The following is a 288358-nucleotide window of genomic DNA, read 5'->3' on the forward strand; positions in this document are numbered from 1 at the left end:
TCTCATGAATATGTATCAAAATTATCCCCAATTTTGCTATCAGGTTTAAGACCTACATTAAATGCAGCACACTTAGATACAGATATGCTTTTGTGATTTAAGGGTAGAAATTGACTCTGCTAACCTTACTGAACTGAACTGAACTAAACCTTATCCTATTTTAAAATCAAAACATGTATTGCAACTTAAACCATCAACAACTAACATTTAAAGGCTTTAAAAATATTTTCTGAAGAGAGAATGAACTGCAATGAAAAAAACCTGAATAACTGAATCTGAATTGACTGGTTCCATTGGTTAGGGGGAAAAAGTTTTCTATGAAAATTCAATTTAAAATTGTCTAGTTAAATATAATGCAAGACTCTCTACTAAAGACCCTATTTTCAGAGCTTATTGCAGCTTTGAAAGAAATTCTTTAGGCTAAAACTTGATGGATGTTATGATGAATTTGTAATTTACCTTTTTTTAAATTTAACAAAGAATTATATTAATATTAGCAATTTCAGTTAAAAAAATCAAACTTTAAATAACTGGTTTAAATAATTTCCACATGCCCTTTCTGTCCTTTGTTCTAATTTTTCTCCAACAAATGAAAGTCACTCAGTCGTGTCCAACTCTTCTCGACCCCATGGACTGTACAGTGCATGGAATTCTCCAGACCAGAATACTGGAGTGGGTAGCCTCTCCCTTTTCTGGGGAATCTTCCCAGCCCTGGGATCGAACCCAGGTCTCCCACATTGCAGGCAGATTCTTTACCAGCTGAACCACAAGGGAAGTCCTAGAATACTGGAATGGATCACCTATCCCTTCTCCAGCGGATCTTCCCTACTCGACCCAGGAATCGAATTGGAGTCTCCCACATTGCAGGCAGATTCTTTACCAATTGAGCTATCAGGGAAGATAATAAATAACAAAGCCAAGCAATATTACAAGACTGAATTGCCAAGCAGTGTTGTGATAAAGAAAGAAACCCTTGGAATTGAAAGTAAAATATATTCAGTTTTTCCTGAAACAGGTGATACTTATGAGCTATCAGATATGAAAAGAAAAAGGCAATGAATTATGATGTAAAATTAACCTAATTCCATGAGAAATTTAACATTATTGTCTCACTTTTCTGAGAAAATATTTTCTCAGAGTCTGTATTCTGAGGTTAATAATTTTAAAATTCCAAAGAATACCCAGGAAATTGATTTTTTTCTTCCTCCTAAAATTCTCTTCTGAAAGAAAATGACTCATGTATAATGATACTTATACCCTGGACAGACCCAGTTTAACTTTAAAAGGAACTGATTATTCAGTGGACATAGTAGGTTCTATTTAATATAACAATTCTTCAATTATAAAAGGAAACTTAAGCTATGTCTTAAATCTTGTCTTCTCAACTGTCTGGAGTTTGGAAATTTTTACTCATGGATATGTGATTTTTTTTTTCTTACAGTTTCTATTAATTTCATTTACCAACAACTGGATTGTAGTGGTGGCTTTGCTTCTAAAATGTCATAAAAATAAAATTTAGTTAACTGGAGAATACCAGGAAATACATTATATACAAAATCTATTGCATGTAATCATAATCATAACTGATCTTGCATTTATTCCTACATTCAGACCATAATAGAATGGCATGCTGGAGTCACTCAGGATAGCACAATTTTCACTATAATCAGCCTGATGTTTTGTTTCAAACTTCATTAAGCCACATAAAGAATACTTTAAGCTTCTTAAAAGTTATGATTTATTTTATCATATGTCACCATCATTTTCCAGAACAAATTAGTGATAAACTATTATCCATAATAATAACTTGCAAACATTTTTAGTTATTCCATTAGATTTTTTTCAGAATTCTGCAGTTAAAAAAAAATTATGTATGGCTTCAAATTTTTACAGCAATAATGTAAACATATTTAAAACTGTGTGATGATAGCTAGAAGAATCCTTTATTTCTACATTTAATGCCTTTAGAATTATCTAAAATTTAGCTTGATAATTTAATCAAATTTTACAGAGCTGATTCAATGACACCATTTTACTTTATTATCCTAGTTGACCTTCCTTTTAGAATCTAATGCTTCATTGTTGAAGAATGAAGATTTGGGTACAATATTCACCAAATTTTCCCCAATATGGGTGGGATTAATCTTATCTATCTATCTCTCTCTGCCTATCATCTCTTTATCATTCTAGCCATCTATGTTTCTTTCAAGTAAAAATCAGATTTCTTGTTGCTGTTTAGTCACTAAGTCATATTCTACTCTTTTGCAACTACGTGGACTGTGCCTGCCAGGCTCTTCTGTCCATGGGATTTCCCAGGCAAGAATACTGACGTGGGTTGACATTTTCCTCTCTGGGGGATCTTCCTGACCCAGAGATCAAACCCACAACTCCTGCCTTGCAGGAGTCTGCCTAAAGGCGGATTCTTTACCACTGAGTCACCAGGAAAGCCGATTAGGTCACAATAAATTGCTAACGAGGTATATTCAATAAAATATTCATTTAATAAATCAGTTTTGTCCGTATCATCTGTCAATTTCTAAAAATTTACAAAGATTTTAAACAAATAAATTCTGCTTAAAATTGGAAATATTAAAGAATCATCATTATTACTATAAGATCTCTTAATATTGAGAATGTTCATGCATACTTAATTGTGTCCTACACTTTGCTACACCATGGACTGTAACCTGCCAGGATCCTTTCTCCATGGGATTTCACAGTCAACAATACTGGAGTGAGTTGCCATTTCCTCCTCCAGAGGAGGAGGATCTGCCCAACCCAAGGATTGAAGTCACATTTCTTGTGGCTTCTGCATTGGCAAGCAGATTTTTTGGCACTGAGCTACCTGGGAAGACCACTGATGGGTAGAAATAAATATTTGTAGTGAATTCCGTTTGACAGACTTAATTTTCTAGGTTAATACGTTGATAGGACTTCCATCATGGTTCAACTGTTAAAGAATCCTTCTGCAATGCAGGAGACCTGGGTTTTATCCTGGGTTGGGAAGATACCCTGTAGAAGGGAAAGGCTACCCACTCCAGTATTCTGGCCTGGAGAATTTCATGGATTGTATAGTCCATGGGGTCTCAAAGAGTCCGACACAACTGAGCAACCTTCACTTTCACATTGATAAGATGAGCACTTCTTTAAAGATCATGTATAGTACAATTAACAGTGCCTATAGAATGTAAAACTATGTTTCTTTTATAGAGCTAGCAAGACTAATAAGTAAATGACATAATTTAACACTCCATTATGGACTAAATTTTGTATCCTCCAGAAATTCATATGATGAAGCCCTAATCCTTCTTAAAAGATAAACTGAGGCCTATTAACATAGAGTATGTTTGAACAAAAATCAATTCATATTTTGTAGCATCCAATTTGGCTGATGGAAGGAGTTCCCAGGAGCTGACCAAAATGGAAGATTTTTATAGCCAGAAAGGAACAGGAATAAGGAAGTTACACTAGGCCAAAAAATTGGGTTGGTCATTGCAAGGTTAATTTCCTTTAGGGAATGGCAGAGGTCATCAGGCAGATTACCTAAGTAGTGCTGATTAGGTAATTTCTGATTGGCTGGCTCAACATTCCATTTCTGGAAGAAGCAATACTTAATTAAGTCTCAATTTGGTGTTGTGGAGCTTAGCATTAGTGACTCCATTTGGGGCCTTTGGGAGGTAATTAAGTCTAGATGAGATCATGAACATGGAGCTCCCAGAATGAAATTAGTGTCCTAATAAGAAAAGGAGGAGAGACCAGAGTTTTCTCTCTCTCTCTCCTATCTAAGGACACAGGAAAAAGGCAGCCATCTGCAAGCCAGGAGGAAAGCTGTCTCCAGAACATGACCTTGCTAGTGCTCTGATATCAGACTTCTATTCTCTAGAAGCATGAAATAGGTTTCTGTTGTTTAAAGTCACTCAGTCTGTCATTTCATTATAACTGCCCAAGCAGACAAAGGCAATCTCTAAGAGTAAGTTTGTTTTACCTTGAAGTGGATATAATATCTGTATCCCTGTCTGACTTCCAGGATTGTGTTGCAAATATCAAATTGATAAATGTTTGAAATTAAGCAGTTATATATACTTTTTGAATTGAGAACTTTAATGTCATTCAGAACATTGATGAATGCACTGAGATAGAAAAGGCATCTAAATAAAGTGAAAGTTGCTCAGTCATGTCTGACTTTTTGCAACCCCATGGACTATACAGTCCATGGAACTCTCCAGGCCAGAATACTGGAGTGGGTAGCCATTCCTTTCTCCAGGGCATCTTCCCAACCCAGGGATAGAACCCAGGTCTCCTGCATCGCAGGCGGAGTCTTTACCAGTTGAGACACAAGGAAAGCCCATTTAAATAAAAGTTAAATATAAAGAGTTGACATATCTTTTTATAAACTTAATTTTGGTCATGGTATTTTGTCATTTATGTCATTTTATATTGTTCTTTATCCTCGGCTTTACCAGTCACTTTTAACCTCTGCCACCTCCAAAGTATGCCAGTAACTTATTTCATTATTTTTTCTCTGGTAACCCTTGCCCTTATCATTTCAATTTCAATCAGACCAAACTAGTTATTTTTTTTGTTAAATGTTTCTCAAAGGAATTGTATTGCTGGCTGTTTCACATAAATATTTGTGGTTTGAGACCCATGGAGGTGTATTAGATGGATGCTAATTGATCTAATTTTCATCATTGCTTCACTTACTGGAAGGGAAGTATGAGTAATTGATCATTAAAAATAAAATGTAGCATATTTTAAAAACATTTAAAGGTAATTACTATACAAATATGAATGAAAATTAGAATAAATTACTGTGCAAGAAATGGGAAATGATCAACTAAAATTGATTAATGAAGAATGATCCAGGAAATAAATAGAATAAGAAAATGACAGAAAAACATAGCATATACAAATTAAAAATAGAGTCACAGAAGTGTTTGAATATCTTCTATTTGCTCCTCTATATACATTCTCCAATTTTCCTGGTCTTTACCTTGTCTCTGAGCAAAAGGAACCTGACCTGTATCCCAAGCTCACTTGCAATCTGACTTCCAAATGTGGAGGCTAGTGGGGACCACTGGAGGAGACACCTTTGTAGGAAGGAGGAAAGGGAGAAGGAGAAGGACTGGGGTTGTTATAATTATTACCCTGGCTAAAGCCCTGTAATATTGCCATCAGGAGTTTCTTTCCTCTCAGGTTCCCTCACCCTCTCAAATATTTCATTCAGCTGAGCACTGCACTATTATTGGTTCCAGGAAAATACAGTGTTACTTGCTTTTTCCTCATATCCTACCCATGTCTTTGAAATTGGCATTATTACAGTTATCCAGCTTTCCTCAAGTATTCAATCTGTGGTTGCTGTCTCATTCACGGGGGAAACCCATTTAATACAGCAGATGAATAATCAGAGCCCTGTTAAGGAAACAAAGTCACAAGTCAAATGCAACCTTATCTGATATGTGAAGAAATGCAATGTATTAATTCTGTATCACTGGAAATAAAATAATAATGAAAAGTTGAATGTAAATAGGTGAATAATATATGTCAGGAAAATAATGACCAGAAAAGAAATTATAAAAAAAAACCTTAAAATAATCAAAATGAATATCAGGGTCAAAACTTTTCTACATACCTGCTGCTGCTGCTGCTGCTATGTCGCTTCAGTCGTGTCCGACTCTGTGCGACCCCATAGACGGCAGCCCGCTAGGCTCCTCTGTCCCCAGGATTTTCCAGGAAAGAATACTGGAGTGGGTTGCCATTTCCTTCTCCAATACATGAAAGTGAAAAGTGAAAGTGAGGTCGCTCAGTCGTGCCCGACTCTTAGCGACCCCATGGATTAGAGCCTACTGTGCTCCTCCATCCATGGGATTTTCCAGGCAAGAGTACTGGAGTGGGCTGCCATTGCCTTCTCCGTCTACATACCTGAGAAAATGTAATAGATAACATTAGATAATTGGGTGTCATAATTAACTGCTTTATGATTAAGTCTGTGTAGGGTTGCTAGATTTAACAAATACAAATGCATTCACTCAATTAAATTTGAATCACAGGTAAACAACCAATACATTTTAGTAAAATATGTCCCATACAATTTTTGCTGTTTAGTATATTAGTTTATTCAGACTGCTATAGCAAAATACCATAGACTGAGTGAGGGTCCATGGGCAGACAGAGTAAAACAGGAAACTTCAGAAGGACCACACATTTTGGTTGATACCTGTCCTGAAAGCAGACAAAGAAAGGTGAGGAAAGGTGGGAACCTCCTACATCTGATAGTAATCTGTTGATCATAATACTCTCATTACAATAACATTAGCCTTGCAAGTAAGAAGTACCCATCATGCACCAATGCCATGACACTTCTGATCTAAGATAAATAAGAACAAAAATCCCTCCTCCCTTCCAGAAGATGGAGCTGGGATGAAAACCAGGGAATGTGACCCCTGAACTTTTCCTTCCCCTGTGAATATTCCACCCATTCATTTGTATGTCCCTCACAACCAGTTTGCCAAAGAAACCCAGGGCAGCAACTCCTCACCTGCCTGCCTGTTAAGTGGTTTATTCTCAGTTCTTACTATATGTTTGCCTTTCCTAGTGTGATTTCTCCTTTCCTATAGAGTCTTCTTTTCCATTTAGAGAAGGTCCTTTAATGTTTCTTTTTGCGTAGGTTTAGTATTGACAGAAAACTTTTAGGTTTTTGCTTGTCTGACAATTTGTCTCTCTATTCTAAGTGAAAATCATGCTGAGTAGAGTATCCTAGGTTGCAGGTTCTTCCCTTTCAGCACCTTGAATGTATCACACCACTCCCTTCTGGCCTGCGAAGTGCATTCAGCAAAATTGCCTGATAGCCTCAAGAGGAATCCATTGTCCATGACTCTGTTTTCCTCTTACTGCCTTTATAGTTCTCTCTTTATCTTTACCTTTTCCAGTTATACTTATACATGCCTTGGTTTAGGTCTGTTTGTGTTGAAGTGTTTATTGTAAGGCACCAGACAAACTCAGGCCATCTAATTCTCAAAAAAGCCTGAACTTCCTTATGGCATTCACAGACAGATTTTGAAAGGCATAGTGGGAGCAGAGGGAGGTGCACTCCCAGGATGTGTGATCAGCTCATGCACAATTCTCTGACTGGTTGATGGTGAAGTAACATGCCCATCCCTGGATCCGAGAAGGGCCATGGAGACCCACTCCTGTATTCTTGCCTGGAGAATCCCCATGGACAGAGGAGCCTGGAGGGCTACAGTCCATAGGGTCGCACAGAGTTGACATGACTAAAGTAACTTAGCACAGATGCAGGACATGTCAAAAGGATTAACATTATCAATTCTCAGGCTGCAGTAGGTCTGGGGGTTAAGTGCTCATGGCCATCAATTTGCTAAGCTTTTACATTTGGTGGGAGTTTTAGTGTCTGTAAAACAACTTAAGAAATGTGCATCAGATGCTGTTATCTAAGTTCAGTTCAGTTCAGTCTCTCAGTCTTGTCTCTTTGCGACTCTGCAGACTGCATGCCAGGCTTCCCTGTCCATCACAAACTCCTGAAACTTGCTAAAACTCATGTCCATTGAGCCAGTGATGCCATGCAACTGCCAAGGGAGCTTGTAATTTCCTCGGTTCTGTCTCGCTGCATCAAAAATTTGAAAGGACGTATAGACCAGTGTTATATCTCAGTTTTATTTGGCAAGCAAAGGAAAATACATCCCTGAGGCATGAGGTCAGGCCAACCCAAAAAACGTGAAGAGAAGAGAGGACCTTGGCTCAATTTTGGCTCCTCTTTTTATGTGTTTTTCTCCTCCCCCTGAGCCTGCCCTATGTAAATTGGGCTAGCCAGGAGGGCTGTTTATTTCACCTGAGGTTCTTACTCCAGTCCTCGGACCTTCCTTTGTTTTATTTTTGTGGGCTTTTCCCTTCTTTTAGCCACCACCATTCTGGACTCCTTTTTCCTATTCTAACTACCTAACATTCCCCCCTAAAGAGATGGTAGGCCAAATTCTTTGGGAATAGGGGTGTCGAAGTCTCTCTGGCTACTTCCTTCTCTACTGGGATGGCAAGGGGCATTGGGCCTCCCCCTCTTACTATACTCAAGCCTGAGAATCCTTATAGCAGTGTCCATCTAAAGATGAATGATATTTTCTATGGTTGGGTGTAGTTTTATATATCCTTGTTGAACTGGCACTGCATGTTGTGGCTTGTTGACCTGGGCAGAGATGAAATGGGTTAGACAATTGAAAATACATGGAGCAATAATAAGCAGCATCAATATGATGATAACAAGGATTAGCAGGGACATTATCCAACTCCACATTCCCCATCACCAAGAGGATTCCCCCAAAGAGAGGTTATAGTCACCCCTGAGAACTCTCCAGCTCTTTCTTTGAGATCCTCTAGGATCTGAATGTTTTTCTTGAAGACTTTTAGACTTTCTTTAACTTAGCTAGAGGTATTTACCCAGAAACAACATGTCTCATTCAAGATGACTCAAGTCCCTCTTTGTTCAGGGACCAGGAAATCTATCTCCTATCTATTTGGGAGTACAACTCCTGCCAAACTGTGTTGGCTCTTTTACAACTATTGTGAGAAATCTTATCCCCAGAAATTTGATTTTGGGGGTGATAATTAGAATGACATTCATTTGTATTCCTGAATAGGTATCTGAGATCCCTAAGGGGCTGACAGGTGTATTGAGTATCCTCTTCTGTTTCCTTCCATGGCTTGATTTGTGAGGAGTGAATCAAGGAGTCTTGTCCTGGTACTTTGAGTGCTATGGGAGTAGAAAGTATTACAGGGTAGGGCCCTTCCATGTGGGCTGTAGTTGAGCCTTTGGGGACCCATCTTTCCAGACTTTAATTAGGACGTGAGTGCCTGGAGCATATAGTGGTAGCTCTTTAGAATCTTTTGGGTCCTGGTTGACACCCCACAAGTATATATCCTGTTGGAATTGCCCGATGGCCATGGGATAAGATGGGAGGGTCTGAGCCTCTGGCTCCAGGAAGAGGTCATTGACATAAACAAAAGGTCTCCCATATAGCATCTCATAAGGACTAAGACCAACCTGTTCCTTAAGGGCAATCTGGGTGTGGGGGAGAGCTATTGGTAAAGCCTCCTTCCATCCCAGAGAGGTTTCTTGGGTTATCTATTTTACCACTGATTTTAAGAATTGGTTGGCTCTTTCTACTTTTCCTGAAGACTGAGGCCTCCAGGCACAATGGAGATAATAAGTTATGCCCAATGCTTTAGAGACCCCCTTTGCCAACAAAGGTCTGTCTAGTCAAGGCTATGGTTTTTCCAGTAGTCATGTATGGATGTGAGAGTTGGACTGTAAAAAAAAGCTGAATTCCAAAGAATTGATACTTTTGAACTGTGGTGTTGAAAAAGACTCTTGAGAGCCCCTTGGACTGCAAGGAGATCCAACCAGTCCATCCTAAAGGAAATCAGTCACAAATGTTCATTGGAAGGAATGATGCTGAAGCTGAAACTCCAATACTTTGGCCACCTGATGTGAAGAGCTGACTCATTTGAAAAGACCCTGATGTTGGGAAAGATTGAAGGCAAGAGGAGAAGGGCACGACAGAGGATGAGATGGTTGGATGGCATCACCGACTCAAGGGACATGAGTTTGAGTAAACTCCAGGAGTTTCGTGATGGACAGGGAGGCTTGGCGTGCTGCTGTCCATGGGGTCACAAAGAGTCGGACACACTTGAGAAACTGAACTGAACTAGGTGACATTAGAAGTAAATGATATCCTATTGTCACTTTGTAATGACCTGGGCGGACCAAATCTCATAATAATTTCATGGAGCAATTTTTCACCACCTCCTCAGCCTTCTCAATCCGTGTGGGAAAGTCTTCAATTCATCCTCTGAATGTATCTATTATGACTAATAGTGGTATTTATACCCTTTAGCACAGGCATCTGGGTGAAGTCCATCTGCCAGTCCTCTCCTGGATAGGTCCCATGCCATTGGACGGGATGGCCAGCTGGGGTCTTTGAGCTCCTTGGTGATTGTTTAATTGGCAAGTGGGACAAGAGGAGACCACTTACCTTATAGTCATTTGGAGACCTGTTCCTCTGAATGACCTTTCTAGTAATCTTTGGAGGGCCTTCTCCCCTAAATGAGTGGTGGCATGTAAGGGATTAACCAGCTTCCATTGGAGGTTCCCAGGCAGAAAAAAGGATTCCCTCCTTTTGGAACCACCCCAATATGATCTTGAAAGCCCTCACTCTTAGCTTTAAGAGTCTCACCTTCAGAATACGAAGTTTCTGGCAAATTAGCCTGTGGAACTAAGGTGGAAACCCCTATTAGGTCATTGTTCTGTAATGCTGCTCTCTTAGCTGCCTGATTAGCTGTTTGGTTATCTCATGTCACTTCTGTGCTCCCTTTTTGGTGTCCTTTACAATGGAAGGCTCAGTGGGCAGATGGACTGCTTCCAAGAGCCCGAGGATTTTGATCACCATATTTGATTGAGGACCCTTGGGTGGTCAAATGGCCTCTTTCTTTCCAAATAGCAGCATGTGCATGGAGCACCAGAAAGGCATACTTGAAGTCAGTGTAAATGGCTAATTTTTTTCCTTTTCCTAGCTATAAAGCTCAAGTCAGGGCTATGAGCTCAGCTAATTGGACTGAAGTACCTGATGGCAAAAGTTTAACCTCCATGGTCTCAAAATTGGAGAGCATATCCAACTCTTTTTCCATCCAAGACAAAGCTGCTTCCTTCAGTGTACCAAATTTTCTCAGAATTGGTCAGAGGATCTTCTGACAATCCTTCTCAGGGTTTTATCCAGTGGTCCAAAGTTTCTGGGCAAGAGTGAAATGGGAGAGAGCCCTTGGGGATAGGGAGGAGGAAAGCTGGGTTAGGAACATCACAAGGGGATAGGATATAGTTAGGCCTGGATTTTCCATGAGCACTACTTGATATCTAAGGATGCTTTGATCATATATCCATAAATGGCCTCTCCCATTCAGGACTTGTTTCACTTGGTGGCTGGCAAAAATAGTTAGTTTGCCCTCAAGAGAGTTTTAAAGCATCTTCTGTCAGAACTCCAATAGCTACAAGATATCAAAGACAGGGAAGATCTCTTTCCAGTAAAGGAAGTAGAACCCTCAGGGACCACCAGAAACTGGTGGGAGAATATTTTTCCTTCCTATCAACAGAGAAGTGCTTGGGTGAATCTTTTAGTAACTGTTTTTCCTGTAGCACCCAAAAAGGTACAGGTTTGGGAGGAGGTACAGCTCTGGAGTAGGAGGTCAGGACAGAGTAGGTAGTCCTTGGGTCAACCAAGAAATTCTCGGACCTACCTGGCACATCCTGTTGCACCCTTGGCCCCAACCCCGTGATGGATATCTGTGACAGGCAGGCTGGCTGGAGTGGGCCACTTCAGTCCTATTGAACCATCATGAGAAAGGCTTGGCACTTGACCTTGAGGCTCTTGGGTCCCCAGGGCAGAGTGCTGACCAATGTCCCAGTTGATGGCATTTGTAGCAAGTCATTTTAGGAGACTTTTCATGGTTTGGACACTCTTTGGCCCAATAGCCCGCCTTTCTACAGATTAGGCATTTGCCTGCTGCCTTGTCCTTCAAGAACTCGGGGTTTGCCACAGGGTTTCCTTGGAGGGCGGTCAGCATCTGGGCATGCCTTGTCTCTCCTTTTCTCCCTTTCCTGGGCCTTGGCCTCCCCCTCCTGTTCTCTGTTATAAAAGGTCGTTGGTGGCTGTCTGGACCATCTCATCTAAAGAGGCAGCAGAGTCCTGCTGCTGTAGCTGTTGTAACATTATCCTGATGTCTGATGCACACTGGGACAGAAATTTGTCCTTTAAAATCACCCGTCCCTCATAAAAGTCCAAGTCCAAATAGGTAAACTTTTGGAGGTCCTCTTTTAGTCTTTCCAGAAAGGGCTCCTGAGTTATTGCTGAGACCTGGGCATAGCTGATTACCTTTTGCTGGGCTGCTTTTACCCCTGCTTTTACACAGATCAGAAAATGATCCCTTTCCCAGATGTGCTCAGGGTCCTTATAATTCCAATTGGGATCTGAGGAGGAGACCACAGTTTTCCTTACTGGGTATTTATCGCTTGACATATGAAGCCCCATAGCATACCTTCAGGCTTCCTTTAAGACCCTAGCATGTTCAGCATCAAATAAAGTTTGACTAAATATGACCATAATGTCCTTCCATGTCAAGTCAAAGGCCAAGATAAGGTGTTAGAATATATCTATATATTTGCCTGGGTCATCTGTATAGCTTCCCAGGTCTTGTTTGATCCTTCTTAGTTCTAGGAGGGAGAAGGGCTTATGGACCCAGGTTGGTGTGAATTCTCCTCCAGTTTCAACTAAGGGACATACTCTAGTTGGCTTTTGTGGAGTGGGTGCTCCCAAATATGGGGGCATGTATGGATACAAGGAAGGAGCACCAGGTAACTCAGGAGCTGTGGCAGGTGAGCCTTCACGGGGGGCTTCCTTCTCTTGGTTGTCTGTGCCTAACACCATTTGCCTAGTAGGCTCACTTTTAGGACATACAACAATCCCATATTTAAGACAGAGTTCCTTCATATCTCTTAGTCAGAAGAAAATTTGGACATAGGGGATCTCTGTCCTTTTCCCTTGTCTTTTGCAGAATAAGTCTATCTGCAGGATGGTATTGTAATTTAAACTTCCATCCTCAGGCCAGTGTTCCTTATTCCCCCAGAGGATAACATGGCCACGCAGTGGCACAAAATAATTTTTGGCAACTTCTCCTTAGAGTTAGAGGGTCAAACAGCTTCCAGTTATCAAGGGTGCATCTCAAGGGTGTCTGTCGGGAAGGGAATTGGTTATTTCCCATCTGAAAAACAGTGATGACAGGGAGGAAAAGAAGAAAGAAAAAAACTAATAGGTCTCCTATTTTTATGGGTGGACTTCCTTAAGGATGAGTCTTTCTGAAGATTATCCTACCCAGTACTGTTGCAACCTGAGATCCAGGCATCCCAGGGTCAAGGTGCAGATCCCTGGGCAGACTGAGGCATGACAGCCTCCTGGAGATGGAATTCCTGGGGAGGTCGAGGCAGGTCGGCCTCCCAAGAATTGGGTCCCTGAGCAGGTCGAGGAATGTCGACCTCCTGGGACCCCTGGATTGGCAGATCCCCGAGCAGGTTGAGTCATGACAACCTCCCAGGGACCAGATCCCTATGCAGGTCGAGGCAGGTTTAACTCCTGGAATCCCAGGCTGGAGTTGGGTGTCCCAAAGGTCTCCAGCATGACCAGTGCTGGGTAGGATTAAGGGGTTGTAATCTTATCTCATTGCTGGTTTGTCCACCACAGATGGGAATAGATACCATGATGTAAAGCAATCCATGTTTGTGCCCTGAGACTGGGAACTTGGTAAAACACCCATAAGACTTATCCTCTTATTGTTCTGAATGAATGTAAGTCACTGATATCTTCCCCTAGTCCTCCATATGAGCAGTTTAGGGTGTTTCCAATGGTAAACATTTCATTGTCATAGACCCACTTTAGGTAATATGAGAAGTAATGACAAAGGAGTGGGTTATCTGGTCCTGTTAGGAGCATTAAGAGTATTTTAATAATAGGTGGGGTGGAGCAATGTTGCCTACAAGGGGGCAGGGTCCTGGTTGTAGGAGTCAGTAAATGGCTTAAGGACAAATTGATGAGGCAACAGACCAGACATTCCATAAAAATGGAATGGAGATTTGATCCAGGGGATATGTTTGTAACTTTAGGAGAAGGGTTGTAAGGGTTTGTGCCCAAATGACCTGCAGGGCTAACTCCCAAAGTGGCAAACATTATCCCTGGAACCTCAGTTGCCCTTGAAGGGATGCCACCAACAGATAGACCTCTAGCAGGCATTGTGTGCCTGTCACCTGCCCTAGTGGGTTCACTGAGATATGCTGTTGCATATGTTGTAGGAAAAATGGAAGGTTAGGGTTAGGGTTAGGGCGAAAAGACGTAGGCCAAAAGGTGCGAAGAGAGTCCCCCAGCTCAATTTTGGCTCCTCTTTTTATGTTTTTTTCTCCTTCCCTGGAGCCTGTCCTATGTAAATTGGGCTAACCAGTAAGGCTGCTTGTTTTACCTGAGGTCTTCATTCTGGTCCTTGGACATTCCTTTGTTCTATTTTCATTAACTTTTCCCTTCTTTGTCTTTTAGCCACCGCCATTCTGGACTCTTTTTCCTATTCTAACTACCTAACATGACCATCTCATCCTCTGTCGTCCCCTTCTCCTCCTGCCTTCTATCTTTCCGAGCATCAGAGTCTTTTCCAATGAGTCAGTGCTTTGCATCAGGTGGACAAATTATTGGAGTTTCAGCTTCAGCATCAGTCCTTCCAATGAATATTTAGGACTGATTTCTTTTAGGATTGACTGGTTGGATCTCCTTGCTGTCCAAGAGACTTTCAAGAGTCTCCTCCTTTACCATAGTTCAAAAGCATCAGTTCTTCGGTGCCCAGCTTTCTTTATAGTCCAACTCTCATATCCATACATGACTACTGGAAAAACCATAGCTTTGATTAGTCAGACCTTTGTTGGCAAAATAATGTCTCTGCTTTTTAATATGCTGTCTAAGTTTGTCATAGTTTCTCTTCGAAGGAACAAGTGCTCTGAAGCAAGTACTTCAGAGAGGAGCTAAAGATTCTGTGAATATCATATGGTTGATTTACTGTTTGAGTTGTTACTAGTTGTCTTGGCCTAACTGCTATTTTTGCCACTACATGTTCACATCCTTTCAGTCATTAATTCTTAAGCCAGGCTTTTGTGATTCAAGAGGGGCCTGGGAGACTACAGTTTTCTTCAAATAAGAACCAGGCAGAGGACATGGGTAAGGATGCCTTTCCCAAAAAGGCCCCATAGGGCCTTGCTAGGTTACAGTATGGCAACAAGCCTATTTTTTTTGTATAAGTAAATAAGTATGCTATACACTTTATGTCATTGATTATTAGCAATTTAATGATAATATTTTTATTTAGAATATGTATTTAAAAACTGAAATTATTATGAGCAGGCAAAATTCAATTAAATAAATATCTATAGAATTTGTTCATTTACTCTAAATTTACTTCAAATTCAAAGTAGATATTAATAGGGGGCGTTTCTCCACCTAAGTTTAGTTTTATTCTCATGAAAAAAACAAACAAAAACTTCATTTAAATTGAAATGGCCCCAAATGCCATTCTATTATGAAATATTAAATATTTCATCCTTCATGTATTTTGGTTATTATCATAAAAAGGCATGTTTTCAAACACTTGAAATCCACTTTGCATTACTTAGATGTTTCTTTAGATTCTTTATACTTGCCATGAAAAATGAGCATCATAAAACATCTGTGCACATAATAGAGTATGGGTTTTAAACAGCCACTTTAGATAAACTTCACTATCAGAATCATTCTCTGTGAATAATTTCAAAATGTGTGATAATCAACTGTACAACTCCTAAAAACAAAGGTTATGCTTAGAGACAAAAATATTCAAGTGTCTAGATTTAAAGCAAAACCTAAACCTTTGACAGAAAACAATAAAATAAATGCATGCCTCCTGCTTTTGCAATATTTTTTCATGCATCAATAAAAACTTTTCAGCAAAGTAATAGAATAAAACATAATTAGAAAATGGCAGTCAATTACTCTTGGAAGTATTTCTGTTTATCATCATTAAAATGCTGCTAAGCCTAGAGACAAATGGTATGTGAGTGTGCATTTGTCAGATAAGAATTCTGAATAATTAGTGCTCTTAAGATTAGCATAAGTAGCCTAAGGGAGTATTCATACATAAAATAAGTCAAGAAGGAGGTTAAAAAGAGAAAGGAAGTAAAATAACACCTACATAGTAGCTCAGAATTTTTTATGTATTTTTCTATTTATTTAGAATGAAAATGTAAAACTGATTCCCCCTTTCTTTCTTGTATTTTTTTTCTGACACAATTTGTCCTTATTCCACAAAATAAACACATTTTAATGAGGTTTCATTCACTCATACCATACTTTCTGAACCAATAACTCTTGGTTATTTTTCAATGAAAAATGGTGTTGGGGAGCAAAATTTCCCACCCTAAAATATATCTCATTGGCATATTAATGTCATTCATCTAGTTTTTTTTTTTTTTTTTTCTGAGAAACAGTTCACTTGGAAGGGCTAGGAAAACCAAGTAGGAGTTACCCTTTAGCAAGAACATTTTATATTTGTAAGGGAAATCTCCATTTTTAAGGGTGTCTTTCTGTAACTGGAAGAGGTGAATGACCAAATCTCTTGAAGATCTGTATCCATGGGGAAGATGGAGACTTAAAGTGGCATCAGAATCACCCTTGTTTACTGTTCTTTTCCTGATAACCTCCCATAACTGATTCTCACCACGACTCAAACATCCTCTTTTTGTCACTAGACAAAATGTACCACCAAATACACCAAAATGTATTTAAGGTGAAGATTTTGGCTAGTTTGGTGAGTTAGTATTTCTAAGTATCACCCATGCATACATGTTATGAAATTTTTGTTCGATTTTCTCTTGTTTATCTGGCTCATGACAAGTTAATTTTAGACCAACCAGAAGAACCTAGAAAGATAAAGGAAATTTTCTTCCTTTGTGCTAGTGAGCACACCAATTTTAAACTTTTTTTATTTATCCACGTCTTACTTATCTCAAGTTGGCTCAATGTGTAGCAGCTTGAAATGGGGCTTCAACTCCTGCCCAGAGACAGAGGTTGGGTTTTGGTGGTGAGAGCACTGAATCTTAGGCACTACACCAGTGGTCAGTAATGCGGCCTGGTTCTTCAGCTTTACAGAAAAAAATTCCCATAAAGACAGAAAGTAGTGAACAGGAGAAGTGTCTAACAGAAGAGGGGGGGGATACACACACACACACACACACACACACACACACACATATACACATATAGTACATGTGGGTAGACTCAGAGAGAGAGAGAGAGTTGAGCGTTTGTGGTAGTTTGAATTACTTTTATTGTGCATTTCTTCCAGATTTCCTTTGACCAATCATCTTGCTTTGCCTGATTCTGAGTCTGTATTTGGTATGTCTCAAGTTCCTCCCATGTGTGTGTGCACACCTCTTAGCGACATGGATTCTAGCAAAGAGGCCACTGGATAGTTGACATGACTTACTGTGAGGTGACAACTTACTGTTGCAATTCAGGGTTCCTAGCTTAAATTATCAGAATACACTTTTTCGTGGTTTTAACAGAAAATAAATTTATTAAAAGATATTAATTCACAAAATATCTTGGAAAAATAGCTCCAGACTTAGATGCTCACAATACTGAGTGACCAAAACCAAGGAAGGAATTCCTCCATCAAAAGTGTATCTGTTACCATTTACCCAGAGCATACCATGGCATAAAGAATCTGTGAGCTCCAGTGATTCCTAGGACTCTACACCACTCAAAGATCCAAAGAGAAGCAAAGCTTCCTAAGAAAGAGCAACTACTTCTTAGTGTCCTTTCCTTTTGATATAGTTATCTTTTCTACTGATATGCTTGTGGGAGAATTTTCACATGCTTGTGCCTTAGCACTAACAGGTAAAATGAGGCCTAGGTTTTAATTTGTAGTGGGGCACATAATGAGGAAATTTTACAGTGGCAGAGTATTCTTAAATTGCCAACAATATGATAGTTTCTAAAAGTCATTTCAGATAAGTTTTGTTATTTACACAGCATGTCAATTTTATTTCAATAAGGGCTATGTTTCAGTAAAATGATTATGAGAAGAGGGTTAATTTTTTTCAAACCCTTCTTATAGTGGTACTATCCCTTATTAATTATCTATACTGAAAAACAAAAGCAGTCTACAAATTGTGTCAAATAAAAACAAATCAGCCACCAATATTGCAGTCTTTGTTTCTATGAGTTTGACTATTTTATTTATTTATTTTTTTGTTTTTATTTTTTTAGTTTGACTATTTTAGATACAGCATAGAAATGGAATTATTATCCAGTCCAAGCTCACTCTGCTTGCTGCTGGAGAGGCCAGTGAATCTGAGGGGTTAGGTTTAATGCAAAGAATACAACTTTATTTGGAAAGCTGGCTGACCAAGATTATGGCAGACTAATTTCTCAAAATTACCATGTTGTCGGGGTCTGGATGCGAGGTTCTTTTATGGATCAGAGATGGGGGAGGTAAAGGAAACAAAGTAAAATGGCCATTTAATCTTGCAATTACCCCCTAGAATGGCAAGCCTAAGGAAGGGAGATGTGTCAATTTCTTCCTTCCTGCCATCTATATATGTAGACAGGATTCTGAACAAAGGCACTTTAGTGTAACAGTCTGGCAGAGGGGCAGGATTATCTGAGGTAGGCCATTATGTCTGATTATAATAACAAAAGCATCCAAAGAAACAGATCTATCATGGAAGAGTCAAAAATGACTCTTACTAGTTACAGAATCATGTGTCTGTTCTTCTGTGTTGGGTTTGTTTCATTTATCATAATGACCTTCAGGTTTACACATGTTGTTGCATATGGCAACAATAATTTCTAGAGATCAGCTGCATGACATAGTGCCTACAGCTAACAATATGGTATTATACATTTCAAAATGTATCAAGAAGATAGATCTTTTTATGTGTTCTTATCATGAAAAAAGAAGGAAAACAAAGGGACACAAAGGAAATTTGAGTGGTATTGAATATATCTATTATTAGTTTGTTAATGGAAGTAATGGCATCATGGGTGTTTTATATGTCTAGATTCATCAAATTGTACACATTAAATATATGTAATTGTGCATCAATCGTACCTCAGTAAAGCTGATAAACAATTAAAAATACATTGGAACTTATATAATGAGAGATCTTAATTACAAAAATAACTGCAATAAGGAGAATGGTTCAATCTCAGATATCTGCAAGAACCTCCTCAAAGAGGTAAAGCTTTCCTTTTACTAGATAGGGAGAAGTGAGCAAAAGTTTTAGCAGAAACCATTAAGGGGAAGTTGGGGAGGCAAAGGGAAATGATCTGTAGGGTCTGACAGGAAAGATCCACCAGTTCTCCAGAGTAGCTGATAAGAGATATATCCCAATTTTTAGTTCTTATTTGGACCTAGAGGCAATTAGAGTCATAGAAAGTAAAGAAGTTTGACTAAAGTTTGGTCAAAATAAAGCAGAGAAATAGGCAACTGTGAACATTTGATTAGTCCCCCTGTTTGTTTAAAACAGATAAAAGTTTCCCTAAATATTATTAGAGATGGAAGAAGTCATTTCAAGATTGAGATTGGTAAAGTATTTTTCAGGGATGGCACATTCACAAGCTCAAAGGCTCTGAAAGACTCTTGTATTATCTATTGAGTATGCTATTAGACTTAAGAGCTGTTGGGAAGTTTTAGAGATCAGGATTTAAGGCGAGTAGTATCCAGGAATATAATAAAGAGAATATTCATTATTAAAGGTTGACTAAGGGAGATTTGGGAGCAGTCCTATGAAACTTAGCCATCAAGGTAGAGAAATACCTTATCTCCTCATCTCTGTGGAAGGGTTGTTGTTCAGTCACTAAAGTCATGCCCAACTCTGCAATACTATGAACTGCAACACACGGGCTTCCCTGTCCTTCATTATCTCCCAGAGTTTGCTCAGACTCATGTCCATTGATACCATCCAACCATTTCATCCTCTGTCATCCTCTTCTCCTCTTGCTCTCAATCTTTCCCAGCATCAGTGTCTTTCCCAGTGAGCCAGCTCTTATCAGGTGGCCCAAAGTATTGGAATTCAGCCTCAGCATCAGTCCTTCCAATGAATATTCAGGGTTGATTTTAAGACTGACTGGTTCCCACTTCTGGGCATACACACCGAGGAAACCAGATCTGAAAGAGACATGTGCACCCCAATGTTCATCGCAGCACTGTTTATAATAGCCAGGACATGGAAGCAACCTAGATGTCCATCAGCAGACGAATGGATAAGGAAGCTGTGGTGCATATACACCGTGGAATATTACTCAGCCATTAAAAAGAATTCATTTGAATCAGTTCTAATGAGATGGATGAAACTGGAGCCCATTATACAGAGTGAAGTAAGCCAGAAAGATAAAGACCAATACAGTATACTAATGCATATATATGGAATTTAGAAAAATGGTAATGATAACCCTATATGCAAAACAGAAAAAGAGACACAGATGCACAGAACAGACTTTTGGATTCTGTGGGAGAAGGCAAGAGTGGGATGTTTAGAGAGAACAGCATCGAAACATGTGTATTATCAAGGGTGAAACAGATCACCAGCCCAGGTTGGATGCATGAGACAAGTGTTCGGGGCTGGTGCACTGAGAAGACCCAGAGGGATCAGGTAGAGAGGGAGGTGGGAGGGGGGATCAGGATGGGGAACACATGTAAATCCATGGCTGATTCATGTCAATGTATGACAAAAACCACTACAATATTGTAAAGTAATTAGCCTCCAACTAATAAAAATAAATGGAAAAAAAAAAAAGACTGACTGGTTTGATCTTCTTGATATTCAAAGGATTCTCAAGAGTCTTCTCCAGAACCACAGAGTCTAATTTAGGTAGAGATCTTGCTTCAAGTTGTAAAACTACCTCCTGTGATGAAGATACATGGGTGTTTACATTTTCTTTGGTAAGGACAATTAATATTTGGAGAAGGAAAATTGTCAGAAATTGTCAGGAGATTTGAACATTTAGATAAACAGGATTATGGATGGTTGAGAAATATACTTACATATCCATTTCACCAAATGACTATATCTTTAAAAATAAATATTAGGAAGTAATATGAGTATTTTTAAAAAAAGCATAACTCTTTTAAAAGTGAAACTCATTTCTCTTAATCAAGGACATTATATATTCAATATAAAGTACACAGATTTATTCTAGGACATAGAATCTTTGCCTTCTGGAAGGATCACTCATAAGGTAAAGTAAAGCCTTTTACAACCTCTTGTTGCATGATGCATGCTAAATCACTTCAGTCATGTTGATTTTTTGTGACCCTACGGACTGTAGCCCATCAGGCTCCTCTGTCCATGGAATTCTCCAGGCAAGAATACTGCAGTGGGTTGCCATGCCTTCCTCCAGAGGATCTTCAAGACCCAGGGGTTGAATCCACATCTCCTGCATCTCCTGCATTGGGAGACAAGTTCTTTACCACTGGTGCCATCTGGGAAGCCCCACAATCTCTTATTAAGAATAAACAATTCAAGAAATATTTGTCATTTTAAGAGAGATAAAGCCATGTTATAGTTTTGTATAGGTATGCTACTGTTTCTAAAATAACTTTAGAACTGATATTTTTAAATATAATTTAAAAAAATTTTTAAATATAAATATTTAATCTTAATACCAGTTTTAATCAGAAGAAATAAAATCATATTCCATGAACATCTACAAACTTACCATATTCACTTAGATACTCTCCTCTGTTTTCTTTTTCTTCATTCTAGATAAGCTAGTCATTTTATTTTAAGACACAATTACTCTCTTCTACCTTAACAAAAACATGCTGAGTAAGCCTTGTATATAAAGTTGCTTCACTTTGCCATTGTGCAATTCCTATGAAATGCATCTGCTAGGTCTATGTACTGTTATCTTCAATTGCAGTTAACATGAAATGGCCAATGTATTGAATCTCTTAAACTAGTTATATTTCATGTTACACAGCTGGTGAAGTTGTGGGAAAATTTTGTACCAAATGCCTTTGGTAAATCAGCTTCATTATGAATCTTCATGTGTGATATTTTCATTTTTTCACTTTTTTGTACCACATTGATAAATAATTTTTTTAAATTATCTGTCTTAATTTTTATTTAAGAAAAGCAAATATTTACTAAGTGTATTTAGTATGAGTGTGTAACTCTATTAGACAAAGAGACTTAAAATTAAATATCTTTCACTTATTTAAATTATTTATTACAGTATATTTACCACTTTTTTTTTTTTTACTCTGTTTCTTCTACCATCATTTTTGGCAGCACAGTGCCCTTCAGACATTGCTTAATTATTGACATCAAATCCCTCATGAAAGCTTGTAGGAAATTTCATCAATATTTTTGTTGAAAGAGTATTTAGTTAGATATTTTTAATCATTAATCAGTTCTGAAAAGATAATAGACTTGGTGTTACACATGGATTTAATGAAAATGGAAGGGCATTTCATTGTGAATCACAATAGCAATGTAAAAGTTAACATAGGCCTATTAAATATGATATTTACTATGTGCATATAAACTATATATTCTAACAAAGAATAACGTCCCCAAACATATTTGATATTTAAACTATTCAGTCCCTGGGTCGGGAAGATCCCCGGGAGGAGGGCATGGAAACCCACTCCAGTATTTTTGCCTGGAGAATCCCATGGATAGAGAAGCCTGGCCGACTAGAGTCCATAGGGTCGCAAAGAATCGGACACAACTAAAGCGACTTAGCAAGCATGCACTCTCTTAGGATAAAATAATTTCTTCTCTCTTTAACCATAGTTTCTCATCTCAGAGAAGGCATACAATTGTGTATATCTTTTATGGCATTCGTTCTACTCTTATAACTCTTTACCATTACCAGCTTCTTAAGGCAGAGAGAATCTTTTCCCAAGTATGACAAAATATGATTTTTGCTTTGGTTGATATGTATAGATTTTTAGTTCATATGTTTCAAATTTTATAAATTAGAAGAAGGTTAAATAAACTACTGGATTAACAGTCACTCATGCTGTTGTTGCTCTTGTTTAGTCACTAAGTCTTGTTGGACTCTTTGCCACCCCAAGGACTGCAGCACACCAGACTTCCATGTCCTACACCATCTACTGGGGCTTGCTCAAACTCATGTCCATTGAGTGCGTGATGTTATCCCACCATCTCATCCTCTACTGCCCTCTTCTCCTCGTGCCTTCAATCTTTCCCAGCATCAGGGTCTTTTCAAATGAGTCAGCTCATCTCATCACATGGTCAAAGTAATGGAGCTTCAGCTTCAGCATCAGTCCTTCCAACGAATATTTAGAGTTGATTTCCTTTAGGATTGACTGGTTTAATCTCCTTGCAGTCAAAGGGACTCTCAAGAGTCTTCTTCAGCACCACAAATTGAAAGCATAAATTCTTTGGCACTCAGTTCTCTTTATGGTCCTACTCTCTTATCCATACATGACTACTGAGAAAACCACAGCTTTAACTGTATGGAACTTTGCCAGCAAAGTGATGTCTCTGGTTTTTAATACATTAAGTTTGTCATAGCTTTCCTTCCAAGGAGCAAGCGTCCTTTAACTTCATGGCTATGGGCACTGTCTACAGTGATTTTGGAGCCCAAGAAAATAAAATCTGTCACGGTTAACATAGGGTATGCTTATACTAGTCAGCATCATTTTGGTTAAATAAAAATGAGTATTATTCTGTATATATTCTTTGCATTTCGATGTAGCAATCTGGAAATTATTTTCTCTATGTTCAGCTCTTTTATTATGATAAACTGTATTAAATTTTAAGCTTTCATTCTCTGTGAGTTTATTAAACCACATGCATATTCTGATAACCTCAGATTTGTTTGTTTATCTCTGTGAGTCAAGTGGTGCTTTGATTGTTTTGGCTTATATTCTCATCCCAGACTAAATCCGTTTGAAAGCCACAGATGAATGATTAAAAAATAAACACTGCACACATTTAGCAGATTGTTTCTGTACTACAAACTGAGGTAGATGAAAAAAGAAATTTGAAATTTATTTAAAGTTTTCATAAATAGTATGTCAGAATGTAGTCCTTTATTTATTTCCTTGTTTTTAACTCTGCTATCTCTTTCACAAAATTTATTATGGTTAACCTATGCTTAAATCTTAAAATTTGTTCAGCACTTATAGCTGTCATTGCTCTGCAAAAAACCCCACAAAATTCTTTCATCCAATATCTGGGGCTATTTTCTTGCCTTCTAGTAGAATTCTTCATAGAAACACTGGATAAAAACTGACATCATCCCCTTTAGCTCCCAGTTTTCAGAGTAAGAAGTCAGTGTAAAGACAATTTCAATATTGGACAATGACATTTTCAACTTTGCTTTTTCTTCTTCAGGTATTATTGCAGGTTCATAGGTTTTTGGTATTTTAATGTATTTCAAATGTTTCTACCTCTTTTAAAATATAAAATTTCCCCTAATTAAACTGTGGGAGACATTTAAACTGGCTCCTTTTATTATGTTGACAAGTGTTCATTAGTTTTTCTTCTTGACGCAAGATGTCCCAGGCTCATATGATACATTTTCTGCCCCAAATCAAGATTCAATCATTGCTCCAAAGAGCTTGGATCACTTCTAATGTGTTCCAATTTTGGCATGAAGTCAAAAATTTGGTGTCATAAAACCATTCAAAATTATTTTTATGGAACCAAGTAATGTAGAGATAGTGCCATTTGTTTAAATTTATTTCAAATGTTATTGATCACTTATGTTTGTTTACTATTTTTGATTATGAAAACAATTTAATAGCCAACATTCAAATTCACATAAGAAGCTATAAGAAGACTTTTCTACTAGTCTTGAATCCTAACCCCTATTTCTTAAGTCTTCTCCAAAGGGATCGAATTTTGTTGGATTTTCATTTATTCTTCAAGTATTTCTATTTACTCTTCAAGTGAGCTTTTATTCTATTTGTGTTATCTTCAGATAGAGATAGTTTTGCCTCATTTTCTAATGCTTATACCTAATTGCATTGATTAATGCTTCCAATGGGCTTCCCCAGTGGCACAACAGGTAAAGAATCCACCTGCAATGCAGGAGACACAGGAGATGGGGGTTTGATCCCTGGGTCAGGAAGAGCCCCTGAAGGAGGAAATGGAAACCCACTCCAGTATTCTTGCCTGGAGAAACCCATGGACGGAGGAGTCTGGAAGGCTGAGGTCTATAGCATTGCAAACAGTCAGATAAAAATGAAGTGACTTAGCACACATACTGGAGAAGGAAACGGCAACCCACACTGGTATTCTTGCCTGGAGAATCCCAGGGACAGAGGAGCCTGGTGGGCTGCCATTTATGGGGTCGCAGAGTCGGACATGACTGAAGCAACTTAGAAGTAGTAGTAGCACACATACACACATTCCAGTTCACAATCTTCTTCAAGAGAATGGAAGTTGAGGAAATACTTCACGATTCATATTCCTAATGAAGCCAGTGTTATTTTAATGTCAATAAAAATTTAAAAATTATTGAAATAAAACTACAAACCAATATCTCTCATGAAAATAGGTGGGGAAATTCTCATTAAATATTAGCATATCAAATTCAACAATATATAAAAAGAATGTATAACTTGAGAAGTTGTATTAGCTATAGATATGCAAGGCTGACTTAACATTTGAAAATCCATTCATGTAATACATCACATCAACAGAGTAAAGAAGAAAAATTGCATGATCATGTGAATAGATGCACTAAAAGCATTTGTCAAAGTCCAGCACCTATCAGTTATAAAATTCTCAGCAAACTAGGAATAAAGGGAAATTTCCTCAACTTTATAAAGAAAATATACAAAAAATTACAGTTAACATCATATATCATGGTGAAAAACTCAACACTAGCTAAGCTCAGGAAAAAACAAGGAAGTCCTCTCTCACCACTATGTTTCAACATTGTACGGGAAATTCTTGCTAGTGCAATAAGATAAAAAAAAAAGGATTAAAAAGTTATACAGATTGAAAAGAAAAGAATAAGACTGTCTTTGTTTGGGGAGGACAATCATTTATTAAATAATTTAAATTTAATTAATAAATGCAGTCATTTATTTGGATATATGAAAATACCAAAGATTCAACAATAAGCTCCTCATGTAACTAATAAGTGGTTATAACAATGTTACAAGGTACAAAGCTTATGTGAAAAAGGAAATTATTTTTGTATATATTAACAATGTTTTGTCTTTGTTCAGTTGTTAAGTCGTGTCTGACTATTTGTGACCCCATGCATGTAAGCACACGAGGCTTCTCTGTCCTTCAATATCTCTCAAAGTTTGCTCAAGCTCATGTCCATTGAGTCAGTGATACCATCCAACCATCTCATCCTCTGTCACTCCCTTCTCCTCTTGCTCTCCATCTTTCCCAGCATCAGGATCTTGCCCAATGAGTTGGCATTTTCCATGATGTACTCTGCATATAAGTTAAATAAGCAGGGTGACAATATACAGCCTTGACATACTCCTTTCCCAATTTTGAACTAGCAGTGAGCAAGTAGAATTTGAAACTAAAAATATATTATTATTTAGACCCCTAAATTAAATACTTAGGTATAGATATAATAAAATATGCATAGTTATAAGAAGAGCTACAAAACTAATTAAAGATATCAGAGAAAAACTAAGTAAATGAAGAGATATTCCATGTACATGGGAAGGAAAACTCATTATTGTCAAGACATAGGTTCTTCAGAACTTGATCCATAGATTCAACACAGTCCAAATCAAAAATCCAGTAAGTTATGCTGTGGAAAATCAACAAACCGAATCTTAAGCTTAAGGCAAAAGATACAGAATAGTCCATTCATAATAGAAGAAGAAAAACAAACATGAAGACTGACACTATCTGACTTCAGTACTTACTATATAGTTACAATAATCAAGACAGTTTTTCTGGCAATAAAAGAAAATTAAAACAGTTGAACTGAATAGAGAGTCCATAGTTAAGAGTCACATAAATATAGACAACTGATAAGGAAAGCAATATAGTGATAGTCTTTTGAACAATTTCACACAGTTTATGGGTACACAGTAAATTCCAGTAGCTTTCAGTGCCAAGTCTAACACTTTATACATACTGTGTTTAACATTATATATAAATAAATATAAATATAAATAAACACTTTATACATACTATGTCTAACATTGTATATAAATAAATGTAAATATATAAAACAGTGAAATTGTTAGTCACTCAGTTGTGTCTGACTCTTTGTGACACTATGGACTGTAGCCAACCAGGTGCCTTTGTCCACTTTGTCCCCTTTCTCCAGGGGATCTTCCTGACCCAGGAATCAGATTCTTCATCTGAGCAACTATATATATATATTTGTTACTTATCATCATTCTTAGAAACCTTCATATAATTAAATTTTTCAACAGTTTCAACAACTTTAATTTGGACTAGTAAAATCTGAAAGACATTTTTTTTTCTTCCTTCCACATGATTGTGTGCTTTTTTCATTATGAATAGCTAGTTTCACAAATTCAAATTTCTACCTTTCTTAATGCTCAGTAGATGATTTATTTTAACTTGTGTCACCTTAGAATTAAAAAGTGCATCTTCTCCTTGAAGCTCCAGGCTGTGCTACAGTTTTCAGCTGTATCTAGGCTTCTTTGTGTTTTATAAAATTTTAAATACATATGTGTACCCACCAAAAGAGTAATTCTATTGCTATATTTCTTACCATTATCATCTTTCTTTTCTTAGCCATTACTTCTCATTTAGGAGTCTCATTTTGTCAGTCTTCAGAAATTCTTTTCCCTATAGTTAGTTGGTCCTGATAAAAATAACTGCGATAAATACAAAATGAGACAAATGATATTGCACCTGTGTTAAATAGAGTATGTATAAAGTACTAAAAATAGCATTGAAAGTTACTTGCCATCACTGTGGACCCATTCACATGATAGCAGAAAATGTATTTTTTTAGGATTTTGGAAGTTTTATGCATCTCATTTGAAGAAAGTTAAATTTTTGAGTATATATGTATATGTGTGTTCACATATATATTGCATATTTTCATTGCATTATTACATTACATATTTAACAATATGTTATTATATTAACATGTATGTGATTATATAAAATATTATATAAAACATTTTGCCAGTATCATAATTTCTCTTTGATGCAAATAATTATATTATTATATTATGACAAAATAAAATGAGGCTATGAAAGATTAAATAACTTAAATAATGTCCCACAGATACTCAATGATAAATCTAATGTAGTGATATATTTGATTATGTATTTTAATTAAAATATTACATACAATATATGAACAAGTAGTTATAAAAATACATAGATTTGGAAATTAAATAAGTGAAGATTGCTTCAGTGTCACTGAGTTAAAGGATCAGTGACAAGAATAAGTATCCTTAAGGGTATTTATAATAAAAAATAAGTTAATTGTATATTTGAGTTGGGTGAGATGATAGATTTCAAAATATTTAATGTTATATGTAAAGTACATACATATATGGTGTTGTATTAAATTAGTAGTTGTAACTATTTGGTATAAACTCATCTTACAAAATGAAAATGCACAAATACTTTGATATAGCCCTTCAATTGATTGGTGGCATCCTAAAATATGTGTAAATGTTCATTTTTGTGGGTTAAAGACAATAAACAATCTGACTAGTTTTTAAGGAGGTCTGGGATAAAAACATTGTGAGTCATATGTTAAATGATGTTGAGAAAGATATGGGTAGATTTACATGTAGAATATGAAAAATCTCTGGTCTCAATTACTAAACTACAACAACTAAGGTACAGATAGAAGGTAGGAGAATATATGTAACATTTTCTAGAACATTGTAGTAGAAACTTTAAAAAAAATACTGTCTTTGAGGAGTAGGACAGGCGTGTTGAGGAAGGTACAATTACATTTTTTTAATAACTTTGGCAGTATTGAGATTTTAATAACATGCTATTCCTTGTTAAATACCTGCATATATAAAAACACTTTACCACCATCAACATGGAAATAGTGCTTTCAGAAAGTTTAAAGAATAATTTTTTCCTAAAATGCATATCTATCTAACCTATCATCAACCCATCTATCAGTCTATCTCTTCTCCCTACCTACTTTGAATATAGAGCTGCTAATTTTAAAAGTGGGAAATTTCAAATTGCATACTAAAAATATATATTACATTCTATTATTTATGGAAAAGTTTTAAGTTTCCATTTGTGTGAGATAGTTATTTTAAATTACATTTCAAAATACATAATTACACAATAAGAAAAAAATCATTTTTTCTAAAATAGCTTGAAAAGAAATCATTAGGCTTATATGATTAGATTTCAACTTTAACCATTTATTAAAAATTTGGAAATTTTTAGTCCTTAAATTTTCTTGGATGTGTTGTATCTTCTGGTTGGGCCAATTTAATAGAAGTGTTTTCACTCATCGTGTGTCATTTTATTTATAACCAAGCTCTTAAGACTGTGGCAGCATACTAGGGAACATTAATAAAGCATGTCTTGGAGCAATGTACTTGTTTTCACAGGCTGAAATCAATTCACCTTGAAAGCACTGCTCGTATAGAATGAATAACTCCGGAGATAAGAAGATCTATCCTATTAGCAATGAAAAAATAGCCTCAGAGAGTTATAAATTCAAAAGCAAGTATGTTTGTGGGTATTCAGTACCTCTATACATCTTAAACTGGTTTGGCTATTAGTGTATTAGATGGAGAGTAAGATTCTCTAAGAGTGAAAGAGGCAACCTGACACTGCTGGACCCTGGTGCAAGAGAAGGAAATAAAATCACCCGGCCTATCAGTGCACTGAAAGAAAGAATATATGAAGTTATATTCATAGGACTAAACTGCAAAAAAGCAGTTTGACATTCAGAAATAACTTAAATAATTCCCAAATCAGATTCAATAAAAAAGACTTTTCCTTATAAGAAAGCCAGCCAGCAGGTTGTTATCAGGAATGTTTAAGAATATTTTTCCTTCTTCTTATGGTCTAAATAGAGCTATGAAGAAAATACCCAGATAGTAGGAAGCACTATTGTGATTTTTCACCTGGAATATTACCTTGTAGTGGGAGAGGCTTCCCTGGTGGCTCAGCTGATAAAGAATCTGCCTACAATACAGGAGACATCGGTTCAATTCCTGGATCAGGAAGATCCCCTGGAGAAGGGTTAGAGTATCCACACTAGTATTCTTGAGCTTCCCTGTTGGCTCAGATGGTCAACAATCCACCTGCAATGCAGGAGACCTGGGTTTGATCCCTAGGCAGGGAAGATCCCCTGGAGGAGAGCGTGGCAATCCACTCCAATATTCCTGCCTGGAGAATCCCCATGGACAGGGGAGCCTGGTAGGCTACAGTCCATGGGGCTGCAGAGTGGACACTACTGAGCAGCTAAGCACAGCACAATATTACTATATAGTCACATCTAGACAGCCTTTCCTCCAAACTAATGTAATCATTTAATTCCTTTTTCACTCTTGACTATCTCCCAAAAAGCAATATGATATTTTATTAAAATAAATATAAATTGAATAAAATTAACACTCAGAGTATAGTTCCACCTGCAGTTTCAATATTAATTAAATCAGTTTAGTAATAAAATCTTAGGGATAAATCAAATTTGAGATGAGCTTTCAACTTCACAGAAAATAAATTCCATTGTGTGCCACCATGATCACTGATAGAGCCATCTCAGCTATTATGTTTTTAACAAACTCAAAGGTACTTCCTTCTCCCTGTTCCCTCACCCAAGGCAAGCACTGAAACTTTTTAATCAGAATTATTGCTATGTTTCTATGAACTATTAAGAAGTAAAGTACAAATTAGAATAAATCCTAGTTTATGTTAATACTGCTGCTGCTGCTGCTAAGTCGCTTCAGTCGTGTCCGACTCTGTGTGACCCCATATATTTTAAATTATTTACCCTGCTAAATATTCCAAGATCTGGAAGAAATTATCCAAAACCTATCCAAGTTTTACATACCTTGACTGCAGGAGTTGTATGTGTGCTCAGTCATGTTGCACTCTTTGAAGCTCCATGGACTGTAGCCTGCCAGGCTCCTCTGTCCGTGGGGTTTCCCAGGCAGGAATACTGGAGTGGGTTGCCATTTCCTCCTCCAGAGGATCTTCCCGACCAAGGTCTCCTCTATTGCAGGCAGATTCTTTATCGTGTGAGCCGCCAGGGAAACCCTGTACCTCTGATAAACCTTAAGTTTTATACAATTTTAGCAATGCATTAGAATAGACAATTCTCAATTCTTTCACGTTATTGTGAAAATTTTCAAATAGAGATCAACATGGAAAGAATTTTAAAGTGCATACCATTTTGTAACTACCTAGGTGCTATAATTATAATGCTATACTTGTTTTGGGTTTCCCAGGGGGTTCAGTTGTAAAAAATCCTCCTGCCAATGCAGAACACACAGGTTCAATCCCTGAGTCAGGAAGTTCCCCTGGAGGAGGAAATAGCAACCCATTCCAGTATTCTTGCCTGGGAAATCCCATGGACAGAGGAGCATGTCTACAGTCCATGGGGTCACAAAGAGTTGGACATGACTGAGTGGACACACACATACTTGTTTTAGCACTAACTTATCTTTGCATTCTTCCCTCCATCTCTCTTATCAGTAAATTACTCTTTGATGTATTTAAATTAACTTGTATACATGAGCACATTTTCACTTAATACTTCATACTGCATGTAATTCTGTCAAACTCAAGATTTTTTTTTTATTTTAATATTTGCATATTATTAAATGTATTGCATCTTGACTAATGTATGCTCCTGTATGTCAAGAACAATCATGGGCTTTGGATTTATGGATACTAGTAGAAAATGTCAAACTCATTGTTCAGAGAGACAGGATTGGTTATCATTCACAACTACAAAAGCCCAAGTACCACTATTTGTGCTGATTTCCTGATCCCAGTTTCACAAAAAGGAGGACATTGAGAGCCAGGGGTCTCTTGCACACAAAGTGAGTTGTATTATAGGAAAGGAGCTCAGAGCTTAGGAAACCTCAGACTTAAAGGGTGTACTACCAAACTTTTGCTAACCTTTGCCACAGATGAAGGTATTAATGTATGCTGGCCAACAAACAACTACTTCCCTGGAGCAAGATAATATCTCTATTGCCCAAGGCTGTTTGCTATACAAACATCTTTGAAAGATATCAATGTTATAGAACAAAAACATCATCAATGCATTTTTCCTTAGAAAGTATGTTGAAATGGATGAGACCTAAGGAGAATTCTCTCTCATAATACATAATACTTAATATATCTGCACTATCTTGACTTCTGTTATATATATATATATATACATATATATATATATATAGACACACACACACAAACACACACACAAACACACACACAGACATGCTTAGTTGTTCAGTTGTGTCTGACTCTTTATAGCCTCATGGACTATAGCCCACCAGGTTCCTCTGTCAACAGAATTTTCCAGGCAAGAATACTGGAGCAGGTTGCCATTTCCTACTCCAGGGGATCTTCCTGACTCAGGGATCCAACTCATTCTCTTGTGTCTCCTCTGTGACAGGTAGATATTTTACCACTAGTACCATCTGATATATATATATAGATAGATATAACATTTACATATATCTACATATCTATATAATACTTGTGAATGTGTGTATATGCCATTTAACCACTCTATTTAACCTAACAATATTAAAAATACAAGTTTTGATTTATATTATACACCAATTAATTGTATAATATCAGTAGGTCTAAAAGCAGCAGGTATCCAGTAGTCATCTTAGCTATGCCCCTTAGTTTCAAATCAAAAAGAAGAAAACAAAAAATAATGTAAATGATTAAGAACTGTCTTAAACATCTAGGTGGTTTCTCCTTAAGTTTCTGTATGGAACTTTACCACCTGGTCCAAAGAAACATTCCAGGTGCAGCAGTGTTTATTCCTGATTACACAGACTTCACCTTGGCCCACAAGGAGTTAGAGTACTTCCATCTTCCATAACTATTCTGGCTATCTAGTTATTGAATATAACTATTCTGACTTATATGTCTTCCAGGATGAGGTGGTTTTCTTTAAACACAGTCGGTTTTCTTATGATCACACCTGAAGTGAAAATCACCTTAATTTGGGGACAGAATTAAGTTATATCATGTATTTCACCAAAGAAAGTGTGGCCCTAAAACTGTACATAATACCCTTAGGGGATGTTTGCAATTTTTGGAGTCCTGTGTAGGGTCAGCATCAATCATGGGGTAAAGGTTGACAGTGCTCTCAGCTGACAATACCAGCTGGCTGGCTGGTTCAAGTTCTGTTCAGATTCTTGAAGGAATTGCTTGAGGGCAGTCAGCTCAACCTGTCTTGTTTGTCAACTAAGTCACATTCCTCTGGTCCAAGTAAAGACTGAGAATAGGGTTGCGAAAGACATCCAGAGGTGTTGACTGTGTTTCACTTGAAAGGTACAGTTGCTGGCACCCTCCTCTGCTCGTTCAGTTAGCCTTTTGGTAATTTCATGAATGCATCATAGAAATGAAGAATGAGTTTCTCCACAATTGAATTTTCCCAGTGTGCTCAGCTTTTTCCTGACTGTCTAGGCTTAAAATATAGGAGAACATAAAGGCAGTATATCAGGGAAGAAGGATCTGTGCTATTCTTTTTTTAATAATGCTGTTTTAACATTATAAATGATTTGTAAAGAAACTACCTGTAAGTCATTTGCCGATTATGAGGTTCACACGTATGTTATGCAGCTGTATGGAGCTTAAACTTTTACGGATGTTTTTACAATGCATTTCAAAAAGCATATGGTTTTAATTTACTTGAAGCAAATTTTATCAATTCTTTCTTTAATGGTTCATTCATTTTGAGTCCTAGTTAAGAAACTTTTGGGCTTCCCAGGTGGCTTGGTGTAGGAGATGTGGATTTGATCCCTGGGTCAGGAAGATCCCCTGGAGAAGGAAACAGCAACCCACTTCAGTATTCTTGCCTGGGAAATCCCATGGACAGAGGAGCCTGGTAGGCTACAGTCCTGAGGTTGCAAAAGAATCAGACACAACTTAACAACTAAAAAACATCAAGAAATGTTTGCTGGGTCCAATGTTAGAAATATTTTTCCATACATCTCATTGTAAAAGTTAGAGATTTTAACTTGGTCCATATTTGACTGAATGAGAAATTGCCTTTTTTTTTCCTTTTTTACCAAAGGGACTTTATCATTTTGCAGTTTCAATGGCAATAAATGAAATTCCCTGTCATTCTGCAACTTTCCCAGCATTTGGCCCTGTCAGTTTTTGAGTTTTAAGCCTCTAGTAGATGTACAATGTATCACAATTGATTTTACAATGATGAATAGTAATATTGGGATTATTTCATGTGTTTATTTGCAATCCATATACTTTTTTTGTTGGTGTGTCTGTTCAGTTCCTTTACTTGTTTCTTAATTGGGTTATGGGTTAAATGATTCTTGAATATAAAATGCTATTTACACATTTGGAAATGAGTCTTTTATCAATTCTATAATTTGTAAGTTTTCTGTTCCAGTGTTGTTTACCTTTTCATTCTCTTAACAGTATCTTTCAAAAACAAAATGTTAACTTTGATAAAGTTAAGTTCATAATTTTTTCTTTCTCAATTCATGCTTTTGCTTTTGCATCTAAAAAATTGTGCCATGAAATTTCACATTGTTCTGTCATATATTTTCTTTTAGAAAACTTATATTTTTGCATTTCAAATTCCAGTTTATGGTCTATCTTAAAAAATATCTTTTATATAAAATTATCTTGCACAGTTTTAATTTTTATAGTATGTCAGGTATTTTTGGAGATTCAATTATTTTTATGCATGTGAACGTCTAATTTTTTCCAGCACCACTTTTTGAAAAAAATATCCTTTCTGCATCAAATTGCCTTTGCACCTTTATCAAATATTGTTTGTCATTATATGTATGGATCTATATATTGGGGTTCTTTACTTTCTTAATTTACTGTGTATACTGATACTTTCACAAGTACCACACTATCTAGGTTACTTTTGTTGTTGTTTAGTCACTAAGAGGCTCTTTAGCACTATGGTAATTCAGTTCAGTTCAGTTCATTTCAGTCGCTCAGTCATGTCCGACTCTTTGAGACCCCATGAACCGCAGTACGCCAGGCCTCCCTGTCCATCACCAACTCCCAGAGTCTACTCAAACTCATGACCATTGAGTCAGTGATGCCATCCAACTATATCATCCTCTGGTGTCCCCTTCTCCTCCTGCCTTCAATCTTTCTCAGCATCGAGGTCTTTTCAGATGAGTCGGTTCTTCCCATCCTTCATTGGAAGGACTGATGCTGAAGCTGAAGCTACAATACTTTGGCCACCTGATGCAAAGAGCAGACTCATTGGAAAGGACTTTGATGCTGGGAAAGATTGAAAGCAGGAGGAGAATGGGACAGAGGACAAGACGGTTGGATGGCTTCACCCACTCCAAGGACATGAGTTTGACCGGGCTGTGGGAGATGGTGAAGGACAGGGAAGTGTGGCATGCTCTAGTCCATTGGGTCGCAAGCGTAGGACATGACTGAGTGACCAAACTATAGCAACAAATTCTTTGCTTTATTCTTCTAGCTTCTTGTCTGTTTTTTCCTAATTATTCTCGTTTGAAGATTGTGAAGCTTAAGCTATTAACTGTAAATCTGTCTTTTAATATATGTGCTTAATGCTTTACAGCATTTTTCAAATTTTGATATTTTATTTTCATCTTCTTTTAATATAACATATTTTTAAAATATTCTTACAACTTGCTGTTTAGCACATGAATTATTTAGTAGTGAAATGTTTAATCTCTAAATATTTGGATATTTTCCAGATATCATATAGTAATTGATATCAAGTTTCATTCCATTATGGTCTGAGACACACTTTGTATGATTTGTAGTCTCTTAAATTTATTCAGACTGTGAAGAAAGCTTAGAACCAAAAAATTGATGCTTTTGAACTGTGGTTTTGGAGAAGACTCTTGACAGTCCCTTGGACTGCAAGGAGATCCAACCAGTCCATCCTAAAGGAGATCAGTCCTGGGTGTTCATTGGAAGGACTAATGCCGAAGCTGAAACTCCAATACTTTGGCCACATCATTCGAAGAGTTGACTCACTGGAAAAAACCCTGATTCTGGGAGGGATTGGGGGCAGGAGGAGAAGGGGATGAGAGAGGATGAGATGGTTGGATGGCATCACTGACTCAATGGACATGGGTTTGGGTAAACTCCGGGAGTTGGTAATGGACCGGGAGGCCTGGCGTGCTGCAATTCATGGGGTCGCAAAGAGTCGGACACGACTGAGCGACTGAACTGAACTGACTAAAATTTATTTAGATGTTAAGATTGGGCTTTTGGCTGGGAATGTGGTCTATCTTCATGAATACAGTATGTACACTTGGGAGGAATGTTTTCTACCTTGATTAGTTAGAATGTTTCATAGATGTTGATTAGATCAGGCTGGTTGATAGTGCTGTTTAGCATCAATGATTTTCTTCCAAAGAAATTATTGAGAGAGAGAGTACTAACATTTCCAAATGTAATTGTGTGTGTATGTGTGGTTTTTTTTTTTTAATTTTCCCTTTCAGGTACCAGTTTTGCCCCCTGCATTTGGGATGCTATTACTAAAGTTATATTCCTTTGGGATTACTGTGTTTCTTGGAGACTAGTTTCTCATAACGTAATATCCCTCTATGGTCCTGATGATCTTTCTTGTTCTGAGGTCTGTCTTGTCTCATATTAATTATAGCCAGACCAGCTTCCTTTGGGTCAGAGTTTGTATGGTCTATCTTTTTATTCATATCTTTACTATAAACTCATCTTAGGTCTTACTGTGTAAGTGGGCTCTTGTGGGCAGGTTTTGCATTTTTATCCACTGGGAAAATAATTGTCTTTTATATGGTATGTTTACGTTGCTCACTCTAAAAGTAACTATAGGTACAGTTAGATTATAATCTGCCATGTTGAGAACTGTTTCCAATTCCTTTCATTTGTTTGTTGTTAATATTTTTCTTCTTGTTCTAATTTTTCTCTTTTTTAATTGAAGTTTTTACAATTCCTCACTGTTTTTTTCTATTTAATTTATAATAACAACCTTTGAAAACTTTACAAATGTATATAATTTACAATACTGAATATGAAATAAACAAGTATAAATTCAAATTATCTTTTTGTTTTCCATGCAAGGTCCTTATAATTTTCTCCATTTCTCTCTAATTTCTAATTCATCTTTGCCTTCACATACACTGAAAACAGCCAATACACATTTACTATTGCTGCTTTAAATATATTATTTACTTCTAGAGTTAAAAAAAATGTAGAAAAATCTACTCTTGTTTCACTTTATTTATTTCTTTAGATTCTAGTTTCTGACCTCTTAACTTACTCCTTTGGCCTGAAAACCTTTTCAACAATTTCAGAGCAGGTATTCCAGCATTTTGTTCCCCAAATGTTTGTTCATCAGAGAAAGTCTTTATTTTTCCTTTACTTTGAAGGATGCTTTCACTGGAAATTGAATGCTAGGTTATTATAGTTTATTTTGTTAATATTTTAAAGATGTCACTTATGTTTTGACTCTTGTATAATTTTTGATGAAGAGTTGATATGATTCTAATCTTTGTTTATCCATTGGTAAGGTTTTTATTTTTCCCCCTTGTTGTCTTCAAGATTTTTCTCTTTACCTGTGATTTCAACAGTTTAGATATTATATGCCTCTGTGTGTGTGTGTGTGTTGAACTTTATACTTCCATGCATTCCTGAACTTTCTTTGATTTCTAATTTGCTCTCTATCATGAATACTGGAAATTATCAACTCATTTCTTCACATATATGTCTTTTGCACCCTTCTCCCCATTTTTCCTTTTTTAAATTCCAATTACACATATACTACAATGTTTTATATTTCCCCACAGTACTTGAATGTGTTGAATGTGATTTATGTTTTGTGTTTTATTTTTTCACTCTTTTTTCTCTATATGTTTTAGTCTGGATAGGTTCTTTTGATATGCCAACAAGTTCACTGATTTTTCCTTGGCTATATTCTACTTATGGACTCATAAAACATTTTTCTTCTATGTTACTGTGGTTTGGATTTACACCACGGTATTTGATTCTTTCTTAAAGTTTCAGGTATTTGATGATATGTATCTGATCTTATATGTCATATTAGTTTTCTGTTAGAGCCTTTAGTACATTATTCATTGCTAATTTACATTTTTTTTCAATATTTCTAACATGAGTCATTTTTTATTATGGTTCTGATTATTATGTTCTGCCTTTAGGCTCAATTTTTTATTTTGTTTCATAATGTGCCTTATATTTTACTTCATTATTATTTTATGAAATCTGGCAATGTTTTATAAGACAGAAGATATAGAGGTCAATATATGCAATGCAAAGAGAAAAAACATGATTTTTCTCCTTCTTGACTTTTATTGTTGAGATTTCTATTAAGCTATTCAGGAAGTTGTTTAGTCACTAAGTCATGTCCAACTCTCGTGACCCAGTGGACTGTAGCCCACCAGGTCCTCTGTCCCTGGGATTTCCCAAGCAAGAATGCTGGAGTGGATTGCCACTTCCTTCTCCAGGCAATCTTCCCGACCCAGGGATTGAACTGGCATCTCCTGCATTGGCAGGCAGATTCCTTACTGGTGAGCCACCAGGGAACCCTGAATGTGTTTAAATTATATTACTGTTATGTTTGCCAGAAGTGAAGTTTATTGTTGGAATGGATACCAAAGAATTCAAATTCTTAGAGTGAACACCTTCATCTCCCACTTGGCTGTGTGTCTTCCCTTTGTGTTCCTTTCCGATGAAAATTAGTCTCTTGAGCACTTCCTACTGCAGCCCCTGCTATTTTCACTCAAGTCTTGTTAGTTTCATGAAAAAGGAGAAGTAGAAAGGAAAGTTCTCAGATCTTATTCTTCAGCTTCTCATCAAGGAATGTATTGCAACCTTCATTTCAGCACTGTGAATTTCACAAGAATTCCTCTGCTCAAGTGATGGATTGAATTAGTAGTATTTGTTAAGATAGTAAGTCTCAAGATTTGCCAGTCAATCCTAAAGGAAATCAACCTTGAATATACATTGAAAGGACTGTTGCTGAAGCTCTAATACTTTGACAACTTGATGCAAAGAACTGACTCATTGGAAAAGACCCTTAGACTGGGAAAGACTGAAGCGAAAGGAGAAGGGGGCAGCAGAGGATGAGATGGTTATACAGCATCACCAACTCATTGGACATGATTTGAACAAGCTCCAGGAGACATTAGAAGACGGAGGAGCCTGGCATGCTACAGTTCATGGGGTCACAAAGTTGGACACAACTTAGCGATTCAACAACTATAGCAACAAAATCTGGAGAATTGCTTTAGGAATGCAGGATAAAATTAGTTATTTTACTAAATTTTGTGGGTCATTTGCTTCCACATGGAAGATAAAATAGTGTTTTTCTAATTCTCTTATGGTTGATTGAAGCCAGCAGAGTTGTTACTTTCAGAACAGGTATTTAGTTGCTGACTAGAAATACTCCGGGGCTCTCTTTTATCACTGGAATAGGTATTAGTCAAGTTTAAGATTTTGGCTACTCTGTGAACCAAGGTTCTGAAGTGACTATGATTTACAGTACTGTCTGCTGACCCTCAACATACAAGTAGCATGAGAAAGAAACCAAAGTTTGTCATTTTAAGCTACTGAGATTTTATGATGTTTCCCTCTATAATAGCATAACCTGTTTACATTAACTTGTCAAGGAAAAAAAGTCAACTGTTTAAGTTAGGATATTTTACATTTGAGATATGGATAGTTATCTTGTAGTTAGATGACTGAGTATAAACGGCAGAGTGAAGGTAAGAGCTGAAAATAAATTAGAAAATCATCAACAGAAGATATTTTAATGCCATGAGAATAGAGGATATTGCCTAATTATACTTTAGAGAGAGAAGAAGAGGCAAGAATTTTGAATATTTAAGAATCTGTTTGTAAAGAGATAAGTATCCAATCAGTTAACCAAAAAAATTGTATTTTAATGGCCTAGAAGTTGAGAACAGAGTGTTTTAAGGAATGCTGGAGCAGTCATCAAATACAAGTTTTGCTTAAAATGTCAAAAGGCATGAATTGAATACGTCACTTAATTTAACATCATGGAGGGTACTAGTTACATTATGAAAAGTTTTTTCAAAGATAAAAGTATAAGCAAAATTAAAACAAGGAAAAGATGGTGAGAAATTCAAATTATTTTCATAATTTTCTGACATCAGGTATATAAGACACTAGTAATATAATATACTATATATGTATGTGTATTTCTGCATTTATATAACATACATGTGTGAATTTACATATGTATGTATTGACATACATGTATGTGTATAAACATGCATATACACAGACAACAATTATGTATATGTATGTGTGTATAATGCAGATAGTAGTGCCATTAAACTTTATACCACTATGTAATAAACATTCCTCACAATCTCATTTAAGATAAGATTTTCCTCACTTTTATGTAGGCTGTCAACTTTACTGTCCTAAAGTCCACAATTTCACTGACAAGTCTGCACAAGAGAGTGTAGGCTTTACTAATGCTTCCCCTCCCAAGTTTTTTTCTGACCCTTACTGCCTTGTGCCAGAGCCACTCCCGTGCTTTAGGCAGCAACCTGTTTCAAGGTAATACAATCTGTATTTGCTACCTGTTGATGCTCAGAGGCTTTTAAAAGCAACTTTTTATTATTTCAGAGTTTCTATGGGTCAGGGCTACAGAAATGACTTAATTGGGTGTCTCTGATTCAAGAATTACCAAGTAGCAGAAGTCAAGCTGTCAGCTGCAGCTGAAGGTTTTTCTGAAGGCTTGATTGGAGAGGGAGAGACATCCAAACTCACTCCCAGTCTTCGGCAAGCCTGGGTCTGTTACCCCGTGGTCCTCTGACAGTGCTGTTTCACAGCATAGCAGCTGGTACCTACCCATCAGAGTGAGGAATCCTAGAGACACTGAGAAAGAAGACACAAGACAAAACTGCAACCTGATATCATTTAATCTTGGTAGTAACATCCGTTACTTCATGGGTTATATTACATTTATTGGAAGCAAGCCATTAAACCTAGCCTGTACTCAAGGGGACAGGATTAGATAGAGTTGTACCAGTAGATAGAAATCACTGGGGTTTATTTTAGAAGCTGTGTGTATTTTAGAAGCTCAGTTGCTCAGTGGTGTCCAACTCTGAAACCCCATAAACCTTAGCCCTCCAGGCTCCTCTGACCATGGTACTATTCCGGGAAGAACACACTAGTGGGTTGCCATTTCCTACTCCAAGGGACCTTCCTGACCTAAGGATTGAACCTGAATCTTCTGGATATCCTGCATTGCAGTCAGAAGCATTGCATGGCGTAAAAAAACTGCCAATAACAGAAAGGAATGATACAAATCTTCTTTCTCTACATCAGGAGTCCAGCAAAAGAGAAACAATATTCTTCTGACTGTTATTTATGTAAAACAAATTTATTATTTCTCAGTTATCCAATTAAAAGTAAGCTACTAATTATTTCTCTACACCAATATATAGAAAACTTTGTTTTTCAATCACTAAGTCGTGTCCAACTCTTTGTGACCTCATGGACTGCAGCATACCAGATGTCACTGTCCTTCACTATCTCCCAGAGTTTGCTCAAACTCGTGTCCACTGGATTGGTGGTGCTATCCAACCATCTCATCCTCTTTCACCCCCTTTTCCTCGTGCCCTCAGTCTTTCCCAACATCAGGGTCTTTTCCAGTGAATCAGTTGTCTTCGCATCAGGTAGCCAAATTATTGGAGTTTCAGCTTCAGCATCAGTCCTTCCAATGAATAATCAGGGTTGATTTCCTTTAGGATTGACTGGTTTGTTCTCCTTGCAGTCCAAGGGGCTCTTGAGAGTCTTTTCCAGCACCACAATTCTGAAGCATCAGTTCTCTGATGCTCAGCCTTCTTTGTGGCCCAAGTGTCACATCTATACATGACTACGGGACAAAGTATAGCTTTGACTATACAGAACATAGGATATATGAAAACACAGCATATAGAAATTCATCAGAGATTTTTACCCTGTCAAGTTTCATGATTACAGATTTAATTTCACATAGTTTATGCGCATCATTAGTATTTTGTAGGGAAATAAGCAGGAGTTATTATCAGTGACGGCCAGCCAAATTCTGTTTTAGATAGGCCTATTATATGCTGGAAAAGTAAGTAAGGGGATATATAAATTGGTGGTGGTTTAGTTGCTAAGTCATGTCCGACTCTTGTGACTTCACAGACTGTGGCCTGCCAGTCTCCTCTGTCCATGGGATTCTCCAAACAAGAATACTGGAATGGATTGCCATTCCCTTCTCCAAGGGAGCTTCCCAACCCAGTAATTGAACCCGGGTCTCCTGCATTACAGGCAGATTCTTTACCAACTGAGCTATGAGGGAAGCCTCATATAAATTGCCAGTTGTTTCTTATTTGCTTGAAGTAATTAAACCAAATAACTTCTATCATGATGGGTTCATTTGATTGTACCGTTTACTAAGTAGTAAAACATATATTCATGAGAGTATCATGGAATTTATTTAATTTATCATAATCATCAAAAATATATTGTTGGTTTCTTATAATAGCAATTCCATTTAGCTTGACTTTATCTGCTACTTTAATGAACAGGCTGACTGTTAATTTTTTTTTTGCCATGATACTTCTGGAAATATATATAAATAACATCTCAGTCCAACTATTTTGATTATTTTAAATATATTGCTTGATGTTGACAGGGTCACTGATTACTGCTATTTGGATGTGAACCTCACCCCCCACCCACTTTCAACAATTTATCAAGCATGTTGATGAGAATACCATGTGAGATGGAGCCAAAAGGTCTCAGTAAAATACAGATTTCTTAGATTTTTTTTTCTTTCCCCTTATCTAAGATGCCTGTCATCCTGCCATTCTGCATTCTGCAATGCTTTCAAGTTGAACAAATTTGAAATAGGAAGAACAAATATGCTGCCACCAGCCGCACTTTATAAAAGCTTGACTAATGCTTAATGCTGAATGTAGTGGACAGATTGCTGACAGGAACGGTTTTCATCATGTGGAATTTAATTCTTCTGCTTTTTTTTTTTTTGTCTTTAGTGGAGATTGAGAATGAAATCTTCACCCATAGTATACAAAATTTACAGTTCTCTAAGCAAAAGATATTCACTATCATTTTTTTTTCCTCATTACTCTTTCTGTTCCAATATCCTGGTCACTTACATCTATGAATGCATTATGCTTTCAGTATGATGCATGTGGGTGTTCTTGTTTGACAATTGTTGCTGACAGATGAGGGCATTCTGGAGACCATTCAAGGTCTGATGCCCTTGGGTAAGGCTGAGAGGTAGATGGTTTGTAGTGTGTGTGGACGGGTTTATATTTCCATTGGAGACCATGGAAATATTCACTACCTTAACTTTGTAAGTATCCCATTTTCCATCACTGTAATGAATAACCTATAGACTGATTCTCAAGCCAGAAATCTTACATACACACATACATACATATATACATATTTATTAAAAGTGTTCCAACTTTTTGTTTTTTCCATCTTCTACACGAGTTAGATAACTTACTAAATAAGACAAGGAAGAGCACTCTGCACTGCTAAATGTTTAACCAGAAAATTTATCTGAAACCAACCATCAATAGCACAGAGCCATAGTCTGACATGCCCCTGAAACAAATTTAGATAAATTCCTTTATTAAAATACTTCATTCAAGGTAATGTTCAGTTTTTAAAATTATGAATCATTTTTATCTCAGAAAAACATAAGGCTATTCATGGATGGCTTATTTTGTTAGTTTTTTTATAATAACTTTATCATATCTCAATAATCCTTTTTCTTTAAAACATATCTACTTAATACTTCTGTAGTATCAGTGCATGTATTTATATTTTTTTCCTTGGCTTACAACACTGTTATATCTACTTTGCACATCCTTTTCTCCTTATGTTACCATTTTGCTCATTCACTTTGAGTTTATAATGTGATTTATGAAGGAATGGCTTTCATAACTAAGAGGAACCACTGAATGACAGATAGATACTTTGTTTCAAAACCACAGACATTTTAACTAATTATATTTTCAATGTGACAAGCATGCATGCTCAGTCGTGTCCCTGTCTGACTCTGCAACCCCATGAACTGCACCCAGCCAAGCTCCTCTGGCCATGAAATTTTCCAAGTAAGAATACTGGAGTGGGATCTTCCTAACCCAGGGATCGATCCTGTGTCTCTTGCATCTCCTGGATTGGCAGGCAGATTCTTTGCCACTGCCCCAGCTAGGAAGTGCCTCAATGTGAAAAGGGGGCTTTATAAAAGAATAAAAGTTTAGTGATTTTTCCACTGTGTTTGATCCAGTTAGTGGCGCTGCTTGATAATTATGAAGAACTGCTGAGTCACATACATCCCTAAAGAAAGTATTCTCACTAAGGAAAGTCAAATGGGACAGTGTTAATTGAAATGAGAAAAAAAAAAATACTTACAGAATAGAGTTACAAAAAATCAATAAAATTAAATAAGATCCAAATTATATATTTAAAAAAAATAGATCCTGCATGATTGCTTAAAAGTTCTTTGTAATATGCAAAATTAATCTATACTCAGTTTTCAATAATTAGACAATTTCTGGTATTATACATTTTATAATTGATAACATAAAATGGGCTAAAATAGCCATAACAAACACCCTTTTAGAAGAAAACATCAAAGTATATATAATTGCATGTATTCTTACAGTTATTTATAAATAAATACTTAAAATAGATCAGAAAGTGAGACTATAAATAGAAGCTTGAGAAATACACTTGTGCATGTGTTAACTAAAGTATCTTCAACATATTCTCTATAACTTATACAAAGTTTATAATAGTCATTAAAGAAAAAAAAAACTCTAGTTAAAAATGAACAACTTGCAGAAACAAATTGCCAATATATGTGAAAAGTTGTTCTCACTGGTAGTCAAGTAACAAATTTTATATTAAAATATCATTCTATGCCATTAGATTGGCAAAATTATTGTAAATATGTATCATCTATAACTTGCTTATGTATTCTACTTATATATTTAGCTATCATCTATCTATCTACCCATCATCTAGCTATCCATCTATTCTCATCTACTCATCCATTTTTCTGGTAGTTTCCAATGCTAAGGAATATGAAAATGAAGAGGGAAATGAATTCTCATAGACTCCTACTGGAAATAAGAATAGTAACAAGTTGTTTGGTAAGCCATCTGGCAATGACTATTAAAGCATGATTTAGCATCCCTGCCTCAGGTTTTATTTCATAGTTAGAAAAACATTTGTACACAAGGATACATAGCATATAGTATAGATTATTATAGCCATTTAGCATAATCTCTTAGGTATTAGTTATTGACTAGATATAGTAGAAAATGGCAACCCACTCCAGTACTCGTGCCTGGAAAATCCCAAGGATGGAGGAGCCTGGTAGGCTACAGTCCATGGGGTTGGACATGACTGAGTGACTTCACTTTCATTTTTCACTTTCATGCATTGGAGAAGAAAATGGCAGCCCACTCCAGAGTTCTTGCCTGGAGAATCCCAGGGAAGGGGGAGCCTGGTGGGCTGTGATCTATGGGGTCGTACAGAGTCGGACACGACTGGAGTGACTTAGCAGCAACAGCAGCACAGATCTAGTACATGTGTGTTTAAAGAAGATAGAATATATTCAAATCCTTTACATTTTCTTGGGATGATTTAGATTGAATATGTTTAATTGTATATCAGATTTTCATGAAGAGAAAAATTAAAATAATATGTAACAACATATATGGTAAGGCAACTTTAACTTAGACATAATTTTAGAGCATGAAGAAACAAGAAAATGGTGGTGGGAAGTTAGTCATACAAAATACATGTTGTCCTTAAAAATAAAATCTAAAACCCAAACCAAAATAAAGAATTATTTAAGAAAATAGACCATTATATATTTTGTTATGAATTTAAAATCTTTTACAAAATCTTGCCAAATGGACTACTATAAACTGCCAAAATTTTAATAAGCTACAAAAGAAGTATTTCATATAATTTGTCCAAGTTAAGGATACTGGGAATAAAGACCTTTGTCAAAAACAATATTCTTCAAAAATTATGTGTATTACAGTATATTGATTAGTGAGATTAATGAATTACTACCTGTAAATAAAGTAATTCAGATATTCAGAAATACAGAACATATAAGTTTTATATCACAGCGGACAAAATGATATGTTAAAGCATGATGCTTTACTTCTTATTGAATAATTTCAATCTCTCATACAGCATAATGAATTTAACCAAATAAGTATCAATAGAATGTAAAAATGGGTAAATAAAAAGCCATGCCATTGTCTTTGACAATCTCATGGATGTGTGATTTAGGAATCCCAACATAGTATCTTACAGTTATTCAAAACGTGATAATGGTAGAACATCTAAGTATTTAGAAAAAAAAAATAATGAACATTTACTTTACCATGTATGGGAAATTATATTCCAATCAGATCCATAATCAAACTAAGCTTCCTGGTCACTTGAACAACTGAAAAATCTGTTTCTCTGTTCATGTCCAAAGTGCTCAAAATGAGAATAAGGGAATAAAACTGAGAAAAAATAAACTCACAAGAAAAAGGAAGGAAATGACAGCTAATCAATATGTAGAAAAATCACAGTTAATAGATACTTTGGGGACAAGGAAAAGTTTCCGTACAAACCAGACTTACTGAGCGCCTGCTTAGCCTGGGAGCAACATAAAACAAATCAACTCATGATGCAGAACGCTGGAAATTATCGGAAATTTAAGACAATATGTAGGGTGCAATCAGGGGTTGAATATTAGTGGATAGTTGAAAGTTTCTGAAAAATCTTAAGCTGATATCACCAGATGAATCCCCTGATTTCTAATTACTTGGGTCACCATTTACTATTACCTTCTTTAGCGAGGTTCTTTCATACATTTCTCTTACACAGAGATAGTTTGTTACACTCTGCATTTCAACCTGGCATCCCCCTTTCCTAAATGACTCTTTAAAACTGTTCAAGCATTCAATTTATTTCTGTGTTTTAAAATTCTCCAGATTTTGACAAATCATAGTATCATGTATCCACCATTATAGTAATTTGCTGAGTACTTTCACTAACCTAGGGATTAAAAAAAACAAAGAAAGAAACATTTCCCCTATTCAACCTTCCTCCCATCCCCATGAATCCATGACTTTTATTGATCTTTTACCATTGTTATAGCTTTGCCTTTTTGAGAGCAACTGGTTGGAATAATAGCATGTATCTACTTCAGACTACACTCTTCCACATAGCAATAGGAATTTAAGTTTCACTTTTATCTTTTTACTGGTTGATAACTTATTTCTTTTTGTCACCAAATAAATTTTTATTGTATGGGTATGCCAAACTTGCTTATTTGTTTATTTTTAACTCTATTTATTTATGTAAAGACCTTTTGTTACTTCCAGTTTGGGACTATAATGTAGTAAGTTACTATAGAAGTTCATATGCAGGCTGTTTTGTGGATGTAAGTTTTAAATTCACATGAGGAAACACCCAGAGGTATGATTGTTAGAGCACATGACAAGACTACGTTTAGCTTTTGTAAGAAACTGCCAAACTGTATTCCAGTGTTTCAAACTCTTTGTAGTTCCACCAGCAATAAAGAGAATTCCTGTTGCTTCACAGTTTCTTATAATTATGTTTTCAGAGCATATTTGCATTTTGTTTTGTTTTTGTTTTAAAATGACTTTATCCATTTTAATATGTATATATGTGTGTACCTTGTTTTAATTGGCAATTTCCTAATCACAATGATGCTGAGCAGTTTTTCCTATGCTTATTTACCCACAGCTTATCTTTTTAGGTAATATATCTGTTTAGATTGCTTGCACATTTTAAAATGTAACTGTTTCTTATTTCATTGTGTCACAGAATTTTTGATACTTTAAGAATCTTTTATCACATATGAGTCAAAATTCTTCCAAAAATAGTGAATGTCACTATCTATAGAGGTATATAAATAGGGGGATATAATGCTTTCAGGGGCTTTCCAGGTGGCTCTACTGGTAAAGATCCAGCTTGCCAATGCAGGAGATGTAAGAGACACAGGTTCAACCACTTGTTTAGGAAGATCCCCTGTATTCTTGCCTGGACAATTCCACAGATAGAGAGCCTGATGGGCTACAGTCCATGGGTTTGCAGAGTCAGACGCGACTGGAGTGACTGAGCATGCACACATGCAATGTTTTCAGAGAGGCATAGACAGCATTACAGAGTAAGGAAATTTTGAGCTGATAAATGAGGAATAAAATGAAAAAGAGGCTGAGCTCTGGAGCTTACAGCATGGACAGAACTGTTCAGGTATCAGGGAGCAATAGAAGTACTAAGTGAAAGCTGCTGTGTCTAAAACATGTAGAAGGATGACAGACAAGGTCACAGTGTTTTACAAGGGCCAGGCTTTGCTGTGGATTTTGCTTATCTGGGGGGGGGGGCGGTGCAAATGAATGTGGGATCAACATGGTCCAAGTTTTTCTGTAAAGTGAGTGCACTGTCTTCAATTTTAGCACTTTTTAGATTAAGTAAAACATGGATGCAGGAAAATTAGTTAGGAAATTATTACAGTTGCCCAGGTATGACATGCTGGTGGCTTGGACTAGGTTGTTGTAAAAGTTAAAATCAGCATGGCAGATCTGTATATTGTCTGTCTGAAAATGAAAAACTTTCTCCATTTAGAGCTGTAGAAATTTGATGACTGATCTTGAAGTTCACTGTTCAGTGGAAACACTGGAGAAGCACCAGAAACAGTTGGTATGGACCAGTTATGTTATAGATCAGAAAGTTGGAGGCAGAGATAACTAAAATATGGTGTGATGAACTCCAAGAAGAGAGTGGCTCAAGGAGAGCACAAGCAATCATGCCATGTGCTGCTTAGAGGGCATTTGGAATAATTTTTATAAAGGTTAGATTCAGAAATGCTTTATATGCTGTCAGTCTTGACAAGAGGAAACTGTGTTGAGAGTATTAAGCTGCAGGTGCCCAACAACCACACTGAAAATTTTATCTTGCTGGGAAGTAAACATTAAAGTGTGTGTGTGTGTGTGTGTGTGTAGTTATTTTTTACAATTTTATTTTGCATTATTGAGAAATCTTCCAAATATTGAATCCTTAATTTCTTGAAAAGCTGCAGATAAAAGAAGTTATAAACAGCAGAAAGCCTTGCCAACTAAGAAATGGTTGATCGGCATCACAAAACTTCAACCCAAATCTTTTCTCCAGGGTGCATGTGTGCTAAGTCGTTTTCAGTCATGCCCCACTAATCTCACCCCATGGACTGTAGCCTGCCAGGCTCCTCTGTCCATGGGATTCTCCAGGCAAGAATACTAGAATGGACTGCCATGCCTTCCTCCAGGCGACCAAACTTATGTGTCTTACATTTCCTGCATCGGCAGGTGGGTTCTTTACCACCAGGGCCACCTGGGAAGCCCCTTCTTCAGGATGCTTAGTCCTAATAGATATGCTCGGCTACAGATGAGGCTCAAGGTTTTCTTTAGCATCTCTGTTCTATTTTTTATAAGACAAGCTAGCTAGGTGACTTCTTTGGACTTTTTTTCCTTCTGCAAGCAAAAACTCTCCTCTGTAATTTAACATCAAAAAGAGAAAAGAACTAAAGACAGATTAAATGAATGAGATTTCAGAGAAAAGAGACCAGTTGTCCCCAGTAAACTTTTGTCATATACCAGTTTAATTAAATCATCAGTGAGACACTTGGTTGCATTACTGTCTTTATCTTGATCTCTGCTCTTTCTCATCAAAGAAGGATCTAGGAAGTGAGAAAGAAAACCTTGCTCTCCTCCACAAAAAATAACAATCATCTCAAAATATAAGCATGCTACTTTAATCCTAAAAGATTACTTGTTCTATCAATTAATAGTTTCTGTGACTTTATAGCTGTCCAAGAGTTGATAATAAAAAAGCTTAAGAAAAATGCTTATTATTGAATATTGAGGAGAAGAAATTTTTTTGCCTGGATCAGGAACATACAATAGAACCCAAAATATTTTAGTTTTCTAGATTCTTCACTTGCTGTGTAGCCAATATTACATTTTTACTTAATGGTAAAATTTCTGTAGTTTTTCATGACTTTTCTTCTGGTTATTATCAGTTTTTTAAAAAGGGTTAAAAAATGCTCAGTGAGGTTCTACAAAGCAATTAGTAGCAATGGAACCTTGTCAATACATTAAAGGTCTTATGAATGTGGTCATAAAATTTCATCACTTTATGTTACCATGACTCATCTAAACTTAGGATTTATGTTATAAGTTCCAGAAGCAATTGGTTTAACACTGTTGACATATTGATATGACTCTAGACAAATCAGGCTTGAAATATATTAATACAAATTACATTCCCCACAGTGATGTCTTGCTTTTTTTGTCACTATTATTTCTCAAGCCTCTTCAGTACATGGAACACCATTATGATGTATGACTAATGAATGTCAGGAGCAGTCAACACCCACGCAGCATTCAAAAGAAAACACTGCAAGAGAAAGACAGTATGTGAATATCACAAATAAACCAGGTAGGATAGATGTTGGGTCACTTTAAATTTTTTTGTTGTGTTGTTCTTTTAGTATATAGTTTTCTCTGTGTGAATCAGCAAAAGTAATACCTTCTAAATCTATGAAATAAGAAAAAAGGCAGCATATTCTTTGAGCATATAAATCAGAAAAAAGCCTCCTACTTGGCATTTGAGCTTGGGTTAACAGCATTGGTATTGTTTAGTGGTTTTCAAAACTGCCCCTAAGTGTTACAGAATTGGTAGAACTGTGGACTTCCCAAGTGGTGCTTAGTGGTAAAGAATCCGCGTGCCAATGTAGAAGAGTCAAAAGAGACACGAGTTCGATCCTTGGGTTGGAAAGATCCCCAGGAGGAGGAGATGGCAACCCACTGCAGTATTCTTGCCTAGAAAACCCCATGGACAGAGGAACCTGGTGGGTTACAGCCCCTGGGGTTACAAATAGTCAGATATGGCTGATCAACTGAGCACATGCACACCCAGGACTGTGGAATAGTAAATGTGGCAAAAGTTTTGTACATTTATCTCTGCATTTTTTTTTTGTTACTCATCCAATGTTGAATCACCAAGAACAAAATTTACAAGTGGAAAGCCAAGAGTTTTCATATTTACTATAATTTATGATTATGAAATGTCAACTGCTTAGCAAAATTCAACTGAATTAATAACCATGCTTGCCTTGTACTATGAGCATCTCAATTTATTGTCAAAATACAGAGTGTGTTTTAATGAAATGAGGGGTTGTTTGAATTCACAATTTCTACTGATAATTTTCTCATAAGAGAATATAAGCTGTCTACTTTATTACACAAACTTTTTCAAACTAATTTTCAGTGAACAGAGTTCTTACTCTTGTTGAACTAAAAGATTATCAGAGAAAATCCATCTTTCTTTTGTTGTACTTTACAAAACAATTTATCTAACACCCCCCTTTCAAGGATTATATTCAATATATTATCTGTTCACAGAAATTACACTCAGGAGTTGCTAGGCGCTTGGGTTTTTCTGCTTCATAAGGGAGAAGGACTGAACGCTTCCCTCACTGATGGCAATTTGGTTGAGAGGCTATTTGTGTCATGGACTGAGTTGTTATTTTCAGGGTGTGGGAAATCCCAAGCTTTTAGTCAGTGGAGGAAGATGAGAAACAGTAGATTAGGTGTTCAAAAATATATTTAGAACGTGAGGTTAAGAAGCTATTCCATGAAGACATCATGCAAGCCAACTAAAGAACATCACTCACGATCTGATGTTACTAGAATGAAGTCACTAGTCACTGTGGTCACTACTCTTCAATGCACTTCGAAAAGAATTCAGGGCGGAGATCAGGAATGAGGTACTCTTTGTTCTGGGGGGAAAGGAAAAGCTGGCAAAACAGGCCTTCAGCTAGTTAAATATTTTCAGGACAAATTTTTATGAACCAAATTTCTTGTGTCTTTTCATACCTAGAAGAGCACTAAAATCATGAATGGAGATATCTGCTCCTTGTGACTCACAGCAACCTTCTGCCAAAATGGGTGCTGGATTGCATGTCTCCTCCTTCACCAAAATCATGTGTATACTGACCTCCCGCCCAGCTTTTTGAGCAATTCCTCAGAGATATCTGAGATGCTGCTTCTGGGCGAGAGTCTTCCTTTAGTCCCAAGCAAAACTTAACTCACAGCTCTCACGTTGTGCAGTATTTTCAGCTGACGTGAGCAAAATGTCTGAATATTTTTGCTATGGTAATTTTACCATTTATTGTATGATTTTAAGTAATACGGTTATATGACAGAGAGAGATTAATTTTCCCCATATGATGTAATCTTGACATACTAAGAGCTTAGATGATTCAGCTAAAAAATAAAACCTAGTGACATTTTAGGCTCTATAATTTGAATTATAATTTCAAGAACAGAGAAACTAGTCTCACAGTTCCCTGTGTTATTCAATCTATACATGTATTTTCTTTAGTTTCCAGTGTAAAATTTTAGGAAATACAGTGACGCACTAGAGTATGTCTAAAAATTTTCAACAATAATTACGATATATCCATAGACTACCAATCATGAAAGCTCTAGAGTAATTGCATATTTCTCATTAAATAAGAGAATTTTAAATATAGCAAAAGACAGAATAGAAATTCCACTCATATAAGAAAAATTAGTCATGTAGATTCAGAGGATGAAGTGAAGTGAAGTGAAGTCACCCAGTTGTGTCTGACTCGTTGCGACCCCATGGACGGTAGCCTAACAGGATCCTCCGTCCATGGGATTTTCCAGGCAAGAGCACTGGAGTGGGGTGCCATTTCCTTCTCCAGGGAATCTTCCCGACCCAGGGGTTGAACCCAGGTCTCCCACATTGTAGGCAGCCACTTTACCGTCTGAGCCACCAGGGAAGTCCGTAGATTTAGAGGATAGACAAGTACAAATGAGTATGTGTAACAGAAAATATACTTGGTGAAGAGTTGTTGTAGTTCAGTCACAAAGTGATGTCTGACTCCTTACAACCCCATGGACTGAAGCATGCGAGGCTTCCCTGTCTTGCACTGTCTCCTGCAGTTTGCTCAAAATCATGTACATTGCGTCAGTGATGCTATTTAACCATCTCATTCTCTGCCACCCCCTTCTCCTTTTGCCTTAAATCTTTCCCAGCATCAGGGTCTTTTCCAGTGAGTTGGCTCTTTGCATCAAGTGACCAAAGTATTGGAGCTTCAGCTTTAGCATCAGTCATTCCAGGGACTATTCAGGGTTGATTTCCTTTAGGGTTGACGGGTTTGATCTCCTAGCAGTGCAAGAAACTCTACTTATAATTAAATACACTGGGTGAAGTCTATTTATAATTTCTTGGCTATAGTCCCAGCAGGACCCCTGCCTTCAGAAGGTCAATTTTGGTGTTGTGCTGACCCTTCATTTCAGTTGCAACCTCTTTGATTCAGATACTAGGCTGTGCAGAAAACCAGCCTTCTTGTATCAGACAAGCACATCCTGAGTCTGTTGAATGCAGATTTTTGATGCCTGTGATTACACTCTCATAGCCAATATTATGCCCCATTGTTACTGTCAGCCTCTTTAGTAAAGAAAGCATTAAGACTACAATTACACTTGAGTGGCACTTGATTTAAATAAGAAAAGTATCAGTGCTTTCTGACCCTTCCTTGAATATGTCAAGATCATTTTGTTTCAAGCCTTTCATTACTCTTCTCTCTGCCTGGAAACCTTGACATTGTCTAATTCACAAGTTTGGCTCTTTCTCTGAAACCTTCCTGACCTCTACCCCTGCCAATTGTATCATATTACTTTATTATATTTTTTTCACAGATAGCCTCTTGAAATATTTTTTTATTTGTGTATTATACATCTTCAAGACTTTGTGCAAGCTCTGTGAGAACTAGGACCTCATATTTGCTTATTCACTGCATCTAAGCCCAGAAAAATACACTGGAAATGGAAAGTGTACAAAACCATTGGCTAAATGAAGAAAACTCAAAATATATAACAATCAGCATGTAACAAATTGTAAGAAGGTTAAAGAAAACAATTGAGATGTTACAAAGAAACTTTATTCAACACTTAATGTAGTGGACAGTATTCTTGCAAAAATAAGATAGAAGGCAAGAAGCCTTTATAGTGTAAAAAGTTTTAAAGAACATGGAAGAGACAAAAATATTTGGCTGACTGGGGCCTCATAGTTAATCTTTAAGGAGATAAGACCCAGAGTTGACTTAGTCTTAGGGGACTGCCTGACTGGATACACTATATTTCTGGTCAGGCAAAGCATTTGCAGGGACATGAAACTTGTCTGTCTTGCAGTTTGCAAGACAGTTTGTGGCACCCTGAGCAGAAGCAGCTCTATATTGGGCCTGGAAAATTATTATTTCAGTGTAAGTATAATCTGCGTAGTAAAATTTCTTTGAAGAATAATTTTTATTATTGATACTCTCAGGTATCAGATATACTTCACAATAGGTTTTTGGTTTCCTCTTGGCACATCTGCTTCCCAAGTGGCACTAGTGTTATAGAACCTGCCTGCCAATGCAGGAGACTTAAGAGACATGGGTTCGATCCCTGGGTTGGGAAGATCCCTGGAGAAGGAAATGTCAAGCCGCTCCAGTATTCTTCCCTGGAAGATTCCATGGAAACAGGAATCTGGTGAGCTACAGTCCATGGGGTTGCAAAGAGTCTGGTACAACTGAGCTCAGACACAACACATGGGGCATCTGCTAGGAACTTGACATAGAAAGCTTAATAATGAGTAAATAGGTGAGTACATACCTACACAACTAATTAAATAAATCTCTTAGGCCTACAAATGTATTTTTACCCATAAAAGTTTACTCCATGTGAAAAACATTGTGACGTTTCTAATGTTCCAACTGGGACTTGCTACACAAAATACCCACCAAGGGAAACATATTTCAGTGAATGAGAGGTTTTGTTATCATACAGTCTTTCAAGAATGAGAATAAAGCAAGCTATTCATGTTAAATCAATATCAAATTACCAATACCATATCTCTTTGGCTAATATTTCTGGTATCACTGAAAGAAATGATCCAAGATCTTTTCATAAAATTTCCTTTTTCTAAAAATAGATGTGCATTTTAAAAGAGAAAGCTATTTCAAAGTCAACCAGAAAATTAACTAATTCATTTCTCATCTTCTTTATGTATTGAGAGCTTACTGAGATCAAGAAATTATGCAAATTGGATGATAGCAATCCTTTCCCTTAAAATATTTCTGTAAGTTTTCATTTTCCGAGGGATAAAGTTCAAACTTACTTGCTTACCGCTTACTGTTTCTTTTTATCATTTGACATACTCACCCCCACCAAACCCTTCCCACTGTATTCCACTCATGCTAAAATATGTCAAGTTGTATGTGCATGGCAATAAGTATTTTCACCCCATCTAGATTTCACTTTGGCTAGAATCACTTTTCTTCCTCAGCTATTCATCCTTTAAGCCTTAGATCACACTAACCCCATTTACAAAGGGCTCCCTGATCTCCTTGAGATTTTGCTTGTGGGATAAACCTTTATGAAAGCTTATGTGAGCTTAATTGTTTACAGGTAAACTTTGTGATCCTTTAAAGGGTAAACAATTTGCTATGATATTAATTGAATGCTGAGAAGTTAGTAATGTAAAATGAAAGGTCTTAAAAGATGAATTCCAATAGATGACTTGACACTAGGTCTTCAAAGATATGGGCTTCCTAGGTGGCTCAGCGGTGAAGAATCTGCCTGTGATGCAGAAGACACAGGAGATGCCATGGGTTTGACCCCTGTGTCGGGAAGATCCCATGGAGGGGCGCATGGAAACCTATTCCAGTGTTCTTAAGAGCCTTGGAGAATCCCATGGACAGAGGAGCCTGGCAGGTTACAGTCCATGGACTTGTGCAGAGTCAGGCACCGCTGAAGTGACTGAGCATAAATGCTACAAAAATATAGATAGGCTTTTTGTTCCTTAAGGATTTATAAACCTTATATAAGAAGGGAGAGAGAAAGAGATGAAACTGTACAATATAAACTCAAAAATTTATTAGCTACTACAAATTATGGCATGTTTAGTAACACAAAAATTCAAAGGACTGTCAGAGAGGAAGCAGAAATTTATTTGTAGAAGAATTGTGAATTAAATGTAGTACAGGAAAAAAAAATTTTTTTCTTCTATCTGTCTAGGTTCTTAGCTGAGAACCCTTATAATATAAAACAGATTAATGGGATAAAATTAATTATGCATATACATTTGTTTGTACACAAGTTCAACACAGATATGAAATTCTAAAGGCTGCCAGATGGTTGAGGCTTAGGAAAGTAATAGGGGTCTGAGCCTTCAATGTAGGGGAAGACAACTTACAGGAAAGTGAAAAGACAAGATATTTAGTAAACAAAATTACCTGCCCTACAGATAAGTCTATCTGGTGGAAAAGTGATCTCTGGTACTAGCTCCAGAACACCAATTATTTGCCATTTAATAAGAACTACATTTCCCCCGAAACTACATTTCAGACTTCCTTGGTGGCTCAGACGGTAAAGCGTCTGCCTACAATGCAGGAGACCGGGGTTCGATCCCTGGGTTCGGAAGATTGCCTGGAGAAGGAAATGGCAACCCACTCCAGTAGTCTTGCCTGGAAAATCCCATGGACGGTGAAGCCTGGTAGGCTACAGTCCATGGGGTCGCAAGGAGTCGGACATGACTGAGCGAATTCAAACTTTCACTTTTCACATTTCCCGCAGTGTCCAAAATTATATTCTTTCCATCTGAAGCCTCACCAGATGTGCCTTGAACATCCATATTTCTATCAAGAGTCTCTTTAAGGAAATCTAGTTTTGTTTTTTCTTCCCTAACATTCACCTCAAAATTCTTCTAGCCTCTATCCATTCCTTAGTTCCAAAGCCACTTGCACTTCATATATTTATAGAGAAGGAGATCTGTTTTAAGGAATTGGCTCACACAATTTGATGACTTTCTAAGTGAAAAATCTACAGGGTTGGCCAGTAGACTGGAGACCCAGGTGAGAACTTTAGTTTGAGTCCAAAGGTGGTCCTCTGGCAGAATTTCCTCTTTATCCAGGAAGGTCACTTTTTTTTTTTTCCCCTTTAAGGCCTTCAAGTGATTGAATGAGGTCCACCCACATTATGGAGGACAATCTGCTTTACTCAGTCTACTGATGTAAGTTAACATCATTTAAAACTTCTTTCATAGAAATAACTAGAATAGGATTTGATCTAATATTTGGGTATCATGGCCTAGCCAAGTTGACACATACAATTAACCATCACAATCACTGTGTTTTTTTCTCTATGGACTTTGTTAATCAGACTACAGTTATTCAGATAATGATAGTGAGCATCAAAATAATAGTCACAAAGAGAATATAAATTATTGAATGTAAATCATATATAATTTTTAATTAAAAAAGAAAACTATTTCAAAATCATACTTTTATGGAGAGACATTTTTGAGATAAATTTAGAAATTAAATATTAGAAAAGACCTAACCTTAGTAACTTAATTTATTAATATTATTATGTTAAAGAGTGTTTTCAATGAAACTTAATATAGTCTTGGCAAAAACAAACATAAAACCTTTTTTATAACCCCTCTAAAATTCATACTAATAAAAGAGATGGGAAGGGATTGATTTAAATATTGTAAAACACTAATGAGGAACATATTTTTAGTGAATTGTCTGAATAAACCAACTATCTCTGGTACATGTTAATTTTATTTTTATTTTCATTTGTGTTTATCTACTGCTTGACTACTGTCATTTCTTTTCATTATGCTATCACTTTAAAACTCATTATTTTAGCTTTTAAAATAATTTTCTTTGACTTTTATTATGCATTATATGGTTAGGAATAGTTTTATTATTTAGCATTGATAAAGTGATGATAGCCGTCAGTGATGTTTAATGCACTTTTCAAATTTGTCCCTCATTATTCTTATAGTGTATTCTGACACCAGATAAATTCAAAACAACTTCAAAAGCACTTAGCCATGTAAATAACAGGCTAAAAGTACTATTAAAAATTTTGAAATCCAGAACTACATTTAGTCACAATTATAGAATGCAAAGTTATCAACCCTGTCATCAATATTCAGCTGCTTGTAAATGATGACCTACTGAAGATTCATTTGACTCTGGAAGAGAATTTGCATCCAAAAGCAAGTTGCATGCGTATGTGTGTGTGTGTCGAGGAATAATAAAGATATGGAATGACTGACATACAGAAACCAGTGTCAGTTTTGGGGTCAATTTCTACTAGAAACAGCTCCAATATCCAATGCTATGGGAAGCATTAACTAAAGTTTATTTGGGGTTGCCTACTACCCATATAGCATGATCCTAAGGAAGTACGAGAAAAGGTACAACTATGTCCAACTAGGATTGGAATCTGGAATTAACTGAAAGTTTTTCTCCTTTCAATTTTAAACTTAATCCATGACAGTATTTGGTAGATGAAAGGAAGTTGTTTTTGTTAAAAAGGCTGTTAATATTATAAATTCCAACTGACTTAAAAAATAAGGTAAAAAAAAAAAAAATAAAAAAATAAGGTAAATATATACAGAATATACACTCAATTTGGCATAATACTGGTATAATTGATAATATTAATTTGATATCAACAATGCCTTTGATAATACTGATACTGATGATAAAATGGTTTGAGAATTTAATTAAAAACACCATGAAATATTCATCCATAAAAGCAAATTGCCCATGCATCCAGCCTGGGCTGGTGATCTGTTTCACCCACACTGGGAAGACCCAGAGGAATCTGGTGGAGAGGGAGGTGGGAGGGGGGATCGGGATGGGGAATATATGTAAATCCATGGCTGATTCATGTCAATGTATGACAAAAACCACTACAATATTGTAAAGTAATTAGCCTCCAACTAATAAAAATAAATGAAAAAAAAATTGCCCAGAGTTATTTAAACTAGAGTTACTTAACAATAAATAAATTGCTACTTTGGCTCAATCTGGAGATACTTTGAATAAAATTCAAATTTCAGTTTTGTAAGGTAGTAAAGGACTACAAACTTAAACAGGATTGCAAACAAATTTGTGCCAGAATGTTTGGTAAACTGAAACTTTTTAAGGCAAGACCTCATGTGACAGTTCAGTTCCGTTAGTCACTCAGTCACGTCTGTGACTCTCTGCGACCCCAAGGTCTGCAGCACACTAGGGCTCCTTGTCCAACACCAACTCCCAGAGTTTACTCAAACTCATGTCCATTGAGTCAGTGGAGCCATCCAACCATCTCATCCTCTGTCATCCCCTTCTCCTCCCACTTTCAATCTTTCCTAGCATCAGGGACTTTTCCATTGAGTCAGTTCTTCGGTCAGCTGGACAAAGTATTGGAGTTTCAGCTTCAGCATCAGTCCTTCCAATGAATATTCAGGACTGATTTCCTTTAGGATGGACTGGTTGGATCTCCTTTGCTGACCAAGGGACTCTCAAGAGTCTTCTCCAACACCACAGTTCAAAACCATCAATTCTTCGGCACTCAGCTTTCTTTATAGTCCAACTCTCACACCCATCCATGATTATTGGAAAACTGTAGCTTTGAGTAGATGGATGTTTGTTGGCAAAGTAATGTTTCTGCTTTATAATATGTTATCTAGGTTGGTCATAACTTTTCTTCCAAAGAGTAAGCGTCTTTTAATTTCATGGCTGCAATCACCATCTGCAGTGATTCTGGAGCTCAAAATAAATAAATAAATAATGTCTGTCACTGTTTCTACTGTTTCCCATCTATTTGCCATGAAGTGATGGGACTGGATAACACGATCTTAGTTTTCTGAATATTGAGTTTTAAGTCGACTTTTTCACTCTCCTCTTTCACTTTCATCAAGAGGCTCTTTAGTTCTTCATTTTCTGCCACAAGTGTGGTGTCATCTGCATATCTGAGGCTACTGATATTTCTTCCAGCAATCTTGATTCTAGCTTGTGCTTCATCCAATCCAGCATTTCTGTTGATGTACTCTGCATATAAGCTAAATAAGCAGGGTGACAATATACAGCCTTGACGTACTCCTTTCCCGATTTGGAACCAGTTTGTTGTTCCATATCCAGTTTTAACTGTTACTTCTTGATATGCATACAGATTTTTCAGGAGGCAGGTCAGATGGTCTGGTATTCCCATCACTTTAAGAATTTTCTACAGTTTGTTGTGATCCACAAAGTCAAAGACTTTGGCTTAGTCAATAAAGCAGAAATAGATGTTCTTCTGGAACTCTATTGCTTTTTCAATGATCGAACAGATGTTGGCAAATTGATCTCTGGTTCCTCTGCCTTTTCTAAAACCAGCTTGAACATCTGGAAGTCCATGTTTCACGTACTGTTGAAGCCTGGCTTGGAGAATTTTGAGCATCACTTTGCTAGTGTGTGAGATGAGTGCAATTGTGTGGTAGTTTGAGCAGTCTTTGGCATTGCCTTTCTTTGGGACTGGAATGAAAACTGGCCTTTTCTGGTCCTGAGGCCACTGCTGAGTTTTCCAAATTTGCTGTCATATTGAGTGCAGCACTTTCACAGCATCATCTTTCAGGATTTGAAATAGCTCAACTGGAATTCCATCACCTCCACTAGCTTTGTTCATAGCCATATATCCTAAGGCCCCCTTGACTTCCCATTCCAGGATGTCTGGCTCTAGGTGAGTGATCACACCTTCATGATTATCAGGGTCATGAAGATCTTTTTTGTATGGTTCTTCTGTGTATTGTTGCCACCTCTTCTTAATATTTCTGCTTTGGTTAGGCCCATCAAATTTCTGTCCTTCATTGTGCCCATCTTTGCCTGAAATATTCCCTTGGTATCTCTAATTTTCTTGATGAGATCTCTAGTCTTTCCCTTTCTGTTGTTTTCCTCTATTTCTTTGCATTGATCACTGTGGAAGGATTTCTTAACTCTCATTGCTATTCATTGGAACTCTGCATTCAAATGGGTATATCTTTCCTTTTCTCTTTTGCCTTTCACTTCACCTATTTTCACAGCTATTTTTAAGGTCTTCTCAGACAATCATTTTGCCTTTTTGCATTTCTTTTTCTTGGGGATGGTCTTGATCATTGCCTCCTGCACAATGTTGTGAACCTTTGTCCATAGCTCTTCAGTCACTATATCTATCAGATCTATTCCCTTGAATCTATTTCTCACTTCCACTGTATAATTGTAAGGGATTTAATTTAGGTCATACATGAATGTCTAGTGGTTTTCCCTAGTTTCTTCAACTTAAGTCTGAATTTGGCAATAAGGAGTTCATGATCTGAGGTACAATCAGTTCCTGGCCATGTTTTTGCTGACTGTATAGAGCTTCTCCACCTTTGGCTGCAAAGAATGTAATCAATCTGATTTCAGTATTGATCATCTGGTGATGTCCATGTGTAGAGTCTTCTCTTGTGTTGTTGGAAGAGGGTGTTTGCTATGACCAGTGCATTCTCTTGGCAAAACTGTTAGCCTTTGCCCTGTTTCATTCTGTAAGCCATGGCCAAATTTGCCTGTTACTCCACATATCTCTTGGCTTCCTACTTTTGCATTGCAGTCCCCTATAACGAAAAGGACATCTTTTTTGGGTGTTAGTTCTAGAAGGTCTTGTAGCTCATCACAGAACTGTTCAACTTCAGATTCTTTAGCATTACTTTTCGGGGCATAGACTTGGATTACTGTGATATTGATGGTTTGCCTTCGAAACAAACAGAGATCATTCTGTCATTTTTGAGATTGCATCCAAGTAGTATATTTCGGATTCTTTTGTCGACATGATGGCTACTCCATTTCTTCTAAGGGGTTCTTGCCCACAGTTGTAGTTATGATGGTCCTCTGAGTTAAATTTACCCATTCCAGTCCATTGTAGTTCACTGGTTCCTAAAATATAGATGTTCACTCTTGCCATCTCCTGTTTGACCACTTCCAATTTGCCTTGATTCATGGACCTAACTTTCCAGGTTCCAATGGCAACTCACTCCAGTATTCTTGCCTGGAAAATCCCAAGGATGAAGGAGCCTGATTGGCTGCAGTCCATGGGGTCACTAAGAGTTGGACATGACTGAGCGACTTCATTTTCACTTTTCACTTTCATGCATTGGAGAAGGAAATGGCAACCCACTCCAGTGTTCGTGCCTGGAGAATCCCAGGGGTGGGGAAGCCTGGTGGGCTGCCATCTATGGGGTCGCACAGAGTCGGACATGACTGAAGTGACTTACCAGTAGCAGCAGCAAGAAAGTAAGGTGTAACCAAATATGACCCACTCCAAATGCAAAAAAAAAAAAAAAAAAAAAATCAGTGTTTTCAGATGAAGTCTTCAAGATTAAAAAAATACAATATAATTCTCTTTAGATAGGAGAAACTCATGTAACAGCAGATGTTACACACATAGCTTAACCTGGGACCATTAGGAATTGGGATTTGGACATTATTCTTCATACCCAAACTTAAATAACACAGTAAAGCATTTTGGGTTCTACACATGTACTTGCTCTGTTTGTATGTGCAGTTATTTATATTTATATAGCCGCTAGTGAAAGTAAAAGTCACTCAGTCATGTCCAACTCTTTGTGATCCCATGACTGTAGCCCTCCAGGCTCCTCTGTGCATGGAAATCCCAGGCAAGAATACTGGAGAGGGTTGCCATTTCCTTCTCCAGGGGATCTTGCCAACCCAGGGATTGAACTCAGGTTTTCCTCATTGCAGGCAGATTCTTTACCATCTGAATCACCAGGAATATTGTAAATAATCAGATCTGTGCTGTCAAGGACTATACCCATTAGCTACATGTGGCTGTGTAATTTTATAGTAATTTAAATATATAGTAAATAATATTTAATTCTACACTTCCAAAAACCATGTGTCAAATATTTGATAACCACATGTGACTAGTTGTTATGTGTAGTAGATAGAGTTGATTTACAGATAGACTGAAAAAACTCTGTATTTATCTATGGGGATAGTTAAATGTCTGTTGACTCTTGGCCAAGATAAGGGCAATAGGATTTATTATGTGTTGTTTAACTAAGAGTTTTCAATTTGTCTAACCTATTTTGTCAACCTAGCCTGATAAAATGCCATAAAATCCTGCTTGGAATATAAAATCCTGCTTGGAGCTTATGATTTGAACACACAGGAAACCAAGTTTTCTTACACAGACCACACTGGTTGAATTCAGTGACAGAGCATAGCCCACATACAAGAAAAAACCCAGGGGAACTGGAACATGAAATTCTTCCAGAACTCTGATGCTTGCTTGCATTGTTTCTTTTACCATATGGACCATATACTTTTTGTCAAAACATGAACTATACACAAAGGAAATTTACAAAATTTCAAATGTTATGAATACCCTCTCAAAAGGAACATATATAGTTCATTTTTGTCTCTGGCACATATGGTATAGTTTTAAATCTCTGAATAAGCATCTATGTAAAAGTCAATGCTTAGATAATTAAAATGTGGTCTTTTGAAGTATACTCACATATATGCAGACATACTTATAAGCTTATTTTATATTAGGCATATATGCCAGTATATGTGTGACCTTTTATGACTGACTTCTTTCATTGAACATAATGATTTCAAGGCTAATTCAAGTTATAACATGTATCTCTATATTATCAGGGCTTCCCTTGTGGCTCAGATGGTAAAGCGTCTGCCTACAATGTGGGGGACCCTGGTTCTATCCCTGGGTTGGGAAGATCCTGTGGAGAAGGCAATGGCACCCCACTCCAGTACTCTTGCCTGGAAAATCCCATGGATGGAGGAGCCCGGTAGGCTGCAGTCCATGGAGTCGCAAAGAGTCGGACATGACTGAGCAACTTCACTTCTATATTATCATTTTTTTTTTTCTTTTTTCCTCCCTCTCATCTCCCTCCCCATCCCACCCCTCTCGGTTGATACAGAGCCCCTGTTTGAGTTTCCTGAGCCATACAGCAAATTCCCATTTGCTATCTATTTTATATATGGTAATGTAAGTTTCCATGTTACTCTTTCCATACATCTCACCCTCTCCTCCCCTCTCCCCATGTCCACAAGTCTATTCTCTATGTCTGTTTCTCCAATGCTGCCCTGTAAATAAATTCTTCAGTACCATTGTTCTAGATTCCGTATATGTGCTTTAGAGTACAATACTTCTCTTTCTTTTTCTCACTCACTTCACCCTATATAATAGGTTCTAGGTTATTTCAGAATAATAGCCCATTGTACAAAACATTTGGTTTCATGCATTTATCAGTTGATGGGCATTTGAGTTGTTTCTACGTTTTGACTATTATGTGTAATACTGGTATAAATAGTGATATACAAGCTTTTGCATGGGTGTATATTTTCAATAATCTTCGTATGCACCTCAATCTTTGAGTTTAATTAATGGATCATATGATAACTCTGTTTAACTTTTGGAACGATGGCCAAATTGTTTTGCAAAACAACTACATTCTTTTCCATTCCTGCCAGCAGCTTATAAGGGTTTCAATTTCTCCATATCTTTGCCAATACTTGTTATTATCAACATTTTTTATATGAACCATTCCTGTGGGAGAAATGATATCCCATTTTGGTATTAGTTTGCATTTCCCAGATAGAAAAATTTTGTCATGTATTTACTTGACATTTATACATTTTCTTGGGAAAAAATGCTACTCAGATACTTTGCATTTTTTTTTAATGAACTTTCCTTTTATTTTTGACTTCTAAGAGCCTTTTATATATTCTGGACACCACTCTTTATCAGATACATGATTTGCAAATCTTTTCTCCTATTTGGTATGTTGTCTTCACATTTTTGATAATGTTCTCCGAGTAAATTTTTGAATTTTGATGAAGTCTGCTTTATATATATATATATTTTGTTGCCTGTAGTTTGGCGCTATATCCAAGAAACCGTTCTCTACTTCAGAGTCAGAAATTTACATCTTTTTTTTTTTTTTCTGAGAAACTTTTAATTTAGGTAAATTTCTAATTTAGCTCTTACTCTCAGGTTTCTGTTTGTTATTTGTTCATTTTTATACACAGTATGAAAGAGAAGGTCGAGTTTACCATTAACATGTAGATATTTATGTTAACATTTAATTAAAATGCTATTTTTTTACACTTTGAAATGTCTATACACTTGTTCAGTTCAATTTACCATAAACGTAAGATGTATTTCCTAAGAATGAATTCTAGTCCCCTGATCCATAAGTTTATCTTTACGGTGGCACCATACCCTCTTGAATGTGGTAGCTTTGCAAAAGTTTCTAAATAAAGAAATTTGAGTTCTTCAACCTTACTCTTTTCTTTAAAAAAAAATGCTATGGCCTTCATCAATTTCTATAAAGAAGCCAAATGGGATTTTAGAAGGATTGTGTTGAATGTGTAGATCAGTTTGGAAATATCGCCATTCTAAAATGTCATGTTTTCTCATGATAAACATGGGATGACTTTTAATTTGTGCTGTGTGCTTAGTCACTCAGTCGTGTCCGACTCTTTGCGACCCCATGGACTGTAACCCACCAGGCTGCTATGTCCTTGGGGATTCTCCCAGACAAGAATACTGGAGTGGGTTGCCATGCCTTCCTCCAGGGGATCTTCCCAACCCAGGGATGGGACCCAGGTTTTCCACGTTGCATGTGGATTCTGTACCACCGGAACCACCAGGGAAGTCCAGAAATACTGGAGTGGGTAGCCTATCCATTCTCCAGAAGATCCTCCTGACCCAGAAATCTCTCCTACATTGTTTAGGGCTTCTTAAATTGTTCAACAACTTTAGTTCATTGATTATAAACTTTATGTTCTTTCTTTAAAAATGAATCCCTACTTATTATATATTTTTTTATTCTGTTAGTTATTTATTTGTATACTATTAGGAAGCCTCGTAGGAAAAGGCAATAGCAGCCCACTCCAGTACTCTTGCCTGGAAAATCCCATGGACGGAGGAGCCTGGTGGGCTGCAGTCCATGGGGTCGCTAGGAGTCGGACACGACTGAGCGACTTCACTTTCACTTTTCACTTCCATGCACTGGAGAGGGAAATGGCAACCCACTCCAGTGCTCTTGCCTGGAGAATCCCAGGGACGGGGGAGCCTGGTGGGCTGCCGTCTATGGGGTCGCACAGAGTCAGACACGACTGAAGCGACTTAGCAGCAGAAGCAGCAGGAAGGCTCTGGCTTCAGAACTGTACTAATTCTGTATCATTAAAAAGATGACTGAGAATTCAGTTGCCACAATAAAAACTGTTGTTACTCATGGCTCAGAAAACAAAAACAAAGTATATCTGCTTGGTCATTCATGAGCAAAATAGATGTTTAACACCCTATTTGAAAGTGAAAGTGAAGGTGTTAGTTGCTCAATCCTGTGCTGACTCTTTGAGACCCCATGGACTGTAGCCTGCTAGTCTCCTCATTCCATGGGATTTTCCAGGCAAATATACTGGAGTGGGTAGCCCTTCCCTTCTCCAGGCGATCTTCCCAAACCAGGGATTGAACCCAGGTCTCCTGCATTGCAGGCAGATTCTTTACTGTCTGAGTCAGCAGGGAAGCCCTAGTTGTTTCTAATTGCAAGCAGAAAAAGCAGCAGCAGCACAACGTGTTAAATGCAAAGTCCCTTGTATCTTCTAAATATGATTCACCTATGTAGATCATATGTATACAGACGCAACTGCAAAGGAATCAAAAGGAGTATGTGCATAAGAATCTATATACAAATATTTTTTCCTTTTTCCTTTTCAGTTTCAACAATAGAATAAAGCACCCTAGAATTGTGCTAAATGGTAGCACTTCAATATACTGATCACAACACACACTCAAAATTAAACATGAAGAGCCAAATAGCATGGTATTGAATAAAAAAATATTAATGCTTATTACATAGAGTAAGTGGGAGTTTTCTAATGCACTGGTTTTCTCAGTCTGTGTATGCCTTTTTTTTTTTTAAAGTATAGATTTACAATGTTGTATTAGTTTTAGAAGTACCTCAAAGTGGTTCAGTTATACATTTTATATGTGAATATTCCTTTACCAATTATTTTCCATTATAGGATATAAGATATTGAACATAGTTCCTTGTGCTGTAATCCTGAGCTTCTAATGTATCCTTCTCCCTTCTTCCCAGTTGGTAACCATCAGTTTGCTTCGTATGTCTGTAAGTCTATTTCTGTTTTGTAGGTTAAGTTCATTTGTATAATTTTTTTTTTTAGATTCCACAGATAAATGATATCATATGGTATTTGTATGTGTGTATTGAGTTGGTGTATAAAATATATCATCACTATGTGTTGTAGTAGAAGGTCTTGAAAATAAATCCACAGCAGTAAAAGAACAAAATAAATATTATACATTAATCATGCTCAATACAGGAAAAGTATTCAATAGTTTTATATTTAATAACCCCATAAATGCTTTCATTATCAAAGTAAATGTTGCCATTTAATTTTCAAATTTAAAACTAAATAAATAGCTTATAACATTGGGTAGGGCAAAATAGATAGATATAGATACATATATAGATATATGACTTAGAGAGTTTCTGAGATAGCATTTGCAAATAATAACAAATTGAAATAAATATACTATAATGAAAGCGCTGACTTGGAGAAACTCATACGTTAATCTTGGAATATTTTTAAAAGTTGCAGGAATTTCAATATCTATAGTTTGTGTAAGCTACTTTATATTTAGGGTTATAGTTTAAAACAGATTTCCAAAATGGAATATTGTATGAAATAGTAAAGTACTCTAGCTCTGTTTCTTAGCTAAAATTATCACAATTTTAAATGAATTTGTTTTTATCTCAGTTGTTGCCCTACACTGTTTTAATTGGGTTAAAATACAAAGTTGTATTATACAATTCAATAACTGAGTTATTTTTAGGAATTATTTGTTATAGTCAAACTCCTCAGTGAAAGCTCTTATAAACTTTAGAGAAAGTACTCTCAGCACAATAAATATTAATATATTTGTGTCAAGCCAACAAATGCTCAAAGAGATTATACAGCAGAATCACTAAGTAAGATAAAGGACTAAAATCAAGTGGGCCTTTGAATGGAAGCATTATAGTTTCTTTCCTTTAAAGCAATTCATCTTGGTTAAATTTTCCAAAATTTAAGGCAAGCATAATGCACACACATACATGCATTTTTGCTTCCCAACACAGCTTCTTTATATAATGCTTCTACTTATTAGAGTTCAGAGAGCATGGTAGTCCCCAGCTTAGAAAAGGAAGCTGTAGCTTCTGCTTTCAAAACCAACTCAACTTCTCTTTACTGTTCAGTCTCACATAGGTGACATAACTTGTCTTTACCTCTTTTTTTTTATTAAAAATTTTGAAAAGTAGTTTTATTTATCTGATAAACTTAAAAAAAAAATGAATCCTGTTAGAATTTGGTTTGTGAGAGTAGAACTGAGGATTTGATAGAAACCATAACTTGCAGAACAAACTATACCATTTTCCACAAACAGAAAGCTTGTACTCAGCCAAATTAGGATTAGAGACTTAGTCCAAATTCCATTAATATAAGTTTTTATTGACCCGTTTTTTCTAAAGTAAGACATGCACAGATTTGTAAAAGCCCTGCATTCTGAAATAAGGCTACTGACTATTCTAGCAACTCAGTTGGCTCGCATTTCTGAAAATGCTTGCCAGTATGTTTGTCTGATTAAATCTAGCTCTTGAAATGACATGAGTCATTTCATGACTTTTCTCTAATCCCCTCCTTTCAAGATTCTTCATAGTTCCTATGGTGTTTATTCTCCAATTGCTAATGTATAAATGTTAACTTTGTGTGACTACACATGTGTTCATACCGATCTTTAGATGGTTAACTCTCTTTTCCATACTTTCTTCATCTCTAAGTGGAGGGTTAAGTTTTTCCCATATAAATTGGTTGCTGTGAGAACTGGTTGAAATGACACATATATTCATAAGTGATACATATATTCATAGGTAAAAACTTTATAAGTGTTTGCTTTTATTCTCTATTTTTTCATTATTTATGTTCTTCTCCATTTATCTTTTCCCAAAGCATGCTCTGAATAATTTGATGACAAAAATGCCCTAATACCTTAGACATGAGTAAACCAATAAGAAAATATGCAAAAGTGCTTCCTTCATCTTAAATATCTTCTTAAAATTTTGATTAATTTATTTTTAATTGAATGATAACTGCTTTATAGAATTTTTTTTTTCTGTCAAGCATCAACAAGAATCAGCCATAGATATACGTATGTCCCCTCCGTCCCGAATCTCCCTCCTATCTCCCTTCCTATCCCACCCCTCTGATTGTTAGAGTCCCTGTTTGAGTTCCCTGAGTCATAAATAAGTCCTTCATCTTAAATGTCTTTTAAAAGACTTTCATTCCTTTAAAATTCAAATAAACTAAAAATTAAAAAAAAAACATAGCTGAAAATAATCTAACACATTTCAACTGTATGCTTTTGTTACATTTCTATTCTTTGTGCTGTGGAGAGAATATTCTTGTGTAATGATGGAAAATTAAACATTTTGTTAACTCTTGTTTTTCTTCTTATCACGATCAAGATGTAGAATTTCCTAGTTGTTTCAACAAATTGATCTTTTTTTTGTTTTATCATTTCTGTGGGCTTTTCCAAAATGTACTATTTTTCCTTTTCTCTATCAATGCTATTGTTTTTGAGAAATTACTTAAGTGCCATATACAAAGCTAAGTAATTTCTATACATTACCTTATAAAATTCTCACAACTATTTTATAAATTTGGAATTATTGTAGCTCAGAAAAATTAGTTATTTTCCTAATACCCATATCAAATCATGGAGCTAAGATGATTCAGTCATGATTCTCTATGGCTCGTTTTGTTGTCTGGGATAACGTGAATCAAATCCCAGCTTTAACAACAACTCTGTGCCCACCAACAGCATAAGTGACATTTTAATTTGGAGGGCCTTTGTGTAATTAGGGCTTGGAATAATTTATCTTTCTTCATGGAAGTGGAAGATTTCTCATCATTTATCTCACTAGTGTAATGCACACATATTTATCAGAAAATTTGTAAATATAAAAAATTATGGAAATTCATTGTAAAACTACATCATAAAATCCTTTAAAATTACTCTTTTGAGTGTCAAAATCTCAAGTTTTGAGGCTTGAGTGTGACAGATGTTATGTCCCTATTGTTTAAAAAATATTTTGCAATTACAGATATTATTTCTCCTCTATACAAAAAAAGGCAGAACTAATATAGACATAACTGCAAAAGTTACTTTAGAATAGAATCACACACACAAACAAACATAAAGAGAGAACTTTATAAGACAAAGAAGCACATATAATATTCTTAAGTATTGTAAACCAATGCATGTTACATGGACATACAGTTTGGTGAAGGCACATAGGCACAGATATACCACAAGATCATGATTTTATACCATCAGGCAGTGAGTTCACAAGAGGACATTTAAGTAGTCAATCAGAGTTTCAGAAATATTCCTGAGTATGTCACACTTCTTTTGATACTCAGAGACTCATTTTTTTATATGTTAGCTACTCTAAATTTTTAGCTACTAAAGGTGAGTGAACAATCAGAAGAGCTTTCTGAAGAGTTGAAAACCCCTAAGTAAACTGGAAACAGACTACAGTAACAAAAAGTCTTCTCTCACCAACAGACTTTATTTTCATCAGAGAAACATGAGAAAATAGTAGAAGATGGAGACAGTCCCTCTGCTATCACTGAAATTTAGTGGCTTTAAAAACCCATCTTCCCCCATTTCTATCTCCCTAAAAAGAGAGAATTTGTAGGCTTATACATACAAGAAAATACTAAAGGTTTATTCTGATGGAAATTATTAGATGACTCCTACAAGATAACTAAGAAAAAACCTAGATGACCTTGGGTATGGCTATGGCTTTCTGGATAAAACACCAAAGGCAGGATTCATGAAAGAAAGGATTGATAAGTTAGGTGTCCTTAAAATTACAATTTCTCTTCTGTGTAAAACGTTGTCAAGAGAATGAGAAGACAAGCTACAGACTTATCAGCTTGGAACAGCTTGGGAGAAAATATCTGCAAAAGATCCATCTGATAAGGAACAGTTATCTAAAATAAATGAAGAACTCTTAAAACTCAAGAAAGGAGACAGCTTGATTTTAAAAAAAAGAAAAAAAAAAAAAAAAAAAACAGGGCCGAAGACCTTAACAGACACCTCACCAAAGAAGATACAGAGAGAGCAAATAAGCATGTAAAAAGAGGGTCCACCTATGTCATCAAGGAAATCTAAATTAAAAGGAGTCACCACTTCCCACTGTCACCAAAATCCACAATACTGATAACAGCAAATGCTGGCAAATATGAGGAGAGACAGAAACTTTCATTCAGGGCTTGTGGGAACACGTAATGTTGCGGACATTTTGGAAGGCCGTTTGCTGTTTTACAAACTAAAGGTACACTTACCATGTGCATTCTTGCTAAGTTGTTTCAGTCATATCCAACTCATTGCGACCCTATGGACTGTAGCCCTTCAGGCTCCTCTGTGCATGTGTCTCTCCAGGCAAGAACACTGAAGTGGGTTGCTATTACCTTCTTCAGGTCAGGGGATCTTCCTGACCCAGGGATAGAACCTGTGTCTTCTGTGTCTCCACATCGCAAGTGGATTCTTTAACACTGAACCACTAGGGAAGCAGTATGATCCAGCAATCACTCTCCTTGGCATTTACTCCAAAGAGCTGAAAACTTATGTCCACATAAAAACTTGCAAATGATGACATGATCCTCTATATAGAAAACCCTAAAGACTCTACCAGAAAATTACTAGAGCTAATCAATGAATATAGTAAAGTTGCAGGATATAAAATTAACACACAGAAATCCCTTGCATTCCTATATACTAACAATGAAAAAACAGAAAGAGAAATTAAGGAAACAATACCATTCACCATTGCAACAAAAAGAATAAAATACTTAGGAGTATATCTACCTAAAGAAACAAAAGACCTATACATAGAAAACTATAAAACACTGATGAAAGAAATCAAAGAGGACACAAACAGATGGAGAAACATACCGTGTTCATGGATTGGAAGAATCAATATTGTCAAAATGGCTATTCTACCCAAAGCAGTCTATAGATTCAATGCAATCCCTATCAAGCTACCAACGGTATTTTTCACAGAACTAGACCAAAGAATTTCACAATTTGTATGGAAATACAAAAAACCTCGAATAGCCAAAGTAATCTTGAGAAAGAAGAATGGAACTGGACGAATCAACCTGCCTGACTTCAGACTCTACTACAAAGCCACAGTCATCAAGACAGTATGGTACTGGCACAAAGACAGAAATATAGATCAATGGAACAGAATAGAAAGCCCAGAGATAAATCCACGAACCTATGGACACCTTATCTTTGACAAAGGAGGCAAGGATATACAATGGAAAAAAGACAACCTCTTTAACAAGTGGTGCTGGGAAAACTGGTCAACCACTTGTAAAAGAATGAAACTAGAACACTTTCTAACACCATACACAAAAATAAACTCAAAATGGATTAAAGATCTAAATGTAAGACCAGAAACTATAAAACTCCTAGAGGAGAACATAGGCAAAACACTCTCCGACATAAATCACAGCAAGATCCTCTATGACCCACCTTCCAGAATATTGGAAATAAAAGCAAAAATAAACAAATGGGACCTAATGAAACTTAAAAGCTTTTGCACTACAAAGGAAACTATAAGTAAGGTGAAAAGACAGCCCTCAGATTGGGAGAAAATAATAGCAAATGAAGAAACGGACAAAGGATTAATCTCAAAAATATACAAGCAACTCCTGAAGCTCAATTCCAGAAAAATAAATGACCCAATCAAAAAATGGGCCAAAGAACTAAACAGACATTTCTCCAAAGAAGACATACAGATGGCTAACAAACACATGAAAAGGTGCTCAACATCACTCATTATTAGAGAAATGCAAATCAAAACCACAATGAGGTACCATTACACGCCAGTCAGGATGGATGCTATCCAAAAGTCTACAAGCAATAAATGCTGGAGAGGGTGTGGAGAAAAGGGAACCCTCTTACACTGTTGGTGGGAATGCAAACTAGTACAGCCGCTATGGAAAACAGTGTGGAGATTTCTTAAAAAACTGGAAATAGAACTGCCATATGACCCAGCAATCCCACTTCTGGGCATACACACTGAGGAAACCAGATCTGAAAGAGACACGTGCACCCCAATGTTCATCGCAGCACTGTTTATAATAGCCAGGACATGGAAGCAACCTAGATGCCCATCAGCAGATGAATGGATAAGGAAGCTGTGGTACATATACACCATGGAATATTACTCAGCCATTAAAAAGAATTCATTTGAACCAGTCCTAATGAGATGGATGAAGCTGGAGCCCATTATACAGAGTGAAGTAAGCCAGAAAGATAAAGAACATTACAGCATACTAACACATATATATGGAATTTAGAAAGGTGATAACGATAACCCTATATGCAAAACAGAAAAAGAGACACAGAAATACAGAACAGACTTTTGAACTCTGTGGGAGAAGGTGAGGGTGGGATATTCCAAAAGAACAGCATGTATACTATCTATGGTGAAACAGATCACCAGCCCAGGTGGGATGCATGAGACAAGTGCTCCGGCCTGGTGCACTGGGAAGACCCAGAGGAATCAGGTGGAGAGGGAGGTGGGAGGGGGGATCGGGATTGGGAATACATGTAAATCCATGGCTGATTCAAAGAATAAAAAAAAAAATAAAATAAAATAAAATAAAAAAAAATTAAAAAAAAAAAAAGTTGCAAATGGATTTTTTTTAGAAGCTTTATTCTAAATTCCCATAACATGGAAGCAACAAGATGTATATAAATAAACTGTGGCACATTCCAATGCAATAGTGTTGCTATTCAATCACCCAGTCATTTCCAACTCTGTGAGACCCCATCGACTGCAGCACGCCAAGCTTCCCCAATCCATCGCCAACTCCCGGAGCTTGCTCAAACTCATGTCCATCAAGTTGGTGATGCCATCTAACCATCTTGTTCTCTGCCATCCCCTTCTTCTCCTGCCTTCAATCTTTCCCAGCATCAGGGTTTTTTCTAATGAATTGGCTCTATGCATCAGGTGGCCAAAGTATCAGAGCTTCAGCTTTAGCATCAGCCCTTCCAATGACTATTCAGGAATGATTTCCTGTAGGATTAGACTGGTTGGATCTCCTCGCTATCCAAGAGACTCTCAAGAGTCTTCTCCAACACCACAGTTCAAAAGCATCAACTCTTTGGTGCTCAGTCTTCTTTATGGTCCAAACTTCACATCCATACATGACTGCAGGAAAAACCTTAGCTTTGACCAGATGGACCTTTGTCGGCAAAGTAAGGTCTCTGCCTTTTAATATGCTGTCTAGGTTAGTCAGAACTTTTCTCCAAGGAGCAAGCGTCTGTTAATTTCATGGCTGAAGTCACCACCTGCAGTGATTTTGGAGCCCAAGGAAAGAAAGTCTGTCACTGTTTCCATTGTTTCTCTATTTTCTATGAAGTGATAGGACCAGATGCCATGACCTTCATTTTTTGAATGTTGCGTTTTAAACCAGCTTTTTCACTCTCCTCTTTCACCTTCATCAAGCTCTTTAGTTCTTCTTCGCTTTCTGCCAATGAAAGAGTATTTAGTACTAAAATTAAATGAGATATCAAACCATCAAAAGACAAGGAGGATCTTTAAAAGTATACTACTAAGTGAAAGAAGGCAATCTGAAGAGGCAACATATGGTATGATTCCAACTATATGACATTCTGGAAAGGCAAAACTGTGGAGACAGTTAAAAAGGTCGTAAGGGGAGGAATGAAAAAGTGGAACATAGAGACTTTTTAGAATAGAGAAAACACTCTGTATGGCACTCTGATGGATGTATATCATTACACATTTCTTCAAAGCCATAGAATGTGCAAAACCAAAAGTGAACTGTAGCATAAATTGTGGACTTTAGACAAATGATTATATGATGATGTGTCAATGTAGGTTCATCAGTTGTAACAAAGGTATCACTCTGTGGGGGATGTCAATAATGGGGGATGCTCTGCATGTTTCAGGAGCAGAGTCTACACTGGAAGTCTGTACCTTCCTCTTAATTTTTCAGGGCACTTCACACTGTTCTTAAAATAGAAAGTCTTTTTATGAAAAAATCAGTAGGTCAGTAGGTAAAGATCTTTATTTTTATATTGAAATGAAACTTTACTAATAGGAAAAAAACTTTGCTGTTTTGACTAGTCTCAGAGTCTAGGTAACTGACATCAGTTTTAACTTCAGGTTTGTTCACTCTACTATTTTAAATATTTTTAGTTAGCTGAAAGAAAATCCAGAGCCAACACGACATAGAAAATCCCCAAACAATACCATCTCTTGGAAGTCTGCTGTTACAAAGCCTCAAAGGATTTACTAAATTGAAGTGCAAGTAGAAAGGGACAGAGACGCAAAGCTTGTCAAATTCCCAGCTGGGGTAAGGGATCAATGTTTGCACAAATTGCTAAGCTGTTCACAGAGGAGAAACCAATACTTTGAACAAGTCCTCCCTTGCTAAGACAGGGAAACAGTTGCATTTAATTCTCTGGAGATTTGTCCCCCATGGTAAAGAAATGGAATGAAGAATGAATCTTAATTGATCGCTTCATCTGAAGTGTTAGCTTTGGTCTCTATATTCGTGAAGCCAGATAGCTTTTTCAAGCAGATCGTGGAGACAGTAGATCCATCTTTACCAAATCACAAACTGCTGCCTTATATCTAGCTAAAGAAAGAAAGGGCTTCCCTCATGACTCAGATGGTAAAGAATCTGCCTGCAATGCAGGAGACCCAGGTTTGATCCATGGGTCAGGAAGATCCCCTGGAAAAGGGAATGGTACCCACTCCAGTATTCTTGCCTGGATAATTCTTTGGACTGAGGAGCCTGGTGGGCTACAGCCCATAGGGTCGCAAAGAGTTGGACATGACTTAGCAACTACTACTACAAGTACACTGAAGACATTACTGACCTGAGAAATTATAAAAAGTTAATCTTAACAAAAACAACAGCAACTGTTATATAATTTTAAAGGAAAATGCCTAAATAAAATAATTGTCCAAACTACGTTAAAAAAAAAAAGTCCGATTTTCCTCATTGTTCTTATTCAGTCACTAAGTCTTGTGCGACTCTTTGAGACCCCGTAAACTGCAGCATGCCATGCTTCCCTGCCCTTCTCTATCACCTGGAGTTTGTTCAAATTCATATTCATTGAGATGCTTATAGTGAGGGAGGCATCTTGCTTCAGTTTACAAAGGGATACTATGACAGTGATTCTCAAACTATCTGGTCTCATAATAGCTTTATCGTTTTAAAAATTATTCGGAATACCAATGGTTGTTTCTTTCTGTTGGTAATATTATCAACATTTACCATAAAATAAAATACTGAGAAATTGTAAATATATTTATCTATTTAGACATTTAAAAATAATCATAATTGAGTCCAGGATGCTGTAGTCAGAGGTTGCACAAGGTTAGGTGAGAACAAGATAATGCATTTTTCTGTCCTCTGCCAATATCTACTTCAAGAAAAATGATTATGGACAAGAAGCATATTTGAGTTTTTATGCCTTTTCAGTGAAAAGACACTTCTATCAGCAGACAGCTATACAGAAAAATTTTTACCAAAGTGCTGCATACTTTATGGAGTGTCTCGCTTCATAGTTCATGTATATAGATCAATACTTCTAGGCAAAGAAATGGAGACCAGTTGGCCAGCCAAGCACAATACAAAACAAAAGAGGAAACTCCTTATAAATCTATAACTCCATATAAATCTAGGTAATACTAAAAAAAACACATGCTCATGATTGCTGGTAAATATCAGGCAGTTCCTCATGTGTCACTTCTTTCCTCATCTGCAGCAATTCTTCCAGATTTGTGGCCTGTAAAGCCAGCACATCAGTGCTACTCTTTCTTTCTCTTCCATCATCCATGAGGTTTTAGGCCCTGCAAGCTTAACTTTTCCTTCTTACCACACACAAGCAAATAGCACCAGTCCAAATACTCTTACCCAATCTTCTCCTAAAAACACTAACAACAATAGTAATAAAAATAATGAACATAATTTAACTTAAAAATATAAAGTAAGGCAAAACAAATCTCAAATATAGAAAACAAGCACATACCAGAATCTACCATAGATGCCATTACTTACACCTTTGGGATGAGCAAGACATGTTTGGTGTAAAATTTTACTTTTCAAGCTATGTGTTTCTTCTATGTAAATATACTATCTAAATGCATGTGTTGTTGCATTGTTCAGCCACTCAGTTGTGTCCTAGTCCTTGAGACCCCAGGGAGTGTAGCACACCACCAAATTTGTAGGCATATTTAGTGCAGCACTTTAACAGCATCATCTTTTAGGATTTGAAATATATCAGCTGAAATTCTGCCACCTCCACTAGCTATGCAGAACTGCTTCCAAAGACGCATTTGACTTCACACTCCAGAGTGCAGGTGTAAGCTGATTTAAATGTGTTCTAACCATTGCCTTTAAGAAATCTAATGAAAGTTTGAAATAAGTAGTGGAATTCAATTTCTCTTTGTATCACAATTAATTTGAGATATTTATATTTGCCAGTCATCTTTATGAGAGACAAGAATAACATTTTCAATGGTGTTGCATCTAAACATGATATGTAAAGACAGTGTTCCTTATTTGCAGTCAGTTTTATCATTACAGTGTAAAACTGAAAAAATATTGAACAAGAGAGACAGGTATGATTGATAAGGTAAAAATTACTTTCTGACCTAGTACAGTTTTATATGTTCAAAAAAGTAATTCATATTTAAATTGGCTTCAACCTGTGACCAGCATAGTGGCCCAAAATTTCCTTAAACCAGTCTAGTATCGTAGAGGCCAAGTATTCATGGTATGATTAATTCATGTTGAAAGCTAAACTTTTGGCTTAAAAAAATGGTAATGTTAATGAAAACAACTTTCAGAAAACAGCATTTTAGGAAACATGTATGAAATATTGTTTACATACTAAAGCAATGTTTATTATGGCATGTAGTATTTAAAGAAATTTATAAATTTCTATAAGAAATTTATATAAATGTATTTAGAAGAAAATTATAAATTATAAATGTATATAAAATTATAAATTATAAATAAAATAGTTCATGATAGTTTAAGTTTATTTACATAACTACAATTACATAACAAATATTTTTTAAATGTAATAATTATTCACTTTGTCAAAAAATTAAGAAGTTAAAAGATGTCAAATAGTTCTAAAACAAAATTAACTCATTTATAAAAATGGAGTGGTTGCCAGTCTATATCAAAATAGTGGCATTTCGGTGCTAATACTTTATTGGTAACACTGAAAATTTTTGTTCAAACAAATTTAATTTTTAGTATTGGATCAATCAGGGGCTTCCCAGGTGGCACTGGCGATAAAGAACTTGCCTGCCAATGCAAGAGATGTAAGAGATGCAGGTTTAATCCCTGGGCTGGGAAGATCCCCTGGAGGAGGGCATGGCAACCCACTCCAATATTCTTGCCTGGGGAATCCATGAACAAAAGAGCCTGGTGGGCTACAGTCCATAAAGTCACAAAGAGTCAAACACAACTAAAGTGATTTAGCACATACAGTACATTGGCTAAATCTATGCCTGACATGTGCTCAAGGACATTTCATGAAGACTAGCCTACTTACATCAGACTTTTTAGCTTGAATTTGTTGTTCCATAAGTAGAAACCAAGATGGATCTGGGTTGTATATTATGCCATGAAAAATTTCAATCAGAGGACTTTCCTGGTGGTCCAGTGGTTCAGAATCCACCTTCCAATGTAGGGAACATGGATTTGATCCCCGATCCGGGAACTAAGATCCCATATGCCAAGGGGCAACTGAGCCAGCACATTGCAATCACAAAGTTCCGCATGCTCTGGAGTCTGCGTACCTGAACAGAAAATCCTGCCTGCTGCAACTGAGGCTGGATAAAGTCAAATAAATAAATAAATATTTTTAAAAACTCAGAGAATTGTTCAAGAACCAGAATTGTTGCCCAGTTTTAGTAACATATGTTACTATCCCGAATATACATCAATATCCAGAAAAAGTAGACTTTGGGAGCTGTACCATTCACACAGAATTAGATAATCAAAAACACTCAAAGCCTCCTATGTGTACTGACATAAGACTTTCTGTACAGTAGCAGAAAGTATGATCAGGTAATCAATGAGGGTCTGAGAATTCCAGATGAAAGCGCTCAGGCTTCTTTCTCAGGCATAAAAGATGTTTCGTTCTTATGAATACAAAAGATACAAGCAAGAAATTGTGCTTTCAAGGGGGCCCAGGCAAAAATTTACAGTGGTATCTTTTACCCCTTTTATAACCAAGCCAGTTTGTATGACCAGATAAACCAGGTATAAATTATAAAGCAATACATTCCTAAGCAATGTAGACAAGATAGCCTTGGCTCTCTCCAAATGAGTTCTGAACTTTAAGCTGCATACTTTATCCTGTTCTTGGCCAAGGATCAGCTTCAGAGTTTCAGCCTTCCCTGGGGATAAAGCATAGTGCTAAACTAGTCCAATTATAAGGTAACCCTGTTTTACACAGAAGTTAAGAGAAGTATAGCTGAAATCAATGAAACATGAATTTGATGCTATTTTATAAAAAGTATGACTTTCAAATACAGAAACAATAAGTGTATTTTCCCTCTTTTCCTTGTCTTTTTAATTTACAAGTTCTCCCTAGACTTTAAAGGAGCACTTTTCTAAACCTAAATAAGAGATGGTGCTGTGTGAGTTTAGAGGACAAGTAAAAGCAAATTGGTATGGCAGGTGTTCAGTAAGTGGAAACTGCTATTCCACAATGATATTTCATTAATATCATCACTATTTTATGATTATTATTGTGTAGAGGATGTGGTTATTATCTGTAAGGAGAATATCATTTAGAAGTAGAAAGTAAAGTCAGTGAATATGTATCAATGATTCTTGTAATATACGTGGTAAATGGATGCAAATAAAGGACGCAATAGGGCTCAGAGGGAGAGTAATCATTCTTAAGATATCAATTGTCTCTTTTAAACAATTATAAGTTTTCAAAAACATTCTCTTCAACACAGCAAGTGTTTAGATTGCACATAAAGGACTAATAAATGTAAAAAAAAGAATAAAGTAAATGGATAGATAGAAATCCCCCCTCAACATTAAACTTACTCATCCCACCCTTGCCCCTGGTTCCCCATGTTGCCAAAAACAATTTCTTGCTGTTGGTGCAAGTTGTAAACAGGTTTTAAATTCTATTTAGTTTTTGTTTCAGTTTGTGTTTTGTTTCCCTACTGTGAAAGTTATCACTGTTGACTCCATCCCTGAGTCTTACTGTTACCCACTTACAAAAACTTTCCCAGTTTATCTTGGAAGCAAATGCATTTACATTGCCATGCTCTAAAATGAACTTTCTCTTCTTTTCTGCATTTTATTTGTTAGCGATTTCTGCCCAAGGGAATTTTACAGTCTTTCTCTCTTAAAGTTTCTGACCTCACTGCTTAGCCTGTCCCTGTCAGCAAATAGCTTCATTTACAACTTCAGGAAAGAAGTGGAAAGCAGTTATCTGCATATTTTGCCACTTAACTTAAAACATTTTCTCTTTCCCATTATCTTTGCTCAATTACCATCTCTTTGTTTCTACTGTCAGATATTACAGGGAGACTCAATTCAAGCACAAAATAATCAAAATATGTGTTCTTGATGTAAGTACTCAGTTCTTTACAAATTTGTTTATATGTAATTGAATTAAGCAATATGAGGTTTGACATGATGTTGTTTTAGTATTGAATGGAATACATGACCATTTAAAATAATACTCCATTATTCATATTACTCTCTGAATTTTGGTTTCATTTCTAATTGAGATTCATTCATTTTGATTCTAAAAAAAACGTTGAAAGCATTTTGTCACAATATGAAGATTGTAGAAAATAAGTAAATATAATAATGTATTGTTACACTTTCCTTGAAAATATGATTTTAAAAAGGTATATAGATCTTTCTTTAATCATTCTATGTAAATAATCATATTATTTATCAATTTACATTAAATATATTAATAATAATGTAGTTTTAGAAATACAGAAATAGTGTGTTTGTGGGGGGATAATTGAATATTTCTAGGAAATATAAAGGACTTCCTTTGTGGCTCAGACAGTAAAGAATCTGCCTGCAAAGTAGGAGACTCGGGTTTGATTCCTGAGTCGAGAAGATCCCCCAGAGAAGGGAAACACGAGACTCTCCAGTATTCTTGCCTGGAGAATTCCATGGACAGAGCAGCCTGGTGAGCTATAGCCCATGGGTTGCAAAGAGTTGGACACAACTGAGGGACTAACACACACACACACACACACACACACACAGGAAATATAAAAGCCTTAAAAGCCAAGCTTTCAAAACCAACAGTGCAGAAGCTTATTTTGTTATATTTATTAGTTTTATGCATGGGAATAAAATATGTCATAGCACAATCAGAAAGTGACATTGTATGCATAAATTCATGTGCTATGGTTCAGCTGTGAACTATGATTAAGCTTGAGTGTTTCAGAAAACCAATTTCTAATTACATATATTTATATTTTATTGCTATGAACTTCTGCACTAGTGAGAATATTACTTTGAACTCTTGAGACACTGTACAATATGCCAGGAAACATATATATGTATATATTTTTCATATATAAACAAGTATGTGTATATGCATACACAGTCCTTTCCTGATTGTAAAAACACATTTACAAACAAATTGGGGAAAAAGAGCAGAAAATATACAAAATAGTATAAAATAATCCACAAATCTACCATGATTTAAAGTTTGTGTGTAGTTTTATATGGTGGATAGGTGGCACATCAACATGAAACTGCTGTTATTTTCTGTAACACTATTTTTTCTTATGTATTTAAGATTTTTCAATTACATGATTTGAAAGGCTTTTCAACATGGCATCCTATAGGGTTCTATGATGTGTTTGGTCCATCAGTATATTCCCATGATTTTAAATTGCCTATCACACAGAAATTGATTCAAAGCTAGCAGTTGTTAAGACATAATAATAACACTAAAGAAATTTCAGATGTGTGATATCTATGCATTTTAAATTCTCAATGATATGACTTTGTTATGTATGGGAAGTGTATGCAATTCCAAAGGTAAATCAAAAGTAAAACAACAATAAGACAAAAAAAAAAAAAAACTGAGTTATATACCTTATCTTTTATTCATTATTTATTTCAGGGATACTGAAACCACTTTTACAACATCAGTAAATTATATATTGTCAAATCTAAGGTCCCATAAATTTTTTCCCATATCACATAACACTGTAATGTATGTATATGTACTTTTTTCTAGTATGATAATTTAGAAAATTAAGTTATTGATTAGAAGTCCATTTTCTCTAATACTAATTTTTAAAGATATGCATTTTCCTCTTAGAACATCTGTAGCTGTATCCCTCATATTTTGATGTCCTGTAGAGTTTTATTTTTCATCCCATTAAAAATACTCTCTAATTTTCATTGTAAATTCTTCTTTGGCAAGTTATTTAACATTTTTATTTTTTTAATTTATTTATTTTAGTTGGAGGTTAATTACTTTACAGTATTGTCAATATGTCTAAAGATTTCTCAGTAGTAACTGTGTAGTAGTAACTATGAATGCTATTTTGGAGGTAAAATTGATATATCTTATGATGGGTTAGCGAAGAATATTTAGGTAGAGTGATACCTAATACCATGATAGTGATACCATGAAGTGATGAGACCTGATGTCATGATCTTAGTTTTAGTTTTAAGCCAACTTTTTCACTCTTCTCTTTCATCAAGAGGCTCTTTAGTTCCTCTTCGCTTCTGCCCATAAGGGTGGTATCATATGTATATCTGAGGTTATTGATATTTCTCCCAGCAATCTTGATTCCAGCTGGTGCTTCATCCATCCCATATTTTGCATGATATACTCTGCATATAAGTTAAATAAGCAGGGTAACAATATACAGCCTGAAGTATTCCTTTCCCAATTTTGAACCAGTTCATTGTTCCATGTCCAGTTCTGACTGTTGCTTCTTGACCTGCATGCAGATTTCTCAGGAGGCAGGTAAGGTGGTCTGGTATTCCTATCACTTTAAGAATTTTCCAGTGTGTTGTGATCCACACAGTCAAAGGCTTTAGCGTAGTCATTGAAGCAGAAGTAGATTTTTTTCTGGAATTATCTTGCTTTTCCTATAATCCAACAGATGTTGGCAATTTGTTCTCTGGCTCCTCTTCCTTTTTTAAATCTATCTTGAACATATGGATGATCTTGGTTCATGTACTGTTGAAGCCTAGCTTGGAGAATTTTGAGCATTACTTTGCTAGCATGTGAGATGAGTGAAATTGTACTAGTTCTTTTTGGCATTGCCTTTTTTGGGATTGGAGTGAAAACTGATCTTTTCCAGTCCTGTGGCCACTGCTGAGTTTTCCAAATTTGCTAGCATATTGAGTGCAACACTTTCACAGCATCATCTTTCAGGATTTGAAATAGCTCAGCTGGAATTCCATCACCTCCACTAGCTTTGTTCATAGTGATGCTTCCTAAGGCCCACTTGACTTCACATTCCATGATGTCTGGCTCTAGGTGAGTGATCACATCATCATGATTATCTGGGTCATGAGGATCTTTTTTGTACAGTTCTTCTGTGTATTCTTGCCACCTCTTCTTAATATCTTCTGCTTCTGTTAGGTCCATACCATTTCTGTCCTTTATTGAGCCCATCTTTGCATGAAATGTTCCCTTGTTATCTCTGATTTTCTTGCAGAGATCTCTAGTCTTTCACATTTTATTATTTTCCTCTATTTCTTTGCATTGATTTCTCAGGAAGGCTTTCTTTTCTCTCCTTGCTTTTCTTTGGAGCTCTGCATTCAGATGTGTATATCTTTTCTCTTTTGCCTTTCGCTTCTCTTCCTTTCTCAGCTATTTGTAAGGTCTCCTCAACCATGTTGCCTTTTTGCATTTCTTTTTCTTGGAAATGGTTTTGATCACCGCCTCCTGTACAATGTTATGAACCTCTGTCCATAGCTTTTCAGGCACTCTGTCTATCATATCTAATTTCTTGAATCTATTTATCATTTCCACTGTATAATTGTAAGGGATTTGATTTAGCTCATATCTGAATGGCCTAGTGGTTTTACCTACTTTCTTCAATTTAAGTCTGAATTTTGCAATAAGGGGTTCATGAGCTGAGCCACAGTCAGCTCCTGGTCTTGATTTTGCTGAGTGTATAGAGCTTCTCCATCTCAACTGTAAAGAATATAATCAACCTGATTACATCATGCACACTTCTTTTGCTCCCTTAATGGGTATTCTTTAATCTACCTTTAGTTCATCCAAAATTTCTCTACTAAAATGCATGTAGATATTAGTTGTTTTCTTGTAAAAGACTCCTCTTGTCCAGACAGCTTCAGTATTTAGTTTTAATTTCCCTTCTTTTGGAAAGAGTATATTTTTGTCATCTAGTTTTTCCCCTCTAAAATCTAAAAATAATGTTATTTTAGTTTTAGGTATATTTTTATTTGATCCTGCAATAACAATGATCTCATCAAAATGCCTGCTCTTGTCACTTATATGAATCATTTTCTTCTTTCTTTTATATTTTTATGAACCTAATGATTTCATATCTTTAGATACATCATGTGATATGTCTTCTATTTAGTTGCTTTTGTACTGTATTAAAAGAGTTTAAAATTTATCATTGTGCAGATTGTGTGTGTGTGTGTGTCTTGTTACATAGGCTTAATGTGAATAAAAGCACAGATAAAACTACTTTGAGAATGGTAACTGAAGGACTAATTTTGTTTCGTCCTATTTAACAGAACCTAGGTTTGCACAGCAAATGGAGGTCACATGCCTTATATGTCCACTTATTTAACACATACTTTAAGTTGACACTACCTTCCAACCTACAAATTAAAACAGTGAACAAGACAAAATGGAAAATGACATTTTATAAAATAGTCTGTGTTTATGAACATTTAGTAATTTTAATCTAATTTTTAGAGAATGAACATGTGTGTTAGTGATAGTAAACAGGCAAACCTGTCAAGTGTTTTGGTAAATGGTATCTCCTACAAAGTGTGTCCTACAGAAAATCATTTGCCTGGATTCCATTTCTGTAAATAATGAAACAACTTCATATATAAAGTAAATCTCCAACATGAAACACTCTGAGTGAATCTCTATAAAGCATATGCAAATAGAAATGCATCAGTAAACTACTGCAAATGTGACAAAATATATTTTAATACATTATTTTACAAAGTAAATTTTCACTTATCATCCTATTTTTGCTTTTTATTTCTTTTTATTTTTTTTCCTATTGAAGCTTAGTGTAGGGAGAACAAGAATCACTTAATGAGTCAAATTATTGTTTGGCTTCTATCTTCTTTTATCTGTGCCTCTGCCTCTGAAGAATTAGCATTGGTTCAGCCAAAAAAAAAAAAAAAGAAAAAGTGTATTCTCCAATTATCCTCTTAAATGTAATTTTTCAGAATAACACATAAACATTATCATATCTGTAATTTTCCTTTGATTTTGCCTTGTCTAGGAACAATAGTTTTTCAAATTTAGTAGTTTCATCAATATCTTATGTTTACCTTGTATTGCAGTAAGTTCTTGGTAGGAGATGCACTATTTAGTTGGTAGACATCGATAGTGATATACTTTTCTGAATAATAATTATGTCAATTTACCTTATAGCTTAGCTCTGAACAATAAATTGGGAGAGCTTTCAAAGGGAAAAAAGTTCAAGTTGATTTAAATAACCTGACACACAAACTCTCTGTTGCTCATTTTTCTTCCCAAATATCTATTTATGACTCAGCTGCTCAAAATTATCTGCTTAAATCAATGTTCATGTAGTACTGTATATATCCAAAGTGCATATGGAAAGAAGAAATGAAAACAAATGCTTCAAATGAAATATTTTAAGTAAAGCTCCATGCTAAATTTGACATATTAAATATTTAAATATGCCTTTCTTGCATGTCTGGATGTGTGCTAAGTTGCTTCAGTCCTGTCTGACTCTTTGCAACTCTATGGACTGTAGCCTGCTCCTCTGTCCATGGGATTCTCCAGGCAAGAATACTGGAGTAGGTTGCCCATGCCTTCCTCCACAGGATCTTCCCAACCCAGGAATCAAACCCATATCTCGCATGCTTCTGAATTGCAGGCAGGTTTCTACCTACTGGGCCACCTGGGAAACCCTTCCTCCATTGGTAGGTGGGTTCTTTACCAGTAGCGTACCTGGGAAGTCCATATGCCTTTCTTACTTTGCTTTAATTTTTTAAAAGCCTCACAACCCTTAGATTATCATTTGATGGTGTATTATTATTTTGTAATTAATTTGCAATTCATTTATTCTACTTGAGATATTTACTATGACAGGAAGAACACATTCCTTTCCTCCCCCCCCTTTTTTTTTCCCTTGAATCAAAGTTAAGTGATATGGATCCTAATTTTAAGAATATATATGATTAGAGAAGCTGAACATGAAGCTATTATGACACTATTTAATTCTATCTGGGAAATTCTTTCCTAAATTAGATGATCATGTTTCTTCACCTGTTATTAAAATAATAAAATACAAAGGTGACTTCAACATAAGTCCACATCAAGAAGATAGAATACAATATTCAACAAAATGTAAAAAAAAGAGGACTAAATACCTACAAACTGAAATGATAAATCTATGGCTCTCAAAATTACTTAATTTAAATATTTTATTAAATATGAAACATTATTATGATTGTAATTGCTGTTCTGTGAATATATGACTTCTTTCTCAGAGTTTTAAAGTTCCAAATGTCAGAAATAAATTCAACTATTTGAAAATGGTTATTTTTAGCTCCTAGGACTTTTGAATATTTGGTGAGTGTTTATTATACACTAAATCAAATCAAACTTATTCTGCTGAGGTTGTGTTTTTGGTATTATTTGATGATCCTACACATATTCAAAGCATTTGTATGCATTTGATTTTTAACAAAATGAAATTTAATAGGGAAATTAAAGAAGAGATGAATGGGGTAAACACTGTAAACACATGATGTCAGAAAGTAAAAAGAGTTTATTTTAGAATAAATTTGCAAGTCTCAGGCAATGAAATATTGTAGATTAATAAGATAAATGCGTTTTATGATATTTTGTGCCTCAGATTCCACATTTCTTTACATTACAAAAAGGAATGAAAATATGATTTGAGGGATATGTAGGTAAAACCAAGTTATTTTTTATTGAAAAATGATTATTGAAAACTTCTATTTGGTTTTATCAATAGGTAGTGTTTGATTATGTAGACTTTGAAATCAGATAAGTTAGATATTTAAATACTGCCTCTGACATTCTCCAACTCCTTAACATGGACAATTGCCTTAAGTCACCAGTTCTTTATGTTTTCACCCATAAAATGGGCCAGTAAAATAAACTTCAGAGATTCTTTTCATAGGCTCCAGATTCCATTATCCAAGTGTACACTAGATATTTTCATTTGGTTGCTCTGTTACCAGAGCTAAACAGATCCACCAAGGCATGCCATCTTTTTTTGTATCCTCTATTAACCTTTTTCAGAAGATAATAGATTAACATATATGTGAAAATATGAACATAATAGCATAGTTTAGACACATAAATGTGTAAAAATAATTATAATTTTTTGTAACCTTAGAGTTGATTGGCTTAATAAATTTTAGGATAGATATTTGATAGTGTACTATTTGTTTTGCTGATTTTAGTCTCTCAGTCGTGTCCTTTTGTGACCCCATGGACTGTAGCCCACCAGGCTCCTCTATCCCTTGGATTTCCCAGTCAAAGAACACTGGAGTGGGTTGCCATTTCCTTCTCCAATTAGGATTAGATGAAGCCATTACAATGATATTCTCATAAAGGGATTAGTGCTCACAAAGGAGAAACATCAGAGGGCTCCCTTTCTCTCTCCTTCTGCTTCTCTCTCTCCCCCAACCATGCACACACCAAAGAAAAACAATGTGAGGATACAGCAAGAAGGCAATCATCAGCAAGCTAGAAAGACAGCCTTCATAGGAATCAAATCAGCTGTCACTTTAGTCTTCAATTTCCTAACTTCCCAACCTGTGAGAAAATAGTTTAAGTCACTCAGTCAATGGTATTTTGTTATAGCAGCTCAGGATGACTAAGACAATCAATTCGACACTGGTGTCTCCAAATCTAATGTGCCAAACTTTACATGCAGTTTTTACCTAACATCTTCTTTTGCATTTTTAGCTTAGTAGATGGTATCACTATCCACTTCATTAGTCAGATCAGAAAATGGAAATTATTACTGACTGTTCCTTCACCTTATTAACATTCCACCATGCTTTACTTTCTAATTACCTGTTGGTCACAGATACTGAATTCCAATGACACCAGTAATAATCATTTATTTAAGGCTGACCTATAGTTTTAGTATGTAGAACACCTCTCCCATGTCAGTTCATTTCCTCATGTGGTTTGTAATTTTTAATGCATATAAATACACTTTCAGCTAAAGCTCCTACAAGGAGGCCCTTCAGACACTTGGTTATGAAAATTTTTTTGTTTTGTTTTAATTTTCCACTGAAGTATAAATAAAAGTTATGACAAATAAATTCTTAAGGATTATTTACGTTTGACATCAGTTAGAAATGCAGTTTAACAAAAGATGTGGTTTTCTGTCAAGAGAGTATGTTTGTATGTGTGTGTATGACTGTGGTTAGATAGCATGATTTTTTCTCTTTTTAAAAATCTTGTGCTCATTTAGAGATAAACATTTCCACTTTTATGCTTAGTTCCACCTCCCAGCAATTAAAGACAATGAAGAGTTATCATCTATTCCTGTTTGACTAATAACTCCAGACCCTAAATCAGTTCCTAGACACTGATGGGTCATCTAGCCATAGCTTGTCTCACCACACTAGCTTTAATTTCTGAAATGTTTCTTATTTCACTAAACAGACAGTAAGAATTTTATTTTTTTTTCTTGGCTAAAGTATGGCAGTTATTTTCTACATTTTCTCTATTTAGAACTCTTACTTATTTGATAAAATAATATTTATGAAATAAAGTCAATCCCCTCACATTTGCATGCAACAATTTCCCTACTGTAAGCATTCTTCTTCAAAAATAGCAGGGTTAAAAACAAACACAACAGCTAGGCATTAATGCTACATTACTCATTAATGAAGATTTGACCAATTTTTAAAATTTATTTCATTCTGATAAGAAAACTTAACATTGTATCTACCCTCTTAACAAATTTTACGGTTACAAAATTATTGTTGACTATAGGCACACCTCACAGCTCTCTAGAATTCATCTTGTTGAACTGAAACTCCATGTCCATTGATTAGTAACTCTCCATTTCTTGCCCCCTACCCCAGCCCTTATAACCACCACCCTACACTTTGAATCTATCAGTTTCAATATTTTAGATGTATCATATCGGTGGAATCATGCAGTCTTTCAGTGACTGCCTTACTTCACTTACCTTAATGTCCTACAGGTTCATCCATGTTTTCAAACATGATGGGATTTGTTCTTGTTTGATTTCTTTCATCAATGTTTTGTAATTTGCAGTACATAACTCTTTCAACACCTCGGTTCACTTTATTCATAAGTATTTTATATTTTTGGTGATATTGTAAGTGAGACTGTTTCCTTAATTTCCTTTACAGGCAGTTTGTTGTCAATGTATAGAAATCAAAATCACGTATGCTGATTTTGTATCTGGCAACTTTACTGAATTTGTTTATTAGTTCTAACAATTTTTAAGTTTTTCTATACATAATAGTTTGACCATTTTGTTTAATATTAATATCTTAGTTTTTTTACTGTTAAAATGGCAATAATTAAGGTTATTAGTAATCTCAAGGAATTTTTGCGAGTATTGAATGAGATAACACCTATTGTATGCTTCATTCAGTGCCTGGTTTTTAGTAAGTAGTCAAGAATGTTGGCAAATGTAGCTTTTCTAAAAGTCAAGTATTTTTAATAGACAAATCAGGCTTATGCCTGTATTCTCAAATTCATACTCCATCAATTCTTTCCCAGTGAAAACAGATAGAAGGCTACTTTGCAGAGGGTTGTTACAATTATACATACATTTTACTAAGATCTCTTTGGCTCTAATATTGGGAATGATGAAGCGGGGTCTAAAGGTTGAGTACATGTGGAGATATCAGAGATCCAGCACAGCCAGAACTAAATAAATAAATAAATAATTTTTAAAAATAAATAAGAGGTTTGGGGAAAAGATTAACAAAAAATTGCTAGTATAAATCAAGATTATAGATGAATATTATTTTTTTTTCCAAACCAATGTTGAGCTGTTTTAAAATGCCCATATAATAATATTACCTACTTATTTGGAAATACTCAAGTAGAGTTATGGGAATGATATATATTGAAATTCATATTCAAGTCCATCATAAATATAGAAAGATTGATTGTAGGTGTATGTAGATAAAATTTCCAAGGGGAAGGATATACAGTGAGAAGCACTGCAAGCCAAACTTTGAGAAAATACATTATCTAGTGACTGATAGAAAGACAGTCTTTATGCAAGAGGACTAACATATAATGGGAAGAAAGAAAATATAATATAATTAGAATTAACTTTCACTGAGTAATTAGTCAATGATAAGCATTTTATGGGTTTTATCTCATGAACACGGTTTAATCTCATTAATCTGTAACAAAATTTTAAGCAGTAGTTCCTATTGTGTAATGAATCTTCTCTTAGATAACAATGACATTGTGGTTTAAAGAGATTAAGAAAATACCTCAGGGCATTGTGTTCATAAATGCCACACACAGAATTCACATGTAATAATTCTAAATCATCAAAAAATAGTATGACATAAATAGAGTTAAATAGTATATTTAAGTTACATATCACAGTTTAACTCTTATTTTTAAAGTAAATCACAGCCTATCCAATCAAAATAAGAGCATCTGTATCACTTTACTATAACATTGTTTATATCCAAATACTTAAAGGAATCAATTGAGATAGATATAAGTAGGCCAGTAAAATGAATCAAATTCAACAAGACAAGTTATAGCTTAGAGTTTAACAGTCTCTTAATTGTTGACATAATTAAGTGAGCAGAACCATTAAAGTCACTGTGTTGTAAGTTGTGATATGAGATAAAAATACTCTTTTCCTAATTAAATGACTATAAAGTGCCAATTCATTTTTTATTGAAGCAATTTAATACAAAGAAGCAGTAGCATTCTTTCTAAGCAAGTATGCCCCATTCTTTTTCCACTTTAGTTTTATCACCTCAGACTTGGGTAATTATAAGAGCTAAAGAATTAAAGAATGCTATGGCAAAATTGATTTATAAAATTTTAGTTGCAAAGGAGAAATTTTTAAGGGAATCTTGATGAAGACATAGTCTTGATAGTATTATACTTAATTATCTTTGGGAAAAAAGCATGGGAAATTGTTGTGGAAAAAAAGTATAGCGGATTCTAAACAGCCTGACATATAATCTAGACAGATGACTATCATATTCTTATTTATATTACCCCAACCACTTTTTGTTTTCCTAAATCTTGTTTATCATCATGGCTTTTGAGAAGACAGTGAGAATAAATCTTCTCCTTCCTCTATAAGAATTAATATACGTGGTAGTAAACAGAAAATTTAGCAATAAAGAATGTCTTAAATTCAAAAAAATAAACATGGAACTTTGGAGAATGAACAGTACAAAAATAGTTGCTTACATTTAGTAAAAATCAGATCTAAGGGAGAACAAGATGGCGGGAGAGTAGGTGGATGTGGAGTACATCTCTCTCCACGGATACATCAGGAACACACCTTTAGACGCAGAAGTGCATGCAGAACACCAGCTGAAAGCAGGGCAGGAGTACATGACCAGTGGAAAAGAATACATAGAAGCACGCAAAACTCAGTAGGACAAAGGAACTGGGGGGGGTGGGGGTGGGAAACAGGAGTGTTAGAAGGACTGGACCTGCCCTCGGCAGGTGGGGGAACCAAAACAGGGGTCTCATCCCCATATCAGGGCAATTATCTGAGTCAGAGGAGAAATATTTAAGGCTGAGAGTGAAACAGCTGACCTGTGGCAGCCTAAATGAAAGGAGAATCAGATAGTCCTTGCCACAGTCATACATACCTTGGACAGGGATGCAGGTCTCCTGGAAGGCAGAGTGGCTGGGAGCTGGAGTTTAGGGATAGTGGAGCAATCCCAGGGCAAGGGCTGCTGTTGACTGTGGAGAGATGGATTGAGGGGATGTGAAGAAGAAGATTGTGGTGGGAAATGCCTGTGGAGGAAAGCCAGGCAACCGTGGAAGCAAGGTGATACTGCTGAGTCATGCGTAGGGGGTGGACTCATCACCATAGCCTCTCTCTCCCCACACACCAGCATGGACAGCTGAACAATAGGGAGGCTGGCCTATCAAACCCTGACACATTGGTCTACAGAGCAGGATCCCACCCAGGGTGCCCCTTTAAGTGCCTGATGCCCTGATCTACAGAGTAGGACCTCAGCCAGGGGGCCCTCTATGTGCCTGACATGCTGAACAACAAAGAAGACCCCAGGCAAGGGAGCCCTTTAATTGCTTGAATAGGAGAAGCTACAGAGAAACACTGGCCAAAGAAGCCTTCCAATTGCCAGCTATAAGAGGCTCAAAAAAGACTCTGATAGGGCCATAACTCCTGCGGCAGAGGCAGTCTGTGCCCCTGCACACTTGGAGCCACTAAGGTCCCCACAAGCCAAGCAGCTGTGCCACCGTCATGCTCAACTCTCACTGGGGCAGAGCTGCCACAAGCAAAAATGTCTTGCGTCCAAGCTTGCAGGGTCGCTTCGGTAGTGTCTGACTCTTTGAGACCCTGTAGACTATGGCCTGCCAGGCTTCTCTGTCAGGGAGGGGTGTTCTCCAGGCAAGAATACTGGAGCATATTGGCCAATACTGATTGCCATAACCTTCTAAAGCACTATATTTCCTGCTGCCCTAGCTGCCAACTCCCCTGAGTACCTGGTGCTGCCAGAACCCCTGTGACCCAAGCAGCTACATCGCTTCTACACCTGGCCCTCAAAGGGGCAAACCCAAGGCCTCCAGGAAGGCTCAAGAGTAAACCCCAGTGGACGACCCACATGCAGAGGTGGAAATAAAACCACAATGGAAACCCAGGGGCAGTGTGGCTAAGGAAGAAGACCCAAAACCTTCCCACCAGCTGTGCAAGCTGCAGGTTAAATATGCTATCTATGTTGGTCATAACTTTCCTTCCAAGGAGTAAGCGTCTTTCAATTTCATGTCTGCAGTCACCATCTGCAGTGATTTGGGAGCCCAAAAAATAAACTCTGACACTGTTTCCACTGTCTCCCCATCTATTTCCCATGAGGTGATGGGACCAGATGCCATGGTCTTAGTTTTCTGAATGTTAAGCTTTAAGCCAACATTTTCACTCTCCTCTTTCACTTTCATCAAGAGGCTTTTTAGTTCCTCTTCACTTTCTGGCATAAGGGTGGTGTCACCTGCATATCTGAGGTTATTGATATTTCTCTGGGCAATCTTGATTCCAGCTTGTGCTTCTTTCAGGCCAGCGTTTCTCAAGATATACTCTGCATGTAAGTTAAATATGCAGGGTGACAATATACAGTCTTGACGTATTCCTTTTCCTATTTGGAACCAGTCTGTTTTTCCATGCCCAGTTCTAAATGGTGCTTCCTGACTTGCATACAGGTTTCTCAAGAGGCAGGTCAGGTGGTCTGGTATTCCCATCTCCTTCAGAATTTTCCACAGTTTATTGTGATCCACACAGTCGAAGGCTTTGGCTTAGTCAATAAAGCAGAAATAGATGTTTTTCTGGAACTCTCTTGCTTTTTCGATGATCCAACGAATGTTGGCAATTTGATCTCTGCTTCCTCTGCCTTTTCTAAAACCAGTTTGAACATCTGGAAGTTCACAGTTCATGTATTGCTGAAGCCTAGCTTGGAGATTTTTGAGCATTACTTTACTAGTGTGTGAGGTGAGTGCAATTGTGCGGTAGTTTGAACATTCTTTCGGATTGCCTTTCTGAGGGACTGGAATGAAAACTGACTTTTTCCAGTCCTGTGGCCACTGCTGAGTTTTCCAAATTGCTGGCATATTGATTGCAGCACTTTCACAGCATCATCTTTCAGGACTTGAAATAGCTCAACTGAAGTTCCATCACCTCGACTAGCTTTGTTCGTAGTGATGCTTTCTAAGCCCACTTGACTTCACATTCCAGAATGTCTGGCTCTAGGTGAGTGATCACACCATTGTGATTATCTGGGTTGTGAAGATCTCTTTTGTACAGTTCTGTGTATTTTTGCCACCTCTTCTTAATATCTTCTGCTTCTGTTAGGTCCATACAATTTCTGTCCTTCATCAAACCCATCTTTGCCTGAAATTTTCCTTGTTATCTCTAATTTTCTTGAAGAACTCTCTAGTCTTTCCCATTCTGTTGTTTTCCTCTATTTCTTTGCATTGATCACTGAGGAGGCTTTCTTATCTCTCCTGGCTATTCTTTTAAACTCTGCATTCAAATGGGTATATCTTTCCTTTTCTCCTTTGCTTTTCACTTTCCTTCTTTTCATAGATATTTGTAAGGCCTCCTCAGACAACCATTTTGACTTTTTGCATTTCTCTTCCATGGAGATGGTCTTGATCTCTGTCTCCTGTACAATGTCAGAAACCTCCATCCATAGTTCATCAGGCACTCTATCAGATCTAGTCCCTTAAGTCTATTTCTCACTTCCACTGTATAATCATAAGGGATTTGATTTAAGTCATACCTGAATGGTCTAGTGGTTTCCCCCACTTTCTTCAATTTCAGTCTGAATTTGGCAATAAGGAGTTCATGATCTGAGCCACAGTCAGCTCCTGGTCTTGTTTTTCCTGACTGTATAGAGCTTCTCCATCTTTGGCTGCAAAGAATATAATCAACATGATTTCAGTGTTGACCATCTGGTGATGACCATGTGTAGAGTCTTCTCTTGTGTTGTTGGAAGCGGGTGTTTGCTATGACCAGTGCATTCTCTCGGCAAAACTCTATTAGCCTTTGCCCTGCTTCACTCCGTACTCCAAAGCCAAATTTCTCTGTTACTCCAGGTGTTTCTTGACTTCCTACTTTTGCATTCCAGTCCCCTATAATGAAAAGGACATCTTTTTGGGTGTTAGTTCTCAAAGGTCTTGTAGAATTTCATAGAACTGTTCAACTTCAGCTTCTTCAACGTTACTGGTTGGGGCATAGGCTTGGATTACCGTGATATTTAATGGTTTGCCTCGGAAACAAACAGAGATCATTCTGTCGTTTTTGAGATTGCATCCAAGTACTGCATTTCAGACTCTTGTTGACCATGATGGCTACTCCATTTCTTCTAAGGGATTCCTGCCAACAGTAGTAGATATAATGCTCATCTGAGTTAAATTCACCCTTTCCAGTCCATTTTAGTTCTCTGATTCCTAGAATGTCGACATTCACTCTTGCCATCTCCTGTTTGACCACTTCCAATTTGCCTTGATTCATGGACCTAACATTCCAGGTTCCTATGCAATATTGCTCTTTACAGCATCAGACCTTGCTTCTATCACCAGTCACATCCACACCTGTGTATTGTTTTTGCTTTGGCTCCATCCCTTCATTCTTTCTGAAGTTATTTCTCCACTGATCTCCAGTAGCGTATTTGGCACCTACCGACCTGGGGAGTTCCTCTTTCAGTATCCTATCATTTTGCTTTTTTATACTGTTCATGGGGTTCTTAAAGCAAGAATACTGAAATGGTTTGCCATTCCCTTCTCCAGTGACCACATTCTATCAGACCTCTCCACCATGACCTGACTGTCTTGGGTGGCCCCACACAGCACGGCTTAGTTTCATTTAGTTAGACAAGGCTGCAGTCCTGTGATCTGATTGTCTAGTTTACTATGATTATGGTTTTAGTGTGTCTGATGCCCTCTCACAACACCTACCATTTTACTTGGGTTTCTCTTACCTCATACCTGGGGTATCTCTTCATAGCTGCTCCAGCAAAGCGCAGCCACTGCTCCTTACCTTGGATGAGGGGTATCTTCTCACAGCCGCCCCTCCTGACCTTGAAAGTGGAGTAGCTCCTCTCACCCCTCCTGCGCCCCACAGCAGCTGCTCCTTGGAGGTTGGATTAGAGCTAATCAGTGAATTTAGCAAAGTTGCAGGATACAAAATTCTTGCATTTCTATATACTAACAATGAAAAATCAGAAAGAGAAATTAAGGAATCAATTCCATTGCAACAAAAAGTATTAAATATCTAAGGATAAAATTACCTAAGGAAACAAAAGAACTGTACACAGAAAATTACAAAACACTAATGAAAGAAATCAAAGATGGCATAAACAGATGGAGAGGTATTCCATGGTCTTGGGTAGAAAGAATCAATATTGTGAAAATGACTACACTACCAAACACAATCTACAGATTCAATGTGATCCCTATCAACTTACCAACGGCATTTTTCACAGAACTAAAACAAAAAATTTCACAATTCATATGGAAACACAAAAGACCCCGAATAGTCAAAGCAGTCTTGAGAAAGAAGAATGGAGCTGGAGGAATCAATTTCATATTATACTACAAAGCTACAGTCATCAAGAGAGTGTGGTACTGGCAAGTAACAACATGTAGACCAAAGGAACAAGTTAGAAGGCCCAGAAATAAACCCATGCACCTATGGGTACCTTATTTTTTGACAATAGAGGCAAAAAAAGCAATGAGGCAAAGACAGCCTCTTCAACAAGTGGTGATGGGATAAATGGACAGCTACATGTAAAAGAATGAAATTAGAACACTTCCTAACACCACACATTCTATGAAGACCTACAAAACCTTCTAGAACTAACACCCAAAAAAGATGTCCTTTTCATTATAGGGGATTGGAATGCAAAAGTAGGAAGTCAAGAAACACCTGGAGTAACAGGCAAATTTGGCCTTGGAGTACAAAATGAAGCAGGACAAAGGCTAATAGAGTTTTGCTGAAAGAATGCACTGGTCATAGCAAACACCCTCTTCCAACAACACAAGAGAAGACTCTACACTTGGACATCACCAGATGGTTAACACTGAAATCATGTTGATTATATTCTTTGCAGCCAAAGATGGAGAAGCTCTATACAGTCAGGAAAAACAAGACCAGGAGCTGACTGTGGCTCAGATCATGAACTCCTTATTGCCAAATTCAGACTGAAATTGAAGAAAGTGGAGAAAACCACTAGACCATTCAGGTATGACCTAAATGAAATCCCTTACGACTATACAGTGGAAGTGAGAAATAGATCTAAGGGACTAGATCTGACAGAGAGAGTGCCTGTTAAACTCTTTATGGAGGTTTGTGACACTGTACAGGAGACAGGAATCAAGACCATCCCCAAGAAAAAGCAATGCAAAAAAGCAAAATGACTGTGTGAGAAAGCCTTACAAATAGCTGTGAAAAGAAGGAAAGTGAAAAGCAAAGGAGAAAAGGAAAGATATACCCATTTGAATGCAGAGTTTTAAAGAATAGCAAGGAGAGATAAGAAAGCCTTCTTCAGTGATCAATGCAAAGAAATAGAGGAAAACAATAGAATGGGAAAGACTAGAGATCTCTCAAGATAATTAGAGATACCAAGGGAGCATTTCATACAAAGATGGGCTCAATAAAGGACAGAAATTGTAGGGACCTAACAGAGGCAGAAGATATTAAGGAGAGGTGCAAGAATACACAGAAGAACTGTACAAAAAAGATCTTCACGACCCAGATATTCACGATGGTGTGATCACTCACTGAGAGCCAGACATCCTGGAATGTGAAGTCAAGTGGGCCTTAGGAAGCATCACTAAGAACAAAGCTAGTGGAGGTGATGGAATTCCAGTTAAGCTATTCCAAATCCTGGAAGATGATGCTATGAAAGTGTTACACTCAATATGCCAGCAAATTTGGAAAACTCAGCAGTGGCCACAGGACTGGAAAATGTCAGTTTTCATTCCAATCCAAAAGAAAAGCAATGCCAAAAAATGCTCAAACTACTGCAGAATTGCACTCATCTCACATGCTAGTAAGGACAACAGAGGGTGAGATGGTTGGATGGCATCACCAACTCTATGGACATGGGTTCAGGTGTATTCCAGGAGTTGGTGATGGACAGGGAGGCCTGGCGTGCTGCGGTTCATGGGGTCGCAAAGAGTCGGACACGACTGAGCGGCTGAACTGAACTGAACTAACACCATACACAAAGTTAAACTCAAAGTGGGTTAAAGACCTAAATGTAAGACCAGAAAAGGTTAAAACTCTTAGAGGAAAACATAGGCAGAACACTGGATGACATAAATCAAAGCAAGATCCTCTATTACCCACCTCCTAGAGTAACAGAAATAAAAACAAAAGTAAACAATGGGACCTGATTAAACTTAAAAGGTTTTGAACAGCAAAGGAAACTATAAGCAAGGTGAAAAGACAACCCTCAGAATGGGAGAAAAGAATAGCAAGTGAAATAACTGACAAAGGGTTAATTTGTGAAATATACAGACAACTCATGCAACTCAATGTCAGAAAAACAAACAACCCAATCCAAAAATGGGACAAAGACATAAATAGACATTTCTCCAAAGAAGACCTACAGATGGCTAACAGACATGAAAAGATGTTCAACATCACTTATTATTAGAGCAATTCAAATCAAAATGATAGCTTACGGTAAACGATGTCAGATTCATGATCTCCATAGAAGATTTAGCTTTGGGACCAGGGACCAGGCTTGATTTCCCAAGAGCTTTTGTGTAGCAGAGTTTTAATAAAGTGAAAAAACGACAGAGAATGCTTCTGATATAGACATCAGAAGGGGGATGGAGAGTGCCCCCTTCACTAGTCTTTAGCAAAGGAATTATACACTTTTAAAATTAGTTATTACACTAAATCAAAAGAATGTCTCAAGGTTGTAAAAGTTTTACCAGACCCACTCCCACAATTTACATTTTAGGATAACAGGATGAGAACATAACAATAAAAAGATCCTACCAGACCCACTCCCATAAAATACATTCTAATATATCAGGATTAGTCAGAAGGTTTTTGAGGTGGAGAAACTATTCTCAAGCAGGATACATTGTTGTTGTATAATCCCTAGTACAGAGTTTAAACTGAGTTGTTTGTTGTGTAATCATCAGTTCTGTTCTTAAACAAAAAGATTTTTTTATGTGACTAAGACTTAGGAATGTAGAGAAGGGAAAAAAAAAAAAAAAAGTGTGTTTGTTCTTTCCTCCTCCTTGAGAATTCCAGACCCCTATCTCCTCCTTGAGAACCCCATACCCCTGTCCCCTCGGGGACCCCTGGAATTCTTATCAACCTGCCTAGGAATTGACTCTCTCAAAACCACAATGAGATATCACCCCACAATGGTCAGAATGGCCATCATCAAAAAGTCTACAAACAATAAATGCTAGAACGGGTGTGGAGAAAGGGGAACACTCTTGCACTGCTGGTGGGAATGGAAATTGATAGAGCCACTATGGAAGACGGTGTGGAGATTCCTTAAAAAACTAAGAATAAAACCAGCATATGACCCAACAATCCCACCCCTAGACATATACCCCGTTCAGTTTAGTTGCTCAGTCGTGTCCGACTCTTTGCTACCCCATGGACTGCAGCACATCAGGCTTTCCTGTTCATCACCAACTCCCAGAGCTTACTCAAACTCATGTCCAATGAGTCAGTGATGCCATCCAACCATCTCATCCTCTGTTGTCCCATCCCCTTTTCCTCCTACCTTCAATCTTTCTCAGCATCAGGGTCTTTACTAGTGAGTCAGTTCTTCACATCAGGTGGCCAAAGTACTGGAGTTTCAGCTTCATCATCAGTCCTTCCAATGGCTATTCAGAACTGATTTCCTTTAGGATAGATTAGTTGGATCTCCTTGCTGTCCAAGGGACTCTCAAGAGTCTTCTCCACCACCACAGTTCAAAAGCATCAATTCTTTGGTGCTCAGTTTCTTTATAGTCCAACTCTCACATCCATACATGACTACTGGAAAAACTGTAGCTTTGACTAGATGGACCTTTGTTGGCAAAGTAGTCTCTGCTTTTTAATATGTTGTCTAGGTTGATCATAGCTTTTCTTCCAAGGAGCAAGCGTCTTTTCATTTCATCGCTGCAGTCACCATCTGCTGTCATTTTGGATCCCCCCAATATAAAGTCTCTCACTGTTTCTAATGTTTCCTCATCTATTTGGCATGAAGAGATTGGACTGGATGCTGGGAAACCTGAGAGATGCACTCTGTATATCAGATCTAATCCCTTGAATCTATTTGTCACTTTCACTGTATAATCATAAGGGATTTGATTTAGATCATACCAGAATGTTCTAATGTTCTAGTGGTTTTCCCTACTCTCTTCACTTTTTTTTTTTTTTTTTTTTACTTTCTTCAATTTAAATCTGAATTTGGAAATAAGGAGTTCATGATCTGAGCCACAGTCAGCACCCAGTCTTGTTTTTACTGACTATATAGAGCTTCTCTATCCTAGGCTGCAAAGAATATGATCAATCTGATTTTGGTATTGATCATCTGGTGATGTCCACGTGTAGAGTCTTCTCTTGTGTTGTTGGGAGAGGGTGTTTGCTATGGCCAGTGCATTCTCTTAGAAAACCTCTGTTAACCTTTGCCCTGCTTTATTTTCTACTCCAAGGCCAAATTTGCCTGCTACTCCAGGTATCTCTTGACTTCCTACTTTTGCATTGAAGTCCCCTATAATAAAAAGGACATATTTTTGGGGGGGTGTTAATTCTAGAAGGTCTTGTAGGTCTTCATAGAACTGTTCAACTTCAACTTCTTCAGCATTACTGTTAAGGACATAGACTTGGATTACCATGATATTGAATGGTTTGCTTTGAAAATGAACAGAGATCATTCTATCATTTTTTGAGATTGCATCCAAGTACTGCATTTTGGACTCTTTTGTTGACTATGATGGCTACTCCATTTCTTATAAGGGATTCTTGCCCACAGTAGTAGATATAATGGTCATCTGAGTTAAATTCACCCATTCCAGTCCATTTTAGTTCACTGATTCCTAAAATGTCGATGTTCACTCTTGCCATCTCCTGTTTGACCACTTCCAATTTGCTTTGGTTCATGGAACTAACATTCCAGGTTCTTATGCAATACTTATCTTTACAGCATTGGATTTTATTTCTGTCACCAGTTACATCCACAACTAGGTATTGTTTTTTCTTTGGCTCTGTCTCTTCATTCTTTCTGGGGTTATTTCTCCACCAATCTCCAGTAGCATATTGGGCACCTACCAACCTGGGGAGTTCATCTTTCAGTTTCCTATCTTTTTGCCTTTTTCATACTGATCATGGGGTTCTCAAGGCAAGAATACTGAAGTGGTTTGCCATTCCCTTCTCCAGTGGATCACGTTTTGTCCGAAGTCTCTATCATGACCTGTCCATCCTGGGAGGCCCTAGACAGCATGGCTCATAGTTTCACTGAGGAAGTTAGGCTGTGCTCCATGTGATTAGTTTGGTTAGTTTTCTGTGATTGTGGTTTTCATTCTGTCTTCCCTGTGATGAATAAGGATTAAAGGATAAAAGGCTTATGGAAGCTTCCTGATAAGAGAGTTTGACTGAGGGGGAAGCTGGGTCTTGTTCTGGTGGGTGAGGCCATGCTCAGTAAATCTTTACTCCATTTCTCTGTTGATGGGCAAGGCTGTGTCCCCCCCCCCCCCCCCGGTCCCCGCCCATTGTTTTACCTGAGGCCAAACTATGGTGGAGGTAATGAAGATAATGGCAACCTCCTTCTAAAGGTTCCATGCATGCACTGCTGCACTCAGTGCCCCCAACCCTGCAGCAAACCACTGCCGACACATGCCTCCACCAGGGACTCCTGGAGACTCATGGAAAAGTCTATGTCAGTCTCTGGTGGAGTCACTGCTCCTTTCTCCTAGGTCATGGGTCACACAATGTTTTGTTTGTGCCCTCCAAAGAGTCTGTTTCCCCAGTCCCATGTAAGTTCTGGGGGCTCTATCATGGGGTTAATGGTGACCTCCTCCAAGATGGCTTATGCCATACCCAGCTGTCCTGCACCCAGAGCCCCTGCCCCTGCAGCAGGCCACTGCTGACCCGTACCTTCTCCACAGGAGACACTCAAACACAGTTATGTCTCAGTCTCTGTGGGGTCTCTGGGTCCTAGTGTACACAAGATTTATTTGAGCCCTCTGAGCATCTCTGGCCAGTATGGAGTTTGATTCTAAATGTGATTTTGCCCCTCCTACCGTCTTGCTGGAGCTTCTCCTTTACTTTTGGACATGGGTATCTTTTTTGGTAGGATCCAACATTCTCCTATCGGTGGTCGTTCAGCAGCTAGTTGTAATTTTGGAATTCTTGCAGGAGAAGATGAGTGCAAGTCCTTCTACTGTACCATATACCCTGAGGAAACCAAAATTGAAAAAGACACACATGTATCCCATTGTTCATTGCAGCACATTTACAATAGCTAGAGCATGGAAGCAACCTAGATGTCCATCAACAGATGAATGTATAAAAAAGTAGTGGTACATATACACAATGGAATATTACTCAGCCATAAAAAGGAACACATTTGAGTCAGTTCTGATGAGGCGGATGAACCTAGAACCTATTATACAGAGTGAAGTGAGTCAGAAAGAGAAAGAGAAATATCATATTCTAACACATATTTATGGAATCTAGAAAAATGGTACTGAAGAATTTACCTACAGGGCAGCAATGGAGAAACAGACATAGACAATAGACTTATGGACATGGGGAGAGGGGAGGAGAGGGGGAGATGGATGGAAAGGTATCATGAAAACTTACATTATCACATGTAAAAGAGATAGCCAAAGGAAATTTGCTATATGCCTCAGGAAACTCAAACAGGGGCTCTGTATCAATCTAGAGGGGTGGGATGGGGCAGGAGATGGGAAGGAGCTTCAAAAGGGAGGGGATACATGTATACCTATGGCTGATTCATGTTGAAGTTTGACAGAAAACAACAAAATTCTGTAAAGCTATTACCCTTCAATAAAAAAATAAAGTTAAAAAAATCAGATCTAACATAACTCTTTTATCTAAAAGGTGCCTTTTCATGGTAACCTTTTATGGTTACCTCATGGTTATTTATGTGGTTGTACTGATCTTTTCCAACCTCTGATTTTCACTACATAACCACTTCTTATCAGTAGGAATTATTTTGATTCTTGAATGAGGATCTGAAGGCTTTGCAAAACCAACATTTTGTTAAGATTTTCCTCCCAAATTGGGATTAATAGTTACTAAGGCAGGTAGTGCAGAGGTAAAGAACCTGTGTGTCAATGCAGGAGACATAAGAGACCCAGTTTTGATCCCTGGGTCAGGAAGATCCTCTGGAGTATGAATGGAGACTTGCTCCAATATTCTTGCCTGGAAAATTCCATGGACAGAGGAACTTGGCAGCCCACATACAGTCTATGGAGTGGCTAAGAGTCAGACATGGCTAAGTGATTGAGCATAAACACACAAGGGAGACCTATTGTCTCCTATGGGCATAAAAAGTTCTTAGAAATCAACATATTTCACCTTGTCATATGCCTTCCTTGAGTTTATGAACCAAGAATGAATTTTATAAAAGGCTCATATAAATTAATATGAAAAATTCAAACAGCCTCTAAGAAAAATGGAAATACTATCCAGGGAAGTTTATTAGAGACAGAATGCTCAAGGTTTTTATTGAAGATTGATCATGTATACTAATTCTATTCCTAGCATATACCAAAATTCTAGTCTTTCATAAGAAAAGCTGTTGAGCATAAATCATATTATTTTTTCACAAAGTTAAGCATACTGACTCGTTCTTAGGGAATACTCATAAAATGAAATAATACACAGGATAGCTAATAGATTTTACCACACACCTGATGCCTGATGCCAAAGAAGCTGAAATTAACCAGTTCTATGAAGACTTACAACACCTTCTAGAACTAACATAAAAAAAAAAAAAAAGTCCTTTTCATCACAGAGGATTAGAATACAAAAGTAGGAAGTCAAGAGATATCCAAAATAGCTTGCAAGTTTGGCCTTGGAGTACAAAATGCAGTAGGGTAAAGGCTAACAGAGTTTTGTTAAGGAAAATGCTGGTCATTGCAAATATTCTTTTCCAAGAAAGACAAGAGATGATGCTACACATGGACATCACCAAATGGTCTGTACTGAAATCAGATCAGTTATATTCTTTGCAGCTGAAGATGGAAAAGCTCTATACAATCAGCAAAAACAAACCTGGTGATTGCAACTATGAAATTAAAAGACACTTGTTCCTTGGAAGGAAAGCACAGACAAACCTGGACAGAGAATTAAAAAGCAGAGACATGACTTTGCTGACAAAGGTCCTTACGGTCAGAGCTATGTGAGAGTTGGACTATAAAGAAGGCTGAGCATGGAAGAATTAATGCTTTCAAATAGTGGTACTGAACAGGACTCTTTTGAGAGTCCCTTGGACAGCAAGGAGATGACATCAGTCAATCCTAAAGGAAATCAACCCTGAATATCCATTGTTAAGACTGATGCTGAATCTCAAGCTCCAATGCTTCGGGCACCTGATTGAAGAACTGACTCAATGGGAAAGACCCAGATGCTGTGAAAGAGTGAAGGCAAAAGGAGGCAGGGGCAGCAGATGATAAGATGGTTAGATAGCATCACTGACTCAGTGGACTTGAATTTGAGCAAACTCTGGGAGATGATGGAGGACAAAGGAGCCTGACCTGCTGCAGTCCATGGGGTTGCAATAAGTTGCATTTAACTTAGCGACTGAACAACCACACACCAATAAAAAACAAATAACTCTGACTGATGACAGCAAGATGGCAAAATAGGAAGCCCCAAATTCTTTCCCTCAGGGACACTGATGTAACAGTGGCATAAAGATATAGTTTGGGATTATGTTGATGGTACATGCTTCCAGAGATGATTTACTTTCTTTCCTACTTGTCACCTCAGCCGCTAACAGATCATGCCATTTTAAAATTTAATCCCTGTCTGAGATTATTTTGAATTTACCTATTTACTATGAATTTGGGCCACAACCTGGTTGAGGCCAGGCTAGTCATTTCAGCTTCTCAGGCATTATTTTTGTTTTTACTCCTCCTGCGCTTACTGTTAAATAACAGAATTTCTGTGGTAGGTTACTGGGTTTGTGGGAGTAGGGAATGTTTAGCTCTTAATCATCTTTAAACTGAGGATTTAGCCTGTTGGTTCCAGTTTTACTGGAGGAGGGTTTCCTATTTAATTCTCTGTTGACAGGGGCCAAAGGTCATGTCTGTTGTTTCCTGTGTTATGCTCAAGTCAGCTTGGCAATATTTCCTTGTTCACAATCAGCTTTAAGGTTCAATCTATATTTTCATGTCTTCTTTACTTAGATTTCTGAAATATTGATTAATTTACATTAGCTTGCTAACTCTTTAACACAAGTGTTACCTTTTGTTGTTGATTTCTGTTTATATGTGTTTCTTTAATTTTTATTTTCAAATCTGGTATGTTTAGTTTCTCAGTGTGAACAAAACTTCATCTATTTGTAATAGAAAAATGGCTCAACTCCTGTGACATTTATTCTTGTTCATTACCTGTGTCTGCATTTATACTTGACATAAAAATATAAATCTATGACTATTGAGGATTGTGGCTCCTCTTCTATAAATTTCATCTTTTGGCTCTTGAATGTTAAACCTTGCTTATACTTTTGATCTCTTTTTATGCCTCTCGCTTCTTTTTAAATCTACTTAACCAGGTTCAAAAGGTTGTCTCCCACACACCCCATTATTAAATGCACACCTAAGTTTGTAGTTGCTGTTGTTTAGTTGCTAAGTCATGTCTGACTCTTTTGTGAACCCTTGGACTGTAGCCCGCCAGGCTCCCCTGTCCATGGAATACTCCAGGCAAGAATACTGGAGAGGTTGCCGTTTCCTTCTCTAAGGGATCTTCCTAATCCAGGGATCGAACCTGTGTCTCATACATCTTCTGCATTAGCAGGCAGGTTCTTTACCACTGAGCCATCATGGAAGCAATTTTATGGTTAGTAGATTTCAAACCACGTTTTGAAGAACTACAACAAAAAGAAAAAATGAGTGTGCTGTTTAACTTTGTATCTCCAATGACAAACGAAGCATCTCGAATGAGATGAAAAAGTGTTAAAGTTTCAGTCTACTGACTAACCAAGTAATTTTGGGCAAATTACTTCCATTTCTGAGTGTTCAGGTTCTTTTCACTAAAATAAAGATGTTCTTTCCTTTCCCCAGCATTCTGATTGCTTGTGTATATGTCTTACTGCCTTCTCCACCATGTTCTTCTTACTGGTCACCAACACACCAGGTAAACAGAAGAGCTCGATTCTGTGAAAAGGTTAGTTTAAGATATATAGGGGCCCCAGATATCACTATGAGCTGAGGGTGTTTTTCATTCGAATCAGAAGAACCTTCCCTGCTTTTGTTTGACACTCCTGTCCTTGTTATCAACCACTGATAGTTCTTCTCATTTTAGAGGCATTGCACTACAACTCTTTAGGTTATCTAAATGACCTGTGCCACCCAAATCTTTTATCTAAATATCAGCAGAACACGTCCTGTCAACTCCTTTTATTCCCCTAACTGCTATCATGACTACTGTGTTTAAAATCCCAACCATTTTCCACAGACCTTCTAATCTTTTTACCCCCTTCCAATTTTATATTTTGAAACTACATGAATTTTATATCTGTTATTTTAACATTTGTTATTCATTATGCCCGCCTCATTCTCTTCCCCTGAATTAAAATATCCAAAACAAGGTTTTCCTTTCTGTCTTCTTTCTATAGTTTTCAAATATCTAGAACTGTATCTTGCATTTGGTCAGTGCACTACCAATGTGAGCTGTTTCTGCTTGCCAGATGTTTGAAATATTAAGTTAATTTGATGATATTTAAAATGTAAGCTTTTATCTATCAAAGAGAATTAAATCAAGTTATCAAGCAATAGTACAAAGCATTTTACTCAACTTGTATAATGATAAAGAGATTTTTTTATGTATATATTTAAGCATTTTTCAAGAAAGGCATATGCTGCTTTCATTTGAATGTGAAAAGGATTATAATCATAATTCTCACCCTCAATTCCTACTATGATTATCTTAACATCAACTTAAAATGAATTCAAATTTCACCTTCCAGTCTTGGTTATTACTTCAAATTTTCATTAACACACACCATTTAATAATTTCTCAAGCATTGAAATCACTTTCATTGCGAACCTTTCATTTCTACTTTAAAAAATATTGTAGATAGGCTATATTATCTTTCTTTTACTGTTTAGGAGAAAAATTCAGAGACTTTAAGTAATATTCTATTGGGAATATAACTATTAAATGGAAAAGGCATGAACTGACTGTGTTTTTTCTAAGTACAGATATCATATTTTAAGTTTAGCTGAATAATTTGACATTTTCAACCACTTTAAATATTGGCATATAATTTTAAGAAAGCAAGAAATACAAATTTAGGAAAGCAAGCATAATTTTAAAATAATTTATTTTCCCACATGCTCAAGAACATTCATATCTATCTCAACTATTATGATTACTCCTTTACTCAAGTATTTTCTGCACAACTATATTTAGTTTATATTTATGTATATTATTTTTATACACATTTACAAATCTTATTTGTCTATAACATTAAAATTATTCTCTATTTATGTCTTACTTGGCTTAGATAGCATATTAGAATAACAATAAATAATGTTTAGTGGACATATTGTGAAATTATATGTGTGGAAGTAAGAATATGCCTATGCTACAGTTAGTGGCAATTCATGAGTGAGACAGCAGATATTTGATGATTTTGCTTGTGGGAAAATACTTCCCCATGTATGGGAACAGTGCCTCACATTCCCATTAAAGGAAAGCTCTCACTTCCAGTTATTCTGTTTCTGATGGGACTCAATCAGTGATAGTTAAGGGATTTTACTTTAAGTCAGACTAATATTTCTTCTGGCAGTTGAATCTTTTATAAAGCATTCTACAGGCAGAAAGAAGCTCATACTGAAGTATTTTTGTTGTTTTGTGTGTATGTGTGCTTGTGTATTTTCTGGTATCTGTTCAAAAATAACAAACCATGGGGTCTTATCTAACATCACAACAGTTATCCTGTACACGCCCTTGCCTATTTCTCCATCAATTCTATAAACTACCCTATATCTACCTAATAATTCCATTTTATTTAACATTCCTAAGGTCATGTGTATTGTAACCAATGGAGTCTGATAAATGAATATCTATATCCATCTGTATGTGTGCCTATCAGATTGCACCCTGAGCTTAGCCTCACAGGAACACCTGACTCTTTGTGACCCAGTGGACTGTAACACAGATTTCTCTTTCCATGGAATTTTTCAGGTGAGAATACTGGAGCGGGTTTCCATTTCCTCCTTCAGGGAATCTTCCTGACCCAGGGATTGAACCTGTGTCTCCTGCATTGCAGGTGTATTCTTTACCCGCTGAGCCATCAGGGAATTCCCATCCCTATGTCTATTTTATTACAAAAGTAATATTTCTTATAATTTTTATACAGTTGAAAGTTTTAAAATCATATTATTATTAAAATAGCTTCAAATATAAAATATGTAACCGGCACGTTTTAATTCTAGGTGCAGTAGGGATCATTATTACAACTCTGACCTGGCTTTGAAAGCATTTTAATTTTGTTGTTGTTGTTATTGTTTGTTTCCTTTTTTTGGTCATTGCTATTTTTATATGGTGGCTGGATTGACTCCTGATTAGTCTAAGTTCATGTATTTACAGCCCTGTTGCAGGTTGAGATCTATTCTAGGCTATACTTCTGAATTAGTGAATAAGAGTGTCAAAGGCTTACAGAAATGTCAGGAATGCTGTGAACAGGGTAAGGACTCTTTTTTCCACTTCTGATCAAAGATGTCCTTAATTCTTAGAAATATCTTGGAAACCTGAATGTATCATTCAAGACTTTTCAACGATCAATACTGTAAGTTCCCTACATACTAACCTTCAAGTTGCGAACTTTCAAAGCAGCAAATGTGTTTGTTTCATCGTCAGGTGTGAGTGAAATTTCAGTTTGCCCTCCATCTTCTAAGGCTGATGATCTTTCAGTACTATCATCTCCCAGTTCCCCTCCCTCCTTTGGTCAGTAACTCTTCTTGCCTGTTCATCAATGCCAAGCCCGTATGCCAGCTATTATACTGTACTAGTGTACTTTTCAAGGTACTGCACTGTAAGATTAAACATGATGATTTTTAAAATTTTTTGTATTTTTTATATATTATTTTTATGTGAAATGTATTATAAACCTATTACAGTAAAGTACTGTATAGCTGATTGTGTTAGTTGGGTACTTAGGTTAATTTTGTTGGATTTATGAACAAGCTGGACTTATGAATGCACTCTCAGAATGGAACCCATTCCTGTGTGGGGGACTATATTTCAATAGGTGCTCTAGTCTAAAACATGTTATGGAAAAAAGAGAGGGAGAGAAAAGAAGAAAAGAAGGAAAGCAAAGAAGAAAAGGAGAAAGAAAGGTGGGAGGGAGGGAGAGAGGGAGGGAGAAAAGGAGGGGGAAAAGGAGAAAGAAAGAAAATAAGAAAAGGAAATTTTTAAAAGGGAGAAAAGAGATTGAATATGTTCCTACTCAATAAAAGCCCCATGTCAATCTCTCACAAGCCTCTGTTACAAAAACATCACACAAATACAAAGATCTCACTTGACTTCTCAGGTTACAAATGAAGGGGATCTCCTAAGATGACAAAGTGAATTTACTTTGATAGGATGATTAGTTTTAAAAGAAGAAGCAGGGCTAACAGACAAAGAACAATCAGTTCAGTTCAGTTCAGTTCAGTCGCTCGGTCGTGTCCGACTCTTTGCGACCCCATGAACTGCAGCACGCCAGGCCTCCCTGTCCATCACCAACTCCCGGAGTTTACTCAAACTCATGTCCATTGAGTCAGTGATGCCATCCAGCCATCTCATCCTCTGTCGTCCCCTTCTCCCCCTGCCCCCAATCCCTCCCAGCATCAGGGTCAACTCTTCACATGATGTGGCCAAAGTATTGGAGTTTCAGCTTCAGCATCAGTCCTTCCAATGAACATCCAGGACTGATCTCCTTTAGGATGGACTGGTCAGATCTCCTTGCAGTCCAAGGGAATCTCAACAGTTCAAAAGCATCAATTTTTCGGCGCTCAGCTTTCTTCAAGTCCAACTCTCACATCCATACATGACCACTGGAAAAACCATAGCCTTGACCAGACGGACCTTTGTTGGCAGAGTAATGTCTCTGCTTTTTAATATACTATCTAGGTTGGTCATAGCTTTCCTTCCATGGAGTAAGCGTCTTTTAATTTCATGGCTGCAATCATCAGTTCACAGCAAATCTTAGCACATCAGCCCGAGAGAGTGTTGTGTTAACCTCTCAGTCTCTCACATCATCAGCTACCAGAACATAGATAAAGGTTTCCTCTTCTTGAAGTCATGTCTCACAAAGAAATCTTCAGAAAAGCTCCTTTTGGCTGAGTTCCTTAAGAAATTGCAATCTGTGAGTTCTCTTTAGACAAAAGTGGCTACGTATTGCATTGTTTTTTCCATAATGTGCTCCTGTATTTTATTCAAAACTTAAAATGTATGCAGTATTTAAATGATTTCTTCTGAAAAAATGCCTTTGCATATGTAATGACTATTCTATTAGATTATATATGTATAAAGATTATTTTATTTTCTACATGTTAAAATTTCACATGACTATGTATCTCTGGGCAGGCATTACTTAATGCAAAGAATTTTATTATTCAGGAAGTCTTAGTTTTGCTATACTGATATTAGCTTTTGAGTTATGCAGATTTTTGTTTGACTATGAATTTTGAGTGGTTTAATTTTCTTGGGGTAAAATATTCTCTTATATATTGACATTACAATGTTTTGTTTCTTGTATGTAGCTCTTTGATTTATTGTTGATTTATTTTCAATTTGGTTTTGCATATGATTTGAAATAGAAAATAATTTATATTTTAACCATATGTGTTTCTATGTGTTCCAGTAACATCATATAGCTCTGTATTTCTCCATTAGTATGAAATGCCAATTCTTTTAAATACAGACTTCCTATATGTGCATAGCTGTGTTCATAATCTATTCAATCTCCTTGTATATTGATTTATTCTAAGCAACATTTCTTTGTCTTAACTACTATTTATTTGTAATATATCCTATTATCTTCTATAACCAGGTAGAATTTATTGCTTTAAGTTACCTTCACAGCTGCTTTCCTTTATTTTTATACTATGAATTTTCATATGAAATTTTTTACTTTCTTTCATGAGTAATCCTTTTAGGTCTGTTATGGGAATTGTATTCAATATAAAAATTAATTTAAAGAGTATTCACATTTTTCTAATTCATACATAAGATATATCACCATTTATTTAGGTCTTCTTTTAGCTTTTTTTCAAATAACATTTTAGCATTATAGTAAAATGTCTTCTACATTTTCTTAGCTATCATCTGTATAATTTCTCAGTTAAAATTTCTAACATGGTTTCTTCAAAAAGAAGAAAAAAACACCAACAAGAAAGCTGAAAAAAAATCTCGGGGAATTTTTTAGATCATCTCCTCATTTTAGTACTGACATTGATTAAATCATTTATCTAATAAAACTTGTTGAAATGCTTTTTTTAAAATTGCCTGAATATTATTAATATTTTTCCCTATAGACAAATATGTCATCCACAAGGTTTCACAATTTTTACTCTTTATATCTAAGGATTGCGTTTTGTGTCAGTTTTTGTAGGTTACTTCTCTTCTCCTCCTGGGAAATAGATGGGGAGACAGTAGAAACAGTGTCAGACTTTATTCTGGGGGGGCTCCAAAATCACTGCAGATGGTGACTGCAGCCATGAAATTAAAAGACGCTTACTCCTTGGAAGGAAATTTATGACCAACCTAGAGCGCATATTAAAAAGCAGAGACATTACTTTGCCAACCAAGGTCCATCTAGCCAAGGCTATGGTTTTTCCAGTGGTCATGTATGGATATGAGAGTTGGACTGTGAAGAAAGCTGAGTGCCGAAGAATTGATGCTTTTGAACTGTGGTGTTGGAGAAAACTCTTGAAAGTCCCTTGGACTGCAAGGAGATCTGACCAGTCCATCCTAAAGGAGATCAGTCCTGGGTGTTCATTGGAAGGACTGATGCTGAAGCTGAAATGCCAATACTTTGGCCACCTCATGCGAAGAGTTGACTCATTGGAAAAGACCCTGATGCTGGGAGGGATTGCGGGCAGGAGGAGAAGGGGACGACAGAGGATGAGATGGCTGGATGGCATCACCGACTCGATGGACATGAGTTTGAGTAAACTCTGGGAGTTGGTGATGGACAGGGAGGCCTGGCGTGCTGCGGTTCATGGGGTCGCAAAGAGTCGGACACGACTGAGCGACTGAACTGAACTGGACTGTAGTCTATATACTTTTTTATATTTTCTGTGAACACAAACCTATTATTCATGGATAATTTTTTTTCTAGTCCTTACAGACATTACTTTATTGACTTGCCTATTTCAAGTCCTTGGATTTCTTATCACAACTTAGAATAGAACAGATGACAGTAAAAATACTTGTGTCTCTCCTGATCTCACTGGCACATCATTTTTAGCATTATTCATTATGTTGCTTACTTCAGAAAACATCAGAATACTTTCTTCTGATGTTCAGCTGCATAATTCTCTTCAGTTGTTTTTAATCTCCTGAATTGCTTATTTCACTATTATTATAAGTGGAAGTCCTATTGTATCTATTGCTTTGGTATTTGTTAAGTGATTTATAAGTATGATTGTTGTATTTTTTGGCAGAGATTAATCAAATATTTATTAAAAACACTCACTAAAATCCAGAGAATGTAAAATGGGTAGAAAAACAAAATCCAACTATTTAGTACTCACAAGAATAATACCTTTTTTAAAATTAGCAAAAAGATTGAAATTAAGAGCATGGAAAAAGATACACCAAGCAAATGCCAATCAGAAAAAAATGCTAGTATTGCAGAATTACAACACTAATAATATCAGACCAAAGTCCTGGACTTTTAAAAAATCATAAAATGTTGACTTTCAGTATCATTAGTATGGCTGGCTACAAAAATAAATCCTGATATTTTCTGCCTGGTATTTTCATCTATTTTTTCTTATCTTTTTTTAAATTAATTTATTTTTTATTGAAGGAAAATTGCTTTACAGAATTTGGCTGCCTTCTGTCAAACCTCAACATGAATCAGCCATAGGTATACATGTATCCTCTCCCTTTTGAACCTCCCTCCCATCTCCCTCCCCATCCCACCTCCTCTCGGTTGATACAGAGCCCCTGTTTGAGTTTCCTGAGCCATAAGGAAAATTCCCACTAGCTATCAATTTTGCATATGGTAATGTAAGTTTTCATGTTACTCTTTGTTGTGGTTTTTAAAAATAAAAATTACTTTCCTTTTCTCCTCTACTACCGTTCTAATATATATATATATATTATAACAATACAATGAAATTTATCTCTTTGATTAGCAATGCTTATTAAATAAAATATTAATCTTATATAGAATGCTATGTGTATTTAATTTCATTTTCATCAACATTCTTTATAATTGATTTGTAGAACCTACAATCAAATAAACTTTTGACTTCAGAGCTTCAGATCTGTATTATCCCTAGAATTGCTTTCTATATTAGCTAAAACAACTGAAAACATCCTTAATATCATTTTCCTCACCTGTAGTGTTATTAATAGAAAATACCATTTCAAACTTGCAGGGTTATTGTGCAGAATACTTGAAATAATATATAGTTTAAGAGTATTAATGAATATTTTATGAAGTCCATAAATGCAAGTGTGTTATCTTAAATTATTTTACTATAAATATCTGGCATCAGAACATAATAAAAAATCACATTTATAAATATTTTAATTATTATATTTCTTATAGAAAAGACTAATGTGTGCACCCATAAAGTGCTATACCTAGACTTTTATTCTCATACATATAACCAAGAATCCCAGGTAGAAACTGTGGCTTGATCTTTAATTCAAGGTCTAAATAAAATTCCAGCAATGCTCACCATTTCGACATCCTGTCACAAACTAAAGTTGTTCCATATAGTTCTCAAAACGTAAACTGTATTTATCTACTTAGTGTCAAGGGTTTGCCTGGTGGTTCACACGTTAAAGAAACTGCCTGCAAGGCCTGAGACCCGGGTTCAATCCCTGGGTCAGGAAGGTCCCCTGGAGAAGGAAATGGCAGCCCACTCCAGTATTCTTGCCTGGAGAATCCCTTGGACAGAGGAGCCACGGGCTCGTCCATGGGGTTGCAAAGAGTCAGACATGACTGAGCAAGTAACTCTATTTAGTGTCACCTCTGCCTCTGGACTCTTGTGTTATTTGTGCTATATTATTTGCCTGTTTTTACACACATGTTAACATAAGCCATAATTTCCCACCTGTGCAAGTTACAAATGTCCCTCTATATGTTTGTACAAGGGTATAAAAATGTTAGGCAAAACACCCAGAGTAGGAAGAAAACATGCTGATTGTGTTTTATCTGAGAGATTAAATATTATCTGAGAGAATAATAATTTTAAGAAGTCTTCTTTTGCCTATCTGCAGTGTTTTAATTGTTCTGAGTTATATTTTCATATAAATAACACAGCAACAATATGATCTTTACCAAAACACAAAACAAAACAAAACACATAGCAATTGCAACAAAAGAGTAAAATATTTTAACTTAATGTTTTCTTCATGGTAAATCCTGCTAATGTCTGCTCAGTTCAGTTCAGTCACTCAATCATGTCCGACTCTTTGTGACCCCATGGACTGCAGCATGCCAGGCCTCCCTGTCCATCGCCAACTTCCAGAGTTTACTCAAACTCATGTCCATTGAGTCAGTGATGCCATCCAGTCATCTCAACCTCTGTCGTCCCCTTCTCCTCCTGCCTTCAATCTTTCCCAGCATCAGGGTCTTTCAAATGAGTCAGTCACTCACATCAGGTGGCCACAGTATTGGTGTGTCAGCTTCAACATCAGCCCTTCCAATGAACGTTCAGTACTGATCTCCTTTAGGATGGACTGGTTGGATGTCCTTGCAGTCCTAGGGACTCTCAAGAGTCTTCTCCAACACCACAGTTCAAAAGCATCAATTCTTCTGTGCTCAGCTTTCTTTATAGTCCAACTCTCACATGCATACATGACTCCTGGAAAAACCATAGCTTTGACTAGATGGACCTTTGGCAAAGTAATGTCTGTTCTTTTTAATATGCTGTCTAGGTTGGTCATAACTTTTTTTCCAAGGAGCAAGCGTCTTTTCATTTCATGGCTGCAGTCACCATCTGCAGTGATTTTGGAGCCCCCCGAAAATAAAGTCTAACACTGTTTCCACTGTTTCCCCATCAATTTGCCATGAAATGATGGGACTAGATGCCATGATCTTAGTTTTCTGAATATTGAGTTTTAAGGCAACTTTTTCACTCTTCTCTTTCACTTTCATCAAGAGGCTCTTTAGTTCTTCTTCACTTCCTGCCATAAGGGTGGTGTCATCTGCATATCTGAGGTTATTGATATTTCTCCCTGCAATCTTGATTCCAGCTTGTGCTTCTTCCAGCCCAGCGTTTCTCATGATGTACTCTGCATATAACTTAAATAAGCAGGGTGACAATATACAACCTTGACATACTCCTTTCCCGATTTGGAACCAGTCTGTTGTTCCATGTCCAGTTCTAATTGTTGCTTCCTGACCTGCATACAGGTTTCTCAAGAGGCAGGTCAGGTGGTCTGGTATTCCCATCTCTTTCAGAATGTTTACTGTCAGCAAATATTAGAGAGCCTGCTGTGTAGATTCATTTTTATAAATACTATTATTTCAATACTTTGAAGTCCTCAAATTTACCTTTACATTTTCAAAGGGAATGTGACATCTTAAAATTCAGAGCTTTACATATACTTTCATCTATCACAGTTTCCTAAATCTCTTTGGCATTCTCCTTGGAACATATGTCTCTTGAATAGCTAGTTTCTTTTTTTAATGCAATTCAGAAATTACGTTCCTGTAAAAATTTCTCATTATAACTTACCTGTTTTTGAATGACTTAGCCTATCCCAAATGTACTCTAATTTATGTTATCTATCAATGTTATTGGATAACATATTTTCTTCCTCTATTATAATATGCACTTATATTGAAAAAATTAGATATATTTATTCTTCACATTTAAATGTGACTAATACACGCCATGCACAATGTGAAATAAAAGGCAAACTCATAGGAAATAAAACAATTGAAGAAGACAGGCACTTAAAATGCTATTGCAGTAGACCATGTAGAAAACAGAAAATAGCAACCCAGACTTAAGAGCTAGAATCAGGAATTTTTAAAAAATACCCAAATAAAAACAATTTTTCCTTTGGGATCTTAAAAATAGATATAATTTGGGCATGTTGAAAATAGTGTGATTACGTGTGTTTATTTGTATGCATGGATTGGTATATGTGTTTTTTATGAACATGAGTTTGCTTGGAGTTTGGAGTTAGAGAAGCAATATAAATATGATACTTCATATAACATATTTTCCATGTGTGTGTGCTAAATTGCTTTAGTTGCGTCCAACTCTTTGTGACCCTATGGACTGTAGCCCACCAGGCTCCTCTGTCCATGGGCTTCTCCAGGCAAGAATACTGGAGTATATTGCCATGCCCTGTTCCAGGGGATCTTCCCAAAACAGGGATCAAACTCATGTCTCTTATGTCACCTACATTGGCAGGCGGGTCCTTTAGCGCTAGAGCCACCTGGAGTAGGAAATACTAAATATTTAATAGTTGAATATATGGGAAATTAGCTTATCCTGGAAAAAATATATATTTCAGAACATATATTAAAGGAAATCTAGCAATAAAGAAAATAATTCATAAATTTATAAAGGTCTTACTTAATATGTGAAGATAAGACATGATCATTTCTCTGAGCACTGAAGCTCCAGGTTAGATTGTAGCATTTGATTAACAGTTTTATTTTTCCTGCTATTTGAGTCATTTCTCCCTTACAGGGTAACCTCTGTTTTCAGACTTGTTTGGTGTTATAGTTTCATTAGAAAGGAGTTGTTCCCAATTTGTTCTTTCCTGCCCAGGTATGACCCTTGCTGATGTAGTTTGGAAACCTAATTCCCGCACAGCAATGGATGAGTCAGGGGTCAAACATGGAAAGCATGCCAATGGTCTTTAAGCTGCAGTTACAATTCACTTCAAGGAGAAAGAGCAAAGGTCAGGGCAGAATGGGTACCTAGGAATTTTAATAGAAAAGCTATATTTAGCTACTTGAAATGGTAGTGTTATAAGGTATAGGTTATATATATATTTTCAAATAGAACAAAAGTAAAATTGATATATATATGATACCTGGAATATCAAATTATGCATATTGTTATAAAACATGCATATTGGAATGCATTAAGTGTATTTTTTTGGTAATTTTTTGGTAACCTTTAATGTATTTAACATCATATTAACATAATGGGCCATTTAGTGTTTAAAAGTAAGTTTAAGAAAAATTTGTTCTGTTAAGTGAAATATTGATCAGCAATGACAAATGTGGACTTCTTAGTCTACTTAATTTTTCTTTGTTATAAAAAAATTAGCTTATATTTACAAGTCAGGTATATCCAGAAGATAAATAATAATGATTACATAAAATGAAAACCTTATAATTTTATACTGTTTGTTTATAATTTTATCCTTTGAATGTAAAAGTCATTTGCCATTTATAGTAATCAGTTCAGTTCAGTCACTCAGTTGTGTCCGACTCTTTATGACCCCATGGACTGCAGCACACCAGGCTTTCTTGTCCATCACCAACACCTGGAGCCTACTCAAACTCAGTTCATCAAGTCGGTGATGCCATCCAACCATCTCATCCTCTATTGTCCCCTTCTCCTCCTGCCTTCAATTTTTCCCAGCATCAGGGTCTTTTCAAATGAGTCAGTCATTCACATCAGGTGGCCAAAGTATTGGAGTTTCAGCTTCAACATCAGTCCTTCCAGTGAATGTTCAGTACTGATCTCCTTTAGGATGGACTGGTTGGATCTCCCTGCAGTCCAAGGGACTCTCAAGAGTCTTCTCCAACACCACAGTTCAAAAGCATCAATTCTTTGGTGCTCAGCTTTCTTTATAGTCCAACTCTCACATCCATACATAACTACTAGAAAAACCATAGCTTTGACTAGATGGACTTTTGTTAGCAAAATAATGTCTCTGTTTTTTAATATGCTGTCTAGGTTGGTCGTAACTTTTCTCCCACAGAGCAAGCGTCCTTTAATTTCATGGCTGCAGTCACCATCTGCAGTGATTTCAGACCCCAAGCAAATAAAGTATTTTATACTATAAAGTGATTATAGCAATCACTCCCCTGCTAATATGCCAGTGAGGAACAGGAAAGCCTGGCATGCTGCAATCCATGGGGTTGCAAAGAGTCAGACATGACTTGGTGACTGAGCAACAATTCCTACTAATGGGCCAATTAACAAACCCAGTAGAGTTTGAAAGTTGAAGGTAGGGTTGTTGTTGTTCAGTCACTAAATAGTGTCCAACTCTTTGCAACCCCATGGACTGTAGCACACCAGACCTGATCTTCACTATCTCCTGGAGTTTGCTCAAACTCATGTCCATTGAGTCTGTTATGTTATCCAAGTGTCTTATCCTCCGTTGCCTTCTTCTCCAGCTCTCAATCTTTCCCAACATCAGGGTCTTTTCCAATGAGTCATCTCTCTGCATCAGGAAGCCAAAGTAGGGAGGGTAGATCAATTGCAATTTCCACTTAAGAAAAAAAAAATTGCATATGTGCATAACATCTAAATATAGTTTTTAAGTATATATCTCTTAATATTTGATATTATTAAATCTAACATTTGAAAAAATATAATTCTCAGATTGTGGCATTGGTGGAATAATCTCTTATATATTAGCTCAAATTAGCTTACAAAACTGACTTGAATATGGTATATCCTTTGTAGATGTTTCTTGGCTTTTTAAAACTATGGTTTGATTATTTAGAATATTCCTTTGGTTTTCAATGATTATTGAAAGTTATATTTTTATAGAACTGTTTTGAAATATTTATTCAGAAGTATTAAGATATTAATAAAATGCTTTGTCATGTCCTCTAATTTTTATTGTCTGCATAGTCTGCCCTTCTAGAAATTTTTTCTTTGATAATATATAATGTACTAATCTTTAATTTTGTGTGTTTTTTTTTTAACCTGGCAATTTGCCATCCTCCTCAACAATGGGTGATATCCCCTAAGTTTAGACACTTAAAAACACAGTATTAAAGAAAATATTTAGATTTTCCATACAAACTGAAAAAAAAATTCTGCACTGCTTGCAATTGTCTTTGACATGATTCATCTTTTTTTATGCTAATGAGAAATTTATATTTTCCTTTCTGTGTATTCTAGTGTGTTACTAATACTTTTATAACTGGCACATTGTAGATTTTATATATAATGAAAACAGTAATCTTTTTTATTACATGTACTGTAAATATAATTAAGCAATTTTTTATTACACATATTTTTATAGTGATTGTCCAAGGAATATTACCTATTGCTATGAAGGAAAAAAATCATTAATTTCCTTTACTATCTCAAGATTTTATATATTTTGGGGAATTATATATATATTTATATATTTCTTGGAGAAGGGCCCATTATCTTCAATATACTCAATTCAGTTTTTTAAACTCGAGCAAAATTCTACCCATCCATCTATTTACCTATCTACCTTGGAGAAGGAAATAGCAACCCACTCCAGTATTCTTGCCCAGGAAATACCATGGATACAGGATCCTGGCAGGGCTATAATCCATGGGATCACAAAAGAGTTAGACGTGACTTAGTAAGTAAAGAACACCTATCTACCTATCATTTACTTATCTGTTTTCTAAGTTAGGTGTATATGTATATACTAGTTCTATATCATCTACTTTTTCATCTTAGGAATTTTGCTGTGTCTTCTCAACAAAATGAATTTAATTCATCTCTTTTGTTTTTATTTTCCTTGCAATAACTTCTCATTTCTTCCAATCCCTTTGCATTTTATATTGTTTAAGATTTATCATATACTTTTTTGTGCCTTCCTGTACTTAATGGAAACAATATAATCTTCTATACTGAATGAATAACATAATGTATTTAATTCATCCAGCATTCCTTAATCATTCATTTATTCAACAAAAATGTATTAAATATCTTATTTGTTTTGGACTATTATCTGTTCTGAAAATATAACAATGAAAAGAAGAAATAAGTGCCCTTCTCAACTATATGACAAATAAATAGAAATGTAGGTCAGGTAGAGAAAACTTCTATAAAGAAAATAGTAAAAAATGTAAAGCACAATTTTTGAAAATGCTTAAAATATTAGATTTTTATGGATACCTTTTTAAAGAAGTAACAACAGAGGAGAAACCTAAGAGAAGCAAGGAATTAACCCAAATGGATATCTGGAAAAACATTATTTTTTGTAGAAGGAACTGAATATACAGATGCTCTAAAGTAAAAATACTAGTGTGAAGAACAGCAAGGAATCCAGTGTTCTATAATATTTCTCAGGTGAAAGTATTATCCTGTTTTTGTCCTTTCATCCATTATTGGGCATTTTAGCTGTTTCTCATATTTTCAACATTGTGAACACATCTGCTATAAATATTTTTTCACATACTTTATGTTTTAAATGTAAGAGTTTCTTTTGAGCATATTCTTAGGAATAAAAGTCTTAGACCAAAGGATAGCTGTATATTTAAATTTATATGACACAAATTGCAAAAGCAGTTTCATTATTTTACACTCTAACCAGAAATGTATATAAAATGTGATAGCTCCACATGTGCACAACACTTGAAATTGTCAGAATTTTAAGTCAGAAGTCTAAATATGAGTGAATTAATTTCTCATTTTCATCATGATTTGGCATTAACCTCAACTTATGAGAGTTTTTAGACATATATCCAATAAATTATAAGCAATAATTAGACACCATGATTAAGTCATTTTGATATTTAGCATAATCCCTGTCCAGTGTGATACAGGTGAAAAAATTAAGAATATGTGTTTGGTATCATTCCAATGCTTCCTGATTTTCTGCCCTTCTTGTAAACTTAACTGCAATTGCCTATCACTATATTATCTTGGTATATTAATGTTAAGTTTAAGTATTTCTCTTTAAAATGTCTTATATTTTCTTGTTTATGTGCATAGCTTTCTGCCATTTAATATCTTTCTCTCTACATTATATATATTATATATACTTTATTTAAAATTTTACTAACAAATGCTTTATATTTTAGCTTCAGGTATGTTTTTCACACTTCCCTGCTATTAGTCACACATGCCAAGCATGTTGGAAGACATTATTATACTTTCATTCAGAAAGCTTTTCCTCTTTAGTCCTGCAAATGGCTCTGGAAGGACCTTAAGGTATTCTTTTTGAGAAAGTAGGAAGTTCCCTGAATTGTAAAACAATGCCCTGCCATTCATCAGATCAGAACAAAAGGCAGAGGAAACAGTGGCTGCAAAGTTGACAAGGAACAATATTTCCCTGCAGGACGCACCATAACTGTAAAGTGTCACAATGATCTTTTTCTCTGAGAGAGACTACTGCTTTCTTTCTCACTGTGGAACACTGTTCTGTAAAATCCTAGACAACCAAAAACTTTGCTATTTGAAATTCTGTCAGTGAGAATGAACTACCTCCATACCTGGAGGATCTGAGTCCCTTTGGCACAGTCAAGCAGTTTTGATTTACAGCCAAGGTAAACCTCTGCTTTCTGGCCACAAGGCTACACATCAATCTCAGCTTAAAATCTTAAAGGAAACAGGACCCTCAGCAGATTTGCAGACCAGATATCATGCTGACCCCTTTCTCTGGATCAGGCTTTGCTTGAGTCCGTCCAAACACTGTTTCCTTTCAGTGACGACTATCCCCAGGCTCCCTGCAAATCCTACATGAGCTCTATCTAGCTTTCTTTTCTTTGGGGCAAATGCTCAGAGGTATAACCTCGCTCATTGCAATGACTTAATAAACAAGAAGTGCATTCCTGATGGTTTAGGACAATGAGCAGGCTCCAAGAGAGGTGACTGTGACCATGAGTGACATCAACTGTGGATCTCAGTTTAATGATAATGATTTAGGAAGTATCACTATGAACAAAATTAGTGGAAGTGATGGGCTACCAGCTGAGCTATTTCAAATCCTGAGATGATGCCATCAAAGTGCTGCACTCCATATGCCAGCAAATTTGGAAAACTTGGCAGTGGCCACAGTACTGGAAAAGATCAGTTTTAATTCCAATACCAAAGAAAGGCAACACCACACAATGTTGAAATTACCCCACAATTTCACTCATCTCACAAGCTAGCAAAATAATTCTCAAAATTCTCCAAACCAGGCTTCACAGTACATGAACCGTGAACTTCCAGATATTCAAGCTGGATTTAGAAAAGGTGGAGGAAACAGAGATCTAATTGCCAACATCTGCTGGATCATAGAAAAAACAAGAGAGTTCCAGAAAAAAAAAAATCTACTTTTGCTTTATTGACTATGCCAAAGTCTTTGACTGTGTGGACCACGACAAACTGTGGAAAATTCTTAAAAAGATGGAAATACCAGACCACCTGACTTGCCTCCTGAGAAATCTGTATGCTCAAGAAGCAACAGTTAAAACCAGACATGGAACAACAGACTGGTTCCAAATCGGGAAAGGAGTATGTCAAGGCTGCATATTGTCACCCTGCTTATTTAATTTATATAGAGAGTATATCATGCAAAATGCTGGACTGGATGAAGCACAAGCTAGAATAAGATTGCCAGGAGAAATAACCTGTTATGCAGATGACATCACCCTTATGGCAGAAAGTGAAGAAGAACTAAAGAGCCTCTTGATGAAAGTGAAAGAGGAGAGTGAAAAAGTTGGCTTAAAGCTCAACATTCAGAAAACTAAGATCATGGCATCTGGTCCCATCACTTCATGGCAAATAGATGTGGAAACAATAGAAACAGTGAGAAACTTTATTTTTTTGGGCTCCAAAATCACTGCAGATGGTGACTGCAGATGAAAAGACGTTTGCTCCTTGGAAGAAAAGCTATGACCAACCTAAACAGCATATTAAAAGCAGAGACATCACTTTGCCAGCAAAGGTCCTTCTAGTCAAAGCTGTGGTTTCTCCAGTGGTCATGTATGGATGTGAGAGTTGGACTATAAAGAAAGCTGAGCACCGCAGAATTGATGCTTTTGAACTGTGATATTGGAGAAGATTCTTTAGAGTCACTTGGACTACACGGAGATCCAACCAGTCAATCCTAAAGGAAATCAGTCCTGGATATTCATTGGAAGGACTGATTCTGAAGCTGAAATTCCAATACTTTGGCCTCCTGAGGTGAAGAACTGATTCACTGGCGAAGATCCTGATATTAGGAAAGATTGAAGGTGGGAGGAGAAGGGGACGACAGAAGATTAGATTGTTGGATGGCATCACTGACTCAATGGACATGAGTTTGAGTAAGCTCCAGGAGTTGGTGATGGACAGGGATACCTGGTGTGCTGCTGTCCGTGGGGTCACAAAGTGCCAGATGTGACTGAGCAACTCAACTGAACTGACTGAATTTTTAAAGTAATGTTTTTATTTAGTCAATTAGCATTAATGATTATTGTGTTTTCAGAGTCTTCCTATTTTCTTATTTATATTTAATGAGAGTTCAGTTTTGAATTTAAAAAAATCCAAAAAGCCAAAAAAAATATTTTATTACATCTGATGCTTAAGTGTTTTCCATTTCTTAAAAAGTTGAATATGTTGATTTTTAGAGATATCTGCTTTTATTATTTAACTTCAAGTTTTCTTTGGTAACTAAATTTCTTCCTGTTCTTCAATGTGTAAATCAGAGCCCAAGCACATCAAATTAGTCTCTGGCAAAGGTATTCAACTCAGGGACCTTAACCATATCAACCAAAAAGCTCCAAGAGTCATTGATATATATAGTATAGTCCATCAAATCTTCAATTTTTACATAATCCATTTTCTAAAAATAGATTTATTACAATCCAAGAGACTGAAATTTCATCACAAGATTGCCCTGTCCTTAATGACATGATTTGTTATAGTCATTTTTTTCATCTCAAAAACCAGGGGAATTCCCTGGCAGTTCACAGGTTAGGACTCCCTGCTTCCACTGCAGAGGGCACAAGTTTGATCAACGGTCAGAGAAGTAAGATACTTACTGCATGCTATGTGGTGTGGCCAAAAGCAAAGAAGCAAACAAACAAAAAATAAGCAAAAAAACTCAGTGGCAGAAAAGGAGTATATGCTCAAAAAATTAATTAAATAAAATTATTATTTTAAAGCAAATGTGAATAAAGTTTGCATCAGAATATCATTTCTTGGGAAATTTTGTTTCTCTTTACATCTGTATGTATATGTGGCATGATGTGGTGATATGGTACCTAATTATGACATTGACATTAAGCATTTACTAAGTATACACAGCACATAACAAAAGAAGACACTTCTATTATTTTGTCATATTTTTCTAACATTTTAATAGGTATTTTTTAAAACTACTTTAATATGATATGTATCATCTTGAATATGTTCAACATATACTCTCCTCTACTTTTGTGATTGGTCTTTTCTAGGCACCAGAAATATTTCAAATTTTCGAGTGACATTTCAGAACTCTACTCTTGTGAAAGAAGTACATTATATATAATCAACTATATATATTTATAATATTCAATATCATTTAACCTGATTACATGCATACTAAGGTCATATAAAATGCTTAAGAATAAGTTGTTTTATTAATATAAAACTTATGAATGAAACTATGAAGGGGGACATTTAAATTGTTGATTTAATAATATATTTATTTATATATTCTTTCCTTTGTTGTAATGAACTCTGTGTGTGTGTGTGTGTGTGTGTGTGTGTGTGTGTATGTGTGTACTTTTTCTCCAAAACAAAACAAGTGAACATAGACAGTTGACAATGTCATTTCGGCAGTACACTAATCAAGGAAATGAGCTGTGTAGTTCTCCTAGCCTTTAGCCCTTGGAAACATGATGATTGTACCTGACTCTTCAGATCTGGGGATGGCAGTTTGCCTTGAAACATCAGTTTTTGGTGGACACAAGAAAGTTTATTGATTTTTAGTTATTTTCTGTTTGTTGCTATTTTAAGGATGATGGCTTCTAAGCTCCTTAAATGTCAGAGCTGAAATGAAGTGTTTCACTCAGTTTTCCTAAGATGTTTGTATAATTTTATGATATTTTATCACATAGATTCATATAACTGAACTGCAGTTCAGTTTAAGAACTCTATCAGCAAAGGAACTTGCGACCCTATGGACTGTAGCCTGCCAGGCTCCTCTGTACAAGAGGATTCTCCAGGCAAGAATACAGGAGTGGATTGCCATGCCCTCCCCCAAGGGATCTTCCTAACCCAGGTATTGAACCCAGGTCTCCCACATTGCAGGTGGATTCTTTACCATCTGAGCTATCAAGGAAGACTCCTATCACATAGATTCATATAACTGAATTAAAGTTCAATTTAAGAAGTCTACTGTAAGCAAAGGAATTTAGTTTGAAAGAAGATTAAAGACACGACAATTAGTAGATAAGTTTCATGAAACACATTTAGTGATTTCTTTTGTAAAGTGTTAGTCACTCAGTTGTGTCCAACTCTGTGACCCTGTGGACTATAGCCCACCAGGCTCCTCTGTATATGGAATTCTCTAGGCAAGAATACTGGAGTGGGTTGCCATTTCCTTCTCCAAGGGATCTTTCTGACCCAGGGATTGAACCTGGGTCTCCCATATTTCAGGCATTCTTTACTGACTGAGCCACCATATGATTTTTATAAGTAAGTAAGTGAAAGTCACTCAGTCGTGTCCGACTCTTTGTGACCCATAGACCGTAGCCCACCAGGCTCCTCTGTCCATGGAATTCTCCAGGCAAGAATACCAGAGTGGGTTGCCATTGGTTGAGATTTTTTACAATTTCACTTTGAAATTCTTTTGTAAAGGTTGAAAGGAAAATGCTTACCTTGGGAATCTTGTGGTTGTCCTGCTCTAGTATTATAATTGGGGAAGAGAACATAAGTAAAATTTTTCACAATCATTGTATCAATTAATTGAAACAACTGCATTTTAAGTACTCAGTTTATTTCAGTTCAGTCGCTCAGTAGTGTCTGACTCTTTGTGACCCCATGAGCTGCAACACGCCAGGCCTCCCTGTCCATCACCAACTCCCAGAGCCTACCCAAACTCATGTCCGTTGAGTCGGTGATGCCATCCAACCATCTCATCCTCTGTTGTCCCCTTCTCCTGCCCTCAATCTTTCCCAGAATCAGAGTCTTTTCAAATGAGTTAACTCTTCGCATTTTAAGTGCTACACTCAAATATTTAAATACAGAAGCATAATGTTAACAACCATCGCAAAAACTAATGGTAAAATGTATTGACATGTCATAATTAGTTTGCTTCCTGTGCTTTTCTCTGTGATCATGCCTGTGAAATTTCACTAGATTAAGAGGAACTGCCTATGACATTTTCTTGTGATGAATTAGTATAAATCTAGAGATTTTATTTTGATAATGTTAATCAACTGAACAGAAACTTAAACATTAAGAGTCCAGATGCATTTCATATAGAGTGTTGTATGTGAGTAGTAACCATTTTAAAGTCCCTAAAATTGTAATTGTAATTACCATTTCTTTATTTATATTGTCCACCAGTATCTCTGTCTGTACACCTGTTTCTGCCTCTTTTCTGTGAATTCAAAAAGAAAAAGCACATTCAGGAATGAGATCGATAACTGTACTGAGAATTATCTCATTACATTTGACATTATGTATCTGGCAGATGGTTGGAAAAGATAGTTTCTTATATTCTGCTATTTTTGTTTCCTTAGCATTAAAGATATTCAGAAATATAAAGGAAAAACATCATTTTTCTTTTAAAGGGCATGCTTTATGTTAATCTCTAACTCTCCTTGTGGAAGAGGCAATCTGAGAAGTAATTTTGTTAGAGAGAGGGAAGAAAGGATATAAACAGGTCACAGGTATTATGCAACCATCAACATCATAAATTATTTTGTATTATGCAATGATACACTGATTTCATATACAATTAAAGTGAAGTCACTCAGTCATGTCCAACGCTTTTTGACCCCATGGACTGTAGTCTACCAGGCTCTCTGTCCATGGGATTTTAATTAAGACAGATCGTTTTGTCAAATAGTTTTACTATGAAAAGGATTGTCAAAGATTTTTATACTTACTTTCTGGGGAATCTAGGACATAAAATACATTTTCTATACAGTGCTTTGGAATTTACATTTCTTGATGATTTGCCAATGATGTAACATGGTAAGTAGGTCATGGACTTTCATTAACTCACATTTAAATTTTTAACGCCATACTAATCTGGAGTCGCAAAGAGATAGACATGACTGAAGCAACTTAGCATGCATGTATGCAATCTACTAGTGGTCTACATTTTGGTGGCTAAAAAGGATGAGCTTTAATAAGAAAAAAATCTCAAATAGGAAAGAAAGTATTGCATTAAATAACTTTTCTTTCCTCTCCTGGACAGTCTTTTTTTTTTTTTTTTCAAAGCATTTGGGACTATGTTTATTTGCTGATTAAAAATATTGCTTAAAGTGAGGATCATAAAATTTAACTGAAACCTTCTCAGCATTTCACTTAAAATATAACTTTAAAATATTACACATTACATTTAAGTATTAAAAACTTAAAATACACACTTGGACACACATACACACATTAACTTTGCTTTTTCAAAGTATTTTATGCCTGTTTTTTTATCATGTCTTTCCAAAATGCATCTTTTTCCTGGCAATACACTTTGAAATTCATATGAATATTTTGTAATTAAATATCAAGTACCACTAGCATAAACAAGTTTGGAATAAAACAAGTGATTTTTCATAAGTACACATCATTTTACAGGTACATGAATATTTGCTAGATATTTATCGCTAATCACAAACATTTAGCATTAGCAGTCTGTTTTTAAAGGAGTTAGGAGTTTAATGATTAATCCACTGATTCTGTTCAAATTTTATTGGAATTTAAAGAGCACTTTTACTTTAATAAATAACATAGTGACTATCAGTTTATAGAATTTACTGGAAACATAAAAAGCCCACATTACTAAATATGCAAAAAAGACATGTATATATTATACATATACAGTATGTAGCAAACTGTTATCTGCAGAGATACGACAAGCTCTGCAACTCAAGAAAATCAGAAGAGCCCTGAGAGAATGTTACCAATATGTATCAAACTAAGGTAATGCCAAAGAATGTTCAAACTACTGAACTATTGCATTCATTTCACACGCTAGCAAAGTAATACTCAAAATTCCCCAAACCAGGCTTCAACAGTATGTGAACTGTGAACTTCCAGATGTTCAAGTTGGATTAGAAAAGGCAGAGGAACCAGGGATCAAATTGCCAACATCCGTTGGATCACTGAAAAAGCAACATCTCATCCTCTGTTGCCTCCTTCTCCTTTTGCCCACAATCTTTCCCAGCATCAGGGTCCTTCCCAATGAGTTAGCTCTTTGCATCAAGTGGCCAAAGTATTGGAGTTTCAGCTTCAGCATCAGTCCTTCCAACAAATACTCAGGGTGGATTTCCTTTAGGATTGACTGGTTCGATCTCCTTGCTGTCCATGAGGTTCTCAAGAGTTTTCTCTAGCACCAAAGTTCAAAAGCATCAATTCTTTGGTGCTCATCCTTCTTAAAGGTCCAACTCTCACATCCATACATGACTACTGGAAAAGCATAGCTTTGACTATACGAAACTTTGTCAGCAAAATGATGACTCTGCTTTTTAATACACTCTCTACATCTGCTGTAGCTTTTCTTGGTTCCCTTTTATTTGAGCTATTCACACAATATATTTGGTGAAATGTTTTATTTTATTCACAATTTTATGTACACATTGTATTTCAATAGTCTTTTTAAGAAATACCATAAACCAATGTTAAAGTGTTAATCATTCAGTTGTGTCTGACTCTTTGTGACCCCATGGACAAGATGAAATATATCACATAAAATTCTATGACTTTATTCTTTATTTTTTAATATTAAAATATCTATTTTCTTCAAAGTTTTTAAAAGCAATTCTTCTATTCTCATAAAAGATGAAGAATTTGTATTACTTTGACCAGTATGGTACCCCTAATGAACTGCATGGGCATGGCCACTCCAGAGCCTTATGATAAAAATATTGGTTAACATGTTATTGACATTGCTTGATTTATGTTGTGCAATTAAGAAATATAATAATTCAGATAATTAAAACATACCAGTGTAGGAACTTTAGGCCCATTTCCTTGCAGGGGGATATTTTATAATATGCATATTAAAAAGTTTGTAAATATTCACCTACCTTGCCAACTTTTTGTCATAATTAAACTTAATATGTTTTGCATTCATGAAAATGCAGCAATTCAGAGAATACATAATAAAACAAGTGAAGTATTTATGGAAGAATTGAATTTTCAGTGAGGAAAATTTCAGTGTTAAGAGTTTTCAATGTTCCTTTTCCATGATGTTCTTTATAAATGTTAATGATATAAACCCTTAAAGAAGGGCAGTCAAAATGCCATTGAATACTCCTTATTCCCATTCCATCTGAATGCAAACTAGATCTACCCAGACTATTTTCTACAGATTAATTGTAATAAAGTTGCCATGCTAAGCAAATAAAAATGCAAGGCACTCAGTTAAATTTGAATTTCAGATATTCAGCTAGTATTTTTTGTTTTAGTAGAAACATACTCATGCAATACTTGGGGCATACTCAGATAAAATGTATTTGCTATATTGAAGCTCAAATCTAATTAGGTTTTTTGTATTTTATCTGGCAACCCTAAGTGAAAGCCTCTAGATCAAATTTGTTCAGATAGTGTCATAGATTTAGAATAATAATGCATTTAAACTTACTTTAAAGATGGAAGCCATTTTATTAAAGTGATCCTCAAATGATACCAGTTGTTTTAGTAAGACCAACAGTAGTATACTTTCATTCTCAAAAGTGCCTTGAGTTGAAAGTGTTATAAATTTTATGTGCTCTGAAAAGAGATAAGCCTATCTTGGGTTTCTACTATTCTTTGAAACATTCTTGTTTCTACTTTAATCACTAGAAACACAGACATGAATAATAACAGATATAAGAAGCTCACCATGCTTTCCAGGTTATATTTATGCAAAATAAAAGTCTATAATATAAAACTAGCAACTTTATTTTCAGTAAAAGCTGTCTCTGTTACCTGAGAAAAGAAAGACCAAAATACAGGTGCTGTGACAGCAAGATAATCATTGTAGTGTTATTAACCGAATCAGTTCAAAAGTCCTATGTACTTCCCAGTCAATAATAAGGAATCCACATTTATTTTTCTAAAAGTTGTACTCATGAAAATGAGATACTAGTAAAAGGGACAAATAAAACTATTAATTGCCCCAGCAAAAGGGAAAGATTGCCTGGGCTTTTATAGTTGAAATTCAAGGACTTGTTGGTCTTTATTTTGTTTTCCCCACTCTGAGCACCTCATTATCCTGTATGCACTGTGTTCATGCAAATGTACTTCATTCTATATCTGACTGGACTGCCTCAATTATCAGGTCTTAGCTCCCCAACCTGACTTACTAGCTTCTTTCCTTACTGTTGGATTAAATTTGCTAAATCAGACAAAAAACAGCTGATGGCCAAAAGAGAGAAAGAAAAGAGAGGAGTGGGGAAGAAGGGGAAGGGAGCGAAAGAGAAAGGGAGAGACAGAGATAGGGAGAAAAAAATTCCTTAAATTGATCCTTGTTACACATACTCTCACCCCAGAGATGGGGATGGCAATCCTATCCAGTATCCTTGCCTGGAGAATCCCACGGAAAGATAATCCCATGGATAGAGGAGCCTGGCAGGCTACAGTGCATGGGATTGCAGAGAGTCGAACACGACTGAGCGACTAACACACACACACACACACACACACACACACGCGCGTGCGAGCGAGAGCATACTCTCAAGGAACTCTCGAGTCTTCTCCAGCACCACAATTCAGTTCAGTTCAGTTGAGTAACTCAGTCGTGTCCGACTTTTTGACCCCATGAATCGCAGCACGCCAGGCCTCCCTGTCCATCACAAACTCCCAGAGTTTACTCAAACTCAAGCGCATCCAGTCGGTGATGCCATCCAGCCATCTCATCCTCTGTCGTCCCCTTCTCCTCCTGCCCCCAATCCCTCCCAGCATCAGGGTCTTTTCCAATGAGTCAACTCTTCACATGAGATGGCCAAAGTATTGGAGTTTCAGCTTCAGCATCAGTCCTTCCAATGAACACCCAGGACTGATCTCCTTTAAAATGGACTGGTTGGATCTCCTTGCAGTCCAAGGGACTCTCAAGAGTCTTCTCCAACACCATAGTTCAAAAACATGAATTTTTCAGCTCTCAGCTTTCTTCAAAGTCCAACTCTTACATGCATACATGACCACTGGAAAAACCATAGCCTTGACTAATGGACCTTTGTTGGCAAAGTAATGTCTCTGCTTTTTAATATGCTGTCTAGGTTGGTCATAACTTTCCTTCCAAGGAGTAAGCGTCTTTCAATTTCATGGCTGCAGTCACCATCTGCAGTGATTTTGGAGCCCCCCCAAAATAAAGTCTAACACTGTTTCCACTGTCTCCCCATCTATTTCCCATAAGGTGATGGGACCAGATGCCAAGATCTTAGTTTTCAGAATGTTAAGCTTTAAGCCAACTTTTTCACCCTCCTCTTTCATTTTCATCAAGAGGCTCTTTAGTTCCTCTTCACTCTCTGCCATAAGGGTGGTGTCATCTGCATATCTGAGGTTATTGATATTTCTCCCTGCAATCTTGATTCCAGCTTGTGCTTCCTCCAGCCCAGCGTTTCTCATGGTGTACTCTGCACATAAGTTAAATAAGCAGGGCGACAAAATACAGCCTGGATGTACTCCTTTTCCTATTTGGAACGAGTCTGTTGTTCCATGTCCAGTTCTAAATGGTGCTTCCTGACTTGCATACAGGTTTCTCAAGAGGCAGGTCAGGTGGTCTGGTATTCCCATCTCTTTCAGAATTTTCCACAGTTTATTGTGATCCACACAGTCGAAGGCTTTGGCATAGTCAATAAAGCAGAAATAGATGTTTTTTCTGGAACTCTCTTGCTTTTTCGATGATCCAGCAGATATTGGCAATTTGATCTCTGGTTCCTCTGCCTTTTCTAAAACTAGTTTGAACATCTGGAAGTTCTCGGTTCACGTATCACTGAAGCCTGGCTTGGAGAATTTTGAGCATTACTTTACTAGCGTGTGAGATGAGTGCAATTTTGTGGTAGTTTGAGCATTGTTTAGGATTGTCATTCTTAGGGATTGAAATGAAAACTGACTTTTTCCAGTCCTGTGGCCACTGCTGAGTTTTCCAAATTTGCTGGCATATTGAGTGCAGCATTTTCACAGCATCATCTTTCTGGATTTGAAATAGCTCAACTGAAATTCCATCACATCCACTAGCTTTGTTCATAGTGATGCTTTCTAAGGCCAACTTGACTTCCCATTCCAGGATGTCCGGCTCTAGGTGAGTGATCACACCATCGTGATTATCTGGGTCGTGAAGATCTTTTTTGTACAGTTTTTCTGTGTATTCTTGCCACCTCTTCTTAATATCTTCTGCTTCTGTTAGGTCCTTACCACTTCTGTCCTTTATTGAGCCCATTTTTGCATGAGATGTTCTCTTGGTATCTCTAATTTTCTTGAAGAGATCTCTAGTCTTTCCCATTCTGTTGTTTTCCTCTATTTCTTTGCATTGATCTCTGAGGAAGGCTTTCTTATCGCTCCTGGCTACTCTTTGGAACTCTGTATTCAAAGGGGAATATCTTTCCTTTTCTCCTTTGCTTTTTACTTTTCTTTTCACAGCTATTTGTAAGGCCTCCTCAGACAACCATTTTGCCTTTTTGCATTTCTTTTCCATGGGGATGGTTTTGATCCCTGTCTCTTATACAATGCCACGAACCTCCATCCATAGTTCATCAGACTCTCTGTCTATCAGATCTAGTCCCTTAAATCTATTTCTCACTTCCACTGTATAGTCATAAGGGATTTGATTTAGGTCATACCTGAATGGTCTAGTAGTTTTCCCCACTTTCTTCAATTTAAGTCTCAATTTGGCAATAAGGTGTTCATGATCTGAGCCACAGTCGGCTCCCGGTCTTGTTTTTGCTGACTGTATAGAGCTTCTCCATCTTTGGCTGCAAAGAATATAATCAATCTTATTTTGGTGTTGACCATTCTGGTCATGTTCATGTGTAGAGTCTTCTCTTGTATTGTTGGAAGCGGGTGTTTGCCCTGACCAGTGCATTCTCTCGGCAAAACTCTATTAGCCTTTGCCCTGCTTCATTCCATACTCCAAGGCCAAATTTGCCTATTACTCCAGGTGTTTCTTGACTTCCTACTTTTGCATTCCAGTCCCCTATAATGAAAAGGACATCTTTTTTGGGTGTTAGTTCTAACCGGTCTTGTAGGCCTTCATAGAACCGTTCAACTTCAGCTTCTTCAGCATTACTGGTTGGGACATAGGCTTGGATTACCGTGATATTTAATGATTTGCCTTGAAAGTGAACAGAGATCATACTGTCGTTTTTGAGATTTCATCCAAGTACTGCATTTCAGACTCTTTTGTTGACTATCATGGCTACTCCATTTCTTCTAAGGGATTGCTGCCCAGAGAAGTAGATATAATGGTCATCTGAGTTAAATTCACCCATTCCAATCCATTTTAGTTCGCTGATTCCTAGAATGTCGACATTCACTCTTGCCATCTCCTGTTTGACCACTTCCAATTTGCCTTGATTCATGGACCTAACATTCCAGGTTCCTAAGCAATGTTGCTCTTTACAGCATCAGACCTTGCTTCTATCACCAGTACCATCCACAACTGGGTGTTGTTTTTGCTTTGGCTCTATCCCTTCATTCTTTCTGGAGTTATTTCTCCACTAATCTCCAGTAGCATATTGGGCACCTACCCACCTGGGGAGTTCCTCTTTCAGTATCCTATCATTTTGCCTTCTCAGACTGTTCATGAGGTTCTCAAGGCAAGAATACTGAAGTGGATTGCCATTCCCTTCTCCAGCGGACCACCTTCTGTCAGACCTCTCCACCATGACCCGTCCATCTTGGGTGGCCCCACATGGCATGGCTTAGTTTCATTGAGTTAGAGCACCACAATTAGAAAGTATCAATTCTGTCACACCTGTATGTGACTACTGGAAAAAGCATAGATTTGACTATCTGGATCTTTGCTGGCAAAGTGACATTTTTATTTTTCAGTATGCTATCTGGGTTTGTCGTAGTTTTCCTTCCAGGGAGCAGTGAAAGTGAAAGTCGTGTCCGACTCTTTGTGACCCCATGGACTATACAGTCCATGGGAACAAGCATCTTTCAATATCAGGGCTGCAGTTACTATCCACGGTGATTTTGGAGCCCAAGAAAATAAAGTTTGTCACTGTTTCCACTTTTCCCCCTTCCATTTGCCATGAACTGATGGGACCAGATACCATGATCTTAGTTTTTTGAATGCTGAGTTTTATCCAGCTTTTCACATTTCTCTTTCACCCTCATCAAGAAGCTCTTTTGTTCCTCTTCACTTCTTGCCATTAAAGTGGTGTCATCTGCATATCTGAGGTTGTTGATATTTCTCCTGGCACTCTTGATTCCAGCCTGTGATTCATACAGTTCAACACTTTAAGCAGAGTGACAATATACAGCCTTGTACTCCTTTGCCAGTTTTGAAAGGAGTACGTATTTCCCAGTCTCTCCTTCCATATCCAGTTCTAACTGTTGTTTCTTGACCTTCATATAGGTTTCTTAGGAGACAGGTAAAGTGGCCTAGTAGTCCCATCTTTTTAAGAATTTTCCAAAGTCTGTTGTGACCAACACAGTCAAAGGTTTTTGTATAGTCAATGAGGCAGAAATAGATGTTTTTATGGAACTCCGTTGCTTTCTCCATGATCCAGTGAATATTGGCAATTTTACCTCTGTATCCTCTGCCTCTTTGAAACCCAGCTTGTAAATCTGAAAGCTCTTGGTTCACATACTGCTGAACAAATGCCCTAAATTGATCCCTGTTATAGGTACTTTCTTCCCACCTACAACATTCTCTGTGATAGTAACTATATATAGACAATATATAGTTACCCTTGTCTCACTCTTTTTCTTCCTCTGCCTGAACTTTTTTCTTCTGAACTTTTCCATCAAATATAAACTCAATCTAATATCTTTAGTCCAAAAACAAGTCCCTGTCTTCCACATCATTTCCAGGCTTTGCCCCACTTAATTATTGCTAAACTTTTCCCTCTATACAATATTCATTCTTAGCTCTAGATCTCTCAGTAACTGTGATCATAAGTGGATATTAAAAGGAGGGGAAAATATGATTATTCATTATTCTAGTAACTTAAGGATTCATAGTGTTTTCTCTGCTTTTAAATATTAACCTCTTATTCACATAATCTCCCCCTTCAATCTTGAAAAGAATCACTTTCATTTGTCTTAACTGTGAGGACAAGATTTAGAATATCCTGACAGAAGATAAGAAATCCTCATGTAAAATCACACTATTTTAATGTGGGAAAATATGAATTAGAATAAGTTTAAAATCATTCAGACATTGCACTAGTTTTTTACATTCTAATATTGTAAGGCGATATTTATAAATTAAATATTTTACAAATGTAAAAAAGCATGATACTTAAAGCTATGGAAATTATCAAGATCGCTGGATTAGAGGGCAGAAAATGAAGATAAATTTGGTATTAGGTATACAGTCAATTATTTATTTAGGGAAATAAATCACTGCTAAATTCAATCCAAGGGATTTACTTAACATGCCTATAAAAAAAAAAAAAATCACTGAAAGCAATACTCCAAATGAGCTCTAAAAAGAGAAAGTTCTGTTCATAACTTATTTTACCAGAATAATACATCTATGTTAAAATTGCTAAATATTGCTAAATACAACTAGATGAGTAAATATAAATGATCATGTAGGCTTCAGTTCAAATCAACTGAAGTGCATTTCATCTTATCTTATAGGAACAGTTTTCATTGACAAAATTTCACATATAAACATGAAAACAATTAGTTATCTGGAGGTTAAATTAAACCCATGTTATTTGGTCTGTGAATGACCAACTACTAATGGGGAGAATTCAGCTCTTTCTTACTTCTACATTATTAAATCCACTCCACCTAAACAAAGCATTTTACTGCCTAAGTTATCTTTCTTGTAAGTTTAAATAATTTCTTGTCACTTACCTTTAACAAAGTGGCAAAAGTTTGAGCTGCCAGTGTTGCAATGAATATTAACATTTCAGTAAACATAGGATATGTGTTTTCAGATTTAATAAAAACATCCCCTTCCCTGGTAAAGAATCTGCCTGCAGTACAGGAGACCCGGGCTCGATCCCTGGGTTGGGAAGATCCCTTGGAGAAGGAAATGGCAACCCACTCCAGTATTCTTGCCTGGAGAATCCCATGGACAGAGGAGCATGGTGAGCTACAGTCCATGGAGTTGAAAAGAGTTGGATACAATTGAGTAACTAACACACAAAAACATCCCCTGGGTGCTACAAAACCTCTTTTAGATAGTCAAGAAAACTACGTATTGACTAAACTATGCAAAATAACAAAGTAATTTAATTGAACATATAAGATCCTAAAAATTGTATCAATTATTTTTGAATCTTTAATTTTTTCAAACAGTTAATCTTTTATTTTCTAGACATGAAATGTGTGTCATTCAGGCAGTGATGATAATTGAAAAAAAATCAAATAACCTATAAACCCATATGATGCATATATTAATATAAAATGACTTGACTTTTTTTAACTTGCATTATGTTATTCATAAGGGTGTATAAAATGAAATTAATTATATTCAATATCAGTTTGATAATATAATCTCAGATTTATCGACTATTTCTTTCAGATAGAAAATTGAGACATGTTTTTACTGAATGTTTTACTTCTGAATATATTGTTATTACCCTTCTCTTTTTTATTTTCAAATGACTTCGGGAGCTTTATAACCACGGTTGAAAAACAGAGAGAAAAAAGAAAAATAATGTTTTACCTTCTCCTTATCTTTTCTTCTTTTCTTATATGTGATACCTTATATATCCTTTCAGAAACAAGATGAAATTTTTAAAACATGTAAACAATAAAATAAGGTAAAAACACTGTATAAATAAATAGTAGTATAATTTTTTTACATATAGTAATGTTAGTAATTAATAAGAATTGATGAAAGATTTCCTTTTCAAAATCTTTTTACTAATGTAGGCAAAATTTTGATTTTGTATTTTTTTATCTTGCACAGAGAGACATATTGATATTTGATTTGTAGCATTTATAAATTAATAAAAAATTAATTCTTAGGTAAAAATAGAGCTATTTTTGTTATTGTGTACTGAGATACAGCTGTCTCAAGTTTTGACTCTTTTTCTCTTGTCCCATAGTTCATTTAATTCTTATAGTTCTCTTGCACTCTTTCCCTCTCTCTCTGTCTCTGGTGCACACACACATACACACAGAAGTATTTAACAACTGAATGAATGGTAAATGTTGAAAAAACATGGTGAATGAATAAGAAAGATAATGAAACATAAATATGACGAGCATGAGAAAGAATAAAGTGATGGGTGGGGACCATGTCATAATCTAAAATCAGAAGGAAATTCCAGATTATCTGAGAAATTAATTTCTACATTGATGGCATTAAAAAAAAGTGAATCTGAATGGAGAGAGGTAAAAAAATGATTTTTTAAAGAAGAAGACAAACAGAATGAAAAAAGACTTCTAATAATGACTGAAAGTGAAAGTGTTAGTTGCTCTGTCTTGGGAGACTCTTTGAGATCCCAGGAGCCTTGGACTGTAGCCCACCAGGCTCCTCTGTCCTTGGAATTCTCCAGATAAGAATACTGGTGTGGCTTGCCATTCCCTTCTCCAGGAGATCTTCCTGATCCAGGAATCAAACCTAGGTCTCCAGCATTGCAGGCAGATTCTTTACCATCTGAGTACCAGGAAAACCCCAAAATGGTTGTTGATGATGAAAACCCTGGTGTGGTTGCTGAATGGAGAGAGGCTAAGAGAGGAAAGAGAGGATGCTGAGAAATCAATAGCAAGCAGATTATGCTGGGGTTGTGCATCATGTAAGGATTTCCATTTCTAGTTTGAGAATACTTGAAAGATATTTTCAGGTTATAAACATGGAGAGACATACACATTTAGCTGCACTGTGGAAAAATGGCTGACAAGAAGCAGCAGGGGCAACAGGGGCTGGATGGGCTAGCCTCGCAATAGATTGCTAGAATTGTACCTTCATTCATTCTGTTATGTAGCAACTATTTATCACACACAAAGTGAACCTAAGACTGTTTAGACCTCATAATGGGTTTACAGATTTTTGCTTTCTCATATCAGTTGTATTGCTTTGAGGCCAAAATAATACATTTGGTAGTTATCTATATTGAATAATATGAAATCCATAAGGTTTTTTTTTTTTTCCCCTACTGACAGAAGATAAACATTACCAGTAAAGTGTCCATATTAAATGTTTGACATTAGAAAATTACAAAAGGAATTGGAAAATAGGTGGCATTTTGTCATTTATGGTGCATTGAAATTTGACCAGTGCCAAGTAGCAAATAACTGCATGACAACTCTACTAAGTGTATAATGCTCACTTATTATATGCATGCATGCTAAGTCGCTTCAGTCAAGTCCGACTCTCTGCGACCCTATGGACAGCAGCCCACCAGGCTCCTCCATCCACAGGATTCTCCAGGCAAGAATACTAGTGGGAGTAATATATCTCCACCCTTTACAATGGAAGCCAAAAATATATTTCACAATAACATTATCTTATGTTACATTGGCAATGAGGTATAGCTGTTTTCTTCTTTATCACAAAATACCTCTCATATCTAAACAAAAATTACAGAACACTATTCTGAGAACAGATGTTGATGTGGCAGTGAAGAGGAAAGTATTTGAAGGACCCTGGGGTGGGGGGGGGGAAGTGGAGTTGAAAAAGTAAAAGGTACAGGAGGGGGCTGGAATTATTATATTTAAAAAATGAAAATAAAAATGGTACAAAAATATATTTCTCCACCTGAAGGTGTGGAGCATCATTATATAGAGATTGCTTCATTATTAGTGTAGGAATGTGCGTGCTCAGTCATGTCCAACTCTTTGCAACCCCAAGGACTGTAACCTGCCAGGCTCTTCTTCCATAGGATTCTCCATACAAGAATACTGGAGTGGGTTGTCTTTTCCTTCTCGTGGGGATCTTTCTGATCCAGAAATAGAACCCATGTCTCTTGCATCTCCTGCATTGGCAGGTGGATTCTTTACCAACTGTGTCACATTACTAGTACAGGAATGCAATTTGGGTTTCCTTCCAAAGGTCTAAACTTTATTAGCCATATTTCTTAGGTATTTTAATAGTTTAGTTTCTCTTTACTATGCTTATTTTAAAGAGAAGAGGAAATGTGTCATTGCATGAGTTTCTCACTAATATAACAGTGAAAGTAGGTGGGTTGGATCTTTCAGGCAATTTCTCAGGGAGGCAAGGTCCTCCTGTTATGTGACTCTGTCACAGGAGTCCTTTGCTTCTAGTTCAAAGACTTCAAGGGACAGAGCACAGGGTAAGCAGGATCTGTAAGTCACCCAGGTCCCTCTGTTCCCATTCTTTTGCCCAATCTCAATATATAGATCCTCTAAACAACAGGAGAGACTGGAGAATAAGTATTTCTGTGAGTTAAAGAGATAAACGAGAGTTTAACACTTAGCAGTGCCTCTTTCACTCAGTATTTAACAATATTCTATACATAAGCCTTTCAGTTCAGTTCAGTTCAGTCACTCAGTCATATCCATGCCATCCAGCTATCTCATCCTCTGTCGTTCCCTTCTCCTACTGCCCCCAATCCTTCCCAGCATTAGGGTCTTTTCCAATGAGTCAACTCTTTGCATGAGGTGGCCAAAGTATTGGCATTTCAGCTTCAGCATCAGTCCTACCAATGAACACCCAGGACTGATCTCCTTTGGGATGGACTGGTTGAATCTCCTTGCAGTCCAAGGGACTCTCAAGAGTCTTCGACACCACAGTTCAAAGGCATCAATTCTTTGGCGCTCAGCTTTCTTCACAGTCCAACTCTCACATCCATACATGACTACTGGAAAAGCCATAGCCTTGATTAGACGGACCTTTGTTGGCAAAGTAATGTCTCTGCTTTTTAATATGCTGTCTAGGTTGGTCATAACTTTCCTTCCAAAGAGTAAGTGTCTTTTAATTTCATGACTGCAATCACCATCTGCAGTGATTTTGGAGCCCCAAAAAATAAAGTCTGACACTGTTTCCACTGTTTCCCCATTTATTTGCCTTGAAGTGATGGGACCAGATGCCATGATCTTAGTTTTCTGAATGTTGAGCCTTAAGCCAACTTTTTCACTCTCCTCCTTCACTTTCATCAAGAGGTTTTTAGTTCTTCTTCACTTTCTGCCATAAGGTTGGTGTCATCTGCATATCTGAGGTTATTGATATTTCTCCCGGCAATCTTGATTCCAGCTTGTGCTTCATCCAGCCCAGCATTTCTCATGACATTCTCTGCATATACATTAAATAAGCAGGGTGACAATATACAGCCTTGACACACTCCTTTTCCTATTTGGAACGAGTCTGTTGTTCCATGTCCAGTTCTAACTGTTGCTTCTTGACCTGCATACAGGTTTCTCAAGAGACAGGTCAGATGGTCTGGTATTCCCAACTCTTTCAGAATTTTCCAGTTTATTGTGATCCACACAGTCAAAGGCTTTGGCATAGTCAATAAAGCAGACATAGATGTTTTTCTGGAACTCTGTTGCTTTTTTGATGATCCAGTGGATGTTGGCAATTTGATCTCTGGTTCCTCTGACTTTTCTGAAACAGCTTGAACATCTGGACGTTCACGGTTCATGTATTGCTGAAGCCTGTCTTGGATAATTTTGAGCATTACTTTACAAGCGTGTGAGATGAATGCAATTGTGCAGTAGTTCGAGCATTCTTTGGCATTGCCTTTCTTTGAGATTGGAATGAAAATTTTACCCAGATAATACTGTAAATTTGCTTATTGAAATATAAGTAGAGTTCACATCATGAAGGACCCCAGTGAAAACAATCTGATACCTTCATCTTCACAACATGTCCTGAGAGATCTTCTACTATATTCACTGTCTGGGCCTTCAGTGTGTGATGATATTCAGAACCTACATAACACTCCATAGCTCTAAATTCACTAGATCTCTTGAATCTTTTCATTTCGTCTATCATGGACAGTGTTGAAGATACTTCTTGAGAAAGTAGTAGATCCCATGTATCAGTTAGAAAAGGAAGAGAAAGAAAAAAAAAAAAAAAACATTCAAATGCAGTGCAATTGGAGGCTATTTTCTGGTCACTAAGTGCAAAAACACAGAAAAGCAAAACCAGATGCTGGAATTGCCACATATGAAGAATACACTGAGCTCTGAAGCAGCTTTACTTTAGACTTGATAGCTATTCAAGGTATCTAACACATCTTTCAACATGAGAGATCACTAGAACATTATAAGTGTGTTTTGCGCCCCCCCCCCCCCTTTTTTAAGTGTTTCTTATAATACCTCTGCTTGAATTTGTACATGCAGGCTTTCTCTCTCTCTTTTTTAATTTTTTATTATTATCTCTCTCAAGGCAGCATTCTGTCTGAACTGTTATTAAATTTCAAGAGGATAAGGGCCCTCATTCTGAAATGTGTAACTGAGAACAGAATCTATGAGGATTGCACTTTATCATTTGTGAAATATTAGGCAATGAGATTAGTCCCACCTTCTGGTTTAGGTCAAAGCTTCGAGGACTGTCTCATCAAGGTTGAACATATTATTGAAGGTCATAAAAATAAATATCCAGCATATTCCCTGGTGGTTCCGATGGCAAAGAATCTGCCTGCAATTTGGGAGACCCGGGTTCAATCCCTGGGTTGGGAAGACCCCCTGGAGAAGGGAGTAGCAATCCACCACAGTATTCTTGCATGGAGAATTCCAAGAACAGAGGACCTGGCAGGCTAACATAGGGTTGCAAAGAGTCGGACACAACTAAGTGACATACTTTTCACTTCACGTAATCCTAGAATGTATTTCTTCACAATCCAAGTCCAGTGATTTCCTTTCCACATCTTGTTCTACAGACATATTTTATGTAAAGTTTTTTTAAACTACTTTTTGTTTTACTAATGAATACACATTTATATGTGTATGCATTGACTGTAACTATTAACTTCTAAGAAGATTCAAGACTTAATGTTTATGAAATAAATAAACTCATGACAACTGAAAAAGTGTCATTTCTAGAGCAAATTCTATCATCCATTACTACTCTTAGTATAATTGAGACTTCCTCTCTTAAGTATTTTGTAAGCAAACATAAATGTAAGTGATCTGGAAGTTAATGATAATATCTATACCCCATTGTTCATTGTAGCACTGTTTACATTAGCCAGAACATGGAAGGGACTTGGATATCCATTGGTAGATGAATGGATACAAAAGTTGTGGTACCTATAATACAATGGAATATTACTCAGCTGTACAAAGGAACATATATGAGTCAGTTCTAATGAGGTGGATGAACCTAGAGCCTATTATATAGAGTGAAATAAGTCAGAAGGAGAAAAACAAATATTGTATACTAATGCTTATATATGAAATCTAGAAAGATGGTTGGTACTGATGAAATTATTTGCAGGGCAGCATTGAAGACACAGACATAGAGAACAGACTTATGGACATGGGTTCAGAGAGGAAGGAGGGTGTGGGATGTATGGAGAGAGTAACATGGAAACTTACATTACCGTATGTAAAATAGATAGCCAATGGGAACTATGACTCAGGGAACTCAAACCAGGGCTCTGTAACAACCTAGAGGGGTGGGAGGGAGGTTCAAGGGGGAGGGGATATATGGATACCTATGGCTGATTCATGCTGATGTTTGGCAGAAACCAACAAAATTTTGAAAAGCAATTATCCTTCAATTAAAAAGTAAATACATTTTTAAAAAATGGTAGGTATAAACAAAGGTGAACTTACTAGCCAGCCTTAATTAATATCCTTAAATATTTAAAGCAAACCCATGAGATGAATATGTATAAGAGAGGAAAAACAAAATGAGGGGAAGAATAAGAATATTTAATTGAAAATATTGTTAAAATAAATGAATAAAGAGCACACACACACACACACACATATAGCTTTCACTATGATTTCTTCAAGTTTACTATTTGTGACTTATTTCATTTAAATATTTTGTTTACTAGTTATTTCTGAAGGGTTTTCATTTTTATATGTAGAATTAACATGGAACTTCTGATACTTGAATTTAAATAACTTCTGAATATTTCTAAATACAAGAGATTTGTTCTAATTTCTGAATTTTCCTGAACCTGTGTTTAGAAGTATTCTGAAGAAGAAAAACAGCAGTGGGATCATATTTTCCTTTAAATATTCAAGTAAGACCTAAAATTATATCTGTGGTTTTCTTCAATATGAATCAACATTCTATCCTTGGATAGCTCCTTTTCACATCACAATGAAATCCCTTAAAAGGAAATCTTAGTGATCCCATCACCTAATCTGATACAATCTGTATACCAAGATTCCAAATTAAAGCTATTCATCTTTTTGCAGACTTTTAAATGTTTCCCTGGTCAAGACATAATTTGGGGGCAAAAAATGGATTAAAAATATGCACATGTCCCTAATTTCTCTCCCTTCAATGCTTTATGCAAACTGCTTTATATGTTCTGTTCAGGTTAGCTCTTATTTCATCTTTTATGTCTTCCCTGGTTTTCCCTGTGTTCTTGATTATATAAAAGGTGTAATATTATGTAATTGTCAAATGTTGTAGGAAGAATTTTATCAGTAGGTTTTGTTTAATTTAACACAGAATTTGGCATCTGACTTGACATATAATGACTTGACATTTAATGATTTGATGGCCTTATCAAATTAGATAATCAGAGGTAGAATACTTTCACTTGGATATTGTCAACATGGCATGTAATACAATATTTATTATTCAGTTGACACTGATAGTCAGTGGTATACAAACAGCCAGGCCCTTATTATTATCCATAATTAGATAGATTAGAGTCTAACATTAGATAGATTAGATTAGATAACATTAACATAATGTTAATGCTAACATTAAGCATATTTTGTATGGGCTTCCATTTTGTAAGGGCTTCCCTGGTGGCTCAGCAGTAAAGAATTTGCCTGCAGTGCAGGAGCCACGGGTTTGATCTCTGGGTTGGGAGGATCCCCTCGAAGAGGGCATGGCAACCCTCTCCAGTATTCTTGCCTGGAGAATCCCATGGACAGAGGATCCTGGCAGGCTACAGTCCATAGGGTCACAGAGAGTCGGACACTACTGAAGTGACTTAGCATAAAGACAACCTTAGTAAACATAATCATCATAAGCATAGATTGCTTTGATTGATCTGAAGGAGATTTGCAGAATTATGAAAAAATGAAATGAATAAAATTAACTGAATAATGACCCAATTATAGAAATAAAACTATGAGATCAAGATGTTCTGAAAGCCAAAAGAAGAAATGTTTCATGAAGTAAAGATAATGATCATTACAAATAGTGTTAAACTGTCAAACTTCATGAGAATTAAACGAATATCCTTTGGCATGAAAAATTGGAGGTCACTGGTAACAAGAGAGAGTGGATATTTTATTGGAACATTAGATGTATATTAGAGTTAGGAAGAGAATTCCAGTTTCCCATATGGATGGATTTAAAGCAATGAAAACAATAGATAAAATACAGATCAACTACAAAAACAAATCATCATCTTATAAACACTGAGGGACAGAAATGAGGATTAAAAAAAGATACTTTCTTAATTTTGGGGGGCCATGTCCAGTGGCACCTTCGATCTTAGTTCCTAGAACAAGTATCAAACCTTCAGTCCCTGTAGTGAAAATGCAGTCTTACCACCAGACTGCCCAGGATGTTCCAAGATGATTTTAAATGAGATGTTGTAAATAGAAAGGTACTCAGAATTTCATATTAAAGCACAAATATAAGGATAGGTAGCTGAAAAGAAAGATGAGAAAAAAAAAAAAACCCATAAAATGAAACTAACCAAAAGCAAGCTGATTCATCTCTAGTAAAGTAATATGTCTACTGAACAGGTTTGCTTGTCTGACATGCAGAAAGCCAAACACTGAGGTACTGAGGTTTACAGCAGTGAAAATGTTCATTCATAAAGCAGTCAAGAAAGGAAACCAGAAAATAGATCTGTAGATCCTGAAGGTGAGGTGCTTGGGATATTTATGGGTGAAAAGTACAGGATGGTAAGAGGAGCAGGGGAAGGTGAATGGAGGCAGAAGAAAGGTGAGGTAATTGCTACCCTGCGTGGGTGCTTCTTCATGGGACATATGCTCAGAACATAGTTCTATTAGGTTTCAATCAGTTTTGCTGTGTTACAAACTGAGGGGTTTTTAACAAGCTGTTTCCTTCTCTATTGTTCTGTAAGGCAAGCTCAAGAATTTCTCTCACAAGTTTCTGTTAATCATATGGGCTGTGTTTTCGGAATGAATTTTTTTTAACTCTATGGAACACAGTTTAAATATCTAAAAATATATATTTATTGTTGTCTAGTTGCTCAGTCATGTCCGACTCTTTCTGACACCATGGACTGTAGTCTGCCAGGCTCCTCTGTCCATGGAATTATCCAGGCAAGAATACTGGACGGGGTTGCCATTCCCTTCTCCAGGGAATCTTCTTGACCCAGAGATCAAACTGGAGTCTTCTGCATCTCCTGAATTGACAAGCAGATTCTTTAATATTGAGTCACCTGAGAATGTGCTTATAACATATCTAATTATGTAAGAAAAATTAAGAGATCTAAAAGAAAAACAAACTCACACAAACTACTGTGAGATGTTAATAAATCACATTTAGTAAGTTGTTGTATATGTAAACTGACAACCAAAACCATGTACATTTGGTAAACATGATTCACATGATCCGTCTAAAGGATGCATGTTAAACATTACATCGGAAGAGCTTGATACATATTCACTGAAGTGTGTATGGAACAATTCACAAAGCGACCATTCTCTAGCCCATAGAATAAGCCTTAACAAATAAATACCAAAAGACAGGCTGAACTAACAAAATGTGTTCTCTCACCAGACTGGATTTAAGTGAGAAATCAAGACTAAACAGATTATAATAGCCAGGACATGGAAGCAACCTAGATGTCCATCAGCAGACGAATGGATAAGAAAGCTGTGGTACATGTACACAATGGAATACTACTCAGCCATTAAAAATAGAATATGTTTGAATCGGTTCTAATGAGGTGGATGAAACTGGAGCCCATTATACAGAGTGAAGTAAGCCAGAAAGAAAAACATCAATACAGTTTACTAGCACATATATATGGAAAGGTGATAATGATAACCCCACATGTGAGGCTGCAAAAGAGACACAGATGTAAAGAACAGTCTTTTGGACTCTGTGGGAGAGGGTAAGGGTGTGATGGTTTGGGAGAATGGCATTGAAACACGTATATTACCATATATGAAACGGATCACCAGTCCAGGTTCGATGCATGAGACAGGGTGCTCGGGGCTGGTGCACTGGGATGACCCAGAGGGATGGGATGAGGAGGGAGGTGGGAGGGGGGTTCAGGATGGGGAACACATGTACACCTGTGGTGGATCCATGTCAATGTATGGCAAAACCACTACAATATTTTAAAGTAATTAGCCTCCAATTAAAATAAATAAATTTATATTAAAAAAGATTAAACAGAGAATTATTATCCCCATTCAAACCCCTGATGAGTATTTCCTGAATGACTTTATGAAATAAGATCCTGTAGCAATATTTCATGTAGAGCATTATGATGATACATTTGAAATTTTAGATAATATTGAAGTCAGTGGAAAAAAAACTAATAAAATAGAAAACAGATATAGCCCCATATTTATTGAAGAAATTAAATTTTTAATTGAAACTATTTCCACAAAGGAAACTTCAGGCCCCGTTGAATTTACTACACATGCATTTAAGAAAGAGCAACATGATAATAAAAAATTTACAAGGACAAAAAAAATTAATAGAAACTTTGTTTTACAAAGCCAGCATGATCATAGTAGTAATATTTAATAAGGTCATTACCCAAAAAAAAGTGATTTTAGGTCAAATTACATCATTTTTGGGTCCTTGCTGTTTATTTCCAGAAATCTCATGCTATCAGTATTTTCTTTTGTTAAGCATAACTTTTTAATTTATTCATAATGCCAGCCTATGCACTGTAATTGATGGCCTAATAATAATGATTTTTGCCATCATAGACCTTTCGATGAAATATGGAAACACAAGAAACTATCTGGACATAGTATGTTTTTTTTCTGTTACCTGCTGAACGTGAATCATGTGGTTAACATGGGGTTACAAAAAGTATTTTGGTAACTTATCAGTGTTGAGAGTTTTATGAAATTCAATTATCCTTGAATTTTAAATGCAATTATATAAATGAAGAATTTTTTTTTTTTTTCTGAAACGATTCTTAAGTACAAATTAGTTACAGCAAGGATTCTGTTTTACAGCTCATTACAATCTGCTCAGCTCACTTCCTGGAGAAGTGCATAAGCTGTTGCTCTAGAAATACACACTTGGAAATTCTTGTTTGCTATAATAGATACACAAAACTGTCATAAACCAACAGTGTTGAAAATTATTACAATGTAGGATCCTGTGCTTTTGTCACCTATAATTAAATTGATGCCTGTCATTTGTTTAATTACTGCATTTAAAACATTTGTAGTGGGTTTGGATCTTCATATCATACTATCCCTTTACTTTTCTGATTTCACATTATAATAATACTACTAGTAATAAGCTGGTCTATTCACTGTTGGTATATTTAGAAGGAAAAATTGAAAAACAGGTAAATTTATTTACTCATTAGAGTGGATCTTAAAGCAATAACTAAACATAGAAAGGTCTCACATATAGATTTTAAATAAATATATGTAATATCTATTTATGTTCATTCCAAGAATATGTCAAACTCTTTATTTGTCTACACATTTGCGAAATAAACCAATAAATTAAATGGCAAACAAAATTACAGTAATTTGGAAGATTAGGATATCTTTTAAAATAAGCAAAATGAATTAACCAGTTTGATGTTATAAATCCATTTTTTTTTACTACTCTCATACTTACAGCTGCATTTGGAGGTCAATGTCTAAACAGCAAGCAGTAATAGTAGTAGCATATAATGTTATGCAGCTTTATATTTTCTAAGAATATAGTTTTATATATCCCCTCATTTTATTATCATTGGAAAAATATAAGGAGTAACACAATATATAGAGCAAAAGTTCTCTAATTAATATTTCTTTGAGTATCCCACCATGGAACACTAGAGCAATATAAATCATACCTTATATAAGAAGATATTTATTACTTATATAAAGCGATAAATATGGATTTTTAAATTATGCAATACTTATCATTCATAAAAGGGAGACACCAAACCTGAAGCTCATATATAGCAGATGTTTAACAACTCAAGTCTGAGATAAAAGTAAAAGAAAAATATGTGACTTCATGTACACACCCACACACATACACATACATACACATACACAGGGCACAGTATTTAATTTCAGTTTTGTTGTGAGAATCCTTCACTGCTTAGAAGGTATGGGGAGAACTTACTTTATATAAATCATGGGACAGCATATATGAGAAATAGGGCTGACATTTGCAGTTTAACAAACTTTGTTTAGAAAATTAGGGTGTAGTAAGAGAGTGGGGGAAATGAATTGGGGATAAGATCTGGAAAAATTACCATGCAGGATATTTAGTACTTAATGATATTTTATGAGTATATCCTGACTTCTCTATGTGTGCTGAGATTGTGCTTAAAGAAATTTTAACTGCTGCTGCTGCTGCTGAGTCGCTTCAGTCGTGTCCAACTCTATGCGACACCATAGACGGCAGCCCACCATGCTCCTCTGTCCATGGAGTTTTCCAGGCAAGAGTACTGGAGTGGGGTGCCATTGCCTTCTCTGGAAATTTTAACTAGATAATGCTTAATCTTTTCTCTCTTCCTCTATTTAAGTTTTATAATATAAAATTATATCAACATGGACTTCCCTCATGGCTCAGACAGTAAAAAATCTGTTTGCAATGCAGGAGACTGGGTTTGATCCCTGGGTTGGCAAGGTCCGCTGGAGAAGGGAATGGCTACCCACTCCAGAATTCTTGACTGGAGAATTCCATGGACAAAGGAGCCTGGCGATTTACACTCCACTGGATCGCAGAGAGTCGAACACGATTGAGTGACTAACACTTTCATTTTCATATCATCATATTTATATCATATATCTATGTAGGTAATATATCTATATTCCAATAAACTTCCTACTCTGTTAAAGTGAATGAATAAAATTTCTTTACCCAGTAGTTCCTAGTGTGTGTATTAGTAATTCAGCCATACCCAACTCTGTGCGACTCTTTGGACTATAACTGGTCAGGCTCCTCTGCCCATGGAATTCTCCAGGCAAGAATGCTGGAGCAGGTAGCCATTCCATTCTCCAGGGGATCTTCCCCACCAAGGCAATGAACTTGGGTCTCCTGAACTGCAGGCAGATTCTTTACCGTCTGAGCCACCAAAGAAGCCCACAAACCTAGACAAATCTAGACAGCGAATTGAAAAGCAGAGACATCACTTTGGCAACAAAGGTCTGTGCACTCAAAGTTATAGGTTTTCCAGTACACAAGTATGGATGTGAGAGTTGGGCCATAAAGGTGAGCACCAAAGGATTGATACTATCCAACTGTGGTTTTGGAGAAGACTCTCGAGAATCCCCTGGACAGCAAAGAGATCAAACCAGTACATCCTAAAGGAAATTAACCCTGAAAATTTATTGGAAGGTCTGATGCTGAAGCTGAAGCTCCAGTTCTTTGGACACCTGATGTAAAGAGTCAATTCACTGGAAAAGACCCTGAGCTGGGGAAGATTGAGGGCAGAAGAAGAAGGGGGTGACAGAACAGAGGTGGTTGGATGGCATCGTCGCCTCAGTGAACATGAGTTTGAGCAAGCTCCGAGAGATGGTGACTGACAGGGAAGCCTGGCATACTGCAGTCCATGGGGTCACAAAGAAATAGCCACTGAACAACAACAAATAGTTCCTAGTCAGTGAACAAGATTTTGAAGCCCCTGGTAAAGTGCTATCTCTATTTGTTTTATTTTTTAACTTAAAAAAATGGAATATAGCTGATTTACTACACTGAATTAGTTTCAGATGTACAGTAAAATGAATCAGCTAAATGCATATATTGTTCCACACTTTTTTATATTCTTTTCACGCATAGACCATTACGGAGTATTGAGCAGTTTCCTGGTCTATACCACAAGTTCATACTGTGTGTGCTCACTCAGTCATGTCCGACTCTTTGTGAGCCCATGGACGGGAACCCACCAGGCTCCTCTGCCAGGAGACCTTCCCGACCTGGGTATCAAAACCGTGTCTCCTGCGTCTCCTGCACCGGCAGGTGGATATTTTACAACAGAGCCAGCTGGGAAGCCCACCTCCTTACTAGTTATCTATTTTGCATATATTAGTGTTTCTTAGCTGAAGTCTCCAACCCAGGTATTTCTGGGAAAATATCCATGGAAGAAAGTTATCTTGGCTTTGTGTCTCCCCACTTTGACTTCAATACGTAGATTACATTAGACTTATTCAATCAGTTTGGTTGGGTTGAATAAAGCCAATTTTCTTTCTAAAATAATGAAATAAACTTCAGGTATGAAAACATAGAAAATGTTCCTAAAAAACAACACATATAATTAATCTTTCAGTTGCTGAACTGATCTTGTTTGCCAGAATTAACCACATTTACAATTGGTTATGATTTTAATATTCTACTGGATTTCATTTTCTAATATTTGATGTAAGATTTTAGCATCTGTTCTTTTTTTAACTGAGACTTTAAACTTCTGTGATATTCTTGCACAAATATAGTTTTAGGTTATACTAGTGTTGTATATTATTATTTTTTTGCATCGCATTCTTTGAAATATAATACTGTGTACAATATAATTAATTAGCTGTTACTTGTTGGTTTATTAGAATTCACCCATAGAACTCTTGTGGCCTAATTATAGCTTGGGCATAGAATTTTTTTCCAACTACATATAATGTTTCTCTTTAATTCTTGGTTGATTCATTTTTCCTCAAAATCTGGTAGAAATATTTGCTAATTTCTATTATAGTAGACCAGAGGTCAGCAATTGTTTTCTATAAAGGTTCAGACAACAAATATTTCAAGCTGTCTGGGATATACTATCTCTGTTGTAACTTCTCAAATCTGCTCTTATAACACATAAAGTAGCTGTAGGTGAATAAAAACAGCTGTGAAGCAAAATAACTTATTTGGCAAAAGCATGCAGTAAGACAGATTTTGCCTGTGGGCCATAATACACCTACCTCTATACTAGATATGTTATGCATTCATAACATTTTTCATATGTGCTTCTCTGATGTTCAAACAATTCCATTTTAAATATCTTTCATTTTTTTATATCATTGCTAGTGTTTTACATTTTAAATTGTACCCATTAAAAAAATACCTAGTAGAAATTTGTCTCTCTCTATATACTACAGTCAAAAGCTATGTTTTTTCCAGTGGTCATGCATGGGTGTGAGAATTGAACTATAAAGAACTGAGTGCTGATGAGTTGACACTTTTGAATTGGGAGATCAAACTAGTCAATCTTAAAGGACATCGACCCAAAATATTGATTGGAAAAACTGATGCTGAAGCTGAAGCTCCAATACTTTGGCTACCCGATGTGAAGAGCCAACTCACTGGAAAAGACCCTGATGCTGGGAAAGATTGAAGGGAAAAAGAACAGGGGCAGCAGATAATAAAGATAAGATGGTTAGATGGCATCACTGATTCAGTGGACATGAATTTGAGCAAAGTACGGGACAAAGTGAAGGACAGAGCAGCCCATGGTGTCACAAAGAGTCGAACAGTACTTAGTGACTGAACAACAACAGCAAAGAAATTTGTCTGCCTTATACGTGTGTGTATCTGGAAGCCACAGATCCCATGAAATCACTTGGATCGATGCCAAATTAGGGTTGTTGCAGGAGGAATTCATGTCAGGAATGTCTTATTTGGCCATTTTGCTGAGGTCATTCTCACAAGGTTTTTCTTTTATAGACAGAAGAGTATAAGATTAGAGAGTAGAAGTAAGAATATAAGATTAGAGAAGTATACAAGATAAGTGTGAAGAAGTGGGATGAAAGAGTTGTGTGACCAGATAATAGATCTGAGATGTTTTAGCCTGAGGCTCCCCTTTTTTCAGGAAGGCTCCTTAAGGAAGGACTGAAGTGACCAAAGTGTTAGTCACTTAGTCGTGTCTGACTCTGTGACCCAGTGGACTGCAGCCCACCAGGCTCCTCTGTCCATGGAATTCTCCAGGCAATAATACTCGAGTGGGTAACCATTCCCTTCTGCAGGGGATCTTCCTGATTCAGGCATCAAACCCCGGTCTCCGGTATTGCAGGCAGATTCTTTACTGGCTGAATCACCAGGGAAGACCTACATGCTAGCTTAGGCTAAGAATATGCCAAAGTCAAATGATCAACAATAACAAGCAGTTTAGCTAATCAGTTATGAGAAAAAGATGGGGACAGGAAAAGTCTGTGTTTGGCATTGTAAAAAACTAACAGATCGTTGTTCCCCGTTCAGTAGCTAAGTTGTGTCTGACTCTGCGACCCCTTTGCCTAGAGCATGCCAGGCCTCCCTGTCCTTCACTATTATCCCGGAGTTTGCTTAAATTTATTCCCATTGAGTTAATGATGCTATCTAACCATCTCATCCTCTGCAGACCTCTTCTCCTTTTGCCTTGAATCTTTCCCAGAATCAGGGTCTTTTCCAATCAGTCCACTCTGCCCTTCATGTGGGCAAAACAATGGAGTTTCAGCTTCAGCATCAGTCCTTCCAATGAATATTCAGTTTGATTTCCTTTAGGATTGACTGGTTTGATCTCCTTGCTGTCCAGGACACTCAAGAGTCTTCTATAGCACCTCACTTTGAAAGCATCAATTCTTCAGTACTCAGCCTTCTGTAACATCCAACTCTCATATCCATACATGACTACTGGAAGAACCACAGCTTTGACTATATGAAACTTTGTTGACAAACTGATGTCTCTGCATCTTAATATGCTGTCTAGGTTGGTCACAGCTTTCCTCCCAAGGAGCAAGTATCTTTTAATTTCATGGTTTCAGTTACTGTCCACAGTGATGTTGGAATCCAAGAAAATAAAACCTGACTGCTTCTACTTTTTTCCCCTTTTATTTGTCATGAAGTGAGGGACTGGATGTCATGATCTTAGATTTTGGAATCCTGAGTTTTAAGCCAACTTTTTCATTCTCCTCTTTCACCCTCATCAAGAGGCTCTTTAATTCCTCTTTGCTTTCTGCCATAAGGGTGGTATCATCTGTATATCTGAGGTTATTGATATTTCTCCCGACAATCTTGATTCCAGCTTGTGATTCATCCAGCCTGGCATTTCACATGATATACTCTGCTTGTAAGTTAAATAAGCAGATGATAATATCCCAGCTTGTTCTCTTTTCCCAGTTTGGAACCAGTCCATTGTTCCATGTCTGGTTCTAACAGTTGCTTCTGGACCTGCAAACAGGTATCTCAGGAGACAGGAAGGGTAGTCTGGTATTCCCATCTCCTTTAGAATTTTCCAGTTTGTTGTCACACAAAGGATTCAGGATAGTCAGTGCAACAGAAGTAGATATTTTTTCTTGAATTCCCTTGCTTTCTCTATGATCCAACAAATTTTGGCAATTTGATCTCTGGTTCCTCTGCCTTTTCTAAATCCAGTTTAACATCTGGTAGTTCTCGGTACACATAGTGCTGCATCCAAGCCTGAAGGATTTTGACCATAACCTTCCTAGCATGCAAATTTAGCACAACTACCTGGTGTTTGAACATTCTTTGGCACTACCCTTCTTTGGGATTGGAATGAAAACTGACCTTTTCCAGTCCTCTGACCACTGCTGAATTTTCCAAATTTGCTGACATATTGAACACAGCACTTTCACAACATCATCTTTTAGGATTTGAAATAGCTCAGCTGGAATTACATCCACGGGCTTTGTTTGTAGTAGTGCTTCTGAATGTCCACTTGACTTCACACTCCAGGATGTCTTGCTCTAGGTGAGTGACGTCACCATCAAGGTTATCCTGGTCATTAAGATTTTTTTTGTATAGTTCTTCTGTGTATTCTTACCACATCTTTTTAGTCTCTTCTTAGGTCCATACCCTTTCTGTCTTTTATGTTGCCCATACTGGCATGAAATAGTCCCTCGATATCTCCAATTTTCTTACAGAGATCTCTAGTCTTTCCCATTCTATTGTTTTCCTCTACTTCTTTGCACTGTTCTTTGAAGAAGTCTTTCTTATCTTCCCTTGCTATTTTCTGGAACTCTGAATTCAGTTGGGTATATAGCCCATATCATAGATACCTCAATCCAATAGAGGTAGAGACTAGAAGGGGCATCTTTCATACCCTGAGACAGTAGTGAAGCTTAACTGGAAGAAGGGGCTTCTTTCCTGGTAAGGATTTATCCAATTGAAAATTTATGGGCTCTGTTTACTATAGGTCTCCCTCCTTCCTCTATCCCTCTGTAAAACTGTTCTCCTTTCCTTGAAGTGTGGGAGTTGCATGTAGTACTTCATAGTTGTGGATCATGAATTGCAATTCTCTGTTGATTCCAAATAAACCCTTCCTTGCTGAAGAAATATATCAGGCAGTCTGTTTTAGGTGAACTGTATAATCATAGGTAAACAAGGGATCATCCATGAATCTTGTCAGAGTTACATAGGAATGCTGGTTATTGCAGTAACCCATTTTCTGGGGCACTAAAGGTGGAGAGGCTTTTAACCTTCATTATTTTCTAGGATCACAATGTTCAGAGAAAGTTAAACCTTTTCTGTACAATACAACATATTGTATTGTATGTATAATATACAATTGTATATATAATATACAAATATAATCTTAAAATTAATTTTTGAGGCCAAGGCCTTCCTAAATGTGAGTTGTAATACAGTCACATAATATTCAAAATTTGATATATATATCTCTATAGTTGATTTTTATTTACAACAGCTATATACGTGGCATCTTCAACAACTCTTATGGACACTAACCTATTCCTTAAGGAACTGCTTATTTCATATTTCATATTTGAGCTACATTTCAGGTTCCTGTAATCAAGATTTTACAATTTATTTTTAGGGAAACCATCTTATTGTAGTTTTACTTATCCTAGAGAAAGGGATAGTTCCATTTGTTAATGATTAAAGTATTTAGCCACTGAACACACCATGCCATGTCTGTCATGATGTTTAGTGTTTCATTTTGTTTAGTGTTCCATGGACTTCCCTGGTGGCTCAGATGATAAAGAATCCACCTGCAATATGGAAGACCTGGGTTCCAGCCCTGGGTTGGGAAGATCCCTGGAGAAGGGACTGGCTCCCACTCCAATGTTCTTGCCTGGAGAATTCCATGGACAGAGGACCCTGGTGGGCTATAGTCCATGGGGTCACAAAGAATCAGACACCACTGAATGACTTTCACTTCACTTTACATTTAAATAACAAGGATTTGGGACATTTTTAAATAGTAAATACTGTAGCTAAGTCAATTTCTTTGAACTATCTTAAAAATTATCAATCTTTTTTAGTTTAATATTCTGTTTTCTTCTTTGTTCTAAATAAAAACATAATTTATAAGGAAACTTTATCACATGTCTTCTCAGAATTCTATGGTCAATTATCCCTTGAAATGTGCTATTTGTTATCAAACAGTAATGATATCACTAATTAAGATATTTAGAATTTATGTTTTTTCTCATCATATCAAATGTTGACACATTTTACTTCTTTCAATTTAATGCCGTCCAGGACACAAAAATAGAGAAATTTTTATCTTCATTTTGCAGATGAGGAAACCCTGTAAAAGAACTGAAGTACCTGATCAGGGACATAATTAAATATTAAGTTTATTTCTTTTGGAAATGAATGTAGGTATGTTATCCAGAGTAATTGTTAAAAACATATATGATGTGTTTTTGTTCAGCCTGATGTAATAAATAAGATAATAATTCTATACAGACTGCTTATACCTAACTGTAAAAGTTCAATGAGCATTCTCAGCATGGTTTTAAAAAATAAGATCTGTCAAAAAGATCAATTATACACATGGAATGTGCTAGGTATTTGAGAGTTGCAGGATTGAACAGGATCATGTTGCGGTGTCTTGGCAGTTCATGAGCAAGTAAGAGAAGCTGAAATGTATAAGGTGATTTTGGCACAAAAAGATATTTATTATAAACCTAACATAGACAAAACATACGGAAGAGTCTGTATCCATTCTTATTTGATCAAGGTTTCATGGCATCTGGTCCCATCATTTCATGGCAAATAGATGGGGAAATAATGGCAAACTTCATTTTTTGGGGGGCTCCCAAAATCACTGCAGATGGTGATTGCAGCCATGAAATTAAAAGACGCTTGCTCCTTGGAAGAAAAGTTATGACCAAACTAGACAGCATATTAAAAGCAGAGACATTAATTTGCCAACAAAGATCCTTTTAGTCAAAGTTATGGTTTTTCCAGTAGTCATGTATGGATGTAAGATTTGGACTACAAAGAAAGCTGAGAATTGCCAAAGAATTGATGCGTTTGAACTGTGGAGTTGGAGAAGACTCTTGAGAGTCCCTTGGACAGCAAGGAGTTCAAAACAGTCCATCCTAAAGGAAATCAGTCCTGAATACTTATTTGAAGGACTGATGCTAAAGCTGAAACTCCAAAACTTTGGCCACCTGATGCGAAGAACTGACTCATTTGAAAAGACTCTGATTCTGGGAAAGATTGAAGGTGGGAGGAGAAGGGGATGACAGAGGATGAGATGGTTGGACGGCATCACCGACTTGATGGACATGAGTTTGAGTAAACCCTGGGAGTTGGTGATGAACAGGACAGGGAGGCCTGGAGTGCTGCAGTCCATGGGGTTGCAAAGAGTCAGACATGACTGAGTGACTGAACTGTATAAGAAATGGAGCATAAACTTTTATTATTTTAAATTTATATATTAGGACACCAATTCTCAGAGTTGTGAAATTAATTGCCAGGTTATTCATTAACAGACTGTGTAGTTCAGTTCAGTTTGTTGTGATCCACACAGTCAATGGCTTTGGCATAGTCAATAAAACAGATGTAGATTTTTTTTGGAATTCTCTTGCTTTTTTGATGATCCAAAAGATGTTTTCAATTTAACCTCTGGTTTCTCTGCCTTTTCTAAATGCAGCTTGAACTTCAGGAAGTTCTAGGTTCACGTAATGTGGAAGCCTGGATTGGAGAAGTTTGAGCATTACTTTGCTAGCATGTGAGATGAGGGAAATTGTGCAGTAGTTTGAACATTCTTTGGTATTGCCTTTCTTTGGGATTGGAATGAAAACTGACATTTTCCAGTCCTGTGGCCACTGCTGAGTTTTCCAAATTTACTGGCATATTGACTGTAGCACTTTAACAGCATCATATTTTAGGATTTTGAATAGCTCAACTGGAATTCCATCACCTCCAGTAGCTTTGTTCCTAGTGATGCTTCTTAAGGCCCACTTGACTTCACATTCCAGGATGTCTGGCTCTAGGTGAAACAGAATGTGTAGGCATCATCCAATTCTACTGTTGCTGAAATCCAGTGCTCTCTCTTCAATGCTGAATGTCATCTTGCACAGATTCTCAAGATGTGACAATCACTTTTCTATCATCATGCTCACCTGGCTGTGTAGGTTACTCATTTTACATATAGTTAGTAACTGAAATTATACATTTGATATTTATTACTACTTTTGAGGGATTCTCAGGTCTGTGGTAAAGAGTGCTTTACCTGGTCCCCTGTGGAGACCCAGGAGGCGTGGGTTTGATTCCTGGGTTGGGAAGATCCCCTGGAGAAGGGAACGGCTACCCACTCCAGTGTTCTTGAGTGGGAAATCCCTGGACAGACAAGACTGGTGGCTACAGTCCATGGGGTCACAAAGAGTCGAACACAACTGAGCACACAGATAGACTAGTTTAGAACTACAGAAAATTGTTACTATTGTTTTAAAATATTTCTATATTAGAAATTTGATTTAATATATTAAAGTTATCAGCATATAATTTGTTGGAATGTTTAAACATAATGATTTCTAAATCTCATTTGGCTATTTTTAATATTTTTAATAATTGTTTAACATTACTATACTTATCACTTAGCAAAAGTGATATTTTCGGTAACTCAGTTCTAGGCCAAACTCGGGAGCTCTTTTGTATATTTGACACTACTGTTCTGTTCATTCTAGTGTAAAAACAATAAATGCCACAATTCTATATACTAAAGAGACTCTTTTATATAAGTTGAAGGAAAACTTTTGTTTAAATGACATTCAGTAATTTCAGATTTGACTTAATATAGTGAATTCCTAACCTATTCCCAATAATTGATATGATGCCTCACAGTACAAACACGTTTTGAATTTCTGTATTTTCCTCTCAAACACTTTTACATACATACTTACACAGCCCCTAATTCCATTATCCTCATATTAACCCTAAAAAGTGCTTTTAAATTAAATCTGAAAATAAAGAGTTTTTGAATTGTCTTACCTTAGGTGACTTGTTTTAAAGAATTGTTAAAGCTTGATTAAAAAAAAAAAAAAAGAAAAACTTCAAGCTAAAAATTTTCTTTCTATTGTAATGGCATGATCAGGTGTGTTTCTGGCCCAGAGATATGGATACAAATCAGAAATACTTGAAAAGATAAGCTAAATAAGATTTTTTCCTACTTTGAAGTTAACAAGTGATCTTGTCACAATTTCATAGATGTTGACAGAAGGCTCCTGGTTCAGAGACAAAGGCTTTTATTACTCACAGCGTAGCAAGACATCTTAGGTACATGTATACAACAGCCATTCCTGTCCTCCTCAAAATCCCTGGGGAGTAATACAGAGGTAGGCTCAGGTGGATATTGTGAATCCAGTGGGTTTCTTTTGTCACACTGAGGAAGCCTGAGATTAGGAAATATCAATCTTACAAGGGGCTGCTAACAATCTTAACCTTTGTTTAGGAAGAAGATGTTATTATCCTGGCTAGGAAAAAATCTATAGTTCTATTCATACATGGCCCTAAAAGATTTTGGTGTTCTTTGAGCAATATATGCAGTTATATGTTTTGTGTTTAAAGATTCTTCAAAGTAAAGACATACATGGAATCATGGGCATATCCAAATTGCTTGGCCTGTGTGCCAATAATCAAGAATGAGGGAAATTGGGAAATAAATGGTTTCTTTAGAGGCCTAGGAAAGAGTTTTATCGGTATATCTATAGTAATAATAATTCAGAGTGTATCTTTTATATCACATATCGATACCCAAAAAGCATTTACTGTATATGAAAACTAGTGAACTACTTGGCCATGATGACTTTTCCAGATACCATCTTTGATGCTGAAGATCTTATGGATTACACCTATGAATGCAATAGGTGGTAGAAATGATGGCTTATGCATGGGTCTAATATTAAGGATTGTCATTATCTAAGTCAATATCCTACAAAATAATGCTTAAGTATCTTTATGGTCATCTTGTCATTCATTCTGGCATATAAACAGTTTTGCTCATGTAATTCCCAGTAAGCTTTCATATTAATGCTTTCTGAAATATGAATCAACCAGCAACATTGAAGACATACTTGAAGAAGTATGAAAATAATAAATAAAAGGTTTAGAGAGACTTACACATTTAACATTTTATTTCTATATTTTAAAACATTATAGGCAAATATTCCAATAAACACTAATTTTCATCTCAGAAAGATTTTGTAATAATATAAATCTATAAATGAGGAAAGTGAGCTAGTAGAAGAAATGCTCAACAGTATCAGAAAGTAAAAGATTATTGTTTTAAAAATTCCATATAAGTTTGGAAGACACATTCAGTGTTGTTGCCGTTGTTCGGTTGCTTGCAACCCCATGGACTGCAGCACGCCAGGCTTCCCTGTCCTTCACCATCTTCTGGAGTTTGCTCAAACTCATGTCCATTGAGCTGGTGATGCTAACCAACCATCTCATCCTCTGTCTTCCCATTCTCTTCCTGCCTTCTATCTTTCCCAGCATCAGGCTCTTCTCCAATAAGTAGCTTCTTCGCATCTGGTGGCCAAGATATAGGAGCTTCAGCATTAGCATTAGTCCCCAATGAATATTCAGGGTTGATTTCTTTTAAGATTTACTGGTTTGATTTCCTTACAGTCCAAGTGACTCTCAGGTCTTTTCCAACTCCACAGTTCAAAAGCATCAGTTCTTTGGTGCTCACCCTTCTTTATGGTCCAACTCTCACATCCATACATGACTACTGGGAAAACCATAGCTTTGACTACACAGATCTTTGTTGGCAAAGTAACATCTCTGCTTTTTAATATGCTGTCTAGGTTTGTCATAGCTTTTCGTCCAAGGAGCAAGTGTCTTTTAATTTCATGGCTGCAGTCACCATCTGAAGCGATTTTGGAGGCCAAGAAGTGAAATCTGTCACTGTTTCCATTATTTCTCCTTCTATTTGCCCTGAAGTAACGGGACCGGATGCCATGATCTTCGTTTTTTGAATGTTGAGTTTTAAGTCAGGTATCAATGACACATTCAATGCTTTTTCATAAACAGAGGGGAAACCCATCCCACAAATGAAAGAAACAAACAGAAAAACATATAATTGGAAAGGAAAATTCCAAAAGGGGTTGGATTGTCTGTCTTCTAACTAATAGGAGATGCAAGTAGATAGAAAAGAGAAATAAGGTGAGAAGAAATTAGTAAAGCAATTAAAAGGGAAGATAAAGTCTCTTTAGAATACACACACACACATAAACACACACAATTAAGTGTAAGTCATTGGCTCTGTATGACGAAACATTTGTTTTACATTTAATAAGGTGATTATTTGTATAAAACAACCAGCCAAACTACTAAGAAAATTGTCAAAATGAGGCAAAACTACTCAAAATAGTGAAGTCAATGAACTACAAGTGAGGTACTGTGAGTTCAAGCAAATATTGTTTTCAAATAGAAAAAAATAAAAGATGTAAATTCTTCATTTGTACTAAATAATGCTATACAATATATATTCTATAAATATATATATATACACAACACACTACAATATATTCTGTATATACTATATAATTATACTATTATATTTTTAGTTTTAATTTTGCTAAATATGATGAAGAAAGTTTTTATTTTTAGTAGTTTAAAGTACATTTAAGCAAAGGTTTGTGTATTACAATACATGGAAGGAGTAAAAATGTTTTTAAAAGTCAAAGCTATCCCATTACTTAAGAATCATTAAATCTGATGAATGTGAATTTGGCAATTAAGTCTTTAGAAATAGTCTTCACTAAGTGACTCGTGTTTGATATTGGCCAAGATGACACTGATTATAAACTACTGTTATTTTTTTCCAATAGTCCCATATAAATACGAACCAATCGTGGCTATTGGCTTCACTGCTGCCACTCAGAGTAAAAAGAAAACAACTGACTAAAGAACATTCACCACATTTTAAATAAGGATGAACTATGAATGTATTACATGATTACTAGGACAATTCTGGACATAATAATAATCCTTAATCAATTTTTTTACATTGACTGTTGTAAATATTTCTGGTATGTTATTTCTAAATACTCTCAAGATATTTCTGTCTTCACTCATATATTTAAACAGATAAAAATATTATTGCCAGGGTTGAATAGTCACCGGTGTTTCTTCTCTTTACTTTGGAATAATGGGCGTGCATGCATGTGTGCTAAGTAGCTTCAGTTGTTTTCAACTGTTTGCTACCCTGTGGAGCCTGCCAAGTTCCTCTGTCCATGGGAAATCTCCAGGCAAGAATACTGGAGTGGGTTGCTATGCCCTCCTCCGGGGATCTTCCTGATCCAGGGAATAAACCCACATCTCTTATGTCTCCTGCATTGGCAGGTGTGTTCTTTACCCCTAGTGCCACCTGGGAAGCCCACTTTGGAGTCACATGCAAAGTAAATACTGCTAATGAAAATTTCAAGGACACAAATATAATTTTCTGGCCAAATTAAAACAATATGAAACAATTTATTCTAACAATTTATTCTGAGGTTAATTTATTCTAACCTTTCCATCTACAAAGTATTGAATTTCTTGATTTTTTTTTAAAGGAACAGCATTTTATTTTGAAAATTGCTATTTAGAAATACAGTTGGCTGTTTTCTTACCAAAATTATTTTAGAAATCATGATAATGCATGCTTCCCAAGTGATTTTTACATGTATAAAGAAAAGAGAAATTTTAATGACTAACAAACAGCATGAAATGCTGAAACAAATGGAAAAGAAACACACTTTGGAGCTAGCACAGTTTATCAAGTAGGAGTAACAATAAATATAGAATTGTTGTAGGAGGAAGGCTGGGAACAGTTAAAGAAAAATCAGTGAGGATTTAGGATTTTCAGAATAAAATAGAATAACATGTATTGGAAATAGTCAAATTACCAAATATGGATAAATCCATTTGGTTCTGTTTTGTTTTTGAATGAGGACAAAATTGTTAGCATCTGTTCTTATTTAGCCCACTATGATTCTGACATTAGCAGGTTTCTGAAATTTTTCTTTCCTAATGTGCAAAGAATCCTATTTGGTATCATGAGTCAGTGATATTAAAGAAATGCTTGGAATTGTAACCTCTTCTTTTTCCTTCTCCTGTCTCTCTTTTTCCTTCCTGTCTCTCTCCCTTGTCTCCGTCACTCTGTCTCTCTATCAAGACTCTCTAAACCGCTCTGATATCATGAAGCATTATTCTGAGCTTTGGATATTATTAAATATTTCTTAGTAATTTATGTTCATAATTTATTCTGATTACTGTTATTAATCACTGAAATATTATAAGGAAAACTAAGAAGGACTATTTTGGAGTTTTCATTATATATTTGACTGAAGATTAAACTGATGAAATTAGTCATAAAAACACACTGAAAATCAAAAGAGGTCTGTTTTTTGGATTGTGCACATTTATAGGCTTTATTTTTTTTCATTTTTAGTTGAATATTTATAGAATTACAACTTCTGATTTGTACTAGTAGTTATATAAACACTAATTTAATAAATTATATCTTAAATTGTTTTCAAGCAACAGAATGCATGATAGCTATGCCAATTAACCAAACTCATTTGTTAAATCTTTATTATTTCCTTCTTAATGTCTTTGATGTTTAAATTCAATAATAAGGCTCTCTGGGGAAAGTAGGAAAGACAATTAAGTAGGTCCAAAAACAACTTTAGAGATCAGAAGTAGAACCTAGGTGAGTTTCATGGTGAAAAGGGTGGACCTAGGATGAGAGAATTAAGGAATACCATTTATATAGTATTATCAAGGTGATTGAATGCATAGCAATTATTTTATGATGTACAGGGAAGCCTGGTGTGCTGCAGTCCATAGGGTCACAAAGAGTTGGACATGACTGAGTGATTGAACTGAACTGACTATTTTATGATAGCAGTACAAAATTAGTTAACACTAAACCACAAAACATCATTGAGGAAGATGAAAGAAAATCCAATTTAAGGGGAGAATATACATATTCATGAATCAGAAGACATTTAAAGATGCCAGTTAAGTTGATCTGTAGATTTAATGCATTCCTAATAAGAAATGATAGCTGTTTGGAGGGGGAGAGCCAAATATATTCTGAGAAAGTATAAAGGAATACAGATGGCCAGAAATAACCAAGACACACTTGTAGAAGGAACATAAACTAGGAAGTCTTATCTAATATATATTGTCTTGTTGTTTAATTGCCAAGTAGTGTCTTATCCTTATTTTGTGGTCCCCCAAAAAGGGACTGTAGCCTGCCAGGCTCCTCTGTCCAGTGGGATTTCCCAGGCAAGAATACTGAAGTGGGTTGCCATTTCCTTCTCCAGGGGATCTTCCCAACCCAGGGATTGAACTCATGTCTCCTGCATTTGGCAGGTGGATTCTTTACCACTGAGCCACCAGTGAAGTGTATGTTGTCTTACTAAGCCATTAATTAAAGATAATGTTAAGTAAGAAGTCTGATGCAGAAATTTACATATTCTATATATCAACGTATAAAGTTCAAGGGTGGGAAAAATTAGGACATATCAGTGATGATATTTTCAGAAGTAGGGGTTAGTGACATGTAAGAGGTCTGAGGTGGCTATCAAGCTAGTAATATTCTATTTCTTTACCTGAATCATGGTTGTATGAATGAGTTTACATTATGAATATTTGATATGCCAGAAAGTTATGATTTAGGCATTTTTCTATAGGTACATTATATTTCTATAAGCATTTATTTTAAAGTATATATTAGATACATTATGGCTGCACTCACTTCATGAAAAAACTGAGTCAGACAATATTGCAAGTTTGCAGTTAATCACTGCCCAGATAAGTATTCATGTATTTTGATTCCATCCAAGGTCCATGTCTTTATATAATAACAATACTATCTCTGATGAAAACCTTGAATTATTTTCAGTGGGGAAACTGAAAATTGCATTACTCATTTGGTTGGAAAGAAAAGTAGAATAGGGTTAGAATGGTTAGAAGGTTAAGTGAAAATATTAGTTGCTCTGTTGTATCTGACTCTTTGCGACTCCATGGACTGCCAGGCTCCTCTGTCCATGGAATTCTCCAGGTAACAATACAGGAGTGAGTAGCCATTCTCTTCTCCAGGGGATTTTCCCAACCCAGGGATCAAACACGGGTTTCCACCATTGCAGGCAGATTCTTTACTGCCTGAGCCACCAGGGAAGCCCAGAGTGATTAGAATCAATGATTAATATAAGCACTAAATTAAATTTAAGAGATAAAAAGTGACATGGATTGAAGGTGGGTCCTTCATTGATTTTATATGTTATGTTTTTCACCGTAAAGGCTGAGGAAATACACATTTAGAAGAGTTTTCAAGTAAATGATTGATGGATTTAACACTGTCCTGATCTCACAGCAGGTTATTACAAAAGGTGAAATCTTTTGATTTCTCATATAAGAATATCATCATTTCCCCAGGCTTCTCATTTTAATTTTTTTGTGTGTCTGAAGATAGTTTATCAGCCACTGAACATAGCTGTCAGTTTTACATTTACATGCAATTATCTGTATTGTTGATTACTACCTGTCTAGATTTATTGGAATATTTTATGCAACAGCTTATTTGAAACAGTCTTAAGTCCTTTGCTCTGGTCAATAATTTTATTAGAATAAAGTCTTATTGCAATGTTTTCTTCACAGAAAAATGTAAGAAACTTACTTTTATACCATGCAAATATAAAAAGAAACACATCTTAAGAGTGTATACTTTTATACTTGACTGAATTTCAAAAACTTAAGTAAATAGAAAATAATGAAAACTGATGTAGTGACTCACTTTCACTACTAGTTGAGTAGCTTTTTCAGAGGGTAGATATTAAGATCAGGAGACGTTTATACAAATTGCTACTTCAGATTCCTCCTACACTCACTGTGACTCAGTGGTGTTGCCTTCCATGGTTCTAAAAGAGTAAAACGAACTAGCGAACTAGTGTACTTAGTTAATGAGATGGTGTTCCCACTCCCCTGCCTTAAAGTTTTTCTCAGAAACTTACAAAAAGAGAAATAAATCTAGTGATACCATGTATGTGAATCTATGCATGTAAATTTCAGTTGTAAGACAGAGAAAGATTTTGAGGACATTTAAATCCAAATATTGACTAATGTTTGTATAATAGAAATAAACACTAGAATGAATATTAGAGGGTCTCAGTTCTAGGGGTGGCCCTCAATTATCTCTTTGATTTTTGACAGGATATATTAATAATGATAATGTCATAAATGACATCTGAGTTGATATGCTTTTTTGTAGCGATTATTCCTTTTAAAAATTAATGAGGCTCGCTTGGTGACTCAGATGGTAAAGAATCTGCCTGCAATGCCGGAGACCTATGTTCAATCCCTGGGTTGGGAAGATTCCCTGGAGAAGGGAATGGCTACCCACTCCAGCATTCTTGCTTGGAGAGCTACATGGACAGAGGAGCCTGGCAGACTACGGTCCACAGGGTTGCAAAGAGTAGGACACGACTAAGCAACTAACACTTTCGCTTTTAAAAATTAATGTAGCATCTATTGGAAATGTAGTTTTATCACACTGTGTTCTCCAGATAATGGAATTTTGGGGAAGGAATAAAAGGTTTTAGTTTCCCTTCCTAGGAGATTAACCTGGGAAACCTTTGTTAATGTGTCACCTCTCTTTCTCATGCTATCGGGGCTTCAAAGGAAAAGATGACAGCCATTGAAGGCTGTTTAGATAACTTCTAAACAGGGCTTTCTATTTCAAAAATCTAGACCAATCTAGACCAATTGTCCCACAGGGTTTGGGATGGTGTAAATTGATGATCAGGTAATGAAACAGATCTATATATAAGCATTAGAAAGATGATCAGGGACTGCTGGATGGGATTTGCCATAATGCTTTGTAGTTACAAGGGAAGCACCGCATGCAGCCCACAGATTTCGTCTGAAAACTGAACCCTTACCTCAGATAACTGAGAAATGCCAGATGTATTTTTCCTTGCTAAATGACATTTCAATAATCCGACATAATTCTGTTATGCATTTAGACTAGGAAACAGGAGTCCAAAATGGCGGTGGCTAAAAGCAAGGAAGGGAAAAGCCCATGAAAACAGAACAAAGGAAGGTCAAAGGAAAGTCCGAGGACCAGAGTGAGGACCTCAGGTAGAACAAACAGCACTTCTGGCTAGCCCAGTTTACATAGGGCAGGCCCAAGGGGGAGGAAAAAACCTATAAAAAGAGGAGCCAAAGGGCCAGGGCTCTCTCTCCTCTTCGTCTTTGGGTCGGTATGCCCTCACACCTCGAGGATGTATTTTCCTGCTATTTTCTTAATAAAATTGAGCTGTAACACGGAGCTGTAACACTAATCTGTCTAAGAGCTATAACATCGTCTGTTCGAGACCTGAGAGCTATAACATGGTCTGTCTAAGATCTGAGAGCTAAAACGGTCTGTCTGAGAGCTATGACATTCTGAGGGCTCTAACATCCATCACTTCAAATATTTGTCGAGACGACAGAAACAAGAATACACTCGCCTGACAATTCTATCCTATAACTTACCAATATGTTGTCCAGTTATTTAATATTTATTTAACATTTCATTTTCATTCCGTGGTTTAGGTAGATATATAGGTAAATTATAGGTATAATTAACATCTTTGCACATACTTTGTTAGTAGAATCAATTAACTAGAAAATTAAATATTATTTTAAATAATATAGTAAGTTTTTAAAAGTTTTTAAATCTCTAATTTCTACTAAAGATGCACATATTATGGAAATCATAAATGTTTTGAGAAATGTCAGAAGTAAAATTGAGATCTAAATATAGTAATTAGAGAAGCAGATGAAAATAGTCGAGGTTGGCTTGAATATAAACTCAAAGGAAGTGACAATTTTCACAACTGTAGAAGTAATTTTACTGAAAACAAATATGTAAAAATTGTTGATCATTATTTTATCCCTCATAGCATAGTTTATATTTCCACTTATTGCAGGTCTTATGATAATTTGCCTAAAAAATATGTTGCCAACAATTTTTCAAATTTCTGAATGTTCTTTCCTGAAAAATAGCATCAAACATTTTAAAATGTCTTAACATAACAATTCTACTAACTTTCCTGGGGCAAGTAAAATTCAGAATGCTTCCAAAATACTAAAAAGCTGAGTTAATGTATTTTTCTCATTTAAACTAAACATGGCCCATATTTTCCCTTTTTCATAATGATGTCAATGCTATCTGTTTAATAATTGGATATTGATGACAATGTGCTTAAAGTTTTGTGATAACTGATACAATCCAGTTGTAGAAAAGAGATGAAAATTGATTATACCAAGAGGATGAAGTATAAATATGTCTGTTAACATAATTCTCCCTTCTACATAATCCATGGTTCGGTTTTGAATAAAATGTGCATTATGAAGATGTCTTCATCTAAAAACAAATCTATGAAATGTTAGTAGCATTTTCAATTTTAAAATGAGCAAAACTATTACTTTTAATCATTTGGTGTAAAATTCATTTTTAAAATTCTACATTTCTAAAGTTGTTTAATTTAGAAGTGTTACCAAAGATGACTGATCCAGCTGAGATTAGTTTGCATAGAAATGTCCTTTCCTTTATGTCTCCGTGACAATTGTGTTTTCTCATTTCTTTTGCTAGCTCCCCTTTTTCTTTTTATTGTCTGACTCTTTGTGATCCCATGGACTATAGCCTGCCATGGAATTCTCCAGGCCAGAATACTGAAGTGGGCAGCTGTTTTCTTCTCCAGGGGATCTTCCCAACCCAGGATCGAACCCAGGTCTCCCACACTGCACATTCTTTACTGTCTGAACCATCAGGGAAGCCCAAGAATTCTGGAGTGGTTAGTCTATCCCTTCTCCAGGGGACTCTCCCCATCCCAGGAATTGAAACAGGGTCTCCTGCTGATTCTTTACCAACTGAGCTACAAGAAAAGCCATTGAACTTAATCTTATCACAATATCTAGGTTCTGTTATCTCTAATTCTGTTGGTCTACCCTGTTATAGTCTCTTGTATCTTATTCCTTTCTCTCTCTCTCTCTCTCTATATATATATATATATATATATATATAGTGTTCTTAGAGTTTTCTTCTCACCTACTCTTCTACTGGAACTTCTGATCCTGACTAATGAAATCATAATTATTGATTTGTGCTGGCTGGATACTACATTTGTCATCTTTGGCAAGAATTGTCATTACTCTATGATTAAATTTAATTCTCACTTCCTATTAGGAATGAGAGTATATGTAGCCTAAAGTTATTATCACCTACCCTGTGTCAGGCTTGAGTTTAAATCTCAGTTAAGTCATTTATCAGTTGTTTGATTTAGGGCATTTTTATTTATCCTCTAAAACTTTCCTTTTCCTCATCTCTTAAAGGACAATAATAAGGAAATATGGATGTAAAAAATAAACAAGTACAAGATGTCTTATGTATTCCAAACACTAAACTCATTACTGTTAATTTAAATGAGGTTAAAGTTTTTAACAACCATGGATTCTTTGTCCTCTTATCTTGGCATTATCCTCTACCCTTTAAAAATGATAAAGTAAATAACCAAATTTAACTATTATTTGTGTATGAAACATGTTAGGTTTATCAATTAGAATTGCCAAAATAGGGGTGAATTAAATAAGACAGGGGTTCTTTCCCTAAAATATAAATTTCAAACATAAGCAATCAGGGCTGATAATGCATTCCTAAGGTCATCAGAAATCCACACGACCATCATTACTAATCCAACCCAGAAAACAAAATCCTCATCATAGTCACCAGGAAGGATGGAGTGACAAAGAAAAGAAGCAAGGAATAAATAAGAGTCTGTCTTCTTCTAATAGCTCCTGGAAGTTGCTTGCTGTCACTTTCACATGCATCTCTGATTAAAAATGTAGTCACAGATGTAGAAATGAGGCCATACCTCATTGCCAAGAAAATCTTTTTTTCCAAATAAGAACACACCAGCTAATAGTCTGGGATTTTACTACCACATAAGAATGAAGGAAAGAATATCAGGGCCCCATAAGCACTTCGGTACTCTCAATCTTTCACCCTTAAATGATCAATACACATCATTCCTCTGGAATAAAAAAAAATACTCAACCTACCTGAAAAGACACCACCATTACACCTGCTTCAAAGTCCAGGACCTATTGCATACATATAAGCCTCTCCATCTGGTTCAGAAAGATAGAAAGTAAATAAATAGGTATATGCAAAAACACATATATACATAAATACATACAGTCACACTCTCATATATTCATGTGTAAATGACTTTTACAGGTCAATATAGGTAATATGTCATGAACTGAAATGTATAATTAATTCAAGCCTCAGCAAATGAGATCCATTGAAAATAAATCTAGGCAAGTTGATTGCTTACAAAATACCTGTTATACAATAGAATAATAGGCATGGAATAACCATGAAACTATCCTCCATACATGAGATTTTCCAGGCAAGAGTACTGGAGTGGGGTGCCTTTGCCTTCTCCAATAATTTAAAAAAAGGAGTATGTAAAGCATATAGTCAGTTCAGATGTTCATCCTGTCTGACTGCTTGCGACCCCATGGACTATAGCACACCAGGCGTCCCTGTCCATCACTAACTCCTGGAGCCTACTCAAACTCATGTCCATTGACTCAGTGATGCCATCCAATCGTCTCCTCCTGCCATCCCATTCTCTTCCCACCCTCAATCTTTCCCAGCATCAGGGTCTTTTCCAACGAGTCAGTTCTTAGCATCAGGTGGCCAAAGTATTGGAGCTTGAGCTTCAATATCAGTCCTTCCAATGAATATTCAGGACTGATTTCCTTTAGAATGGAGTGGTTGGATCTCCTTGCAGTCCAAGGCACTCTCAAGATTCTTCTCCAACACCACAGTTCAAAAGCATCAATTCTTCTGTGCTCAGTTTCCTTTATAGTCCAACTCCCACATCCATACATGACTACTGGAAAAACCACAGCTTTGACTAGATGGACTTTTGTTGGCAAAGTAATATCTCTGCTTATTAATATGCTGTCTACATTGGTGATAAATTTTCTTCCAAGGAGCAAGCATCTTTTAATTTCATGGCTGCAGTCACAATCTAGAGTATTTTCAATTCAGTTCAGTCGCTCAGTCATGTCCAACTCTTTGCGACCCCATGAAGCACAGTACGCCAGGCCTCCCTGTCCATCACCAATTCCCGGAGTCCACCCAAACACATGTCCATTGCGTCGGTGATGCCATCCAACAACCTCATCCTCTGTCGTCCCCTTCTCCTCCTGCCCCCAATCCCTCCCAGCATCAGGGTCTTTTCAAATGAGTCAACTCTCCTCATCAGGTGGCCAAAGTATTGGAGTTTCAGCTTCAACATCAGTCCTTCCAATGAACACCAAGGACTGATCTCCCTTAGGATGGACTGGTTGGATCTCCTTGCAGTCCAAGGGACTCTCAAGAGTCTTCTCCAACACCACAGTTCAAAAGCATCAATTCTTCGGCACTCAGCTTTCTTTATAATCCAAATCTCACATCCATACATGACCACTGGAAAAACCATAGCCTTGACTAGATGGAACTTTGTTGGCAAAGTAATGTCTCTGCTTTTTAATATGGTGTCTAGGTTTGTCATAACTTTCCTTTCAAGGAGCAAGCGTCTTTTAATTTCAAGGCTGCAATCACCATCCGCAGTGATTTTGGAGACCAGAAAAACAAAGTCAGTCACTGTTTCCACTGTTTCTCCATCTATTTGCCGTGAAGTGATGGGACCGGATGCCATGATCTTAGTTTTCTGAATGTTGAGTTTTAAGCAAACTTTTTCACTCTCCTCTTTCACTTTCATCAAGAGGCTCTTTAGTTCTTCTTCACTTTCTGCCATAAGGGTGGTGTCATCTGCATATCTGAGGTTACTGATATTTCTCTTGGCAATCTTGATTTCACCATTTCTAGCCTGGTTTTTCTCATGATGTACTCTACATATAAGTTAAATATGCAGGGTGACAATATACAGTCTTGACGTACTACTTTCCCAATTTGGAACCAGTTTGTTTTTCCATGTTCAGTTCTAATTATTGCTTCTTGACCTGCATACAGACTTCTCAGGAGGCGGGTCAGGTGGTCTGGTATTCCTATCTCTTTAAGGATTTTCCACAGTTTGTTGTGATCCGTACAGTCAAAGGCTTTGGCTTAGTTCATGAAGCTGAAGTAGATGTTTTTCTGGAACTCTCTTGCTTTTCTGATGATCCAACGGATGTTGGCAATTTGATCTCTAGTTCCTCTGCCTTTTTAAATCCAGGTTGAACATCTAGAAGTTCATGGATCACATACTGTTGAAGGCTGGTTTGGAGAATTTTGAGCATTACTTTGTTAGTGTGTGACATGAGTGCAACTGTGGGTAGTCTGAACATTCTTTGGGATTGCCTTTCTTTGGGATTGGAATGAAGACTGACCTTTTCTAGTCCTGTGGCCACTGCTGAGTTTTCAAAACTTGCTGGCATATTGAGTGCAACACTTTCACAGCATCATCTTTTAGGATTTGAAGAGCTCAAGTGGAATTCCATCACCTCCACTAGCTTTGTTTGTAGTGATGCTTGCTAAGGCCCACTTGACCTCACATTCCAGGACGTCTGGCTCTAGGTGAGTGATCACACCATCATAGATATCTGGGTCATGAAGATGTTTTTTGTGTAGGTCTTCTGTGTATTCTTGCCACCTCTTCTTAATATCTTCTGCTTCTGTTAGGTCCATACCATTTCTGTCCTTTATTGAGCCCATCTTTGCATGCAATGTTCCCTTGGTATCCCTAATTTTCTTGAAGAGATCTCTAGTCTTTCCCATTCTATCGCTTCCCTCTATTTCTTTGCACTGATCACTGAGGAAGGCTTTCTTATCTCTTCTTGCTATTCTTTGGAACTCTGCATTCAAATGGGTATCTTTCCTTTTCTTCTTTGCATTTATAGAAATTGTTATATTCTATTGGCTTGAATGTTTAAAGACTTTCCCAGGAGTAAAATAAATTCCTTGGTTCTAATATGGCATCTGTCAGATCCAGTTCTTTTTATGAGTTCCTCCCCCTGATCTGCATATTTTCCTTTGAGACCCCGGCTCTCTCTGGGCATTCTTTCTTGAGTATTATTGGAAAATAATTAAAGTAAATGTCAAATAAAAGCAATAGATAGTCGTTCAGTGTGGGCTTCACAGTCTTATAGACTTCCTCCTGCTGTAATATGTTTGATAGTCTGAAGATGTACCTTTAAAAAGTGAATATGATTTTGTAGGCCATGTTTTTCAATTCTTTTGGAAATAAATTTCAATCTAAACAAAGTGTTTTTCTAATTTATTTTTTTCCCAGAAACTTTTATTTGCAACAACATCATCCAAAGTGTTTATGTGGATGTAGTTCTGAGTATTAAGCCTATGCCATTGTGTATTTTTCCACTTTCTCTACTTCTCAGGGAAATACCTAAAGTATATCTGACACATGGACATGGCTAGAAAAGCAACACTTCAAATACCTTGTGAGCCAGTAGTCTGAAATCTATATATTACAGCAACATCTTAGTTGTCAACACTGATACATGGGGGGGGGGTTGGGGGGCGGGGGAGAACACTCATGGCTAACTTCTATTGGCTTCTTAAGCCCTTCAGGACTCCAAAATATCAAACTCAGAAATTTTAGATGGTAGGTCACAGGCAGAAAACTCCTTCCTTTTTTAGTTTCTACTCTATTACCTTCTCATCTTACATCCTGGCCAGATTAAGCCTAAATTGCCTCTTTCATAGAATTTGGCTGAAAGCAGCAAAATGTGAACAATATACATCAGCATTAAACATTTTTCTGTAATTTCCCCACAACAACACTTTGGTTGGAATATGTTCTGGCTTCTACAGTGAAACAAGTCACTCTTTAATCATATGTTTTGTTTTCTTGTTTTCTCTCTCATAAAAAGGATCATCAGCTTTCCAATCTGTCTCCAACTTTTCCCTGCCTATTGCCTGGTCACTTCTACTAAGCCAATGCCAACATTTTTAGGTTTTGTAGCAATCTACTTCCAAAGCAGAATTCTCTCTTGGCTAAAGTTAGGTTGAGCTGATAATGATATAAAATCCAAGGTAGTTCATAGAAGTGTATTTCTTTCCAACATAAAAGCTCTGAGAGTAATCTATAGTTGTTATGGTGATTCCATAATTGTTGCAGAGAAAAAAAAAAAATTCTGTCTTCTCAACCCAGCTCCACTTGTGACCCCTGACTCATTGTCAAGATTTTTCTTTATTCCCCAAATACCACACATATTCCAGATTGCAAGAATGAGGAAGGGAAATAAAAAGGAAGGGGCCAAATCGAGCATACTAGTTATTCTTAGGAAGTTTCCTAGAAGCACACTTCCCAAGTTGTTGTTCAGTTGTTGGGTTGTGTCAGACTCTGCCACCCCATGGACCGCAGCGCACCAGCCTTCCCCGTCCTTCAGTATTTCCCAGAATTTGCTCAAACTCATGTCCATCGAGTCAGTGATGCTATATAACTATCTTATCTTCTGCCACCTCCTTCTCCTTTTGCTTTCCATCTTTCCCAGCAGCAGGGTCTTTTCCAATGAGTCAGGTCTTTGACTCAGGTGGTCAAAGTACTAACTGCAGTTTCATTATGTGGACCGAGATGGTTCAACGGAGAACAAGAGGTTATTTATTATTCCAGGTCTTCATGTTCCCTGTCATATTTAGGGTTTTGTGACAATGGAATAAGAGCGATAAACATTAGAGACCAACAAAGTTTTTTTTTTTTTTAAGTTAACATATTAATGTAGAGACAAGATATAGTTTTAGACTTGAGAATGATGAATAATCTTGGCTAGCTTCTAAATATTGCTCAGCCATTCTTCTAATAAACTCTAACTGCCTTCTATGCTATTCTTCAATATCATCCACACAGGAGAATAAATAAAATATATGGTGGGGTGCTTCTACACCTGCAAAATGAAGCAGTGGGACTAGATAACCTCAGAATTCTCCAGTATTTACTATCCAATGAGTTTCTTTTCTAACAGTAATGTAATTTTGTTATCATTCCAATATACTGTGAGGTCCCAGTTAATAGGAATACTATATTTTTCCCATTCTTAACTATATTACACATAATGACCCTATCTGGAAAATAAGTTCAATATTAAAAAAAAAAACATGTAAATAGCTATAATTTAAATACATCTAGAACAAGCCTTGAATACTTTGGTTTTAAAAACCCACAACAGCATGTATATCAATGGAAAGAAGGAAAGCAACTGATCTTTGTGACACTGGATTTTTGAAAAATTCTGTTTTCACAAATGAGTTTCCCATCAATGGTGCAGTACACCTAAAAAATATGAGAGTAATTAGGTCTAAGAAGAACTTGACTTTCTATAAAGAATAGCAAAATTAAATTTAAAATGAATACTAATATAGTACTGCTGCTTCATGGGTTTGCTGGCTTTAACTACTTTGCTTTTTAAAAAATTGCTGATTTATGTTTGCTATTTTCTCTTCATCAGGTCAAAACCTGAGTAAGAAACCACCCTCAAGTTCATAATCATTTACTTTTCTACACTTTTACCAAAGTAAAATTGATATACAATAAACTGTACCTATTTAAAATGTACAATTTGACAATCTTGAACTGATGATTTTAATGTCTATATTTATTCATATTATTGTGAAAGTAAATACTAGCTGTCAAAACCAAGACAGATTATTATTGATTACAGCAGTAACCACATTGCTTCTCCTCTATCCCAGTATGAGAGGAAACTTGCAATTGGCTGTGCTGGGTCTTTGCTGCTGAACAGGCTTTTCTTTAATTGAAGTGCATGTGCTTCTTGCAACGGCTTCTCACTGCAGAGCATGGACTCTGGGGTGCAAGGGCTTCAGAAATTGTGGTACATGGGCTTAGTTGCTCCACAACATGTGACATCTTCCTGGACCAGGGATCAAACCCATGTCTCCTGCACTGGCAGCAGAGTCTTTACCACTGAGCCACCAGTGAAGCCCTCTTCATCTCTTTTTGTATTCCTTTTTACTGTCCCTCCTGTAGCACTCCAGGCAAACTGGTCTGCTTTAACCACTTACTCTAGGTGTTTTTGTATTTTTGTTCATTAAAACGTATTGAACGTATAAGATTTTCCAGATAGGGTCATTATGTGTAATCTAGCTAAAAATGAAAGAAAAATGCGATATTCCTACTCAGCCGTAAGAAGGAATGTATTTGAGTCAGTGCTAATGAGGTGGATGAACTCAGAGCCTATTATACAGAGTGAGGTAAGTCAGAAAGAGAAAAACAAATATTGTATATTAATGCATATACAGAATCTAGAAGGATGGTACTGATGAACCTGTTCACAGAGCAGCAATGGAGATGCAGACATAGAGAACATACTTACGGACAAGGGTGGGGGAGAAGAGGGAGCAGGTGTGATGAATGAGATAGTAGCATGGATGAATTACACTACCATATATAGAGAGCCAATGGGAATTTGCTATATGACTCAGGGAATTCAAACTGGGCTCTGTAATAACCTAGAGGGGTGGGGATGGGTGGGAGATGGGTGGGAGATTCAAGAGGGAGGGGACATATGTACACCTATGGCTAATTCATGTTGATGTATGCCAGAAATCAAACCAATATTGTAAAGCAGTCATCAATCAATTAAAAATAAATAAATATGTATTTTTTTTTAATTTATTTTTTCAGTGGGTTTTGTCATACATTGACATGAATCAGCAATAGATTTACACGTATTCCCCATCCCAGTCCCCCCTCCCACCTCCCTCTCCACCCGATTCCTCTGGGTCTTCCCAGTGCACCAGGCCCGAGCACTTGTCTCATGCATCCCACCTGGGCTGGTGACCTGTTTCACCATAGATAATATACATGCTGTTCTTTCGCAACATCCCACCCTCACCTTCTCCCACAGAGTTCAAAAGTCTGTTCTGTACATCTGTGTCTCTTTTCCTGTTTTGCATATAGGGTTGTCATTACCATCTTTCTAAATTCCATATATATGTGTTAGTATGCTGTAATGTTCTTTATCTTTCTGGCTTACTTCACTCTGTATAATGGGCTCCAGTTTCATCCATCTCATTAGAACTGGTTCAAATGAATTCTTTTTAATGGCTGAGTAATATTCCATGGTGTATATGTACCACAGCTTCCTTATCCATTCATCTGCTGATGGGCATCTAGGTTGCTTCCATGTCCTGGCTATTATAAACAGTGCTGCGATGAACATTGCGGTGCACGTGTCTCTTTCAGATCTGGTTTCCTCAGTGTGTATGCCCAGAAGTGGGATTGCTGGATCATATGGCAGTTCTATTTCCAGTTTTTTAATATGTATTTTTTAAATTGCACTATTCCTATTACTAGGACCTCATAGCATATTGGAATGATATCAAAATTACATGTATGTATCTTCCAGTTTCTGTTTCCTCAGATTTGAGTTTTAAAGGAGAATTCTGTCAGCTACTTTGGCAAGTAAATGGCTAACATTAAAAGAAAATGCATACACGCTCATATTTGCACATATTTTGGGTTATTAAATAATGATTCAAATGCAGTATAACTATAGCCTTCTAGAAAGATGTGTGTGTGTATGTGTGTGTACATTTGTGTGAGAGATTTTATTTTCTCTTGTGACAACTGGTGTAGATCATCTACTGTTCCAGGAATGAAGTTATCATTTATTGACCACTTATACCAACAGAAACCAGGATATCCTAAAGAGAAAAGTAAATGACTTTACTGGAAATTTTTGGAGGAAAAAAAAAATACAAGAGCTTTCAAGTGCTAGATGACATTAAATAATGTAGTTTAATAATGTTGAATCTATTGTTTCTTTATTAACCTACTGTGGAAATAAAATATCGGTTCAATTTAAATTATCTAGCTGACATTTCTCTGTCAAAAAGAAGTAGAGCTGAGAGAGTGTCTTTTTTCACACAGCTCCTTTAGAAAGCTTACATTTTGGGAATGTTGATATTATTATTATTCGCTTGCCAAATACAGAACCTTTTATCCCAAGTAGATAATATATATTAAAATTCGTAACAGTTTTTTGAGTTTTAGCAAAAGAAGCCATAATGTGACAATCAATGTAGTGTATAAGCCAGTCTTTTAAATTCATTTTCTTGTCAAACACCGGGTGACATGTGTGCCATATGTGTACATTTTAAGAAACACTTGGGGTTTGTCATCTAAGCACTGAATTTGCCATGTCTAGATTCAAGGAACCTAAGGTTACACCCTTAGCTGACTTGAATCTGATTAATGTTCTACCACATTTCCTTTTTAAAAGTTGTAATAATTAAATAAGAAAGTTTCTTCAAGATCCTTCAGAAAATGCTTTAAAAAGTGTTTGCTTTGTCTTTGTTTTTTTAATTACAATGAATATTCTGACTTTTTTTTTTGTCTTAACATTTTCACATACTGGGAACTTTACTAAACTGCCATGAAAGAAAATATCAGAAATGATTGATACTTGTCAGAAGAATTAGGTTTAACTTTCTTTAAAGCAGTGTTTCTTTAATCACCTGCATATTTTGCTAAAATGTCAATTCCTGTTCAATAATTGAAAGATGGGACTTAAAATTCTGCATTTCTTTTTTTTTTTTCTTTTTTTCCCCCCATTTATTTTTATTAGTTGGAGGCTAATTACTTTACAATATTGTAGTGGGTTTTGTCATACATTGACATGAATCAGCCATGGATTTACACGTATTCCCCATCCCGATCCCCCCTCCCACCTCCCTCTCCACCCGATCCCTCTGGGTCTTCCCAGTGCACCAGGCCCGAGCACTTGTCTCATGCATCCCACCTGGGCTGGTGATCTGTTTCACCCTTGATAATATACATGTTTCAATGCTGTTCTCTCTAAACATCCCACCCTCACCTTCTCCCACAGAGTCCGAAAGTCTGTTCTGGAATATTATTCAGCCATTAAAAATAATTCATTTGAATCAGTTCTAATGAGATGGATGAAACTGGAGCCCATTATACAGAGTGAAGTAAGCCAGAAAGATAAAGACCAATACAGTATACTAATGCATATATATGGAATTTAGAAAGATGGTAATGATAACACTATATGCAAAACAGAAAAAGAGACACAAATGTACAAAAATTCTGCATTTCTAACAAACTCCCAAGTCCGTATCCCTGGTCCATGAATCTCCCGTATAGTCTCAAGGCTATAGAAAGCAATTCCATTAAAATGATGCTTTTCAATCCCTGTGGAATAACTAAAATATATAGAGTTTAAGGAATTTTAAAGTAATTTTCTTTTACAGAGTGTGTCATTTAATAATGCAGCTTAAAGTTGTAGAAAAGACCATTCTGAGTTTTGGGAAAGATGTTTGTGTGCTGTACTAGCTTTAGATACTAGTGACAGGACTCACTAGATTTTTCTCAGTATACAAAGACACATGGAAAGGACGTGATTTTTCTGCCTATTCAAGTTGTTGCTTCAAAAGAAAAGTAGAATTTAATTTTTAATGGTTTAGATGACTCAGTGAGTAGTCTGTTATTCTAGATTATTTTCTCCATTCCTCCAATAACATATTAGTATCATCTAATATTTATCTTAAAGGTATGTTAGAAAGCTCACTTTCCATATTCTACCATTTGAGAGTCTGTAAAATAACTGGAGAATTTGGTAGAAATTGTGCCTGTTGGGCATATGTTAAGGTGAAAGATGCTTATTTGGCATTGCCTATAATGCACATTAATGACTTACTAAGAATGCATTTTACATAGAGTCCCATGAATTAACATAGGCATAAATTTTCCCTGCATATAGGCAAGAAAACTGGAAAATTTACTTTTGGAGATTTCAATTCCCTAGTATTTCACATGATGGAGCTCCCTGTTCTTATTTTTCTCTAGGCCATTTATTATCATGTATTAACAATTAGGAATGTCTGTTTCAGTTTGCTTTTTACTCAACTATTTTTAAAGATTACTTCCGAGATCATTCCTTTTATACTGAATACATTTTCAGTATGGGGAATGAGTCATGATGGCTTGCATATTACTGCTGGTGACTCAATTTTCCATCTATTTTCATAGACTTGTGTATGCATACACAGTATGCTAAATACTATGTTCCTTTGTTTAACTTGGTACTAGTCACCCAGTTGATGGTGAACTCACTAAGAGTGGTTCTCTTAAGAGAACTTTATGTAAACAAAGTGTCATGTATCTGGTGCTCAAAGAATATAAACAACTATGTTCTAAAAGATTGTGTTATACAAAGAAAGCAAAAGAAATAATAGCCTTTTCTGAGTATATGAAGGCTGTTTTCTAAAGAATTTTATATATATATATAAGCAAAGAGTTGGACATGACTGAGCAACTGAACTGAACTGATATGGAATTTGGGGACAATTATAGAAAATACCCATACCTTTAAAGCATTAAAAAAAAAAAAAAAAACTGGTGTTGAAAACACATGTCTTCAATGGAATTGCAACAATAAACTTTCAGAAATAAATGGGTTATTTAAATGAATTACAGCTATTTCTTCAATTCTAGTGTACGTGTTTATGTCATAAATAAAATATCTTTCAGTCTTAAAAAAACTCAGGGACAGAAAAGAGCTTGAAAGAGCTCTTTTCTAGGGCAAGGAAAATTGCTCTAGCAGGAAAATCATGGTTATATCGATATTAAAATACAAAATACATATGATAGAAATACTGTAAGAAATGAATCATCATGTTCCACTAATTTACTTTAATAGACAAATATATCAGCACTGATTTTTAAAATAATATCTGAGTACTTATGCAAACTTATGCAAACAGTACTTATGCAAACCATTTCCAGAGCTCCCTTAAGCAAATATAAACCATAATGACTTCCACTTTTTCCTCTTTCCTTTGTCTTCTCTTTTCCCTTTATTTCTTCTCTTCCCTCCTTATTTTTCCTATTCATTCCATATCTGACCCCCTTTCTTTGTACCCTTTATCTTTCCTCAATCTTCTTTATTGTCCTTTACCTGAAAATTTCAGTCCTAATGCCATGAGGTGGGATAGAGCTAGCTAAGTGTCCATATGGAAACGTGAATTCTCATGGAAAGGGGTCAGAGCTTACCTTAGGTGGTAAAGGGGGTGCTCACGTCTGGGCAAGGTCTAGCACGGCTTGTCAGAGTCTCAGCAGCAGGGTAAGGAAGGTATCTTGGCAGACGCAAGGCTGGTATGAAGTTTCAAAGCCCAAGCCTTGAGGTCATGATTGGCAATGGCAGACCATGGGTCCTGAGCATTATAGTAAATATAGCACATTTGTCCTGACTGTGCCAGACTACAAGTTTTATATATCTCCCAATACATTGTTTCTGTAGTTAGTTATAGACTGTTATATACTGGTCACAGCCTGACTATTTTCTAAATGCTTCCTCCTCAGAGTAGTGGGGGTGGGAGTAGGGGGCTTGCTTGCGGTACTCTCTATAATGTTCGCTGTTTGCTCCATCAGGGCTGCTCTCAGAGCTGCTGTTTCTTCTTTGAAAGGTAACCTACTACATGTGCTTTTGTTATCCATCCCTCAGTGTTACCTATAGGCACTGGGGCTTAGGAAGTTATAAGGTATATGCTAATCCTCTGGCTACTGACATGCTGTGCTTAAAGTCTTTCATCTCACATCCAGGAGTCATGCATCTTTTCTCAGATCCATAAAACTATGTCAGGTTAATTTTGTTAGTTTGCAAGAGAGGTAAATTCTCAAACACTTCACAAAAGATCATGGTACAAGCTGAGTGAGGAAGAACTGACCGAGAGCTGGTGGTGTCTGGAATGTCATGACAGAAAGAGGAGAACATCTGTGAGCACACCAAGCCATAGCCAGGAGTTTTGGTTCCTCACTGGCATGGCTGGATATTCAGGTGGCGGATGGGCAGAGACAGATAACCAAGTAGAGAGTTTTAGCAGTTGCCCTGGTGTGCGTCAGAGCCCTAGTGTGAAGTCAAAAGGTAATTCACCAGAGAGAGTGGTGGCGGTAATGGCAGATTGGTTGAACATTTATGGAATAATTAAATAGTGTGAGTATAAATGGAACAGGCTGGTCATGGTTGTAGTAGACTGTTAAAATACAAAAGGATAAAAATGAGAATGAATAAACTTTACGGGGTGTTGGACTGGAAGGAAAAGTATGCTTAAGTCATGGTTTATCAATGTGTATATGTAGTTAAATAAATGAATGTAGACGCAAGTTATGTTAATGTATTTATAAATGTATGCATATATGTGTATATCCATACATTCTCTGTCTCTGTGCAAGAGAGCGCTCTGGATCAGTGAGCCCCAAATTTGTAACCATAAACACACGTAGCACCATGACTCCATTAAAAGGAACCATGATTCCTTGGAAAAATGATTGATCATAACAGGAATTTGGGTAGAAGCAATACAAGGTGAATCAGTAACTTCCTGATGTGTTATAAACAGAGAATCACTCAAATAATGAGGGGACTTATCAGAAGGTTGAAGGGGCACCCATTTGCCAAGTCTCTCAAAATTGGGCCTCAAAATAAATGATTACATGGATTTTTAGTCACTGAAAGAAATGGAAATTGTGGGTTCATACTGCTATAAATAAATAGTGAAAACATTGAAAGATGGACAGGATATCAAGATAGTACCAAATTATCTCTTAAAATCTAGTTAATTAGAAATGGGAACAAAATAACTTTATGCTGAGGAATCCTGGCAGACATCACTTTAATCTACTAATCATAAAGTATCAATAATGGTAGAAACTGATAATGTGTTTTCCATCGTAGCACATGATCTGAGGGACACAGTGTCATATTTGCAGTGTTACAAAGATGCATAGTTTGAATCAATCCTGAACAACCATCGGAAAAATTGTATTTGAAGATTATGCTACAAAACTGACATAAAATTCAATGTGATAAGGCTGTAAAACATAAAAGTCAGAGGAAGTATTTCAGTTATAAAGTAGACTAAAGATGGATATTATGTGTTTATTAATTTATCTTATCACTTATTTGCTCAGTGTCTGTCTCTCTCATTAGAAAGAAAATATGATGAGGGAAGGAACTTTACCTTGTAATCAATCTCCTCAGGGGATAGAAGAGTGTATGACACATAAATTCTCACTACATACTTGTTGAATGGAAAAATGAAACAGATTAGAATATGTACAATAGGATGGAATGAAATACAAGAGAAGAGACTAAGACCAAAGATATTGAACAACACAATGCAGCACATGATTGTGCACTATGTCATTTTTCTATTAAGAACATCTTTAGGATGATTGGTGCAACTTGCAGTATGCATGCATGCTAAGTCACTTCAGTTGTATCCAGCTCTTTGTAGCCCTATGGACTATAGCCCACTAGGCTCTTCTGTCCATGGGATTCTCCAGACAAGAATACTAGAGTGGGTTGCCATGCCCTCCTCCAGGGATCTTCCCAACTCAGGGATCAAACTTCCATCTCTTATGTCTCCTCCTTTGACAGGGGGATTCTTTACCAATAGTGACACTTGGGAAGCCTGCAACTTAAAGTATATCTATGGATTAAAAGATAATAATATATCAATGTTCATGTCCTCATCACTATTTTCAGTTTCATGGTTTTCCAGGAGAATATCTGTTTGAAGGATATTTAGTTTAAAGGAAATGCAAGATGGTTTCAATGTGTCAGAGACTGTGTTGCTTGTTGAGTTGAAGGTGATAAGACAAACACATATTTTTTTCTAATACTTAAATAAAATATTGTAATTTGGGAAATACGCTCTCCCCTTTAATAGACATTTTAAATATTTTAAAGAAAAGAATGGGAGGTCTGGGAGAGATTTTTGTAGAGAGGAGCATAATAAGCCAAAAGTGTTAGGAAGGGATTTTAAAAATCAAATTACAAGATGGGAAAGAAATAACTTGAAAATTTCAGATTTATTTCATATTCCTAAATAGTAATTAGCAATTATTGTATTGGTGCAATATTCTAATATTAAATTTTGCCTGGGAAATAACAATATTTCCAGCGGGAGTCATTCCTGGCCTCTAACTCAGCTTTTCAACCCTAGTTAACATTATCTGGTACTGAGTCACATATGATTATCTGACTCTTTCTTCAATTTTGCTCCCTCCAACATTTTTCTCCTTATTTATCAGTTGGAGGGGCTTCCCCGGTGGCTCAGTGGTAAAGAACCCGTCTGCAAGATGAAGGAGTCGCAGGAGATGTAGGTTTGATCCCTGGGTTGGGAAGATCCCCTGGAGAAAGGCATGGCAACCCTCTCCAGTATCCTACCTGGAAAATCTTACAGACAGAAGAACCTTATAGGTTACGGTCCACAGAGGTAGAAAGAGTCAGACATGACTGAAGAGACTTTGCACGCACACCAGTTGGAAATCTCTTTCTCCTACATATTATTTTCAATTTTATCAGTGGACTAGTAGTAACTAGCTAGGCTGCATCTACATTAACAGAAAATGATCTCCACCAGAGTAGTAATTTAAGATCCCTGGCCCTCATGTTCCCTCTTTAATTGTATTTAAGCCATGAAAAGGGGAATAAATTAATTTTAATTACTTCATTATATTATTGTTTGCTCATATTGGCTCACATGTTTTCAAAAATAAGTTGTGTAAAAATTCACCTAAAGAAATATATCAGGGCTAAGAAATAATGCACATAGGACATTTTTAATCCATCTGCACTTATTTCTAAGAAAGTGATAATTCATCTGTAAATGAAATTTAAAAATAACTTATTACTTAATTCATAACTTTTGTGAAAACAAAGAGATATATCACTTTAGTAGTGTTTCTATAACAGTAAATATAGAATAATAGCACTTTCTTAAATAAAAGACATTATGCAAATGTAAAGTTAAAATGATTAGTGCAGATTTAAGTCTTTCAGTCTAAATAATTGTACCAGTTTCTTCTGAGGAAGCAGTTTGTTGTTCATGCATGCTAAGTTGCTTCAGTAGTGCCTGACTCTTTGTGACCCCAGGACTGTAGCCCACCAGGCTCCTCTGTCTGTGGGATTCTCCAAGCAAGAATACTGGAGTAGATTGCCATTTCCTACTCCAGGGGATCTTCCCAGCCCAAGGAGCAAACCCAGGTCTCCTAAGTCTCCTGCATTCTGCATTTGCAGGCTGGTTCTTCACCGCTAGCACCACCTGGGAAGCCCATTGAAGTAGATCAAGCCTTTAGGATGCTGCTGCGTCGCTTCAGTCGTGTCCGACTCTGTACCACCCCATAGACGGCAGCCCACCAGGCTCCCCTGTCCCTGGGATTCTCCAGGAAAGAACACTGGAGTGGGTTGCCATTTCCTTCTCCAATGCATGAAAGTGAAAAGTGAAAGTGAAGTCGCTCAGTCATGTCCGACTCTTAGCGACCCCATGGACTGCAGCCTACCAGCCTCCTCCGTCTATGGGATTTTCCAGGCAAGAGTACTGGAGTGGGGTGCCATTGCCTTCTCCGCTTTAAGGATGACATTTTCCTAAATCATAATGGATTAAATAGTTCTTAAGTAACATAAACTGAAATGTTGAGTGGAAAATAAGTGGGGTAGATAAACAAGTTTAGGAAAGAGACAAGTATAATAACATATTATGGATGCCTAAACCTTTACAATATTTTTCGAACAATAGGGGTTATAGTTATCTCATCAGCTACGCACGCACAAGTCACTCTAAAGTTCATTTCAGCTCCTGAAGAAGTATTCTCCTACTAATATGGAGAGGGAGAGAGTTCCTAAATAAATGCTTTATAAAAGCCTAAGTAAAGTGAAAGCGATGCTCAGTCGTGTCCGACTCTTTGTGACCGCATGGGCTATATAGTCCATGGAATTCTCCAGGCCAGAATACTGGAGTGGGTAGCCTTTCCCTTCTCCAGGGCATCTTCCCAACCCAGGGATCGAACCCAGGGCTCCCGCATTGCAGGCAGATTCTTTATCCTCTGAGCCACAAGGGAAGTCCAGGAATACTGGAGTGGGTAACCTATCCCTTCTCCAGCGAATCTTCCCGACCCAGGAATCGAAATCAGGTCTCCTGCATTGCAGGCAGATTCTTTACGATTCTTAACCAACTGAGCTATCGGAGAAGCCCAAAACCTAAGGAAAGAAGAGCTAAATCAAATTTTCATAGACAGTAAATTCTCAGATTTGGAGGGATTCTTCGTAACTTGTTATATACTAACACACTCCACTTCCTTTGGGATATATTTATTTCATTTTAGTCAATAAAACCTCCATTAAATTTACCACTGTGGAACTGAAATTTTTTCTTGTAGGGGAACACAGAATAAATACTTCATAAAGAGTCTATCAATCATTTTAAGTATCAATCTCTCACTAAGTCCAGAATACACATGTTCAGTCTGGTTGTTTATGTACATTTGTGACTATTAAAATGTTATATATTATGGACTGCATTATTATTTTTTAAAAGGATATGCCCCATTCTATAAATATCTTCTTGAAATTGTGATTCATTAAAGAGAATACAGCATTATACTCTATGTAATCACTACCATAAAATTTTGTTCTATTTCTGCATGTATTAATTCAGGTTCAATATGAATTATTAAGTCTTATAATAGCCATTTTACAATTGGAAATTACTATTTACTTGTTTTGTTTATAGTTAAAGCTGTCTTTCTATATGCTATTAGAAAATCAAATTTATTATTCTTGTGAAGTTACTTGAGGTGTATTACTATTGTTTTTATTTTATCCTGTTCATTTTGGTCATCACATAGTATCTTTTTAAATCTTGAATCTATTATCAAGGACACTTGCAATAAAAACATGATGCACTCTATTCTGTTACAATTATTATGTACTATATTCTGTTACCAAAAAACTTTCAGTTTTACTTCTTAAAAAAATTTAATTTTCTTTTGAGTATATGCAACTAAAATCAAATTAAATAGCATCTTCAAACTTTTGGAACTTAACCTTGACAAATTAGTAAGGGATTCTTCTGATTGTTATGGGAAAGCAAAGTCTGGTCAGAATGGTTTCTTTACACTATAGCAATCTCAGAATCTCAGAGACTATGCTCCAAAATGCAATGTGATGGTGTCAGAACACATCATCCAAAGATGGCCACTGCAAAAGTTTCCAAGCTGTATTTTCCCAGGTGACCTAAACATAATTCCCATAAAGAGATGGGATCCATGATCACTCCCCTCAGTTCAGTTTACTTCAGTTCAGTCGCATTCAAAGATGAGCACTACACTAGTTCCCATGCTGTATTTTCCCATGTGACCTAAACATAATTCCCATAAAGAGATGGGATCCATGATCACTCCTATCAGTTCAGTTTAGTTCAGTTCAGTCACTCAGTTATGTCCGACTCTTTGTGATCCCTCAAACTGCAGCACTCCAGGCCTCCCTGTCCATCATCAACTCCCAGAGTTTACTTAAACTCATGTCCATTGAGTCGATGATGTCATCCAGTCATCTCATCCTCTGTCGTCCCCTTCTCCTCCTGCACTCAATCTTTCCCAGCATCAGGGTCTTTTCAAATGAGTCAGCTCTTCGAATCAGGTGACCAAAGAATTGGAGTTTCAGCTTCAACATCAGTCCTTCCAATGAATATTCAGGACTGATGTCCTTTAGGATGGACTGGTTGGAACTCCTTGCAGTCAAAGGGACACTCAAGATTTTTCCCAACACCACATTTCCAAAGCATCAACTCTTCAGTGCTCAGCTTTCTTTATACTCCAACTCACATCCATACATGACTACTGGAAAAACTAGAGCTTTGACTAGTCAGACCTTTGTTGCAAAGTAATATCTCTGCTTTTTAATATGCTGGCTAGGTTAGTCATAACTTTTCTTCCAAGGATCAAGTGCCTATTAATTTCATGGCTGCAATCACCATCTACAGTGATTTTGGAACCCAAAAATATAAAGTCTGTCTCTGTTTCCACTGTTTCCGCATCTATTTGTCATGAAGTGATGGGACCAGATGCCATGGTCTTAGTTTTCTGAATGTTGAGCTTTAAGCCAGCTTTTTCACTCTCCTCTTTCACTTTCATCAAGAGGTTCTTTAGTTCTTCTTCACTTCCTGCCATAAGGGTAGTGTCATCTGCATATCTGAGGTTATTGATATTTCTCCTGGCAATCTCGATTCCAGCTTGTGCTTCTTCCAGCCCAGGGTTTCTCATGATGTACTCTGCATATAAGTTAAATAAGCAGGGTGACAATATACAGCCTTGACACACTCCTTTCCCTATTTGGAACCAGTCTGTTCTTCCATGCCCAGTTCTAACTGTTGCTTCTTGACCTGCATACAGATTTCTCAAAAGGCATGTCAGGTGGTCTGGTATTCCCATCTCTTTAATAATTTTCCACGGTTTTTTGTAGTCCACACAGTCAAAGGCTTTGGCAAAGTCAATAAAACAGAACTAGATATTTTTTATGGAACTTTCTTGCTTTCTCGATGATTCAACGGATGTTGCCAATTTGATCTCTGGTTCCTTGGCTTTTCTAAATCCAGCTTGAGCATCTGGAAGTTCATTGTTCATGTACTGTTGAAGCCTGGCTTGGAGAATTTTGAGCATTACTTTACTAGCGTGAGAGATGAGAGCAATTGTGCAGTAGTCTGAACATCTTTGGCATTGCCTTTCTTTGGGATTGGAATGAAAACTGACCTTTTCCAGTCCTGTGGCCACTGCTGAGTTTTCCAATTTTGCTGGCATATTGAGTACAACATTTTCACAGCATCATCTTTTAGGATTTGAAATAGCTCAACTGGAGTTGAGCTTTGTTCAATTGAGTACCTCCTCTAACTTTGTTCATACTAATGCTTCCTAAGGCCCACTTGACTTCACATTCCAGAATGTCCAGCTCTAGTTGATGATGATATCATCATGATTATCTGGGTGGTGAAGAAATTTTTTTGTATAGGTCTTCTGTTTATCTTTCTAGCTCTTCTTATCTTCTACTTCTGTTAGGTCCATCCCTTTTCTGTCCTTTATTGTGCCCATCTTTGCATGAAATGTTCCCTTGGTATCTCTAATTTTCTTTAGATCACTAGACTTTCCCATTCTATTGTTTTCCTCTATTTCTTTGCATTGATCACTGAGGAAGGCTTTCTTATCCCTCCTGGCTATTCTTTGGAACTCTGCATTCAAATGGGTATATCTTTCTTTTTCTCCTTTGCCTTTCACTCTCTTCTATTCACAGCTATTTGTAAGGTCTCCTCAGATAACCGTTTTGTCTTTTTGCATTTCTTTTCCTTGGGGATGGTCTTGATCCCTGCCTCCTGTCTAACATCACAAACCTCTATCCATAGTTCGTCAAGCACTCTGTCTATCAGATCTAATCCCTTGAATCTATTTCTCACTTCCACTGTATAATCATAAGGGATTTGATTCAGGTCATACCTGAATGGTCTAGTGGTTTTCCCTACTTTTTCATTTTAAGTCTGAATTTGGCAATAAGGAAGGAGTTCATGGTCTGTGCCACAGTCACCTCCAAGTCTTGTCTTTGATGACAGTATAGAACTTCTCCATCTTTGGCTGCAAAGAATACAATTAATCTGATTTCAGTATTGACCATCTGGTGATGTCCATGTGTAGTCTTCTCACTCCTCTAGAGTCTGCTAATTTACTTGTAAGCAAAAAAAAAAAATATATATATATATATATATATATATATATATATATATATATATATATATAGCATACAGCATATGTGGTTATGTCTAAGGTTTGGTTGGTCTTCCCTGGTCAGAAAAGGTAATGCCACCTGTGCTGTGTTCACTGGGGACACATGTTTTTGGAGACCCTATCTTTCTTAATTGACCAACACTTATAAGACCCTCATTATAAGACCAAGGATAAGCAGTCTCAGCTAAGACCCCTCCTTCAGCCAGTGTGACTTGCTAGACATGTAAGTGAAGAAGCTTAGGGATAACCAGTCCTTAGCTCTTCAGTCGTCTTCAGGGGCTAAGTGTTATTAGCAGCAAACACACCTATCCCAATTCTTCCCTCCTGAATTGCTAGCTCAAAGAAACTTGACTTTTACAAAGTCTTTGTTTTAAGCTGATAAATAATTTGTATGAAGCAGTTGTAGTTGGCACACATCCTGAAACCATCCAAAGTGTAAAGATAGTTAAGGCATATGGAATTTGGGCAGATAAAATTAAAATCTCAAAATTTATCAAATTCCAGGGCAAAAAAAAAAAAAGAATGACCCTATAAGAATATACCCTTTTCTCTGCTGCCCTGGCCTAATGCCACTAAAATTTAAAAATCAACTGTATTATACAAACACAGAACACATGATTTCATAATGAATGTTTATGTGTAATCTTCCCAGGTACATTTAGTACAATACCATACCATGTTGATTTTAAATGTAATTTTATTCTCTGGAAACCCTTATCTAGATGAGAAAATATTACTATCATTCAAGTTATTTTATCTTGATATCCAGTCTCTGAATATGCTTTGAAAAACCTTTTTTTTTTATGACTTCATAGGTAGACTCCTGATTAAATATACTTTGATCCTTACTGGAATTAGTTGCAAGAAACTATTGAATAAGATAGCATCAAAGGAACATTCCATTCTGCCCAGTTTGTTTATTTATGCTTATGCACTATCCCAAAAGGCTTTTAAATTTCACTGGATCACAATGTTGAGCATTTCACTGGACTTCATAAATGTATATTTTAGATTTGGCATATGCTCATATAAATTTATGAGTGTGTACTTCCTTTTTTCCTAGTTGTTAATTTTATGAAATCTCTGTGAATTTCATAAAATAAAAATAATCTCTAAATCATTTCATATATTAGAATTTTCAAACCTGGCCTAGCCAAAAATTCTTTTGTATGTGTGGTATTGTCATACTATTAAAAGACTTATAGTATTCTGATACATATATTTAGTATCCACATTATCCTGTATTTCATATTTATGGAGATTTCTTTCCTTGAGATCTGTCTCTATACTTCTTGTTCAGCCTTCCTTTATTATGGATCTGGGATTCCATGCATCATTATTTCAAACCCTCCTGACATTCTTCTTTCAAAGCACATTTCTGATTATAAATGTAATTATATTAGGACATGTGTGTTTTTGGTGAGGGGATATTGCACAAATCAAATAAACTGTTAGTTAAAATTTTAAGGATATCACATTACGATGTTTATTCATTTATAGCTTAAAAAGATACATTAAAACCACTTACTTATAATTTACTGATATAAAGTTTAAGGAAGAAATAGGAATTGCTGATAACTCTTAACATCTAAGGGATGTGGTAGGAACAATGAAAGGGTATGAAAGTATTTTGCTTTCATACTTTTCTCTATACAGTCTATAGAATCTCTATTACTTTAATATTTGACCATATGTTTCTGTATAATTAATAAAAATCTACATGAGTTTTCTCTAAGTCAGAAACTTTTAGCACCTTTGAATATTTGAAATATTGCAATAGCTATTGTGATCAATGCTAAAGAAAGAGATAATATTGTCTCAAAAATTAGAGAATATACATGTTGTTGTTATGGGAACATTGGATACACCTCTTACAGACTTACATGATACTTTAAAATATAAAAATAATTAAATGCCTACATTAGCAGAGATATTATAATAATGATAGAAATTCAAAGAAGAGACAGTGAGTTCACTACAAAATATGCGTGAAGACTGAGTTTCACAATAAATGATAAAACCGTATCAATCTGTGTTGAATAGATTTCCATACTATCTAGAAATAAACAAAATCATCAGCAGATAAAATGTTGTTTTCAGAACATCTAAAGAAAATTTCCTATTCAACTTTGGAGACTATATATAATTCAGTAAGTTCAAAAGTTAATAGATTAATAATTTATGTTCAACAAAGACAAGTGCAGAAATGTGCCACTTCTATGTACTCTAGTGCCTCAGAATCCACATATATAATTTCATAATTATTATTAGTTATGATGTCATAACTCAGAAACCATGAAGCTATGTGCTGTCATTTAGAAACTAGCAAAACTTTTATGGAAGCTTCTGTAATAATATTTAAGTTCAGTAGTCTTATTTAAGTTTCATTGACATGATAGACTTGAAGTTTTCAGTGGAAGGTGACAAAGCTATGGTAATGGTGTGCATGTGTAAGGTATTTTAGCTATTCCATGAAATGTGTGTCTTACAAAGATAATATTACTATGTCTGACCTGTTCTTTATTTAATTTATCTTTGTTTTTTTTGCAATTAAGATGACTAGTTAAGCTTTAAAAAATATTCATATAATTTTAGCTACTTCAAAAATTATATCGGTTATGAAATTATATTCCAAAAAAGCGATACAGAAGAAATTTAGTAACATTTGGGAAAAGGCTTTTTGCTGTTGTTGTTTAGTCAATAAGTTGTGTCTGACTCTGCAATCCCATAGACTGTAGCCTACTTGGATCTTCTGTTCATGGGATTCTCCAGGCAAGAATAGTGGAGTGGGTTGCCATTTCCTTCTCTAGGGGATATTCCTGACCCAGGAATTGAATTTGCATCTCCTGCATTGGCAGGTGGATTCTTTACCACTGAGTCACCAAGGAAGTGGAGAAAAGGTTTTACACAAGGAAAATGATTAACTAATCTGACAAATTGCCTATTCATAGAGTATTTTTACAATGTGTTGTATTAGAAAAGGTAGAGGAACCAGAGATCAAATTGCCAACATCCGATGGATCATCAAAAAAGCAAGAGAGTTCCAGAAAAACATCTATTTTTGCTGTATTGACTATGCCAAAGCCTTTGACTGTGTGGATCACAAAAACTTTGGAAAATTCTGAAAGAGATGGGAATATCAGACCACCTGAACTGCCTCTTGAGAAACCTATATGCATGTCAGGAAGCAACAGTTAGAACTGGACATAGAACAACAGACTGGTTCCAAATAGGAAAAGGAGTATGTCAAGGCTGTATATTGTCACCCTGCTTATTTAACTTATGTGCAGAGGACATCATGAGAAACACTAGGCTGGAAGAAGCACAAGCTGGAATCAAGATTGCTGGGAGAAATATCAATAACCTCAGATATGCAGATGACACCACCCTTATGGCAGAAACTGAGGAAGAACTAAAGAACCTCTTGATGAAAGTGAAAGAGGAGAGTGAAAAAGCTGGCTTAAAGCTCAACATTCAGAAAACTAAGACCATGGCATCTGGTCCCATCACTTCATGACAAATAGATGCGGAAACAGTTGCTGACTCTATTTTTCTGGGCTCCCAAATCACCATAGATGGTGACTGCAGCCATGAGATTAAAAGACGCTTACTCCTTGGAAGGAAAGTTATGACCAACCTAGCCAGCATATTAAAAAGCAGACACATTACTTTCCCAACAAAGATCTGACTAGTCAAGGCTATGGTTTTTCCAGTGGTCATGTATGGATCTGAGAGTTGGACTATAAAGAAAGCTGAGCGCCAAAGAATTGATGCTTTTGAAATGTGGTGTTGGAGAAGACTCTTGAGAGTCCCTTGGACTGCGAGGATATCCAACTAGTCCATCCTAAGGGAGATCAGTCCTGGGTGTTCATTGGAAGGACTGATGTTGAAGCTGAAACTCCAATACTTTGGCCACCTGATTCGAAGAGCTGACTCATTTGAAAAGACCCTGATGCTGGGAAAGATTGAGAGCAGGAGCAGAAGGGGACAACAGAGAATGAGATGGTTGGATGGCATCATCGACTAAATGGACTTCGGTATGGGTGGACTCTGGGAGTTGGTGATGGATAGGGAGGCCTGGCGTGCTGCGGTTCATGGGGTCGCAAAGAGTCGGACACGACTGAGCAACTGAATTGAACTGAACTGTATTTATGTGCACACACAAAACAACTACTCTAATTTTGACTCAATAATATAAATATGGTTTTTTAATATAAAATGTTGAAAATAAATCCCTCTCTGATTTTCTCATTAGTGACATCCTCTTCTAATAATCAAACAATTGAAAACTAATTATTTCATTGGAAATCACAGCAAAATATAATCAGGACATAAATCTGCTGCAAAAATATATATTGGGATTTAAAGTATAAATATATGTATCATTTAGGATACACTTTCCTACATTTTCCCCATTAGCAGTACAGATGACTGACTTGACTGTTCATGTAGGGGAATGAATTAATAATTTGTTCATATTACTAGAATCACTGTGATTTATATTCATTCAACTTTGATATATTCATCTTACTTTTTCCAGACAAATGTTGAGTATGCTAATTATTGTTTTTATGGAAATGTCTATAATAAACATTAAGTAGTATTCTTTAAAAATATTTTTCAATGTGAAATTATATTTATAAAAATAGCTCATCAACTATCTATGGTGAAACAGATCACCAGCCCAGGTGGGATGCACGAGACAAGTGCTCCAGCCTGGTGCACTGGGAAGACCCAGAGGAATCGGGTGGAGAGGGAGATGGGAGGGGGGATCGGGATGGGGAATAAGTGTAAATCTATGGCTGATTCATATCAATGTATGACAAAACCCACTGAAATGTTGTGAAGCAATTAGCCTCCAACTAATAAAAAAATTAAAAAAAAAAAAAAAAGAAAAAAAAAAAAAAAAAGAAATATAAAATGACTCAGTCATGGAAAATTTGCTTTTGGTATTTTGAAAGTGAACCCAGATGTTGGGATCACTCCTGGGGTAAGAAATAAGCAAAAATCTAGTCAAATTAAGTAAGAAAAGTAAACTTTACTTTCAGGTATATATTTTGGTATTTTAGTTTAGTTTCAAAGATATTCAAGGACTATTTCACAGAAACTGTATCATTTAGAGAAGATATTTAGGGTATTTTAAGTGGCAGTGACCTGTTTGAAGAATACATAATGAATTTCTACATTTTCCATCCATATACTGATGATTATTTGTATTTATTCTACATGTCATTTTGGTTGGATGTGAAGTAGCAGACATTCCATTAATCATGAAATTAAGAGTGTTAATGGATGAATTAAGTGTGGTAATGAATGAAGTTACTTTCAGATAAATATGTATACATATAGGTTATATCCATAGCTTCAATCTGAGTAAAATTTTAATGAGAATTTAACAATACATTCATAATTACTTTTACGAAAGGTCAAAACTGTGAAGAAAAATGTGTATTGTAATGGTTGAGATACAACAAAGTAATTACTCATAGTTGTCAATAAGGAGTTTGCAAATTAGCTTAGTAGGATTGCAAAGCTATACAAAGACAAGTTTAAAATGATAGAAAGATATATAATATATAGGAACGATTAGTAGACCTATGCATGATATGGAAGACACCTGGTAAATTTAAAGAAAAAAGATAATGTGAAATTTTTATTCAGTTGGATAGTGCAATAATTACTTCACTTTAATTCCACTTCCCAGATGACTCATTTTCAACAATTAAAGAGATTATGACAGGAGAGAGATCAGATTAACAACAATCTGTCTTCAATAACACAGTACTTTTTTTAAATGAGCCAAAGATCATCCAGGGAAATGATAACTGTGCTTCAGGCAGTTTGGGCAATATAAATGAGAGATCAGTGATTGTTAGAAAGTTAAAAAGTTTCCCCAAAACAAACGGTCCCCCAGTGAAAAGTTGAGTTACTTGTTACATTTGATTTTGACTAGGAGAAGCTGGCCTTGACATCTGCTATCTTACTAAGCTTATTATTACTCCAGATGGCAACTTCAAACTGTTCTCCAGTGTTTGACTTCTATAGAATAATAATTTTGTGCTTTCAGAGGACAAGGCACTTATCTTCATATTACTTTTTCCATTTCATTATGTTTACTAAAATGTTTTATCCATAAGATTTAAGGATACAAATTAAACATTGGCATTGATGAAGCTTTTTTGAACTAGACAAATAATCTCAGAAAACAGCTATTAATTAAATACTAAGAAAAAGTGATTTGCTAAAAATTTAATAAAATCACATTTACCTCTTCTAATTAGATAAATAATTCTACCATGTCAGACCAAATGAAAGAAAATGAAACATAGAATCTAGGAAGGACACAAACCAGAAATATGGAGAGCAGTTCTAAATTCAGCAGAAGTCAAACAGAATATCAGAAAGATAAGCCTTCTCCAAGACTAAAAAAAAAAAAAAAAAAAAAAAGTTCATGCCTAATTACTCAGATTTAAGCTATTGATCAGAATTTTCTAATTGGTTTCATTAACTAATTCTCCTTAATTCTTCCACAAAATTATGGGGTGCAGTTCTTGCTTATGGACTTTGTTTGGGAAGGAGGGTAATCAAAGAAGGAGGATTAAATGAAAGATATTATCAATAAGACATATAACCTGAAGTAGCTGATTGGTGAGATGGAGTAAAGAAACAGAGACTGTGGTATGAACTGGCTCGTGTTGAATAAATTTAAGCTGAGCAAAGTTTGAAGACAAAGTAGAAGGAGGAGGAGAAGGGGAAGTAGAAGAAGGAGGAGGAACAAAAAGACAAGAGAGAAGAGGGAGGAAGAGAGGATGGTTAAGGGAGGAGATGAAAAAGAAGCAATCTCTGACATTTGTTGCCTAAGTTCACTGTAATAGAAATTGTTGCTAAGCTTAATCACAGACTTGGTATAAATTTCTCATGAAATTTTTTAACGTGCTTGTTCTTAATGAACTACTCTTATTCACAGATGAGTAGTGAAGAAAAGGGAACACACACAAACATGCACACACAAGGCAAAGAAAAATGAGTGAGAAAAATACAATTGATAGTTGAGGAATTGGAATTTTGGAGGGAAAGAACCAGAGAGAGGAAATGGAGGGGAGGGGGCAAAGAAAAGAGCACCCTAGAAATTTGCATAAATGTCCATGTAGTCTCTCATTAAATAAAAGCATGTGCACATGCAAGGGGATATTCCACAAGGCTAGGAAAATTGCTACTGGATCAATGTAAGGTGAACATTCCCAGAACTCACAGAAGGACTTGAGACTTTCATATTCCAACCAGCCAAGTGGAGAAACCTAACTGAATATCTATTGTATTCAGTAAAGATCTAAGACAAATAAGTCTAAGCTATAATTAAAACAACTCTGAGTAGACCATAATATACTTTAAAATGAAAATGTAAAAGAAAATGCTAATCCACAACTTAATGGCATTCAAACAAATATCAACAATCTTAAATCTACAGAAAGACAACAAAATTCACAGAATCACAAAAGACATTCATCAATGTTAGTATTCAATCAAAAAGTTACTAGACAAAATTTCTACTTACAAGTTTCAAAAAAAAAAAAGCCAATTGAGTGTGGCAAAAGAAAACAGAGAACTCGAAGGTTAATTAACAGAGATTATTCAGTCTAAGGGAAAAAAAAAAAGACATTTAGTGACCTATGGACAATATCAAACATCTAGTGTATTGTGACTGAAGTTGCAAAAAAGAGAGAAGAGAGTAAATGGGGTCGAGGTGGGAGGTGTAGCATTTCTAGATAACTACTAAAACATTCCTAAATTTTGTTTGAAAAAAAAAAAACTTTAAAATCCATAAAATTCAGGAACTATCATTAGATACATTAAAAGACAACAATGCCAAGGTGTATCATAGTCAAACTGCTGAAAACAAATTTATAAAGACTATCTTAAAATCTTCTGCAAATCAAAGACAAGCAGTTACAACTGAAATTCCCAAATTGTCTAATTAATATAAACAACATTGAATTGCTTTTCCCAGTGTTGTCTGAAACCACCTGAATTAGTCACTTCTCTTAGTGTGTGTACATACAGTCAGAACACAGAAATAAAAAAACTTTACATATTTCCAAACTGTGTAATGAATGTGAATATTATTGTATCATGTTTTAGTTTGAAAATGCCAAATCACATGATTCCTTGTGAGACTGAGAACCAACTGTCATATAGAGACCATATTTTGAGAAGCCCACTAAGAGTGTTTACAAAAAGCAATGGAAAGAAGCTTGTAGATTTCTGAAATTAAGCACAGTCTTGAAGGTTATAAAGGAGCATAGAATATGCCAAGTTAAAGTCCTCCTCTCTTTCTTTGCCCTAAGGGGAATACTTAACTCACTTTTATCAATTCTATCAAAACAATAATTTGTAACAGATAGCAAAAACTCCAGGAGATATGAAGGACAGGGAAGCCTGGCATGCTGCAGTACATGAGGTCGCAAAGAGTTGGACAAGACTGAGTGACTGAACACAACAATGAAAGAAAATACAGCAAAGGGTGAAAGTAAAAGTTGCTTAGTCATGTCCGACTCATTGAGACCCCATGTCTATACAGCTCATGAAATTCTCCTGGCCAGAAATCCAGAGTGGGTAGCCTTTCCCTTCTCCAGGGGATCTTCCCAACATAGGAATCAAACCAGGGTCTCCTGCATTACAGGCGGATTCTTCACCAACTGAGCTATCAGGGAATCCCTTGCATAAGGTAATGCCATTCTAAAGATATTAGCATAGGGTAATGTCACATTTTTCATCTACTTTGAATAAATTTAGGAAGATTTTATATTAGCAATCCATTAACACAAGTAAGTAGAAGAGTAAGGGTTAAAATGTAAGATTATTAGTCTTTCTAATGCATAATATTTGTTTTACATGTGAAGAGTCTTATCTTGCAAGCTATTTTCACATAGTTGAAAACACTTAACAAATAAATTCACTTGGCTTAAGGTACAATGCACAATCTGTATAAAGCCTAGAACTAATCATTATATTCTTCCTTTCCCAAAATATTTATCTTAATCTTGTTTTTTTCTTTTCCAACAGAAAACTATTTTAAATTTTATTTTTGCTCTACTCAACAGATTTTCCTTGAGAGATAATTATATACAAGAACTTAGATAGACACTGGGGATTCAAGGTGAAAAATTCTAATAAGATTTCAATCTGGTAGATGATTTAACATGCATGCAACTAAATATAGCATAAGATGGGGTAAAAAATGTCCAAAATTAGACTTGGGTAACAAGCACGGAATGATTAATTTTTCCCGTATGATCTTCAGTTCAGTTCAGTCACTCAGTCCTGTCCGACTCTTTGTGACCCTATGGACTGCAGCTCGCCAGGCTTCCCTGTCCATCACCAACTCTGGGAGCTTGCATGTCCATCGAGTTGGTGATGCCATCCAACCATCTCATCCTCTGCCATCCCCTTCTCCTCCTGCCCCTATCTTTCCCAGCATCAAGGTCTTTTCCAGTGAGTCAGTTCTTCACATCAGGTAGCCAAACTATTGGAGTTTCAGCTTTGGCATCAGTCCTTCCAATGAATATTCAGGACTTATTTCCTTTAGGACTGACTGGTTTGACCTACTTGCAGTTCAAGGGACTCTCAAGAGTCTTATCCAACACCACAGTTCAAAAGCATCAATTTTTTGGTGTTCAGCTTCCTTTATAGTCCAACTTTCATGTCCATACATGACTACTGGAAAAATCATGGTTTTGACTAGATGGACCTTTGTCAGCAAAGTAATGTCTCGGCTTTTAAATTGAGATTAATGGGAAAATTATTTTATGTTGCAAGCATGTTTTATTTTGGACTTTTGTGTTTTCTGTTAATTTTGTTGAACTGGCAAAGTAGGACAACCCACATTAACATAAATGGGGTGGACAGTCTCAATGATGTATAGCACATCTGCAAGCATAGCCAGAAACCTTGCAGGTCTATTGCTGAATCAGACCCCTCACTGCATCTCTGAATCATTCTGTTACAATATGAACATTCCAAGAGAGAAAAAAATATTTCACAACTGAAAAAAAAAAGATCTTATGGATTATGAGATATCACAGGTATACTATGAGACTACTTGATTTATATATTAAAGAGAAATAGTAGACTGGATATGTTAATATTAACCTTGGAAATAAATAAATTGGAGAAGTTTGGTGGTAGAAAAAATTTCTGATACCTGGATTTGTAATTAAAGATGAGTAGAAGGCTGCCATACTTCTACATAAATGTTTCCTAATTAATTAATTACCCATGTTATTTTAGGTTACCTGTGTGCTTACACATGCATTTAATAAAAATTTTTCAAAAGAAAAAAAGCTCTTGACTTCAAGATTATTTTTTAAAACATATTAATTCTATAACAAATTCTATGATGCCTAGAAATAACCTTTTTGAATGCTGTAAGCCATTGGTCCCCAACCCCTGGACCACAGACTGGTCTTTAGGAAAGTAGGTATGAAGTGAGAGATAAGATTTTATGACTTGAGAAAATTATTATAAATATTTGGAATGCAGATTGGGTACCTTTAATTATAATCAAGAAAAGGTATTATTACATATGTGTCAAAATTATCTCAGATAGTGTATACCAAGAAATTTATAATAAAATATAACTTTCATTATTTGAATTCTTAATTCACTTGTAGATCTACATTTCAAGGTCCAAACTCTCAGAAACTCATTTTTCTCCAGTGAAAATAGAAGAAGATGTAAAGTTGTCCCTATTCTTTGATCTCTGTGATAAAATTATTAAGGTCTGTAAAAATCTTAAAATAAAATGTCTTCTATGTAATTAGAATATGTCTCCTCTAGTTCCTTGATTAATTGTGCATCTTAATTAACTGGATATTTCATCCCACAAATCCCAATATATACTTTAACTTTCATTATTTCTTTCCCTAAACATTGAATGTATTTTTAAAGGAATGCAATGCAGAAATTTAAAGAAAATACTTCAAACATCCTGCCATTTGAAAATTACAGTTATAATTAAGATTTTTACAAACTATACCCTTGATAGTACAAGAAAAAGAAATATGTTTTCTGAGAAACAGTAAAATTAAATTGATCCTGATCTACATGTTGTGGGTAAAGGATCCTCTAAGCAAAATAAATTATCCAAGAAGGTAAAATCAAGGTTAAAACAATCCCATTAAGTCACAGAAAACACATGCGAGAACTTCATCTCCTTTCTCCATTGCACTGAAAGAAGTGACGGGGAAGAAGTGGATTGTTTCATAAATAATCTAAATGGGATTAAGCTTGAGTTAAATTGTATAGGTTACTAAATTTGGATAAACTTTACATAATTGGAATATTTGACATGGCTATTTTTTACTTATTTGAAATTTAATAGTATGTAATTCACATTGAAAAAGTTATTATTTGAGCAAATACAATCATCCTGTATGCATGTGAATTTGTGTATCTGTTGTAGTGGTACTTTTGGAAGGAAAATTATGACCAACCTAGACAGCATATTAAAAAGCAGAGACATTACTGTGTCAACAAAGGTCCATCTAGTCAAGGCTATATTTCTTCCAGTGGTCATGTATGGGTGTGAGAGTTGGACTATAGAGAAAACTGAGCACCGAAGAATTGATGCTTTTGAACTGTGGTGTTGGAGAAGACTCTTGAGAGTCCCTTGGACTGCAAGGAGATCCAACCAGTCCATCCTAAAGGAAATCAGTTCTGGGTGTTCATTGGTAGGACTGATGTTGAAGCTGAAACTGGACTTTGGCCACCTGATGGGAAGAACTGACTCATTGGAAAAGACCCTGATGCTGGGAAAGACTGAGGGCAGGAGGAGAAGGGCGCGACAGAGGATGATATGGTTGGATGGCATCACCCACTCGATGGACGTGGGTTTTGGTGGACTCTGGGAGTTGGTGATGGACAGGGAGGCCTGGCGTGCTGCGGTTCACGGGATCACAAAGAGTCGGACACGACTGAGCAACTGAACTGAACAGAACTGTAGTGGTACTGTTTCTTTTACTTTTCACTAAAGAGAAAATAAGCAACTCTCAAGAAGTAAATAGAAAACAAGTGTGTGTTTACGTCTTCGTTCTACTCATTCTGTGAGTTCCTTCTTCAGATATTGTCTCTTATTAATATCAGCTATGCTTCCATGGTAGCTTAACTGGAAAGAATCCACCTGCAATGCAGGAGACCAGGTTCGATTCCTGGGTTGGGAAGATCCAGCAGAGAAGGGACAGGCTACCCACTCTAGTATTCTTGAGCTTCCCTGGTGGCTCAGCTGGTAAAGAATCTGCCTGCAGTGTGGGCGACCTGGGTTTGATCCCTGGGTTGGGATGATGCCCTGGAGAAAGGAAAGGCTACCCACTCCAGTATTCTGGCCTGGAGAATTCCATGGACTGTACAGTCCATAGGGTCACAAAGAGTGGGACACGACTGAGTGACTTTCACTCGACACTGCAGGCTTCTAAGCATTTATTGCATGGCTCCTTTTCCCTTTTCCATCATGCTTACTTTCTTTCTTTCTCTTGTAACCTGGCCATATTATTTATATTCTTTTTTTTCTAAAGTATCACTTTCTTACTTTGCTAGTGTTCCCATCTTCAGATGGATCACACAAGTTGGCTGAAGCTCACTGAACTGAATTTCTTTCGATTTGTCCCTTACCCACTTCCACTAGGTTTCTCTGCTGTAGAGAATCACCTATTTGAACTACATCACTTGGGCTTTAGGAGGTCAAAGGAAAGAAAATGATGACTACCATAATCACAGTTTCCTTTCTGTTCCATTATCTTGTTCAGTTCAGTTCAGTTCAGTTCAGTCGCTCAGTCATGTCCGACTCTTGGTTGTTAATACTTTATCTCAGAATGGTCCTCTCCTTTTTTTTTTTTTTTAATATTTATTTTTTCTTTATTTATTTCTTTTTTTTTTTTTTCATTTACTTTTATCTGTTGGAGACTAATTACTTTACAATATTGTAGTGTTTTTTGCCATACATCGACATGAATCAGCCATGGATTTACATGTGTTCCTCATCCCAATCCCCCCTCCCGCCTCCCTCTCCATCCCATCCCTCTGGGTCTTCCCAGTGCACCAGCCATGAGCACTTGTCTCATGCATCCAACCTGGGCTGGTGATCTGTTTCACCCTTGATAGTATACTTGTTCCAATGCTTGTTTCTCTCCGAACATCCCACCCTCGCCTTCTCCCACATAATCTGTAGTGGCTTTTGCCATACATTGACATGAAAACTCCTAGAGGAGAACATAGGCAAAACACTCTCGGACATAAATCACAGCAAGATCCTCTATGACTCACCTCCCAGAATATTGGAAATAAAAGCAAAAATAAACAAATGGGGCCTAATTAAACTTGAAAGCTTTTGCACAACAAAAGAAACTATAAGCTAGGTCCTCTCCTTTTAACTCATTATCTACTTCCAGGTTTTGCTGTTACTGCATTGAGCCCCTACCAGCCAATGTTTCAAACAGAACCTACTACTATTACCTCTGATATATTGTGATAAATCATAATTTCAAATAGTTCCTTTATTGAACCCCCCATGAATCATCTTTAGTTTATACTAAAAGCTAGATACACTCATTATAATAACTGGTCCAATAAGACTACATAAGAGTTTAAAGTTAAAATGACTTTAGTTATAACCTGACAGTGCTACAGGAGAGAAAACATCTCAATGACTAATTATGTTAATGTCTCATTTGGGTTATATGTCCATTCTGGGTTGGAAAGTGGACTTTGCTCATCATAGTCTCTTAAAGGACACTGGAAATTCCATAGAAATTTAATTCCAGGATTGCAAAGGCAAGGAAAAAGAAAGATGAAGAACCAGGAATCAGTTATGAAAGGTTGTGCCTAAAGATAGCTTCACCCATTTTTTTAACTTATAAGTCAAATGACATAGTCTGAATGATAGTATGATCCTCCCACAGGGAGAAGAACCATATTTGATTGAACACTAATGAACTATAATGTAGTCTGCCATTTTGGTTACCAAATATTAGTTTTTTACTTTATCGTGTCTATGGAACATTCTTACTCAGTCCCAAAGTTCCCACCTAATCACTACTTCTGGCCCTAAGTCTGAGATTTCCTGGTGTTATGTGATTTTCTCTATAGCAGCCCAGATATATGGCTTTTTTTCTTTCCAAAAATTATGAACTCAAAAGGAAAGTTATCTTTCTTCCAAAATCAAAATATAAAGTAATGGAATTGAAAAGGGCAATAATAGTAAAAGGTGTTTCAGGCAAGAACTATTATATTGCAAAATATAGAACCAAAACAAACCACAGGAATCAAAATTAAATATAGGCACATAGGAAATATATATTAGTTATTAGTTTAAAATTAATCTTATCAATTAAGCAATTATCTTAGTGGTTAAATGGTTTATATAACATATAGTCAATAAAACTAGATATATGATTCTATAGGAATTAACTGGGCTGATTTTATGCCTCATCATTAATGACCTGAAACATTAAAAAAAATCCTTTAGGCCACTGGATACTTACTAATTCGGAAAATTATGTTTTTATAATAGTCTCAGTATTATATACTGTATATATTAAACCTAATAATTTCCCTATGGAATAATTCAAATTTATGGAAAATTATTAAAGATTTAAATTATTAACAGGCCAACAAAAATGTTAATTAGTGACATTCTTACCAAAGGTAACAAAGTATTTTTGGGGAGTCAATAATTGAATATCAAGTCCAGGTGTACTCATGATTTTCAATCATACATTTTCTCTTTTATAATCATGCTCTTTTATAATCATGCTCTTTTATAATCATAGCAGATAATCTCTTAATTATTATATAGAAGAAATATGTATTAAAATATTTTATGACTTTTAATAAGCTTTTGGTGTTGTAAATGCCAAAGAATTACAATTATTTTCAGGAAATACATCTAAGAGGAAAACAGACTAAGAATGTTATAATGAGAAAATGATTATTTGCATCAAATTTTTAAAATAAGCCTGCCATTGTCCAATCTGTACATTTGTTGCAAAAGTGCTAAAATGATATGGTATCATGCATTTGCTTGTTTCTTCTCATTTAACACAAACTTAAATAAATATTTTAAGTATGTAGTATTAAAATTATAAGCTAATGATCAAATTTTTTGTGGAAAAATCACTTACACAGTGGATTTTTGAAAGTTCTTTGACTACAAGACTTTTAAATTATCAACAAAATAATACAACTTCCAAGAAATGCTGAAAAGTTTCCAGAGTAAAATTGCCCACAGAATGACCATATGATCAGCAAAGACTCATACCTAGATGCACTGCCATAAATCTAAAAGTCCTTGATAAAAATAACAAATCCTAAGAGTTTATATAGAAGGAGAGGCAGACAGGAAGACAGACATACATAAAGATATAAAGAGACGGAGAGAACATTAAAAGAGTTTTAAATGGCAGAAAACACCATACATTTCAAACTACACTATATATTCTGAGAAAAGCAATGCACATATGCTTTCAAAATTTATTGTTTATAATCCAAGATTTCAAGAAAGCATAATATATAGTCTTAAGAAACATTTTCAGATATGCAGGAAAATAAACCTATATGTAATCTTTGATGAACAGTAGGCACCTCCTTTCTTAAAGTACATCAAGATTTTTGGAGAATTGCTTCAAGTTGACTAATAAACATGGATATTTTCATGCTGACTAATTTGCATTAACAAGCAAACAAATTGGACATGAAATTAGGGAGTTCAGTATCATGCTACCATCTTAAAAAAAAATCGCAAAATTTATTGTCTCAAACTCACAGTATTTCATGCAAAAACTTCATTCAGTCTGTTCCCAACTTGTTGCTTCTTTGGCTGGTCCTCTGAGTGCCTTTGTCTGGTGGCTTAACTGAGGCTAGATGATCTAAGCCAGCCTCACTCACATATCTGTGGGTTGCATGAAGCTGCCATGCATCTCCAGCACTCTTCACTGATTTGTATCCACCATGACTAGACTGTTTCTCAACCAAAGATATCTTTATTCCAATCTTGGTAAGATGAATTTAAAACTGAGACCTTTTTTAAAAAAAAAATAATGCTTTCTCAAATATTTAATTTAGCTATCTCACATGGCCATTAAGAAAATGTGTCCCCTAAAATAGCCTCTATTTCTAGTTCCCTAAGTCTTAGAGAACACACAACCTCCATACAAAGCAAGATTTAGAGATCAGGCATCTGAAAAGAAATTTCCTGCAGTATGTGTATTCCCAATCCAGTCAAGCATGTAATCCAAAGGATGCTCCACGCTGCTTTTCCTCCAGTGAAGGCAACTTAGATCTAGAGAACCACTGTCTGATCCCAAAACAAGATTTTAGTTTTAGTATAATTTACTTCTAATTATGCTAAGCAAGATCTTTCTGAAGATGTATACAATCAAAACTGTCCTTGTTTTTTATTCTATCTGTCCTCTTTGAGCATATTTTTTAACTCTAAAAGTTCTTAATGTATCTTCCCCATACTTACTCCAGGATTAAAATACATAGATCAATGGTCTCCAAGTTTTTCATCATACAATCCCATATAGCCTTAAGTTTTTAATAACCCCATAATATTTTTACAGTTATAATAATTAAAACTCACAAGAGTCGGACATGACTCAGTGACTAAATCACCACCACCATATTAGAAGTTAATACTGAGAAAAATTGTAAAATACGTATTTTTATTCAAAAATATAAGAAACATTACTTGTTAATACAAAGGTGTTTTATGAAAAATAGCTAATTTTCCTAAAAGAATATTAAGCAAATGGTATTATCTTGCAAGTCTTTCAGTTCAGTTCAGTGGCTCAGTTGTGTCCGACTCTTTGTGACCCCGTGGACTGCGGCACACCAGGCTTCCCGTTCCATCAGCAACTCCCAGAGCCTGCTCACACTCATGTCCCTAGAGTCAGTGATGTCATCCAGCCACCTCGTCCTTTGCTGTCCTCTTTTCCTCCTGCCTTTTATCTTTGCCAGCATCAGGGTCTTTTCCAAGGAGCCAGTTCTTCGCATTAGGTGGCCAAAGTACTGGAGTTTCACCCTTAATGTCTTGCTAATTATGAAATAAGTTGATTCTTATGTCTGCTTTTACATTAAATCCGTTGCAATATGTTGTTTGCGTTTAAATGTATGAAGAAAGTCATGCTTCACAGAGATATGCAGCTGAGACTAAGAGGAACATTTAATAGTGCTTTTAAGTATAATATATTTTTATATTCTTCTTTGATAGTAAACAAGAATGTGGCAAGTGGAAGCTTCATAAAGACTAGCTGCAGTGTAGAAAGAATACCAATGATTTTTTGTGCTCTATTGTATTAAGACTGGCCTGTCTTCCAACTGGGATGTATTTTTAACACATGCATGATTGGATAAGATTTTGCTTTCATCATTCATTTAAAAAAATAAATTTAAATCTATACTGTCCCAGATTCTGTTATTTGTGAATATGTGTATCATATGCAAAATTGAGCAAGCTAAAAAGATAGTCTTTAACAGAACTTACACACACACCACACACACACACACAGAGTCCTGAAATATTTTGGTGGATAAGGAAAAACCATTTCAATTTCACATTATTCTTATAATTTTCTCAGTTCTTAATTTCATATGCATACCTGGCCTTAAACTATACAATCCAAACTCATTACATAAATACACAACTTAAAGGAACAAGCAATTTCCTTTTTCTTTTCAGTTTTTTTCCTACCATCATACCTTCCCCCATCCTTCATTAAGTAACTGATTAAAAGCCTCCTTGACGGGGCTTCCCAGGTGGCGCTGGCGGTAAAGAACCTGCCTGCCAATGCAAGAGACACAAGAGATGCAGGTTCGATCGCTGGGTTAGGAAGATCCTCTGGAGGTGGACATGGGAATCTACTCCAGGATTCTTGCCTGGAGAATTTCCATGGACAGAGGAGTCTAAAGGGCTACAATCCATAGGGTCGCATTGAGTCGGACATGACTGAAGTGACTTAGCACGTACAAATGTGCACTCCTTGACTATAGCGTAGTTAACCATACTTTCATAGCAGTGTAAAGCTGCAAAGAAAAATTGAAAAGATTTACCATGAAGTGACAGGGCAGTACAGGCAGTGGATTGGAGGCTCTAACAGAGCAAAAAAAAAAATGGTCATTTTTCAGTTGAAACATAGTTGACATTTTCTATATTATGTTAGTTTCAAGTGTACTACATAGTGGTTAAACATTTACCTACAATATGAAGTGATTACCACAGGAAGTCTAACAACCATCTGTCCCCCTAAAAGGCAATTACAATATTATTAACCATATCCCTGTGGTTTATTTATTTTCTAATTCAAAGTCTCTACCTCTTAATCCCCTTTACCTTTTTCACCCAATCCACCACTCTCCTTCCTTTAGGCAAGCACCAATTTGTTCTCTGTGTTAATGAGTCTATTTTCATTTTATTCTATTTGTTGTGTTCTTTAGATTCCACATTTAAGTGAGACTGAACAGCATTTGTCTTTCTGTCTGACATATTTCAGTTAGCATCATACCCTCTAGGTGCATCCGTTTTTTTTTTTTTTTAAATCATTCTCTACAGGTTCTCCTGAGAATACTTTGTCAGAGATATATTGGTAAGCACTGCTAAGCTGGAGCATCACTGTTCTAATGACAAGATTTCTAGCCAGTACCTCCAAGAAACAAACATAACCGAGTTGAGACTTGTGAAAACCCAATATTCAGTAAAGAAGAAAGAATTTGAGAAATGAACTGGCCAAAGTTTTCAGAATGTTCTTTTCTGATTTTGCTTTATTTTCCTACTTTGATGGCAGCTGATTCCAGGAATTATCACAGTTAGTCATTTTTGATTCTATCTCTCTAGATAGATTTTATTACATCAATTTAGGTTGAAAAGAGGGGACTCGAATGCAAAAGTAGGAAGTCAAGAAACACCTGCAGTAACAGGCAAATTTGGCCTTGGAGTACAGAATGAAGCAGGGCAAAGGCTAATAGGGTTTTGCCAAGAGAACGCACTAGTCATAGCAAACACCGTCTTCCAACAACACAAGAGAAGACTCTACACATGGACATCACAAGATGGTCGACACTGAAATCAGATTGATTATATTCTTTGCAGCCAAAGATGGAGAAGCTCTATACAGTCAGCAAAAACAAGACTGGGAGCTGACTGTGGCTCGGATTGTGAACTCCTTATTGCCAAATTCAGACTTAAATTGAAGAAAGTGGAGAAAACCACTACACCATTCAGGTATGACCTAAATCAAATCCCTTATGACTATACAGTGGAAGTGAGAAATAGATTTAAGGGACTAGATCTGATAGACAGAGAGCCTGTTGAACTATGGATGGAGGTTCGTGACATTGTACAGGAGACAGTAATCAAGACCATCCCCAAGAAAAATAAATGCAAAAAAGCAAAATGGCTGTCTGAGGAGGCCTTACAAATAGCTGTGAAAAGAAAGCAAGTGAAAAGCAAAGAAGAAAAGGAAAGATATACACATTTAAATCTAGAGATCCAAAGAATAGCAAGGAGAGATAAGAAAGCCTTCCTCAATGATCAATGCAAAGGAATAGAGGCAAACAATAGAATGGAAAAGTCTAGAGATCTCTTCAAGAAAATTAGAGATACCAAGGGAACATTTCATGCAAAGATGGGCTCATTAAAGGACAAAGATGATATAGGCCTAACAGAAGCAGAAGATATTAGGAAGAGGTGGCAAGAATACACAGAAAAACTGTACAATAAATGATCTTCACGACCCAGATAATCACGATGGTGTGATCACTCACCTAGAGCCAGACATCCTGGAATGTGAAGCCAAGTGCGCCTTAGGAAGCATCACTACAAACAAAGCTAGTGGAGGTGATGGAATTCCAGTTGAGCTATTTCAAACCCTGGAAGATGATGCTGTGAAAGTGCTACACTCAATATGCCAGAAAATTTGGAAGATTCAGCAGCAGGCACAGGACTGGAAAAGGTCAGTTTTCCTTCCAATCCCAAAGAAAGGCAATTCCCAAAGAATGCTCAAACTATTGCACAATTGCATTCATCTCACACGCTAGTAAAGTAATGCTTAAAATTCTCCAAGCCAGGCTTCAGCAATACATGAACCGTGAACTTCCAGATGTTCAAGCTGGTTTAAGAAAAAGCAGAGGAATCAGAGATCAAATTGCCAACATTCTCTGGATCATCAATAAAGCAAGACAATTCCAGAAAAACATCTATTTCTGCTTTTTTTTTTTACTATGCCAAAGCCTTTGACTATTTGGATCACAATAAACTGTGGAAAATTCTGAAAGAGATGTGCATACCATACCTCCTGACCTGCCTCTTGAGAAACCTGTATGCAGGTCAGGAAGCAAGTGTTAGAACTGGACATGGAACAACAGACTGGTTCCAAGTAGGAAAAGGAGTACTTCAAGGCTATATATTGTCACCCTGCTGATTTAATTTATGTGCAGAGTACATAATCATGAGAAATGCTGGGCTGGAGGAAGCATAAGCTGGACTCAAGATTGCTGGGAGAAATATCAATAACCTCAGATATGCAGATGACACCACCCTTATGGCAGAAAGTGAAGTAGAACTAAAGAGACTCTTGATGAAAGTGAAAGAAGAGAGTGAAAAAGTTGGCTTAAAGTGCAACATGCAGAAAACTAAGATCATGGCATCCAGTCCCATCACTTCATGCTAAATAGATGGGGAAACAGTAGAAACAGTGGCTGACTTTATTTTTCTGGACTCCAAAATCACTGCAGGTGGTGATTACAGCCATGAAATTAAAAGACACTTACTTACTCCTTGGAAGGAAAGTTTTGACCAACCTAGACAGCATATTAAAAAGCAGATATATTACTTTGCCAACAAATGTCCATCTAGTCAAGGCTATGGTTTTTCCAGTAGTCATGTATGGATGTGAGAGTTGGACTATAAAGAAAGCTGGGCACCAAAGAATTGATGCTTTTGAACTGTGGTATTGGAGAAGACTCTTGAGAGTTCCTTGGACTGCAAGGAGATCCAACCAGTCCATCCTAAAGGAGATCAGTTCTGGGTGTACACTGGAAGGACTGATGCTGAAGCTGAAACTCCAATACTTTGGCCACCTCAAGCAAAGAGCTGACTCATTTGAAAAGACCCTGATGCTGGGAAAGATTGAGGGCAGGAGGAGAAGGGGACAACAGAGTATGAGATGGTTGGATGGCATCACCGACTCAATGGAGATCGGTTTGGGTGGACTCCGGGACTTGGTGATGGACAGGGAGGCCTGGTGTGCTGTGGCTCATGGGGTTGCAAAGAGTTGGACACGACTAAGTGACTGAATTGAAGTGAACTATCTGAATACAGTTTGTAACTCTAACATGTAACTTTATTTAAAGTTTATTTTCCCTCTTTCTTCCTTTTTACAAGCGTAGACCAGTAGTAAAGAGAAATTTTATGAAGAAGAGTTGGAGACAGGCATGACTACCATTTTACTTTCAAATTCAAATTGTTATTAATGGAATGTAGGCCTAACCCTTGAAATTGAACAGATAAACATAATTGCTTGTGGTTTATAAGATTTTATCTGATACTATTTTGCCTATTTCCAGCACTTCATATATAATGAGACTTTCCACCAATCTTGAAATAAAACCAGTAAGGCCTGGTGGGATCTTAATAGCTTAGGAGCTCAAATTATGCCACAGTTGTTCTTTTGTCAATTTTCGCTTACCTAAACCAAAGCATTCAAAAAATTTGTGGTTTAAATGCAGTCACCATTCTTAACATGGTCATTAGTCATACTCATGGATATAAATTTATGTAAAGAACTAGCAGACTGTAAAAAAGCATCATTTTACCTTTTTCAGAAGTTTACCATGTTTGTCATGGTAAATGGTAAATTACCAACAGTACACTTTTTAGAAAATTCTTTGTGTGTGAAGCTGCTCAATCATGTCTGACTCTTTGCAACCCTATGACTGCAACTCGTCAGGCTCCTCTGTCCATGGGATTCTGCAGGCAAGAATACTGCAGTGGGTTGTCATGCCGTCCTCCAAGGGATCTTTCCCATTAGAAAGATCCAGGGATTGAACCTGTGTTTCTTAGGCTCCTGCACTGACAGGTGGGTTCTATACCACTAGCGCCACCCAGGTGACACGTTAAAGACTGACTTTGCAGTTTTCAAATGGTCAGGACACTGCTATATTTGTGTATGAAATTAAGGACTCAAAGAAAACAAAATAACATTTTTGAGCATTTAGTTATTCCACTGTGCTATGTTAACTGCTACATCAATTAAACTACTGATGTAAATAATAATGAATAGAAATTAAGTTACTTTTTTCAAGTTATATAGAATACATATAACATTTAAGGTCTATTACATGACAGTTAATATCATAACTAACATGTTTAGGTATAGTATATACTTTTATTCAATTCCTAGGTGAAAAATACAGATTCAGTAAGTAAATAATTCATTAGAGAACAACCAATTAATAAGTGTGAGACTCCAGTTCTTGCTTTGAGTAGGTGTGAGAGATCATTAAAGAATATTGAAGCAGAATTCTACAAGTCCAGTTGCTCGTTAGATAATGAAACCTTTCATCATAAAAGTTTAGAAAAAAAATATTGCAGACCTTAGGAAATGAGAAGAGACCACCTATTCATATGTTCTATAAAGAGTAATAAATACTTTATCATTTGAAATATACATCCAGTTTTATTTATATTTGTGGGCTTCCTTGGTGGCTCAGAGGGTTAAAGAGTCTGCCTGAAATGCGGGAGACCTGGGTTCGATCCCTGGGTTGGGAAGATCCTCTGGAGAAGGAAATGTCAACCCTCTCCAGTATTCTTGCCTGGAAAATCCCATGGACAGAGAAGCCTGGTGGGCTACAGTCCATGGGGTCACAAAGAGTCGGACACGACTTTACTTTCACTTTCAGTTTATTTATATTTGTATAGAAAATGATGATAAAATATGTAATAAATATTTTATGCAGAACTATTTAGAATATTCCACTTTACATGCTTCAGAATTTTATAGATGGCCACGTTTATCCAAATAGATTGTTGATGACAAACAAGAAGTATTTATTTTGACATATCCAATAGGTGTTACAGAATTAACTAATTTGGTATTTCTATATGCAACATCATAAATAATCTCATTTCATTGTGACACTAACATTATGAAGAAATATTGCAACATCTTTATAGTAATAAAATCTAGTAAGTTATAAGAAAATTTTCAGAGGTTTTTTTTTATTATCATACAGCTATTATATAGCAAAAATTAGATTTCTATACCTAACTTGTGTTTTCCATAAATAGTACAAATGCATTGCAAGTGAATTATTTTCTACTACAGTAACATACATGCAAAAGTTACATGTTCACTATCCACTTCATACCAGTTACAGTACTAGGTTATGAATGGGTTGCAAAAAAGAATGAATTTCCTTGCCCCAAAAGTACTCGAAAAAAGAGAAAAAGTAGATTGTATAAAAAGAACTGTGTTAAACTATAGATTTAGTTGTGAAATATAATAGATCCTTGTATATATTATTTCCTAAATAATATATGAGGATTGAGTTCAAACCTTAGCAATTGATAATGATATATAAATTGCAGCTTGTTCATTAATTATCAACACAGTATTAGAGCCTGTTCTTACTTTGCTTCCTGACCAAACTCTGATTCTGGTAATGACCAATTAAGAAGGAGAACTTATCCTCTGACCTTGTCCATTTTTCTTCCTATACAAGCTTGAATTTGTTTGAAGCATGGCCCAGTGTTCATTTTAGGCTCTGTATTATCAAAATCCTTCAAGCTAGGCTTCAACAGTACATGAACTGATCACTTCCAGACATACAAGCTGGATTTCAATGAGGCAGAGGAACCAGAGATCAATTTCCTAATATTTGTTGAATAATGGAGAAGCAGGGGAGTTCCAGAAAAATATCTACTTCTGCTTTACTGACTACACTAAAGCCTTTGAGTATATGGGTCACAAGAAACTGTGGGAAATTCTTAAAGGTACGGGAATATCAGACAACTTTACCTGTCTCCTGGGAAATCTATATGTGGATCAAGAAGCAACAGTTAGAACCTTACATGGAACAAATGACTGGTTCAAAATTGGGAAAGGAGAAGGTCAAGTCTGTATACTGTCACCCTGCTTATTTAAGTTCCATGCAGAGTACATCATGCGAAGAGCTGGGCTGGATGAAGCACAAGCTGGAATCAAGATTGCCGGGAGAAATATCAATAACCTCACACATGTAGATGACACCACCCTAATGGCCGAAAGTGAATCAGAACTAAAGAGCCTCTTGATGAAGGTGAAAAAGAAGAATGAAAAAGCTGGATTAAAACTCAACATTCGAAAACTAAGATCATGATATCCGGTTCCATCACTTGTGGCAAACAGAAGGGAAAAAAGTGGGAGCAGTGACAGAATTTGGGTTCCAAAATCACTGCAGATGGTAACTGCAGGAATGAAATTAAAAGATGCTTGCTCCCTGGAAAAAAAGCTATGACAAACCTAGAGAGTGTATTAAAAAGCAGAAACATCACTTTGCTGAAGAAGGTCTGTCTAGTCAAAGCTATGGTTTTTCCAGTAGTCATATACAGTACTACAGTGGACCATAAAGAAGGCAGAGCACTAAAGAAGAAAAACTGACATTTTTGAATTGCCATGTTGGAGAAGACTCTTGAGAGTCCCTTGGACTGCAAGGGGAGCAAACCAGTCAATCCTAATGGAAATCAACTCTGAATATGCATTGAAAGGACTGATGCTGAAGCTAAAGCTCCAATACTTTGGCTACCTGGTATGAAAAGCTGCCTCATTGGAGAAGACTCTGATGCTGGGGAAGATTGAAGGCAAAAGGAGATGAGGGTGGCAGAAGATGAAATGGTTAGAGAGCATCACTGACTCAGTAGATATGAATTTGAGCAAACTCTGGGAGATAGTGAAGGTCAGGGAATCCTGACATGCTGCAGTCCATGGAATTGCAAAACAGTCAGACATGACTTAGCAAACAACAGCAAAGACAACAACTGATGGATATGTCCAGCTGGTGCATAAGGAATAGCTAGCTAACTCAGGTTTTGAGGAATGGAAATGAACATCACTTTTGCTAGGTCATACATTAACAACATTTAGACTGCTGTCACAGGAAAGAGCTCACCCAATATGGGGTACTTGCTCTGCACTGTGATGTGCACTTTTATGTTAAAGATAAGTCATTTCCTTTGGTTAGCTCCCAAACAGTTTCTAGAAGGCAGCAAAGCAGAGGAACAAAGAGCTGCATCAGCAACTCTCTATGGTCTCCAGGCATAGCTGCTCCTTTTCCCCAAAGCACCTATGATTTCCCCAATGTCATAAACTCCTTTAGTCTCTAAAGATGTTTGCTTTACCTGTTTTTCCCCTCAGGACAATACAGGCTTTGCTTTCCCTTTGTGTTCTTGTATATGTTAGAATTCATTAGGTGATACTTCTATAATAGCAACAAAAATTTTTGTGTAGTTTACCTCAAAGGCTTATTTCCTGGTCTGGTTACAGGTTCACTGTGGCTCAGCAGAGGCTTTGCTCCATGTCCTCTTTACTCCGCAACAAAAGAAAATGGACTAGCCTTCATCTGGGTCATGCCTAATTATCCTGGCAGATTAAAAATTAAAAAAGGAAAAGAAAATAAAAAGAATCATGGTGGCTGTCACCCTGGCATTCATTATTTAAAGATGCTGGCCTCCAAGTAATATATATTATTAGTACTTTCAGTTCATTGCCCAGAATTTGCCACAAGTTCCCACGAAGCTACAAAGGAAGTAAGAAGTGCATACATGCTATGTGTTTCAAAGAGAGCAAGATAAAATATTCTGTTAAATAGCATATTAAACACCATAAATCTATTTTTATGAGAAAGCCTTAATTCCATGCCTCGGTTCTTGCCTGACCCTCAAGAGGGTCTTTCTCTCTCCATGAGCCAACTGCAGAAAACAAACAAAAAAATTCCTCTTTTAATTTAAAAGACTGAATTTTCTGCTATAATTGACATGGACTAGTAGAGCATATATAAGGAAGTATGCAAAATAAATGACTACAGTTAATATTTTCAGTATGAATTTGAAGATATTGTTTCAGTTTATATGCAAAGCAATATTCTCCAAGAAGATATAACAGATTCATGGTATTGAGCTCCTAGGGCAAACAGCAATGAAGGTGCAAGAGGAAAGATGTCAGAAAGAAACATTTCAGCATTCTCTTTGTTTACATACTTTACATAAGTGTAAATATATTCAAATTCAAAAGAAAGGGAAAGAAAAAAAGTAGAGAAAAAAGAAAGAAAGGAAGAAATGAAGAAACAAGGAAGGAAAGTAATAAAATACAGAAATAAGACTAAATAAAAAAGTATGGGCCAAAAAACAAAGCAGGTGGCACTTGATATTCAAGCATTGGGATTTTTTTTCCTTGGGAATAGAAAACTTACTTGTTTCTCAGAAGGTTAGGAACATGATCAGATGTATATGCCTCAAGAGGAATATAATTGATATTATATATATTTCAATTATTTATTACATAAGTCATAGCATATATGACAAACCTAGACAGCAGAGACATGACTTGCCCACACAGGTCCATACAGTCAAAGCTATGGTTTTTCTAGTAGTCAAGTATGGATATGAGAGTTGGACCATAAAGAAGGCTGAACGCCAAAGAATTGATGCTTTTGAGACGTGGTGTTGGAGAAGACTCTTGAGAGTCCCTTGGACTGCAAGGAGATCAAACCTGTCAATGCTTAAGGAAATCAATCCTGAATATTCTTTAGAAGGACTGATGCTGAAGCTGAAGCTCCAACACTTTGACCCTCTGATGCAAAGAGCTGACTCATTAGAAAAGATGCTGATACTGGGAAAGATTGAAGGCAGGAGGAGAAGGGGACGTCAGAGGATGAGATGGTTGGATGGCATCACTGACTCAATGGACATGAGTATGGGCAAACTCTGGGAGATGGTGAAGGACAGAGAAGCCTGGCGGGCTGTAGTCCATGGATTTGCAAAGAGTCAGACACAACTGAGTGACTGAACAATAGCAACAACAAAAGCACATGTAGCATAATTCTATGATGTAATTATATTGTGTCGTGTATTCTAGGTTAAAATTATATGATATAATTATAAGGTATGTTAACTATGTATTACCATGTGCTTATAATAAAAATATTATCTATATTAGATATTAATATAATAAGTATATTATTACTATAGTATTATTTGTTTTAAAGAATAACAGTAATAAGGTAGTAGTTTTCATTCACCTACTCCATGAAATAAGAATTATTCATCTACCTATGATTCTCTAAATCATTAAGTCTAACTATATCTCAATATATTAAAATTAGGAAATGAGAAAATTCTCAAAACCTGTTATCTATTAGGTTGGTACAAAAGTGGTTGTGGGAATTTTAAATCATTATAACTAGTCTCAAATATATCTTTATTACTCAAAATAAGAACCATTACAATGAACAATTTTTGCCAAGGGGAAATAAGTTTGTTTATTCCTGCAGCATAAAAATCCATGTTTTGGGATTCAGGGAATTCTTTTGCAAGGCATTTTTTTGTCTTCTGCTGGTTGTAGAGCGTGTTTCCCTGTAAAAAGTTGTCATGATGCTTGAAGAAGTTGTAGTAGGTTGGTAAGAGGTCAGATGAATGTGGCAGATGAGGCAAAGGTTCGTAGCCCAATTTGTTCAACTTTTGAAGCCTTTGGTGCCTTGATTATGCAGCATACAGTCAGGTGTTGTGGTGGAGATGAGCTGGGCCTTTTCTGTTGACCAACACCAGCTGCCTGTGTTGCAGTTTTCAGTGCTTCTCATAGATTTGCTGTGCATACTTCTCAGATGTAATGGCTTCACCGGGGCTCACAAAGCTGTAGTGGATCAGATCTGGCAGCAGAACACCAAGCAGTGACCATGACCCTTTTCTTTTTTGGTGCAAGTTTGGTTTTGAAAAGTGCTTTGGAGCTTCTTCTAGGCCCATCCATTGAGCTGGTCACTGCAGGTTGTCATAGAAAATCCACTTTCCATCAAGCATCACATCCAATCAAGAAATGGTTCATTGTTGCTCCCTAGAGTAAGAGAAGACACTTCAAAGCAACATTTTTTTTTTTTTTTTTATTTGTTGTCAGTTCATGAGGCAGCCACTTATTGAGCCTTCTCTCCTTTCCAATATAGTGGACAATGTTGTGTTCTTCGGCAACTTTTGTATAGCTGTAAGAAGATCAGTTTTGACGATGGCTCTCAATTGTCATCAACTTCTGATGGCCAGCCACCGTGCTCCTCATCTTCAAGCCTCTCATCTCCTTTGTAAAACTTCTTGAACCACCACTTCACTGTAAGTTTGTTAGCAGTTCCTGGGCCAAAAGTGTTGTCAATGTTGTGAGTTGTCTCCCTGCTTTTTGACCCATTTTGAACTCTAATAAAAAAAAAATTGCTTGAATTTTCTTGTTTAATGTCATTTCTATAGACTGACTATACATATAAAAAGCACAGAAAGTAATGTCATTAGCAAAAAAAAAAATAAAGTGAGAAATGAACATTAAAATTATGTTTAACATAACCACATTTACTTATTAATGTATCCCAATATCAAATGGCAAAGTTCAACAATGCCAAACCACAATTACTGTTGCACCAGCCCATTACTGAAATGCTTATCATGTTCTAGGTATTAAACTATGTATATGCTAAAAATGGGATATCAATCATGTTAGGTAGCATTTATTCGTATTAAATTTAGCAGGCACTTTGCCAAGAAAGTCCCTTACCTACTCAACACATTTAACCTTCACAGTAGTTGTAAAATGAAGATATTATTAGTAGCTATATTTAATGGATGAGAAAACTAGAATTCAAAGAGGTTAAATAATGTGTTCAAGGTCCCTGCCTCAAAGTTGATGGCGGTGGTAATCAGACTCAAGTCTGGATACATGCTTTCCTCCCACTGTGTGTCTGGTTTTCACTTTGTATATTATAATAAGAGCAACTGTTTTCTCACACATGAATTTATACAGTGCAAAAATTAATCACAAAAGATTCAGCATAATAAACAAGACACACGTAGAAGGCACATGAGGCTTTTAAAATGTGTATACTTTCCTTCCACTCAATTTGATTCCAGCACCTGAATGAGTAAATCCATTACTTCTACTTTATTTTCATTTGGGATATAGAGCAGAAAAATCTTATTTTCTGATGCCAATATTTTTGTTTTCTTTTGAAGACAGACTTTAATTTTCCTTTACAGAGGTAAAAGGTCTTATAAATTTTTCAAATACACATTGTGTGGAAGGAGATGCAACCGAGGGAGAGAAACCGTTTTGAAAATCAGAGGTAAGTACAGTGCAGCTATTGTGGTTAAGCAAAGACACAATATTTCCATATGTATCATGTCTCATACAGTCCTTGGACTGTATTTTTTTTTCCAGAATATGACTTAAGAATAAAACAGATGACATGATCCTCTATATAGAAAACCCTAAAGACTCTACCAGAAAATTACTAGAGCTAATCAATGAATATAGTAAAGTTGCAGGATATAAAATTAACACACAGAAATCCCTTGCATTCCTATATACTAACAATGAAAAAACAGAAAGAGAAATTAAGGAAACAATACCATTCACCACTGCAACAAAAAGAATAAAATACTTAGGAGTATATCTACCTAAAGAAACAAAGGACCTATACATAGAAAACTATAAAACACTGATGAAAGAAATCAAAGAGGACACAAACAGATGGAGAAACATACCATGTTCATGGATTGGAAGAATCAATATTGTCAAAATGGCTATTCTACCCAAAGCAGTCTATAGATTCAATGCAATCCCTATCAAGCTACCAACGGTATTTTTCACAGAACTAGACCAAAGAATTTCACAATTTGTATGGAAATACAAAAAACCTCGAATAGCCAAAATAATCTTGAGAAAGAAGAATGGAACTGGAGGAATCAACCTGCCTGACTTCAGACTCTACTACAAAGCCACAGTCATCAAGACAGTATGGTACTGGCACAAAGACAGAAATATAGATCAATGGAACAGAATAGAAAGCCCAGAGATAAATCCACATGCCTATGGACACCTTATCTTTGACAAAGGAGGCAAGGATATACAATGGAAAAAAGACAACCTCTTTAACAAGTGGTGCTGGGAAAACTGGTCAACCACTTGTAAAAGAATGAAACTAGAACACTTTCTAACACCATACACAAAAATAAACTCAAAATGGATTAAAGATCTAAATGTAAGACCAGAAACTATAAAACTCCTAGAGGAGAACATAGGCAAAACACTCTCCGACATAAATCACAGCAAGATCCTCTATGACCCACCTCCCAGAATATTGGAAATAAAAGCAAAAATAAACAAATGGGACCTAATGAAACTTAAAAGCTTTTGCACTACAAAGGAAACTATAAGTAAGGTGAAAAGACAGCCCTCAGATTGGGAGAAAATAATAGCAAATGAAGAAACGGACAAAGGATTAATCTCAAAAATATACAAGCAACTCCTGCAGCTCAATTCCAGAAAAATAAATGACCCAATTAAAAAATGGGCCAAAGAACTAAACAGACATTTCTCCAAAGAAGACATACAGATGGCTAACAAACACATGAAAAGATGCTCAACATCACTCATTATTAGAGAAATGCAAATCAAAACCACAATGAGGTACCATTACACGCCAGTCAGGATGGCTGCTATCCAAAAGTCTACAAGCAATAAATGCTGGAGAGGGTGTGGAGAAAAGGGAACCCTCTTACACTGTTGGTGGGAATGCAAACTAGTACAGCCACTATGGAAAACAGTGTGGAGATTTCTTAAAAAACTGGAAATAGAACTGCCATATGACCCAGCAATCCCACTTCTGGGCATACACACTGAGGAAACCAGATCTGAAAGAGACACATGCACCCCAATGTTCATTGCAGCACTGTTTATAATAGCCAGGACATGGAAGCAACCTAGATGCCCATCAGCAGATGAATGGATAAGGAAGCTGTGGTACATATACACCATGGAATATTACTCAGCCATTAAAAAGAATTCATTTGAACCAGTCCTAATGAGATGGATGAAACTGGAGCCCATTATACAGAGTGAAGTAAGCCAGAAAGATAAAGAACATTACAGCATACTAACGCATATATATGGAATTTAGAAAGGTGATAACGATAACCCTATATGCAAAACAGAAAAAGAGACACAGAAATACAGAACAGACTTTTGAACTCTGTGGGAGAAGGTGAGGGTGGGATATTTCAAAAGAACAGCATGTATACTATCTATGGTGAAACAGATCACCAGCCCAGGTGGGATGCATGAGACAAGTGCTCCGGCCTGGTGCACTGGGAAGACCCAGAGGAATCGGGTGGAGAGGGAGGTGGGAGGGGGGATCGGGATGGGGAATAAGTGTAAATCTATGGCTGATTCATATCAATGTATGACAAAACCCACTGGAAAAAAAAATAATAATAAAAAAATAAAAATAAAAATAAATAGCTTGTAATTACAAAAAAAAAAGAATAAAACAAGCAAAGAATATTCATTTAATGTCACTGAGGAGGAAATTTGCTGTGAATGAATTAAAAAAAAAAAAAAAGAAAGAAAGAAAGAAAATAGGGCAAATGCACCTGCTATAAAGACTTTCCTTGTAAATTTTTCTCTTTTATTTTGTATCTCCATCCAAACCTCTAATTTGGATTCCAACTGGCAAATCTTTTCTAATTCAGTATGTCACTAAACTTTTAAAAATGGGAAATACTGCAATTTTATTGGTATACAACAATTGATTATATATCCATTATTATAGCCATTTATTAATCTCCTATATGACTGCCAATTCAGCATTTTTCTCATGTAAATCAAATTCAAAATAATTGTATGCATTCCTATATATTTTGAATGATTTTATTCATTTATTTTGAATAATTTTCCTACTTTGAATTGTAAATTATGTCCCTATCTCTAAAATGTCCATGATTCTACAGTACACTACTCACCTTATTTTTGTTTAATTCCCTGAGATTACCATTATTTTCTCCTTGCTAACTACATTAGATTTTATAGGTACAAAACAAACTAGCTTGGAAGTGATTGGTTTAAGCAGAAGGATACATAGTTGAAGTCTCAAAAAATACTAATTATAAAAGGCAAGATGCCTAGTGTCCACATTTACCAAGATTCTAAAGGGAGAAATGTAAGATTTTTTTAATCTTATTTAATGACATTTTTAATGATCTTTTGTGTGTAAACATATAAATAAAATATTTGAACTAAGATCCAAATGATTTCTAAGACTAAGGGATACCAAAGAAATTAATGGAAAACGGTATGTGTTAACAACATGTGAAAAGGCCGAGATGACCTTCAGAGTGCATAAAATAAAAAGAACTAGTGACACGTGCATAACAGACCTGAAGATACTTCCATTTGTTTTTCCAAATGTCAAGTTACATGCAGTTTTAATTAAAAGTAGTTTATTTTTCAATGCAGAAACCACTTTGGAGCTAAAATTTGTATCAGTTGGAAATTATATAATTCTCATTTTAATATGCATCTTAGTACCCAGAAGATTTGAATGTATTCACTAGAATAAATCACCAAACTCAATTTTAAATTAGGTTGTTTTTTTCTTATGCTATTCATATAGTCTTATATTTTATATTCAAAAATTTTATACATCTAGAGGGTATTTTGATATAGAGTATATGTGTAATGTTTTATGTTTTCCAAATTGATATCTAGTTGACCCAACACACAACCTGTGTGGTGAATTTCAGAAATAAGATTCCCTAGCAATTATGAATATGTTCTTTCTTATTTGTATCATATTTGTATAACATGTATTTATATATTTCCATAAATTCACTGGGCTTCCCAGGTGGAGGGAGCGGTAAAGAATCATCCTGCCAATGCAGGAGACATGAGAGAAGGCAGTTTGATTCCTGTTCAGGAAGATCCCCTAGATGATGGCATGGTGATCCACTCCAGTATTCTTGCCTGGAGAATCCCATGGACAGAGGAGCCTGGTGGGCTACCATCCATAGGGTCTCAGAGTCCATCATGACTGAAGAGACATAGCAAGCATGCATGCACATATATTTACTAAGCATTCCTTTCTCCTCTCTCTGTTTCCTCTATTTTCTTTCAGATTAAACTTAAATAACAATTAAAAGACAAAGATTTCAAATAGTACAGGTGATACTATCTAAAAAAAAAAAAAAAAAAACCTCACTTTTGTGTGCAGAAACTGTATTTAATATATAATGGCTGGAGCTGCTCTGAACGCCTTGCCACTAAAAGTGGAGACCCTGATGCTGCTGGGAGCCATGCGTACAAAGTAGCCTCAGTCATGTCAGACTCTGCAATCCTACTGACTGTAGCCATGATCAGACACCAAATCCGCCAGTGCCTTAATCTGGGACCCTCCAACACCTGTGAGAAATAAACAACGTCAATCCATACTGTTGTAAATGGTAAGGTTTCAATATTTTTATATTGAATAATATAATATTTCATTTTGTGTTTATGTATACCACAAGTTCTTTATTCACTCATTCATCAATGAGCATTTGTTTCTACATCTCGGCTACTGTAAACAGAACTGCAGTGGACATAGGGGTGCGTATATCTTTTTGAGTTAATTAATGGTTTCAATTTCCTAGAATAAATATTCAGAAATGGAATTCCTGGATCACATGGTAGCTCTACTTTTTTAATTTTTTGAAGACCTTCCTTACTGTTTTTCATAATGATTACACCAATTTACATTCCCACCAACAGTGCAAAACGGTTCCCTTTTCTCCAAATCCTGTCAACACTTGTTGTTTCCTGTCTTTTTGATAATTGGTCATTCTAACAAGTATGAAGTGATATCTCATTGTGGTTTCAATCTGCATTTTCCTGATGATTAACAGTGTTGGATATCGTTTCATGTTCCTTTGGCCATCTGTATGTCTTCTTTGAAAAAATGTCTATTTGGAGCTTCTGTCCATTTATTAATGAGATTGTTTACTTTTTTGCTATTATGTTGTGTGTTATTTATGTATTTTGTATATTAACCCATTATCAGATATATTTAATTAACTTTAAACCATAAAATGAACATTAAGCCTGCATGTTTTATATAAAGAAAAAACATGTCAAAGAAATTCCAATGCCCACTAGGTTTATAATAAAATTTTCTAACATGTTTAGCTTTCACCATATGCCAGTTACCATGATAAATATTTTACAAGCATTGTCTCACAACGTTTCTGTGATAGGTAGAATGTAGAGAGACAATTTTATAAATAAAAAAACTGAAGCAGTAGTAACTCAAGAGGTAGTAACTTGCTGAAAGTCACACAACAAAAGAGAAGCATAGCCAGATTTGGGACATGTTTGTTTGATTCCAGAGTCTGACTACTTACTACTGCATTAGGTGGATTTCCAATGTGAAAGGACTAGAATAATAGAGTAGGAGGAAAGGGATGTAGGGACTAGGTAAGTTAGCCTACTAACTAGAACATCACTTGTTCATTTGCTTACTCAGTAATTATTTACTTTCTTCCTAATATGTGCTGCCTCTAATACAATGATCACTGACAGAGAAAAATTCACTGCACTAAAGGAAATGCTCTTTAATCTAGCTGTTATCATTTTAATTAAGCCTCTAACCTCACAACTATTTCATTAGCTACAATAAACATTTTAAAATGGAGTATAGCACACCTGTTAAACATAGATAGGGAAATATAAATAAAAGGAGCTGTGAAATGACTAGTACAAGGAGGCATACAATTTTAAAAATATTAAAGGGGAACAAAATAGAAATATAAATGATTTAATATAGACCTGGACTACAATTTGAACTTTTGCAAGATAGCTACTTTGAAGAAACCTAAGGGGACAAAATTGAACAGGATTTCTTGAACAATGGATGCATTTTGTAAAACTGAAACCCAATGAATTTCTAACTTTCACTAAGAAGACTATACAAACCTGGAGGCAAATACCAGGAAAATAAATGAACAGACTAGAAAACAAAAGAGAAGGTACTAGACGCAGGGTGTCAAGTACAGTATGTTATAAAGCAGGTTGTATATATTGGCAATGTATAAAGCCCAAGTTCATAGCCTTTAATTAATATTGTCTGAATTAACTGTAGGGTAAACTCCCCACCCCCTTCATGGATCACAGCTTTGTCCTGGCAAAGAGGCTTGCTAACTCAATGAAGCTATGAGCCATGTCATGCAGGGCCATGCAATATGGATGGGTCCTAGTGAAAAGTTCTAACCAAATCTGGTCCACTGGAGGAGGAAATGACAACCCACTACAGTATTTTTGCCTGAAGAGCCCATAAACAGTATAAAAAGGCAAAAAAATATATATATATATATATATATATATATACATATATATATATATGACACCAAACAATGAGCACCCCAGGTCAGAAAGTGTCCAATATGCTAGTGTGGAAGAATAGAGGACAATTACTAATAGCTCAGAAAGAATGAAGTGGAAATGGTACTCAGTTGTGGATGTGTCTGGTGGTGAAAGTCAAGTCTGATGCTCTAAAGAAAAATGATGCATAGGTATCTGGAATCAAGGATCCATAGGTCCATGGATCAAGGTAAATTGGATGTGGTCAAGCAGGAGATGGCGAGATTGAACACTGACATCTTAGGAATCAGTGAACTAAAATGGATGAGAATCAGAGAATTCAGATGACTGTTATACGTATTACTGTGCACAAGAATGCCTTGGAAGAAATGGAGCAGCCCGCAGAGTCAACGAAAGAGTCTGAAATGCAGTACTTGGGTGCAACCTCAAAAATGACAGAATGATCTCAGTTTATTTCCAAGGTAAATGATTCAATATCACTGTAATCCAAGTTTGTGCTCCAATCACTGATGCTTAAGAAGCTGAAGTTGACTGTTTTTATGAGATCTATAGCACTTTCTAGAAATAATACCAAAAAAAGATGTCCTATTCATCATATGGAATTTGAAATCAAAAGTAGGAAGTCAAGAGATACCTGGAGTAGCAGGCAGGTTTGGCCTTGGAGTACAAAATGAAGCAGGGCAAAAGCTAACAGAGTTTTCCTGAGAGAGAACTGGTGATAGCAAACACTGTCTTCCAACAACACAAGAGGCGACTCTACACTTGTACATCACCAGATGATCAATACTGAAATCAGACTGATTATTTTCATTGCAGCTGAAGATGGGAAAGCTCTATAAAGTCAGCAAAAACAAGACAAGTAGATGACTGCAGCTCAATTCACGAGCTCCTTATTGCAGAATTCAGGCTTGAATAAAGTAAAGAAAAGCACTAGGCCATTTAGGTATGACCTAAATCAAATCGCTTTATGATTACACAGTGGAGGTGACCAATGGATTCAAGGGAATAGATCTGGTAGACAGAGCACCTGAAGAGTATGATGGAAGTTTGTAACATGGTTCAGGAGTCAGTGACCAAAACCATCCCAAAGAAAAGGAAACGAAAGGACAAGTGGTTGTCTGAGGACACTTCACAAACAGCTGAGGGAAGAAAAGTGACAAGCATGGGGAAAAGGGAAAGATATACCCAAATGAAGGCAGAGTTCCAGAGAATAGCAAGGAAAGATAAGAAGGCCTTTTAAAATGAACAATGCAAAGAAATAGAGGAAAATAGGATGGGAAAGACTAGACCTTTGCAAGGAAATTGGAGATATCAAGGAAATATTTCATGTATGGAATGACACAATAAAGGACAGAAACAGTAAGGACCTAACAGAAGCAGAAGAGATTAAGAAGAGGTGGCAAGAATACACAGAACAACTATACAGAAAAGGTCATGATAACCCTGATAATCATGATGATATGGTTACTCAACTAGAGCCAGATATCCTGGGTGTGAAATTAAGTGGGCCTTAAAAAGTATTACTATAAACAAAGCTAGTGGAGGTGACAGAATTCCTGCTGAACTTTTGAAAATCCTAATTAAAGTGCTGCACTCAGTATACCAGCAAATTTGGAAAACTCAGCAGTGGCCACAGGACTGGAAAAGGTCAGTTTTCATTTGAATCCCAAAAAGAGCAATGACCAAGAAATTTCAAACTATTGTACAATTGTGCTCATTTCACTTGCTAGCAAGATTATGCTCAAAATCCTTCAAGCCAGGCTTCAGCAGTATGTCAAAACTGAGAACTTCCAGATGTACAAGCTGGGTTTCAAAAACACAGAGGAAACAGAGATCAAATTGCCAACATTTTTTGGATCATGGAGAAAGCAAGGGAGTTCCAGAAAACATCTATTTATGCTTCACTGACTGTGCTAAAGTCTTGGACTGTGTGAATCACCACAAACTATGGAAACTTCTTAAGATATAGGAGTACAAGACTACCTTACCTATCTTCCAAGAAACCTGTATATGGGTCAAGAAACAACAGAACAAGACATGGAACAGCTGACTGGTTCAAAATGGGGAAAGGAGAATGACCAGGCTGCATATTGCCATCCTGCTTATTTAACTTATACGCAGAGTACATCATGTGAAATGGAAGTCCTGATGAATCAAAGGCTACAGTCAAGATTGCCAGTAGAAATATCAACAATCTCAGATATGCAGATGATACCACTCTAAAACCAGAAAGTGAAGAGAAACTAAAGAGCCTCTTGATGAGAGTGAAAGAGGAGAATGAAAAACTTGGCTTGAAACTCAACATTCAAAAAACAAAGATCACTGTACCCGGTCCCATCACTTCATGGCAAACCGAAGGGGAAAATGTGGAAGCAGTGACATATTTTCTTTTCTTGAGCTCCAAAATCACTGCAGATGGTGACAGGACTGCAACCATGACATTAAAAGACACCTGCTCCTTGGAAGGAAACCTATGACAAACCTAGACAGCATATTGAAAAGCAGAGACATCACTTTGCCAACAAAGGTCCATATAGTCAAAGCTATGATTTTTCCAGTAGTCATGCACAGATGTGAGGACTGGACTGAAGAATTTATGCTTCTGAATTGCGGTTCTGGAGAACATTCTTGAGGGTCCAATGGATCAAGGTGATCACTGCAAGGTGATCAAACCAGTCAATCCTAAAGGAAGTCAACCCTGAGTATTCTTCAGAAGTTCTGATGCTGAAGCTGAAGTGCCAACACTTTGTCTAAGGAACTGAGCAACAACACAAACTGCGCACAGGAGAAAAGAGAGTGCTAGTCACTCTCAGATGACTCTCAGTCATACTCCTCTCAGTTCTTCCTTTTATTTCTTTTGTATTAGAAATGGTGTGCCCAAGGTAAAATATGAATTAGAATATGTAAATATATTAGATACATAGTTATAGTCAAAGAATAACCCAAAACTTAAGAAAACATTGCTATTAATATAAAAATTTCCAAATTTTATGAGACTGCATTTTTGTCTCAGATACCTCAATCAGTGAGTAGAGAAAGAAGTATATAAATATGGGTTCCCAATAGTAGTCTCTCCAATCCTCAGTATTCCTCCCAGTGTAAAGGTAGCAATACCACAACTAAACTTGAAGATATAATAATTCTCCAAAATTATGGTAGTCTCTTTCATTTGTGGTTCCAGAATTACCTCAGAGTGAACTGATTATGTGCATAATGTTGAAAATGAAATTCTGAAGAGTTTTTCTTAACTTTTTTTTTCTTTCCTCCCTTATTAACCTCATACATCAATAACAATATAAAAGATAAGTTTTTAATTAAGCTAAGTTAAAAGGGATGTTGAATGGTTCTATTAAATCCTGTTGATTCTTTGGACTTTTGGGAAAGTGGGCTATACAAAAGTCTTGGATTATTCAGATAATTTATACTTAGAAGTGGTAAAAGAACTATATCTGATTAATTGGCAAATTAACATTGCAGTCACGGTGCTAATAAGGCTACAGACTTAGTCAAAATATTAATGTGATTAAAAAAAAATAGTAGTATGGGTTTCACATTCCTCTACTGCATGGCCCTATGTTCTGAAGCAGTAACAGCAATGATATTATTTAACAGGAATACTGCATAGTAGTGCCCCTATCAAACTGTATAGGAAAATCACCTGGGTCATCCAAAAATGATATTGTATCTACCCAAAGCTACTGAATCAGATGAGGGTAAAGGAATATAGGTAGAAACATGTTTTTAGAAGCACTTTAGGTGAATTTTATGTAGTCGTGTACTATATTTATTCAGAATAGCTCTTGAGGAAAATGCTGATTCAGGGTTTTCATTTCTTTGTGGCTGATAAGAGAAAGAATTTCCTTTTAAATATCATAATTATATGTTTTAATATAAATTTAATAATAAATTTGAGCCAATAGTTACCTAACACAGAGCACTGTATAACATTTGCAGTGGGTTATTTGAGCAATGCTACCATGTCAAATTATCTTTATTGGTAATTTTGATTAGAAAACTTAGCTAGGCATAATTCAATAGAGAAACGGACTAGAGGATAAAGACTCAGCAAGGCTTATAGTATACCTTTGGTGTTAGCTTGTCTTGACCTGTTTCAGAAATATTTTCCTACACATGAAAAAATAATTTTCCTGTCAGAGTCTCATCTACACAAATTCCTGGTCTACGGAAGGTGGATTTGACATTGGGAGGCAAAAATACATCATTTAGCAGTGGAATTTTTCAATATTACCTTGACTTTCTCTTCGTGAGTGTGCAATCACCACATACACAGTGGACCACGAGCTAGGTTATTAAGTGTAAACTTTTATTAACAGAAAGAACAAAGAGCATGTGAGCACAGATCTCAAGTTCTTTAACTCACTAGGGGGCTAAGAGTCTAACCTGATACATTTATCAGGGTAAATTTATTAAGATGTGTTTTCACTCTGTATTATCAACAAGGTTGTATTTTTAAATTAGAATAAAATTAATCAAAGATATACGTGTTTTTACATAAGAAATTACAGAATATTACTGGAAAATAAATCATATGTATCTAAATAAATGAATAGGTACTTATGTCATATTTATATGTTATAAACATGGCATTTGTCCTCAAATTATTCTTCACCTTTAATGAAATATAAATCAAATTTCAGGTGGATTTTTGAAGAAATTAAGAAGTAAGTTAATTCCAAAATTCATACAGAAATGGAAATAACCAAGGTCTGGAGGAAAAGCTTAAAGAAAAAGAAAGAAGGGGAGGGGTGTTGGAGACTTGCATCACTAGACACCAAGATCTATTAAAAAAAACTGTCACAATTAAGATAGTGTGGTAATTAAAAAGCTCACTAAGGGAAGAGACTGCACAGTCCAGAAACATACACACGGATTTTTTTCTGATGGATAACTTTTACTTGGACTGGACAAAACATTTGGACAACTCGACTACAGCTGAGGGCACTGACTATGCTGTGCTGTGCCGAGTCGCTAAGTCATGTCTGACTCTTTGCGACCCCATGGACAGTAGCCTTCCAGGCTCCTCTTGTTTATGGGGATTCTCCAGGTAAGAATACTGGAGTAGGTTGCCATGCCCTCTTCGAGGAGATTTTCCTACTCAGGTCTCCCACATTGATGGTGGATTCTTTACCATCTGACTCACCAGGAAAGTCCAAGAATACTGGAATGGGTAGCCTATCCTTTCTCCAGTGGATCTTCCTGTCCCAGGAATCAAACCAGGGCTTCCTGCATTGCAGGCTAAAATCAAGGGTGTTTCTTTCTTTCCTCTTTCTTCTTCTTTCACAGTTCAGAGCTGAACTGTGGTTTAAAGGCTTCTTTTTTGTCTTTACCTCCTCTCTTTATCTTTATATATATATATCTCTTTATCAGATGTTTCCTCAATAATCGCTTGTATTTGTTATCTTCTCCTGGCACTTAAGTCTCAGATGACCTCAACTGACACCAGGAGCTATAAAACCATATGTGTATATGCATTCACATACAAAATTATCATCAACACATACTACTCGTCATATAATATTAATATTGTCCATGTCTGTATATTAAGTTGAACTATATTGAGGGAGGGGATTGACTTCGCAGGTGTCACTAGTAGTAAAGAATCACCCAGCCAATGCAGAAGCCACAAGAAACTCCAGTTCAATCCCTGGGTTGGGAAGATCCCCTGGAAGAGGGCATGGTAACCCACTTCAGTATTCTTGCATGGAGAATCCCATGAACCAAGGAGCCTGTTGGGCTATAGTCCATAGGGTCACAAAGAGTCAGACACAACTGAAGTGATTTAGCACACACACATATTGAGGCAGATTAGGCCTATATTTTTTTTTGTCTCAATCATTAAGATTAAATTTCATTAAAGAACACTTCGTCAAAGGTGTGGAATATCAATGATAATTATTATGTTTGAAATGTATGTAAAGAAATTTTAACTTGTGTTTAAAAAGCACTATAGGGATTCCCTGGTGGTCCAGTTGTTAGGACTCAATACTTCCACTGTCAAGGCCTGGGTTCAATTCCTGGTTAGGGAACTAAGATTGCACATACAACATGGCATGGACAAAAGAAAAAGAAAAGAAAGAAAGATTAAAAAGCAGTGTAAAACAGCCTTTCATAGACCTATATTATTATTACCTTTAATTGTCAATTTTATTACCAGGAGCTCATTACCAGTATCTTTACCTAACATTATTTGAGAGAATTACCCTGCCGCATCCACAGTAGAGGAGACAGAAAACAAAGGCATATGTCTTGTCAATGGCATTCTCTATGTCTCATTGACAGGAATGAAATGTTTTGGTTATTTGGTGGTGATAATGGATTTGTCTTTCTATGTTAATAATATCAAGTATTACATGCTTATAATAAGAAAGATAACATAAACTGGAAAACTTCTTGAAATATTTAGGGATACTATATTTGGTCATGAAACTGTTTCATAAATCAGAAATCTGGCATGGCTTACCAGATTACCTGTTCAATGTCTCATCAGACTCAAATCAAGGTGTCAATGTACTGAGCTAGTATCTGGGAGCTTCAAGGAAGAACTTGCTTCCAAAGACATTCAGACTGTGGACAGAATCTAGTTGCAGAAATAGGACCAACTCTCCATTTCCCTGGTGGTTGTCTGTAGACTGTCCTCCTCAGCAAGTCAAGATCACACGCATCCCTTCTCAAATGGCCACCTCTTTCTTCAAAGCAGCAAGAGAATACAGACTCTTTCATTTGCTTTGCCTCTGACTCTCGTGCCATTACCAGCAAAAAGAAAATCTCAGCTTTTAAACTCTCACAAGATTAAGTCAGGTGTATCAGATAATCTCCTTACCTTAAGGTGAACTGTGTTTGCTGGCTTAGTCACTCAGTCACGTCTGACTCTTTGATACCCCTGGACTGAAGCCCCCAGGCTCCTCTGCCCATGGGATTTGCCAGGCAAGAATACTGGAGTGGGTTGTCATTTCCTTCTCCACGGGATCTTCCCAACCCAGGGATCGGATCTGTGTCTCTTGCATTGGCAGACAGATTCTCTGCCACTGAGCCATCTAGGAAGCCCAAAGTCAACCCTGCTATATAACAAAACATAATCATGGGAGTGGCTTATCATATTCACAGGGTCTAGTGAAGTGCCAGCCAATTTGGAAAATTCAGCAGTGGCCACAGGACTGGAAAAGGTCAGTTTTCATTCCAACCCCAAAGGGCAGTGCCAAAGAATGTTCAAATTACCACACAGTTGCACTCGTATCACACGCTAACAAGGTTGTTCTCAAAATCCTCCAAGCTAGGCTTCAAGAGTATGTGAACAGAGAACTTCCAGATGTACACACTGGATATAGAAAATGCAGAGGAACCAGAGATCAAATTACCAAAATCTGTTGGGTCATAGAAAAGGCAAGAGAATTCCAGAAAACCTTCTGCTTCAATGAGTACGCCAAAGCCTTTGATTGTGTGGATCACAGCAAACTGTGGGACATTCTTAAAGAGATGGGAATACCAGACTACCTGACCTGCCTCCTGAGAAACTTGTATGCAGATCAAGATGCAACAGCTAGAATCAGACATGGAAAAACAAACTGGTTCCAAATTGGGAAAGGAGTACGTCAAGGCTGCATACGGTCACCTTGTTTATTTGATCTATATGCATAGTACATCACGCAAAATGCCAGGCTGGGTGAATCACAAGCTGGAATCAAGACTATCAGGAGAAATATCAATAACCTCTGATAGGCAGATAATACCACCCTTATGGCAGAAAGTGAAGAGGAATTAAAGAGCTTCTTGATGAGAGTGAAAGAGGAAAGCGAAAATGCTGGCTTAAAACTCAACATTCAAAAAGCTAAGATAATGGTATCTGGTCCCATCACTTCATGGAAAATAGATGTAGAAACAATGGAAATAGTGAAAACTTTATTTTCTTGGACTCCAGAATCACTGCAGATGGTGACTGCAGCCATGAAATTAAAAGAAGCTTGCTCCTTTGAAGAAAAGCTATGACAAGCCTAGACAGCATATTAAAAAGCAGAGGCATTCCTTTACTGACAAAGGTCTGCATAGTCAAAGCTATGATTTTTGCAGCAGTCATGAGAGAGTTGGACCATAAAGAAGGCTGAGCACCGAAGAACTGATGCTTTCAAACTGTGGTGTTGGAGAAGACTCTTGTGAGGCCCTTGGACTGCAAGGAGATCAAACCAGTCCATCCTAAAAGAAATCAACCCTGAATATTCACTGGAAGGACTGATGCTGAAGCTGAAGCTCCAAACCCTTGGCCACTTGATGCCGTGTGTGTGTTCCCAGGCTCAGTCATGTCTGCCTCTTTGCAACCCCCATGGAATGTAACCCACCAGGCTCCTCTGGCCCTGGGGGTTCTCCAGGCAGGAGTACTGGAATGGGTTGCCATGTCCTCCTCCAGAGGACCTTCCCAACCCAGGGATCGAACTCAGGTCTCCCACATTGCAGGCCGATTCTTTACCATCTGAGCCACTACCTAATGCAGAGTCAGCTCAATGGAAAAGACCCTAATGTTGGGAAAGATTTGAAGGCAGGAGGAGAAGCGGTCGACTGAGGAAGAGATGATTGGATGGCATCATCGACTCAATGCGCATGAGTTTGAGCAAGCTCCACAAGGGGATGAAGGACAGGGAAGCCTGGAGTGCTGCAGTCCATGTAGTCACAAAGAGTCAAACACGACTGAGTGACTGAACAACAAAATAAAGTGAATGTCAGTAATTCGTGTCTGACTCTTTATCACCCCATAGACTATAGCCTGCCAGGCTCCCCGTACATGGAATTCTCCAGGAAAGAATACTGCAGTGTTGTCATTCCTTTCTCCAGAGGATCTTCCCGACCCAAGGATCAAACTTGGGTCTTTTGCATTGCAGGTGTCGGAGAGGTTTCAGAGATCAAAACATATTTCTCTTGGATGTTGGGGGAAGGTTAGAATTCTGCCTGTTGTGCATAGATTACCTATGAAGTTGTTATTATAATCATGACTTGATACTTCCTATAAATCAGCTTTTTTGAGGCTCAAAAACTGAAATATTTGTATAAAATCTAGTCATTTGTGTTAGAGTTAACTAGTTCTTAAATCAATGACCTCTAAATAAATGTATTTCCCAAATAAAATGTATCCTTTCAACTTCTAGCTAAACAAAGGTAAAAGTGGAAACAAATAGCACCAATGGTTGCTACAATGCTTTTGTGTTTTGTTTCTATTAAAACATAATAAGGAGGAGCAGCAGGAAATAAAGATGCTGTCGCATAACCTGACTGATAGATGCTCAATATTATCTTGGTTATGGGGATTTCATAGCAGTCAAGGAATATACACTAAAAGATTGAACATATGAATAATTATCCAAAGAATATCCAAAAGATTAGCTATTGTCATCATTGTAGTGATCTATTTTTCTAGAGCTGCACTATTCAGTACAGTAGCCTTATTACTATGATTACTGAGCACTTGAAATATGGCCAGTACAAACGGAAATGTACCATCCAGTATAAAAGATATATCCAATTTAAAACATTCAACATGAAAAGATGTAGTATGTCCCATTATTAATTTTATATCAGTAATCTTTAAAATAATATTTTAGAATTTGGGGTTCAATATAGTATAGCAATAAACTAACCTAATGTGTTTCTTTTAAATTATTTTAATATGGTTCCTTAAAAAGTTTCAGTTATATATGTGTGTCACATGTATGTATTGAATCATGCTGCATTTTTTCTTCATTGGAGTATAATTGCTTCACCATGCTGTTAGTTTCTGCAGTACAATGAAGTGATATATATATATATATATATATATATATATATATATACATGGAACTGTGCTGCTTTAAAACAACTTAGCAAGAAATTCTTTAGGATCAACATTCACATTTTGAGGAAATTGTTTTTTATTATTCTCTGCAATTGTTTATATATATGTTTATAGATTTATAAATTTATTTATAATAAGTTTATTTATTTATAGATAAGTTATTTATAAATCTGGTGGCTCATAGGTTAAAGCGTCTGCCTGGAATGCGGGAGACCCGGGTTCGATCCCTGAGTTGGGAAGATCCCCTGGAGAAGGAAATGGCAACCTATTCCAGTACTCTTGCCTGGAGAATCCCATGGAGGGAGGGGCCTGGTAGGCTACAGTCCATGGGGTTGCAAAGAGTCAGACACGACTGAGCGACTTCACTTCACTATTTATAATTAAATATTTTACCCTTCACACGCGTTCAGTCAGTTTGTTAAAAACAAATGAAAATGAACAAAAATCAACATTTAAAATTGGAAAAGCTATTTATTTGACTGGGGCTTCCCAAGTGTTGCTAGTTCTAAAGAGCCCACCTGCCAATATAAGGGACATAAGAGACATGGGTTCGATCTCTGGGTCAGGAAGATCCCCTGGAGGAGGACATGGCAACCCACTCCAATATTCTTGCCTGGTGGGCTACAGTCCATAGGGTTGCACAGAGTTGGACATGCCTGAAGCAACTAAGCAAGCACGCATGCTAATGCAGGAGACACAAGAGATATGGGTTCAATTCCTGGGTTGGGAAGATAACCTGGAGTAGGGAATGGCACCCCACTCCAGTATGCTTGTCTGGGAAATCCCGTGGACAGAGGAGCATGGCCACTTACAATCCACAATTTATGGGGCCACAAAGAGTCAGACACAACTGAATGACTGAGCACACACACATTTATTTGACTATTAGAATCAAAAGGTCAGTGAGGCTCAGAGCCTGGTGTAAACCTGATTCTGCTCTTGTCCTCGTTTGTACTCCAGACTGCTCCTCTGCTTGTTGAGCTCATTTCTTCTCTCCTTCCAAGTGTTATAAACTGACCCCAGTGTTCATCTTCTATTAATTCAAAAGAAGCTAAGTGCTTGGATCAGCTCTGCCTGGCACAGGAGAAGATGAGAAAGGGGGCCATTGAGATGCACAGAAGGCCAAGAAGGCTAGAGTAAAGGGGATGACTCTTGGCCAGCTGCTTCCAACAGAGCTCATTTAAAATTCTCACTTGTTTGACTAAAACAAAATATTAATGAATCTACTTAAGAGAGATTATAAATGCTGAAGAATTAAAAAGGATGGAACTTGAAGGGCGTAAGAATAATTTTTCAAAAAATTCTCTCTGACCACTTATGCACAGGTGTAATATGTAACTTCTTATTTTTACGAATCCTTCAATTGTAAATGGAATCAGTATGACCTTTCCCATAAGGAAAGAAGAAAGTGATTTTTGATAAAATGTCTTAGAAAGTTGCTTATGCTTTTAAAAAAGTAATAAAATGACTAAGCAAGTTTGAGTAACATACAGAGACTGGAGAAAGATTACATTGATAGACAAACTCTGCTTGAATTGGAAATAAATTAACTCTAAACTGAAAGTAGGTAGTTAAGTCCAGAAAGGCTAATATTTTTTTTTATTTTTAATGTATAAGGTTATATTGCATCCATAAAAACATAGTTGGTTTTCTTAATTTGCAAAATAATTAGTTTAGTTTCTTAGTATTTATATGTACCAACAAAATTTAATAGGTTTTTATTTGCTATTGATGCCTCTCAAGTGTACATTCTTTCTTTGATATACATTATTTGGGAAGTGTTTGCAAGTGTGAAAAGAAAAAAGAGTAAAAACATAAATGATTAACACCTGCATGTCTCATAATAGCTGCGAAACAGCCCCATCTAAGCAGTATGCAGACAGTAGATCTGCACTTGTATTAACTATGCATGGTTTCCTTGAAGACATGATAATTTACCATACAATGCCCATGCCTCAAAAATTATACACTGTAAACCCGTCAGAAGATTTGTAAGGCAACGGATTTATGAAGAAAGAAAAATGGATCATTTTAAACACTTGCATTAATAAGGAAGCAACATTTAAATTGAATAATAAAACACGCAACTAAAATTTTTGCAAATAACACTCTACATACTAATAAATGCAGATATTAAATGCAAAAACAAAGGCATTATTTTAGAAATGAAAAAGTAGTACATTTGATACAAATCCATATTTGGCTCATGAAAGAGTAACAAGGCTGACATAGTACTTGTTGGTCAAATTCCATTATAAAAATGGAAACACAAATACTATGATCAAAATTTAGAAAAGGAATAAATCTATAGAGATAAAATTAAAATTGTATATGATTGTAGACAAATTCTGTTAATAAATGGGCTTCCCTGGTGGCTCAGATAGTAAAGTGTCTGACTGCAGTGTGGGAGACTGGGCTTCAATCCCTGGGTAAGGAAGATCCCCTGGAGAAGGAAATGGCAACCCACTCCAGTACTCTTGCCTGGAAAACCCCATGAGTGGAGAAGGTTGGTAGGCTATAGTCCATGGGGTCACAAAGAGTTGGACACGACTGAGAGACTTCACTTTCACTTTTCACTTTCTTTCTGTTAATGAGTGAACATTTCATTACTATATTGGATTTTCTAGATAAATGGAATAATTCAAACTGAGTTAAATCATTTAAATAAACAAATTGTGAAAAAAGAAATTTAGTAACTTCAAAAAGCAAACTTCAGAAATGGCTTACTTCATAAGTAAGTGCTTTAAGATCTTAAGTATATGTGACTATTTTGTAATTTTGCATCTTCGATAACATAAAAGAAGCAATAAACTCTTTTAGTTATTTTAAAAAAGAAAATGTAAACGATGCAAAGACAGAAAAATACACAAAAGGAAAAGAAAAACAAATAGAAATTGAATATGTATGCTTTAGTGGCTGAAATTACATACCATTAAATTGAATCCAGTGCATATATATATGTATATATGCATATATATATATATATATTTTTTTTTTTTTTTAAGGAGAGAGAAGTCTTTAAATGCCCCCCCACCCTCCCCTTTCTTCTTTCCTGCTGTCTGGCAAACACATGAAATAGTTGGTGCCGCAGTAGCCACCCTGAGTCATGAAATGACCTAAAATATGGAAACCCACATGGCTGGAACTGATAAATAAAAACTTGGGCCAATGCTCCCTCAGTAGAGCTAAAATATTAATTTATTCTCTACAACTCTGTGCCTGTTTAGTGGAGAAAATTAACTCCTAAGCCATTATCACTTAATATTTAAATTAATTCTACAGATAAATTATTTGGATGTCTCAAATTTGCTTACTCCTTTGAGCATGATATGAAGATATAATAAGGGTAATATAATAAGGGTAAGGGAGGGGGCTAAGAAGCATACCAGGGGCTTCCCTGGTAGCTCAGTTGGTAAAGAATCTGCCTGCAATGTGGGAGACCTGGGTTCAATCCCTGGGTTGGGAAGATCCCCTAAAGAAGGGAACGGCTACCCACTCCAGTATTCTGCCCTGGAGAATACAGTCCATGGGGTCTCAAAGAGTCAGACAAGACTGAGTGACTTTGACTTTCACTTAAGAAATGTAAACTAGGTCACAATGCATAAGATATAAAATGTGGAAAGACTAATTTAAGACCAGATTATGGAGATATTAGATTTATTTTCTCTAAATATAAAATATTTGGAATATGACTTTAAATTTAATAAAAGTATTGTAGAGAAAAGCAAGAGGTCTTGAACCATGATTTTTAAAAAATGCAACTTAAAAATACAGCTACTGAGTGATCCAGCTTAGTTAGAGCTATTGGTAACAAAAGCAAGGGCTTCAATTGACAGAGTTAAGCACAATCAATGGTATGAGTGCTTCCAAAATCTCATACAAATTTAACCAACAGAAGTAAAATTATTAAAAATATGATTAAATGTTTTAATAGTATTATCAAAATATAATTATACTCCTGTTTTATTACTTCATTACTTTATCTTAAAATTTTTAAAGCACATAAAAATATCAAGTATAATCTATACTGCCTCAATTCTCACTTAAGTTACTATATGTTGAATTAGCAGATATGCAATAACTCATTCCACAGTGATGCTAGTGTTCTCTAGATGTAGCATTAGTTCACAAGCCATTTTCACAACACGCTAGTGTTATGAAACATTCAAGAACAACTTTCACACAGTTAAAAAATGTCTTAGCAATATATGAAAATCTTAAGGGAAAAAGCTGAAATTTCTACATAAACTGCAGTCCCTATATAAGCAATGCACGAAAAAGTAACCACTATTTACTATATTGCATTCTCATAAGTCTTATCATTTTATCAATACATTTTTACTTCTATGAAATTTATTTTTGTTGAGAAATTAAAGAAACACTTTTTACTATTGTTTGAAAACACAAAACATTATTCATCTGAATACCGTTGAGAGATTAAATTAAAACAAATACAAAATTATGATGCTCTTCTAAAATCAGAACAGGGAATTGAAGCTATATACAAACTCAAAATAATCTTTGATACTTAATTTCTCAAATTGTGGTAATGAGTTATACATGATTTTCCATTTACAAATAATTGTGCTTCTTGGCATTCAAATCAAATATAGTATTAAAATAGTTTTTATTAAGCTATTTGTTTTACACTAATAAAAAACTCAGATCCCATTTATTTTGGTAATATCTTACCTAGCTAATGTTTCAGTATCTAATATGTTCATGTTTTGAATGTTTTACCAACAGAAATAGGACAACCAGAATGCAGCATTTATAATAGTGACCACATTCCCTAGGGCATACATCTATTTTATCAGTTCTCATATCAGTAACACTTAAGCAATCAATGTATACTAACAATTTGCTTTCAACTGTAATCTTAGAAATTCCTGAAGGCAGGGACCTTCATTTCTGTAAGCTGTTAAAGGCTTTAGATTATTTTCCTCTTAAGGATTATAGTTCACATTACATTAAGTGAAATCATGCCAAAAAAAAAAAGCTGAGAATTAAAGCTATGAGTATCTATGTCAGAACTGCAGAACTATCTCATTGGGGATATAATCATATTTTAGAGAAATAGGAAATATAAATATATATTTAAAATTAATAAGCTTTATATTTGAAACCATTTTCATATACACAAAAAAATAAGGATTTTGCAAAGAACTTCCTATGCCTTACATTCAGTTTCTTTATTATTAATTTGTTACAGTAGTATTTTACATGTCTTATAATTAATTAATAAATATTAGTCCTTTATTATTAATGAAAGCTCATATGATATTCAGATTTGCTTTATTTTTTCCTAGGGCCTTTTTGTCTGTACCAGAATCTTTTCCAATATACCCAATTATACTCAATCACCTGTTTCCTTAAGCTTCTTTTGGCTATGACAGCTGTTTTCATATGATTAAACTGGAGGTCTGGGGTGTAAGGATTAAGATCACAGAGGTTAAGTGTCACTTTCATAAAATTACATTAAAGATGCATTATATCAGCATGATTCCCCATTGCTGAATTTGATTACTTGACTGAGGAAGTGTCGGTCATTTCTCCAGTGTGAAGTTGTTCCCTCTTTCCCCTCCTGCTTCCATCCTTTTCTTACTCTCTTCTTTGAAAGGTCACTATGCACAGCTTATACTTAAGAAATGGGACCTTACACTCTTTCTGGAGGGCAAAATATCTTCATAAACCAGTCGGAATTCTACACTGGAGATTTACTTCTCCCATTAATTTGCTTATATAATTTATTAATGCAAATATGGATTAACAGATGTTTATTTTATACTTTGCATTATTATCAAACACTACTTCATTTTGTTACTTAAATTGTTTCAGCTTTGGCCGCTTGGCTTTTTCAGTCTGGTGTCTCTTTGATGTTCATCAGTGTTTTGTTTTCTGAGCATATTTTTTTTTTTCTGGTCACTACAGATACTCCAGGCTCAACTTCTATATTTTTGTTTTTCTTAGTCCTAGAGCCAATCATTTGTCCAAAGAGTCCTCTGACAGCTATTTATCCTCAATCCTTTTTTTTTTAAAAGTGTTCTGCTCTAGCTTTTATTGATTGATTGATTTTTTGCTGTGCTGGGTCTTTATGGCTGCATGAGCTTTTTCCTCTTGCTGCAGCAAAGAAGGATTACTCTCTGGTTGCAGTGCATGGGCTTCTCATTTCCCTGACTTCTCTTGTTGCAGAGCATGGGCTCTAGGGGACCCGCACTTCAGTAATAAGTTGCTGCACATGGGCTCAGTAGCTGTGGTTCCCAGGCTCTAGAGGACAGGCACAGTAGTTGTGGCACACCGGCGTATTTCCTCTGCGGCATGTAAGATCTTCCTGAATCAGGGATAGAACCTGTGTCTCCTGTACTGAGAGGTGTATTCTTTACCACTGAGCCACCACGGAAGCCCATCTCTTGAATCCTTTTGTTAATGAATGCTGCTAGAAACTCAAGTTTGATTCTACGTGTGTTTTTTGTTACTGGGATCTCAGAAGACAACACAATTACATGTACTGTAGATATAAACCTATGTATATACAGATATCTGCAAATATTTCCACAAGTAACCATATGTATCTTTATTAAACTACACAAATTTAGATGGCTGTATTTACCTTTGTTATATTACCATATGAATATTACCACAGAGTATATCCTCTTGCTAACTTGTATCCCCTGGCTCTGAGAGTGAGGAACTTGGCCCCCACAGTCTGCCATCCATTTACTTGTCTAATTTCAGAACTTTTCAAAGTAATATCAAAATTGTTATCCTACACCCGCTAAGAGTCGTACACGACTGAGCGACTTCACTTTCACTTTTCACTTTCATGCTTTGGAGAAGGAAATGGCAACCCACTCCAGTGTTCTTGCCTGGAGAATCCCAGGGACGGGGGAGCCTGGTGGGCTGCCATCTATGGGGTCGCACAGAGTTGGACAGGACTGAAGCGACTTAGCAGCAGCATGCCCAGGTAAGAGACTTTAAAACTAGAGTGCAGTGTTGGTGTATAGTTCCTTTCCCCCTAATTTTACAGCCTCCTCCTTTTTAAAGTTACTGAGGTTAACATGGTATTCATCCATACCTTCCTTCAGTGTTTTATACACTGTTTTATACAGTGTTTTATACACTGTTTTATACAGTGTTTAAAACACCTTCGTGTGTTTTATACAATTCATTTGTTTTATCACATTCTGCCTTCCATCCTAGGATTCCTCCTACCCTTAAGGATTTCAAGAAAAATTAAGTATATTATTAGAAAGCATCTTATTTCCATTGTAAGCATTGCAGGTGAATTCTTTACCTGCCCAGCCATCAGGGAAGCCCAGCTTGGATATAGTCTCCAGTTATTCAATCAAAAGCTAGTTGTGATCAAAGACAATAATAATGACAATAATAATTTAAGAAAGGATTTGATTCAGGGTGGGTCTGATTAAATCATTTTAAAGACTCTAAGAGCAGAATAAATTCCAAGAAGAAATGTCCACTGTAGACTGCAGATTAAGCTTGTGTGTGAGACTTTCAGCCTTCCTTTGCTGAAAGGACTCCCTAGGGCAGGATGGCCTGCCCTAACAATGTGATACATATCTAGCCACTCCCCAAATTGTCTGACCTAATTCCTTGCAATTAATTTTCTACAGGTTCTACTTCTCTGGTCAAAGAGGCTAATACAAATTTTGGTACCAAAAAGGGATCTAGAGAAAGAGAATTTTTAGAATGTGTTCTCTCAAATGGTGTTGGGTTTTCTGGAATTGTTTCTCGAATGTGGGTAGGAAGGAAACATTCATTCTGAGTGGTAAAGAAACATTGGCAGTCCTTGAAATGATTTTGCAATAGAAACATGTGAAATGCTGCCATTGGATACCACAGACTGAATACTTACCAGAAATTGAAGCCCAAGGTGACAATGTCAAACACTTCAATTTTGACAAATCTTTTTTGCCCACAGAAGTGAGAGGGTAACAGGTAGGAAGGCCAGGGATCTCTAAACAGAGGAAATAGGCTGCAAGTGTCAGACATTTTTTATCTCTCTCAAGTGGCAGGAGGAAACAATCTAGTGTTATATATGTTTTTCCCTTCTGTATACAAATTTAAAGAGGTTTCTCTTAAAATTCTGTGTTGCATAATGACACCTGGTTCCACCTGAATTTAACTTTTCTCAAACCTTGAGCTAACCAATGCATTTTTCTTATGGAAATGTTTGTCTTAAGCTATGTTAATGTACTATGCATTTACCCTAGACTCTGACTTCAAGTTGGTTTCACCTAAAAGCTCAGAACTGACTTGACAAACCAGTATGTTATACTCATATATTGTTCTCCTAATCTATGTTAATGAAACTACATATTTGTATGGAAATCTGCCTTTCTCCAAGATTCCTGTCAGTCATTTTATGGCCCAGGATGACTCACCTGGTGCCACTCTCTGAGTTTTGAGACATTTCCTTTCTTTAATTAGCAGACTGCTAGTAGCTATATAACATCCAGCTAAAGACTAGCAGGGGGCACACTTTCTGCCCCCTTCTGATGTCTATGTCAGAAGCTTTCTCTATGTTTTTTATTCTTTAATAAAACTTTATTACACAAAAGCTCTGCGCGATCAAGCCTCATCTCTGACCCCAGATTGAATTCTTCTCCTCCAGAGGCCAAGAATCCTGGCATCTTTCATGGTTTGCTGCTGCTGCTGCTGCTAAGTCACTTCAGTCAGGTCCAACTCTGTGCAACCCCATAGGCAGCAGCCCACCAGGGTCCTCTGTCTCTGGGGTTCTCCAGGCAAGAACACTGGAGTGGGTTGCCATTTCCTTCTCTAATGCATGCATGTATGCTGAGTCGCTTCAGCCGTGTCCAACTTTGTGCAACCCCATGGACAGCAGCCCACCAGGCTACTCTGTCCACAGGATTCTCCAGGCAAGAATACTGGAGTGGGTTGCCATTTCCTTTCGTGGCTTAGCAATAACCTTTCAGAAGTGGCCCTTCATTCTCTGCTTGAGGATGTGAGCTCTCCACTGTCTGAAGAATTTGTAATGAGCTCCCCTAAGATAGTTACAGAGCAAGTCACTGGTGATTCTCCTCAAGACCTAGGCCAACACCTCTTCTATTCTAGATTTATAAAGAGACTCAGGTTCCAAGAGACCCAAATGGTGATTGTGACCCACAAAGTAGCGCAGTGTACACCAAAATAGCAGCACACATTTTCTAATTTGTGCTTAGCTGCTCAGGCATGCCTGACTCTGCAGTCCTGTGGACTGTAGCCCGAGAGGCTCCTCTGTCCATGGGACTCTCCAGGCAAAAATCCTGAGGCTGGTTGCAATTTCCTGCTCCAGGGGATCTTTCTGACTCCAGGGCTGGAACTCCAGACTTTTGCCCCTTCTGCACTGGCAGGTGGATTCTTTACCTCTAGCACCACCTGGGAAACCCCTTTCTAGTTTATATTAACAGAAACATGAGGATATGTGTGGAAATGAATCTTAAGGGTCTGGCACCATAGTGAAAGGAAATTAAGGTAGAGTAGGCCAGATTAATTTACAGGAGCCCACTAAGCAGAGATTCTAGATTACAAATTGTAGTTTGAGGTGTCAGAAAGGACCCTTACAGTTGGTCTGGTTTGTTGGATCACCCAGATGAAGGTGAAATGCCATAACTGCCTTGGTATACTGTAGAGGAAGGTATCCCAGGATGGAGGGAGAATGGAATTATGTGTGTAAGGCCTGCTTATCTAGATTGGGCTAGAAGGACACACATTTTACTAAGACTGTGAAAAATAAATTTGAGGAGAGTCCCAGAATCCTTGAAGAGCCTTGTGTTCACACCTTCAATATGTTGGAAATTATAGTGCAAACTCTTCTCATTGAACTGGGCTCCCTAAATGCAATGAGGATAATGGGACCTCCTGGTGGCAGGGCTAAGGGCAACATGTAATTACCACAGACAAGGTGGACGAGGTAATGGATAGCAGATCAAAGCAGTAATATGAATAATCTGACTTGCAGAGACCTATGCCTTGATTATGGTATCCCTAGAAAGAAGAAAATAAATAGATTTGTCATATATTGGTTTCCTAGCATTGCAATAAAAAACTACAATGAAGTGGTTGGCTGAAAATAGCAAAAAAATATCTTCTCTAACAGGTCTGGAGGCTAGAAAACTGGAATCAATGTGTTGACAAGACCAGGCCCCCTCTAAGTAAGAATCCTTCTTGCTTCCTCTAGTGATTGCTGACAACTCTTAATATCACCCATCCTTGTTCCATATCACATGACATTTTCCCTGTATGTCTGTGTACAGTTTCTTCTTTTAATATTGACATGAAGTCATTTGATTAGGAGGCATTCACCATTGTGACTGCATTGAGGAAAGAGAAACAGTCATATTTCCTAGGGATCACTGTACACAGATCCTGAACTGACTAATTCCTGAACATCCAAAGCATCCCTATGGCCCACTAGTCAGAGAGAGGTTAACAGAAGTCAAGCGATCACAGGAGTTTCATCTCAGGTCTATCTCACATAGGCCCAGTGGTCCCTGTCCCCATCCTGTAGTTACTTCACCAATTCCAAAATGTGTAATTTGAATAACTATTTTTAGCAACTGCCAACACCCTTACTGATTGGTGGTGTGAGGGCTTTTATGGTGGGAAAGGCCAAGTGATTTCCTCTGCATCCTATTCAACTTGTCATTTTGGCCTATGCAGCAAATGAATCTGGAAGAATGGCAGTGGATTGCAGGAAGTTTAATCATTCGTTAACTTGTTTTGCAATTACTGTTCCAGATGTGGTTATGATATATGGGGAAATTAAGACATCCTCTGGTGCTTACTACATTGCTATTGATCTGGAAAAAGCTTTCTTCTCTGGACACGTGTTAGTAATGTTCTTCAGAAGTCATACATCTCTTGCTAGCAAGGCTGGTGATACACTTACCAGCCCACCTCAGAGGTGTAAATGACTTGACCCCCAAGTCATAATTTATTTTGTAGGAAGCCTGATACATTTCTTTCCACAGGACTTCACACCACTCCATGAAATTGATGGCATCAGGCTGATTGAAACTGGTGAGCAGGAAACAGCAGCTACTCTGCCCATATCTAGGTGTCATTAGTAGTAAAGAACCTGCCGGGCAATGCAGGAGGTATAAGAGATGTGGGTTTGATCCCTGGGTCAGGAAGAGCCCCTGGAGGAGGGCATGGGAACCCACTCCAGTATTCTTGATGGGAGATTCCCATGGAGAGAGGGGCCTGGAAGGCTATGGTCCATAGGGTCTCAAAGAATCAGACAATGACTGAAGCAATTTAACACGCATGCACGGCACTTATCAGTAAGACATTTCCATGCCAGAGGTTAAGAAATAGACCCAACACAAAATCAGAGACCTTCCACTTGAATAATATTCTAAGGATCTAGTGGTGTGGAGCATGTTGAGATAGTCCTTCTCTGTTGAACACTGTTGGACCTCCTATAACCATACAGGAGACACAGTGCCCAGTGTGTCTCATTGGAATTTGGATGCAAAGTATCATTCATATGGGTGTGCTATTCCAGCCTATTAGTGAGTGATCCAAGAAGTTGCTACTTTCAAGTGAGCACCAGGACAGGGAAGTCTCTGCAACAAGTCCAGCCTTCTATGCAAAATGCTCTACCATTGGGCCCTATAATCCAAAACATCTAGTCATGCTTGAAGTGTCCATTGCAGATAGCGATGCAATTTGGACCTTCTGGAAGTTCCTTAGAGATGAATCATAGTTCAAACCTTAAGGACAACTATACTTCTTAAAAACAAAAACAACTCTTGGCTTGCTATTGGTTTTCATTAAAGACTGAACACTTGGGATTTCCCGATGGTTCCGTGGTTAAGAATCTGCCATGCAATACAGGGGACACTGGTTGGAGCCCTGGTCTGGGAAGATCTCACAGGCCACAGAGTAAGTGAGCCTGTGCACCATCACTTCTGAACCCATGCACCGCAGAGCCCAAGAAACAAGAGAAACCACCGTAATGAGAAGCCAGAGAGCGGCCCCCACTGACCGCAACAAACGGAAACATGCATGCAGCAATGAAGACCCAGCACGGCCAATAAATAAATAATAAGTAAAATAGATATTAAAAGGAGCCTGAACACAGAACAGTGGGCTGCTAAGTTACCACTGACCTCAGCTGCCCCGCATGAATGGGGTGTCGTCAGGCTCACCACGCCACGAAGTTGAGTATGCAGAGCAGAACTGTATTATCTAGCACAAATCGTCAGTATGATCAGAATATGACAGGCACACACAAGGGGTCTGATTCTCCATAATTCCTACTTTATTATCTCTTTCTCAGCCCACACCTATGGCCACATGAGGAGCTGCCTGTGACTAAGAAACAGAAAACACAGGACTGATGTGTAGATAGTCCTGTATGATATACAGACACCATTCCAGAAGTGGGCCCTGTGACCTAAAGCAGTTAGAATCAAACAAATCAAGAAATGGTCATGATAGGAGGATACCTCTCTAAGTCAGTTGACCTGTTTATGGATTTTCATGTAACTGTGTCTGCACTTCCCCAGAAGTGTTTATCCAGTGAGCCTGCTCAAGAGAAACTGAGGCATCAGAAATCAGAGAGAACTTTGGGATGGGCAGGAAGAACTACAGGTTCACCAACACCATTACAAATACAACATTTTAATAGCTTTATGTGCATGGACTCATTTCAATCTTCAGTCTCTCTTTCATGCCTAAGTACAAATATTACTGTTTTATTATATTATATGGACATGTGTATAGAAAAGTTAAAGAAGTGAAAGTGTTAGCTGCTTAGTTATGTCTAACTCTTTGTGACCCCATGGGCTGTAGCCCACCAGACTCTTTGTCCCATGGAATTTCCCAGGCAAGAATACTGGAGTGGTTGCCATTCCCTTCTCCAGGGGATCTTCTTGACCCAGGGATTGAAGATGAGTCTTCTTCATTGCAGGCAGATTCTTGAGCTACCAGGGAAGACTGATAGAAATAAACTTCAAATATTCACAAAAAAGAGTTAGAGTCAGAACCAAATGTGAATACTATGTATTTTTAAAATTGTATGGCTGATTCATATCAATGTATGACAAAACCCACTGAAATGTTGTGAAGTAATTAGCCTCCAACTAATAAAAAAATAAAATAAAATAAAATTGTATCTATTGAGGAATAAGAACTATAAGAACTATTCAAAAGAAACTATAGCTGATTTTTTTTTTTTTGCAATTTCCTGTTTTAATAGAAAGAGGATGAGAAGAATAACTGTTAAATTGAAATTGAGACCTACTGAGTGGTAAGATATTGAATGACAGACCTCTGGATTATTTTGCATAACTACTTGATTCTGACAATGCAATTCTGGAGTTTTCTGAAAAGGTATTATTTCCCTTATTTTGCATTCTTACTCTAAATCTGATTGAAGTAATAGTTTTCATTCTGCTAGCTATGCAAATTAAATAGTGAAAACAACAAAATAATTTCTTAGCAAGGTCCTAGAAACTGCTGTTTTCTTTGTTTTCCAGATTCATTGTTTTAAATTTTTATTGTAATGGTAAGTGTACATTTGCTTATCTACAAACAAAAGCAAATTGGGGTAATCTAAACTGTTATCAGTTTTATAGAGGGCAACGAAAAGGTTGAACCTCCTCCAACTTTATTTGAATTGCGTTTTATAGACTAAAATCAAAGTTACAAATAAGGGTTTACCAACCCAATGCATATACATACATTCATTTCACATATCTTTATTGAAGGCCTTGTCTTTACCATGGAAAATACTATTATAAGCAGTTCCCAACTCAAGTATGGATTTGTTTCCAAGAGTTTCTTGCAAATATGGACTAACAACAACAACAAAAAACCTACTTGAAATTCAAAATACCTCCTAAATTGATATACATTAGGGGCTTTGTAAAGCTATCTGATTAAAAAAATAATTTTATGTCTTTTAGAGATGTACCCTAAATGAAAATCAGGTTCAGGCACACTTAGTCTTAAAGTTGTATTGCCCTGATCTCTAAAGTGCAGACTTCGCATTCTCACCAAATCAGCATTCTTTGTATTTGAACCATTTATCTTATTCTCTAGCCTACCAGAATGACAATAGAAGGAAAGCATTTGAGGGAAAAGAAAAAAACCCACAAGGGAGAGTGGAGGCTGCAGTTGAGCATTTAAGCTTGGGACTAATAAAAGTCGGTGTGTTTTTAAAACTAGTGCTAAAGTCCTAGCTTTACCCACCGCTTCTCCTTCTCTCATTCTTCTCCTCACGAGGTGCCTCCTTTTACAAAGATACATCATTTCTATTTCTCTGTCAAACTTTAGATTTCTTTTCCTCTTAGAATAGTTGGTCATGTATACACTAAAACAAAAGGCAATTATTCCCACTCCCATCTTTATATTCATCAAAAGATCATTTTCCAAATAGAAGGCTATGGTGAAGTACACCTTGGATAGCACTGTGAAATGGCAATCTCTCCAGCTAGTTGAGCCCAGCTTTGCATTCTTATTATATAAGCAGGACATTTCTCCTCTGCATAATCTGCCTGCCAATGCAGGAGACATGTGTCTGATCTCTGGGTCAGGAAGATCCCCTGGAGGAGGAAATGGCAACCTACTCCAGCATTCTTGTCTGGAAAACTCCATGGACAGGGGAGCCTGGCAGGCTACAGCCCATGGGTTGCAGAGTGGGACACGACTGAGCGACTCAGCATGCACTACTTAGCCCATCACCACTACACGCAGGGTGCATGAGCAGATTGCACATGCACCCCTATTTGGCTTTTCTGTTGTATGATTTCAAGTTACTGTAGTATTAATATCTGATTCTGACTTCTTTGTGACCCCATGGACTGTAGCCCACCAGGCTCCTCTGTCCGTGGGATTCTCCAGGCAAGAATACTGGAGTGGGTTGCCATTTCCTCCTCCATGGGATCTTCCCTACCCAGGGATTGAACCTGGGTCTCCTGCATTGCAGGCAGATTCTCTACCATCTGAACCACCAGGAAAGATGTAACTAAAGCATTCTGGGGTCCTGCAAGTATGCGGGCAGGCTAAGTTGCTTCAGTTGCGTCCAACTCTGTGCAACCCCATGGACTGTAGACTGTCAGGCTCCTCTGTCCATGGGATTCTCCAGGCAAGAATACTGGAGTGGGTTGCCACACCCTCCTCCGGGGCATCTTCCAGACCCAGGGGTCCCGCAAGCATGCTTATGATTAAAGTAAGTGCATACATCATGGGCTTCTCTGGTGGCTAAGCAGTATAGAATCCACACGCAATCCAGGAGATGCAGGAGACTTCTCAGTCCCTGGGCTGAGAAGATCCTCTGGAGAAAGGGATGGCAACCCACTCCAGTATTCTTGCCTGGAGAATCCCATGAACAGAGAAGCCTGGCAAGCTATAGTCCATAGGGCTGCAAAGAGTTGTACATGACCAAAGCAACTTAGCATGCAAGGACACATACTATATTTACTATGAATTATATTTAAAAATGGTTTGGTTTTAGTTTGCCCTCTCCAATTTTATCTCAACAAGATACTGGCTTTCACTTCAAGGTTTGATATTTCTTGTTGTATAATTCAAGTTTTAAATTGTCTAAACCCTGTGGTACTGGTGATTGTTATAATATGCAAAGTCTATGGTTCAACGTCAGAGAAACTTGGAATTATTTAACTCATAAGTACCACTATTAAACAAATTATTCTGATCATGCTGACTAAAAGTAATATTTGGCATATTTCATTGAAACTTCTTTCAAGTATACAAATAGAGCACAGTATAATAATAGTTTTCACAGCCCTATGAAAAATATCCTATAAAATAATTTGCTTATCACTTTTCAGACAATAGCTTCTTAAAACTTTAAAGTTTAATTTCTGATTCTTAAAATACACACAAACTTGTATTATTATATTTCCCATTTGCCTGTCTGCGTAAATGTGTACTGTTCTCATTTTTTTTTCCCACTGCAAGGATAGCGGGTGCATGAATCCTTTTCTATTTGCAAACCTCAAGTCAGCATTAAAAATGATAAACAGTATTTCTCTATTTGAAAATGGCCTTGTTGAGGCTGAGAAAGAACCACAGGCAATTAAATACTTTTTTTTTGTCACTCCTTAATATAAGGCTTTATTTTTCCATCTCAGTGTTTAATATGGGAATAAAAATAAAATGACATGAACTAATATTAATGAAACCCTTAAGCAAGTAATGGAGGTGAAAAGTTCAACAAGCAATAGAAAACTCAATATTGAGGAAAAGAGAATATGTGACAATGAATGGCTATCCACATATTAGCTCAGATGGATAGAGTATATCATTTATAATTCTGAGAGCCCCCGCTCAGTTTTCACATGAGTTTTACTTTATATAATACCAAGAAGGTCTGTTCCATCATTTTGAATCTTTCAAATATGTAGATTTTAAAAAAATCAAGTAGGCAAATGATTGCTTGAGGGCCAATTTATCTTTATTTGAACACCTATCAAACTCAACATTCTGTTCTCAATGGCTGGATGAAGCAGGGAAGTGATGATATGAAATACCATTTTTTTGTCTGCATAACATAGAAGCAGCATGAATAAAGCACCAAGATGCCAGAGCTAAGGAGAATATTTTAGTTCCATAATTCCAGAAATGTTCAGCAAAAGTTTATTTTAAGCTCAGCTACAATCTAGAAGTGGTCCTTTCTGCCAAGAGACCTTATTTGTATACAGAATCTGCCTGCAGTGTGGGAGACATGGATTTGATCCCTGGATTGGGAAGATCCCCTGGAGAAGGGAATGGCTACCCACTCCAGTATTCTGAACTGGGTCACAAAGAGTGGACACAACTGAGCAACTTTCACTTTTCATCCATTACTTAATGCTTTTCATTTGTATAAATTGTCCCTGAAAATTCTGGACTCAACAAAATTATTAAATACATATTGATTTCATTATTTTTTATATTAGTATATTTTCATACTTATTGACGAGTTATAAAGTAGAACAAAGAACTCCCATGTACCTTTTATCGATACTAACATTTTGACCATTTGTTTATATATATCTCCCTTCCTAAACATACAATTTTTTTGCTCTTAATCATGTAGTAGAAATTTGCAGATATTATATGCCATGATCTATAAATACTTCTGTACATTTTATGCTAATAGTTAATGTACTCACATTATAGTGAGAGTTGGACTATAATGAAAGCTGAGTGCCGAAGAATTGATGCTTTTGAACTGTGGTGTTGGAGAAGACCCTTGTGAGTCCCTTGGACTGCAAGATCCAACCAATCCATCCTAAAGGAGATCAGTCCTGAGTGTTCATTGCAAGGACTGATATTGAAGCTGAAACTCCAATACTTTGGCCATCTGATGCGAAGAGCTGACTCATTTGAAAAGATCCTGATGCTGGGAAAGATTGAGGGCAGGAGGAGAAGGGGATGACAGAGGATGGGATGGTTGGATGGCATCACTGACTCAATGGACATGAGTTGGGTAAACTCCCGGAGTTGGTGATGGACAGGGAGGCCTGGCGTGCTGCGGTTCATGGGGTCTCAAAGAGTCAGACACGACTGAGTGACTGAACTGAACTGAATGCACTCACAGGCCTTGTCTAGAATCAGTTTGAGAAGGGACCACATATGAGTGTTAATGCCAGGAGGACTTTTTCATGGTCACCAAAGTAAGAGTCAACCACAATGATACAACACTTTGGACATAAGGCTGGTCCCTTTGAAAAGTGACAGTGACGCATTTCTTTCCCTTCATGATATTTCTGGTGTGTAACTAAACTGAATGGTTTTGCAAACTAAGATAGATTTGAGAATGTTACAAGACTATAGATAACTCCCAGTTCTGGCTCCATTACAGCATTATTAAAACAGAAACACCCTGTTGAATTCATATCCGTAGTGCTCTCATTTATTGATCCATTGTTATATTTTCAAGTCAGATGAAACAGCTAACTAACCCTTATAATTTGTTGTACTCTAGGTACTCAGACCAGTAGCCATACTATTCAAGTGGAGTTCACTTAGCTATTCACACTGCAATGGACTCTTGAATTCCCTTTGCATTCAGTGGGTTATAATCCATTCTCATTATTATTTTGATGTTCACAATGTCCCATATCTGTCTATGGGAATTCTTTAAGCTGGCTTTTGTGATTTTTGTCATGTCTCAATCATTCCTTGAATTCTTATTTTCTGGTACCAAATATATTCCAACCTCACATTGTACTTTTTCTCCCCTAGCATGGAAACCTGTGATTTCCTTAAGGAATTCTTGTTTCTGGATTCCTGTGGAGGACTGCATTTGGAAACAAAGATCGAGAACTTGATGTGTTTATTGTTACTTGAATGTTGCTGTGCCCATGCCCTTATGGTGGATACAGCAAGCTTCACATGTGTGTGGCCATGCATATGCGTGTGTGCATACACAGAGCTAGCTAGCTATCTACCTACCTCTGTTATCTGTCAAAATCAATGAGCACACTGATTTCTTGAATTCCATGTTTGTAACTATCTCCCTTTTCAGACAAAGAGTAACCAGTCTCCTGTTTTTCTCAATGTGTTTACTTTTTACCTGTTTTTCAGTACATCAGCAAGCACTGGTATTGTGTGTAGACAACCTGCTCAGAGTGTTTGGGTTCTAACCACTCTTTTCGGGATTCTGTCACTTCACTACCACAACTAAACACTTCATTCTCCTTCAACTGTGACACTTGACAAATAACCTCATCTACCACGCAAATCCTCTCAACAATTCCAGCTTGGACAATGCATGGGAGCTTCCTTCCTCAAACTAACTGGGAGCTACACCCCACTGCAAAACTGCCCATATAAATTCACCAATTCAGCAATAACCCCAGGCCAGTGTGTGCTCTGTACTGTTTGACTTCTCTCCCTGCTCACACTTCATATTACAGTCCCTGCCTTCACTCCTTCTGAGACACCCAACTAATTCCACTAGACTCCAACACCCATTCTGCTTACATAATTATTAAAGCATGAGCTTTAGTTTCAGAAATTACATTTCCTCCAAAATTTAAAATTGATTGATGACTTCTTTAAACATTCTTCACAGTTAAGATACTTCATCTTTTTAAAACACTTTTAACTGTTAAACACTGAAAACAAAAACAAAGCTACTATTAAAAACTGATTAGAATTCTGAGATGGCATTAGTTACAAATGTTCTGATACAAACGGGTATACTTTTTTTACATGTGTATTAGTCGCACAGTTGTGTCTGACTCTTTATGACCCCATGGTTTTTAGCCTACTCAGTCGTATCCAACTCTTTGTGACCCGTGGGCTCCAGCCTGCTAGGCTCCTCTGTCCATAGAATTCTTCAAGCAAGAACACTAGAGTGGATTGCCATTCCCTTCTCCAGACGATCTCCTAGACCCAGGGATGCTCTACTTTCTGAGCTACCAAGAAGCCCCCCCTTTTTTTTCCCACATAGTTACATAGAATTATAGCAATGTTTTGTTACTATTATACTCTCATGTAAATTATTTAATGGTCTTTTTATGTTTATTGCCTCACAATTTGGTTATCTTGTATTCATTTGTTAATAAGTACCAGTAAACCAGCTGGGAAATTTGACCTATCTGCTCCATGGGCACCATCATCTATGAGCATTTCATCTGAGAAGACATCTTGAATCTCACTATCATATGTTATAAAGTTTTCAAGCATCCATTATGTTATTAAAAAGGACATATGCACACACACACACAGATACCCACCCACACTCACACAGTATTCTTTTAACTTAGTAATTGGACATCAATGTTTTTGCACATTCCCAGGGCATCAGCTGTTTTTTTTTTCAGTTACGCTTCTATGATTCATCTCTACTGTTGTTTTCACCCTAATTCAATCACTTACAGTCACATGATATTCTCTCTTGCTCATACATCCATTTTCCTGCCAGTGAAATCTAGTTTGTTTATTTGTTTCTGAAATTTCTTATGAAAAGTACTGCTCTGAACATTCATGGAAATGTATCCCAGAGTATGTACTGACAAAGTTTCCCCTTGGCTTGTTGCTGGCATTGTTTAGTCACTTAGTCATGTCTAACTATTTTGCGACCCCAAGGACTGTAGCCTGCCAGGCTTCTCTGTCCATGGGATTTCCCAGGCAAGATTAGAGGAGTGGGTAGCCATTTCCTTCTCCAGGGGATCTTCCCAAACCCACGTTTCCTGCATCGGAAGGTGGGCTCTTTACCACTGAGCTACCAGGGAAGCCCTTTCCCTTGGCACATACTGGCAAAGCGAATTTCTGGGTTGCAAAGTATGTAATATTTTCACCCTTCAGAATGGAACGCACTTAAAATCCTACCAGTAACGCAGCATCTGGAGCCATATCTCACACTTCATTCTGTCATATTTTGTTGTTTATATTAATAGAGGTGTAATGTTTATATTTTTATTCATAATTTGAAGTTCATAATTCTTAGTTTACCATGGGACCTAAATAGTTAGTCTTTTCTTATTACATCAGCTGAGATTTCAGATGTGTTTAATGAACCATAGGATCAGGGATAAAAATTTCATGTGAGTCTTTCTTTGCAATGTTTATATTAACCATCCAGGTGGACAAGTTTCCTTCCTAGGTACTTCAATTTTGGAATCTTAATTCTTTCCCCAAAAGATGTCTGAATTGAGTATTGCATCCTTCTATTATATAATTGCTATTTAAAACTTTCAACTCTGTTCTCTGAGTTGTCTCATGGTAGATACCAGTCTAGAATAAAACTGCTTACTCTGAGTGTGGTTGGATGTGGTCTGATTTACTCTGAACATTTTGTTGTCAGCTATGATTTCTTAAATTATCTTTATCACTGATCAACATTATTGTTATCCTACCAAGATTAGTAATCCACATATTATCTTTACCCATTTAAAAATTCTTAGCATATTATAATTGATTTGTGACATAAACAGCTATTTTACAAGACTATTCAATTAACATTATAAGGACTAGTTATGACATTGACATATATACATCAGTAGAAGAGAATATAAAACTGAGAAATTAATTCACTAATATTGTGACAAGATCACAAAATATTTTTGACTCAGTCTGCTCTGATAGTGTATATGTAATATTGATTTTTTTTACTCTATTTCTTAGTTTGATATTTTAAAACAGAATACATTGACAAATGTTTATAACTCATACTAATATTTTAGTATTAAACTTATGTGAATTAATTAAAACATAGCTTTAATATAACTTATGCTTTACTGAAGTACTCAGGCTTCTTTAAATTTCCTATATCAAACAACATTTGAGTTCTTAATCTTATGACACAAACTTTTTTAAGAAAACAGTAAACATTTAACCTAATAATATTAATATACAATGTGTTTAAAATAAAAACATGTTTAAGATACCATTCTTCATAATATGCAATAATCACAGTATGTCACAAAGTTTGTGCTACGTACAATAGTTTATTTTTGTGAAATTTGAAATGTCTCATTCTGGGATTTTGTTATTCTAACCTGTGATGCAACAAATCAAAATAAATTGTAGTTATTCCTCCTTTTCCACATCTCTTTCCTTTCCTGAACACTCCAGTGACAAACAGTAGGTGGGGCTGACTAAGGCTGACTAATAGCAATGAGCGTGCCTAGCATCAAAATCTTCTTTCCTATTCTCTACTCCCCATTAAAATAATCCAAATTCCTTGGAGAAATGACTCATTTTAGAAGTAGGATAAGGAAAGTACAAAATGAGAGCTCAATAGCCTCTTTTCCAGGCAAGAAAATAGAGAAGAGTTCAAAGAATGATAAGTGCATGCCTAGAAAAATGAAAGTCAATTTAAAGAGATATTCACTATACAAAACATTTAAATATCAACATGATGATATTAATGAATTATAATCAGTTAACTAAAATAAGAACTCAGTAGCCTATACTAATATAAATTAGTGAATAGATGTTTGATGAAGTCTCAGAATATCTCCATCCCAGTACTTTTACACACACACACACACACACACACACAGAAGAAAGGAAAAAATGAGTAACCTTAGAATGGATAATACTAGTTATGCGTCATCTTAATCAGGTGCTCAAAATCAAAATAAAAAAACAAGTAATGAAACAAATTAAAACAGTGTGCCCTTATAGGACTGGATGGGAAGGACATGACACTGCTCTTTGTTAAACCTGCCAAAGATGCTTAATATGAATCTAATTATGATGAAACATTTTAGTCTTCCAAGTTGAAGGGCATTATAGAAAATAACTAGCGACTGATATTCCCATCTGTCAAGATCATGAAAGTCAAGATAAAACTGAGAACTGTTCCAAATGAATGAAATCAAAATGAGTTAGAAAATAAATGTATGTGTGCAATTCTGAATTTGATCCCTTTATTTAAGTGCATATCACTAGAATAACTGGGGAAATTTAAATAGTCTCAGCAGCAGATTGTAGTACTATATTACTATATTCCTGATTTTTATGTTTGCATTTGAGATTTTCTAGAACAAGAAAAAGAAATGCAAAAAAGAAAAATGACTGTCTGAGGAGGCCTTACAAATAGCTGTGAAAAGAAGAGAAGCAAAAAGCAAAGAAAGATATACCCATTTGAATGCAGAGTTCCAAAAAATAGCAAGGAGAGATTAAAAAAGCCTTCCTCAGTGATCAATGCAAAGAAAGAGGAAAACAACAGAATGGGAAAGACTAGAGATCTCTTCAAGAAAATTAGAGATGCCAAGGGAACATTCCATGCAAAGATGGGCACAATAAAGGACAGAAATGGGATGGACCTAACAGAAGCAGAAGATATTAAGAAGAAGTGGCAATACGTGTAAATCCATGGCTGATTCATATCAATGTATGACAAAACCCACTGAAATGTTGTGAAGTAATTAGCCTCCAACTAATAAAAAAAAAAAAAAATAGAAAAAGAAGAAGTGGCAAGAATACACAGAGGAATGATATAAAAAAGATCTTCATGACCCAGATAATCACGATGATGTGCTCACTCACACTCATCTACAGCCAGACATCCTGGAATGTGAAGTCAGGTGGGCCTTAGGAAGCATCACTACGAACAAAGCTAGTGGGGGTGATGGAATTCCAGTTGAGCTATTTCAAATCCTGAAAGATGATGCTGTGAAAGTGCTACACTCAATATGCAGGCAATTTTGGAAAAGTCAGCAGTGGGCATAGGACCAGAAAAGGTCAGTTTTCATTCCAATCCCAAAGAAAGACAATGTCAAAGAATGCTTAAACTACTGCACAATTGCACTCATCTCACACACTAGTAAAGTAATGCTCAAAATTCTCCAAGATAGGCTTCAGTAATACAGGAACCAAGAACTTCCAGATGTTCAAGCTGGTTTTAGAAAAGGCAGAGGAACAAGAGATCAAATTACCAACATCTGCTGGATCATCAACAAAGCAAGAGAGTTCCAGAAAAACATCTATTTCTGCTTTATTGACTATGCCAAAGCCTTTGACTGTGTGGATCACAATAAACTGTGGAAAATTCTGAAAGAGATGGGAATACCAGACCACCTGACCTGCCTCTTGAGAAACCTGTATGCAAGTCAGGAAGCAACAGTTAGAACTGGACATGGAAAAACAGGCTGGTTCCAGATAGAAAAAGGAGTACCTCAAGGCTGTATATTGTCACCCTGCTTATTTAACTTATATGCAGAGTACATCATGAGAAATGCTGGGCTGGAGGAAACACAAGCTGGAATCAAGATTGCTGGGAGAAATATCAATAACCTCAGATATGCAGATGATACCATCCTGATGGCAGAAAGTGAAGAACTAGAGAACCTCTTGATGAAAGTGAAAGAGGAGAGTGAAAAAGCTGGCTTAAAACTCAACATTCAGAAAACTAAGATCATGGCAAATGGTCCCATCACTTCATGGGAAATACATGGGGAAACAGTGGCTGACTTTATTTTTCTGGGCTCCAAAATCACTGCAGATGGTGACTGTAGCCATGAAATTAAAAGACACTTACTCCTTGGAAGGAAAGTTTTGACCAACCTAGACAGCATATTAAAAAGCAGAGACATTACTTTGCCAACAAAGGTCCATCTAGTCAAGGCTATGGTTTTTCCAGTAGTCATGTATGGATGTGAGAGTTGGACTATAAAGAAAACTGATCACTGAAGAATTGATGCTTTTGAACTGTGGTGTTGGAAAAGACTCTTGAGAGTCCCTTGGACTGCAAGGAGATCCAACCAGTCCATCCTAAAGGAGATCAGGATGAATATTCATCCTGAATATTCATTGGAGGACTGATGCTGAAGCTGAAACTTCAATATTTTGGCCACCTGATGGGAAGAACTGACTCATTGGCAAAGACCTTGATGCTGCGAAAGATTGAAGGTGGGAGGAGAACGGGATGACAGAGGAAGAGATGGTTGGATGGCATCACTGATGCGATGGATATTAGCTTGAGTAGGCTTCAGGTTTGGTGATGTACAGGGAAGCCTTGCACGCTGCAGTCCATAGGGTCACAAAGAGTCAGAGGCGACTGAATGACTGAACTGAACTGAATATTACAATGATGCTCATGTCCATTGTGTTAAAAGAAAATGAAGTGATGTAACTATTGTAATAGCCTTTAGAAAATTCTTGGTTCAATTTTGACATCTCCTGAAGCAAGAAGATTTAAATATGCAAGTTTGGATTTACAAAAACGTTGTAGAAATAGGTAAAATACAAGACATGGTTTTGAAAGGAAACAGAATTGTTGTTCAGTCACTCAGACACGTCCAGCTCAAAGATATGAGCCTGGATTTACAAAAAAGTTGCAGAGATAGGTAAAATAAAAGCCATTGATTTAAGCGGAAATGAGAATTTTTAAAATATTTTTCTAAATTCTTAAATTCTATACATGATATAAAATATTAGTACTTTTTCATAACATACCCATTTGACTATTTCTTTTCACTTCAATGTAATGAAGCATTATGCTACAATTATGCAGATCATGGGATAAAAGAAAAATATGAAAGAAATGAAAGTATTACATGCACACACACAAACATACATATACACTGTATACCTATACTTAAAATCAACATCAGGCAAAACTTAAAAAACAATCATCACGTTGTATTAGGAAGAGTTTTCAATAAAATAAAAATAAGACAAAAATACTTTATCTAAATATTATCTGGAGTAATTTCTAACCATTTTATGGCACTAGAATTTGTTCTAGCACTTGTATGTGGAAATTTAATATTTGCAAAATGATAAAAGAGAATATTCTTTAGAATTTAATTAGATTAATTAACTATAGATACATAAAACTATTTCTTTTTGTGTTTTGTTCTACTGTAAATTTAATGCACTTTCTTATAAATAAAACAGTAAATGTCTTAGCAAATATAACTCCTTTACATTATCAATATACTACAATGCCAAAGTGATAACCACCCCATCAGTTGTGTGCCCATCCCACCAGATAACTCTTATATAACTATGAATATGCTGATAATAATGATGGTGATAAAATTTATTTTATATAGAATGAGTACATTTGACTTATTCTTTTCCAATATTCTCTTACATGAAGGAAAACACATGCTCTCTATCAGTCATACTTTGATTTAATCATTATGCATGGATAGGTAGTTTTCTTTTTTTTCAGGAAAATGTAATTTAAGAAGCAGAGGAACAAAATATAATAAGTCTTAATATTATTTCCAGCTTTGGCATATTTTTGTTTATTTTTCATCTACTTTACTATTCAAGTCAAACTGGTTGCATTATACAGACATAAAAATAGTGTAAAATTGATGCATCTGAAGAAAGCATTTTTCTTTGAATAATATGGATTTTAAAAGTAATATCATGCAAGTACAAAATGCCTTTATTTGTGCTTTTATTAGACAAATATGTGGTATGCTTTATTTCATCACTTTTGCTGTGTAAGAAACAAACAGTAACCATCTATTGATGTTGTGGATATATTATGAAAGATCCTAAATCAATTTTGCATAACTTTATATTCTGTACATTTGGTTTGTATATTACTTCTAGACTAGAATTTCATTTTTAAATTAAATATTGAATTCATGAAGAAATACTATCATATTGCTCTACAGATGACAATCTAAAAAATAAATTCTTACTATTTAATAATTAAACATAACATTTTGGTCATAATGGTTTAAAAACAATATTTTGGTCATAATGATCAAATACCATCTGGTACTGACACTATTTTTGGGAAGGAGAGGAAATTGCATATTTTGAGGCAAAACAGAAACTTTTAGCTTTTAAGAAAATATGTATGGAAACTTAATAAACATTGAGGATTATTTTTTCCCTATGTTTAAAAAATGCATGTGGTAGTATCATACTGAATTTTATTTCCTATTAATAGTTTAGTAGCAACAGATAGGACATAGTAAAGCTAACTCTTTCATACATTAAAGTTTCTGAGAGAAAGAATATTGTACAGGCTTCTCCTCGGCTACAGTTATAATACAAGGCCATAAATACACACCCAGAAAAGAAGTGGACTCTGAAAAATATGGATTAAAGAGGGCAAGGAATATTAGAGGCAGAGATAATATGTGGAAGGCACACTTAGAGTATTTTCTTATTTTTCCCCAAACTTGTGTGTCACTATGGGTAAATCTTTCAGTTTTATTACACCAGGCCATAGCATTCCTAACAATAAAATACAGTGTAATGAACTAGTTTGGAAATGAGGGATTGTGTGGGTGGTATTAGGAGAAGTATTTCATGTCTTCTGGGTTTTAAAGGTCTGTTTTCTTTCATTGATTTACAGCATCAATTCCCTGCATGATCTGATCATTTCAAATTCTGAAGGGTTTGAAAACAGCAGGCAACCTTGTAAGAATGATTTAAAAACCTTCAAAAGTTCCTACTTTTATTTCTCATAGATGTCAAAACTCCACAAGCTACATGTGATCTTCACTAAAGGAATAATCCTACGTCTTTATTTTGCTCTAATGGCAAGCATTTCTCATCTCTGTCAGCTTTGAGTGAATAACTGTATCAGAAAACTATGTTTATTGATCACAGGAATATTTTATCACTTGCTATACAAATCACATTGTCTGTAGCAAAGTTGAAGATCACCAGTGCCAATTCACTTTTAGGTCCCTGAAGGGCAAATGTGTTGGTGTTAGAATTTAAGTCTACAGTAAGAGCAGAAGACAGAGAGATAATTATGTTTAATGTTCAATATTATTGTGGATAAGAATAAAAATTAATTCAGCATTCAAATAAAAAGCACTGAATCTTTGTTAAAAAAATAAAAAACTAAGGTAAGGCCACATTTCAGCAGTATTTTCTAATGCAATGCAATTTTTATTCTGATGTATTTTGCCCTTCTTTGGTAAACAAAACATTACACAGAAAAGACATCGAGAACAGGGACAAGAGATATACTAATATACTTTAATGATTTGTGGGCAACTATAAGACTGAGTAAAGAAAGATGAGATGAATTTAATATTCATAAATTTTTTGAAACCTATCATTTAGTGATCTAGAAAAGGTAAATAAGAACTTTTGTTCTTACTTTATTCATTATAAAAGTTTATTCCTTGTAAACTTTCTCATTTTATACCTTATAAATATTTTCTTATGGAATAGTTGGTTATAGGTGGAAAAGAGTTGCTCAAAGCATTTTATTACTGTAGCATGAGAAACCTTTAAAAAAAATTTTCAGATTCTTTACAGTTTTACTTGGCAAAATACTACAGATCATATCTTCATAAAGTTAAGTTCACAACTGAGCAATTTTTAACTGGAGGATTATTTCATCCATAAAAGAATATCTGCTTGAGTAATTAATTTTCAGAATATAGGCTGCAAATAAATATGTACAAAATTACTTATAATATATTTTAGCTTTAAACCTTAAGATGCCAAATTTTATAAATTAATATAGGAAAGTACAAAATATGACTGACATGCTAATAATTTTGTCATGATACTAATATTTTGGTAACATCATTAATTCAGAAATTGCCAAAAGTCTGCCATTCATTTAGTCAGCATCAGGTTTTAAAACTTACTTGATTAAAGCATATATACAATATACAATTTCTAAAAAAAATTATATCAATAATTAGTGAACACATTGATATTTTGACAACCACCTTTCTCTCTTAGAAATCTGGGCTTTTGAACAAGAAAGACAATCTCTGGCAAATCTTTTTCACTTTACATTATTTATGAAAAAATATAATTCCATTTAAAACAAAAAGAAGGCATTAGCTTGTTGCCAACCAAGTTAAAGAAGTTAAAAGAAGGTTGACATATTCTGACTTGTAAAATGAGGCAGAGAAAGGGAAGAGATCTTAAGGGAGAAGAAGACAAGCATCAGAATCACTTGGGGAGCCTATTAAAACACAGACTGCTGAACCCAACTTAGAGTTTCTGATTCTGCGGGTCTAGGGTGAGGCATTTCTAACCATTTCCTAGTTGATGGCACGGCTACTAGCCTTGGAACCACACTTTGAGAACCACTTCATCAGGGCTGCATGTGATTCCACTACTGCTTTTGTTTTGGTCATGAAGCATCTTGGCTCCCTGACTAGGGATTGAACCCACCCCTTGCACTGGAAAGTGAATTTTTAACCATTGGACCATGACAGAAGTCCCTCCATTATTGTTTTGACAGCTATATTGTTGTTGTTGATTTAGTTGCTAAGTCTTATCTGACTCTTTTGGGATCCCATGGACTGTTGCCTGCCAGCTCCTCTGTCCATGGGATTTCCCAGGCAAAAATACTGGAGTGGGTTGCATTTACTTCTCCAGGGGATCTTCCTGACCTAAGGATCAAACCCACGTCTTCTGCACTGGCAGGCAGATTCTTTACCACTGAGCCACAGGAGCTTCCTGTTGCTTTTCAATTTGTACTAAAAAATCGCACACTTGATTCCTGATGAAAAACAAAATGCATATCTAAAAATGGTGCATCGACCTTCAGCCTTCAACGATATTAGGACAATATCATATTTTTTTTTAAATTTTTTTATTAGTTGGAGGCTAATTACTTCACAACATTTCAGTGGGTTTTGTCATACATTGATATGAATCAGCCATAGATTTACATGTATTCCCCATCCCGATCCCCCCTCCCACCTCCCTCTCCACCCGATTCCTCTGGGTCTTCCCAGTGTACCAGGCCCGAGCACTTGTCTCATGCATCCCACCTGGGCTGGTGATCTGTTTCACCATAGATAGTATACATGCTGTTCTTTTGAAATATCCCACCCTCACCTTCTCCCACAGAGTTCAAAAGTCTGTTCTGTATTTCTGTGTCTCTTTTTCTGTTTTGCATATAGGGTTATCGTTACCATCTTTCTAAATTCCATATATATGTGTTAGTATGCTGTAATGTTCTTTATCTTTCTGGCTTACTTCACTCTGTATAAGGGGCTCCAGTTTCATCCATCTCATTAGGACTGGTTCAAATGAATTCTTTTTGACGGCTGAGTAATATTCCATGGTGTATATATACCACAGCTTCCTTATCCATTCATCTGCTGATGGGCATCTAGGTTGCTTCCATGTCCTGGCTATTATAAACAGTGCTGCGATGAACATTGGGGTGCACGTGTCTCTTTCAGATCTGGTTTCCTCAGTGTGTATGCCCAGAAGTGGGATTGCTGGGTCATATGGCAGTTCTATTTCCAGTTTTTTAAGGAATCTCCACACTGTTTTCCATAGTGGCTGTACTAGTTTGCATATCATATTATAAATTGAGGAAGCACAGTTTAAAAAAAATAAGATAGAAGTTTGATTAATGTTGGGAGCAAAATTTTGCCTCTACCCCATTAGGTTTGACTGACTAGGGGCCTGGAAGTTAACTAACAGAAGTCTGATTTGTTGTTCAGTCATTATGTTGTGTCTGAATCTTCGAGACCCCTTTGGACGGCAGCACGCTATGCTTCCCTGTCCTTCACTATCTCTCCAAGTCTGTAGTTTGATTAAAGTCTGATTAAAGGTGGTCAAAGAAGTTAAGTGTATTCATATGCAGGTGCATTTGAAGGTGCACAAAAATGGCTCTCTGAAGAGCTAGAGATATGGATTTATATACCCACTTAATTGGGCTTCCCAGGTGGCATGAATGGTAAAGAACTCACCAGCCAATGCAGGAGACGTAAGAGACTCAGGTTTGATCTCTGGGGCAGGAAGATCCCTGGAGGAGGGTGTGGCAACCCACTCCACTATTCTTGCCTGGAGAATCCCATGGACAGAGGAGCCTGGCAGGCTATGGTCCATAGGGTCACAAAGAATTGGACACAACTGCAGCAACTTATCATGCATGCACTCACTTAATTAGGAGAAAGGGAGAGGGGGAAAAAAGACTTCCATGAGAAGAATAATGTGCTTAATGCAGGGAAAAGCAAATGACGTTTTAGGGAAACAGATGTAAGTTAAGAAGTTTGTGATAGCATTTGTTTATTTAATTTCTCCTCAGATCTTTCTCCTTTCTAGTGGCAAAACTCCCTCAGAATGAGGATTTATTGCAATTACACACTCTGGGAGTGAAGCTGCCCAGAAAGGGAGATTACAGATGCCTCCCCTCAGAAGGCTCTGCCTTTAATCAGGTAAGGGAAACTCACAAAAGACTTCTTTGTACATCTTTTGAATTTATAAACCTATGGCAAGAAATGAGCTTCCAACCCCTCTATGGATTGAAGTATGATCAGCTTCTTCCTATTCTGGAACCAGAAATGTTTGAATTAGGATTGAAAGCTGTAAAAGGGCTGTAAAATCACAATGAAGATGTGAATTAGCAACAGTTAATATATTTGGTTTCTGTCCCAGATTCCTGATAAGAGATCCAGAAACCCTTAGACCCTCTTATGTCACAAGAATGCCTTTTGTATGCTAATGAATGACTAGAGGTTCTGGGCCCCTTAGAGGTCATCAGGATGGTTTAGGGTCTCCAGAAAGACTAAGCCGAGATTAAAGATGTGAAATTTTCTCACCTGCACTCCCCTGCCTCCAGGGAAAGGAGAGACACTGGCAAAAGAGTCCAATCACCAATGGAAAAAGATTTAATAAAGAAGGCAAAAGTAATGAAGCTTCCATAAATAATAATAATAATAATAATGAATCTAGAAGCTCTTCCAGGTTGAAGAATACCAGAAGAGCTTGGAGGGTGATGTGCCCTGGGGACAGCACAGCAGTTTTGAGCCTCTCCCTCGCTAACTTGCCTTATGCATCTCTTCCACTTGGCTGTTGTGGGTTGCATCCTTTAGAATAAACCAGTAATGGTAAGTAAAGCACTTTCCCAAGTTCCGTGAAATTTTTTAGTCAATCACTGAACCAGAGGAGGGGGTTGTGGGAACCTCAAATTTGTAGACGAGTCAGATAGAAGTTCAGGTAGCATGGGCACCCCGTTCAGCTGGCATCTGAAGTAGGGGGCAGTCTTCGGGGACTGACCCCTCATCGGTGGAGATGATGTTAACTCTGGGTAGTTAATGTCATAACTGAATTTAATTATTGGACACTCAGTATCAGGGAATTGGAGAACCTGTGCTGGAAAAGATACAACCACAACCACGTTTTCGTGGTGGGAGGGGAAAAAACAATGGTGGTGGGTTGCTGCTGCTTAATTGCTTCAGTCGTGTCTGACTCTGTGCGACCCTGTGGACTGTAGCCCCCCAGGCTCCTCTGTCCATGGGATTCTCTAGCTAAGAACACTGGAGTGTGTTGCCATGCCCTCCTCCAGGGGATCTTCCTGACTAGGGGTCAAACCCTGTCCTGAGGAGGTAAATTATTACCCTTGATCACAAGAAGCAAAGTAATGGAAGAGGCAAATAAGATGAAAGAGAATTCCAATTTCTATAAAATGCTTTGAATAGTCAAAATCCTTATTTCTACTTTAGTTAAAATTTATATGATATCTTTTTGCAAAATCAATTTGATATATAAAATTCCTTCAAGGGGCAGCTGTTATGGATTCTTACAGGTATATATGTGTATAATCTCAAAAAAATCTAAAATGTCTGCACCTAAATATCATATCAAACATCTTAAATTAATAAGCTTATATATTTCAAAATACACATTATACAAACTTTTAAGATGATAAATTATTATAATAATAAAAGTTACATGTATTATAAGGAAAATATGAATAATTCATGAGAGGGGAAACAGTGGGGAAATTAAACTGGAGTCAGGATATGCCAAAAAATTCCACTTAATTGCATGTACTTCTCTGTAACATCTAATGACTTTCACAATTATGACGAATTACCTAATACTAAGCTATTGTCTCGACTTATAAGATAATCAATTAAGTCATTTCTCCATGCCCCTTTTTTTCTCCACAGAATTTATTTGTAATATTAACTCCTATTTCACTGAAACAATATTTTGATGAAGTCATTTCTGGCACTGTAGTCTCTTTTAAATGAGAAACAATGTAATATAAACAGTGTAAACATTCCTGAATAGAAGACTTTTGCATGTTCTAGATCAGATCTGCAACACTGTATCAGAGCGAGTTACTTAAACACAGTCATCTTTACTGGGCTTCCCCAGTGGGTGAGTGGTAAAGGATCTGCCTGCAATACAAAAGACACCAGTTCGATCCCTAGTCTGGGAACATGCCATTTCCTACAAGGAAATGGCAACCCACTCAATGTTGTTGCCTGGGAAATCCTATGGACAGAAGAGCCTGGCGGGCTGCAGTCCATGGGGTCGGACAGGGACCTAGGGAATAAACAATAGTATCTTTACTGAGTCAAAGTAAAATTTTTAGTTTCTTATAGATCCAATGTGTTATGAAACAAATACTAAAATTCTCTTAAAGCAAACAAGTATTTTTCCTTTTACCTAAATTATTAAATATATTAATAATAATATCTACAGCCTTATGTCCTATCTCCCAAATAAGAGCTGCATACTGTGTCACATGATTTTTTAATGAAATGAAGAGAGAAACAATGCATTACTTTTCTATTGTTCCTATATCAAATACCTCAATTTAGTGACTTAAAACCACAAATGTATTATCTTATAGTTTTGGAGGTCTTAAGGTCTGATGTGGTTTTCACTGGGCTAAAATCAAGGCGTTTTCAGATCTGTGTTCCTTTCTGGGGACAGAAGAGGAGCTTCTAGACACCTCAGGCATTCCTCTGACTCGGTGCTCTTGCTCAATTTTCAAAGTCAACAAAGTTGCATCTTTCTGACTCTTCATTCATCACATCTCTCTGTCTCTGACCTCAGTGAGCAAAGTGTCTCAGCTTTAATGTCTCATATGATTTGACTTGTTTTACTTGAGTAAAGGAGAATGATCTCTCCATCTCAATATGTTTAATCATATCTGCACATACATTTTACCTTGTTTGTCAGGTGACATAGTCACAGGTTAATGAACATTAGAACTGGGAATAATGTACTGTGAGGGATTATTATGCCACAGAGAGAGAGAAAGACAGAGAGAGAATAAATGAAGAGCAGGAGGAATGGAGAGGAAAGTGTTTTCATAAAAATAAATGTACCTAAATGTCAGTGTTTGAAATGATAGAATTCACACTGTGTTGCCTAATACCCAACTATTTAATTGGCTTTTCTTCAAATTATATTCAGTGGCCAATAGCAACCATAAGGGACTGAAGATAAGGCATAATCTGTTAAATACATGAAATATGTTTGTGTTAATAATTTAGTAATATTTTCTTGAGACATACAAACATACAAATAATACTTGAAATATTTTTTCTAGATATTTAAAGCACATGATCATTTGATTAAAATGACTTATTTTACTTTGTATCTTACATTACTTAAAAAGATAAATATTTGATTAATGTATAAACTGAATTCAAAACATAATAAAAACATGTTTCAAGAAACTCCTTAATTGAAAAGTGCTATAAATGTCTTTTATTTAACCTACACTATACAGCATGACTATTATCCTTCACAATTAAATACTTGGAACAGAGTAGGCAATTAGTAAATGATTTTGGAATAAATGTAAGGATAAATATAGAATACGTCCCCAAGTTACTTATCTGTCAGAATATAATCCTAGATTTTCCAATATGCTTTCCTTTCACCAAAAAGTATTGCCTGCTATAATATAATACATGATCATTAGAGATCTGTATCATTCTACCTGACTTAAATCAAGGGTTAAAGAAAGAATTACAAATATTGGTAATTTATTTATATTATAATCAAAATCTTTAAATATGTCTTTTTCGCTTCACTATCACTGTTAGACAGATACTCCTGCATTATTTATTGAGAATATTTGGCCATTGGCAAAGTTTATCATTACTATCTACTACCACCTAAATTGCCTATCGTCATTACCATTTTTAAACTGAACAGGCATTATATCCATTGCTTGGATGATAACCTTTTTGAAAAATATTCTTCATTTCCTGATAGGTATTGCTTCATCCCAATCCTATGCAAAATTAAGAGTTTATTTTTATCAAAGTTTTAGAGGATAGGTCACAAGGTCAAATATCTAGAGAGAGTGTCACCTAAAGCATTAAGGTGAAGAGACCTCACTTTATTTTGATTTGCAAGACACTGTAGGACATTCTGCTTATATCATTTGAATAGAATAGTTCACTTTAAGCACTGGGAAATACTTTCAGCAGGGTTCTGTTATCTACAGCAAGGATAGAGGATAGAATTCAACTGCACAGCTGGACAGATTTTCTCTGGAGTGACAGTCCCTTTCCATACACAGTGCTTGAGATGCCTGGTGTAGTGGCAGATTCAATGCTAATTGACACACTTAGCTTTTCAAACTTTCTGTGAATGAGCTCTCAGTAACACTTCTTTTTGTCTTTTTCTGACTTAATGGAATGCATTTAGGCTTTCATTTTGCTTTCTTCCTGCTAGCTGTTGCTGATACACGCCTGGAGAAGGAAATGGCAACCCACTCCAGTATTCTTGCCTAGAGAATCCCATGGACAGAGGAGCCTGATGGGCTACAGTCTATGGGGCTGCAAAGAGTCAGACATGACTTAATGACTAAACAACATATGTATATGCCATTGGCTTTGATATAGTTAATTTACAATGTTTCAGGAATATGACAGTGATTCACATTGAAGCCAATGGCACATATATATATATATATATATATGTAATATAGCAGAATCAGTCATGTTATACATATATATATATATTCTTTTCATATTATTTTCCATTATAGGTTATGATAAGACATTGAATTATAGTTCCTTGGGCTATACAGTAGGTCCTTGTTGTCTGTCAGTTTTATATATCAGTTTTATACTTAGTAGTGTGTAACTGTTCATTCCAAATTTCTAATTTTTCCCTCCCCTAATTAATCATATATTTAAAAAAATTGAACTATATGGTGATTTACATTTTTAATTAATGAATACTATCATTATTTCCTGTGTTTTGCTCCCCACATCTAGTGACACACCAGAATATATCATATCAAAAATACTCACATGAAATATACAAAAATGAAACTATTGAATTCTATACCTTCCTGAATCAGACTTTTATTGACATGGTCAATGAAGTATAATTTTAGCTTTCAACATATATTTTCTGCTATTTTAATATGAACAGTAAGATCTTTTTCAAGAGAACTAGCACATGGAATCTTCATAGAAATAATTCGAGTCATGCTTAAAAACTCATGTATTCCTTCCTGTTTAATAAATACACATTCTCTAATAGAGGAATCAAGACGTTCCTTCTTTCAGTAATTGCGGGGAAAAAAATTTAGTAAACTGTGCATTTGTGAATTTATAGTAAACTTTGCATACATCCCAAGAATTGCGCTCACGTTCTGTGACAGGAGAGAATTGATATCCTTTAATTAATGTCCTGCAATTGTCATCACTTTTGTGCCATTATCTTTCATTTCTTGCACAGTTGGCTACTATCTCTGACATTGCTATGTCCTAAAACTAATTTCTAGCTGCATAGCTGTTCATACATCCAAAAATGAACAACAACGACGACAGCAAACTGTACATGCACGTGGTATAATGCAGAGGGTTTTTGCTTTGGAAATAAAAAGATCTAAGTTGTTAAGTCACATTTAATCACATAAAATTCATGTATTTTAAACCTATTTTCTTGTCATTTAACATCGTATGACCTAGATAATAAAGAGAGAAAAGCTTAGCTCTGATAATCAGGAGTTATGTGACCCTGGAGTACTTACTTAATATCTTCAAATATTCACTCGTTTTGTTTATAAAGTGGAAATACAAGTGTTACATATCTAATAAGACTTTTGAAAGTGTTTTTATAACTGTGTATATGCATGGCCCTGGAACAGTTCATGATATAATTTCATACAGTATATTTGCTTAACAAATGATAGCTTCTGTGTGCAATTGGAAGAAGATAATGAAGTATATTACAATTTATACATTGTTATGGGAATAACCACATTTATGATATATACTATTTGATAAAATAAAGGATACATTAAAGTATGTAATGGTGTAGAGGAGGAATTTTCAGTTATCCTAGAAAATCACATAAAATAAAGCCTCAATGCCAAGAACAATAAATTAAAAACACCATCAGTCTCAATATTGGCTCAAATAGCACCTTTAGATTCTGTAGTATAGGACTGGTCACACAGCCATTTGATGTTAAATACTCATTACTCTCTCCAGTTGCATGTAAACAGTCTAGAGATTTATACAAAAAGATATTTTTAGGGAAAATCGTGCTACTGAGAATGCTGCATAAATGTCCCCCCCCACCCATTTTCTATTTGAAACCTCACATTTACTCTCCCTCCTTACAACCAAATGAAAGAATTCTTGGGTCCCCAGGAGTTTGAAGCACAGAGTCATTTTCTTGATTCTTGCCTTGAAAGTCTTAAGATGTGACTCTTAGAACCTCTCTTCTATACAAAAGAATCTCAACATTACAAAAACAAGACAACAAATTTAAGGTACTGGTATTTTCACAGAATGCCTTATTTGTCATCTTAATGAATAGATTAATTAGCACAAAAATAATTGTAAATGTGGCTTTCGACTACTGAAATAACATACAATACGCCACTCAATCTGTCAGCAAATTTGGAAAATTCAGCAGTGGCACAGGACCAGAAAAGGTCAGTTTTCATTCCAAACACAAATAAGGGCAATGCCAAAGAATGTTCAAACTACTGCACAGTTGAGTTTATTTCACATGCTAGCAAGGTAACGCACAAAATCCTTCAAGTAAGGTTTCAGCAGTGTGTGAACCAGGAACTCCCAGATGTACAAGTTGGATTTTTAAAAGGTAGAGGAACCAGAAATCAAAATTACCAACATCTGTTGGATCATAGAAAAAACAAGGGAATTTCAGAAAAACATCTACTTCTATTTCATTGACTATGTTAAAGCCTTTGACTATCTGGATCACAACAAACTGTGGAAAATTCTTAAAGAGATGGGAATACCAGACCATTTTACCTGTCTCTTGTGAAACCTGTATGCAGGTCAAGAAGGGACAGTTAGAACCGGACATGGGACAACAGACTGTTTAAAACTGGGAAAGGAGTACGTCAAGGCTATGTACTGTCACCATTACAACACATCCTGTGAAATGCCAGGCTGGATGAATCAAAAGCTGGAATCAAGATTGCCAGCAGAAATATGAACAACCTCAAATGTACAGATGATACCACTCTAACGGCAGGAAGCAAAGAGGAATTAAAGAGCCACTTGATGAGGGTGAAAGAGGAGAGTGAAAAGCTGGCTTAAAATTCAACATTCAAAAAACTAAGATCAGGAAATCCAATCCCATCACTTCACGGCAAATAGACAGAGAAAAAATAGAAACAGTGACAGATTTTATTTTCTTGGGTTCCAAATCACTGTGGATGGTGACTGCAGTCACAAAATTAAAAGACACTTGCTCCCTGGATGAAAGTGAAGTGAAAGTCACTCAACCATGTCTGACTCTCTGCAACCCCATGAACTGTAGCCTGCCAGGCTCCACTGTTGATGGAATTCTCCAGGCCAGAATTCTAGAGTGTAGCAGTTCCCTTCTCCTATGGAACTTCCCAACCCAGGGGTCAAACCCAGGTCTCCTGCATTGCAGATGGATTCTTAATCACCTGAGTCACCAGGGAAGCCCAACTATAACAAACTTAGGCAGCAAGAAAATTAAAAAGCAGAGACATCACTTTGCCAACAAAGGTCTGCATAGTCAAAGCTATGGTTTTTCCAGTAATCCTATGCGATGTGGGAGTTGGACCACAAAGAAGGGTGAGAGCCAAAGAATCGATGCTTTTAAATTGTGCTTCTGCAGAAGACTCTTGATAATCCCTTTGACAGCAAGGAGATCAAATCTTAAATACTAAAGGAAATTAACCTTGAATTTTCATTGGAAGGACTGATGGTGAAGCTGAAGCTCTAACAATTTGACCACCTGATGCAAAGAGCCAATTCACTGGAAAAGACTCAACTCATTGGAAAAGACCCTGATGTTGGGAAAAGCTTAGGGGAGGAGTAGAAGAGGGTGACAGAGGATAGATGGCTGGATGGTATCACTGACTCAATGGACACTAGTCTGAGCAAACTCCAAGATAGTGAAGGACAGGGAGACTGGCATGCTGAAGTCCATGGGGTTGCAAAAAGTCAGACATGATTTACTAACTGAAAAACAACAAAGTATAATTTAGCAGAAAACATGATATTTTAAAGGTATTGTAATATCTTGAAGCAAAAGACAGAAATGTAGCACAACATAAAAAGAAGCCTTTGAACATGTCATGTACTACAAGCAGAAGCAGATCCAAATATCCCAAATATTGTGTGTGCATAATCAGATGTTCAGTCATGCCTGACATTTTGTGGTTTATGGATTGCAGGCTGCCAGGCTCCGCTGTCCATGGGATTCCGCAGGCAAGAATACTGAAGTGGATTCGGTTCAGTTCAGTTCAGTTTTGTTGCTCAGACATGTCTGACTCTTTGCAACCCCATGGAATGCAGCACGCCAGGCCTCCCTGTCCATCAGTGATTCCCAGGGCTTACTCAAACTCATGTCCATTGAGTCGGTGATGACATCCAACCATCTCATCCCCTGACATCCTCTTCTCCCACCGACTTCAATATTTCCCAGCATCAGGGTCTTTTCAAATGAATCAATTCTTCCTATCAGGTGGCCAAAGTATTGGAGTGTCAGCTTCAGCAGGAATCCTTCCAATGAATATTCAGGACTGATGTCCTTGAGGATTGGCTGGTTGGATCTCTTTGCAGTCCAAGGGACTCTCAAGAGCCTTCATCAACAACACAATTCAAAATCATCGATTCTTTGGTGTTCAGCTTTCTTTATAGTCCAACTCTCATATCCATACATGACTACTGGAAAAACCAGAGCTTTGACTAGATGGAGGAGGAGAATTGATGGCAAAGTGTTGGCAAAGTGATGTCTCTGCTTTTTAATATGCTGTATGGGTTGGTCATAATTTTTCTTCCAAGGAGCAAGTGTCTTTCAATTTCATGGCTGCAGTCACCATCTGCATTGATTTTGAAGTTCCCCCCCCTAAAAAAATAAGTCTGTCACTATTTCCACTGTTTCCTCTTCTATTTGCCATGAAGTGATGCTGCCTCGTGAGAAACCTATATGCAGGTCAGGAAGCAACAGTTAGAACTGGACATGGAACAACAGACTGGTTCCAAATAGGAAAAGGAGTACATCAAGGCTGTATATTGTCACCCTTCTTATTTAAATTATATGCAGAGTACATCATGAGAAACGTTGGGCTGGAATAAGCACAAGCTGGAATCAAGATTGCCCGGAGAAATATCAATAACCACAGATATGACACCACCCTTATGGCAGAGAGTGAAGAGGAACTATAAAGCCTCTTGATGAAACGGATAGAGGAGAGTGAAAAAGTTGGCTTAAAGCTCAACATTCAGAAAACTAAGATCATGGCATCTGGTCCCATCACTTCATGGCAAATAGATGGGGAAACAGTGGCAGACTTTATTTTCTGGGGGCTCCAAAATCACTGCAGATGGTGATTGCAGCCATGAAATTAAAAGACGCTTACTCCTTGGGAGGAAAGTTATGACCAACCTAACAGTATATTAAAAAGCAGAGACATTACTTTGCCAACAAAGGTCCATCTAGTTAAGGTTATGGTTTTTCCAGTGGTCATGTATGGATGTGAAAGTTGGACTGTGAAGAAAGCTGAGCACTGAAGAATTGATGCTTTTGAACTGTGGTGTTGGAGAAGACTCTTGGGAGTCCCTTGGACTGCAAGGAGAATCAACCAGTCCATCCTAAAGGAAATCAGTCCTGGGTGTTCATTGGAAGGACTAATGCTGAAGCTGAAACTTCAGTACTTTGGCCACCTCATGCGAAGAGTTGACTCTTTGGAAGAGACACTGATGCTGAGAGGGATTGGGGTCAGGAGGAGAAGGGGATGACAGAGGATGAGATGGCTGGATGGCATCACCAACTCGATGAACTTGAGTTTGAGTAAACACCGGGAGCTGGTGACAGACAGGGAGGCCTGGCATGCTGCGATTCATGGGGTCGCAAAGAGTTGGACATGACTGAGTGACTGAATTGAACTGAACTGATGCGACCAGATGCCATGATCTGAGTTTTTTGAATGTTGAGTTTTAAGTCAACTTTTTCACACTCCTCTTTCAATTTCATCAAGAGGCTCTTTAGTTCTTCTTCACTTTCTGCCGTAAGGGTGGTGTCATCTGCATATCTCAGGATATTGATATTTCTCCTGGCAATCTTGATTCCAGCTTGTACTTCATCCAGTCCAGCATTTCTCATGATGTACTATGCATATAAGTTAAATAATCAGAATGGAAATATACAGCATTCAGTTCAGTTCAGTTCAGTCACTCATTCATGTCCCACTCTTTGTGACCCCATGAACAGGCCTCCCTGGCCATCACCAACTCCCAGAGTTTACTCATGTCCATTGAGTTGGTGATGCCATCTAACCATCCTCTTTCATCCCCTTCTCCTCCTGCCTTCAATCTCTCCCAACATCATTAGTCAGCTTTTTGCATCAGGTAGCCAAAGTACTGGAGTTTCAGCTTCAACATCAGTCCTTCCAATGAACACCCAGGACTGATTTCCTTTAGGATGGACTGATTGTCTTCTTGCAGTCCAAGGGACTCTCAAGAGTCTTCTCCAACACCACAGTTCAACCTACTCCTTTCTCTTTTTGGAACCAGTTTTTTGTTCCATGTCCATTTCTAACTATTGCTTTTTGAACTTCATACAGATTTCTCAGGAGGCAGGTCAGGTGGTCTGGTATTCCCAACTATTTAAGAATTTTCCAGAGCTTGTTGTGATCTACACAGTCAGAGGCAGTGTCCTAATCAATAAACAGAAGTAGATGTTTTCCTGGAACTCTCATGCTTTTTCGATGATCCAATAGATGTTGGCAGTTTGATCTCTGGTTCCTCTGCCTTTTTTAAAACAGCTAAATATCTGGAAGTTCAAGGTTCACATTCTGTTGGAGCCTGGCTTGGAGAATTTTGAGCATTACTTTGCTAGCATGTGAAATGAGTGCAATTGTGTTGTAGTTTGAACATTCTTTGGCATTGCCTTTCTTTGGGATCAGAATGAAAACTGAACTTTTCCAGTCCAGTGGCCACTGCTGAGCTTTCCAAATTTGCTGGCATATTGAGTGCAGCACTTTCACAGCATCATCTTTTAGTACTTGAAATAGCTCAACTGGAATTCCATCACCTCCACTAGCTTTGTTTGTAGTGATGCTTCCTAAGGCTCACTTGACTTCACATTCCAGGATGTCTGGCTCTAGGTGAGTGTGAGTGATCACACCATTGTGATCATCTGGGTCATGAAGATCTTTTCTGTGTATTCTTGCCACCTCTTCTTAATATCTTCTGCTTCTGTTAGGTTCATATCATTTCTGTCCTTTATCGAACTCATTTTTGCGTGAAATGTTCCCTTGGTATCTCTAATTTTCTTGAAGAGATCTTTAGTCTTTCCCATTCCAATATTTTCCTCTTTTTCTTTGCACTGATCACTGAGAAGGCTTTCTTATCTCTCTTTGCTATTCTTTGGAACTCTGCATTCAAATGGGTATTTCTTTCCTTTTCTCCTTTGCTTTTCACTTCTCTTCTTTTCACAGCTATTTGTAAGGCCTCCTCAGACAGCCATTTTGCTTTTTTGCATATCTTTTCCTTGAGGGTGGTCTTGATTCCTGTCTCCTGTATAATGTCATGACCCCCATCCATAGTTCTTTAGGCACTCTATCAGATCTAATCCCTTGAATCTATTTCTCACTTTCACTGTATAATCATAAGGGATTTGATTTAGTTCATACCTGAATGGTCTAATGGTTTTCCCTGCTTTCTTCAATTTAAGTCTGAATTCATCAATAAGGAGTTCATGATCTGAGCCACAGTCAGCTCCCGGTTCTGTTTTTGCTGACTTCTCCATCTTTGGCCACAAAGAATATAGTCAATCTGATTTCAGTATTGACCATCTGGTGATGTCCATTTGTAGAATCTTCTCTTGTGTTGTTGGGAGAGGATGTTTGCTATGACCAGTGCATTCTCTTGGCAAAAGTCTATTAGCCTTTTCCCTGCTTCATTTTGTATTCCAAGGACAAATTCGCCTGTTACTCCAGGTGTTTCTTGACTTCCTGCTTTTGTATTCCAGGCCCCTATATTGAAAAGCACATCCTTTTTGTGTGTTAGTTTTAGAAGGTCTTGTAGGTCTTCATAGAACCATTCAGCTTCAGCTTCTACAGCATTATTGGTCAGGGCATGGACTTAATATTACTGTGGTATTGAATGGTTTATCTTTGAAACGAACAGAGATCATTCTGTTGTTTTTGAGATGGCATCCACATACTGCATTTCGGACTCTTTTGTTGACTATGATGGCTACTCCATTTCTTTGAAGGGATTCTTTCCCACAGTAGTAGGTATAATGGTCATCTGAGTTAAATTCACCCAGTCCAGTCCATTGTAGTTCGCTGGTTCCTAAAATGTCAGTGTTCACTCTTGCCATCTCCTGTTTCACCATTTCTAATTTATCTTGATTCATGGACCTAACATTCCAGGTTCCTATGCAATATTGCTCTTTACAGCATCATACTTTGCTTCTATCACCAGTCACATCCACAACTGTTGTTGTTTTTTTTTTTTTTTTTTCCTTGACTCAGTCTCTTCTTTCTTTCTGGAGTTATATCTCCACTGTTCTCCAGTAGCATATTGGGCACCTACTGACCTGAGGAGTGCATCTTTCAGTGTCCTATCTTTTTGCCTTTTCATACTGTTCATGGGGAACTTTCATAGTATTCACTGGAGTGTATTGCCATTTCTTTCTCCAGGGGATTTTTCTGTCCCAGAGATCAAATCCGGGTCTCCTGCATTGCAGGCAGATTCTTTACCATCTGAACCATCAGGGAAACCATGAGTAGCTGAAGTACCAGTTATTCTTTAGCTCACAATAAATATTTTTATATAAATACAATTTAATCCTTGTAACTTCATTTTCAATTCATGCTTGAAGAATTTGAAGCTCTGAGACAGAGCTCAGCAAACTAAAGTGGCTGAATCAATATCATTTTCTTCATACAAGAATATTTTCTCTGAAGTACAAAATGAATGGTTAAACTCAGTATGACAACTTACCAGACATTTTGGTGGGTAAACTGCCTGAAGCTTAACCTCATTATTCAAAACACCTTTTCAATGTCATATTCCTTAGTGGTGATATGATCTAATTTTAGGCCTTGGAAAGAGAGGAGTAAATAGACTAAGAGAGAATCTAAAGAGCTGAATACATGAAGTATCAAGTACTCCCATAGTAGTTTTATCCACAACATCTTTAAAAGCAAACAAGCCAAAAAAAATTATGAATATAAAAATTGTTTATTATAAAAATTGGTTATTATGATTTTCTGGCTTTGTAAGAAGTTACAGGTCATCTGCATTGCAATGTCATAGGAATTAAAACAACAGAAATGAATTTTTTAAAGTCTGTATAATTAGAAACAAATTTATGTCTTTTATGTCAAATTGCATGACATAAACCATTTTCCATGTTTACTGTATAAAATGTTTTAAAACTAAAATACATAGCACTGTTTCATATCTCATTATTTATTCTCTAATAATTAGTGAATTATTACTGAATTATTCCATGATTCTCTCCTGTTATCTCCTCAGATGCTAAATTAGATGTCCCACCTCCAACAGGTATAAGATTTCACTGACATCATAACTCTTTATAAATTGCTTCTATGGCTACTGATAATGTCAACTGAGAATCTAAAATCACCCTATGGGGTCATCACAAATTGATTTATGCATATATATCATATATATGGTATGTATATACCTAAGTTATATATAACATATTAATACAAATACAGAACTGATATCTATATCTCCTACATATGTATTTGGAATGGAACCTATTAGTGCTGTTTCTCTGTTCTGTCTTTCAATAAATACACACACACACATTTTCATACATTTCAGAACAGCAGATGGTCCTCCATTCAATGGGTAGGATTTATCCAATCAGTTGAAGGCTTTAAAAGCAAAGACATTTTCCTGTAGTAGAAAGGAATTTTGCCTCAAGACCATAACATAGAAATCCTTCCTATGTTTTCATACTGCTGTCTTGCTTTGCAGAGTTCAGACAATCATGTGAGTCAATTTCTCAAATCTCTAATATATATTAGAAATCTCTCTAATATACTGTCTTTATAATACATATATAAAGTTTATAGATTATAAATATTAATCACACCTACAATATACCTTCACAGCAACATCCAGCTTACTATTTGACCAAATAACTGGGTACATATCCTAACCAAGCTGAAACATGTAAAATTAGCCATGACAAGAATCAAGGTTATTACTTATCATCCTCTTTAAGGATATACACCTGAATACAAACCTATACAACACAAAATTTTCTGTATTTTGTACCTTATAGTTGTATTATAATTAAATTTATGTCCTTATCATCTGCATTCTACAGAGATAGCAACTCCTTGACAGTAGGAGTTTAATATTACCATTTTTATATCTACAGCACAAAACATAAGACCCACACAGAAATTCATTTAGCAAATGATACAATTTTTAAGGGGCTTCCCTGGTGACTTATGGATAAAGAATCCGCCTGTCAATGCAAGAGATGCAGGTTTGATCCCTGGCTGTGGAAGATCTCCTGGAGGAGGGTGAGGCAACCCACTCCAGTATTCTTGCCTGGAGAATCCCATGGACAGAGGAGCCTGGTAGGCTATGGTCCATGGGGTCACAAAAGAGTTTGACACGACTTAGAAACTGAAGAAAAAAAAATATGACATGATATATTATTACTGAAAGTGTATTAGTTCTTATAAATGGAATCCATGAAAAAACAAAATTAGATGAGGTTTAAAGAGAAAAAGTGCTTTAAGTAACTAATATTAAACATAATTTTTAACTAAAATATTTATGATGTTCAATAGTGAAATTTCCAAGGTTTAAGAGTCCTGCATATGTGTTTAGTATATCAGTAATAATGATATACTACTTACAGTATTTCTTACTGTGAGCATCTCATAGTCATAATTTTATATGACAGTGGCAGATTCTATGACATCAATACTAACAGATGGTAATTACAAAAGGAATGAAGCAGATTGTAAGTACACTGCCATGTAGATTGCACATATCTGTTGTATTATGAAATTAATCATCTAATGACTCAGATGGATCGCATCTACATTAGCAATTAGACATCTGAATCAACATTTTGGAACAAAAAGAATTGTACAGTTGAAAATACTTGATTAGTTAGACACTGACTCATTTCAGAAGGTTCAGACACAAAATATTTACCACAACATGCTAACATCTGATAAGAGAAGCTAGGTAAACCTTACATAGGTCAAAAACAGTAACCACAACTTTTATTATAAGTCAAACTGGAAAGTGGTCAGTTAGAAATTGTGTGTGTATGAATGTAATTCTTACACTAATTTGCTGTAATTGTTGAATTCATAAAACCAAATTATTCATAATTTTGCATTAACTATTAGAGAAAAAAGGGTACATTAAAAATCACCAGATTTTATTTTACATCATTCATAAATATTAAACATCAGATGAGAAAATCAATTCCTTTGTATTTTACCTGTTTTAATATCCTCGTTACTACTAAAGTTAAAGGGGCATCTTTGTCGCATTATGTTTATCAGACATATAATTTTAAAATCAAATCCTTTATATATCCAGTGATTTTCTTTCAGTTGTCTGGACATATTCAGTGTGAATGCTTTAAAAAAAAATTTACATCTCACCCTCTCCTCCCCTCTCCCCATGTCCATAAGCCTACTCTCCATGTCTGTTTCTCCATTGTTGCCCTGTAAATAAATTGTTGAGATTTGACAGAAGACAGCAAAATTCTGTAAAGCAATTATACTTCAATAAAAAATAAATTAATTTAAAAAATAAACATTTACAGAAGTGGGAGGCATACAAATAAATGTGATTTGGATATAGAAAAGCCTATGGATGAATAATGCATATGAATCGTACCAAAGTTTTATAGCCCCTTATACCACATTCACTGTTCATCTTTTAATAGCTCTGTTCTTTTCCTGTGATGTTATTAGTGAGTAAGAAATAAACAATCAGTGGCATATAATTTAGTGGAACATATGTCTGTTTATTGATACAAGTGAGACAGCTTCAAACCACTTGGATCAGCCCCTGTTCCTATTTCTATGCACAATTGTATACTACCACATTTAGCTATGTATTAAAAGCTAGAACATTTAATTTTTGCTTTTTAGGTATACTTTCTAATACACAAGTCTTTTTTAAAGCCCTATAATAATTACATTGTGTTTTATTTGTATTCCCCCAAATCTAGCAACAAGTTTAATATAATAGAAGAACTGATACTGTCTCCAAAAAAAAGCCTTTTAAATTAAGTTCAAGCAAACTGAAATCTGGATATGTGTTTGCAGAATATCGGTGATCCAAAATGTTTGATCAGGTAACACTACTGAATTTCTCATACTTTAATATTTGAAAAATAGAGTATTTCTGATGATCCAGAAATCCTATTTATAAAAATGTATAATTCCCAACTCTTGTAGACACAGAAACTCTGAGCTCAATAATCCTTTATTTTAAAATCAACAAAAACTCAGTTCTCTGTAAGTGCATGCAGCATTTAAACTTCAACAAACAAACCCTATTTTCTGATACATGATAACTGTGCCTTTTAAATACCATAATCATTAGTTTCAACACCCTCCAGAGCATGAAGGATTTGATCACAGTACTGAACTTTTCATCTCATCTCAAACAGAGCTGTCCATTTGAAGTGAAGATGTCAATTCAGAATAGTAAAGCAATGTCTTCACTTACAGATAAGGAAAACATTTAGCTACATCAACAATTCTTATGAATCTCTGGAGGCCAATTTCTCTATTATTCTCATCAATTATGTTTCTTTGACAGTTAAGCTAAAACTCCTTCTTACTGAAATAGCTTAGCAGAAAAAAATCAAGCTTACAATGCAGTTTCAAAGAGTACAAGAAAACCAAGACTGATTGTCTGATAAAGGAAGCAACCATAATTTGGGGTCTGAAAATTAATCATGGTTGCAAACAAGAAATATACAGATTCTTTAAAAGTGCCATTTGACAACACAAAGGGAATTCAGGAACATGAGGAAACAGAATCAAGTCTGTTTTAGAAAGATCAGGAACAGACCTGTCCACGTGGTAAGGTGGAAAATTATAATTCACACACATTGGCAGGAGAAGAAAGAAGCCTACAGATTAAATCACCTCCTCAGAGGAGAGGAACTGAAGGTCCTAAGTACCTAAATGGTTCCGCATGGCCCTCTGCATTCTGTTCCGTTAAAACCTCTCGGAACAATTCCTGGATACTCAGAGTACCTACTTGCCCTAGAGTCACCTCACATGGGCACTGTGATGGCATAAAGCACATGCTTCCCTGATGGCTCAGCGGGTAAAGAATCTGCTTGCAATGCAGGAGACACAGGAGATGTGGGTGCAGTGGCTGAGTTGGGAAGATCCCATGAGAAGGAAATAGCAACCCACTCCAGTATCCCTGTCTGGAAAATCCCATGGACAGAGGAGACTGGCAGGCTACAGTCCATGAGGTCGCAAAGAGTTGGACACGGCTGAGAACATAGTGCACTCTTCCTATCAATTATCCAACAAGTCACGGGGTCTAAAGAGAAAAAATATATTGTTTGAATAAAGTTGAGTGTTCAGTGTGTTACTCTGACTAAGCTAAACTTTGTATATAGTATCTAGCATCTTCCTTTCAAAATAGATATGTATACATGTATATATACATAAAGGAAGATGAATACTTTAAAAATATATATGAAATACTTAGTGAAAGTCACTCAGTCAGGTTTGACTCTTCGTGACCCCACAGACTATACAGTCCATGGAATTCCCCAGGAAAGAATACTGAAGTGTGCAGCTGTTTCCTTCTCCAGGGGATCTTTTCAACCCAGGGATCAAACCCTGGTCTCCTGCATTGCAAGTGGATTCTTTACCATCTGAGTATACACAGACTTTACCTATGATTACATACTTTTAATAGATATAAGAATATATTGGATATATTAAAGTTTTGAAAATAAAAATAAATGAATTAAGTAAAAATCAGTATGAGCTATTAATAGAGTGCCGTGGCACATATTAGGTGATAATTCATCAATAATAACCACATTTTCCCTAGAACACTTCTAGACTGTATTTTTCTAGCCACTGTATCTGTTTGGAGTCATGTGCCTGGTTTTCACCAAGGGAAAACGAGTACAAAGGATGTGTGCCCACTACCTGTCCCCACTGGCTGAATGGTTAACAGTGTATGTCTTGTGCACAGATTTTGTCTTTCTTGCTGTCAGCCAGATATGATGCAGGTGATACAGCCCCCAAATTCCAAATATTGGAGCCCTAGGCTTCAGGGAAATGTTTGTCTGTGAGACACAGCTTGGAGCAAAGATCCGTATTTCCTTTTCCCTTTGCCACTTCTGGAAGGAGATTGGAGGGAAAAACACATTATTCTGTAAAAACCCCTAAGATTTTGTAGTTGATTGTTTACAACATTTACCTTAGCTTAATAAATATGATAAACCAAATGTAGGTATAAAAAAAAACAAACAAACAGCAAAACCCTCCAAATATATACCATTCACTTAGTAGTGATTCAGAGGTTGGAGAGGAAGCTGGCGTCAGATACTGGAAAGCAGCAGCTTTGTGTTATTGAGGAGGCCCGTTAAGCACTGCCTTCCAACATCCTCGCCTTGTATTGCTGGAGATGTTTTTTCCTATCTAGTAAGAGAGTCTGAGATAGACTGCTGAGGGAAAGGACACATTTAGCCATTGCTCCAATTGGCACAGCTCTTCAGAAGATACTTGAATGAAGTTTCCCACCTACACCAATCAGACTACTACCTCCTACACAGTGGAGTGAGACCACTTGAGACTGGCCAGACCCAGATGAAAATTGCCCAGGTTAGAAAATCTGTCCTGTCAACCGACAGTGCTATAAGAATTAATACCAAATTTTTACCTTAAGTTAGTACATTTTGAGATAATTTGCCATACAGAAAGAGCAAAGTGGCACACAATTTGATGTGAAGAGAGAAGTTTTGCTTTAACAAAAATAAATACCACATGGCCTTGACTAGCACCATGTTGAGGCAAAAAATGTGGAAGGAAAGCAGAACAGGATGGGAACATGACGCTCTAATTTTACGGTGATTTTTTTTTTTTTTTGCCAGATTAAAGTAACTGGAACTATTGGAGTAGTGGTAGGACAATTAGTAAAATGTGAAAAATAAAAAATACATTTAACATACTTGAGCAGACTAATCTAATCAGGCAAAATATCATAAATGTCCAACCAATTGGTTGGATCCAGAGTCTGTGATAAGGTAAGAGAGAGACAATCTAATAATAATAATTAAAAAAAAAATGTTTAGCTTCCAAGCAGATTTTAGAGGAATCAGAAGATCCAGTTCTTGATGAGTTGAATAATATTGTCATCGTCAGTGTCCTTTGCTGATGAAGATTCATGAAGTGAAATGAGATCTGGTACTGAAAATCAAATCAAGGTTTCAGCTCTAAGAATCCTTGTTTAGCCCCTCTGAAAGGTGAGAGATTTAAAGAAGTCCCTAGTAGTCATTCTCAGATTGACAAAAAAAGGCTTCTGATATTTTTAAGGTTGTTGTCTTTAAGTAGCCTGATATGGAGATCAAAGTAGAGAAATATATTATGGATGTGGCTTTTGCCACATGGATTGAACTCATGTCAGATGTATAAGAAACCAAGAAAACTTTTAATAAAGGAGTACTAGCAGCAGCACTACTGGCTTGGAGCAAAAAATGAGAAGACAAGTAAAAATTAAAAAGAAAAAAGAACTTTGGACATCCAACTTTCGATTGCTAAGGAGTAAACTGAGAAATCAAATTATGAGCAATTTATTATTTAAAAAAATGATTTTATCTCAGTGGAAAGAACTTGGATCAAAGAAAATTTAAAGAACAATACATAATGATGAACTTGAGAGCCATTCTCTTGGAACAGAGCTAAGTCCTCATCAAGGAATATTTTCTCTCCTAAGGAGAAAGATCTGGCAACTATTTGTTTGCCTGAGAGTCAGAATTACCAATCACCAGAGGTTTTCATGTTCTCCCTGTACTTCCAAACCTTTCTGAATGGCACTGTCATTATGATTAGCCTATTCCTATTTCAATGCTGTTTGCTGTGTAACTTTGTGGGATGAATTACTTTATTATGCAGTTCACCATTATCTGTCAAGAGAATATCACACTTGCTAATACTGGTAAGTTCACCGAGCCATTTCCACTTACTTCCTATGTACACACTGCTGCAAAATCCCCAAGTTTCTTTTGCAGCCAACTTATTTCAAGATTCTTCTAGTCAGAAAGAAATCCAACTTTTATTTTAATGGTCTAAAGAAAGTGAATTTGAGTCAGTGTTTGAAAATAATGGTCCAGTCCTCTTGGGTTTAAACTAACAACTGACACTTCAATATTTGTAAGTTTCCCCAAATGAATGGTGTTGTCTTATCATGTAATAAGTTCTGCATTCCAAAGTGTTCAGGCAAAATCAGGATGATGTCCTCAGAGGTATGTGTGACAGAGAGAGAATTGGATGAAGTATCAAATGACAAATAGAGTTCATCTGAACTTTTAAGCACGATTCATTCAGAGTGTTGCCTGGAGGACTGTTGAAGAGCATTGGGAAGTCAAGTCCATGAAGTTCACAGCATGAGTGATATGACCAATAAACAATAATTTTCTTGGGAAACGAAAAAAGTAGTGAATGATAGCACATTTAAATAGCCTTTAGCTCTAATTCCAGTTCTACACTTGTAGTAACCAATCTCTTACATACAGCCTGCTGTTGCTGCTGCTAAGTCACTTCAGTCATGTCCAACTCTTTGTGACGCTATGGACTGTAGCCCACCAGGCTCTTCTGTCCATGGGAGTCTCCAGGCAAGATTACTGGAGTGGATTGTCATGCCCTCCTTCAGGGGACCTTCCCAATCCAGGGATTGAACCTCTGTCTCTTATGTCTTCTGCGTTGGCAGCCAGGATCTTTACAACTAGTGCCACCTGGGAAGCCCTATATACAGCCTAAAAAATATTCAGAATGCTGATGCATCATAGGAATAAATTATTACAAATTATTTGTAATATATTGCTTATTAAATATATTGTTATTTAAATAAGAGCAATATACCCAAACATAGATCTGAAGAACTGCTAGGAATTACTGCAAAACTAATTAAACCTTCTTGTTGACTCTAAACTGTTGAACATTCTGTATTTCAAAACTTGTTACTACATCAAGATGAAAACATAAGGGATTATATTCGGTTGGCTAAAAATTTCATTCAAGTCTTTTCCTAAGATGGTATGGAAAGATCCAAATGAATTTTTTGGCCAATCAAATGTTTGAAACACACAATACTGTATTTTCCTTTGAAATGAAGAATGATAATTTCAGTTTTAAATCACATTTTTAGGTATATAAGTGTATCTGAATTGATAACATTATCTATGATTTACAAATAAATATGTTTGACTTTCTTTTTAAAAGCAGTAAATTTCACTTGGAATATAGAACTTTTCAGAGAAAGTAAAAAACCTGCTAATACTAATGTTCTTCAGGCAGTAAATACCCTAAGGACTTCCTTATTGGGAAAAGGCTGCTGAAAAAATCCATTGACTTTCAAAGGAACTTGGTAATTAACATCTTGGCAGTTTTCTCAAAGTTATTCTGTTAGTCTCAGCACAATAGCAACTTAATTCTAGAAACAGAAACTAAATAGGCTTTGGACCAAAATCTTTTGAAATAATAAACTTAGTATTCCATGTTTACCAAATGTAGCTATTAGGACTAACATGAAATGAGATTTTATTCTCGTGCTGTTAAATCTTACAGTATTGAGTTCTCTGGTTGAAAAATTTAGGAAAAAATGTTTTCGTCTTATAAATTTAATGTAGTATATAAAAATTATTGAAAGACATAAGTTTTGTGGATTCCCCTTGACGTTTAATATAGTATAACCTAGTATTCATAATATTTAAATTGAAAATCAGATTACAGATCACTATATAGTATGATCTTAAACTACAAAACAGATATTATAGATTGTATTTTAACTATTTAAGACTCTATTTTGAGAAACATTGCACTAAGGATAAAAATTATCAATGTTAATCCTCAAACTAATTCTATGAGGTAAAAGATGGTATTATTTAAAATTATGCAGATAAAATGAAGCACAGAGCAGTTGAGTAAACTTTCCAGCCTCATAATTCAGGTAGAGAAAAAGGGTAAGCCTGAAGGATAGGCAGGTTAACTCAAAAATTTATGCTAACATCTACTGTAGACAGCTGTCTGTTTATACATGGAAACCTATATAACATTGTGGATTTTTTAAAGCCTTCTTTACTTTCTGGCATTGAAAGATTTCCCAGATTCATCTTGCATGTTTCCTACCACCATTCTAGAATAAATCATATTTCCAAGAAGTCTTTGTTTCTTAACTATATATTTATATTGATATTAAAAGTTTCTCAGACACAAGAGACAATGGGTCTTATTTTTATATCCACTCATACAATCCTATTTTAACTACTGTATTTAGACCATTCACATTTAAAGTGTACTTACATAGTTGCATTAGTATCTACCACAATTGTGACTGCTTTCTATTTGTTGCATTTCTTATCATTTCACTTTATCTGCCTACTCTAGTTTTTTTTTTTCCTACTCTAGTTTTAACTGTTTTATATGTTTTAATTTTGTATTCTCTCTTGACATATTCATTACAGTTTTCTTCTTTTTTTTTGGATGGAAATTTATTCTGACTCAAAATTTTAATTTAAATGTTCAAGAATAGCCAATACAATTTAGAAAATTAAGACCATCTTGATAAAATACATGTCAAATTGAACTTATAATGATTATAAGTACAGTTTTCTTCTTAATGGTGTGTACATGTGTATGGTTGCCCTATCGTTACAATGTTCTAACATAGAATTCTCAATTCCTCCCTCCAACCTCTATGGCATTGCTATATGAAAGCCGCTCAGTCATGTCTGACTCTTTGCGACC

The sequence above is a fragment of the Cervus elaphus genome, chromosome 30 (assembly GCF_910594005.1).
Source record: "Cervus elaphus chromosome 30, mCerEla1.1, whole genome shotgun sequence".
NCBI classification, from domain to species: domain Eukaryota; kingdom Metazoa; phylum Chordata; class Mammalia; order Artiodactyla; family Cervidae; genus Cervus; species Cervus elaphus.